Raw genomic sequence first — 288,358 nt, 5'->3', positions numbered from 1 at the left:
AAGTTGACCAATTTTTTTTTTTTTTGTTTTGGAAACTTCAAATAATATTGAAAGAAATGTTAGTTTTATAAATTCAAATAATACTTTTAAATATTTCTAGTATAATAAGTATTCTTAAATAAAACAACCACTTTAAGTTTATCGAGATATAATTCATGTGTTTACATAATAACATACAAATAAACTGGATTATTAATTTATTTTATTTCAAAATACTATTTTATAAAAAAATAAATCTATTATCTGTCAAAAACAAAACTATAACATCATGCTATAATCTAACAAAAACATTCATTCTAAAGAAAAAATTATACTTGTTTACTATAATTATACTATGTTTTTAAAGCCATGTTTAACTAAATAATTTTAAGCTTAGGAACATTTGTATTTAAGTAATAAATAACTGCTGAAAATATCTTTGGTACATTTTAAACATTTAACCTATTTCAAAACTATGAATTTCAATTAACTTAATGGAAAATTATTATTAGCAGTATTTATATTTTTGAAATATTGTTTTATTCATATTGATAGATTTTGAAATATAAAAGTTTTAAAAAGGTTTTTTTGGCAAATAGGTACTCAAGTAAAAATGTCCTCACTTGTTTAGTTAGGAAAAAACTTAAAAATTGTTAAGTATTCATTTAAATATATTAACAAATATTAATTTTAAACTAATATGGAAAATAAACGTTGCATTTCAAACCAACATTTTGGTACTAATTTTAATTTATATAATTTTATTATAATATTTTTAATATATTTTTAACAATTAATACATGTATATATAATTATATATGAAACTACATGAATAATGTTTATAAGCAATTAATATTAATCTAGAACGATAACAATGATTAAGTAATAAGTTGTAAGTTGTCTGACTAAAATTAAATATATATGTAATACATAATGGAATGGTAAACCAGCACTGTGAGCTTTATTTAAAATTACCGACTACCATATACTTATTTTATATTTTTTAATACTGAGATAAAAAAATCACAACAAATTGATGGATTTATTTTATTCACTATTTAGCATTATGCCTTATGATGTTCCTTATGATTTTTATTTAAAAAATAAATTAAAATGATGTTAAATGTTTTTATTATACTAATATAGTATGCACTAATGGTAATAATTTTTTTTTAAATACATGTTTTGCAATGAAATATTATCATTGATATTATGTTATCTCTTGTCAAATTGAATTAACCATTTTTCATCAATGGAATAAAAATTTTACTTCTTATTAAATTAATTTAAAAAAAAAATTCTATATATTTATTTATAAATAAATCAAATTAATAATTTAGTCAAACAAGCATGGAAAATTCAAGTAATTAGGCTTTTAAATCTATTAAACAACTATAAAGCATATAAATTATATACCTTTTTTTGATATTAAGGAATGTATCACTCAATATTATCACAGCAATGAAGTTTTATCATCATAATTGTTCGTTAAGTTGTGTTCGTAGTTCTGGAAACATTTCTGCTAGTAAAACATCTAAAAGTCTGTAGAATAATTGTTTGTTCATTACTGAATTCTGTGTACATTGAAACAAACACATAAACAGTGGAGAAAAAACTGAATTATTCATTAATTTTAAATGTTCAACTGAGATTTGATGATCAGTCTTTTGTGGTGCATCATCTCCAGGAAATAGAAGATCTATAAGGGTAAAAATAATATTGAATTTATAAATGTTTATGCATTAACGAAATATCTACATACTTTCTAATAATTCAATTAAGTTTGATATTTTAGAAGGTGTAATTGATCTTATAATACGAAGACTGATGTAGCGTTGTATAATAGAATCAACAATATTACCACATATTGATTGTATGGCCAAAATTAATTGGACAACAGAATTTGACATGTTGTATACATGTACACCAAAAAAAATTATGCAGTTAATTGGACCACAGAAAAATTTTATTTGGTCTGATATTCCTTCTAATGGTGTTTGGTTTTCATCTTCAACTACATTTAAGTTATTACCAAAAATTGGATTTTCAGCAATTTTAAATTTTCTTTCAGGAAGATGTTCACTTAAATCTTTCCACTCATACCTGTAATTTAAAGCAGATGTATAATGAAATATTTAATTTAGAATCATTAGAAACTTATTATAAATTGTATAATATAGTTCTACAGTAATTTATTATTAGTTGCAGAAATATATTTTATTTATACCTTTGTTTTAATTTAGTTTCAACTGAAGCCATAAATACAGAAATGAATGATTCTAAATTTTGTCCACGTTCTTTTCTTAAAGCCATTGGCATAGATTTCCTTAACAATCTCCCAATGGCTGATTCAGAATCTTCAAAATTTTCTATGGATGTTAAAAACATATGCAATAAATCTGATCCCCTAAGCTCAGGTTTCTGTAACAGTTGATTGAGAAACTGCACATAAATGTCATTATTTTCTGTCTTTTGTAATAAAATCCTTCTCGAGGGCAATCGAGCATCCACAAATACTCCGTGAAATTCAGTAAGTTTTGATTTTAAAGTATAAAAGTCAGCAAGTCTTCTTTCTACACACCATTGTTTGATTGAATCATTTTTAACTGTTTCTACTGTAATAAAAAATACCAATGATTGACCACCATTGGATCCAGATTCTAATTTCATAGCTGATGTTACATCAGTTACTTTCCAAGTGCTTAAATCTCTTTCACTATTAATTATTTCATTATCAACAGATAAATCTTCTCCATACTCTGGATCACATTCGGAAGATAAAGAATCAAATTGACCATCATATATAGTACTTGACTTCATAGCTCCTTTAATCCTATTTAATTTGCGACTTAGTTTAGAAGCATGATCTTTTTTTTCATTATTAGACAAAGAATCTTTTGATGAACCAGTATCTGAAATATTACGTGGTCCACACATCCAAGAAAAATATTCATTAGAATTGTGAAACTCTATCCAGTAACTATTTTGTAAGGTATAATATGTTTGTTCGTAAGCTTGATATAGTGGTTTTGAATTTTGAAGTTTAATAACATCTTTAGATAAAACTTTTCTTAGTTGACTTACTAACTCGGGATCAAAACTTATGCAATCTGGTGAATGGGAACTAAAATATACAGAAAATATATCCCAAGCATCTCGATAGAGCATATCAAGTTCTTGAGATGATATTTCTGGTCTTAACATGCGCTTATTAAACTGTTCAACATCCAAACAGAATTGTAACAAATGCACAGCACCTTTTCTTTTCAAAAAAACTGTAAATGCAGATAAAATTGTTGAGTCTTTAAATATACTACGCATTTCAAGTTGTACAGTATCATGTTGATTTTCACCAATAAATTTTGATAAAAATTCGACTTGTTCATCTTTGCATATTGTAGTTGTTGAATTAATAATTGATGACTTCGATAATTTTGACCAAGTAATAATAATGTTGGCTGGATTACATATTACATCTGATATTGGTAATAATACCCAAAGTGAAAGAAGTTCTCGCAGTAAAGTATAAAATATCCTGTAAAGCAAATTTAGTCATTAAGTTATAGTGCAGTTAATGTTTATAGTCTATCCAGCGAGAGAACGCGCCGATTCTGCACAATCCCCCACGTCACCATGCTATCAAAACTGGATCACTTATGGCTGGGTACCATTGGAGAATGCGTAGAAAAACTAATTTTTGCGCTCTGCGGCACATTCTCTTACTGGACAGAGTATAGAAATGGATTTTATTTTAACAATAATTTGAATTATATTCATACATGCATTGAAGATCGGCTTGTCTCATTAAAAATGGTAGTAAACTCGAAGATATTTTTTTAAGATACATAATCTCAACTTTACGATTACTGACAGCATAATGGTATGCAATTTTTTCACCCTTTTCCATTCGTTGGCAGTGTCTTATATGTGATAAACATATTGGAATTACTTTGTACAGCACAATATCTTCTAAATTTAACTGAAATATTTTATAAAAAGTAAAAAAAGTTTTCATGAAAGTAAAATAATATTACATATCTTTTTTTAAATACTGATTTAATACTAATATTTATAACTATTTCACTAACTTGTAATAATCTTTTAAGCAATACGCTTGTTGCAAATCGTATTACTTGCTTAATTTCTTTTATAAAATGAGAATCATTTGAAATATTCTCATACCAACTTTCTACATATACATTTATGATTTTTGATAATAACTAAAAAATAAAAATAAAAATAAAAATTAATAATTATTAATTATTCACTATAAAATGTATTTACTTTATCTATTGAAGAATCAATTTGTTCGGGTATTAATAATCCTTTCCATGGTGTTTCTTTATTCAGACATTTTAAATGTAGGTCACATGAAATACAGTTTTTGCAATTATTACATTTATACTTGTTAGTCTTATCAAATTTATTCTCCGACACAAAACTGGTATTTAAATTTTGGTTTCTAAAAATAAAAATAAATTATAAAAATATTTTAAAATATATGAGGCCATTAGGGTATCATAAATGCATTTTAATATTTTATAGTTGCAAGTATTATTATTTATTAGCAAACAGATTATAAAATATAAATTAAACTTACTTAAGGGCATAATCAAATATGTAATATCCACAACCAATCGCAATAATAACAATAATGAAACTCAAACATCTAGACAAAATAAGAATATAACATTTTATATGAATCAAGTTTAATAATAATAATAATAATAATAATACAATTTTAATATTAGCAAACAATATACCTATTTTGTTTATTATAATAGTTTGATTGCCAAAAATAGAAGAGAAGTTTATACTTTATTTTTAAACTAGGTACTCAAAATTTGATAGTAGCAGTCATAAAAATAGTAGTAAAAAAAAAATTCACCACTAATTTTTTGTAATATAATACCTAAGTTTGTACATAAAACCTATATTATTATGGTAGTTGTAAATAAATAATTTGTAATTATTTTTCAACGTTTAAGTTAGACTAGAAAAACCTGTTGCATAAAAATGATTGAAAATCTTGGTTTTAGTAGTATTTCTATGTTTATAGGGATAAAAATGAGTTTATCTATCAAATTCTAATGCATTATTGAAGGTAAGTTGATAAAAAATCCCTTGCCTTATAATTTATTTAATTGTACACATATGCAGATTTATAAGACAAACAATTTTAATTATCAAAATTTAGATTATACAATATGTTAAGAAAATTCCACCACCCTATTTTTTTCCATCCAATCCACGCTCAAAATAATAAATATTTGTTTAGCAGAACTACTTTTGTATTGTAAGCTTTAATAATAGATTGAATTTATTGTATAACTCAAAGTAAAAAAACATTATCTGTGTTTTATAAGATAAAAATTCTTCTGCAGTTTATGAGCATTTATTATAATGAAATATTGTAAAAAGCCAACATAAAAACAAATATAACATTCTCAACTTAATTTTAAACAATTAATCAGTTCACTCTAATATTAAGCCAACACAATATTGGTTTTGTTGTACTCAATACTCAAATGTTGCGCATGGATCAGAGAAAAATAACACCATTTGTTTTGACTTCCTCTAAGAGAAAAAAATGTAAAATAAATTATTTATCAATTGTTGGAAAACAGAAAATGCATATAAAGTTGTGCTGACAACAATATTTTAATCTTGACACAGTGTTTTATATCTGTTACTACATATTTTAAAGTAACTTGATAAACATAAGGTGAAGATTAAAGAATGTTTTCAAATAAATAACAGTATTATAATGATAAGGACATGCTTCTATACCAGCTCGTAGAAAAATGGATAGAAAAAAAAATAAATGAACAAAAATTGCAAATACCTATGAAATTATCGAAATGATTTTTCAGAGTCCTACCTAGCGTATTGTGAACAGACATAATCAAACCGTGCATTGATGTGTTCGCAACTTACCCCCAAACGAACAAATTGAACAGAAGTACACAAATAATGGCCACTACGCCATAGTAAACAATCCTGTCATCTGTCAACAGGTCGAGGACGTCTTTCATTTTGCTCCATAACAAACACCCGAAGCGCCGTGCAGGAAACCGACTAGGGGCCGTAAGACGCGAATTGGTCGATCACGACATTAGTCATCGTCGCTATGTTATATTGTCGTGTATCTAATTATTTACAGTTAACGGCAATTATTATTATAACGACCGTATAATAACACTCGAATATCGTGTTACACACGTAAAGCAGTATAATATTGTAATGTTATTACTTATCATAATAAGCCAAGTGATTTGCTACGAATTTACGCGTTATCTTATCAACAGCGACAGTGATTACGTTTTTATCATCGGGCGTGCTCGTTTTCTCGACGTGTGTGTATGAAACTGAATAACGGGCGCGGCTCCTAAGTATATGGTTACGATCGATAACATACGATACTCCGTAATGTGCAACGTATATATATATGTATATACGACATTACATACATTTATGTATAATATATATATGTTGTATATAATATATTCCATAGAAATCGTTCATTATAATAATACTCGGCGGTCAGTGTCGATCGAATGCTTTGAAATCTTATAATAAATTGTAACCTATATAAATATAATATTATAATTTATAACACGTACAATATTTTTAAACTTCTATGCTTATATACCTATCAGTCTGATTAAATACAATTTAACAAATAATTCGTGATTTTTCGAATACCTACCAGTATTTGTATGAAAAAAAAAAAATAAGAATTTCGTCTTTTTACGATTTTCTACGTAATGAAATTATTCTGAACAATGTTTTTCCGAGTGGAACGATTAATTTTTTTTTTTTATTGTATATATCTATTTATAAGAAATCATAAATAATAATATACAATACTAACTTAGCATACAGCTATATAATTCTCTTTTTTCTCCAATAATGCAGTTTATTCTGCATGATGATGTTTTTTCTTTAATGCAATTATTTAAAATCTTATTCTTGGAATTATTTTTAAATATATCTAAAGCCCATATTTTCAAAACCTTGAGATTTTTTGTAATACTTAAGAGAATCTATACTGTGGAGAATCTCCACTGAAGATACAAACCTATGTTGTTCATAGTTCATATTAGAATCTCTTTTTCTGCTGTCAATTATTTAGTATTTTAGTAGATGGTTTTCTGAAAATTTTGACGTATCAAAATCAATATTCGAATTAATAGTTTTTAACGTTTTTTAGTTAGATAATTAATTATTGTGTAGGTACTAAGCATAAAAGCTCTAGGGCATTGGTAAAGCGTGTGACCTATTACAGGGTCCGCTGACCGCCGTGATTTACTATATTAATAGGTAACGACGGTAACGTACAATATGCCTTTTGTGAATAAATACACGGTGAATCGACTGAATGGTGATAATGTAGGTACGACAACGTTGACAATGTTAATTGAAAAATATTTAAATAAATATATCTTATTTCATAGCCTATAATAGTAAAATAAATATAATATAATATCAATATCTTGTCAGCTTTTTCTACTTATAATTAAATTGTTCAAAATATCTTATATAACTCACTACCTACCACCACCACCACAATCATGTGCTTAAAGGTAATAGTAGATATTTTATTTAAATATTATTTAAATAAAATTACTTACTAATTTATATTAAAATATTAAAAAAAAAATAAAAAAGGGTGGGCAAGTGGGTATCGCTCTGGTGTATAGTAGAGATGGAGAGAAGGTCACTAAAAAGGAAAATTTTATGAATTTTATTTATTTATTGATTAATATCAAAATTTCTTGCAAATTTTCGAAACTTTGACATATTTCGTAAACGTTGAACTTTAAATGCTTATAAACAAAAATTGTGACTAGTGGTTTTTGATTATTTTTTACTACGATAAGTAGTAAGTACATTTTATTATAAACCTTGTATTAAATTTAAAAAAATTTTTTATCAGCATTTCAAAAAAAAAAAACTTAGAAAAATCAAAAATTTTAATTGTCTATAAATAACTTAAAAAAAATCAAAATATTTTGAAAATATAATCATAAATAGATAACGCTAATATAAACATTTGGAGGAAATTTTAAGTATTTACAATGATTCGTTTTTGAGTTACAGCAAAATAAAAAATCGATTTTGTCGAAAACTGGTTATGCGTAAAAATTCTCGTTTTCCGTTACTTTTTTAGGGTTTTTCGTATTGCTTTTGAAAACTACTGGAAATTTTGACCCACCCAAAATACTAACTAGTTTCATTTTCCTTTCCAAAAAGAGGCTGAAGTAAAAAATCAAAGCATTATTTCTACTCCAAAACGTAATGACAGACACAAAAATAAAAATAATACATACGTCATTGTAAAATCAATACATTCCTTACTTCGTTCAGAATCTTAAATAAAATCACACTTCAAGTACCTACCAAGGACAAAAAAAAAAAATCAATAATAATTAGTAATTACTAATTAATTAAGGAAAGAATTAGTGTGGGCATGCTTGGTAAATCATGCTTAGGTATATAATATTTATTTATATCCGTCGTTTGACTTATATAATATTAGATAGGTATTAGTGGGTATTACTATGCAGTGCGCAGTATAATAGACTAGGTATATCTATATAGACCGTAGTACAGTATTTAGTAGTTAGTACTATAGTAGTATAGTGTATACTGTAGTTGTATAGTACTGTACATATATTGATATATGACGATAATCTCTGCGATCAAATTGGTCGAATTTACTTCTCAGAAAGTATAAGATAACTAATGAGTATAGTTACAGAACTATGCCGACAAATGTTTTCGTAACTCATTATTACTGTATTGTGGGGGCCTGTAACGAATGTTGAACAAGAGACGAGTAAGCTAACTAAGCTATAATTTAAGCCTTTATTATTAACCTTTATTATTACATTGGGTGAGTGAATCTACGAGTAAACATTCTGCACTCGAACATTTTATACATGAAAATTCTTGTCGTTAAAGGTGTCATACATGCTGCAGTCTGTCAGTCTATACAATAGTGTCATATGTGGTCGACCACTATTTTTAACATCCATATGCAATGCATCATTATTGAATATTACATAGTGACGGACTATGAAAAAAATTCAGGCTAGAAAAATCATTTGACTAGCTCTCAAAGTTGTTTCGTCCTGGATATTTTTATGATTTTATGTAATGTTTTTTATTCTATAAATGTATGATTATTTTGAAGTTTTATGGAACATGTATCCTCAGATTAGTATATAATTATTAATTAGGTACTAATTAGTAATCACTATAAGCATATAATAACTCATATTTTGCACTTAATAAAAACAGAATATAATATTAAATTTTGAAAAGATGTACATAATAGTTTTTTATTTAATAAGTAGTTTTTATTTTTAAAAATGTCAACGTTGTCTATATTATATGATTGTCAATATTATTTAATAAATTTTCTTTTTTTAAATAGCAATACCTCTTATTAACAATATATTTGTATGAACAGCCGACTGCACACCAGCCGCGGCCTACCGGGAAAAGTCGCGATATTTCGCCGGCATAGTCCCATCAGTGCAAACTGAAAATATCATAAACTTGCTAGATTATAAATCGTTATACACTATTGATATATTTTTATTCTATAGTCTTACTTAAAAATTAAGATTGACAGTGTGATTAATTTTTTTGCAACCTTTTTGTTTGCAACTTATAACTTATGATGTGTATGCTATACACAATGTGTCTATCGTCTATGTATATTTATCCTATTGTATTTCAATTAATTTTATTAAGATTCTACTAGAAATAATTCTATATAGCCATATAGGACATGGGCATAGTAGTTTTCTATGGACATTTTTTAGGCAATTATATTAATTATTAACTTTTGATTGGTGTTTTAAGGGAAGCCCCCCGTTGAAAGACTTTCTTGGCCAAGTCCCATCCTATGTATGCCGTTGTACATCTGATGCTATCTGACAATTTCAGTTATTCAGTTATTTCACTCAAATTATTAAAATTATTATGTCGGAGGATGACAATAATAATATGTAGTTTTGGTTCATTGCCCATCGTTTAAATAAGCGGCAACATTTTACAATCCCCTTGACATTTCCATTCCGATAACACACGTTCGCCGACAAACTGATAACACGAGTTCCAAATTTCTGAAATCTGAATCTGAATAATATTATCAAAATATTGAAAAAAAAGTTATAATATTTTCTTTCCGATTTCGTATGCTTATTTCGTATTATTATTATTATTGCACTGTTGTACGTTTGAGCTCGTAATCGTCTATCTGTTCATGTTTAAATGAACGTTTCGCGATCGTTGTGAACGCAATATAAATATTTGGTCATGGACAAATTACTGTACGTCGTCTCGGCGACGCATTTGGTTCTCTGCCCGTTTACCAAAGTCGAAGAGAGTTTCAACATGCAAGCAATGCACGACATTTTGTATTTGAAGAGTAATTTATCACAGGTGTGTGTTGTCGAAAAACTCGTTGTGTTCGCCGGTGTGAATGTTTTGATGTCCAAATCTTATTAAGTGTCAAGTTGCCAAGCCAAAATCTCTTATTTGCGTTATCTGGCCAAGATGTATCACTGAATTGGAAAAACCTAGAGATTTTTGTATATTGATTTAAATTATCTTGAAAATCTTTTAAAGACTTTTTAAAATGTTGAATTAAAATAGTTGAGTGATAGGTACAATTAAAAATTATTAGTTAAATTAAAAATAGTAAACCGTTTTTGATATTATATTGAATATTTTCTTATATTAAAACAACAATTTCCAGGTAATATGAACAAAAAAAAATGAATTAAAAATACTATTCTAACTATGGCTACGATTGAAAAATCATAATTGAATAAAATATTAAATTATATGAAAAAAAATCATGTTTCAATTTAACACGAGTGATATGATATTCTTGTTTAGAAAGGAGTTTACCTTATAATTAAATATTTTTACCGAAATAAATAAAAAATAATGTTGATTAATATTTCAACAAGAAGTTGATATTTTTTCAATATGAATAATAAATTTTTCCATTTAGTGTTAATTTATATTTTTGTATTTTAACATCATTTACAAATGTGTGCCTATAACATAACATTTATTAAATAATTATATTACAAATGCAGTAATACATAATTTGTTTTTTTCCAGTATGATCATTTAGAATTTCCTGGTGTTGTACCTAGGACATTTTTGGGTCCTCTGTTCATATCGATATTGTCATTTCCATTTGTCTCTGTTTTTAAATATCTTCAGTTCAACAAGATGTTCAGTCAATTATTAGGTAAAATTATAAGAATATTAATTATTATTTGTTTATATCAGTGCTTCTCAAACTGGGGGCCGTGGCTATACGACTGGTGGGCCGTGAAATATATAATATATACCTAACCTAATCTTGGTAGGCCATAAAATAATTAATGATTTTTATTACGTGAGCCATGGCTGTTTCACATTAAATTTATGGAGGCCCCTTGACAAGAGTTTTAGAAGCACTGGTTTATATGTATGTTAAAATTAATTAATATTCTAATTTACAGTTCGTGCAATATTAGGTATTGTAGTAGTTTCAAGTATCAAATATTTTAATAAAAGTATTTCAAAGGTATTTGGAAATAGTGTTGGAAATTGGTTTATAATCTTAACAGCATCACAGTATCATTTAATGTTTTATTCCAGTCGTACACTCCCTAATATCATGGCATTTCCTTTAGGTCAGTATTTACTTAGTATTAGTAAAATTTTTATGTAATATTTGTATTTACAGTATTGTAATGACTTACATAATACAGTCTACAAATATTGTTTAAAATGTATAATGTATATGATATGTATGTGTTTATTATATATGAGTATAAATAAATGTTAATAATGTGAAAAGTTTCATCAATTATAATTTGTACAATTTAAAATTACTTATTAATTATTATCTAAATATTTACTTGTTTTACCTATACAATTTAAATCAATATGTTATATTAATTTTAAACATAAAGAATAAAAAAAAAATATTTAAAATGTATTGTTTCATGTTTTTAATTTTCAATTTTAGGGTATTGATATTTGTTAAATAATCATTTATATATTTCACTTTCTATTTTAATATAAGTTAATATTATATTTGTTGAACAATTTTAAATTATATTGGTTTTTTCGTTAGGGATACAGTAATGGTAGCATTGAGTTCTTGGATTAGAGGAAAACATATTTTATTAATATGGAGTTCGGCGATTGCTGTTTTAATTTTCCGTTCAGAATTAGTCATTTACTTAGGTATTATTATACTTATGGAATTGTTGTATAAGCGTCTTAAACTAGTCAGGTACATGCTACTTAATTGAATTGAATTAAAGTTTATATAATTATATGCATTTTATATTTTTATTATTATAGGGGATTAAAACTTGGATTTTTGGCGGCCATAACTGTATTGACTATAAGTGTTGTCATTGACTCTATATTTTGGGGTCGCCCAGTATGGCCTGAAGGAGAAGTTTTATGGTTTAATACAGTACTCAATAAAAGCAGTGAATGGGGTGTATCCTTTTTAAAAATAATTTGTGAATAAAAGTTTAAAACAATTAAATAAAACATTTACTAAAAGACAATAGTAAAAATTTTCAATATAAAATATTCTTAAAATGTTACCATACGAATATTGGAAATTGTAAATAAATGAAATTAGTTAATCAATAATTGTGTCCAAAAACAGTTAACTTTCAAATAATAATAAATATAAGTTAATTAAATATAGTTCACAAGTCACAATTATGAATAAATATTGTTACTTAAATAATATATTGTAAAAAAAAAAAAATAATATAATGTCTTATAAATATATAAATTAAATGAATTAGTGTATTATTAGATAACTATAACATGAATAATAATAATTATAGTTAAGGGACGGCTACACCAGTATTTATTTTCTTTGTCTATCTCCCACATAATATAGGAACAAAGATATTCCGTATTTTCACGATTACGACTCTGGTTCAGTTAAGGGCATAAGCACCTATTATATATTTTTATAAAGAAGAGTAGGTATTTCTTATGGATTGACTGGATAGATTTTTAATATTTACATTTTTTATGAATATAAGCATATGTTTTAATTTAAAATAATTTCGATTATTTTTAATCATTAATAATTTATTCAAAATTGTAAATATTAAAAATCTATCCAGTCAATGCATAGGAAATACTCTTTATAAAATATACTATAAGTGCTTTTGCCCTAAACTGAACCAGAGAGTAATAATCGTGGAAATACGGATTATCTTTGTTCCCATATTATGTAGGAGATAGACGGAAAATACAAATGCTGGTGTAGCGGCCTCTTAATATGATTGTAATTCTTAATAAATTATTACCGTTACTAAAAAGAAAACAATATTAAGTAAAAATCGATTTAATAATAACTTAAAATATAATAATTATTATTGTTTCTAATTATAATTAATTTGATGACATTTTTATATCAGTATTGTTTATGTGTAGGTTTATATTATTATATGTATGTATTTTTTCTTAATTATATAAAATCAGACTAAGCCATTTTTATGGTACTTTTATTCAGCAATACCACGAGGCGTTGCACTTTCTCTATTGTTTATACCCTTTGGTGCATTATATGATATTCGAGTAATGCGACTTCTTATTCCAACATTGATGTTTGTACTGATTTATTCGATACTACCACATAAAGAGCTTCGGTTTATTATTTATGTATTTCCAGTATTAAACGTATCTACTGCTACCTTTTGCAATAAAATGTATGCTTAACTGTTATTACTTAACTATTATCTAGTTAATAAGATGATTAAATTTTTTATTGTTTACAGATGGCAAACTAGATTTAAACCAAAAGGATTCAAAAATATACTTGCACTTTTATTCTGTACTGGTCATATTATTGGTAATTTAGTTTTTACAGTATTTTTGATGAGTGCATCAAATAAAAATTACCCAGGAGGCCATGCAATGACATTATTACATTCATTTGAAAATAATCATTTAGATGCTAATTATACAATACATATTGGCAATTATGCAGCACAAACTGGAGTAACTCGTTTTACACAGCTAAGTGCTCATTGGACGTAAGTAATACAATACAAAGTATTATTACCTTGGATGTTTTTTTTTTTTGTTAATTGCAATAATGATAACTCAATAATTATATTAATGTAACAATGCAAAAATGTGAATTAAATTCTTTTACTTTGAACTTTAAAAATATTAATCAATTCTATTTAGAGGATGTTATACTCACATGTGTAATCTCTGACATTTACTGTCTTACTAATGTACATCATAGCAAATTTGCGTTCAGCAGAACACATTTTGATCAGCTTTAATATTAGAGTAAATTTACCACCAATTTACCCATCATATAATTTAATGGTAAGAATATTATCTAGAGAATATCGTATGTTTTTATTGATATTATCTTTTTTTAAGTGAGTTATAGTTATGTAAAATATTACAACTTTAAAATAGCATATTACATTCACTAGATAATGTTTTTACCACTAAATTATATGATAGTTAAATTTACTCTAATATTAAAACTAACATCATAAAATGTGTTTTGCTGAATGCGAATTTACTATGATGTACGTTAGTAAGACAGAGACAACACATGAAGGTTTAACGTCCTTTTAATTTATATTATTATCAATAAATTTAAATTAATAATGTAAATTAACATATATGGCACTTTTAAGTGTAAAGTTTTTTTTTAAATTTTTTTCATTCTTGCATAATAAACAATATAATGTAAAAAAAATCATTTTAAATTAATTAATTTTAATTTAATTAATAGGTACAGTAAAAAAGAAAATCTGGAACCTGGATGTGAAGAGCTTATGTCTTTCACACATTTAATTGTCGGATCAAGTAGCCGAGATAATGAAGAAATGCTGCATTACAGAAATACTCATAATGTCATGTCTACAGTACAAGGATTTTCACATGTATCATTTAATTATAATACTTTTCCACCATTAAAAATCAAAACTAAAACACAGATATTTTTGTTGAAAAAAAAAGTTATTAAATCGGGTGTTAAGCAAAATATAAAGAAAATTGTTGAAGAATTCATGAACGAACAAGATATAGAAAAAAAAATTGATTTAAATTTAGATTTATTAGATAAAAGTACTAAAAAAAATAAGCATAAACAAAAGTAAATTCGAATTCTGCTTTTAATAAAACAAAACTGTAATGAACCTCATACACCTAACTTCCACGTTAGAGTAATAATAATAAAGAATAAAAATTAAAATTAAAATGTCACTAAAGTTGTAACAATTTTTTTTTTATTATTTTTTTTCTAATGTGGAAGTAATATATGTTTTTTCTATGGATTACATTTGAAAGTACATCCTTAGTATAATTTCATAATGGTCTGTAAGACAGACTGAAATAAAATTACCTTTATGTTTATAACCTTAATGTATAATCAACATTTAATCTTCCTTAAATTCTTGTCTAATTTATTTTAATTTTTTTAATTTAAAATAGATTCAGATTTTATTTAAGCTTATATAGAGTTGAATTTAGCTTATAAATGAATAAAAACAATCATAAATGATTATAAACTATTATTGTTAAATATTCCACATAACTTCTATATATTATACATAATAGTGTACATAACACACATATTCAGTTACATAAATCACTGAAAATAGGTAGGGGGTACCCTAAAATAATTGTGTGGTGACTTACTAACGTATTATCTATTGTGAAAATTTTGTTTAACTTGATTTATCTGAAATTGTTCTCAGGAAAAAAATAGATTTTCAATTAATAGTTGATGATAGTGGATTGAAGCCGGCTGGTAAATTTTTAGATTCACCCTCCATTTAAATAAAATGATTTATGACCCTGACTACTGCATATATTAAAATTAAAATTGTTCTTTAGTACATTTGCAAAATTAGTAATTGAATGGTACCCTTGTTATTGTTGTAATTAATCATTTTAGTAAAATTGAATTCAACCTATAAAATAAATGTAATTTAATTCAAATATCCGTATTTTTAATTATTATTATTTTACTTATTTTTGATTATGAAGCTAAAATTATACTTTTTTTTTTATTTTAAATGTGTTATAGTGTACCAAGTTGTACAAAGTAATTATTACTTAAGAAATTTTCAAATTAATTTATAGAAATAAATTTTGTATTTTTAAATTCTAGTTAAATTATAAAAATTATTATTTGGTTTATGTTCTAACTCTTGCTTAAATTGTGTTGTATTTATTATTGTAATCTTTAAAGGAAAGTTCACGTGAAAGGCATTTAACGCGCGTTGACGTCGTTACCTCTGTTCATATGGTTACCAATTTAATTTTTTTGTGCGTTTATACCTTTTTTTACTTGTGGCAACGTGCGTTATAACTGAACATCTTAATGCTAATGTGTATTAGCACATTGACATGTTCTAAAGCGCGTAGACAATATATTTGAGTTATCGTTGCATACCTGTGTTAAATGCGCGTTGTTTTCCAACGCGCGTTATCATAATATAATAAAGCATAATACATATCATGTACAGTTATTAGCAATCGTATGGTAATAGTAAACGCACGTTTAACGCTTTTCGTGTGAATTAGCTCTGAATTATTCATTGAGAAGTTTATTTTTTTCCATATTTGTTTGATATTCAATTAAAATTATAACTTGTTTGTTCAAAAAAAATAAATAACTTTTAAAAATTAACTGATTAAGTAATGAAAGTGTGATGTGTCTATTACTATATTAAGTTAGTTTATACTAGCAGTTAATTCCCTGTACTTAAAAATAAAAACTAATTTCATTGTATTGGTTTTAATCCTTTTCTTTTTAAGTTGATAAAAAGATCTCTAAAGTTAATGTGATATTTTTATTTAAAGTTTATATTTGTTATAAAACTTAAATTCATCGTTTAGTTAAAGTATTTGATTTCAGTTCATGACAGTAGGTACTCGAAGAGAAACAGCAAGTACCTAGACCAAGTAGACTTGTGCTCTACTATGTTTAGCAGTAGGAAGCTGAATTTAACAGAAGGTTAAAGTGGCGCCGAACTCATATGTCATGTGAAGCAAGTTATCATATAAATTGGGTGGGTAGGACAACAATTTTAGATTTCACTTAACAAAAAAATCTAAATTCGGCGCCAATGGTAGGTTATCATTGGTATATGATATTTGTATTTAGAGATTTGTGACACTTTGTTATTTAGTTTAATAATTATATAAGCACTTACTGAAATGTATTAGTTAGCCATGAATACGGTTTAATAATAAATATTAATCTGAAAGGTATGAATAGCAATTAGCAAGCAAGTTAAATAACCATATTGTGATTTTGCCATGATGATTTTTCATAAATAGACATTGAAGCCAGCTAATGAATGAGCTGAACCTGCTGAACTATGAACTTGTTAAGATAGTGAGCATGACTGAACCACTGAACTAATGGTAGTCTATGCCTACAACCGGGTTACACCACAGAGGATAGACCACGATGTAGAGAACACCTGAACACGTAGAAGATGTCTTCTCTACATCGTGGGGATAGAGTATAGACCAATTTTTGTTTTTAGACCACAGCAGTCATTTCACTGTCTTATCACAACAACACCGCAACATATTCATATCACAAGACAAATCATTATTCAAATATTTGATTAGATATAACTTTTTTTATTGATAACAAATTATAGTAACTTTGAATAAGGCCCTATGAAGATCTTTACAGCGTCTTACTATGAATGAACTTAATTTTTATCAAGGCACTTGAATGTTGATTTAACACTTACAAATTACAACTTAAGTTTAATCTACCAATTTATAGCTATAGTTTGGCATTCAGCTATCATTTACAAATAATATGAGTACTAAAAGAAAATATGTCACAATATTAAGTTTTTTTTTCAAAAAAATGAATATTGTTTAGTTATTTTATTATTTTGTTTAAAGTATACAATATACATATTACATATATTATTATATAATATGTTATTATAAAATATTTGATATTTTAAGAGAATAAGAGAAGACAATTAATACAAAAATAGGAATTTGAAAGGATTATTTTGTTATAAAATGTTGGTGATACGATACCTATTTAGTATTTATAGTATTTACTAGTTGATCTATAAAGTGATGGTGGTGGTGACGTGGTATGGATGGCGGAGCTCCCAACGAGTCTCTGATAAATCCATAATGAAAACCTTAACCGAACTAAAATCCTGCATACTTACGCTACTGCTCTACTGAGTAATATGTGTATAACTGTTTGAGTAAGTGTACACGCATGATGCGGAGAAAAGAGTGAAGTGAATAAACTTGATAATAATTAAACCTTCGCTAAGAAATGATATGTTAATGAAATCACGAAATTGGACTTAAATTTAATTAAAAGTGGATGATATTTGCAATGGGATTTAAACGTTGAAACTTTCAGAATATCGTTATCGTGTTTTCAACCTTTCTCATCCTTTCTCACACAGTCACACACGCAGCAATTGAATTTATCTATAGTGTAATATTTACATTGAAATATTTATTCTGCACACACTATTTATATAAAACACATTACAAGAATATGACTAGGTTTGTGTTTTCGTTTCTTTTCATTTTTTGGTGCTGAACGCTGCGGCGTATACGAGGCCACCGTTGTGCGGCACTGGCTGCCGGGCGAAGAACTGGCTGGGCTCGACCTCATCCGGTGGACTGAACTTGTGAACGATCTCCTCGGGGGGACGCTGGTTACAGTCACCGTTGTTGTATTTTCCCTTGAAGATGAAATTGTAAACGGATCTTGGCACGATGGTGCTGAGCGGGCGCAATCCCGCTGGCGGATCCTTGGTGAATGGTGGCACTAGTTTGCCGTTATTCAGTGAAACGGTTAAAAATTTTAGGTAAAGGTCACGTTCCTCGCGCATATCGTCGCTGTCCTTCATCGTATCTATTCTGCGCGAAACATACATCCCGGTCTCACCATCAATTATTTACATTAAAAAATATTTAGACACCTAAATAGGTACCTACTAAGTGGTACACAAAAGGCCGTTGAGGGATCAAAAACTTCTATTCTTTCAAGATAATAGGTATATTATAATTAAACCCAGACAGGAAATATTTAGGATAGGTCTAGCTCAGATCAAGATTTTTAATGTCCTGTATGAAATATTTTAGAGACACCAATATGAAATAATAATTTAAAAAATTTTTTAACAGTAGTAATTTTATTTTATGGAACTCATAGACATTTAACTCATTTAAGTAAGATTATTAAAGTTAATTTTTATTATTAGAAAAGTTATTGGGTATTTATCGTGGTTTTTTTGTCCTGGGGTACGAGATTATAACACACAAATACCCACATTTTTTTTCGTAAAAAAACAAATATCCAGAAAATTTACCTGTCGATCCACGTATACACTTTGTCACGTTCTTTGACTGACATGAGTTGCGCGAGCACGATCGCGTATTGCCGATCGCACGCGTATGATTCGTCTGAGAAAGCTGTCAGCGGTTCGATCGACAACTGTTTCTTTTCTGCGAAATCGACGGTTGGCGATTGTTTAGCCGCTCCATCGTCGGCAACAGCTTCTACGGTGTCCGCTGCTGGTTCATTAACTACGGGTGAAGACATTTGATCCATAAACGTTTAATAATTACAGCAATATTGAGTACGAAAAGATTACGAGACGACGATTAGGTACGTGGAAATTCGAACGAGGCCGTCTCGGTCGCAAGATGGAAACTTGATGGTTTGTACGAATTGCTTAGTTGAAGGGAATGTTATAGGTACGGTACGTCAAGGTGTCATGGATACGCGTCCGAAATCTTTTATTGTTTATTTAGCAAATTGTATTAAATTATGAATTGTATATATCTCTAGTATTATAGACATTGTACAGGGTTTATTATTTTAACGGCGAGCCAGAGGTATATTTGACCTGTGCTCATGAGTACTAATATTTTTGTAAATACTTAGATACCACTATTGAATATAAATTATATTTTTCTTCGACCAAAGTACAAACTGCTTAGCAAAGCAAGTTACAAATTGAAAAAAGGCATATAATCATATCAGTAGATAGGAACACTGTAGTGATTGATTATACTTGTAAAATTATACATACAAATATTCAAGTTAAATCTAAGTACCTATCATCCAATAAAATAAATAAGAGATGGAAGGGAGGAATTTTAGGGGAATGACTCCATCATCTCCTTAAAAAAAACCCCTTGCTACCATACTCGTTATTTAAAAATTTTTATAAAAGTAGTTAAATATTGCTTCAACAAATAAAGCAAAAAACTATTCAAATGGGATGCCATAAAATTATATACCTGGTACTAATGTGATCCATGTGCTAAATAAATATTGGTGGAATCGATGAGTCGAATAAATTATAATTTTTAATAATAATTAAATTTAAATCTAGTACAATAATTATTATAAAATAAAACGTCTTTTTTAATTCTTTAGTATTTTAAATAATTTTAAACAATCGAAATGTCACTGTTTAAGGTAAAACAACTAGCTAAGTATGACCAGAACGGGAAGTACCGATAAAAGAAAGGTAATATAATTTATCAAATTATACAATACGAATTTACAATAACGAATTATATTTCTTGGACATATTGAATTTTTAATAAGTAATAATAACGGTAATGATGTCCCGGTTTGGACATATTAAGGCCTTGTCTATATTATATAATAGCATTTTAATTAGCGAATTAAGAAAATTGATGGAGAGATACGTCGTATGAATATTTTTGTTGACGTTTATTGTGATATTATAGTAATAAATAATTCACAAGACCTTTTATGAGACCTTTTTATATTTTCATACCAAAAATGTTCGGTATCCCCGGGAATTTTCGATCTCGGTCAGCACTAAACAAGGGCATAGGGATTCAGTGTGCCTTGTCTTTATAATTCCGAAATTTGTAGTGTTAATATGGCAAGCCTGAGTTCATATTGCAAAAATCAATAAGTGTATGGTAGATATATTAGAACTTTACGTCTTCACTTGTACTGTGGAAAACCAGCTAGTAGGTACTCCAATAAAAGATTCAAAGCTATAATAAAATATATTTATTCAATTTTCAAAAGAACAAAATGGAGACACCCGAATTATTAACCACCTATAATGAACCGAGTAAGTACAATATAGAACATTTTGATACGTAAAAACCATGATTATTATGTTTAATTTTACGCATATTATATATTAACTACCTACCTGTATAATCGATAGGAAGTATAAAGAAAATGTTCACGCTAAAATACATTCAAAGCATATTTATAGTATATTATATTATATTTATTTAAGAATTAATCATCCATGTGATGACAAATTATAAATTTAAATAATTTAAACATTAAAAAAAAAAAAATTTATTTGTATACAATAATATAATATGATTAAACATTTTTCAAAATAACATTAGGTAGGTACCTAATTTAAAAAAAAGCACTTTCGAAACTTAATAACAATATCATATACATTGATTATTGTGTATTTTATATTTGTATAATGTATAATTTTATACATTTGGACTATAATATCTGTTCGTATTTATTTATATACATATATATATATATATATAAACATTACAATATGTATTTGGGTATATAATAATAAGACAAATAACATTTATTGATTCGCCAATTCCATTGGAGTCTGCGTAATATTACATTAGTTGTATTCAAAAGGAAGCCGTTTGAGTGGACGGGGGTTAAACTCGTATACAAGTACACTTAAACGTTCCACTTAGATTATAAAATATAATTTATTTTTTAAATACCTTTGCTTGATCAAATATACTAATGTCAATATCAGTCCTTAAATTTTTAGACACTAAAATATGATTAAATAAAAAAATCAATATTGGTTTATGAAACTCTCAGTCAACAGTCTCCACCCTTGCCTCGACAACATTATGCCCTTTTATATAATATAGTATATATAGTACACACACGATGACTCACTGCTTATTCCTATCAATAACTTTAAATGTTTTTCTTTTAAAGGTTTTGAAAAATTGTAACCTACCACCTACTCTTGTATTAAGAGCTAAATTAGTTTAAAATATTTATTATATATAATTCATGTTTTATATTAATAAAATGCAATTTTTGTATGTATAAGCGATTCACAGCCAAGTCTATTACGTTCATGGTTCTGAAATTTAGCACATAGATAATGCAATGGATTAATATCTTAAACCCGAATTTTTAAATTTTGCATTTTAAAGAGAGGACCACACAAAGATTTGCTGGCTCGTGAATAATGAATATTTTTTGTATACTTAGGGTTACCATTATAATAAGGTACATAAAATTAAAGTTATTATAATTGGATATAATTTTAGATTTGTATTTTATATTTGGTCAGCACCACTAAAATGGTTGTGTCTGAAATATGTGTAATTTATGTTTAACGGAGCTTAAGACCATGGACGTAAATTTTCCTTGTTAGAAGGGGAGGCTAAAATTATAAACATACAATAGGCCCACGGAGGGCTTCGTCCCCAGCACCACCTGCATATAAATTTTACAATTTTATTGTAACATTTATTATATAAGATGTGTATAAAAACTTCAAAATCATTTATTTAACGGCGTATAATACATAACTTTTTATCGTTGCCGTTATAAAATATTAACGTATAGCTCAACCATTTTAATTTTATTACAAATTTACAATACAAAATTTATTTATGAAGCTTAAACGTTAGCATAATACATACCTATCGGATATCCTGATTAGGAATTACGTAGTAAATTTTATAATTTTCTCTAATAAATAACCTGAAATTTGCTGAAAAACTTTAAAAAATGTAGTGGGCTAAGCCCCCCTAAGCCCCCCTAATTTACGCCTTTGCTTAAGACAGATTAAATCCACAAGTATTATTTTATTTATCATGGTTAACGCCGTACAGGATCAGTTAGTATAAAATATTGCTAATATTTTAATTATTACAAATGTAAGATAGCTAATTTATAAAGCTTGACATTAATTTTAACAGCATAACATTATGTAGATGTTTTAAAATTTCAATTTGAGAAATTAAAGATTGATAAGAGATTCATAGTGGAGATGTGAAGTATATCATTATATTGCTATGGGTTCTGATATTTTATCATAAATTCATAACTATAATACACATAGGACATAGGTACCGCGACGTAGACTGCAATATTCGAATTTTTAATTAAATGAAGGTATCAATCAAACCTGAGTCAGAAACTCGTTAGGCGTAAAAATATTGAATAATAAGGAAAGAAATCACACTTCGTGAATTGAAAAATGACCAGACATCGTCCGCGTATGTTAATATTATAACAGCAATGAATTGTAGGCCTATAACAACGATAGAATAGTATTTCTAGGAAATGGTGGCGCAACGGTTGACAAGCTCGAGCGTCATCCAGAAGCTATAATCTATATCATGGATTATCGCGCATGTATACACAAAAACTCGAGGACGCGTGAATCACGGGAACATGACGATGAGAATCGCTTTGACCAGAAGGGATATGACTAAGTTGACGTGTACCGGTGTGGCGTATTTTTTTTGTAAGGATGTTAGGTGGATTTAGGAAACTTTATTATTATTATTACAAGTTTTATTTATTACAGCACAAACTGCAATTTAATAGATTATTACTAAAAAATAGAATTAAAAAAAAATGGATGCTCTGATACAATTAAGGTTTTGTCTGGTTTTCTTTATAAGTACTAATACATTATTGGTTACTATAATGTATTAACTAGATTATATTATTATAAGCTTGGTTTCAACATTGATATTATATTAAATTATGTAGGTATGCATTTAGGTACCTATCTAATATGTTAACAATGTAGATTGGTTTCAATAAATTAATAAATCAAAAATAAATTAGGTATTTCTTAAATATTATTTTTACAAAATATAAATTGGCACTTCTTTATTTTATTTGTTTTCAGATGATGAAAAAATACCAGAAGAAGAAAAAGTATCACGGGATGATGTAAATCTTACGGAGGAATTTAAAGATGCATCAATAAGTTGCACTGGGTTCGAAAAGGACGAATGGTACAAATACTCCACTATTGTCAACATTTTATTGGTTACCTTGTTATTTGTCACCTTCAGTTTAGTAGTGGCGATGACAGTTTATTTGTTACGCATTCTATTCCTTGTTATAATAAGACATTTATATACTACTCAAATTTTGAGAAAAGAATTGTAATAATGGAAAAAAAAAATTTAATCACTACAACATGACGCATTGTTGCATTTTGTATACTTTTAATATTACTAGTCGATATAGATTATTAAACTTATTTACACATATGATATTATTACATATTAATATTTAAACTCGCATTATCTAATCATTGTTTTATGGGATCACATTTTTTTTTTATATAACACGGTCGATAATTGGTATAATGTATTTATTTTTTTGTTATTTTTGTACAAAGGTGAAACATTTTTTACAGTTATCGACTAATTCATTTTTATACTGGTTATTTTAGTTTGTATGTGACCATTGTAACCGTTTATATCATGTATGTTACAGTTAATATTAATACTATTATTTAAAAACATTATTATTTTTTCAATTAATTATACTATTTGTACTTTTTATTTACTATAATTATTTAATATAATATTATATACAAAACAATTTTATGTTCATTACTTTATTTATTGTATGTGGTCATAGTGGTTTCATCGACAAGCACTAGGGGGAATAAAATAATAGTTATATGAAATTTAGTCATGTTAAGTATTCAAATCGGTACCTGTACTACAATACTTTTGAAAAATGTGTTCTAAATAGGTACTTAAAAACACTTCTATTTTTATTTCTGAATACTAAATACTTTTAAATTATGAGTGGAGCGTTAAATATATTATTGTATCAATGTTCAGCATTAAAGGAAGTTTCTGGAAGAAAATTAATCTAGTTAGTACTATGGGGAGCCAGAAGTAAACATTTTTAAGTACTTTTCAAAAGGACCGTGAAAACAAACAAAAATAATAATAAGGAAAAACGTACATTTTTACATAAAACTACGAGTAGTATTACTAGTATTCGATAAAAATCGATTTAGTTTTTTGTTGTAATTCAAAAATAAACAACTTTAGATATTTGAAATTATAATCAAACGTTTATATCATGATTTTCTATAGGTACATGAATATTTTTTTAAATGTTCAAAAACATATTTAAAATATAAATTACACTAATTATTTAAACATGTATTTGGAATATACTAGAAAACCAATCAACAATTAAAAAACAAAAATGTTTATATTTAAATAAATTCTTGCAGGTACTTTTATACTTTAATTAATTATGCAATAAAATAATTATTTTAATATAGGTTTTTTATTTTATAGTATATAACTTGTATGAAGAGATGGTTAAACTCTTAAAATTATTACGATTAAATTATTATCAGAATATAATTAATTATACATACACCATTTATCAATTAATAATGAGAATAAAATATATAATTATATTTTATTTTCCCATAATATCGAACTTGCGTGAAGTTAGCCCCTTTACTTTATGATATTTATTATTTACCTTATACCTAGTCCTATACCAATATTTTTGAAAATACAAAAACTTTAAATTTGAAAAAATTATTTAATGTATGTTAAAATTATTAAGTTATGTATTTTAACCTAGCCTATTTTTAGGTTAATTTATAGGTTTTTAATTGCTAAAAAATGGTTTTTACTTACCACTCGTTGTGCCAAACGTAAAATATTCTTAATATTGTTGTAGAAATACAGTCGTTGTACAACCATTGACACATTTGTTTTTTAAATATGATAAGAATTTTTTTTTAAATATTATCGTTGAAGTAGTTGAAAATTTTTTGCTAAAATATATTTGTTGAGAAATTGTTAAACAATTTTTTGAAATATGATTGTGAAAATCTCATCGGCAATACTTGTGCAAATTTATGCTAAACGCTTGCTATCTATTGATATTTTCAAAAATGCAAAATTCACAGATTTTTATTCTGAGTAAGGCTGGTAAGTATAAACAATTTTTAAACTATTAAAACCCCATAAGTTAGGTTAAATACCCAAAACTTAATTACTTTTGACGTTCAATAAATACATTTCAAATTTAAAATGTGTGGATTTTCCAGGAAAAGTATGAAGTTCCAAATTCAGAAAACATTATGATTCCAAATTGTTTCAAAATATTGGCGTAGGTTTTAGGTGAATATGATAAAGTAAGGGAAGGGGAGATAACTTCATGTACCTTATTATTAATCCTAATATATTACATCAATATCACCATCTACAACTAAGTTTTTCCGTATTAATACTTCAGTTATCAGAAAAACACCTATATACCATGATTATTTACTTTACATTATTAAGACTTTAGTGTTAATATATAATAGTATTTACATTAGTAAATGTGAACTTGGTACGTCATTATTTTTTTTCTTAGTTGAAATTTGACAACTTAAGGTATGATACTAAAGGTTTCTGTAACAAGTGAAACATATGCACATATGCTTTTCGTATGTATGTCACTAAGTACCTGAGTGACCATTCATTCGACAGCTAGCAATGTCACTGCACTAATTAGCAACTACAGCCAAAAACTATGCTAAATCATGCACATGATTATCTGTTTTATTAAAAACTCGAACAGGAAATAATAAAAAGTTGATTGGACGATTGTAAACTTAGTCCGATAAATTGTATCGATAAAATGTAATAAACACAATATAATTTGATATGAAAGTAATAAATGACGTACATATATTATCGTGAATAATTTATTGTTCAAACATAATTAAACATTGAGACAAATCATTTCAATATCGCAATAAAATTTTGCAATAAAAAAAAAAAACAAAATAAGTTTTGAAGGATTATGAGAATATTCCTTCCTCCGAGTAAATTAAAAAGGTTCTCAAAATTATTACAAGGTGCTATTAATGTTACTGATGGCTAAATAGTAATTAGACATAAAGGTTGTTTTTCTATTCTAGTTATAATCACAAATAATTTTTTTTTAGTATTAGAAAAATAATTAATTAATAATTATTAGGCATATAAACGTGTACTGGGTAAATTTGTTAAATTTTTCTTTCCTCAGTAATGGTTACCCCTTTAACTGTTCTATTTAAGAGTACATAGTACCCGTATATGTTGTCTCTGTCTTACACACGTATGACATGGCAAATTTTTGTTCAACAGTTTCAATATAGTGTACTGTTAATTTTGATACTAGAGAGAATTGACCTATAATACAATTTAAAGGTAAAACTATTATCTAGAGCCATACGTATAGGCTTTTATTGATATTACTATTTTAAGTTGGTCAGTGGCGTAATTGAGGTGTTACAAATATTCTAGTTAATATCAATAAATGCCTACGTGGGGCCCTAAATAATAGTTTTAACTTTAAATTTTATAATAAGTCAATTCACTCTAATATCAAAATTAAGAGGACATTATACCTGCATGCGCTGTCTCTGTCTTACTAACATACATCATATCAAATTTGCGTTCAGCAGAACATATTTTGTGGTATTAGCTTTAATATTAGAGTAACTTATCCTATTATCAAATTTAAAGGTAAAAATATTATCTAAGAAATGCCATATGCTTTTATTGATATTATTATTTTAAAGTTGTAATATTTTACATAGCTATAACTTACATTAAAATGATAATATCAATAAAAATATATGACATTTTGATGTACCTTAGTAAGACAGAGACAACACATGCGGGTACTATACATCCTCTTAATATTTATTATCCGTATATATTTATTATTCTACGCGCATATGAATACCTATGCAATTATACTATTATTATAAATTATTATTTATTACCCATTTATTTCTTTACACTGTATACAGTATCTATATTATATTAATAACCTATTAATTATTTACTTGTTTAACATATTTTGCATATATTTCTAATTATATAAATTATTATGTTTTATAATTTATATTATAAAACTCAGAAATAGTGTGAAACTCTTCAATAGTACAGTTAAGTATAATTGCCTATTTAGCAGGGCCGTACTGAGTAATTTTTTTATTCTGAGGCAGAACTCTAGTAATACACCACCTAGGTGATGGTGGGGGGGGGGGGGTGACACACTTGCAGTTTTTAATATTTTATTATAAGAGTAGGAAATATCTAAATGTAATGTATGTAATTAGGTTTTGATCAAAACAAGAAATACAATTTTTAGCCAACATATTATATTACCTACAGATCGGTAAAAAATCTTATATTGGTAATAATATTTTTTCTTAAGTTAATAATTTAATATTTTTACGCCCCCCAGCATCAGGCGCCCAAGGCAAGCGTCTCACTCGCCTCACCTTAGTTACGGATCTGCTATTTAGAATACAAATAAGTATATATATAAGTATATAAATAATATTTGATATATTTTATGCATAAATATGATTAATTTAATTTTTAATAAGAAAAAAAAAGTTAATGTACCCATTGACTATATTGATGAGTATATCTAAATTATTATCGATTTTGAATTTTTTTTATTTTTATCAATGGCAATAGTTCCAACTTTTTCAATCTTGTTATTGCCACCATACTGCCATGTGCATGTGTTTTTTATGGTTTAATTGTACATACACAACTATTACAGTATACGGAACGTTCACTAAAAAAATGAATCGTTCACGCCCACGTTCTCAAAAAATTAACGCGTTCATTTAATTTTTTAATTTTTTTCTATGATTCGTTAACCTGCAGTAAGTATAAAAAACCATAAACATATACGACTCAACCCAAAAATAAAAATACAATTTAGACTTTAGAGCATATACAATTTATAAAGTATCTGAATTATATTTTTAATATCTGAGTATCTGACATGTTATTTGAGTTAGATTTTAATAAGGATTTCTTAGTGATAAAATTAAGCGAATACTAGGACACTATTTGTTAAAAATTAGTGGAAATTATATTACTGTTGTTGTATGTAAAGCCGGGGCCACTGGAATTTCACATATTTAATTTTTATAATAAATTTGTAATCCAATAAATATTATAGGAATTATAATGGGAAAACATAATTGTTATAATATATTTTATACATATATTTATTAAATGATAAATAAATTAAACATCTAAAAAATCGATCATATTCATAAAAAATATAAACGTCGTTCACGTTCGTGTTCTATTTGAAAAAAACGAATGACGTTCACATATCGTTCATTCGTTCACTATATATTATGAACGTAAACGCGTGGACGTGCGTTCATGAACGACGTTCTTCCCAAACACTAAGTCAACTAAGGCGTTACATTAAAATTAAATTGTATAGTTATTACTTATTTAATTAAGATAACAAAATAACCGTATGCTCAAATATTCAATTTAATTTGTATTGCTTATCTATATTATTATATATTTTGATAAATTTAAATCAAGTTCATTATATAATTTAATTTGTTTTTAATATGTACTAATTACTAATTAGTAATTATTCAATAAGTAACCAAATTGTTAATATTCATTTTTAGTGGAATACTAAGAGGTCTTGCTTAATATATATTTTTATACTATTTTATTAAAAAGTGTGCCACTTAAAAACGCCTGTTTCATTTTGATTCTAACTATTAATTGATTTGAACGTCGTAATTATCATAAGTCAAACACGTGATAAGTACAACAGTATACTTTTAATAGGTATATTTGTATTAACATTTTTTTAGAAATGTTAAACCTGTCCCGACGTTCAATCGGTAAGGTTTCAAAATTAATTTATTACTGGATAAATTATACTTCACTATATTTGCACGACCAATTAATATATCAAGGTTTTCAATTGTAATATTTATAAACAGTATAATATATTACATAGAAACTACAAACACGAATAATATAATACTTAAGCAAGTGACAATGACTTGACCGGATGAAATGTATACATATTAATGTAGGTAATAGTTCACATAACGCAAAATTAATATTTAAGTTAGTGTTTACAGTTATAATTTATTCATTTTAAAAATTAACGGTTATGTTCATTACCTACTGTATTCATTGTTTTTTTTTCATTATTAAAATTACGAATTCAGTATATTATTTAAAATCGATTTATAAAACATTAAAAATATATAACTTTATGTATCCGTTTATGTTGTTATAAGTTAGTTTTCAATTTTTTTGTACTAAACTTAAATTGGTTTATTTTTAATTAAGTTTTTGCATTCAATATGTTTGATTTTTTTTAAATTAAAAAACGGGCCATGCTTAAAATATAGAAAACATATAAATTGACATTTTAACAACACATATTATAGGTAAACATGATATATCTAAATTAGTTTATAATGTAAGTATAAATAATAGTGTCGAACTACGGGAAATTCAAAGGTACATAATAATTTAATAAATCTCGTAAATCGTTGTTTTTATTTCGGCTATAAAATCAATTATATAAGCTGAACAGTACCTACGTTCAAATACAATATTTATGCTCTAAGAATGTTATAATTCATAATATTAGTTTAGTTGTCAGTTGTCGAATAATTATGTAGTCGTATATACCTACGCCATCTGAGAATGTCAAAGTATCAAACGGTTATCAAAAGGTCATATTCGTTTCATAATATATGTTTTTACTTACTTAAATAATATTATGTAACATTGTTGTGTTATTATAATTTTGCAGGTGTTTCGTTTCGTTTAAGTAGTGCTCCAAAATTAATGCAAATGGAAAACGGACAATCCCCCAAAGAAAAGTATCTGCACGATTTTACATACCATGGACAGGAACTGTCGGTCACTGAAGCGAAAAATGTCTTATTCCAGCATTTGGATAACAATGGATCTGTGGACCTGGAAAAGGATGCTAATGGCATCGCGAAAATACGCTTAAATAATCCTCGTATCAAGAACGCTATAAATGGTAATAATAATACCGTATAATTATATTAGAAATGTTAAAAATGTATGTTAAAAATACAAGGACTATAATCATGTATAAATACTAAATATATATTAAGTAAACGTTACGATGTGCAGTGCAGTGACCTTTAGATCGACACTTTGAACGAAGCTATACGAAATGGTATAGAATGAAATAATCTTTATTAGTACCTATATTTTATTCTAATCGAAACCAAAAAAAAAAACGTTCTTGTTATAACTATAACGATTGTGTTTTGTATATAATGAATGTTCATATTTTTATAAGTAATAATACGCAGTTTATGGATGTTCATCGATCATACTTGTATAAATAAAACAGCAAATTTATATTTTGCATATATTTGCATATTTTTCATAAAAATGTATATTTTTGCATATTACTTAAACATTTAAATTATTAATTTTTTTTATTTAATTTCATAATAATATTATATACATTTTTTTCATAACACAAAAATTAAAAATATTTTTGAAAATAATAATATAATATTACGTTTCCGTACATCATTATTAGTTTGTAGCCTTATAGGTATCTAATTAGTAATTCATTAAGTACTAGTTTTCCTACATCGTATATTTTTATCTAATATACTTTGTCCATTATCGTCAATATTACAGAACACTAGACGACTTTTAGTTTGTAGTCTGAAGTGTACATTCGGCATTAGTCAATGTATTTTAAAAATGTATCAATTTTGTTCGGTATGAGCTAACGAAAATACGAGTTTATCCATGTGATGCACAATATTAAACAGTTCACTACGTACTTGGTTAGGTGATAAGGAGTAGTCAGTAGTCCGTCGTATAATCTCAGTTATTGGGTATCGCGTTATCGCCGACTCACATGCATTCGTTCACGCTATATTTTGTTTTCTATACTAATTATTAAAGTAGACTCGCAATTCATGTTAAAAAAACAAAACGTGCTTTTTCGTTTTTCCGGGTACAAACAACTCAGTAAAATAATACGTTGTTTCACATTTTTATAACATTGTTTGTGTTTGTTGAAAACAGTTTCAAATTGATGAGCACGTTAAGTCTTTTCACATGACAAATTTTCGAAAGATCTAACTTCTATACGAACGTCGTTAATCAACAGTACCTACAGTCACGAATGAAAATGAAACGAATGTTATTTTTATAAAAACAGTTTTATTTTGATTGCTTTAAACAGTTTAAACATACTATACTGCATAAATTACAAAATACTAATCTTAGGTTTCTTTTGGAAAAATATACTTATTTACGTATAGCCGATGAATGTGCCCTTAGGAAGAATTTATGATATAAACAAATGTTTCACAGATGTTTTGAATAAATTACGGGAAAACATAGGATTGATGAAACTACGGGCACGTAGCCAGATCAAATTTTTAGGAGGGGCAACGACTGCAGGGCAACGTCCCGCTTCTCCCCCGTGGCTACGGGCCTGTCCACAACCCACAGCTTCAAAATCTTATGTTTTAGTATCAAAAGTTCTTGAGAAACAAATTATAATACCATATAATAATTTGTATAATATGATTGTCTTAAAGTATTATGGCTGGAGGGGAGGACACGACGTAAATGTTTTGTTAATGTTATTTGTTGCAGTCCCATACATGGTTAAGTCTGCCAACAGTTTAAAAACATTTTATTTAATCTAACTTATAAACAAAAATAAAAAAATATTCACAAATAAATGAAAACAATAGAAAAACATAATAGTTAAATTATCCGGACACCAGTGTTACACGTACTATCGCTCATCAACTGACGTGACTACGTGACCAATCAACTACTATTTAGTATTTGGGAGTACTAACTTATAATATATACCTAAAAAATAACTAACATATTAATAATTTTCGATATTCGATGATATATTTTTTTGGGTTAGGTGCTGTAGTAATGCTGTATGAATATATGATACATTCTGTATCACATAAAAATATTATTATACAATTATTTTATGTTGCAATAATTTATAATTATACGTATAATATTATTATGATTTTTTAATTTAATTGAAAATTTTGCAAACTATTTTAGTATTAACGAACAACATGCTTATAATTTTAAAAATAAAGACCACTCTGTTGACTACTCTGTAGTCAAGTGTCGAGTGACCTTGTCGTTAAAGAATAAGTCACTGTATTGTATACATGTGTTCAATTTGAATTGATAAATTATTACTTACGAAAAACAATTTTAAGCGATTGTGGTCTGTCGGCTTATATTACAAAGTATATTATAAGAAATATTTATATTGCTTTTAAATAATTTACTTTTAATTTTTTCCGTTTATATAGTAAAAATGATGTTGGATCTAGATGAGATTACAGAGAAATTGTCTCAGTGGACCGACTGCAAAGGAGCAATTATGTATGGCGCTGATGGAAATTTCTGTTCTGGAGGAGATTTGAAAATGGCGAAAAAAATTAACAACGCGTTTTACGGATATGCGATGTCTATTTACGTTGGTCATATTCTCGACAAATTCAAAAAGCTTCCCATTATTACTGTTGCATATATCGACGGCACGGGTAACATGATAATATTATTATACTTGAATACTTTTTATTTACAACAAAATAAAATTATTTTTCTATCGAGATATTTATATATTGATATACATTTTTATTTTGTATCAATGGCAAAAAATACATCAGTAAAAATAATGGTTTGGTAAGCTGTTTGAATTATTGTTGTTTGTTGATTGTGTGTTTTTTGTGAACTTGCGAAGCACTTCTGAAAATCAAAAACATATAATAGTTTAAAACCTAGCCTTGGGGTCATTATTATTTATTACATATCATAATAATGTTTGTTTGTGTGTATATGTGTTCGTGAGTGGTTCTAAAATTTGGCATACAGAGTATAGGGGTATTTTTATTACCTAGTATGTACATCTCGAAGCAAATTTTTGAATTAGAATTAATTAATAATTAATGTACAAGTTTATATATATATCTGTATGAATGATTTAAAATAAGAAATCCTGTGTAACTGTTTCATTAATTGATTCATAAACATATAAATCCAAGACTATGGTAGCTATAGTCTAATAATTTTCACAATATTATCTTCGAAACATTTCATTGTTCAATTAAAACAGAACTTTTCGAAATCTGCATTTTCAAAAATATAAATTTTAGATTCTTAACGGAGTGATGAATGTATTGATTTTACAACGATGTGTGTTTTTTTTTATTTTTGTGTCTGTCATCACTTTTTGGAGTAGTAATAATGCTTCGATTTTTGACTTCAGCCCCTCTTTGAAAAGGAAAATTCATGTAGTTGGTACTTTGGGAGATCAAAAGTAAAAAATTTCCAATACTTGAAATTTTCACCAAATATTTATATTAGCGTTATATATTTACGATTAAATTTTCAAAATATTTTGACCTTTTTTAAGCTACTTATAGACAATTGAAATTTTCGACTTTTTAAAGTTTTTTTTCTTGAAATGCCGATAAAAAAAATTTGGCTTTCCAAAAAATCTTTAAAATTTAATACAAGGTTTATTATAAGTTGCACTTATCGTAGTAAAAAAAAATCAAAAATCGTTAGTCATAATTTTTGTTTGTAAGCATTTAAAGTTAAAATATTTACGAAATATATCAAAATCGCAAAAATTTGCAAGGAATTTTGAAGTTGAAAATTCATAAAATTTTTGTGATTTATACTTAAGGTTCAAAAATCCAATACAAGGTTATCTATAAGTTTTCCTTTAAGTTATTGTAAAAATAAATTCCAGCGTCAATATAGAAAACATTTTATGAGCGTATGAAATTTAATTTTTTACGAAATCGCGTAAAATAACGATATATTACAATTTAAATATAAGTAATAATAATATAATGTATCCAACTAATTATCATTGACTGACAAATTATCTCCGTTCAGAATCGTTTTTCGTATACAATGATACCTGTCATTGCATTCAAATTTAACACATCCACATGACCTACTCACCATCTCTACTATACAGCAGAGCGATACCCACTTGCCCACTTTTTTTAATTAGGATTGCCATTGGTTACAGAAAATAGAATAGTTATTGCAATTACATATTATAATTTTAAAATTGTACTTTATACTTTGTCAAAACCACCCAAATGACTGCATCGAAAATATGAGGTATAGCTATTAATTAGTTAGGTGTAATGAAGTTTAAGACAGGGTAAATCCACTGCAGGCATTACTCAATTATTTACGAGTAACGCAGTGCGGGATCAACTGCTAGTATAATAGAATAATATGATTTATTGTTTCTATTTTCCGCACCAAAACAAACATTTTTTTCACTATACACGCACATTAAATATTATATTATGTTTGACGGTGAAACGAATAAAAAAAAATGTGTCTACAGGTGCGATTGGCGGAGGTGCTGAACTAACGACGGCGTGCGACTACAGGCTAATGTGCAACGCTGTCGACACCACGGCCATAGGGTTCGTTCAATCGAAAATGGGCATAGTGCCGGCGTGGGGTGCCACCGGCCGGTTGGTGTCGATCATGGGCGCCCGGAAAACGTTAGACCTGTTGCTGGAGGCTCGGCTGTTTGGCGTGACCGAGGCGATGGACTTGGGTCTGGTGGACGGCGCGGTGGCCTCGTTGGCGGACGCCGAAGCGTGGCTGTCCCGGAAGATCAAGCCGGACGTGAACGTGATCCGGGCCATCAAGCGCATGGTACGATGCCACGACGATTCACAGGAGGCCGCGCGAATGATAGAGAGCAGGATATTCGCGCCGCTATGGGGAGGACCCGTCAACCAGGCTGCAATCGAACGGCAAGTGAAGCACAAAAAATGAAACCTGCGGCGCGGAGAACTCGAAATGTCGAAATGAGTTTTTATTCAGAGACTAGTCTAATATTCTACCCACCTACCCATCCAAATTTTGAATATTTCATGAAATATTTCAGTATTTTAACTAACTTTGTTTTTATTTTTATGAAAATTTGTCATTCAATTTATAAATGTATAATTTACCAAAAGCTTATAAGGAATTGTATATTATTAAAGCTGTATAAACATATCAATGTTTCATACTTCATACTTCGAATACTACAAATACACTAAATGATTACCAATTGGCAATTACCTATCCCACTTACTTATTATTCCTCAACAATTCAGGCTGTCACTCGATTAGATACCCTTTTTGCCATCTCACTAGATTATTTACTAAGGTATTTTACTTAAAAATTAATACTTAAACAAAAGTTAACGAATTTAGATTTTTGTTGTTATTTCTATTAATAGTTACAGAGACTTAATTTTTTTTTGTGTATAAATAAATACATTTTAAAATGTTATGATTGTTATGAATAATTTTAAGCTATTAATTATACTTACTTCAAACGTATCCACGTTAATCGTAGCGAGTTTGCGTGAATATATTTACATATAATAAAAGCAAAACGCGACAAACGATTTTAGCTTAACTTTAAACAAAAAAGACCCCAAAAATGATATAATGATTTTTACATTTTGTGGAATGTTTGCCTGTTATATGCGGAAAAGGACCTTTGTTGTAGGGGTTAATAATATAATAATGTGCAATATGCCTGTATAGAATATTTAGATGTGTTATGATGATGCTAATTGATGACAACTGTCATTTAAAGCTAATTACACCAAAAATCATAACTTTACAAATTATAACTATAAGCTTTGGTTTCAATAATAACTCAATGTTGAACAGTAAAAATATTTTTATATTTTTCATTTTTTATTCATAAAAATTAAATCAATGATTGAATGTTTTTTCATCTAATCTATGTTGCGCGTGTATCTACCTATAATATGAAAAAGAAAACAAATATTGCGTTGATATCATCATAACATGTTTAATACAGTCATCCACATATAAACACCTAACGTATAACCTATTGAAACTTGAAACCAGTCTTGTAAAGAATACTTTATTTATTTTGTATTCGGAATATGTGTTCAAATAAACGGTTAAAAAGTATTCAGAATACGTATTCGAATGATTTTCAAAAAATATATTTAGAATACATTCTGGAATACTCAAAAAATTATTCGAATACTTTGAAAATACTATTTATTAATACTTATTTTGCTCAAAATACGGATATTATCTACACTGGCAATAACAAATTACTAATTACAGCGGTGGTAGGTAGTACATTGTACACCACACGTCCGCACATCAAGTCAACTAGTATAAGGTCTATGGGCCATGGCTAATACTATATTTTATGTTTTTAATGACCACTACCCAGGATTATAATTTATAAACACAAACATTTTTTTTTTAAATTTAATATTTAAATATAAAATAAAAATACTAAAAAAGATATTCAGAATACGTATTCGAATATATTTTTTTAATGTATTTAGAATAGTATTCAAATACATTTATTCGAATACTTTACAAGACTGCTTGAAACTTAATCATCTTTTTTTTTATTGTCATGATCATTCATGTACAATGTGATTGCTGTAGTTGTAACAACCAGTGTCGTTTTAATAACCTATTATAGTTAATGATAAATAAATTAATGAAAAAATTACAAGGATAGTATTATGTGAAAAGTCTATCATTTTTTTGTGTTTAAAGCAAAGTTTAATGGTCACAAAATATAAAATTAGTATCTCTTTAAGGTAACGTATATAGACCTGAACACAAAAAATTAAATGTTAATAAACACGTTATAATTGGAAAATAAAATGAAATGATTTTATGTCATCATACACCGCCGCTGACATTCGAGGGATTGGTCGGATGCAAAAATATTTTATGAACTTTGTTGGGTATTGTCTCAATATCTCACACCAAAAGCATGATTATAGGCCTATTAGTCAAGCTTTTAAACTAAATTACTTTTCTGTTAGACTGTTTTTTTGTTTAAATGTTTTGAGTTTATTCTGTAATTTAGCATACATTTTTGTTTTATTTTTTTTTCGTAAATACCTAGTGAACAACTTATGATTACATTTTTAACGATAACATTTAGTATATCGCAGCCCACAAGTATAATTGTATGTATTAACAAATACTTACAACTTACATATTATTACTTATTTAATATAGGTATTAACATCACTAAATCAAAAACTTAAGTGCAAAAATTAATATAAATGTAAAGTTTATTTCAATTTTCGAATTTCTATTTTCTATATATGTATATTTAAAAATAATTTTATTTATGACGGCAATTATTTAAATAAATTTTAACCAAAATTAACGTTTTTCACCTTGTTGTTTTTAACCTATTTTTCTATACATAATAGCAATTAATTAGGGAGTACAACGTTTGCGTTTTTTTTAAAAAAAAAATTTTAGTAGTTGTAATAGTATGTATACTTATTGATTATATTGATACGTATATCAGTTTAATTTTGAATTTTTATCAATGGCGCGTTCCAATTTTTTTAATCTTATTATTACCATCATACTGCCACAAGCATACGTTTTTTTACGGTTTAATTGTATATTATATAGCTAACTAAGACATTATGTTGTAATTAAATTTGATTAGGTGTTTGTGTCAAAGTTTATTTAATTAAGATAAAACAATCACTATGTGACAAAATATTCAGTTTCATTTGTATTGTTTAACATGTTTTATGCAGTTAACTCTTTTGATAAATTTAAATCAAATTAATTATTTTATTTATGTAATTTGCGTTTAATATTTACTATTTATTTAATAAGTAACTGAATCGATATTATTCATCTTTTAGTTGAATACTTAATACCGGTCTCGCTTAATATATTATATTCTTATATGATTTAATTAAAAAGTGTATCACTTAAGTACCTATCTATTTCATTTTGATTCAAATTAATTATTGACTTGAAAGTCGTAATTATCATAAGTCAAATACGTGAAAAGTACAACAGTATACTTTTAATAGGTATATTTGTATTAACATTTTTTTTAAAATGTTTAAACTGTCCAGATGTTCAATCGGTAAGGTTTCAAAATCAATTTATTGTTGGATAAATTATACATCAACACTATATTTACACAATCAAGGTTTTTAATTAAAATATTAAAAAATTATATGTTAAGGTGCCAGTAAAATCGCGTAAAATAAATAGCGAAAATAAAAATTGTTAAATTTTTTAACAGTGAAAATAAAAAAATTCATTCAATATATTTTTTTTAGTTATTATTTGTTTTATTATTATAAACTAAAATTCTAATTTGATATGAAAAATGCAATATAAAAACCATTATCATAACAATAATATAAAATAAAATGTATACAACGTGTATCTCCAAAAACAGGGTACACTATTTATCACTCGTTAACCTGTGAATATTTTTCATTCTGTTTGCGGGGCGTTAAACCAGAGTCTAGTTACTAGACTAATGGATTATATAATTCTATGATTTATAACTTTTTTAACTCATGAAGTTGTGTTGTGTTGCGTATGTACAACACAACTTTATTATTTTTTTTTAAATGGCAACCCCTATTTTGAATATTATTTTCGAATTAACCATTTTTTTAAGCAATTTTGGTCTATCAACATGCATTCTTTACCCAAAATAAGCAAAAATTAGAGCTATTTATAACTTTGAAAAAAAAATTATTAAATTACATTTTTTATTTTTTTTAGAATATATATTTTTTTTGTTCTAAACACTATATGATACATTAGAGTATTATACATTTATTATAAGAGTAATAAATTATGTACTATCTATGAATTATTATTTCATTTTATTATTACCTACATATTATGAAATTACAGAAATTACAAACCAATGCTCATTATAATATTAGTATTAATAATTCTGATAGGACGAGTTAGAAATAAAATAAATATTTAAATGCTTATGAATGTTACTTAGATTTGAGGCATGTTTTACTCAACTCACACAACGAGAGACTTTAGAATAATTTATACAATAATTTCTGTAAATTAAATTGTAAATAAAAATGTATAGTATTGTTAAATAAAAATAGAAATTTAGAATTATATTTCCTGAAAATACATGTTTTTTAACAAATTATGTAATTTCTGTAATTTCATATTGTGTAATAATAAAATAAAATAATAATTGTTAGATAGTAAATAATTTATTATTCTTATAATAAATGTATAATACTATAATCCAGTAGGTATAATGATGTATCATAATATTATGGTGTTTAGAACGCAAAAATACTTCAAATAATAGAAAAAAAAAAAAAAATTTAATACATCTTTTAAAGATATACTTAAACTCCAATTTCACCAATTTTGAATTTAGAATATATGTTGATAGATCAAAATTGAAATAAATTGATTAATTCGAAGATGATATTCGAAATAGGAATTGCAGTTTAAAAAAAAATGAAGTTGTGTTGCATTTGCGTAAAATACACGAGATTAAAAATTGGTAAGTCATAGGAATTTATGATTTATTAGTCTAGTTTAACGTACCGCAAACAGAATTAAATAATATATACAGATTACAGATAATATAAGTGATTAAGTGTAACTTGTTTTTGGGGTCACACGGTATAGACGCATATAAATCATATAATACATAGAAACTACAACACGAATAATGAATACTGAAGCGAGTATGACTTGACCAAGTAAAATGTATACATAGGTATATTGTAGGTAATAGTTCACTTCGCGTCAAATTAATATTTAAGTTAGTGTTTTCACTTATAATTTGTTCATTTTAAAAGCTAACGGTTATGTTTATTATTGTATTCATCGTTTTTTATTAATAAAATTACGAATTTAGTATAATTAAAATCGATTTATAAAACATTAAAAACACATTGCTTTATGCTATGATATTGTTATAAGATAGTATTATATTTTTAAATTTTTGTGTTAAACTTAAATAAATATCAATTTTTTTATTACGTTTTTGTATTCAATATGTTTGATTTTTTAACATAAAAATTGACATTTCAACAACATATTATATTTTAGGTAAACATGATATAGGTACCCAAATTAGTTTATAATGTAACTATGTAAGTATAAATAATAATGTCAAACAATGGGAAATTCACAAGGTATAATTTAATGATTTGTTAAATCTCGTAAATCGTGGTTTTTATTTCGGATATAAAATCAATTATATAAACAAAACGCCGAACTGTACATTAAAATACAATATTTTTACGCTATACGAGTGTTTTAATTTATAATATTATCTCAGTTGTCAGCTGTCAAAAAATTATGTAGTCTTATACCTACGTCATCTGAAAATGTCAGTGTCAAACAGTGATAAAAAAAATTATACGCATTACATAATAGGCGTATGTTTTTACTTGCGTAATATTATATAACATTTATGTGTTATTATGTTGCAGGTGTTTTGATGCGCTTAAGTGGCGGTCCAAACTTAACGCGGGTGGAAAATGGACGAACCCCCCCAAAAAAGTATCTGCACGATTTTACATACCATGGCCAGGAACTGTCGGTCACTGAAGCGAAAAATGTCTTATTCCAGTATTTGGACAACAACGGATCTGTGGACTTGGAAAAGGATGCTAATGGCATCGCGAAAATACGCTTAAATAATCCTCGTATCAAGAACGCTGTAAATGGTAAAATAATACCGTATAATTATTATATGTATTTTGTACTTAAAGAGTTAAAAATTTATGCTAAAAACTCAAGGTCTATAATAATGTGTAAATAGGTATTAACTATTAAGTAAGTAAATGTTGCGATGAGTGCAGCGACCTTGAGATCTGCACTTTGAACGAAATGGTAGAATGAACATTTTTTTATAAGTATTCACATACGATTATAATTGAAGATGAAAAAAAGTCGCCTATATTACAAAGAATATTTTAAAATATATTTATATTGTTATATTAAAGACATTTATTTTACTATTGGAAAAACGGTATGTTAAACTAAATTTTGTCAAAATACCGCATTGGAAAATCTCAGTATGCGTGTAAAAAAATATTGTAATATACGTGTTCAAGTACCAAAAAAAAATATTTTTTAATTATAACAAAACAACTAATATTATTATTCTTTGTTTAAATACTTAATTTTATTTAAGTTTTAACTTAAAATGTCCATGAAAAATTATTGTGACCTCATATTTTTTTATTTTTTTATTTAGGAATTTAGGATTAACTTATGAAAATGTTTAAAAAGTTAAATTATTTATTTGGAAAATATAATTTAAAACTTTAACTTTTAAAACAAAAAAAAGTGGTGTAATTGTGTATAACACTTTGTATAAAGTACATATTAGATATCTCATAGATAACGTATGCAGTATATACTATATGCTTTAATGATTTATACAGTATAATCAATAATATGTATTCAATTTTATGATTATTTATAATCATTATGTGCAATTTTTAATTTTTTTCCCTTGGATATAGTAAAAATGTTATCGGACCTAGAAGATATTACAGAAAAATTGTCCCAGTGGACCGAGTGCAAAGGAGCAATTATGTATGGCACTGATGGAAATTTCTGTTCTGGGGGAGATTTGAAAGTGGCGAAAAAAATTAACAACGCGTTTTACGGATATGCGATGTCTATTTACGTTGGTCATATTCTCGACAAATTCAAAACGCTTCCCATTATTACTGTTGCATATATCGACGGCACGGGTAACATGATATTATTATAATACTTATTATTATTTATAAGAAAATAAAATTCCCATTATCCTTGATTATATTAGGTTGGGACACATAATTCCATGAAAATCATGGACTAAAAACTTTAAAATCTAAAAATCTTCGAGTTGGTCTACTATTCTGTGATTCTCTATTTTTTCACTTAGGTTATCCACTGCTTATATGTATGCAATTTTAAAGAACAATTATGAATGATAAATCCAAACATAAATAGTGCTTTATTTCTAATAGATATTATAATACTAGAGTAGTCTAGAATGGATAATAGTTTTATATTTAATAGAAATCGTATGAAAAAGATTAAAGAGCAATTATATATTTTAAATTAAAGTTTAAAAAGAAGTAAGTACAGTTAGTTGAAAAAATAGTTGTTTGATATTTATTATACTTATTTCTTAATATAAACTGGTAATTTTAATACTGTTTATATAAGTTAAAATATAAGTTACTAGTTAACACAACTAATAATAAGTTTCAATACTATAAAAGATGCACCATTAAATTTGCACCATTTATTCAAACTTTTTAAATATTTTTAGAAGTACGTCACAAGGAATAAGTAATAAAATAGATTGATCAACAGAAAAAAAACAATATGATTTATAAAAACCTTAGGTGATAAACCTTGTGTAACACCGGAATAACACAAGGGTAGATTTGAAAATTAATACGCATACAAATGGCGTACAAATGAATGGCATAATGAACTTTTAAATTTGAGTGGTTAATGGGTGGGGGTGACATCTCGCCAGCCCGCTTCTCCAATTTTTGCCTTATCTAGATTTTAAGTGGCATACAAATGGAAAGAATGGTCATACAAATGCATACAATTGCGCTACTAAAGGTTACAAACTATAATAATACCAAATTTCAATATGTGGTTGGCTGTTGTGAAGTACGTAAAAATATAAGGGGGGGAAAAATTTATATTTTATGATCAAAACTCTGACAACGCCGCCCACGTTTAAAATATACTTTTATTATATGTATTGTAAAACAGTAAACCTAATTGTTTGATTTTACACAAGTCTTAAAACTCATTTTATGGTTTAGAATGTTTAGATAAACACAAATTTTAGGTAACAGGTACTAATATTGTTAAATAATACCTATAAGAGTTCATTAATAAAAGGTGCTACTAGCTTGTTTAAAAAGTAACTACATACTATAAATATCATTAACATTATTCATGATTATTGCGAATTACGATAAAACACAACAAGAGAAACCTAAAATAAATTATGACGTTTATGAAATAATTGAAGGAAAAATATTTTAATCTTATAGGTAATATGTTTAATAATACATTACATTCTTTCTTAACTAATTATGAATCAAATATTTGTACTGTTGTATTATCTGGGTGAGGGGAAAATTATACCTTTATCCCTCAAAAAATTGTTAATTACCACAATTACGCCACTGATAAAATGTGTCGACAGGTGCAATTGGCGGAGGTGCGGAAATAACAACGGCGTGCGACTATAGGCTAATGTGCAACGCTGTCGATACCACGGCCATAGGGTTCGTTCACTCGAGAATGGGCATAGTGCCTGCGTGGGGCGCCACCGGACGGTTGGCGTCGATCATAGGCACCCGGAAAACGTTGAAACTGTTGCTGGAATCACGAAGATTGAGCGCAGCCGAGGCAATGGAGTTGGGTCTGGTGGACGGCGTGGTGGCTACGTTGGCGGACGCCGAAGCGTGGCTGTCCCGCAAGGTCAAACCGGACGTGAACATTATCCAGGCCATCAAGCGTACGGTACAATGTTACGAAAATTCGCAGGAAGCTACGCGAATGCTAGAGAGCAAGATATTCGCGCCGCTCTGGGGCGGACCCGCAAACCAAGCTGCAATCGAACGGCACATGAAACACAAAAATAAATAAAATCTGCGGCGCGGAGAACTCGACATTATTCAGGGGCTAGTCTAATATTACATCCAACCAGCTATTCGTCCAAAACCAGATAAAAGTATTTACTGTCATATTTTAAACTAATTAGTTTAAAACACTAGATAATACTAAATTATTACCAATTGTCTATCTCATTCACTGACCACTCCTTAAAAACTCAGACTGTCACTTGTCATAGGGTTACTTAACCGTCTTCACCCTTTTCGCCACCGCACTAGAAATTTTTTTATATTATTTATAAAGGCATTTCATTTTACAATTGATACTTAAACGAAAGATAACGAATTTATATTAGTTGTTGTAAGTTTTTTATATCTATTAACCGTCACCGAGACTTTATTGTTTTTATAAATAAATAAATACATTTTCAAAATATTATCATGAGTAATTTTAGCTATTACACCTACTTAAAACTTATCCACGTCATTCGTAGTAAGTATTGGGTGAATATAATATTTTTATTAAAAATAAAAAGTGACAAACGATTTTGGCTCAATTCTAAATAGAAGATCTCTATAATTGTATAATTATTTTTATATTTTATATTTTGTGAAATGTTTGCCTGTTTTAAACAAGGCTGGACAAGTTAATGTTTTTTTTTTAATTCAGTTAAGTTAATTTAATATGCATAAATAAGAAATAATTAAAAGTTAATACAATATTTTAGTTAAATTAGTTAAGTTAAAAGCTTATATACATTTTTTTAAAACTTTTTATGAAGTTAAAAAAAGTTATTTTTTTTTATTCGTTAGCGTACTTTATTTCTTACCAACACAAAACTAAATTATAGATTATAATGCTTATACTTCATATAACATACAGAATTTCTATATAGTGTGTATTTTATTTAAGTTTTTCGTTTCTAATGAAAAAAAAATAATATTCATCTAAATAATAATTAATATGTGCCTAAAAACTGAAAATAATTAATTTACATTTTATTTAATAAAGTATTTTACACAGATATTATTTGTGTGTTTTTAATAGAGTATTACTGTACTTGTAACTAATAAATTCATAAGAAAATATTTTTGACATGAAAACGACTATTTCAGTCGTTAATATGTAAAAAAAAAATAATAAAATAAATTAACTTAACTTTTCTTAAAATAAAAAATAAAATCGTTAAATTCACATTAATTTAAAAAAAAAATAGTAAGTTAATAGTTAAGTTAATGAAAATCCTAACTTTTTAACTTAACTTAAACTTTTAAACTCGTTACTCGTAACTCGCCCAGCTTTGGTTATAAGTGGTATACACTGTTTGTTTGAGGGGTTAATTATATCACACTGTGCAATCGTCTACATCAGTGGCAAATCCAGAATTTTTTTAGGGGGGAGGGTACACACTGTCTAAAATGTTACCATATACACTACCTATTACCAAAAAGTAAAAAGAAAATAAACCAAATATTTAATGTTTTTAATGCAAATCATTTATTTATATTTTCAGACAGTCATTAAGTTAATATATATGTACATAATAATAAATACTAATTTAATTATAAAAACAGGTGTTTTAGTCCAAACAAAATTATAAGCGTATAAAAACAACAGTAACAATAAATTATTGTATAAAATTATTTTAACCAATCTGCAAATTGCAACTTTATTGGTGCTTTTTTGTGACATATTGTTGTATGCTTTCATGTATACGAATAAATACAAACCTTTAAAACAAAAAATAGTAAATACGGCCAACCACTAGATACAACACTGATCTACATAAAACGTGTCTCATACTAAGTGTCGACAACTGTTGCTTGTCGATCATAACACAATATAGTTATTTATTTAAGCTTTAGTTTTAATAATAAATCAGTTTAAAATATTGTGTAATGTGTGATATTAGTGATATTACACTACTATACTAAGATCATTTAAAAATCATAAACATTTATCGATTCTATATGAATGCTTTTTATTTATGTTGCATATTATGGGTCTAAAAAAGAAAAAAAATATTGCGTTGACATCATCTTAAGCTTAACATAATATATATTACACGGTAAATTAGGTCCCGAAAAAAATGTTAGTACGTTTATCTTATTTATTTTTAAATCTAATCATCTTTATTAGAAGTCAAATTTTATAATTATGGTATAAATAATAAATATTGTAAAATCAGTATAATTTAAAAATATATTTTACTTCTATTATAATAACTAAATTCAATTATATGTGTTTTTATATAATATTATGTTCTTAGTAAAAACTTAAATGATAAATATTTCACAAATTCAAATCGGATAATCGTATTAAAAATGTATTTTTTATTTTAAAGCGAGTTATGAACATTTCAAAGTTATAGTACTTTACAAAGCTATAACTCACTTTAAAATCATAATATCAATAAAGTCATATGACATTTTCTAGATAATACTCTTACCTTTAAATTTGATAAAAGGTAAATTTACTCTAATAATAAAGCTAACATTACAAAATTTATTTTCCTGAACGCAAATTTGCTATGATATACGTTAGTAAGGCAGAGACAACACACGCGGGTATAACGTGCTCTTATACGAGGATGTTAGCGCACTGTTTGTTTTTTCTCTCTGGCCAATGTGCAATATAGACAAAATTTAAAACCATTTTTTTTTAGTTTTTGAGTAATCTTAGAGTAAAATCACCCATTAACGATAGAGAATAATATTTTTGAGGGTATGGCATTATCGAATTATCTATATTATATTTTCTCAAAACGATTTAAACATCATTTAAATTAAAATTTTTTTTTTTATTTTAAAGTTGAATACAAAATCAAATAAAAATTAAATTTAAAACCGATATGTCATTCCCTCAAAAATATTATTATCTATATAGATTTTGTAATTAGTGATTTTACTCTAAGATTACTCAACAAAAAATTTAAAGTGAAAATGTTTTATCTATGTTGCACGTGGGTCTGAGAGAGAAAACAAATATTGCACTGACATTCTCTGGTGTGATGTTATCTATCGAGCGTACTTTTCTGTTTTTGTTTTGCGCTTCTTATTTTACATGTGGTTCTGACTGTACTTTTAATATTTCGTCAAAAAAATTAAAAACATTAGGACAACGGCTGTAAAAGCGTTGGTTTAATATAGAATGATATGATTCGCAACTACGCACGGTGGTATTCGCAAATTCAGACCAAGTATTTTGGGTAAATGTAGCATCTGGTGAGATATAAGTGTCTAGCATAATATAATCGCAAATTTACTGTAATTTGACAGTATGGCCATTATATCTTCTACAAAACATTATCACTAACTTAATCGGGTCTTAGATATGCAAAACCAAAAAAAAATATTTTAAAAATTGCTTTTTTTTGTTTTTAAACCTTTGTATGAGTTTACTAAACTATATGCTCTCGTCCCGAATATATAATCAGAATCCAACTTGCCTACTACCTTTTTATACCCGGGACTCAACTTACCGCTTTCAAAATGTATACAAATCATCGCAGACCCATTTTACCCAGCCCCATTTTACAGTGACCCACACATAGACATCTACCGCATAGCATATTGACAACTTAATCATCTATTTTTTATTATAATAACTCGTTCATGTACAATGTGATTGCTGCAGCAGTTGTAACAACCAGTGTCGTTTTAATAACCTTTTAGTTAATGATAAATAAATTAATGGACAAATTACAGGGATAATATGTGAAAAGTCCAACATTTTTTTGTATTTTAAAGCACAGTTTAATGGTCACAAAATATAAAATTAGTATCTCTTAAAGGTAACTTATATAAACCTGAACACAAAAACTTAAATGTTAATAAACGCGTTATAATTGGAAAATAAAATGAAATTTTATTAGATTCTTAGATTGTAATAATGCAGTAAACTTAAAATAGGTAATATTATTTATAATTATAACCAACATATAGATAAATAATATTCAATACAGTATCGAAAAGGAAATGTTATACATTTAAGTGAACATAATATATATACTTTATTATAGGAAGGTATAATATAATAAATTAATCATTCCAACTATCTAAAGTACATAAAATAATATTTAACTACTCTTCCTAACATCGAGTATGTATGACTATTATTAGGAACTGATTAAATATATATATATAACTGATTATTAGGTACTGGTTAAACAAAAAAAAAAATTGTAATATGTTTAAACTATAATATATATGATGTATCATAATTATATAATAAAACATTACGTGGAATGACTGTGCATAATTTTGAAAATTATTTGATTACCTACGACGTTACCTTTGGAGGAATTTGCCGTTTGAAACGAATAAAATTCCGGTTTGTAATAATTATAATATTTATAATAATAATAATAATAATAATAATAGTAATAGTATAATAATGATGATATTTATAATAATAATAATAAGATGATGATAATAATAGTAAAATTATTATGTGACACGAACAAATAATAATAATATATTATAAAGTATAGTAATATTATCTAAAATTGTATTATTCTTTTTTTCTCTTATGATGTATAATAATATTTAAAATTTTGTATTTATGACTAAAATGCAACGCGATCAGCCGTTGCGCTTCGCTCAGAATAAGTTCAAACTCTGAAGTTTGTTGACTAGATCTCTTCTGAACCGTCTGATTGAACTGCTGATGTATGAAAAGTTGTTTTGATAGTCATTGGTCGGTAGCAGACCGGCCCGTGTGCATGACTCGCAGCAGAACTTCTTGTAGTACGGATGATTACAGTAGGATCCCTTCACGATCAAAGAACAATTGGCGAAAAACCGACTGTCTGTACAGTTCGGAGGAATATACATGCCTATAAAAGCAAAACGAAAAGCGCTATTATTTACTTTCAAATTGTTTGGTACATTATAATATTATTTTGCTAATGCCTACACTACCATGACATAATTAGGATCGAAACGACTAAAATTAATAATTATTACCGACATCACGATTACCTACGTATTAATATTTTGTGATGAATAATTTAAAATTAATTATAATTTTTTATCGATAAAAGGCGTTAACAGATGTAGAGCCCCTTAAAATGTGCAATCGTTACGCCGTTTAAAGACAATCACTAACAAATGTTTACCGTCAAACGTGTTAAATTTAAATATACAGTGAAAACTCTTTATAACGAATCTGAAGGGACCAAGAGATTGATGAATATATTTGATATCGATAATAATAGCATTATTACGATATTAAAAGTAGATAATATAAGAATGTAATCGTTCTTGGAAATTTCAGCATTTTTGCCGATTATTTTTATAAATTATAATACTTAACAGGTAAATTGTGTTATGAAACACAAAATATTGTTTCCTTATTGAGGGTGACTATATGTTATAGAAAATTAATTGACTAATGGGTTATAAAGCAAACCAACCATTATTATATAATGTTTACGTTATATAGAGTTTTTCGTTGTAAAGAGTTTCGTTATAAAGAGTTTTCACTGTATTTGTTTTCCGGTCAACGTTAAGCTCATTATTGCGATACATGTATAAATTAATTTAATGCAATCTCGTCAACTGCGATAGATTTTCAAATTCAGTAAACAAATATCAAACTTCCTTCCGTACAGAGCTAATTAACCTCTCTCACTCCCTTCCACCACACTGCCCTGTTACGCATTTTTCTTTTTAAAAATCCTGCAAATGTAATCTAATATTATTATTGTTATTGTTATATGGCATTGTGTATTATGCTGCCTGTGGCTATGGCGCTATGAAACTACTATACGTACCTTCTATTGTAATGTTTACGGTTTTCTCATCGGAGCTGTACGAGTTGTACGCTTCACATTTATAAGAACCCGAATCCGAAGCATTCGTACGGATGACGACCAACTTGTTTTCTAGGAAAAAAATAATTATGTTCAAGCGCGATTTATAGTATACTCATTATGCCCATTTGCATAATTTAAAACAATCGCCGTGGCGCTGTTTGTGGGTAGGCGCACAACGCTTACCGGTCACCTGAGTCCGTTCATTGTTCCTTAGTATTTGCCCGTCTTTGTACCAGGTCACAGTGGGTATCGGATAACCGTCCACCGAACAAGGAATCGTTAGGTCAGAACCGACGGCGATGGTTGTGGCTGGTAAAGATATGTTAACTCGTACGGGGACTGCACCAGAAAAATGTTCAATTAAAATCATTGCGACACGATATTATATCAGTTTTTAGACTAATCAAAAATGTCCAAACAATTTGTTCGATTGTTTTTGATTTCTATTTGTCCCTACACTTGTATACACCGATTGTTAGCATTGAAAAACATATTTAAAAATTCGAAAATTGTATGAATTCCCATTACATCATACATACTAATGAAATAAGTACCAAATATATAACAAAAAAAAAAAAGATTATCATATTAAATGACCGTAAAATACAGAAAAATATAAAATATATTCCGTTCAAATTATTCAAATTCTCGGAACTAATAATTCATTAGTATTATGATAAATAATAAACAGTGGTACAATGTGTACAATATGCAATAATTTCCATAACCAACAGCTTAGAAAATTAATTTTGTTAGGTGCATAGAGTGTTTTTCTTACACATATTCAATAAATAATTTAAAAAGATATCTATGCCGTTAAAATTTATTATTATAATAGTTATTAACTGTTTTTTATGGCATCGATCTGTTAAAGTTAGACTAATACTACAATAAAAACTAATATTAGTTATCTAAAAGCAACAATTTAGTATTTTAAAATCAATTATATTTGATAACACCAAGAAATAACACGATTATTAGTAACAGGAAACCAAAGGCAATAGTAGGCGATATACGAGTAATATCATCCATGTAAGTATTAAGTATTTACTACTGAAGTGTAGGAAGTATATACTATTATGTAGTGGATCATTTTCGTTTTAATTTTATAACTAAAGTAATGTCATAATGGTGTTTAAAAGTCCACTATTGAAAAAATATTTGTATAAAATAATGGTCACGTATCTACTATTTGTTATGACAAAATAAAAAATTACCGTTTTTCCCGTGTGATGAGCGTCTGTACTAAAAATGAAATAGTGCTACTAGTCATCGATCTAATTTGAAAGTAAAATATATATAACCAGATTTTGGAACCCAAGGTTATATACAGCGTGTTTCACTTATATAGTAATATAAGACAGTACAGCCGGAAGATTATAGATTAAAATGGGGACTTTTTAAGGAAGACAGAAAGAGAATATTAAAATACATAATATTTGATGTGAATTTTAAAATGTTCCCCCTTTCCGCGTGTCTTACACAATAACGTTAATATTTGTTTAAATGGTAACACTATACAATACTACTTATTGTTTATTGGATAGAAAAATTTGACTTTTGTTTAATATAAAAAAATTATTACTGTAATTATAGGGCATGTACAATTGTGAAATTAAATAATAACAAATAATAATTTCTGTCAGCGCACTAATTAGTAACAGCGCAATATGACTTACATTTGGCACATAATTCGTATTTTAGTATCCTCTGTCTTCCTAAAAACTTTCTAATATTAATATGACATATTTAGTGTTTTATTATGTCGCTGGCTGAAATTCCGTGTTACCTAATGTTTAAGTGAAAACGGAACATACTGCATACCTACTACATAGTGATCACGCGATTTACCCACTAGCTATGTTTCTGGATGTGAAAAATGTAACACATGATTGGTTTTGACGGTTGAAATAAGCAGACGGATATATTATACGTATGCCATGGAATTTCAACGTTCGCAGCAAAGGCACTGCTATGAGGGAGGGGTGGGTGGAGGGCACTTACCAGTGAAGACCTTTTGCTGTGACGGCTGTGTGGTCTCGACGTCGGTGTGTTGTGGGGTGACTGTTCTGTAGATGGGTGGTGGCCTGGTGAGCCTGACGACGATCGGCTTGAGTCGGATCACGTCACCGGTACCCGGGTGCCTGGGCGGTGGCACCAGGTACGGGTTGTACGGATAGTCGGCGGAAGTGCCGTGCGCCTGGAGCGTGACGCTCCACGAAGACGCCCGACCGATTCCGTTGTACACCTGACACGTGTACGGGCCGAGCACGTTGATCGTTACCATCCGGATGTACAACGAATGGTCGTTGCGCTGTTCGAACGTCTCGGACGTCATAGGCAACATCCGGTCGGCCCGCCACCAAGTGACGATAGGCCGCGGCCAGCCGACTGCGTAACACTGCAGCACAGTGGGGTTGTTGAGCGCGACGATCACGGCAGTGCTCTCCTCGCCGATAACGTTTGCGGGTCGTGGGATCGGGTCTGCACGACGGCGGGGACGACGAGTGCGGGTACGAGAAGTAGAAGTAGAAGAACAAGAAGAACGTGAAGATGAAGAACAACATCAACCAACGGTGCGAAAACACATGCAAACATCGAGTGTAAGTTAAAGTAAGCGTAATGGCCAGTGCTCGAATTGGTGAATGTTTGTAGGAGGGGAGGAGGGGAGTGTACAGCGGAAAAGAGCCGTTCTATTATTTTTTTTTTCACAATCCAACTATTTTTTTTTTTATCGGAACAGGGAAAACCGCTCTGATGTCTGATTTAATTTTTATTTAATTAGGTATGTATTTAAATTTCTGTCAATAATACTGCTGCATATTTATCTACTGTCAATAAATTAATCCGAAACATGTAATGAATTTACAATATTTTTGGTTTTAGTTATACTATACTATTAGGCCTATGTAGTTTGTTTATTTGGTAACGCCTGATGTTGACGGTTTCTACCGTTCCTATTTGGTATATTATATTCATGTCGATTGCGACGGACCACTCTGATTAACGATCTCTCTCTTTCTCTCTTGCTGAACACAATAATAATTCTATCATATTAATAAATAATAACTAAATTTATGAGCTGTATTAAGCGATTTGAGGAAAACATAAATTCACGTACACTAACATAAATTATATTTTTAGATTTTCAATTCATAAATATGCAGTAGATATGTGGTATTTAAAAAAATATAGTGATGCCTAATAGGTGTGGAGCCTGTGTTAAATAATAATGAATTTGGGACAGTTTTTTTTTATTAGGTTGAGCTAATTTACTTGATTTTTCCCAATTCGAACACCAGCAATAGGGTTATGGTGATTATAAATTATAAATCATCATGGTACGATATGCGGAAAATTCATAAGCGTTATGTTCGTAATATAATATAAGTATAATATTATTACTACACTATGTGTTTGTTTAACAATCCTCTATTGTTTGCGTGCAGTGCAAATATTAGAAGACGCCGTATCAGCATTTGTAGTATTTGGCTTTCAATCAAATTATGTGCATTCTTTAAACGTTCGCAAATCTTATAATTCATTTAAAAATTACAATATCGAAAATAATCTCCTCAAACTCACAATTAATGTCGTTACATCTAAATTGTATAATAGGTTTATCCACTCTAATCAATTAAAATTAATGAAGCAATACTTAAATTGCTAAAAATAGCTGAAACGTAAATTTGCTTTTTCATACCTAACCAACGGAGACTACAAATGCCAGTGAAGCGTCTTCTAAAAAAAATATTAACATTTTTCAAATAACTCTCATTGTAGAATTTAAGAAACAAGTGTTTAGTATTATTAAAAAAAAAAAAAAAACGAAATAAATGTACGTTTGTACGATACGAATAGTAGAACATATACTTGTGTCATGCCTTGTAGTTGGACGTGAATCCATAAAACGCAAACTTTCGTCAAGGCGGTTTGTATTTATATACTTTACCAGCTTTAACTTGAAGGACATGACATTGTAATAGGAAAAAACTTGTCTACATATAGTAAAATAGTTGGTATTATGTACGAGTAAAGAGAGACTACCAACGAAAACACGTAAGTACTCTAATATTTCAAAATAAAGCGTATAGGTATTAGATGCAAAAACAATGAATCTCGTACCTTTGACCGTTAAGTAGACCTCTCTTCTGATTGGTTCGCCAATACCGTTGCTAGCCATACAAATATACACTCCTGAATCGTATTTATATAGTCCGACGATCTGTAACGTACCATCGGCAAACAGTTTGTAATGACCACCCGATCCGTCGATCTGAAACACGAATACACCTACACTCAATATAAATACATAATGATAACATAATCCGATTGTCAACTTTAATGGTTTTTTATTTTTCGTTAGTCCTATTCTCAAAGTAATCGCAAAATGAACATGCATTTTTATTGAATCGTAAACTGAAAATATTTTATACTGTGTAGGTACCACCACTATTGCCGTATCCCGAACATCCACATAAGACAAATTGTTTTTGAAAGATTTAAGAAGGCGTACGAATTATTTTATTTTAAAATTTACTAAATATGAAGACATTTTGATTTCAATTTTCTGAATTTCTGGTGCTGGAATGACTAACCTTGTAAACTGAAAAGGCAAGTGAGTGGGATTTTGGATTTGCATGCATAAACGATTTTATAACAACTTTTATGGATTTACCGCATTTGACTGCAGTTGTAAGACATATTTTCGATTCACATTTAAATAGTGGAATTCTAAAGTATTATTACCAGTGTGGTGTTCTTCTGCCAAACAATTGTCGGTGTAGGATTACCGATAACTATGCATCTGAGAGTGGCGTAGTTGCCTTCATCGGCCTCTACGTTGGAATCAGCTGTGACGATTTGCGGAGGTGATTCTGTTGGCACACGCAAAACACATGAGGACAAATAATAATAATAGGTATATTAGAAATAAATGAAATTTTAATTATATTTATTCATAGTCAAGCTTACACATTACACCCACATCTGTGCGTGTGTGTGTGTGTGTGTGTGCTTAACATATTTTCTATTTTCTTTCCTTTACAAATAATTTAAATGTCGACTTCACTTTTCTACTTATATAAATTAATATATTTTTATGTTATTTCAAAGTATTATGCTTTTGAAATTAATTCTTAGCCATCGGAAATACACAAATTTTAACTAGACGCTTTAGCCTTAAAGCCAATATTGTGTACGCCACTGCTTTTAGTATGAATGATAAACATATAAATAATTGCAAAATCTCTTGTAACTAATTGATGTGCAACTTTTGGTAAGTAGGAACATATATACCTTTTTCTTGCATAATCGCAGTGGTCGTAGATGCAGTCGTCGTTGTGGTGGACTGTTGTGGACGCAAACAGAAAGTACCACAACCGTTATAACAACACTTGTCGTCTCCGACACAATCCGCATCTGTTCTACACTGTTCAGCGCAGTCGCTCTGGTAAACGGCAAGCTGAGGACATTCTCCTGGCTTGAAAACTAAAAACAAAATAAGCATGCATTGGTTAAATCCATTATAAAATGATTATTTAACGAAATTGTATGTACAATATACATTTGTATAAATTAAGTAAAAATAAGAATAATTATTGTTAGTTAAAATACTACAAAAATATAATAATTCAGATAAGTATACGTATAACAATTTTACTGAATATTTTTTTACTTGAATTATTTTTAATTATAAATAATAAATATTGACATAATTAATGATTTTTAGCAAAAATATTGGTGAATATTAATGTATTTAAAATAAATCTGAAGGTATTGTTCTAATGTTTATACTTATAGTAAGATTTACATTTTTATTTGATATAAGTTAATTTAATTACAACTCAATAATTTATTGTAGTTTACTTACTGAAATTGTATTTATTTTTATGAACTTTATTACCTGGTCTACACGTGGCCTTGTATTTCGAGTCTCCGTTGTCTGACGTAATGACGTCCACTATACATTGATAATCTGCAGGGCAAACCGATTTCTGATCTGGTCCTGGCAAGCAAGGATTATAACATCGGCAGTCTTCACAACCAACAGCATTAACCCAATGTTCAAGTCCGTACGGACATCTTGTTGCTTCTTCGGATAACTGTTTACAACGTAATTTCCCTGCTTCACAAATGTCTGTGGATATTTGTGGTTCTTCTGGTTTTGTAGTTCGTGATTCTTGTTCAATTTTATTTGCTGTCGAACAATCAAACACAAACAAGTTTAATCATGTTTTGTTAAAAGTAAAATACGTTTTTCTTTTTTATTTACCATTTGGATCAATATATGGATAGCAGATTCGTTCGCATTCTTCAACCGATTGGAATTTATTAGCATTTCCTTCACAGCCACTATAAGCAAAAGATTCACATCGTCTTGTGGATGTTTTGAAGTACCACATATCAATCTATAGTAAAATAGCGTAGAAAAATAATAAATTAAAATATTTAGTTTACAAGTAATTAGGTATAAGGTCATATTACAGTTTGAAGACAAGGACCGGGGTCGAGTGGAATTAGACAAACGTCGCTTGGTCGTGTTTGAGCTATTATTGGTGAAGCAACTGTTGTTACAACATTTTGTACACAACGGGATTCACAAGATTGTCGGTCATTAAAACGATTAGAATTTCCTTGACATCCACCATATCGGAATTGGAAACATCTATCACTATTTTTATCGTAATACCATTGTCTGAAATCTCCTCTACACGGTCCTTCTACTCTTGGCAATTGACATAGATCTAGAAAGGAAAATTAAAAAAATATTATTATTTCTTATATACATACTACTTTATTTATCTAATTATTTTAATAAGCCATTGCTACCACTCTACCAGTTACAAATAAGTTATTTCTATTTTCATTACCTTGTGCGTCGAAACACTGTCGTTCACATTCTTGTTTAGAATCAAAGCGGTTGTCATTACCTCCGCAGCCACCGTACATGAATTGTTTGCAAACGCCATCTTGTCTGTCATAGAAATATTTAGAAGACATATTGCTACAGTTACCGCGGTCTTGGGACAAGAAGCATTTGTCTGTAAATTTTATTAAAAAATAATCGTTGTTTACGTTATTCTCCTTTTTTTTTGTATTGAAAATATACCTTTTGAAAATTGAGGAGGTGCTAAAGTTGTAATACGACCAGAGTCGATACATTTATTTTCACAACTATATTGTGATTCGAAATTATTTTCATTTCCACCACAACCACCATAGTAAAATTGCTTACAACGACCATCCAAAGAGTTAAAGTACCAACGATTTACGTAGTCATGACATTCACCAACAAGAGCGGGTAATTTACATGTATCAAGTTCTGAAATTTCAATGGATTTTTTAATTTTTCTTCTAACAATTTATTAAAAATACAATACATTTAACCATTATAATGGCTTACTTCTCTTAGATGGACATTTCTTTTCACAAGACTCTTGCGTCTCATAATTGTTAGCATTGGCACCACAACCAGTATAATAGAAAGGTTTACATGCGTTTTCGTTATTATCAAAATACCACCTTGGTATCTTCTTATCACAGTTTTTATCACCCCGAGCAACAGTCATCAAACATTCTTCTAAATAATTACCAAACCCACATGCATTTTATGTTAGTAGCAAACAATGTTTTAATAATTAAATAGGTATTAATATTATTTTACATTCAATTTAAACACAATATTATGTTATTACATTCAAAATTGTTAGAACAAATCAACATTGTTAAAACAAATCAACAGCAGTACAGCGCTAAAGACTTCATAAGTTAAGAAAGACAGTACATCCCAAGTCCATTCTTATTTTACAGACTATATAGGTTTTATGTACCTTTAATTAATAACTCTGAATAACATTTCGCTATACATTCTGATTGTGAATGAAACCTATTTTTGTTTCCTTCACAACCTCCATACTCGAATTTCCTACATTTCATTTTTTCATGGTTATAATACCAATAGACTTTAGTACCCTCACATGGACCGGAGTCCTTTGGTAGTTTGCAAACATCTTCGTCTAGTTCTTCTAGAAAACAAGTAGATGTATAACAATAAATCACGGAAAATTCTTCATTCGTTTCTCATTATCTTCGTCAATTAATAGTCATTATTCAATATTGTATTTATAGCATTATTGTCTAATTGATTAAGCTTATCTACTCTCATGCACTTTAAAATCAAATTATAAATGTCTACTATAAAATTGGATTAATAATCTAACTATTATTTATAATTTAAAATGAATTAAGCTTACCTTGGATTTTGAGTGGGTTTATACATTTATGATTGCATGATTCTTTATTCAAGAAATTATTTTGATTTCCTTTACAGCCACCATAGTTAAATGATGAACAGGTACGTGTTGATTTGTCATAGTACCAACGTGAGTAGTTACCTTTACAAGGTCCAGGTGTAAGTGGTTGTTCACAAGGATCTATTTAAAATTAAAAACATATAAATAAATAAACAGTTATATTATTGAGTTATTATTTGTTATACCCAAAGTATCAGGAACCACACAAAGGTGTTCACATTCTTCTCGTGATTGGAATTTATTATTATTACCAAGACATCCACCATAAACAAATTGTGCACATTGTTTTCGTTCTTGGTCGTAGTACCAAGTAGGGTAATATCCTTCACACGGACCCACGCTTTTTGGCAAGTAACATACATCTATATATAAATACATTTTTCCAATTGAGTATTATTAGATATAAATTTGTGAATGATTTATTTATTTATGTACCTCGACCAGATGGCTCAACACATATATCTTTACATTCTTCTTGTGTTTTGAAACGATTATTATTTCCATTACATCCTCCATACCAAAATCTTGAACAACCACCATACTCAGTATCAAAGAACCATTTAACAGTGAAATCTGAACAGCTACCTCGATCTTTGGGCTCTTTGCATCTATCTACAAGTTTTACGATAATTTTAATAATTTCAAATTTCAGTCAATAATCTATCATTGTATAGTTACCTCCAGGTAGAATGGGTTTAGATTGACATCCTTCGAAATTTTCTCCTTTAGACTCGGCTATACCATCTAAACAACATCCATATTTAGATGCCTCACAACTACAATTTTTAGTCTCATCTAGAGCTGGTGTATTTTTATCACCACAACATCCATATTGAGTGTATTCACAACCACACCCTAAGACAGAAAAACAAAAAAAAATTAAAATTATTATTTGAAAATTAACTTTTAGAATATTGTACCTTGCGAGTTTGGACCAAGCGCTTTAGTAATACCATCGGGACAGCAACCAAACTGGTATGTATGACACGCACAACCTTCGTACTGAGGCCCTGAAGCTGGTGTGAAATTGTCTGGACAACATTTATGTTCGGTGTATTGGCAACTACAGCCAGCGTTATTTGGACCTCTAGCAGTTGTAGTATTGTCTGGACAACATCCAAATGGCGTGTAAATACATCCACAACCTAAAATAAAAATAATTTGTATACAATAAATAATCAATAGTAAGTTACATTTTATGTGTACCAAATAATATCACTATAACTGAACATAATATGTTTATTGTAAATATTAAACAATATATTTACAGATTTTATGTATGTATGTAAAATAAATTAAATAAAGTATTAAACATTATACATATAATTCAACCTGAAATAAAAAAATAATTTCATAAAAGTAATTTTTGAATATACCTTGTAAACTAGGTCCATTGGCTGGTACTATATTGTCTGGACAACAACCGTATTGGGAACTTAGACAACAGCCTTCTTTATTTGGTCCATGTGCAGCAGTAATATTATCATCACAACATCCAAATTGTTCTTTAGCACATGCGGATAAACATTCTAGAAATATTAATGTCAAATATCAGGTTACTTTTTATTTGTCTAACCATCAAGTTATGTAAATTTAATAATTTATTATATTGAAGTTAAACAGCTATGAGTTTTATTTTAACAATTTAAAATTTCAAAACATATTGTATCAATCAATTACCTACATATATTACAATGTATAATATTATTTTCTTCTAATTTAAACTGACAGAATTACCTGTTTCATTTTCATTCAAAGTGCAATTATCAAAGTCAACTCCTATACATCCTTCAAGGTTGAATCCAGAGGCTGATGATACTCCATCAGGACAGCATCCAAATTCTGATAATTGACACGAGTCAGATGGTTGTTCTGAAGTAGATGTTATGAAAATGAAATCATCAGTCGTCACTGAAATATATGTATTGGTAGTTTGAATAAATTTTAAATAATTGTTTTAATATTATAATTATTTAATTTGTTGTATTTATTTTATAATACAGGGGCAGACAATTTAAACCTAAAAAAGGATCATAATCAAAATTTAAACGTTCTGTAGGCTAAATAGTGTGAATAACCTCTTATTTTTAATTCGTTTTCTTATAAAAGTTCTAAATATAAATTTATAAACTTAGGATAAGCACCGTTACTCCGCCAGTTGCTTGTAAGTATAGTTACTTATACTACATAGTAACATTTTAAATTAAATTAATGTTTGTATGACACAAATATATTATAAATAACTATATAGCGTTTACTATTATTAATTATTATGAAAATACAGTTATATTTATTCTAATGTATTAAAAATATTGTATGAATTATTCCAATTAAAATATTGTTAAAATTATTCTAAATATTTGAAAATTAAATTTTTTGTTGAAGACAATAGAATATATAACGGTAAAAATGGCAAGTCTTCGCGATTCATTTTTTTGTATTAAAATTAAAAAAATTACCTAAATTGTTAATATAACAATATTTAGTTTGATCCACACATAAATTTATGCATATGTGAATTTTTAAATCAATGTGAGAATAATTTATAAGGAAAATTATATAAAATGTTTAACCATTTAAATTGAGAAGATTGTATCAACATTTAAAGAAAAAAATTCAAAAATTTTTAGTTCCTATAAATAGTATAAAAATTAGTTTAAGTATTTTGAAATTATCAATGCGTAAAACGGATCATTTAATTAATAGTAGTATATTTCATGTTTCCAAGATAAATATTTGAATGGTTTAAATCAACATAATGTAAATACTAAATAGTTTGAGTAGAAATAAATAATTATTTTTAAACGACATAAATTGTATTTTTATTTTGGTATTGCTTGATCATATTTTTTTCAGATTTATGTCTATTACGTTTTGTACATGAATTGTATGACCATCAATATTCAAACTTACAATTATCTTGGCAACCAGCCATATTTGGCCCTGTAGCTGCGGTGACATTATCTGCACAACAACCATATGCCGTTTCCAAACACGAATCACATTCTCCTGATCCTTCAACGCAACTGTAACATCCTTGGAAACTTGGTCCTGAAGCAGGAGAATTTCCATCTGGACAACAACCAAATCTGAAATTTAAATAAACAAATTAAAAATGATAAGTTATTAATAATAATTAATGATAATTATTTTTAACTATATTACTACTAAAAATCATTAAACGTATTAATATTACTGTGTATTCTTGCATCCGAGATCTGGTGCCAATGTCGTTGTCAATACAGGCAACTCAACAGGACATCCTTCAAAATCATTTCCAAGTGAAATACTAAAGCCATCTGAACAGCAGCCATACAAGGTAGCGTTGCACATTGAAGGAGGACATCCTTCGTTCTTAGGACCAGTTGCAGGAGTCACGCCATCCGAACAACAATTATGTTCTGTATCTTTGCAGGTATGTACATCCGGACAACCTAAAATATTTATAACAAAAAAAATTAATTGACACTTTAAAGAAATAATTAGCTTTATAAATATATTTAAATAGACATATTATTTGTATAAATACCAGCACTAAATGGTCCTTTAGCGGGCGTTATTTCATCAAAGCAGCATCCAAATTCTGATGTTTGGCAATCGACTAATTTCTTTTTTTTCTTACAAATACGTTTGCCCTTCTTAGAAGCCTCAATTAATGGATTCTCCATCTTGGTAGCTGCAATATAATAAAAATATTAAATTTGTTTTCTTAGTTCTAAAAGCTACGAATTAAACGTCATACTTTTTTTAGTTGAATTAGTCACTGAAGTAAATGTTGTCATAACTTCAGATGTTTCGCTGGTATAGTCAGAAGTACTAACTGACATCTCAGTTGATGATGCGATTGTTTCTAATGATGAAAGTGACGTAGATGGTTCAGTGCTTGATGATAAATTAATGGTTGATGAAATATCTGTAGTGGACATTGCATCCGTACTTGATTCAGTTATTGAATCAGATACAACAGTACTTTCTGTATCAGGGGAAGACATTGACACAGTTGTTAACTCCATAGGAGTAGTTTTATCACTTTTTTCTGTACTATAATCAGCTGTAGATGATGAAATATCTATCGAAGTTGATATATTTTCATTACTCGTCATTGTTTCAGTTTGAAGTGTTTCAGTCTGAGATGTAATTGTTGTTGGTTCTGGTGATGTGGACTGCGACGCTGAAGAAACTGATGTATTAATGTCAGTCGTCGAAGAAATATCAATAGTTGTTGGCGTGTCAACAGTTGTATAATCCGTTGTTGAAATATCTGTGGTTGATATATCAGTAGTCGACATATCCGTTGTTGAAATAATAGTAGAGGACTCAAATGTACTCGATAAGTCAAGGCTAGGGACATTAGTAGGTTTAGCATTAGAAAATTTGATTTGAGAATCTAAGATGGCTTGTCTCTTTTTCCGTTTGATTGGAGAAGTAGTAGTAGTAGTGGAATTCGTTTTTTTTTGTGTAGATGTTACTTTTATTTCCAAAGGTGTAATAGTGCTTTCCTTTTCAGTATTCATCGAATCTGTAGTCATTTCATCAGATTCTTGGGGTTTCGTTGTATTATTTAAATCCGCACTAATCATATTATCATCAGATGATTGTGTGTAGGGCGATGTTGTAGCCTATAATAAAATTAATAGTTACAAAAGTACAAAGATAACATTTGAAAAAAATATCAATGAACATTTTTTTCCTTCGTAAATAATACAGTTCATAGTCACACTAGCTTAATAGAAAAAAATTTACTTCATAATCTGGTTCACTTGCAAATGGAGTAACCGTTATCATTTCATCTTCGCATTCTTCTTCTTCGAGCGTATCTTCTTCCGTAATTGGTTTCTTAGACTCAACAGGCATAATTTGATCTATTCAGAAACAAAACAAAAGAATTCTTCTTCATGAGAGATATCAATAAACGGGGTTTGCAAATTTAAGAATATGAAATTAACTTTTACCTTCACCACAAGGCTGTTTATTACACTCATCGCTAGAGTATAAAAGTGTTTCGGGTTTACACTGACTAGCATCCACAGTAGAGTTTCCAACCATACAAAATACCTTCCTGCTTTTTTCTCCAGAACCACAAGGTTTTGAACACTGTGTATTAAATTATTTTATGAATTAATAATACAAATAATTAAATAAAATCATTAGTTAATCAATATTTAAACAAACCGCCGTCCAAGGGCCTGAAAACCATTCTCCTTTGCATGTTTCTTTACCAGTACAATTTTTAGTATCTTCGTATTTTTTGGTTGGATCGCATTTTACACTATCGACTTTTTTAATCGATTCACCGACTAAAGATCCGCAAAAAACTTTTCTGATTTGTTTTCCAGTGCTGCATTTTGATGAACACTAGACACATTTACACATAATATTATAATAAAGATATATCGTATCAAATATAATAATAATAATAATAATAATAATATAGGTATTGCATTGTACCTCACTCCATTGAGTGGCATACCACTGATACTCGCATGCATCTGATGGTGTGCAATTTCGTACAGTCTCTGGGTATTTTGATTTCTTACAAAATTGGCTATCATATAATTTTCCTTTAGAATTTGCACAAATCACTTGTCTAGTTTCGAAATCCAAATTACAATCACCGCACTAAATTTGAATATTTAAATAATTAAATAAAATTAATAAATATGAATTATAAATTGTTTTCTTACTCCTGACCACGCAGACGTCACCCAATCAACGCCCTCACATGGACGCAAATGACATGCTTTTTCTGTGTCTGGCTTTTTAGTCTCACATTCGTCATCATTTAAGACAATAATTTTCTTATCAACTTTTCTGTAGCAACTAACTTTTCTAGTTTGTTTACCAGCTCCACACAGTTGATTACACTGTCAATAAAAAAAATTATGTCATATAATATTGTCTATCTAAACCAAATTTGTTAATTAATATACTAAAAGCTAAAACGAATCTTTTTAATTTGGAATATTGAATAATTAACGTTGTATTTCAATTACAAATTAGAGAAAACAATTTATTATATTTTATATTTAAAAATAACAAGTAATATTAATCAAACTATATACAAGTTATAATATATAACACAATATAACAATATATGTTGATTAAGAAGTACATAAATACATTTTTGTTATTATTTATTTTTTAAATATTTAACTTACTGAAGTGATTAGTCTTAAAATCAAATATCATTCAAAATTAACCAAATAAAGGTTTTGTTTTCCCGTAGTAACAATTTATTTAAGTGGTATCAAAATGTTCTACTGTTGGGCCACCATAAGAAGATAAATATTATATAAAGATATGTATGTAAATTATGTTATAAAAAACATTTAGATCACTTAAATTGGTCAACATTTTTTTTCCAAAATTAATAAAAATTCCCATGTACTAACGTACAATATTTATCATATTATAACCGTATAATAACATAATTTTAATTTTCTTTAATGATATATTATTACAATTTTTATACAATATTATGTTAAATAAAAATCATAAGAATAAAAACAATACTCCAAAAATATACTTTGTAAATAATATAACTGTTTAATATTGTTTTAAATAAATCCTTTGCTTACAGGTTTCCAAGGATCAGTGTGCCATAGTGGGCATTCTAGCCCTATATTGCATGGTTGTACAGTTGCCGGCTTTGCTCCGTCGTACTGGTTACAGTAGTTACTATCTACGGGAACATCAATACCATTGATTCGTCGCACACATCCAACCTAAAATTATAATTATTGGTATCTATAAGGTACTTAAAAAATGAGTATAAAATATGGATTAATTGTAAAACAATTCACAGTGTTTTTAAATCTCTTGGTGATGGCATTGAAGTCTGACATAATTTTATTAAAAAATCGTATGATTATTTATTTTAATTTTTGAATTAGTTAGTTTTTCGAATTAGTTTAAGTACCTACTTGTTCACTGGATACATTGTAGAAAAACCACCTTTCAAACTATTTAAATATTTTGTAAATTATAGTCAGTAATAATTATAATAATAACAAAAAATAATTATTATTATTTGTCAATATATATAATATTATTTTAAATATTTTACTTCTCTAGTCTGTGTTCCGTTTGTTCCACATTTGTGTGTACATAATGTCCAATTAGCTGGCGCCCATTTAGGTGGACAAGGTTCCATCGAACACGATTGTGATTTTAATGGTTCCAAACCTGGATCACAAAGTTCTGCAGGTACAGGCATGGAGTCATTCTTTTGAGCACACCAAACGTCTCGAGTTCTTGTACCTTTAAGACAAAAATGTTAATAAAATATAAAGTATTTATATCCATGATACAGCTTATTATATTTCTACTTGCATATTAACCAATTATAAATTTAATAATAATTTCAACAATATATATGACGTATTGTATATAGTGTACACAGTATATACTCGTACTTTATTTTATATTTAGGTAATTATAATAGTACACTAATAAGCTGTAATAATATTATCATGAAATGGTGATTTTCAATTTTAACCATAGTTAACTATAGTATATATTATAACCATAGGTATACTATATAGTAATATATAATTTACGAAACATACAAAAAAAAATAATTCAGCTCTTCCATTTTTTTTATTTAATAATAAAATATTGAACGACGAAAATTTAACCAAAATTAAAAATATTAAAAATTCTAATAAAATAAATCTGAAACAGAATACATAATACTCATTTTCAAAAGTGACCTAAACAGATCACAGAATCGATTGAAGTCAATCTAAAATCACCTCTAACATTTAAGTCTCAATAATGTATGTTTTTAAAAATAAAAATAAAAAAATTTTATTTTTACTTTTTCTATCCGAAAACTTGATTGTGATTTACGAACAAAATAAATAAATAAAATAAATTCGTTCAATTTAGACTCTTATTATATTCTAGAGAATTAAAACTTAAATGAGATAAACAGAAACTGCGTATAATGATCGTTGTTCTAAATTTATATCTATGACAAAAATTTGTAGACTTTTGAAAAAAAAAACATTGCCTTCTGTTAAATATTCCTGATAAAAGATGTCAAGCAAAGTGCACAAATATATGCTGCAAATATGAAATATATGGCTTGTATAGTATTTTTTTAATACGTAACTAAATTAAAATAATTATTTATAATCTGTTAAGCAAAAAAGAAATTATGACCATTATTACCTCCACCGCAAGTTGTGTTGCATTCAGTGAACTCATTATACATCCAATTGTATCCTCTGGATAATGTTAGTTTTGCGGCACTAGTTGGAATACTGTACTCGTACTCGATTCCAGGGTTAACTTCTTGATACAGTAACTAATGTAATACAAATATCGTTAAAAATGTTTCTAACTATTAATAAACTAGGTAATATTATGTACAGAGTTTGTATTAAACAAATGGTTTTATTTTTATCAAGTAAAAAGTTAATTAAAACTAATTGGTGTCGAGTTTGCGCCCATACTGTCTTAAAGGTTTACTGTAAATCATTATTAATCACATAGTTATTAGGTAAACATAAAAAAAAAATGATATTTACTACTTAATTAGTAGAAACTAGATCCATAAATCATTAATATAGAGAAATATAAATTTTAACGCGATGTAAAATTTAATTAACAATTAAATATTTTAACGAACATAAGAACCATTTATAATTATTTTGATTTATTATTACAACTTTTAGCTAGTAAATATAAAATTAAAAAATAAATATATATTTTACTTACAACTATATAAATGGCTTCTGAAATTGGTCCTAAAGCTGTAATTATTTCGGGTGTGTAAAGTGCTCGCTTTTTCCTCTCGTAATGGAAAACGGAATTGCAGATTTTCAGGCTTCTAGGATAATCTATCTTCCAATTACCGTTTAGGTAATAGTGTCCAGAAACGTTTCTAATTGCTTTAAAAATTACGTTTATGTAACAAAATATTAAGTAAAGAAAAGCGCAAATGTTTTAAAACTATAAGTTACCTAAATAATTATTGGACGGCTGAATTTCCCTTACTCTTATGTTAGTAGCACCTGCCGGAATCAGAAGTATATCCGTATACCCTAGAAATAAAATTAAAAAAAAAAAATTTTAATTATTTATAACAAAAATATAATGGATACAAATAATACAATTTTATTACTAGTTTAATGTATAAGTACGTATAGGTATTATAGACGTATAGTGTACTATAAAAATCGCTTTAAAATCCATACGTACAACACTGCTATTATAAATGGTAAATTTTATAAACAATTTTAAACATTTTAATGAGGTTTTTAATAAGTATAAATTATATGTAGCTACGTACCGTATTGTAAATCGTTCATATCCAAAATACCTTGAACGGTATTGCAGTTGGAACCATCTCCTCCACAGTTACGACAACGATCTTCTCTTACCGGCGAACCCAATAGATTATCACATCCTACTGACTGAAATTTATATTTATTTAATCCAAAAACGTATTTATTTTTATTAATATTATGATTATGATAATTAAACACGGGACCGTTTAAAAATGCATCTAATAATAGGTATGTAAGCGTAATACACGTAAGTGGCTAAGACATTGATATAGTTCATATAACTGAAACTTTGTAATAGAAATATTGAAATGCATACAATATAGCGAAATTTGATTAAAGATGATGTCTAACAATAAAAATATAAATCACAGGTACAACGGTGTCTGGTTAAAGTCGTGGTATGTCCAAACATCGATTAGAAATACTAGATACGCAATATAAACCACGATAGTGTAACACAAATTTTAAATTTAATTAATAGAGCGATAATAATATGAATAAATTCTCAAATATCGTTATTCACAATAAAGAAGTACAAATAGGTACCTCAAAAATTACTTATCGTATAAAAATATATTTTTATAGGAAGTACTGAAAATAAACATCACCCCGAACGAATAATTTGAATTTGAATTACGCCAGAACAAGCTTATATAAGTACTAGATAAATAAAATACGAGAACGATATTTTTAAAAACTTAAACAAACAATAATGACATTTATTATTATACAATGGCATTACCAAACATTTTCCATCGACGCAAACGTCTAATTTTTCTTCATCACACGGTGTACCGTCGATTACTTTATTTCTATGTCTGTAATAAAATCGTTCCCCTTTCGGCATACAATTCAGTTCACATTTGTTTGGAGCTTTGGTGTAGGGTACCCATCTGTGTAAATAATTTATATTGTAGACGTATGACAATACAAAGTTTTTTTTTTTTTATTGTTGTTGTTTCCACTTACTCGTATGTCAATCCTTCAAACGGTACACGGTTAAATGCACCGCATTGTTCCAGTCGGAAATCCAGACTTTTTCTAGGACATTCCTGTAAAAAAAAATCGCGGATATTCAATTCGTTTGTTTTATAATATTCATTATCACGATGCGTTAATTGAGAACGATTTTTAATAAATTACTATGGCATAGATCAATATACTGTACTTAATCGATTTTATTAATATTACATGTAATATGCATTCGATAAATGTATTCAAGTGTGGGCTTGATTATATTATATATATATATATATATATATATATATATATATATTGATTTGTTATTAAGAATATGAGATACATACTACTGTATTATACTAAACTGATTTGGTAATTTAAAAAAATACAGCTATAATTTTTAAGGATAATTTTTATGCTTGTAACAAGTGTATACTCACTTGAATGTTACATGAATAATATCTTTTCGATGATCCTGTACAATCTTCGGAACCGTCTTGTCTATAAACAAAAATAAGTTTTAAGTAAATGGATGTTCCTACCTAACATTATTTTATTTATATTAGAAACTCATGAGTCAATTCGAGTTATGCGAACAATTATTTAATGGACACCGGATACCGTTTATTGATATTTGCCAAATAAAATAGCAATAGGTACTAATTAAATAACAATATTTTTGACTAATGCATTTCTAAGAACCCTTTACATACAAATAAACGTTTTAATAGATGTTCGCCTTGAAACTCTTGTGAAATGTATTAATAATAAAAAGTTTATTTTAAAAATAAAACTTTAGTGTATTGCATGAATTATTATGAACAATAGATAATCCTATCGGTAGACTTTTATTATTTTCAATAAAATTAACGATTTGTGTATTAATTAGTGTATTGTCTATACTTATATAAAATTTATTTATTTATTTTACATGAAAAATGTGATTATATTGTATGTTCTTTATCTTAATTATGTTTATATGGCGCAATTATTAAGTAATTTTTAAATTAATATGAATAATAATTTAAACGAATAATATGTTGATGGTCATTAAGGTGTGGTCTATTATCATAATATCGTTGTCTATACTAAAAAATATATTACCCATTAGTTTATTTTTATTTTATTAGCTACATAATTGAATGGATGATCGACCATTTTTTTTCTTCTAAGAACGCGTGCTATTAAATTATAGAAATTTCAGTTAAAAAAAAGTCTGTGCCAGGAATAAAGGTAAGAATTAGTTTAAAATTTCTGAGTTAAATGTACTGGCTTTTTTATTTTTTGTAAATAATTTATTTAAAAAAATAAATTATGAAAATGTAATTGTTTACTAGTAAATAATGTGTTATAATTGAGAAATGGCCAAATTTGCTTAATCTATTTAACTCATGTACCAGCTAAATCGCTTTTATAGAACATTAATTCATAGAGTATATTTCATACCACATATGTTTAACGATTAACGACAGACTATCTAGATTTAAATTGGTATATTGGATTCATTACAGAATCTAGTTATAATTTTCACCTGTACTATATACCAAAATTGTCTTTATGAAATAATTTATAAAAGTTAGTTTGACAAATATGTTCTAAATAATTTTTGTTTTTATAATTTAAATTTTTTACTGTGTACTATCTGTAATATTTGTTCATATATATATAAATTGAACAATAAGTGAACGTGGTGATATTTATGAAAAACAGGACATGATTCATATAATAAATAATCTTTCCATTAGAGGAACTCCGTACTTATATCTTATATTTTATTTTTAGTAGATTTGTAGACGTGACGACATTCTCAAAATGTGTAAAAATGAATAATTCAAAAAAATAAATTGTTTTATTTCATATTTTATTTCGGTTTAATATATATTGTATTTAGCGTCATCTTTAAAAGTTTAAGGTTAATGAGTCGATTTACTGCACATTCCGAAGTCAAACAATATTATAGCTTACTGACATTTAGTTTACCTATAATATTATTATTAATAGTAGAATTTAAATATCGACTATTATTGAGTTTTTACTGACCCACTCTATAGACTATATAATAACGATAATAAAAACAAAAATGTTTTATCTATTTCACTGCGTGGCGTTCATCAAACATAGCCGACGTGTTTCATTCTATATAAAATATTATCATAATCATCTCTGAGGGCTGTTACATTCGATAAAACCAAAAGCACGCGCAGAGTGACCATAAATGATATGTAAGTACGTTGAAATTCATACAGACATTAACATTATTTCAGTTCTATTATTTAGATAATAATAAACTTCGTACTACGGTTTATATGTTTATAATAGGTACACGTGTCCGTGTCATAATAATACCTGGATGTCAGACATCTCCTGGTCTGAAACGCGACTCCTCCGCCACAACTACGGGAACATTGGCTATCGTCGGACCACGGACTCCATTCACCACTCTCCGAGGTACTGCCGTCCAGATAAACATGATATTCTGGTACGAATCCCGAGCTGCTAAACGTATTGTTCCATTGTTGTCTTTTGTGTCGACCATGTCGGAGGTGATGCTACAAGAATTCAAACCATATATGATACAATTATTAATATTAGATATATATCTAATGGACAGCGATAAACATCGATCAGTTGAAATCCACGCTGCATTAAATGTAAACATTATTATAATAGGTACATAATGTAATATTTGAATTTAATGATCTGGCATTTTAGCGCAATATAATATTATACAAATCATGCCATGCACGCGTTGTGTTTTGAATTAATATTTATTTGTTTTCAATGTTTTTCGCGTAAATAATAATAGGTATGTATCATGTTTCTCACCAACGTTATAATAATATGCATAAGAATATATTATTATGTTCACATTGACCCAACTCAAAAAAAAACGTATATTTCACCAAGATTTTGTACAAATATAATTTATAAATACAAGTGTATATAACCCAATATAATGTATGCAGTTCAGATAGGTAGGTATTCCAATTCATATTAATAATATTTAAAATGAAAAATAACACCCGATTATTTCAACAGACAAATTATTCTCATTATACAACACACAGCTAGTGTAAATCATATTATAATATGAAATAACTAACGTAACGTACCCAGAATTCTTTTTATAAAATTATTAGATTAGATCTTAATATATGTTTAAGTTGTCTAGGCTGTTCAGTTGTTGTGACAAGTGCTTACAAATAAATATACATAAAAAATTCATTCACTTTTTATAATCCTATTTTAGATTCTAAGTTAAGTAAGTTTTTTTTATGATTATCATTAACACTTTAACATTAAATACCTATTAATAATGTTGAAATACTTTATGCTCATTTTATATTTTTATTCGCATGTTGTAAATTTAATAATTTTACTTTTAACTTGAGAAATATACGTATGTATTCTATTGTAATTCTTAACATAACATTTAGGCTTTAGGTATTTTAGATTGAAAATAATTTCTGTATTCTCATAATAATTAATTAATTAGTATAATAATTAGTTTACACGTATTACGTTGAAAAATTAATAAACCGTGATCAATAAATAAAATCTTAATAATCAAAATATTTGGTTTCAATTATGCACCAATGTGATATCCTTTACCAATTACCTACTTATAATAGCTATTTATGCGTATAACCTACATATTATATTATAATTTATGGGGTTTATACAGACAAGTATTAAAATAAAATCTTGTTTTTATTTTCATTTTTTTTTTTTTACTCATCAAATCAGTCTTAATTGTATCATAACAAACCTGTTAATAATATCTAATAAAAATAAAGACTCGAGAAAAAAGGTGTAGACACAAGTGGCGGTGACCGGACACGTATTGTAACGCCAGACATATATTATGAGATCGGGAGTTCGTTAAAGGTGATTAATGGAGTGTTAAAAATAACGCCACGATACCCTGTCACGGCTTGGGCGCTTCTCACGATTTCCTAATCATCGTGGTCGTGAAAAGAAAAAAAAAATGGTGCAAAATGAAGAAAATAACATCGAAACGCTGATGATTATATATCGATTACAAAATAAGAGAATATATTAAAATAATGTGGTGGATAATATTATAAAATAATATATTTTCTACGCCGAACCGTATGAAATCACAAGTATCTACATAGTCTACATACTCAACATGATATACGTTAGTACATACAAAACGCTATTTGCATGATGTGTATTTTTTATGGCTCTGTATACTTACAATATAAAGAGTGAGCATGCACGTCCCCATTTTTTCATTTAATATCAAATTTACTTAAATTTTGATTTTTAATATTTTTGATATTTGAGTGCTAAATTTTTGTAACTAATTCAAAATTCAAACGAGTAATTTTTAAGTAATTAAAATGTTTATAATATTAATAATATAAGCTCTTAAAAATTGATTTATAAAAATATAAAATAGATGTTATTTCGAGTATTTATTATACTTGGACCGTTTTCATAAATTATAAATATTACCTAATAAATTAATCAAAATCACTAGAATTTTCAAATTACCATAGCTCTCATATCGTAGCCATTATCACGAACTCGTTATCTTTAGAATACAAAGTTGACTAACTCAACAACTCAAACACTTCTTCATTAAACCGGAATAAGGGGGTGATCGTGTTTGGTGAATCACTCTGTATACATTTATACAATATATGGGTACATATTATATTAAACGTGCGCGATGCCTGTTATGAATATATAAGATACTTATCTGGAAAGAACGACCGATTCGTATTTGCCGTGCGTGTAACTCGTCTTTAATATTATAATGGACCGTTTGTCTCGTATTACGCATAGGTATTTTGTTAAACACCACCGAAATACCGAGAAAACAAGATACTCGATACGTTATCGCGCCTTAAATAATAATTATATTCAAGTTTTTGTATTAAAATGATTTATCATAATATAATATTAAAACCCCGCGCGTTACGTTAAAACATAACATTTTCTTCCTTAAAATCTCTAATCTACGGGAGAGCCTCGAAACCATTAGTCGCATAACAATAATATCAATCGTAATAATCTATAACGTTAGACGGTATTCTAAAAATGACAACGCACTTATAGTTTACTGGATCGATTTCGGCAATTAATTAAGAATGTATACCGACTTACTATACGATATTACACGCGTCACTGATGTATCACATTATATAGTATATTTATATTAATTTATTGACTTCCCGACCGGACGATCAGTTTACATAACATTTCATATTTTTCACAAGAAATATTTTATCGGATTTGTTTATATTTATTTTTGTATTTATTACCAACTACTTACTCGTATTACTATACCTATACATATTTTTATTTATGTATCTACCGAAATATTATGCGTTGTTCGTATTTAATACTAGCTGATCCTCCATAGCATTACCCGTGACAGATTAAAATATAATGCAAGTCAATTGTTTTATTTTTTGTTACCAGCAATGACTATAACCCTATACAAACAAATAAATATTCGTTTTTTGTAAGCCAGCAAATCCCTGTGCGAGCCCTTCTTTTAAGTACAAAATTTAAAAATTGGCTTCGAGCCTTCGAGGTGCACAACCGTGTGGCTATAAGATATAACCTATATATACCATTAGTTTCAAAAACGATAGACTTGGCTCTGGATCGCTTACACACATATACACAAACAATGCCTTTTATTAATATTTATAGTTATATCCCATAAAAGTAAATAGGTACAACCGTTGCCCACTATAATTAATAAGTGCTGTAAGTACCTATGTACTTACATTAACTACGTTATATCGGGTGTCTTGTTTAAAATGTCAACAAGTATTCACTATGACATAATAATATAAAATATTATGATGATGGATACCCAGCAGTAGTTTTCAATCACAATACCGACCGTGAAACAGATTAAAAAATAGTCGGATTTTCCACGCACCATGGCATCAAATAGCATTGTCACATGAACATTATATTTTATTATTATCATTTCCACAAACACATTATTCATAGGGTTTTCATATTTTCGAACCAAGGACACCCCTCGTGGAAGAGCATTGTAATTTTTCCTTTACTTGAGTGCGTTAAACTTTAAAAGAAACTCAAAATTCAATAAAAATCAGTACAACAACCTATAAAAATAGGTACATTATTTCGTTATTTATAGTCCAAGTCACAAGTGTTATTTATGTTAATATCGATTAATTTATATGTATACATATTAGCATATTACATGCCACATAGTAGATGGATAATTTTAGTAAAAATCGTTAAATAGGCAGTGAAAAGTGTACGATTGCGTTTTTAGTAATTAATTACTTATTGTTAGACACATTTAAAAAATATTTTAATCAGAATTTCTTGAAGTTCAATTAATTGTTTATAAAAAATAATTTTTGAGAAAAACTTGTCATTTTTATAAAACGTATTATTTATTTGTGTATTAAAAAATTATAATTATTATTTGTCAATATTTTGAAATATAATATGGTAGGTACTCATAAACTTTATTTATGTAAATTTATCAGTCTATACATTCATCGATTACAAAAATTTGAATTGAGAATTATTTATTTTATGGGAAGGTACGCGTATTAACTATTAGATACACTACAATTATCACTAATCAGCGCAATGAAAAAAAATCGATTCATATTTATAAATATTTTGGCTGTTAAAAAAATGTAAATGTTCCATTATCAATACATTATATTATAGTAAGTTATAGGTACCAGTAACCTTACTTACTATAGTATCTATAGTTACTTATCCAAAATTGAGTCGTTATAAATGTGTGGACTGTGGATAATAAACATGATTTGTAATAACTATAATACATTTTGCCTAATATTACCTGTGGGTATTACTGACGATAAATTACTAAGCTAAACACTTAAATCACGTTTTTACTACTAATTCTGTAAAATCACGCGTCTTGTAATCGTATACTAAATATTATGAAATACAAAAATTTAAAAAATATTTAACAACATTATTCCAAATAATACAGGATCAATTACGTTTCATGTCCGACTGCAGATAGATAGTTAAATGTACACTGTACAGTGTTGAAAAATACAACACGCATATGCACTATGCAGTTAGCATTATACACCTAATGTGTAGCTAGTAGCCATTTATGTTAACACCCATAAGAAAAATTATCCATTTATTTCGTTCAACGTTAATACAAATTATATGTCCAAAACTAAGCAATTATCTATGTTATGAATATTATGATGAAAATCATTATATATAATTATGTTTAAGAATTTCATGAACATATATAATACGAAGTGTAATGTATAATATTTTAATTCTCACTTATCCAAAAATAAATCTTTTGGTAGTAAAAATATGTGTTGTATACTATGTCTAAATTAGGAGTACTTGGTAATTGGTTACTGAATTAATTTAGTTGTAAAATAAGTTCTTCCAATAACTTAAATTTTAGCAGATATTTAAATTTACACTGAAAGTACAGTTGTATATACTAATATACTCGTACTTATGCATCAACGTTATCAAAAACTGTTTGGTTAGAATATGATGGTTATAAGTTAAATACTTCATACAGGACCGCTATAGTATTTACGTAAATCACTAGAATTCTAACGTTTCACCGATTTGATGAAAATAATATTATAATCACGGACGGCTGTCAACTTAAGAATTTAAAATCTATCTATTGTTTGCTTGTTACTTTTTCAAACTACCGTCTTTGCACCACCTGCACACATAACTATATAATATATAGGTAACTATACATTTAACATAAATAACTGCAACAGGATACCAAATATATAATATATATATATTATGTGCAGTGTATAATATAAATGTTATAATAGTAGAAGTTTATTATTGTTTAACAGTGGAATTTTAAAATCCTATTTCTCGTAGGTTAGGTATTTATAACAACGTCTGTGCAATTGGAACAACGGGCACGTATTTCCGACCAAATAAAAAAATAAAAATCATAAAAATGTATATTTTTTTTAATCTACACCAGTAGTTATGGTTTACTATAATATAAAGAAACCTCATTGTGATCTCGTCGATTAAAATAATAGTATAAATGAAAATATATATATATATATTATAAATTCGACGTTCGCCATTAAATCTATATGAAAACGTTCAACGAAAGATTTTAAAACTAAGACTTGAAAAAGATATTAAACTAATACATTCCTTTAAAAACTACGTATTATATTGAAAGTCAATTAATGTTTTTGATTAATAACATAAATATTAATTATTCACATAATACAAATAAAAAACAACTTCTAGAAAAACTAATACACAGACAATCTAGCGGCTAGACTCTTACCCGTCTAGGTAGGTTCATACCTATAGATTGGTGGATTAGTATTTAATTCAATAATGCTATTATAATATAGGTGCCTGCATTGTTGCTTGATTTATAGCTCATGCGATAAACATAGCATTAAGTTGAAACTAACCACGAGATAAACACGGTCTTAAGTTGAAACTAACCATGCACCCGATCGAGTCAAATGATATATCCATTATTGCTGCTACCACTAACCCGGTAGGCTTATAGGTATATATTATAATAATATGACTATATGAGTATAATATGGAGGAGTCCACCGCCGTCCAGAAGATTTCCTGTTTAGTCTTCACGGTTTTTTTTTTTTTTTTTTGAATAATTATAATTTAATTCATAACAAAGCAAAGAGATATTTGTCATATTTTCGTGTCTATTGTGTCACATAACAAACTTGACTTTAAATCGCCATTAAGACGTGTTGATAAATAGCTTTCAGTGACCATTATGTTTCCGTTTTGCCGGACAAAAAGATGGGTATGTGTATATAAATCAAAAGGCCGCACATATGATTTATGACCATTAAAAATCTGTGTTAAAAAAAAAAAGTGAAATAATAATTTATTTGTGTATTTATTTTGAAATACAATTATTTTAATCGCTCGACGAACAGGTGGCAAAAGGAATGAGGATAATATATTAAGATATTTTTTTTTATCGCCTAGATTATTTTAGTTTCTTGAATATCTACACATCATAACGTTTAGTCGGTGGATTATTTATTTTTGTTTAATAATGAATGCATAAGGGCTTACGTTTTGAATAAAATAATATCTACTGATTTCATTGTGTATATAGGTAAAAGTAACAAACAATAATATTATAATACTATGCAGTTAGGTATGGTGAACATTGAACATTATGTAAAACGAGACATGAAATGTTTTTTGATTTTTAAATACATTTTTATTTTTAAAGGGTAATTTATTATTGATCATAAATAAAAATACGTAAAAATACTATCAAGATTTAGAACCTATCAAGACGTAATCATGTACCTTACATTTATTACAAAAAAAATCTTTACCATAAAACGCAATGTATTGATGCCAAAGAAGTTCCTACAGATAGTAGGTACTAGGTAGTTAAGCTATGTAAAAAATTGAAACAATTCAAAAATAAATTAAATAATATTACGAATGTAAATCAAGTTTAATGATGGCACAAATAATGCATCTAATGAGTTCTATAGACCAAATATAGAATTTAAAGTGAAGTGGTAAAATATAATATATAAATTATGGGTCGATGACTTAATGCTTAATACGAGTTCAAGAATCGCTCAATTTTTTTATTACTCTGTTTTCATAGTTTTCATTTACTGATATTAGGTACTTAAGTTAGAAAACTGGTCTTGAGTACCAGATTTATTAGCGTACACTATAACATTCGATGAACGTAGTTGTAACCATTAAACTGCATTAAATAATATATGTCTGTACTCTATTATAGTGTAACGAACTAAAGAGACATTAGTGCTGACACATAACATATAATCAAAAAATTATTAATTGTCAGTTTCGTAATTAAATTATTAAATATATCAAATCTTTAATCGATAATAATATTAGATAAATATTTTTATATTTCCATTACTGGATAACTATGCGTTAAGCCCTTTGTTTTGAGCAAGCAACATTAAATTATTATTATCGTGTAGTACCACTAGACACATGTTTCACTGCATAACACAAAAATAAAACAAAAACTACCCGCGACAGTGCATTGGATATAACATTAGGTTTTTACGCCGAACGAATATATTTTACGAAGTCGTCAGTCATCCGGAGTCATATATCATATCGTATTCGTTGACAACTGCAGTGCATACGTCTGGCGCACCCGGCTATCCGCCGTCCGCCGATTGCAGGGGGCCCTTAGACATTTTTCAATATTTTGAGTCCGCAGCCAAATGGGAAAATATATATTTAAATCACTTATGAGTCGTGACTCGGCAATTTCAAATTATTTATGAACTAATAACGAAGTATGGTCTATTTAACGCATTTTGTATAGCAAAATATGTTCTTATAATTCTATGCACACAATTTAAGTGTGAACAAGTGAGTACATATTTAAAAACTTAAAATTTGAAAAATCAAACTTAGATATTTTGTAAGCCAATAGTCTGTTACAGCTGGATTCGTTAACTTGTCTGTTTTATTGAAGAAAATCATTAAATTTATAAAAAAAAAATGAAATTAGTGATAGGTTATGGATCTCCCGAAAATGAATTCAATAAACTTACTATTTGAATAATAATTAAAGTAATTTATACTTATTGTGTTATTTTGTCTTACAATATATTTTAATCGAGGTAAAATAGTAAATCATTGTTGATTAAAATTTTTTTTTAATTATTTGAATAACAAATAATTTTAAAGTAATAAATTGTTTTTTTTAACCAAAAATAAAATTATTATTTTATTGCAATGCATATTATGAAGGCGATTGAACGTGTCGGGGCATCGGGGCCACATCACGAGCCAAACCCGACAATGGTTGACATGTCTTTTCGTACACTATATACGTTCCCATCGGCGTTTGTCCCGGTGGATATGAGTCACTTTCGTGATATATACGTAAAAATATATATGTGTGTGTGTGTGTGTGTGTGTGCAATGTAAGGTGCACAACGAGTATGTAGTAACGACCGGACTCGGACGCATCGCCGAATGCCGTTGTGTGTGTGTGTGTGCGCGCGTTGCACATTTTAATAAACGCGGCAGGCACCCGATTAGCGGCAAAGCTGTTTGATGTTCGCATTGCACACAATATACGTATACACCGCGCACATGGCTAGCACGTGTATGGTTTTGATGAATGGGGGGTTGGAACGGACAACAAGTGTAACGTTTACGTACAATGCATCGCACGGAAAAAAAAAATCACGTTATACAACGTGTACATTAAAACTACATACGCAGTCGTTCGTAGGTATATTATTATAAAACACGACTAAATAATATTAATTTTTTTATGATATAATAACATAATATTATTATAAAGCGTCAATGTAATTTGTAGCGATAAAAAGCTTACCTGTCTGCTCGATGATACGGAGATGTTAAATGATATAATTAGTATCAACAGTGCCAGATACCTGGGAACAAACAAAAAAAGTTTTAACAACAATAATATATATAATATTATTACAAATGATTTTTTTTTCATTTTATTTCGTGTGTAGGTACGTAACTCGTACCGTCTCGTTGCGCTGTATATATAATTGTTTACTGCATTTGTTTTTGTTTTGTTCCCGAACAATTCACAATATTCATAATGATTGACTATTATTTATCGAGTCATATTATATAATGGAAAAATGATCGTATTACTCTTTAAAACGTGCTCGGGTGATTTAAATTGAAAACCAATATTGTAGGCAGGTACCTATGGGCTATAATATTCATTTACATACGATACGATACTCGTTCGTATAATCATTTAGATGTTACAATAACATTAATTATATTTTTCGTGCCGAGTTAAAAAAAAAAAATGAAGCGGCAGCAATTATTATACATCAGTACCCGTCTCACTGTGTGGTAAACCTCACACGTCGAAATTATTACAAACAGATTTAAAATATAATAATTGATAGGCCATTTTGCACTCTCAGACTTTTAATAAAACACGTGCAATGACAAAATATACAAAACAATTATTGTATCTCATCATTTTGAGCAATAGGACTCGAAAACAAACAAAAACCAATCGACAGTTGCAAACAATCCCGATTGTCTTTGCCTGCCATACAAATTCTAATCTTTTTTTATAATAATATTGTTAATTAATCATTTTTGCGTTATTATAAAGAAATGTGAAAATAATAATATTATGTTAATTTTTTTCAGCAGTATAGTTAGTTATATTTAACCATAATTTAATGCTCAGAATAATGATGTATTAAGTGTTAATATATTCCATATTATGTGCATAATGACAAGATAAATTGCAAAAATCACAATCATCATCGTACCTATAAAACGGTAAACGTTTCACGGACAGTAAATGTTATTAGATATAATGTGTGTTAATATTCCAATTTAATTTATGTTCCATTACTAAATTTCAAATATTCATAAACTATTTTCTTTAGCAACATATCATACCGTTTATAATTTTCACCACAATGAACAGCATATTATTGTAAGAAATTGTATTTAATATTCGTTACAATCATTACATTATATAAATTGAACGAGACACCCACTTTCTTTACAATGCATGATTGTCAACAAATATAATAATTGGAAATTGTTTGAACAATAATTTCTATAAATTAATATGTATAATGCATTAATGCATGTCCTAATCTAACGATACGATTAAGTTATGAATTATGTTTTATGTCGTCATCACATAATATAACTTATTTATACGTTATAGTTATGAATTATGGGCTATGGCTACCGTGACACAAACATTTTCGAATGGTAAGGACAAAAAATTAAAAAAAAATTATATTTTAATATATATTCCAATTTTTTTTTTTTTTATGGATTTTATTATTAAATATAAGTTTATGGAGAAAACATAATATGGATTTCAATAAAACATTGAAATACTGCAGTAAAGGTATGTTGTACGTTTTTTTCAAACATCCTGAATTTCTGACAATTATAAATGGTAATTTAATTCTAAATTTAAAACGGATATGTTAAAATTTAAAACTGTTATGGTATAACATGTTTAAATATTTAAAAAAAACTTTCGTGATTTATCTATAAATACGATATATTATAGAGTATCCGGATGAAACCGGATGAAAAAGCATAACAATTCTACAATTAAAAACAGATGTAGAACTTGGTATATAAGTAGAAGCACATTTTTTCTCGATTTATATTATTATATATTATGATAAAATTATAATTTTAATAATCTGAATGTATTTAATATCCTAATAATGTATATTTTTTATGAGCAAACAATATAACAAATAAATGTAGATACTAAAAATATTAGATTTTCAAAAAATCAAGATGCCGTTTTTATAAACTTATTATTATTAAAAAATATCAATACTCAATATTTAATTTTACTCAAGATAGTATTAAACAGCTGAACTGTTATTAATTCATTATAAATTAATTCAAAACAAGTGCCGCGTGTCAATAAAGGAATATTTCAACATTAATGGGGTAAGGATAAAGTGAGAACACTGGTATTCACAAAAAAAATAAATAAATAAATTTTAAATTGTAATCATTATTATTGTTTTAAAACAATAATTATTTATTTTCTTATTTATTGGTAATATAAACAGCTTGAATAAACAAATTATTATTAAAACATTTAAATACCTACATTATACTTTAATACTATTATACCAGTATAAAATCGTCGTTTAATAATTTTTTGAACATAAACAAATCAATTACTTCAATATAATAATATAGTATAGATTATTTTCTTTTTTATTTAATATTATTTGAATGTAAACAATATATTAAGTGTTATTCTGAAAATATCACTGAAGTGTAAATATTTACATACAATATAATACATATTTTGTATACATTTATTATAATATTTCAATTATTTAATAATATGAATGATAAATTAAAATTGTTATGAAATTGATTCCGTTTAAGTTCTCGTATTTTTTTTTTTTTTTTTTGAATAAAAGTTCCCAAGAAATTTTCAACATGATTTTTTAACCATTTTTCGGAGACGCTTAGTATCTCCGTAGAGGTGTTAAAATAACGTAGTTAGATACGCGTTGACAGATGAGCAGACAAATAAATCTTAATGTAATCGGAATGAGTGTAGAAAAAATAACTAACCGAAAAATAAAAGAGGAAAAAAAATTAGGTAGTAGGAGAACAGTTTTAACGATTTAATCGAATATCAAGGGACACGCATTCCTCCGACCGATTATTGTGGACCGGTAGACGTAAAGAAGGCATCAAAAGTAACCGACAACGTTGACCGAAAGGGGGCAGGATAATGGAAAACAATGATACCGTATAACACTGTAGGTACCTATATATATTATTATCCCTTTTCCAGACAAATTGCTATGGGCTTGGAGATAATTGTTGTAAAGAAAAAACAACGTTACCTTATAATATTGTGTTATTATACAACAATATTGTGTCCTAACACATGTATGAAATTGGAAATATTAAAATTTAAATCAAAATGGCATTTCATTTTAACATTAAAAAATCGATTAAGCCACATCATCGTTTCGGCTACAGGAATATTTATTGGCATTGTACATTTTAATTGATGCGAATTAATTTTTTGAAATTTCTATTCTAGATTGGAGAAGTTTAATCACAAGATATTAATTATCAGTATTGATCGCCGGTTATAATTTCAAGTCTTAAAATCTTTTTGCACCTAATAAGCATAAACGTATCTATACATACATTATACAGACAGAAATTAATCTATTTAAATTATTGCCGTGAGATTTATAGTGGAGATTACTGTCTGTGATCTTACAATTTGTTTACCGTGTTTGTACATGACTATAAACACGCGATGGATATTATACCTACGTTGTGATAAACGGTTTTTATGACGACCGTCATTATTGGACACGTCTCGTCATTCACAACTCGCGTCTCGCAGTACTTACTTACTTTATTTGAAGAAAAAAAAATTATTATCTCCACGTGTCCCTAGTTCATGTTTTCGATTACCGGCGGGAGACCGATTTCGATGTATTATCTCATATACCTTTAGATGAGCAATCCCGCTGTATGCGCGCAAGACGGAGAACGAACGATTAATAATAATCGTTGCCCCTCGTGCATACAACATGTTTACATTTCGAATTCGGTTAAAATGTTATTTACAACTCGGACGTTTTTATTGTAACCCGATGGCATAACGCGGAATGCAAGATAAAGAAGTCGAGAGACAGGGGTTCTGTAATCATATTATTATTATATATTGAATGGATGGATTTTATTTTATTTTAACGAGGTGCGCGACGACCCGCTGTTTCCATTATCTCGCCTTTAAATTAGTGTTTTTACACGTATATAACGCGAATAATCAGTCTATTATGAAGTAGTAATCCAAAACAACCGAAATATAAACACTGGCTGAATACGCGGTCGGGCAGCCCGCGCACGTAACAATAACAATGATGGCTATTATTGAACAGACCCTGTTTTGTTTTTTTCCCCGATGAACACCGGCGATAAGTCCACGGCCCGATGAATTGTGAAAGTCATTGACGGAAGAGAGCTTAAAGTGACCGTCCGCGTGATGTTTTGTGTTTTGTGTGCTATAGGTATAGATATAAGCATATATCGTGTGTGTGTGTGTGTGTGTATATATATATATGGAGGGGACCACCCGCGCGCAGGAGACTTGAACGCGACTTCGGATGTAATAATAACTCAGACAATAATATTTCGGTGCTGGTTCTTCACGTTATTAATCGTCCTGTGGTTACCACTACCACTGCCACTGCCATCATCAACACCAAGCCGTCACCACGGTATAATAATATTATCTGATATATTTATGTAGAAGTCTGTCAGTTTACTGCATATCAAATCATAATGTATAGGTATTATATACTGCAGCTTTACTCCACATCAAAAGGATCAAATATATTATATTACTGGGTATATGTATATTATATTATAAATGCTCTTTATATTATAATACTATCCCGCATGACTTAATTTATTAAATACGTTATATCTGATTTGTAGACAAGCGTCAGCTATATAGAATATTATACACAGTTCGTAGTTAATAATATTGAAAACCTAAGTAGAAGTATTTGAAGTATTTTAAACTAGAAAATCGACTGATTATAAAATTATAATAACTGTACAAAAAAAATATAAAATTTTACATTTATAACAACTACTAGCTGACCAGAAAACTTTTTTTTAAGAGTGTTTCAGAGTATTATTGTCATGAGTACTCTATGACACTATGGGTATATAAAAATACAAAAATACACGCATAATAATATGGTTGTGAGTTTAAACAAAAATCTGAAAAATCCCATCAAAAAAGCACTTTCAGTTTTTCCGAAATTTTTCAATTTTTCGGATAACTTTTCTAATTTTTCTTTCGATAAAAACATTATTCAGACTATTACGAATATTAAAAAAAACAAGCCAAATCCATTTTCAAGTTATGCGCTTACCAACTAACATCAGATATATAGATAAAAATAATCAATTCTTAAGTGCATACATATTATATTATTATTACCTACAGAAATAATAATAATTATTATAATATTGTTTTTTATAATGGATAATTAATGAATAAAATAAAAATAAATAGTTACTATAACTATTGACTTAAATGGTGTAATTTTGTGAAAAGGAAATTAAGGTTATAAAATAAACAAAATAGGTATAGGTATAATATATTGGTTAGGATAAGTAACAAAGAAACACACATTTGATTAAATACCTAATATAATTTATAAAAGAGTTTCAATGTTCCAATGACAAATATTATAACACATTATTAAACACTACCAAAAACAGTCATACAAAATGTATTTTAACTAACTCGTATAATATACATTATCTTGTATTCTTGTCCCAGGTCAGTTAAATTATTACCAAACATAAAAAGGCGCATTTAAGGTTTTTAAAGTGTATTGTTTATCATATATACGAGTACATGATATACCTAATATTTATGTGATTGTGTTATTAATTGTACTGTTATGGGTATTTGATGTAAATAATATGATCATGGAAATGTAGTTTTTTCAATGCATCACATTAAAAAACATTAAATGAAAACGAATTACAAACCCCTAAATCGAATTTAACATGCATGTATAATTTACTGTTTTTATTGACCATAAAACGCTATATCTAAAACATATTATTTTTAATTCCGTACAAATAAATTCAAGTATATCACTTCAACTACGTTAAACTAATGTTTTCTTTTTCAAAACGATGTGTTCGTATACCCAAAATACTTATATACAAGTACTACAGAAACGTAATTTGTCACGATGATTGTAAGTTATTTGAAATAACAAATATTGAAATAGGTACTACATAATGTATATTATAAATATCATATTATTCAAAAGTATTGAAAAAATGTTATTTACTATTGTTTTTCATTTTAACTTTTGAAACTATTTTAAAACAAATTTGTATAAAAACAATATCAATTATTTTCAAACTAGACACTATACGTCTATACATATTATAGTAATACCCTACCTGATTCAATAACATCGTATAATACATTTTAATTTTAATTTTATAAACGGCGTATTATTTTATTTTTATTTTTTAAAATTATAATTTAATATCAAATTGATATTATTTACTTAGTTTTCATTAAATATAGATAGGTACATTATAGGTGCCTACGACTAAGTCTAAAAATGTAATTTAACACCGACGCTTGACTACGATTTCGAAAATATATTTTTATATTTTTATTACAATAACCGTTTATGTAACATTGACACATTTTTACATTATAGTATTATGTAAGTGCCTTGGTGTTATATGGGTAATTGAAAATTGTACATGCCTATTAATTTCAGCATTTATCTTCCCTATATGACGACAATAATAATAATTAATAACGACCATGGTTACATAGTGGCTATCATTTTGTACGCTGTGGTTCTAGTTTTGTTGAATGTGTATTATAGTGCACATTTTAATGACCAGTAAAAAAATGCACGCATTCCATCCAGAAGAACAGCACGCGGGATAAATATATTTTAAACACCGCACTGTACCGTAACTGATTGCTTTGTAGAACTAATACTCTCCAGACATTATGATCACGTTTTTTTCCTACTCATTTTATTGCTATAAAATTAGATTGCACAGGAGGAAGGTACGTTGTCCTGTTGAACTTTATCTGAAGTTTTTAATTACTATTTATAATGTACAATGGGTATTCGTAGTCTACATACACGTGCGGTCTAATCCTTTCCCCTTTTTTCATGCGGTTTGACATTATTGTTTCACGGCGGACGGCATATTAAACGTCTGTTTTTAAGATTCATTCGTCAACCCCATATTCCTTATTTTAATCTGATTTTAAATTTAGAAAGATAATTTACGTGATACCTCCGGTTTAACATCCGTGAGTGCATCTATAAATGTGACGATAAACTTTTTATATTATGTATTTATAACAGTGTCTGAGGCTAAGACTACGTCAAAAATATATCGCCATCGTCATTAAAAGAAACTTAATAAGGAAGACGTTTTATATTATAATAACACTAACAGTCAAAATTAATCCATACTAATTTATTCTTTGATATATATATTATTTAAAGTTCTAAAAATAATTAGTCTTCCAAAGAGTAAAAATTAAATATGGGTACTCTAAAACGAAGAAAATCTCTCATCGTATTATTTTCACTCGGTCTCGTAATATTACGTATTTATTACTAATGGTTTTTTGCTCAGGTATTAATGTTTATGCTATAATACATTTTATTATTTTGGTTATAAATATTTTATGAGCCTTAAGTTTTTTGTTTGTTTTAGAAAGGTTCGTCTAAAAAAATATTTTTACTGGTGATCGACAATGTAATAAAAATTGTACGCATGAGGAATATAATATAAAGCATTCAATAATGTCCAAACGTACAGTTTTGATTTTAAATTCACGGTAAGCACTGTACAGTTATAGTAATTCAAACCGTTTTTCGTACACAGAAAACTATGTAATTATTATTATTGGTTGAAAAAGTTCAATCGGATATCACAAGAATACTTAGAAATCTTTTTCAATATTAAATTAAGTACGCGTGATATTATATATTGCATTTCGATGACATAAATGTGTTCTTTTGATTCAATAAACAAGAAATAAGGCCACGTGAATGTCATTCATCGATCCAACCCTTAAAATCGTTTTACTGCACTAGCAGTTGCTAGTTTTAAACCACCCACGAAGGCTACTGTTGAAAACACACTTCTCACACGTTTATACGTATGTCGCGTGTTTCTTAGAAATATATGGGGATTTTTCTGAACAAGTGGGGTAAGTTGATTTGGGTACGAATAGTTACAAAGAATAAAATATGTGACATTAACGACTACAGTTTAATAATGTGAATATATGGAAATTTAAAGATCACATTGGCCAAATAGCTAAATGTGTGTTTTCTTAGTAAATAATAATGTCAATGTTGGTTTAATAAGTTAGTTTAACCAAGCCTTATAAGCTATAAATAATGAATTAACAACGATAATATTATAAACTGTATACATCAACATATGTCGTGTTGAGTCGATTTTATATGTAAAAATAAATGTCAAAAATTTGTTATATTATACGGTTACGACTCTATGACGTTTATTTTATTTTTTTTTGTACTAAACATTTTGTTTTTACCATACACGGCCTCTTAAAATAACGTCGACCCTACTTAAAATATTCTCATACTCCATTTCTATGAATACAATAAATAGCTGTACGTTACGCGCAATAGCTATAGGGACGTTCCAGAATATAAGTAGCATTACACGCACATATGTCTTAGTCCTAAGTCAAACGTGTGCAAGTGTGTTTATAAAAGTCGAGTTATTCAAATTGGATAATTGTCCACTATATATCACAAAAATCAAATAAAAATTAAATCTCTAACAAAAACATAATGTTTCATTCAAATTATACAGTCTGGGATGGTCATGTGCGTTGGGTGTATAGCTTATGAAAAATAACATGTGATTACTCCAAAGTCAAATATTTTCGTGTATCGTCAGAAACAACGACGAGACGGAGGTACCTAGACACTACATAATTTTTAATAATTCTCGTGTAGAGGAGCTATTTACATTTAGTCATGATAATAATATTAACCACAACAATATAAACGAGCAGGGTTGGCAGACAGACGTGCACGAGACCAATCATTAAAATATCAGAGAACGGGTAATGTGATACCATTTTATTGGCACCGCTTCTTTTATAACCAAGTATATAGTTACAATGGGGATGGGGTGCGTAGACAGGTACATTATCCTATGGCTGAAACCGGCTCCTTAAAATGATTACCATGTTGAATGTTTTTTTTTTCAATTCATAAACCCATATAGCTGTATAATGCATATAACTAGTATGTAATCCTAACGAACGTAAAATAAGAACAAAGTATATACTACCTCTATACTTAAGGAGTCAAAAAAGATTATACTCGAACGCATATGAGGTAAAAACTGCTTTGCTGACAAAAAATGTATTTGTGCCCGATAAATTTTAAAGATAATTCATTAAATACATTATGGTTTTGGTTTCCTTTAATCGTAAACGAGATAGTCCCCAGGAAATACTAAGTACAATAATAATATGATATATTTCAGCCCCTCAAACTACGGTATTCAATAGTACGTCGTTTGTCGTAATACGAATGTATTTTCGTCCATTTGATTTGTACGTATGTTAGATAAATAAAAAAGTGGTTTTCATAATGAAATCCGTTTTAATTTCTTAAAAATACTAATCATCGTGACTAGATTTTTTTCCCTACAACGACTCTATTTGTATTCACGTACAGGATATTATGATCGAGTTCCTATTGAATTTTATGAAACGAATGGTCACCGCAGTTAAACGCACATTAATAGCCTGACCGGAGAAAAACAGTAGTTTCATCTCCGCATCACTCGGTTACGATAAAATATTATGGATGTTATTTTTTTTATTTTTTTTTACGGCGGTAGCTCATTAGGACGTCTCTGGGCAATAATAGTAACTGAGAAATAGTCACTGACAAGCCATTTAATTTACATATAAATGCCAGTTTTGAATCGCAACGGAACACACGAATAGTAGTACGATTCCATTAAAAATAATTAGGTATAACAATATTAATATTAATTCCATTGTTCAGCAGTACAGACATAAGATTTGTTATTATTATAATGATCAAAACATAAATTAATTTAATTTCAAAATTATCATTACAGTTTAAAGAGTCGAAAATTTACTTATTACACATATATTTAAGATTCAAAGGTCATAATTTATTTAAAAACTTAAATCAAATGTTTTCTATTCTACAAACTTACAAAATATAAATCGGTTTAATTTCAGTATACCTAGGTATTTGCGGTTATTTAGGTGACTTAATTTAAATAACTTTCGGTATTATCAAATAATATTATATTATGTACAATCGCATTGCATAATGTATTCTGGTATCAAACTTATTAAACATATTAATATATTTTATGACGAGTTTTTAAATGGGCACTAACAAGTTACAAATGAATTATCGTGTCGTAAATAAAACAGGAAACCGCGATGACAAACATTCCACCGAAGGAACATTTTGTATCGTTAAATCATTTCTGAGCAGTTTGGTTGAAATCTCAGAAATCGGACAACTTAAACCCGCCAGATGTCAAAAGATTTCAATAATGGTGAAGGGTAAAACAGACCTGTCTCAGACATGGTGCTATTATTCTGATTCGATTCATCGGTAAATATTAAAGTGATCCGGGTGTATTGTTGCATTTTTATACCACTCCAGATTTCGAGGAAGGTCCATCATATCCCTCGCATTTACAATAGTACTTGGTTGTTTTTTAAAACAGTCATCATCAATAAAAAATTAGAAATGTATCAAGTATTGAATACAAATCTATATTCACTATTATAATACATTTATATAACAATCAATATATGAAACACACACGCACATAACGTCAAATTATAACAATAAAATAAACATTTTTAATTCATTTTTTCTACATTCATGCCGGTACAGCTATCCAATGTATGGAATATTTATTAAAATTAAACCAAGCGAATTATTAAAAATATATATGTATTTTTTAACAATGCAACGTATTGACGTGATATTTCATATTATATACATTATTATATTATACAAAGATTAATTTTAAAAAAAAATTGAAATGCATACGTACTTTTTTAATTTCTAAAAGTGTTTTAAAACAATAACGGAATAATAATTATATTTATTTATTCGCATAATTTTGTAGATTTCAATATGTAAGACTTCAAAATATATTTTAAATTGTTTAAAATTCTTGGTCTGGTTTATATTATTAAACTAAATAAATAAAAAACGGTCTATTTAAAAACTCTAGTTCGAGACTTTGATATTATTTTACCGGAAATTCGCGTGTAAAACATAAATATAGCTATTTTAGACCTGATTACGCTGTTCTTTTTGTAATTGAGGTCAGATAATCTAAACTTTGTGCGGAATTAATTTTGATCTAATTTTTGAATTTTTGGCTATAGATTCTGGAATTTGGGTAAAAATATCTATTACGCCTTCGGACAATAAACAGACCTAGAAGATATTTATTTATTTAAAAAAAAAAAGTAATTATACAACAAATTATTTTATAAATAATCGATGAGCGCGTGTATATACAACGGTGTTTCGATTGTTTTTCCAGTGGTCGTTATATCGCCAATAAGTACCTCCTCGTACACCAGATGCCCCGGCCCTTTGCCTCCTTCATCGCCGCGCGATTATTTCCGTTTTGTTTATATATGCCTCTTTTTAAACCGCAGTTGGCTAAGGGGATTGATAAAAATCGCTGGACAACGCTAATTATAAGTAGGTACCTACTAATAGCAAAACCGTCACCGCACCAGCACAAACGTTGTACACACAATATATATGTATAATAATGTTGCGGGACATTACCGAGTCAATATAATTATATGCACACGGCAATTTTGGCCGTTCGCCCGTGGGCGTAAAAACGTCGATCCGATCGATACACATAAATATACATTTTCAACGGGCAAAAAAAACCGTATCCTGGATATTCTTAATCGGCGACGGTGGTTTTGGCGCTAAAAAAAGACGGAGAAATGCGCCCGGGGATGCACTCGTATGTAGTGCCGTATTACATAATAATGTTATACTACGTTCCGTTACTCGAAATGTGCATTGTTTAAAACAATATCTTTACCGTAAATATATAAGTGGTTATAGCGTAAACCCATGGGCACGATACTAGGCTTGTACTTTTATTTTTTTTTTTTTGACAGACACCTATCACTGTTATTTTCGATTATATTTTTCCCACAAAACCGATATCCAAGAAAACATCTAATAATATTATTATAGGTATGCCTACCTATATAGATTTGATCGTGTTCGTTCACGAGTCTTATATTATTTTGTTTATATATTTTTTTTTTTTGTTCATACATTAAATGACCCTTACTCGATTTTAATATGAAAAAAATAGTTTATAAAACCACGTGAACTTTAACATTTGCGTAGTTATTTGTGCGTGTTTTAAAATATATTTCAACACTTTAATTTCTATTTGAGTCACAGGTATTTATAAGATAAAATGACCAAAACGTAATAGTGTATAATTAATGTATAAGTACTTGTCTTAATTTAATCGTAATAAACATACAACGTAAATTGATTCGATTGACATACATGATTTAGAATTAAAAATATCATATTTACAATCATTGTGAACCGATTTAAAACATTCTTGTAGAATTTTAATTATTTGTTGAAATTGTTATAATTTAAGACACACGCAAACATGTTTTAATCCATTCAATTATCTATAAGTACCCGAGTTATAGCATCAATTGCATTAACAACAATAATATAATATTACAAGCATCGGTGCAAATCTTATATTTCTTATTATTCATATAAGATTACGCATTTATTGAGTAAATGAAACTGAATATGATCGTACAAAAAAAAAATCATAATTATAATAATTGCCATTTATTTTACTGTAGTTTCTATTTAAGATATAATATTTATTATTTAATACAATCTAATTATTATTGTTAAAATTGAAATATGTGTTAAACGTAACTGTTCTTTTTTTATGACAAGCGACATTAAGAAGCAAACGGATTGCTTTTTCTCGTGTTTAGCCATTATAATCTAACTAGAAATAAGATTTTAAAGATTAGATTACAATAAAAGTAGAGGCAAGTGCTGAAGTATATAAGGCCTTGATTATTATATAATATACGAGTATAGTGATGGTTTTCCTTACATGTATCGACATTCCTACTTAAAGTATTTAACTCAGAGAGATAAAGATTTCCAATGAATAAAGCTTTTCATACAAAATAATAATTATTCAAATGTCAAAATATGTGACTTTACCATCATCTCCGGATAAATAATACTTTTTAAGAATTAAAGTAATATAAATAAGGTGTTATTTTAAATATTATGAATGCTTAAGTATTAACTTGTTAATAAAATTCTAACTTAATTTCCATAATGTGAATCATAAGAAACCGAACAATCCATGTTATTTAAATGATTTAAAATATTTTTGGTTTTTTCTTAGATTGTAATTTATTATTTTAACTAGTTTATATTTTCGTAAGAATGTTACCGAAGAAGTTATTACCTACTCATACGTTACTGTCAGTAATGCCGAGGTTGGCATTAAATATAAGTTACAATATTGTATACGTATTTATACTGAACTACTGTTAATCTGGTACTTACACACAATATTACAACCCAAAAGTTTTCTTTTAATCAAAGCAAACACTTAGATTTTTTTTTTTTAATAATATTATTTATTATATTACAATAATAATAAAGCTAAAATACATCAAAAATAATGTATATATAAACCATATACCATTGTTTAAAAGCAATATAGGTACTTAGCTAAAAAGATAAAGGCAAACATTATTATTTAAAAAAATATATAATCATTTACTTATGTCATATACGATATGCCTATACAAAATATGTTTTAGCAAATAAAAATAAGACGTTTTTATTCCGCAAATATCAATTTTGTATAATTCATATTTATTTAAGTAGATACTCAATAAGACTATTAGATCTTACGAGCCTATGCAGTATAGTTAGTATTTAGTATTATTTACTTTTTATGAGCCAATATTTATACTACACGGTTTCATGGTTTTTGAGAATATAAATAGTTATTATACACACGAGACAAATTGCTAGTCACAAAAATGGTAAATAATATATGAGAATTATTTCGATTATTCAATTATTTGATAATACTGCAATACAACATTGCTCCGTGAAAAAAAAAATAATAAAATGAATGCATTGTATCTCGACGGAACGACAAAAATAAAAAAACGACATGCCTATTATATGGTCGCACCAATATACCAGACAAATGAATACTTTAAATACTAATGAATTTCTAGACTGAAAACCCGAAGGTACACAATGAATAACATACACATACCCAATTTGTCAAACTTTTTTGTTTTTTTTTTTTCATGTAAAAAATGCATTCAGTAAATAGTGCTCCGTAATTTAATATTATAATTTTTATTTTTTGAACAAAGTGCATGCATAGTTACTATTCGTCGATAAAAAAAAAAATCATTGTAAATATAATAATATACTATATTAACTTCATTTTATTATAAATAATAATATTTTTTTGTTTTTTTTATCGACTTTAAAATGTATAGATTAATGTGAATCAAAATAATTAAATAATTTAACTTAAGTAAGAGAAGCAACAAATCATTTAACTTCGAATATGTAATATAAACATAACAAATAAATATTAAAATGTGAGTTGAAAATAATTATATTTTAAAATAGTTTTTATAATTTATTATAATTTATTTAAAAACTCTTTTAAAAATAGAATAATAATCTAAATAATTACATTAATTTTTGATATAATTAGTGGAAACATAAATTGTTTTAATCACATGGTTTTTTATGTACCTATTAAAAAATTCTAAATAAATTACCGATATATATAAGGTTACCAATCAGTTCGAATTATTTTTGTTCTTTATTTTCGATTATTCTGATGTAAAATTATAATTTTTTTCAAAACTCAAAAACAATCTCATGTACCTATATAGAGAAAAGAAATTTCGACATTCGAATAGAGCATTAAAGTCTCCCAACCAAAATTAAAATACGTTAAATGGCTCGAGCGAGGCAGTTTAATAATGCAGTTTAATGAATGGAATGTTGGTATATAACAGTCTTCGGTTTTTTTCGTTTAAACTTAACAACTCAGACGTGCAATGTTAACATTATTATTACGATGTTGTTAAATTTATTAACAAAATTATATTTAATTATGAAAAAAAATATATTTATTTTTAAGAATATTTCGTAATATTTTCAATATTTTATTATAAAAGTAAGTAAGTACTATTATCTTATTAGTATTTCCTATCTTATTAGGTCATTTTCAATGTTCTGTAATAATGACATAATATATATGTATATATATATATTATTGTTGTATCTTTATATTTTTTTGAATTACATGTGTATTTGGGTAAAAAACGATCTATTTGGATGCGTTATAGTCGAATAGAAGATAAACTGTAATCACATGAAAAAGTTAGATAACTAACATTAATATCATCGTTATCGATACACACGCCAAAACTGCGTGGGAAACGTACATTTATTATAAAAAATTATAATTTATTACTTGCTGTTTATACTACAATTTATCTTCATAGTGAATTAAATGGCGTGCACTCCATTTTTGACGGTTTCAACAAATACAGTTTACAATATAATATAATATATAATTGTATACATTTATATATAATAATAATATGATAATCAACACGTGTATTCATTCTTTATAATTCTCATGATAACTTAAAGTATATAAAAACTTCCATTTTACGTCTTACAGAATCTAAAGACGTACAAATATAAAAACAATAATTACTCGGCAACAATCATAAACTTATCGTAAAAGTAGTTATTCGTTTTGATTTGAGATTATATCTTTAGGGGGGGACCATCGTTTTTGGTATTTAATACTGTGATGGGTTTCATGGAATATTTGATGACACAATTAACATAACAAGTTTCTTTTTAAGAATAATATGGAATTTTAAGTTGAAAAAATAAATTTTGAAAATTAAGGGAATGAATAAACAAATTATTACATTAGTTTTTTTTCTAATCGAGCAATGTTCATTTCGTATTGTTAATTTTTTAATAATACATATTATTTTACCAAAACATATTAAAATTTCGTTTATTGTGTATTTTCACGTTTATTTCGTGCAAAATAAATGTTTCTAAAATATAATTATTTTTTAAGCCTGTAGTTGTGAATATTATATTTTTTTCATTAATAAATTTTAATTTTTTTCATATATAATAGTGATGACATATGATTTTATGGATTTTAAATACAAATAAATATGTTCTAGTAGCATTTTATATAAAAAAAAATGTATCATATTACTAAAACATTATACTTTATGATAATAAAGTTTTATAATTTTGATAATCGTTTAATTTATTAACTATAAATGATCTATACATAGATTTAAGTGAAATGCCCTGTAATAACTAAGAAATAAAAGTATGTTGAAAATGTATAACTAAAACCTAACCATATTATTTAATATTAAGCCGCTTATAAAATAAATGCACAATATACCATTATTTATTATAAGTGAAAATATTGTATAAAACGACGATATCCGAGGATATATTAAAACATTTAGATCCGCCGATTACACATTTTTTTTTTTTAAATATGGAAAGAAAAGGATTAAATACGAAAAATCCTAATCGATAATATTACACACTTATAATACGATACCTAACTAAATATTATAATATAATAATATCAAAAAAAAAAAAAAAAAAAAAAATCGCATAGATATTAATAGAATATACAATAAAAATCTAAAGAAAATAATGATAAAAAAATAGAAATTGTTTCTTACTTCTCGTGTCTGAGCACGTCCATTTAGAAGGCCCGTCGGACTGCGATCGCGGCGTCTGCCTGACAAGTGCGCGCAGAGACGCGCGTATTTTACCCAAAAATAATATGCCCACAATAATATTACGTGTACGAATTATTATCGTACGGTTTTATTGTATTATTATTACGATGGGTACGCATAAGACACACGTTCACGTCGTCGCAGACGTGCGCATACGTGTGTGTGTATAGACCGCGGCGGACAGATGAGTGTTGCGACGGTGTGCGTTATAATAATATTTTATTCTCTCCGTGTTGGTGGGTCGTCGTCGTCACTGACTCGCGGCGAAAAAGCGACTGAATTTTCTGTCGGGGGGTCCCCGGGACGGCGCGGGATGCCGCGATGCTGCGGGTGCTTCGCGCCGTCCGACGCCGCCGCCGCCGCCGCCTCCGGTGGTGGTGCCTGAGGATTACCGCTCTTCTGCCGCCGCCGCCGCCGCCGCACGACGGAGCGAGCGAGAGAGACGGAAACGGAGAGCGAGATCGCTCACACGCACAAACGTGGCCGCCCCGGCGGCGCGGCGTGCACCACGCACACACGCACCCGAATCGCGCTCCTATTAATATATATATATATATAATAAACGCGGTGCGTGTGTGTACGTGGTGTGCCGTGCGTGTATACGTGTGTGCGTGCGCGTATAATATAATATTATAATATCGTGTGCGCGCGTACACATCGTATTATAATATATAATATTATAATATTATAATAAATGGTGGTCTTCGCCCCACCCGCGGTATTATTATAATATACGTGTCCGAAATGTATAATAATTAAATCCGACGAGCCGACGACGACGCATATGGTTCGACGTCCAGTCGGACGGGGTGGCAATGAGGAGGACGAATATAATATTCTATAGTCCGACATAAATAACCCGATACATATTATTACGATAATACGCACTATAATCGAGTTTCACGAAAACGCACGACACACGATATAAGACGCGATTCGGCAAGTATGTTCGCTTCCATTTTGCCTTTGACAAGAGGAATTCGTTCAAATTTTGAAAATCGGAATTTTCAAGTATATATACAACGTGTCTTAAAGACCTTTCACACTTTCGGATCATTGAGATTTTTTTCGCTTTAATGTCTGGTACAAATTTTGGTTTTTCAAACGGAACCTCCCTCGTCCACCATTTAATAATACTGTAAATTATTTAGCAGATGATTTTTCAGAAAATTTTGATTCACCTCCCTTGTTTTTCTTTTATCTACATATCAAAAGACGATATTACAATATTTTTAAAACAATAAATTACATTAGGTACAAGGTTATTTTATATATTTTTATAGTATATGTCGAATAGTTTGTGGAGGAAATTGTTCACTAGCAACACTTCTAAGGAATATTTATTTATTTAACTACCTATAACTCAAAATGTAAACGAGTAGGTAGTTTTTCAGTTGTTAAAATGTTTATGACAAGGAAAATTATCCTTGAAAATAATTTTAAAAAGTGTAAAATAGACTACGTAGTATTGGATCTAATGTTTATTATAGTTGAACCATCTTTACAAATTATAAATATAGATAGATTAATATTAATTACAAAAATGTTCAAGTCATCGTGGCCCTAATAGTTTTCTAACCCATTATCACGATTCACGATCCTGCAGGACAATATAATATTATCCTTGGTAAATAGCTCAAAAGCTACTCAAATTTTTATTTTGACATGTAAACATTTTCAAAAAAAATAACCACTAAGTAATTTACAATAGAAAAGGGGGACCCTTATTTGAAATACAGAAGTTTATATCTCTATAGAACACTGCTATAGTAGTACAAAAATATATCGACAATTTGAAAATATACTCTTGAGATTTATTTAAAAATAGATTTTTAATAACTGCAATATTCTTAAAATATTTATTTTTTAAAGGGGATGACCATACTGCGTAAATCATTCTGTATATAAATGTTGTGTTGTATGGTAACTAAAATATTACACAGCGTTGAACATTCTGTGGCAATTCCGGGAATCTCTCAATCACCATATGTATTATAATATTATAAATGGTTTGGTATGTTATCTTATGTATCGTTGCGATTATATTATAGATATGGACGTGCCTACTGCAATACATTAAGACCGAATATTTACTAAAGTCTGTAATCTAAAGGTATTGCCGAAATATAGAGCGCACAAACGAGTCAAAATAATTAAGTTAATTTTAACATTTATTCACTTAATTATAAAAACTTAATTGATCTGTATCATTGACATACACTCAATAAAATATAACGAGTTGGTTTCAATTACCTAAATCCACGTTACGTTTATTTATAAATAATCGACTAATACATAATATAAAAAAATAATTATCGACTATATACATCATAATGTATACTATATAGGGAATAAATATATATTATTATATAATAAATTAACTTGTTGCCGTTAGCCAGGATTGTTTAACAAAAACAACTTATTTAAATACATTTATTTTAAACTGCCTATTAGTTATTTATATTATTTATATATTTAAAACAAATAAAATTAATTTAACTAAGTTGAATGATATAACTTGACCACACAAAGACCATCACATAAACCTTTATAGCCGTAGTTGTCAAATTTGTGTTTTTCTGCGCATTAAATGTTAAATGGTTGATTGATAACATTGTCCAGTTCTGAAAAATACATATTATTAGTATTAGTTAGAACACAATTTATTTCATTGTTTCATTGCAATATATTTGTGTTTATTTACGATTTATTAAAATTTGAATATCCGAAAAGGGTAAAAGATAGAGTGAATATTAGTAGGTATATCATATTACATACATTTTAATTGAAATAATCAGTTGCATTCAATGAAAAATATATATTCTCGACAACTTGAATTCATAGACGTTAGGTTTTCGGAATATATTAAAATGTGATATTTGGTTTTCGAGTTTTAAATCAATGTTTTCATTAATTTCTCAAGAACAATAATAATTTAAAGTAGTTTGGATCAATTAAATGTATATTTAGTTTTTAATTTGCTTCTTTTGTGGAAATGGCTATAATACAATTACGTCCAATTACAAATAATTCAAAATGAACAAAACACGCGTTTTACAAATTTACATTCAATTTGTATGCCAATTCATTCGTAATATTATAAATATATTCATAATTATCATATTTAAATTATGTACTGTTTAATTGTATATTCTACTCTTTTTTAGAAATAATAAATAATATTATTTGCACATTTATTATTTCGTTTTATTTTTAGTATCATAATCAAATAGATAATGAACTACTATCGAATTGATTTTCAAAAATGATATTATTTTCTTGAGTGCTATTATTAAGTTTTATTGAAAAAATTAATTTAAAAACCAGGGGACAAACGACCTATATAATAAAAATAATACACCGTAGACTAAACGTCTCGAATGGCTATAATATTATACCTAGTGTTTACAATATAATATATAATTTTTTTTCTATGTTATAACCTCGCTGAAAGAAATTAGCCACAATTCCAATTTAATACTCGGGATTGTTGCCAAAAACTTTAAATATAAGCGTTAATCCGACATATACGATTATTGGTGTTGGCTATACTAGACATTTTAGTAGGTATCACACCAAAAATGAGCTCGAGTTTTTCGGTAATAAATTAATTAGAATGTGTTAGTCGTTTGTAAACAAGTATACATACGTGCCTAGGTATACGTATAATATATTATGCATATTAAGTTAAATTAAATGTAACTATTACCTGCAGTAGACACCAAACAATGGATAGATATACTGTAAAGTCTGTACTAATAATATGTATTGTAATTCGTAATATGCAGACAAATAATTCGTTGTTGATATTATATTAATTAGGTAGTATATTTTTTGTTCATTTAATTTCCGTGTATTTTTTCATATGTCAACATCATAACGTTCATTTTTAAACGAATCATCACACGCTTATTGTTTAGGTATAATGTATTGACATAATAATATACGTTTTTTCATCACGATTGAAAAAAAAAAGCTACGTCATAAATGTCATTGGAAATATTTCACCGATGACCAATTATTTTATATAACACCCAAAGAACGAAATAAACATATTATAGAATTTAAAATGTTTATGTAATAATATATAATTTATTATTACAGATAATAATATGCATTATTAAATACTGTTTATGTTATTATACATAATAAAATATGTGTAGATTATAGTCAAATAATATATCGAGTATATATAATATATATTTTTTACCGTATAAGTTTAAGGTGATGTAATAAAATACAATTTTAATCGGTCGATTATTTAATTATTTATAAAAATAACAGAACAATAATATATTAACTGCGATTCTAAAACGAAAAATAATTAATTTCTAAAATATATAACCTGGTTTTATTTAAGTATACGTTACATTATTGTTATAGTCTAAGTGCGTAATCTGGTATAATATAGCTATACCTAATAAAAGTTAAAATGAATATTTCATAAATTGTCTAGGCATTTTAATATACAATGACGATCTCGTATTACCTAATGTGTCATCGATGTAAATCAAAATGCCCACTATTAGAAAATGTATAAGATAAAAGTAATGTAATGATAAAAAGAGGGTTGCATTATTTGCATGGGTGTAATACGTTCATAAAAATGAATAAAACTCATAAATAATTTTAAAAAATCGACAAAAGTTCAAGTAAAAATAGTAGGCATTTATTTAACTATATAGTAATATACTTTGTAAGAAGTGTTAGAAGTAAAAATATAGGAAATGAAAAAAAAAATTCCAACAGATTACTAGTTATTATTTTATTAAATGTGATATTGAATTATAAAATAAATATTTTAACGATAAACAACAAAAATATTTGACAATTAAAATAAATGTTTATTGGTGTTGGAGTCAAAATATAATAAGTAACTCATATTTACAATGAAAAAAGAAGCCGTAGAAGTGTCTTACTATTATGTTAGTGAAAAACTAATAACGAACTATACGATACATTGCTCGCGGGTTGCTAATTATCATATATTTAAAATTATAACACGATAAGTTTATAATACTGAATTATTTTAGGATTTTATGGCTATCACCTTACAAGCCATACCTTATTTTATTCTTAAGCTATTCCAGGAGGTTCATTTTACAAGTTAGACACGTCTAGTTTTGATCACCATTTCGTTATAGCACCCAATATAGTGAAGTTTACTCAGATTCTTAGGAAATTATTTAAATTATTTTTAAAAATATTTTCTCCTATTTATAGTCTGTGATTTTTTATACAAACATGCATTGCATGTAATATAAAATTGTTCTTACGTGCCCAAAAATCGGCCAAAATTAATTCCGCGTAACAAGAGGTGCATCTGAAGATGGGTCTACCACCCCACTCCCATTCTACCGACTTTTTGGTGGGTCTTATATAGCTGTTCTTCCCTAGGCTATTCCAACTATCAACTTAGCTGGCTAGCGATGGGTCACAAAACATTACAAATTCAGTTATTTTTAACGAACAAATATTTCTATATCACGCATTGTGTCAAACAACCATATAATTATATAAAGTATAAATTACTCTAGTTGATGTAAATGTATATATATATATATATATATATATATAATTCATTATACAATTTAAATAAATATACATTACCTTAAAAAAAAAAATAGAATTAAAACAAAACAGGAATGATCGTAAAAAAATTAGAAATTGAGTTGCGTTAATTATTTGTAAGAATAAAGGAACACGAAACTCTTAAAATAGGTATAACAAGATACTACTACCTTATTAGTATACAAAATAATTATTTAAAATAAATTTTAATTGGAAATCATAATATTATTATTTATTTTTAAGTTTATTCAATACCTACCGGAATAGGTAAATTCTTATAATATTATGGGAATACATTATTTATCAATATAACCATATCATTATTTTAGTTACATCTTTCATCATCAACATTTAAATGCACAAAGAAAGGGGTTAGGTAAGAAAAATCATGTTTGTCAAATTAATAACAGAAATAATTATTGCTTACGATAAATTACAATTTGTTTTCGTCATTGTAAACATGTCATGTATTTGTTAATTAAAATAACTGTAACTAAAAATGATTACTAAACTAAATTTAAATAGTCTGTTTATAATACTTTATTTAAGCCTCTAAAATAGTTTGACGTTAATAATTAAATAACAATATACCTGTAATGAGTTGGGCTTAAAATAATTAGGTGCTTCTTCGTTTCATTTAAATAAATTAGCAACTACCTATAAAGTAGTTGTTTACGAATGTAAGTTGGATCATACTATTCATACTTTTACATTTTAGTATTTTACAAAAATAACTAACATTTTTCAATTAGGTACTGTTAAATATAATATACCTATGTTTATGTATTACTAATTACTAATTCATTACTTGTTAGTTTAATAATATAATATATACAATAAATATCTTGAAATTGCCTAAGCTATAATACTATAATACTTATAACCCATAAAATACTTGTCTAAATTTCGATTTTTATGCAACAAAATACTCCAAAAAATATTCTGCTTCAGAATATGAAATTAAAAATGTATGTTGTCATTTAAAAAAAATTAATGAGTTAAAAAAATTACCATGATATAAACTATAAATTACATAGGTAAAGTATTAAAAAATATTATATATTTTTTTTAAATTTTGTATTATTTCAAGTGGCAATAATATAAAAGAAATATTTTCAAAAACATTAATACATTTCAAAATAATGAGTATTGTTTGATTAAAAAAATCGCCCAGCATATATAGTTTTTATTTTATTGTCTATAATGACGTTTTACTTTTGTATGTAGTTAAACAATTAAATTAAATTTATCATTATTTGATTCCAAAATAATTTCATTAAGCTATAAAATGAAACAAAATAAAACACATATGAATTAAATAATTTTAAATATCCAATTATTTCAAACTAAATCGATAAAAATTTTATTGACCTAATAATTAAAATTTATTAATGAAAAAGTATTGCTATTTTAGAAAATGTGCACATATAGTAATAAATACACATATGCAGCTAAAAATACAACTTTAAGTCTTTTACTCTAACTATGCACATTATATAGCCTTGCAATAAACTATGGTAACCATAAAGAAATACAGCCAATAATTATTCAACAGAAGAAAGTCGTTAAAAAAATTACATCCATTTTACTTCTCCGAACAAATTGCTATTCCACTCATTTTAATCGTTTGTTGGTCATTGGTTATTGACTGTTGTCATATTTTGTCCGACTTCATATTTAGCCAAAAATTAAATGGGAAATATAACCTATGAATTAACACATGCATGCTTATTAAAAAGGATTATTGTTAGGAAACACGTCTTTGCGTTTTAAAATTAAAAATTTAATACTACAATATCTATAATACCTGCTACTACTCATAGTATGGGCTAATAATTGCCATCAGGTGCACCGATGTATCTGATATTGTATTTTTTTTTTTTTGTCCATACATAGCGTTTTAATTAATTGTATACGCGGCATAGAAAAAAAAACCAATAACTAATAAAAATGTAATTATACGATTACAAAGTAAAATTGGGCGGAGATTCATTGTTATAAAGTACCAGTGGTCAATGTTGCATGATACAAATTATTATCACGTACTTGATTAATTTTTAGAAAAAATACAAATATCACACTTATTTATGTTTAAGACGGGTACTAGAAAAATTAATGAATACAATCTATGTCGAACGCATTTATTGTAATATACTAATAAATAATAATCCTATCAATTAAGTACCTACTCTTAGAAAGAAAATTAAATAGTTGTATATACATAAATAATAAGCGTTTTAGCCATTCCAGTTACACTAATGATGAAGACTTGATGAATAGGAAATCGATTGTAAATATTTAATTGTTATTGAATTGTGAGATCTAAATTTTTTTTTGTTATCCTATTTTTTTACAAGAGGTTTTATTAATGATTACTGAGACCACTTCAGAAAATATCAATACCAAATGCTTATTAGATGGAAAAGACTCGATTATTACAACCATAACCTAGCCATATATACTATCATAAACTTAGAATGTCGTAAAGTTTATAATATTCGTATGGGAATACGATGTCCCAATAAAAACGTGTACTTGAAATAGAAATATTCGATGTCTATATATTTATTTAGGTTTGTATAGAATTATTGAGGCTATATTATATTAAAGTGGAAAAAAATATTATGTGTAAATATATTAAATTATATAACATATTCGTTGTTCCTATATAAATTGAATTGAAATTATGACTACTGATATATCAAAAAATAACGGTATTTTAAACCTCATCTTGTTTACAGGAAACGCGAATACATACATAATCAGTACAATATATTAGAATAAGAACAAATAAAAGTGGGAAGCAGGTAACCTTTCTGCTATACAATAGTCGAAATTTTAACTTAAAATGTCTATAAAATAATTGTGTTTATATGTTTTTAATATTTTCCGGTTACAGTATCAACTTATATTAATTGTTCAATCCTTAACTCAAAAAAATTTAAAAATTAAACATTTTATAAATGTTCTCACGATTTTGACGAATTTTGTAAAAATGTTAAGTTCAAATATCCATATAATTAACTACGTATCTTACATTTTTTTAAATAGCTAATATTTTACGATGAACTATAAATTAAACTTGCAGTCATGAATTATGATCCAGCGAACATTTCTTATCGACATTATTAAGAGAAAAAAAACTAAAAAAAGTTGAAAATTTCAAATGTTTATAAATATCTCAAAAAGTGCAAAAAAATATCACGTATAGGAAATAAAAATGTCAACATTTGATTAAAGTGTCAAGTATTTACGGTTATATTTTTTTAAATTACATAATTTATGTAAAAAAAAATGAGTTTATATAGAAAAAATATTGATGAAAATTCTCGTTTTTTCAAAAGTATCATCCTTAAAAACTATTAATTTGATATGATTTGCTATTAAATAAAAACCCTCGAAGTTAATAATCGAAGCATTTTCACTGCTCCAAAAAATGTCATGAGACACACAAAAAATCATTGTAAAACTAATATATTAGTATTAATTAAGAATAAAAATTATCGTTAAACATTCTTTTTGTATAAATAATAAATACAATCAACTCTATAATATGTACCTACATAATACTTTCTTATGAGTTATAACCGTTTTATTACATGTACCGTGGTATTGTTAAAGATTATATTCAATTATTTAAGTGCACATAAAAAATGACTATTGCAGGTTGCACTTACAACTTTTACAAATCAAGGTTTTACATCGTATATCACAAGTTACATATCAAATAATTATTAACATCTGAATTTGATTAAGTGTCGTAGTCTATAGGTATTTACTTTTATTAAATATAGTCATAAACTAATAACAATTGTAATACGTGTATATAGTTATTTGAAAAAAAAAACATCTTTTCATATAATATATTATGCATTATATTATGGTTTTACCAAAATAATTTTTAATGAGATGTTTACAGCAATTATTAGTGGTTTAATTTAACACAAACGCTCATTTCTCCATATTGTCATACTACTATTTTTTATAATACTGATTGCTCTAATCCTAAATATATATATAATTCGTAATAAATCCTTTTGTATAAAATCTCTAAGTTACTAAATTTGAAATTTAAACATAATGCTCTTCCTTGTTACCATAATTAAATTTAAAATATAAAATCAAATAAAACCTTAACTTTATTCATATCTACAAAAATAAAGTAATTATTTAATTATATTTTTATACGGTAACTAAGACATCAATGTTTCATTGGTAAAAAATGAAACCTATTCTAAACAGAGCATATGAATACCTGTTTTATTCGAATTTGAAATAGTTTATATAAGTACATTAGAAAAATCTAATTTTCGCTTTTTCAATAAAGTAATTTTTTGTCTGTCTTATTTCAATAAAAATATACTTGAAGTTATCAATTATGTTATTGAGGGTTTTAAGCTATTATAAAACTTACAACCGGATGTATATATTGACTATGAAAAAAAAATTATTTTTAATCAAACAAATCTATTTTACTACATTTATTTACTTAAAAATCTTTGATAAACTTAATTTCTTTCATTTAAAAATAAAGTGAAAAAAAATCCAACCGAAAGTCATACGTTTCAATGAATTGTGTTATCGTTGAGGAAAAGAGATATGGACCAGACGGAAGTGCTATGGACGCCTCCATGTTCCGTTGGCCTCTTTTTCATTTAGTTTATAAGGTTTCTGCAATAAATCAAATATTCAATAAAAGTGTGAATTGTAGTTCTCGCCAAAAGCATCTTTTAATATAATATACGATAGCATTTAAACAATATATAATTAAATTACTATAAAAAAAGAAAAAATGCCAATTCACTATGAATAAAAATACATACCACATTACCACATTATTAATTGAAATATTACTCTTTTATAATAATTAAATTAAATTACGTATTCCTATTTAATATTAAAAACATATTTAAATTTAAATTACAATTATTTTATTTGCATAATTTATAATTAATGAGCTGACTGCATGAATGTATATATATATATAAACACACAACTTAAGAATGACCTTGAATTACCAATAATTTTTTCAACAAATCGAAAAAAACTAAATGTTTCAAATTAATATAAACAGCTTAAAACTAGTCTAAATAATTTTTAAATTTCTCCGTTTAGGTATCTATAAAGTTTATAGTATAAACAATAATTACATTGCGGAATAATTGTGGAATATTTCAATAGTTTAAGACTTGTTTTTTTCTTATAGTTTTGAAGGACAATTGTCAATAAAAAAACAAAATTGTTATTCTTTTGAAAAATAATTAATGCTTTTAAATTAAAATATTTTCATGACTTTTGGAAAACAGAAAATTGATTAATTTAAAAATTAAATAAACGTTTATTTATTAAAAATATAAATTGAATTAAAAAAATTTTTTTTTTTTGAAGATCGTTCATTGTAATGCTAGTGTCGAGTAAAAAAGTAGAACATTTGAGTTGATATTAAGCTAACAAAAAGTTTAAATTAAAAATTAAACAAAATAAATTGCAATGTAAAAAAAAAATCTAAGGTTCACTTGCAGTATAAATAATAAAAACAATAAATTACTCATATTTTTAAAACTAACTATAATGATTGATAGTTAGTCACTATTTAAATATAATTATTAATGTCTGATTTTAATCTAAAATAAAAAATAATATATAATATGTAGAATTAAAATCGATACATTTAAATGTGATATCAGATATATTTTAGAGTGTGATACAAATCTGATGAATTAAATACAGGACTATGACAGATAATTAGGAAAAAAGTACGAGACGCTAGAAATTGATTCGTCTTTTAGCATATAATATTATGTTATAGCTGTAGTTTTATATTATGAAATATTACATTACAAAATAAAACATCATTATCTCATACAAAATATAAACATTACTATTAGCCATAGAAATCCACGAAATTCGACTGTAAAAATGAATGTTATAATAAATAACGTTTTGTGTAAATAATATCGTTGCATCTAGTGAGCAATAATTACAATAATTATTATTTTCAAATACTGCGACAGCGTAGACGGATTTGAAAAGCCGTGATTGATTTAAGTTATACAAGAATATATATATTATATTATATCTTTCGAAAATGGTATTTTTTTTTTTTAATTCGTTTTTCTCCTTATTATTATTTGATTGATTAAAGATGCAATACTACTACATTCCATCATCCCACCCCTCACCCACAACAAAGGTATATGTCGTTGATTGATTATTATTATAATCATCACGTTCGTCGACTTTCAGCTTCTGTCGCCGTCCGGGTGGCGGGCTCGACGTTGTTACCATTTGAATGCAGTCGGCAGTCTCCATATATATTATTATAACACTCCCGAACCGAAACGGTTGATTATTACCAAAAATAGAAATCTCGAAAAATATGACAATAATTATTGACAATGACATATAATATTATTATTATTATCATATTTTGGAGATGTATGACGTAGTATAAAAAAAGATCCATTATATTTACTATTTACTACTTATCAATCATTTTTTACCGATTGACAACTTATAAAATATGTATTGGTTAATATACAAAGTAAAACGTGTTTACTGAACTAAAGTCAGTAAGTGAGATCGGTTTATATTTTAATTTAACCACAATTTTTTTTATACTGTTAACAAATTTGAAACGAATGAATTTTGTTTTCCTACGCCACAAGCAAAGTAAAAATAAAAATGTTTAAAATAACAATGAATGGGACTCTCATCACGTCAAGCCAACATATTCTAGTTAATGTATATTATATTATAATATTGTTGCCCAAACTAAAAGTCGTTTTAAATGAACCTCGATGCACTTTTGTCATCGCCTGTTATCATTTAAATTAAATTAATTATAATTTATAATTGTACATATAAAACTAAGTACTTATATACTGCCTGTATATTATTAAAATAATATTCTCCAAAATTAACTCGATTGTAGTACTTTCTGACAACCACTTAATGTTTTATGTTAATGATATAAATAACCATGCGTAGTGCGCACTATAAGACGTTTATTTTATATTCTTAGCAAAGCGGTCATATTGGTTCTATAACGATGTGTTTTTGTTGACATCTAAAGACATTTTTTACAATTGAAAATATCTTCAATACCAAAAGGAATTTTAGGTAGTGAATTTGATATACTCCCACAAGGGAAACTTCGCGGCGTCAAAAACTCAACATTTAGTTTCAAAATAACTAGGAAAAATAAAAAAAAAAATAGGTAAATGAGAATATTTACGCGACAACAGTTTTCGTCAAAATGAATAATCATTGATAATTTAAATGTTCACCAAATACTTATATTAACATTTCATAGATAATAATAAATAGTTTTAAAAATATTTTGGCTCTTTTTGAGTTATTTATAAATATTTAAAATATTTTAATTAGTTCTATTTTGATTGATAATTGTTTTAACTGTACAAAGTGCCTCATAAGCTGTTGTTTTAGTTTCAAAAACTAAACATTTTTAAAAATACGCCATAGCCAAGATTTTTAAGTAAAAGCCGTTAAAATGTTGATGAAATTTCGCCAAAATTACGAAAATGTATAAATTAATTTGTACTAATAATTTCATAAAATGTTTAATTTTGATACATTATTATGCTTGAAAAGTTGAAAATACAATACAATAGCCTGCTATAATTATTTCTTATCATAATTAAAAAAGTCTCGCGAGAGTTAGAAACTTAGAACATCAATTATTGATATAACTGGATACGTGTATATGAAAAATAACAGTTTTAGTGATCATTTGGTAATTCAAAAAAAATATGAACCATTGAAACTTGAAATGTTTTGCCATTGCGTATACTATTGTTTTCTATACACGCTAAAATGTTCAAAATATTTAAGCTAATAATTATTAGTTATTTACACTAGGTATTTGTTGCTATTGATTTAGTTAATAATAAATATTATGGTCTTCTTTTACAATACAAATAGCTCTTATTAGTGTTTTTATATTGCATATTTTTAAAGTTATTTCTTATATGGTTATAATTTTGAATACAACCTTATAATTTCAGTCAAAAGACTAATTGAAAGAAACTCGTTTACTCGATATCAAAGAAAAACGAAGATTACCCACCCACTGCAGGGCTCCTGCTATAACATAATAATATAGTATATAATATACTCCACGAACAGGACTTAAATGATAAGTGGGTAGGATGTGAATTTTTTCCATCGCAGAAACTAGATTTTGGTATCCAGCGAGTGGTATACTACAACAGTATATTATTATAATATCATTGCAGATAGCTGAGTATCCGACCTTAACAGTGAGTAATCTCAGCTTATTTGCGATGGGCGGCTTATTTATGTTAACTATGATATTGTATAGCATTGCCCATGGCAGAATAAATTATCACGAATTTATTATTTTGTTAAGTTCCGTTAAATGTAAACTGCACAGATTTTTACACAGTTATTGGAGTTGTTTTGACCAAATATAAAATGGAAGCCTAAAACTATATTTAATTATGTATATTTATTTTATTTAACCAATGAAAACAATATAATATAAAGTTAATTGTAAAATAACTATATTTAAATTTCATGTATTGAAAAGTAAAGTAATAAAAAGTATTAATTAGCTTAGGACATTACGGATCTTGATGAATCTATTAACGAAAATTTGATGAAAATCAGTCAAAAACTGTGGATTTACAGAAAATGTCGTCCGTTTTAAGCTTTTGGTTTTATATAGTGGGTAATACATTTATTAATATTATAATTGTTCCTGCATGATTTACCTATGAAAAATTAAATAATGCCAGAGGATTTACCATATATTATATCTTAAACTCCGTTAAATGTGAACTACACATAGTTTAAACACTGTCATTAAGCAATTTTGACCAAATATAGAATACAAGTTTCAAATTATAAATTATTTTACTTATTTATCTATTTTATTTTATGCACCTAATAGCAACCCTATATATATATAAAATAGTTATTTTAGAGAGTCAACGCAAAATCCTGGTACAAGCTCCTCTTTAAAATTCAAAATTTTAAAATAATTTACTTCTTTTTAGGTACATCTAAAAATCATCCTCAGATTCATGATTACCTATGTATAAAATTTCAGAATCACAAGTGCGATGGACTTTACTATGAACCGTTTACACACACACACACACACACACACACACACACACACACACAAGAAAATTGCCTTTTAATATAAATAAACGCAATATTTTAAGGAATAAACCCAATATTTAAAAACAATAGATGAACAATTCTAGGTTTTGTAGTATAACTACAATAAATTCCACGAATATGCTTGTACCATTTTCATGAAATACGTATAGTGAATGTACTGTGCACTATTATATTTTTATAATAGTTATATTATTTAGGTACCTACGTATATTATTGTCTTTCATTTAAAAAAATAAATGTTTTTGTTGTATGAAATATTATTAGAAATAGTATTAGACTTAATATTTGTCTACAAATAATAAAATATTAATAACAGTTGATTGAAAAAATATGAAAAGAGAAATTAACTCGAGTCGGGTGTAAAATAAAATTATTATTGCTACCTGCCTACTATTATGACTATAAGGATATAACTTGATAAGAAAATATGGTTAAAAAGAACAATATAATTAACTGTATTATGAATGTCAATAGGTATGACTTATGTGTTAATACTTTATAACGTTGTACATTGGTTGTGTAATATTTGTTTTTATCGATTACTACGTTATAACATGACACACCTATGTTAATAATAACGTATGAAAACATTTTAACGGAATATACTAGACATTTTTTTGACAACATTTTGTCTAGCAATAAATAATAAAATACTTCTGTCATTTGCCGCATACATTATAGTTAATGCGTTAAGTATATTGGCATTTTATATCTTCAATGATCACAATATGTATATTATATAATAGACCAGTATTAAAGCCTACGAGTTAAAATATTAACCAGGAAATCGTTTATCGCAGGACACCATGGCCGTTGTTATCGCACAACGGATGTGTTCTACAAACGCTGATGTCGATGAACCATTTTACCGTTGAAAATTTGCACGCCCGTGTTCATTCAATATTTTTCTTCCGGTCGTCATTTTTATAGACTTATGAGATCAGTGCAATATACTCTAATAAAATATTGAACACATTTATTTTACTCGGTTTTGGGAAAATGTTACAATAATATTATATCTCATTAAAACGAAATTGATTTATTTATGAAAAATTGAAACTAAGATAGATTATGTTGGTGTCAACAACGTATACAATATAAAGATATTTTTACAAATTGTATTTACAATAGATTACCCCAGTTTCTATTTTATATGATATTTTGTGATAATTATGATTTCAAAAAAAATAAATAAAAATACTTCAACGCTCAAAAATTCACAATATAGAACATATTTCATAAATAACTATTGTAATATGTTAAAGATTCCTCAAACAGTTGAAACTCGTTTATCACTATAGGTGTACTACATTATACGTACATTCTATACAATATAGGCACACTTTTTAAATTCATAGTGCGTATTTGCATTTTAGAACTGTTGCACATTGTATGGCCGCTGAAATAAGAGACTGGGTTATTCTACATCATTGAATTTAAAAAATACAAGTACAGTTTCAAATTATGATTAACCATAAACTGAGATATAAAAACAATTTAAGTACAAACATATGTTGAGTTTATTAGTAGTAAGTAACTGCATAATAAAATGTTATAGGTATCTCCATAAAAAAATCTAGGTAAGTATGAACATTAACCTTAAACTTAAAAAACCTTTATTACGACACTGTTTTAAAATGAAAACAGTTAGATCCTAGCCTCATTCTTATGCTGCTGATTTAATCCATTTTTTTTAGCTATGTACTGGTTCTTCTGCTTTTGAGATAAAGATTTAGTATAGTTATATGACTAGGTAAAATTATACAATTATACACAGTAAGCATATAGCTGTATTCTACAACCTTACGTGCGTATTTGTGTGTGTGTGTGTGTGTGTGTGTGTGTGTGTGTGTGTGCGTGTGTGTATGTGTGTGTGTGTTTGATTAGATTTTAAAATTTATCATTAAATAGTTTATGATATTTTTTCAATATCACTGTAGGTATATAATAAATTCTGTTAACTACCTACTGACTAAATTAACTTCCTATTTTTATTTAATTAAATTTGTCTTTAAGAAGGCACTGCCTAATTAAAATGAACATGTATTTTGTATTAATAATAATATATTTTTAAAAAAAGTAGTAGTTTACCTTCACCTTCAACATACACTTACTTTTAAAGAAATTCAAAAACTATCACCAAATGTGTTGTAGTATTTTAATAAACAAATTAAACATAATCATAAATCAAATTTTCGTTAATAAATAGCAGGTTGGTAGGTACTACATTTAAATTCCATACTGAAATGATTAATTCACTGTAATAAAACAATTGATGTAACTATTTTAGATATATCTAGTGGGTACTTAATAAATTAAAGTACCTACTTAAAAGTTATAGCATTTTTTTGATGCTAAGATAATAGGAACACATAATTCGTAACACTTTAAAACATTCAAAACTGTGGGATACCAGTTAGAGCATCTAATAACCAATATATTAAGATAATTATCATGATCACGATCATGATTATAGTTACAATTGTTTGAAATATTATGTAAAATATACAAGTGAAATACTAGAGAGTTAAGTAATAAAAAACAATGGACAAGATTCAAAACAAATGTATTAAATAAGCAACAAGTTTGTATCGTATAATTATTATTATAGGTATACATTTTAAAATTATGATATTAATAAACTAAAACACTCACAAAACAACCCTGAATAAAATTTAGTTAACGATGTATAGCATTTATGACAATTGTAAGTGACATCTTTGTACTTTTCATGATATTATAATGTTTTAAAAAAAAATGAATTGCTTCTATAGTTAAGATTTAATCAAATCTAAATTAAATCTGAAAATTCATCAGACAATTCAAAAACTATGTTATGCTAATTATTTCGTTATGATTTAAAAACAAGGTTTGTGGGAACTTAAACCATTAATGTATTTTATATTATTATAAATTTTACTATATTACTATACATTTTTAATTTATTTTAAAATATTATTTATTTACAGATACTATGATTCTATTTTTATTATTTTACGATACTTACAGAAGTCTGTAATTACATTTTGTGTTATATAAGTTGCTATAATATGATATAAATATATATTATTATAATAATTAAATACTAATAAAATAATATATTATCACGATATTTTTGGAAAAAAATATATCAGCCAACTACCTATAATACTAAAAGTAAAATAAAGTACTTAATAGCTATATCAAAAAAACATATCATTTGGTGATAAAGGCTGATAGACCATTTCCGCTCAGAATCGTTTTTCATACATAATAATTTTTAATAATAAGTAATACATATCATCGAATTAAAATTTAATACACCTATAATAATAGTTACTAATTCGACACTTAATTTACTGCAGAGCGGTACCCATTTACCAACTTTTTTTTGAATTTATAATATCGTTTAAATATGTTACCAAGGTATCTACAAATTATATAGTTTTTAATTATATGGTATCATTACTATTTTGTTAATTATTCTAGTTAATTTTTATGGTGAAAATATAGTTTCTTATATTACAATAATTTAATGAATGTTTAATATTATGTTTATTTGAAATAAAATGAAGAATTAAAGAAACAACAACATAATATGATATAATATACCTACTTCAAAATAAAAATTCGTTTACAATACATAAGTAAATGATGAAAACATAATAAAAAAAAAACTCTATACTCGTATGTTTCAATACCGATATGACATCATTACATAACTTTTACTATTATTTATAAATTATATGTTAGGTTTATGGGTACACTAATATATAGAATAAATAATTAATACTAATGGGATATATGTATATCGATGATGTATAGCGTGTGCCGTGCGTAATTTCAAAACAATTAAAAACATAAATTATTGAATCAGAAACATACCTCGTACGTGATTAAAAACAGGTATAAGTACTCCGATTATTATTACAGCTACTTAATGGTTTACACTTATCACAATAAAAGGTGGAGGTAATAAGGTTTTTGAAAGAATAAATGTCGTTCATTCAATGTTTTAACTCAGGTACAGACGTGTAGGTATAGTTTGTCCTATTTGACTTGTCGTCATAATAAACCATGTCTGATAACTACAGTGACAATGAAAGTTTAAAATTATATGAAAACGAACGAAACGTAAAATTGATCAAAAATCATAAATGTACAACAGTCAGTGTGCCATCTTCAAAAGTTTTACAACTAGTATCTATTTTTGAAAACGAAGAATCGGAAACAAAGTTGAAATGTAAGTATTAAATATTTTTGTACAATTTACTAGTACTAAAACATAATTACTTACATAATAATTAAAAAAAAAACATGCTGAATAGAGTAGAAAAAACCAATTATTTATTCACCTCGTTAATATATAGTTATATAATAAAAATTATATTATGTATTTTATATATTAAGGTTCTGTTATAGCCGTATAGGGTTATCTATTATTACAGTGTTTCTGAATATAGAAAAAAATCTCATTACTGCTAAGAAAAACAATTAAAAATAAATGTATTTCTTATTTTATTAAGACACCGCCATATCAACATTTGTTTTCTCTATCTATCTCGCGTCTAATATAAGAACAAAGATATTCAGTAATTCCACGATCACGACTATCTGGTTCAGCTTAGGGCAAAGGCACCTATATAATATATTTTATGAAGGAGAATATTTTCTGTGCCTTGACTGCGGAGTTTTTAATATTTTATTTTTTTTATAAATATTAGTGTGTTTTAATTTAAATTAATTTAGATTATTTTTAACCATTGTAACTTATTCAAAAATGGAAATATTAAAAATCTATCCAGTCTAGTATCTTTGCCCTAAGCTGAACCAGATGGTCGTAATCATGGAAATTTGGAATATCTTCGTTGTGCGAGATAGGCCGAGAAAGCAAATAATGGTGTGGTGGCCCCTTAAATAGCTGATTTAAATACAATAAAAAAAATTGTATTAACATTTAATATATACATAAATATATACACACACATTATAAAACAATAATAGCTTTATTTAATAGCCTATACCATAATAATAATTAAAGAATATATATTTTAAAAGTATATTATTATAATAGCTAATAGTATAAAAATAATTTACAACATAAGTATTCAATCATATTGTTTTAAATATATTATGTTGATGCCTAAAATGGTTATTGAATAATATTAAAAATATTGTTATTAAGAATTAAAATCAACTAATAAGTTATAAAAAATCTTTTCAATTAGATAATTAAAATGTTAAAGTCTAAATTGAGTTCCCATGAAAATGTTTATTACCATAAATTGTACAAATGATATATTTAATTATGTTATTATAAAGAATGTAATTTTCTCTGATTAATTTACAGTTTTAAAATAGTAAAAAATAAATATTATATAATTTTCAACAATATTGGCTGACAGTGTAATATAACTTATATCGTTAATTGTCGTCCTCAGATATAAACTATATACTGATGACTGATGAGTGATTTACGGCAATCATGCTCACCCCCTTTTTGCTTAAATAATAAATTAATTTTAATTTTTTTTAATTTTAAAATTATTTAATTTTTAGAATTTTTGAAATTGTTTGTACTATTAAGCAATATCCAGTAAAGATACAAACTTTGGTTTTTCAAATGAACCTCCCCTCTCTTGTTCACTGTAAATTATGAAGGTTGTGGATAATTTTTCTGAAAATATTTATAATAAGAATAAAAGTCCTTAAAAATTGTTTACAAAAATATAAAATAATAAAATAATTAATAGATGTAATATTGGAACTAATATTTATTCTATTTTGACAATTATTACAAATTTATAAATGTTGATAGATTAATGTTAATTACTAAAATGTTCACCACAGCCCTCATATTTCTATACTAGTTATTGCAAACATATTAATCTTATAACAAAGTCGAATAACTAAAATTACTTGTTTGAGTTTTGATTTTGATATGTTCAGAAAAATTATCCGCAAAACAATTTATTGTTGAAAAGGAGATCTTTTTGAAAATAATAGTTTTATCTCCGCAGGACACTTCTTTGCTAACACAAAAAATCTGAAGAATTTAAAAATATCGTTTTAAAGTATTTTAGAAAATTTCCAAAATCAGATTTTTATTGAGAGAAAAAAGGGGGATCGCACATGATGTATTATTTTACGTATATGATCATCATATAATAATATAATATAATATACAAATAATAAGTCCAGATTTAACTACCATATTATTATTATAATGCTGAGTATATTATACGTTACGAGAGACGTAACATCACTCTATGATTTTTACTACAATTCAAATATTTCTGACTACAAGTGTAGAACGACGTTATTGATAAACTAAATATTATAGTGAACACCGGACGGATAAAACTCTCATATTGCTGTACCGGAAACGTTTCCGTAATATTTGCGTGTGGTGAACATATTAATATTTTTATGAATCACCTACTATATTACTATAATCAATATGACCAAATTATTGTTAACGCAAAAAAAATCTATGGCCTTCGTAGGCTTTTATTCTACACTGTCTAGTTAAATTGGTTGTTTTTATTAATAATAAAAAAATAAACTATATAAATAAAAATATTAACTATATAATATAATATATATTATATTGGTTTTAAGACTTTAAAATTTTGGATTTTCATAACTATTCAAGTTTCATAGTATAAAATAGGAAATTCACAGTAATATAATATATAGTAAACTTCTTCTCCTTTCACACTAAAGAAAAATAATTAATAGTTAATTAAATAATTGTTCCAAGGAAGAAAGGCCTTGGTCGATTTTATATAGTTTTCAATACAAGCAAATAAAATTTTGAAAATTGGTTAAAATGAATTATTACTTATATTTTAATCTTAAACATTTTTATTACTAGTTTTTAATGATAAAAAATGAAGTATGGTAATGATAAAATGATTTAAATATATATAAACATATATTATTGGGATGGACATCGACGCACTGCAATTGATGACAATCATACAGAGTGTTCACAGTTTACCATTGCGATTTGCGAATATCTGTGTTTAAACGATGTACTTAATAAAATATTACACTTACAAAATTGAAGCCAGTACCAATAAAAACAGTAGATTATAAGTATTATTTTTTTAATTTGCTCAATATGTTTTGTCTTCAGCGGTGATTACAGCGGTGGTTATTAAAGTTAAGTTGTAATAATAAATTAGCTTCTTTTATTTTATTTAAAAAATGTTTTCAAATGTTTGGTCTTAACGGTTTCATATAAAAATTAATTTATATCTAGAATAATATAGGTAATAGGAAATATTACACATACAATCTATACTATTATTATAGTATTTTATAATTTATGCTCTGTTTCTTGATAAAATAATATTATATGTATAAAATATAAAACTTTGCTACTATAAACTCTAACTCACTTAACTTAACTTGCCCCCCTTTGATCATCATTATATAATACTACGGCCGTCACTTTTAGCACGAAACTCATGTCCACTCGAATTTAGCTCTGTCACAGAGACGGTTGACGACAGCGACAACCACCACGACAGCGGTGGCGCATGCGGAGGAAACGGAAAAAGCGAAACGAGCTGACGAAGTGGACGGAACGGTTGACGAAGCAGACAAAGCGAACGAAGCGGAGGTGTCGTCGACGGACAGATCTGGCCGCGCGCCTGCCGGAGGAGCAGCCGTCCAGAGCGACGGGAATTTCTCATCTAACGCATCGTACACGTCCACTGTGTCGGTAACGAACCAAGGCGGCAACTGGATAGGACAGCGCGACCGGAACCTGTTGTTTGTCATTCATCCGTGGTGCATGCTGCACAAGTCGAGCGCGGACAGGCAGTCGGAATTCCCGCCGCCCGGGTTTCTGGAACGCCTGAAGGCCAAGCTGATGGCCCTGCACCGACAGTCGGACGAGCAGCAGCGGCAGCGGCAGGGCCCGGCCGCGGCCGCGGTGGTCTGCAGGCGGCGTCGGCACACCCACCAGAGGATCAAGTGTTGGTTCCAGTACACGGCCACGGCGCTTGGCGGTGCCGGCACAACGACGGCCATGACCACTGTCCAGCACGCCGCCCGTCCGCGAAACGAACCGGCGGCGGTGGTCGATTTCCTGTCCGTTTGGCGTCGGTACGCAAACGTCGCAGCCGCGTGCAGTGCGGCCGATCGTGGCTGATGGTAATGCAGCAGGTGTCCAACACCCGGCGCGCCGTTTTATATGCATTGGTAGCAGATGACGACGCACCGCGGGTGTCCGCGTCATGCAGGATGCGATGCCAATCGGTTTTTTCCTTTTTTTTTTTTTTTCTATGAACTCCGTCGCAAATCACACAATTGTTGTAGGTTATTAGGACTAATTTATAACACACAATATATCAAAAAAAAAAAAAATAATAATAATAATAATAATAAAAAAAATATATGAATTTTGTTTGGTTAAAAATATGCGATACAGGTGTAGTAAAATATACAACGAATTTACCAATATTTTCATAAATTATTAAGTGAAAGAGAAACTTCTTATATTTTTAAACTAAACCATAGCATGTTTTAGGTATAGGTATGTGTTTATACTTTATTACAATGTGTTTTCGGCAAAAACAAAATCATTGATTATACGAAATTTAAATATTATAGGAATACTATAAAAAATATAGTATAATATACTATATAGCATCGAGATTTGTGCACCAAGTCTGTAATTACATTAAAAATATGAATTTTTATCTAACAGATTTTCTTGTGCCATTTAGGAAATCGAGATGTTTAATTTGAAATTCCAAATTTGTGAGATACACAAACACGTATAATTTATACAAAAAACTCAATCTACTTTCATTTATAAGATAATATTGTGTTCTTTCTAAAATTCAAAATAATTATTCATTATTTATTAATTATTCATCATAATTATTTGATTTATTTATTTAGCAAAAATATTCGTTTAACTGTTATATAAAAAAATACAAAATATTGTATTATTTACATAAAATATAAATCTGTATCACTGCACGATTTTAATAAGTAGGGATATATTTACATAAAATTGTATACCTCTATAAATAAAACGTATTAGAAAAACCCAACTTTTTCATATTTTAAAAAAATATATAAAGTTATTACATTAAGTTAGTTAATTTAAATTAAGTTACATTGATTTATAGGTACCTATTATTTTAACGAGTCACTTGTATTTGTTATTATTTTTTTCGCATAATTTATATACAAGGAACTTGTTAATTTTATACATAGATAAAGTTTAATATACATTTTTATGACATGTTTACATGTTTATTATAATTCCTTAGTAATTAATGTATTACAAAATTTACTTTTATTATATAAAATATTCAACTAAAAGCTTAAATGTATATTAATAATAAATATAAATAATTTACTTAAAAAATAAAAATATAGCTGTTTTTATTGTAGATTAAACAAATATCAAACTTAAATTAAAGTTGGTATTTTTGTATATATATAATATAATAATATATTATTTTATTATTATTATTACATATTATGTTATAGATTAATGTTAAATTTTAAATTGATTAAAAAATAATTAGGTAAGCTAATCTTAACTTAATTTTATTGAAATATATTAAATGATTTATGTATAAACATTATGTAAAAATATTAAAATTAAGATATTAAAAGACTAACAAAATAAATAAGCCGTAATATGATTAAAAAATAAGCGTCTTAATTTGTAAAAATAAATAATAAAAAACTATTTTCGCTATTATGTATGATGATTGTCATACACTATGTCATTTAGAGGTCCACTTAAATTATTTTTTAAAAAGGTAGTCATTTATCTTTAATTTATATTTTAAAATATCAATCAATAATAATACAATACATAACGAACACTTGTACCAGGCAAATCGATGTGTCGAACCCAAAGTGTGCTTAACACATTGTGTCATAGTCTCTGTATCCGGTGCCAGCTGTACTTGATAAAACATAAATAAATTTAGATAAGAATGATTATTAATATTACATGCTTTAATATAATATGGCTGTATACCCACGAGGTCGTGTACCTATTAATGTGTATTATCTTATACATATTTTTTTATTTGTATTATTTACGCTAAAATATTTTAGAGAAATCTGTACACGCGCATTGGTATAATCAGGAGTTCCATTGAATATTGATAAACTAAAAAATAATAATCACAGTTAAAAATTAAATAATAATTAACAGCTACAAGATCTTCACAATACTCGTATTGGTCTTTTTTCTGGTGGTAAGTTTCATAAAAAATATATTCCTACTATTTTATAATTTATACAATACTTTAAAAAACAAAAATAATAATAATAGCTAGGGGTACCGATAATTATCGACAAATAAACTTGCAGATGAGTGGTGACACGATATTAGATAGGTACAACCGATTAAATACACCTATAATTTATACAAGTTTTATTTTAGTCTAAATAATGGTCGTAAGGGCCTCTTAATTCAAGAAACTTATTGCCTATGGATATAATATAGTGTTGGGCAACGATATTATATTGTGTGTATCGATATCGTTCCGATTTTCCCGATATTGTATCGAATTATATTTCTATAAATGTATTAATAAAATTTGGTATTTGATATTTATTATTGGTACACCAAAATAATATAAATAATATAATAATTCATATTTCCCGGGGACACGTGTACAAACTTTATCAGCTGACAAATATTATTTACTCATTAGTTATTAGTTAATGGTTTATTACACAGCACACACAATACAATTTACTAAAGCTTAGAATCTAAAAATAAAATGTATTTCTAAAAAAATTAAATTTGATATCATAATATATCATACAATTATAGAACGATATTAGTGTCAAAATATGTTACGATATTGATATCGTATCAAATTATCGATATCGTTGCCCATCACTAAATTTTGATGACAATTACTGTAACCCTAGACCAAAAATTTTTGAAAAAAAAAACAGAAAACACGACAATCTCACAATTACTAAGTATAATATATAATAAAACTTACTGTCGTGACAAAGTTTTGTCGCACTACACAACACTTGACACTGAAAACAGTTAACTACTTTTGGTTAGAAACAACTAAAATGTCGATTATTGCAATTATTGGCGACAAAAAATGTTTGCTAGGTCAAACATCTTGAAAATTTATCCAAGGTCTTTTTAAGTTGTTATATTATTAATATTTAAAAATTTTAAGTAACAATTTTTTATAGGCATTTGAAGTTCAAATTTAGAAGAAATTACTTATTATTTAAACAAAGAATATCGATGTTAGTGATTTTGTTATAAATCAAAAACATTATTCGAGGGGACTTAAAATATTCATTTATATAATAAATTTAGTATAGTACAGCAAAGTGGTACTCACTAGTCCTATTGTTTGTTGTTTTGTTTGCGTACCAACCTACTTATATACTAAACAATATACCTATAAATAATGAATAGTATATATTTTATAGTAATTTGATATTACTATGATTTTGTCTTTATAAATTACACTTATTTATAATTTATATATAATTTATTTGTATAAACACCAAGTAGGTATAATAAACAATAAGTTCTCACAAATGTCGGTGGTGGTGACTGGAGAGTGGAGACATATAATATTATAGTATATTATTATTTAGTATTCCCAGGTTTTCCGTACAAACTTTGAGAATAGTATTATCTTATTATGTTATGTGAATAAATTCAAAACCATATTTTGGGTTTTATGAACACAATATTATTTTGGATACTTAAATGGTAGTTTTAATTGCTTTATTTGCCAGCGCTTAAATTGTACTTAGTTTTAATGATTTCCTGAGAAATTTTCAGTTCTCTAAACTCGTATTTTGATACGTCATGTTATGTTTGACATTTTTAGACAAATATCTTTATAGACTTATAATACGCGATTTGTATTGTTGATCTATACTTTCTTTATATTGCAGTGACATAAACTTTTAAAATAAGTAATAAAGGAACTTATACTTATACTTTTGTTTATAGCTTATACATAATATAGGTATCTTATGTATTTATGTTCTTTATGTATAATTAAATAGTTTTTTTTTTAGTTTTTAGTATGAGCGGAGTAAAAGTTATATTTTGAAACTATTTGATGTGAGTTTAAACTTCAACGTCTACTATTTATTTAAGTTTTTATTCATTTTTATAACGGAAAAATTTTATTTATGCGTTTTATTATTTTTATATTTTACCTTTAATCATAATGAAGAGTTAAAAATTATTATTTCATATTTTAGTTTATATATTTTAATTGATTTTAAGTATAATATAAGTAAAATATTTTACCAATGTTTATTATATAAATCATGACTATTTTTTAACATTTTAACCATTTTAACATTTTTCATATTATTATTTTATTGAGAATTTTAAAACTTTAGTTATTACGAAGCATTTAAGGAAACAATTAGAATCAGCTACGAACTGGATATCTTAAACATTGTATTATATTGTAATTTCTTAATACGCGTCAGTAATCTTAATATACGAGTGAAGAAAATGTGATACGACGCGCCGTAATTGTCAAGTCGTCTGAAACCAAACATGCATCATGATTTATACTTCGGATTAATATACAAGATAATATTATGTGAAAAAGTGGCACTATCGATAGTACACACCGTTTAAGTGAAGTCTTTTACAACTTAAGTGTTAGCAACCTACTATTATACCAGCGTTATTCGTCAATAAATAATATCATTAGATGTCTTAAAAAAAGCCGAATAATATAATAATGAAAATCTATAATTATCATATAATGTAATAGGTGTGTAGTGTGATTATGTTTTTTTTAGGTAGCTCTAGCTAGTATAAAAATCGTTTTTCACCTTGCCTACTTCTAATATTCATATTATCAATGAATTTATCATTGAAATACAATTTAACAATAATGTTTACAGTTCCCTACTTGATGACGTAGTACAATAATAATATACTTCACAGTATATTATATAGACTTCTGCGATATAATTTTATACATTATTTTTACATATTATAGATCTGCTCTAAGTACGAAATCTAAACGATAATAATTATAATATAATTTCTTATAATCTCACTAGCTTTGATCAGTTTATAAGTTATTACCGGCGTATTGTAGATATGAATGAATAGATTCTAGGTATAATAATTAAAAGCTTAAATTGTATTGAGTAAGACATAATATATGGAAAGTTAGGTAAATTAGATGAATTTCGTGGACATTTGAACAAAAAGACTAAAAAATTCTTTTCAAGTATTTTTAAGATTACATTTTTTGTAAGAACATATCTTATAAGGGATCTTGTATTAAATTGTCAAGTCCTGGCTATTAACATTTAAAATTTCGAGATTATTTTTAATTTTTCGTTAATTTGACAAAATTTATAAAAATTTGAACTTAAAATGCTTGAAAAAAAACGTGTAAAACCGAGTAATTTTTAAGTACATTTATTCAGTCTAAAAAAATTATTTTAAGTAAGTTGAGTCCTTGTTTTAGAAAGGTTGAATAGGTACAAATTGAGTACCTACCATAAACTAATAGCACCATTAAATACCTAATAAAATGTCTAATAAAAATATAAAATTGATTTATATACTATTACTTCAATACTTGCTGAAATTAATTTATTACATCATAACAATAATATGTATTTAAATATATTTAAATCCTAGCCCTGGTAATAAACTAAAATTAATATTACCTTTTTTGATGATCTATATTACAGTTAAATTTTAGATAATTTTATTAAATATTGTATAACGGAAATTTTGCTTGAATCAAATAATGAATCATTGAATTTAAATTTAGCACATTTGTTACAGTTAAGTTAACTGAGTTAACCACTTGACATCTAATAAACAGTAGAGTGGCGCCCACCTTTTTTGTTTTGTTTTTTCTTGTTATTTTGGATAGTACTGGGAATTTTTTAGTTTTGATCCACTAAATTTCTAACTAGATTCAATTTTCTTACAAAAACCACATAAAAGTTGAAATTCAAAGCACTTTTATCACTCCAAAAAGTAGTGATAAATAGTAAAAAAATACACATTGTTATTTAATCAATATCTACATTCATTAGTCAGCTAAGATTCTAAAAATAACTGTTATTTTTTAATAGCAATGAAGTAACTATTAATTTTATCAACATTTTACATTACATTTTTTTTATTAATAAGAACAAATAATGTAAAATCTTAATTTATATTATTATATATTTTGCTATTTATGTATTAAAATAATGTACTTTAGTGTACCTGTTAATGAATTGAGAGTTGACACATTGGGTGTTGTCATATTGTTGAATTGAAGTGTCAGCAAACTGAGCATGGGCAGTTTCTTACATAATAATTATTTGAATAATTAATGTATTAATCATATTAGGTTTATATTTTTATCATTATTAGGTATTAATATTTGTATTATGTCAAATTAGGTATACAAGTAATTGAAACAACCATTATTATTAAAAATAATTACAAAAAAAATTAAATATTATTAAATAAATATTACTATACAAGGTGATTCATTAACCAAATAACAGTCATTTTTTCAAAGTTATTAACGTCATAGAAAATACATTTCTTACATCATTTACTTTCAAAATAAAACAACATTTTTAATATCTTTTTGTTTATTCTATATTTTTTGAATCAAAAAAATTTAAATTTGAATGAGTAATTTTTGAGTTATAAGCAGGGTTGAGATTTTATAGCATTTGCATATTTCTTATGAAGTGCTTAAGAAATAGTAGAGTAAGCTAAAAATGTGTTTCATGACACAAAGAACTCAAATTAAAAATTTTATTTTGCATATTTTTGGATTTTAGTGATTTTTTTGTACTTTTAGAGATGTTTTGCATTTCAACCTGTTTTTGAATCAAAATTCATAACATTTTATGAAATTATATTTTGGTAAATATGTTAAAATTGTTGTCAGTCAAATTGTCAAGTAAATTGTAAATGTATAGATTAAGTAAATATAGACCGATTACGCTGATGTGACTCAATGAACGGCGTACAATTATAGCGATAAGTCGATAATATATAGGTATAATATAATATTTTGTATTAGATATTTGGTTATCTGCTAATTTTGTTTGGTTTTTTTTGTCTATTTCTACTGTGATTATTTGATGATTATCAACGAACAACCATTAAATGCGTTGTATAGTCAATTCATTTTATACAGTCCAGGTAATTTTTTTTTACAGCCCTTCAGGATTCTGATCAGTGACTAAATGGCTTCAAAGCTTAAGTAACTACCTATAATAATTTGTAAATGATTAAAAAAGTTATAAATTAGTTTAATAAAATTTTTTTTTTTGTATATTTTGTTGTTTTTATTACATATTTTTAGCCCAAATGTATGCAATTTTATGTGCTATAAAATCCCCACTCTGATTATAAGTACTTAAAGTTTAGGCAAACAAAGTGGAGTAGTAGAATACCCAGCAAAATGTTGATCTAACTTCAAAAACGAATTGTATTAATTTAAATTTGTATGTATTACAATATCTCTAAAATAACAATAAAAATATTAAAAAATATTTGATTTGAAATTAAGTAAAAAAAAAATTTCATGAATGTTAATAGTTTTTAAAATATTGAGTGTTCAGAGACAAAATAATTAATCCTGTATAATATAATCCAAAATTAAATTAAATTAAACAACCCTTAACATTTTAACAAATTATTAAAATGATAAAATATGGGTGAAACTTAAAAAAATTATAATAATAATAATAATAATTGTGTGTACAATTCAATTTCTTAAATTTGCATTTATAGATAAAATATTTTCTCGTCATGTTATTAACACAATATAATTTAATTGGAAGAAAATATTATAACAAAAAGGCCAATTTTAAAACATAAATTTGTGATCATCTGGATTCAAAAAACTATTAATGTCATTCTTAATTATTTTTCAGTGTATTATTATAAAAACCCATGCATAAAAGAGCTATCAAGAAGTTAGCTATGTCTATATAACCAAAATAAAAGATAAAATTAATTAATAATTCAACATTACAGAGTAAAAATGATAGTTAACACAAAGAACAAATATAACCATAAAATTTACATGTCAAAAAATATTTATTTTATAACTTATTTCTAATTAATTACTGTATAACATAATTAAAACTTAACTAAACCGGTAGTGGGCATATGCTCTGTTTGCTTCACATTGTTTATGCAAATCCAATTTCTTTTTCACAACTTTTCCCTAAAAATACATATGATATATAAAGTTATAAAGTGTATCAAGGTAATAATTTCATTAAAATTTTTAATTCAATGTTTTGATCAAATGTAAATGTTATTAAATTTTTATTTATTAGTCACATAGTTCAAAATTTAAATTGAAAATATATCTTACATCATTATTGGATGCATTGATTAATTCTTTAGCCATAAAATCAGCAAAATGTATGGATTTGTCTTTTTCACGTCCACAATGTACAAACCATCTCATTGCATAAAATGTGGATTCTTTATCTGTTATTGGAACTGGAACCTTAAATAAAAATCATTGATAATATTGAATATAATTATACTATTGAAATTCAAAATTTCAAGATACAAGGAACAAGTTAAATAGTGTTATCACTTTCTGAATTTGAATATCATTGATTAAAATAAAATTAGAGATTATACAACTATATAAGACAAAAGTATAGGAATAAAATCAAAAAGAAAGAGTAGTAAATAATATAGAAGACTAAAAAAATTGTTAAATACACTTAAAATATTAATAGAATAATGATAAATTGTTTTGTTTCATAGTAAAAATAGATCAAACCTGGTAAAAAGATCCTCCTCGTTTTACTGCAGTTAATTTCAAAAGTGGTTTGCAGTTAGCAATTGCTTTTTTCAATATAACTACAGGATCTATAATAATTGAATCTTTTTTCTCAGGATCAGTTTCTCTGTTATACTTCTCTAATTGAATCTTTTTTATTTTTTCAAAGGTCTATAAAAATAAAATTAAGCAAATATATTTTTAATTGATTATACAAAATTAATAACTTTAATCTATACTTGCACAAAAAAAGTACAATAAGCAATTTTGATTACCTAAATATAAAGTGACGAGAATAACAGAATTGGGAAATCTAGTAATGTTATTTATATAATAGTATTCAACATCAATATAAAATACAAATTTAAAATCGACATTGTTACAATTTAGGAGAGTGTTGACTCTGACTATTAGGTAAAGTGGATTGTATACTATATGCAGGAAGAAGAAAGGGTTTAGCAGCAGTAAAATTGAATGAAGTATTATTATGTACCGGGTGATTCATTCAACTTAATACATTTATTTAAATAATCTTATGTTAAATACATCATTCTATATAATAGCTATATTGGATGAGTGAATTATAATACAATTTGAGTCATACTTCTCAACACTTTGGACTTATTCCTCTAAAATTTTATGGTAGATAAATTTCATTGGCAAATCATATATTTCATACAGTGCAAAACCAAAGTATACTTTATTATTTTGACAGAAAAGTATGATTAGAAAAGAATATTGTTATACTTATATCTTAATATATGGCAAAAATTCAGTTAAAATGTATTTGAAGAATTTAATAAATTAATTAAAATGGTTTTTTTTTGATAAATTAATTTTTTTCTTCCTTAGACGAGTATATGTTTAAGGTTATTCAAAATATTGACATTATTGATGACTAGTTTTTAAATACAACTTGAAAGGTGAGCTATCATCGTAATTTTACAGTGACATACATTTATATTTTTATCTTAGATAATATAAAAGTGTGTTACTATAATGAGGTTATTTAGGTACTTACACTTACAAAACACTACGGAAATGAAGAGACACTAGTCATTGTTAGTGTTCTTAATCTATATTAAATATATATTACATTTAATTGGTTCTACATTATAGCTGTCCATTCTCAATTTTATCAAAGTTATTAATATATTTGAAATGATGTTGAATATTATTAAATACTCTAAGTCTAGCTCTATTATTATAATTCATAAATAATAAACTTTTATTACATACTTTTTCCAAGACTCCCCTGGCTAATTTTTTTTGTCCTTTTATAAGCATATAGTTTATAAATTTTCTGAAAAAAAAAAACAAAATATATATGGTTCCTTTGAGAATATATTGATAAATAAACATAATTGGTATAAAAATGTATAGCCTAAGTAATTGGACAAGTTAAATAAAATAGCTTAAATTAATATAAAATAACAATAATAATTAATCTTTACTAAAGGTTTCGATTTTTGAAATTAAAAAAAAAAAAAACATTTTTTTGTGATTTTTCGGAAACAAAAAAGAATATTTTGTTGTATACAGTTTTTAATCGATCATTAATGATTTTACAAAACATTTAAATTCAAATATTGTGTTATTTGACAGTTAATTGCACTAAAAGTATTGAAAAAAAATATAACGGATAAGTAGTTTTAAAATTTTGTTTTGGCTTTTACTAATTGAAAAACTGTTTCTCTTCTTTAATACATTACAATAATCAATTAATACTTACTGAACTACTGGATCATGGAATATGGAACACGTTTCATTACTTTTAGCTGCTTTAAATGGAATCAGTTTGTAATTATCAATCATCCCAGACTCATAAATGTTATCTAATTCTTGTTTTTTGTAGACTGGTTCGGAATAATGCGGTGGATATACACTATATTTAGCTGCTGATAATTGTGGAAACGCTTGAAATCTTAAAAAAAAAAAAAATCAAAACTGTCATTAAAGCTTACCAATAGTAAATTAAGCATGAGAATATTCTAAGTATTAATAAAAAATATGATTTGGTTTACTATCGCCTCGCTTCTATACATAATTAAAATTATAACATGGTTCAGCCCACATAACACATTTAATTTAGTTTCAAGCAGATAATGTGTTATATTCATTGCACAATGTACAATATAAGATTTCAGAAAAGAAAGTACATTAAGTAATACTAAATACAGAATGTCAAATTATCAAAGATGATAAAATATTTATGATATTTTAATGGATGTATAATTTTGTTTTAAATGTCTAATGAACAATCATCAAATACTGATTGTATCAACACTAAATCTACCAAATACACCTAAGATTAATCTTAGGTTATACCTGCGAAAAATATCATGTTTATTGTGCTGTTCAATTCTAAAGATTTTCTCCCGTTGTTCACTGTGAGATGTTGACATTCAAATTATAATGTAGTGGATGCGGTATTATCATAGAATATTATGACTCAACGAGAGTACGAGAACGTCGGAATTTAAAAAATCTATCTCAGAAGTCTTGTACAGGTACAATTTATCAGAAGAATCTAGACACGTTGTCGAGTGTCGACTGCAGGCTTAAAAAGTTAAAACACGGTCGGCGTCTAAACGTTGCAGGGAAACCGTACTCAACTGCGGGAATTGTATGTATTATAATACAACTCGTGTAGAGTTTATTGAACGTACCTAACGTGTAACGATCAGATACGTCATTTGAACACTCGGAGTTTAAGTCAATAGACGCGAGACGGTCAATAATAATATTACATTATCTGTGACAGCCACAGAGCTTGTGGATTATTTCGTACGATATAATCGAATCAAAACAAACACTTACCCGTGTTTAACGGTACTGCCGATCCTCAAGTATTTAGCGAACAACGCCATGGTTAATATTATATCAGGCGCGGCCCCAAAAACTTTTGTACTTGAAGAAATTTTGAGATTTTTTCACAGGAGCCGAATGCCGGAACGCGAAACCTTCGCTACTGATAGCGTTACCGACCGTCGACGTTATCACGACGATAACGCGAATAGCACATGCGGGTCGTTGAGTCCGCTAGATCGGGCTGTCTCGATCGAAATGTTCGCGCGACCGTCGTCCGTTGTGAATATTTCTAATACCGAAACGACGACGAAAAACGCTAACACTAGCGGCGTAATTTCAATCTTATTCACTGGGCGTGGTGGTAAAAACGACGGGTACGCATTTAAGCAAAAACAGCGATTGGATTTGGAAAAATCGAGTAAAAAAATTAGTTAGATATACACTTATATATAGTTATACTTATTAAAGGTAGGCAAGTTACCAAATGAAAGAAAAAAAACGGTACTCTCCTGTTATACGAGACTACAGCTATTTTCGCGACTGCCTCCCAAGACCACTTCCATTATAATATAAGACTACCGCAGTTGGTTTGTGAAACACCACAATACTGTTATCTAAGACTACCAAAATTTGCACACTTTCCTCTATTATCACAGACTACCTTATTAGTTTTATTTAATATTTATATTTGTATAATGCATTAATGCACCTGCATATTTAGTTCTTTGATATTTTTTTAATCGGTAGGTATTGTTGGGATGGCTATATTCGAATTATATATATAAAAAAAGGATTTAAATACCCAGTAATCATTTGTTAGGCATGACTATTACACAACACACGCTACATAATATGTGGCACACGGTCACTAAAAACAATAAAATAATAATTATAATAAATAGAAAAATAATAGTGGTAAAAAATGGTAAATCCACAAATAAAATAATAAATAATGAAAAAAATGTAACAATATTAGTGTCGTATAATCATTTTAGATGTTTCTACATCAAAAAACTTTTATATCATAAATATTGTTCTAATGTTCTCTATTATGAATACCGATGTGTTAAAATGGCTGTAACATAAATTTGTGGATATCGTACAGCTAAATGTGGTAGTCGCGATAAAGGAGGTAGTCTTGGGCGGTAGTCACGAAAATAGCCGTAGTCTCGTATAACAGGAAAGTACCAAAAAACCTTGAGATAGTTGGGAAAGTCAACGTTGGGAACGTAAATAGTGAAAGTTAACAATTTATTGAACTATTTAAGTTCAAAGTTCATATGTAAGAAAGTATTAATTTAACCAGGTTAAAAAAAAATAGACAGTCGATCGGTTATTAATAATTATTTCTTTATAATTATACCATAACTATATTATGGAAACCCTATATAAATCACATTCACACACAGTGGTCGTTCAATTTCCTATAATTTTAAATAATAATTAAATATTTTGTTAAAAACACATCTACTCGATTTCCATTGTTATTACTTATTACACACAGCACACTAGAGGTATAGTGACTAAGTAATAATAAGTATATACGTTTATTATATGTTTATGTTAACTCACTTAATTAATAATAATTAAATGCACATTGATTTAGGTACTTGCTCCTTATTAAACTGTATTACCTAAATTTTAACAGTACAGATTCTTAACATAGATGTTTGGGTTGTTTTGACAAAATTTGAAATACAGGTCTGAAATGATATCCAATAATAATAGGTAACTATTTTATTTTTTGTAACCAATGATAACCCTATACAAATAAAAAATATTGTTGATGAGCCCCTTTAAAATGCAACATTTCACAAATTGGCTTCGAGGTGTATATATCTTTGGATTACCTATACTGTTAGGTATGTTCTTAATTTTAGAACCATGAGCGCGATAAACCGGGTTGTGGATCGCTTACCCAGTACACACACATAATAATACACAAACATTGATTATCTAATTAGATAAGATAATGAATTATATATAACTATTTAAGGCAAGAAACGTGTAATTAAGATTGATGTTATAAAAAGCGTTTTTGATGTATTTGGTGAATTCTGATATTTGATATTTCCACACACACATAAGTTACTAAAAATTTTAATAACCCTACCAGCTACTACCACAATTGGCGAACGGTCCGTGGAGATCAGACGACTTAACTCTGATAAACTTGTTGCTTAGTTCATTATATAGTTTAACTACTTGGTTCATTTATCAAAACATTAAAATAAACACTAATGAAGTTATAAATGAGATGAATACGAAAACTAGGTATAGGTAGTTAAGTTCTGTTTGAAATATAGTTGATTTCTTTTTAAGAATTATTCAATTATATTTCTTTTGTTTATTTGTTTATTTTTCAAATGTTAGAATTTTTTTAGTTTAATGGTGTTATTTGCATTAAACAACTTCATATTAGTGTTTTACAATTTAAATTCATTCTAACTATAGAACAATACTCAATAGTCAATATACACGTATGTACACATTTGTAAATTATAAGCTATTAACAACTTTTAGAGGCTTCGCCCGTAAAGCCCCTTATTTAAGTGTACTATAGGCTTATAACATCCCCTCATTGACAATTCCTGCAGGGCATACCACTGTGTGCTAGGTATTTAAACTATAGGTAAGTTTTCAGTCTCCACACACATGTGATGACAAACACAACGTTAAAATTAAGTAGGTAGGTATAATATAGTCACGCCTATCAAATTTTTAATTGACAATATAATATAGTAGTATACATTTTTACGTATACCTGATAGCTAATATTAAACCAGTGGATTTTAGACTTGCGTATTTCATTTTATAATAATTAGGTAATTGAGAATATTATGTAGATATATTAAATATGAAATATTTAACTTAAATTATTTGAACAATCATAGTTAATAAGCATCTATTCAGTTTGACAATATTTTTCCATTAGTCCTATGTCGACATAATATTCCGAGCATTTTATGTGGTTCCAAGCAAGTACTTCGGTTTCATTATGTCTCCTTTCAATCTCAAACGGTGTATTAGTGGTTTTCAATACTTCTAAATAAAAATGTTCTAATATTTCATTTGATATTCCAATATGTTCTGTTAAAAATAATAATGGATAAATATATAAAAAATAAAAGCATAATATATTTGTTTTATTTAGGAAATATAAAGTAACATTTTTTGACAATAATATTATTATAATGTAATTTGAATACAATATTAAATGTGTACAAACGAATCTTATAAATTATACGTACGATTGTAGAAGTAGGCAGATAAATGATAAAAAGGTATCAATTAAATATAATTACGTTATTAATTATTGTGTTTGATTGTTAAAATATAATATACAGAGTGTCTCACGGAGATCTGACAAATGAAATAATGAAATAACTTTTGTTCTAATTAATATTTTTATAAAATTTCTTTTAAATATAAGTCAATAGGCACTTGCGCTACATTTTTAGTATACATTTTTTATTTTTTAATACAGAAAATAAAAAACTTGAAAATTGATTAAAAAAAATTAAAAAATATTCAAAATAGCCAATTTGTAAATCTGATTTTTAAAAAAATTTTGATGGTAAAAACATTTTTTTAAGTTCAATGGCTGATTTTTTACAATTTTTTTTAATATCAATATTCTCGTTAGGTAAATTACGATCTAGTTTATGTTAGATAAACATTATAATTTCAAAAAATTTAATTTTTTTAAAAAATATTTTATTCAAATATTTTTAAATAGGTGCATGTGCATGTTAAAATCTAACTATTTTTTTATTATTTTACATAAAATAGATCGTAATTTACTTAACGAGAATATTTATATTTAAAAAAATTGTAAAAAATCAGCCACTGGACTTAAATAAATGTTTTATCTACATTTTTTTTAATTAGATTCACAAATTGGCTATTTTCGAATATTTTGGAAAAATTTTTATCAAATTTTTAGTTTTTTATTTTCAGTACTAAAAAATAAAAAATGTATACTAAAAATGTATCGCAAGTGTCTATAAATTATATTAAACATTTTTTTTTTTAATATTGATTAGAACAAAAGTTATTTCATTTGTCAAATCTTCGTAAGACACCCCGTATTTGAATAACATTTTTTTTTTAATAATAAATAGGTAGGAAAGATATTTACCTTTTTATAGTGCACAAGTAAAATATTTTATTAATTGTTAAGTCATATTGATTTTTAATAAAAATAACCTATATAATCTTTTAGCATCCATTTAGAACATAAATAAAATTAAGTCTATTACAGTTATAGTATTACCTAATTGTTGATTATTTGTTTCGTCTGTCTGTGTTGCTTTGTCTATTTTTATGCACATTTTAGGTTTTCCAATCCCAAATACTAACGCGTTAGAATTATCATAAATCATGTCTTCTTCTTCAAATGTCATTGCCTTCAGTTTATTATCAATCAATGAATCATTTAGGTCAGGCACCCATCGATCAGTGGGTTCGAATGATCCAAAAAAATTCTGTTCAACGAAATTGTAAGATCTTTTTATGTATACATATATACGAGTAATTCTAAATAATATATCAATGTGCCACGACAACACTCAATTTACTCGTTTTTGGACTTGATTAATATTTTGAGAATTATTGTAAGGTTGGGCTAAGGGTTATAGTTTAAATTAATCTTTGATTATTTAAATTCTAACTATATCTAATATAATATTTAGGTTCTTAATCAGCAACAATTTATAATAAAACTTACTAAAATGTTTATATTATTTTGTAGTCTGAAAATAATTTTTTTTATAAATTGATAATTTTACTAAAGTTGATATTAGTTTAATGTGTCACGTTTAAGTTCTAGGTATACCGAATACGCCGGTATACAAATTACAAAATATATACTTAGGCAAAATTAGTTGCTGAATTACCGTATATAAAAGCAAAAAGAATATAAATAATACATATAGTAGTAGGGAGTATGAAATAGCCGGTTCTAGATACCATCCGCTTCACCATCTCGCCAACCGCTCATGGCCCCAAGCCCTTTAACCTCTTCCCCGCCCCCAAATTTCTAGTCTATGTACGTCACGCCGATGGTTCCCTACCCATCCTCCGGCTATATACGTCATTAGCGCGTCATAAGGGCAGACATACGTGGGGTTCCCTACCGATGGGTAGGGAACCATGTGAGGGGAATGGGACCAGGGTGGGCCCCGTGACGTAAATAGGCTGAGAAGTTGTGGACGGGGGAGAGGTTAGAGAGCTTGGGGCCACGAGTGGTGGACGGGGTAGTGAAGCGAAGGGTATCTAGAACCGGCTATTTCATACTACTCATAGTTTTATTAATTTTTATTTAAGTTGTCACTAAAATGTATGCCTTACTATATGAAAAAATTAAGTTCATAACATAATGTTCATTATTACATATTTATTAGCAGTTAAAATAAAATAAATACATTTTAAAATACGTATTATTATTATAACTATAATCATAAATTATTTTTTTTTTTTAACAAAATTCTATATTTGGTCATCTGTTACAATATAGAACAATAAGCTTAAGTGATAACATAATAAACAAAATAAAAATAAAACAAGCCGAAGAGACAGAAGGAAGAGGCCTTTATAAATTATTAATCAATTAATTTAAGCGTTAATCTATTAGTTTACTTACACAGTGTAAAACCAATCTTTTACACATTATAAGAGTGGATTACTATAAATGTTTCTAAGCAGAGACGATCTATCTGTACTATGTAGCCCTTATTACTAATAATATTTTATTATAATATATCTAACCATTTCATTTCGTTGAATAAATTATTATACATTTTAATATTTATATTGATACTAGTAGTAATTTATTTTACAGCTATAGTAGGTATACAATATAGTTTGTTATTAGTTTAACCAGTTTAAGCTTAATCTAAATATGTATTTTAAAAATAATAAAACTAATATATAAGTATAGCTTTATTCAGAACCTAGAGTATTTTATTTTAAAATTAAACTATAAAATGCATATAATATTTTTGATAAAATGTATGCTATTAAAATTGAATTTCCTTATAGTTGGGTATTGAAAATACTGCAAATACTTTAAATAGGTCGATTTTCCTCGGGTAGACGGGATTTTTAGGACATAAATACATAATGGATAATATTGACATACGCATATCATATACCTAGTATCTATCATTTAGATTTTAGAATGATAGTTGATTACCTTTTTTCTTGCGAATTTGACAGTTATGTAAACAGCCGTTGACATCATAATCATTAGCGTAAACATTGCTGCTATCCATGTTATTATATGCATCGTTAGTGGATAACTTACGTTCTGAAAACTCGGCGAAATCCAAGAGAAACTACATGCGACCATTATATTCTTTGCAACACATTAAATAAAAAACAAAAATAAAACGTTTGAAATTGTTTCAACTTGTGTGCACCTAGTTATAATAATATCATAATATTATATTATATCAATATGCGAGACAGTAACAATAATAATTATAAATAGATATTGATTGAAAAAAAATGTGTTTGGATATTGAAATTTTAACCGTATAATATTATTTTACAGTAGCCTTAATACTTTTCTTACGATCGTAAACACCGGGCCCCCGATGAACAGTAATTTCAGTATGATAGAAGGTGGCTTATTCGACATGAACGCCAGATCGGCGCAAAATTCGCTTACACCATAAATGCCGAATATCAATATAACTTCAAAAGTTGTGATCATGAGTATTCCCATGGCAGATCCTATGTCGTCCAAAATTGATATAATCATTTCACCTCCCTATGATAAATGTATGTGTAAGGAATAAGTGGAGACACAATAAATTAATTTATGTAACAACCATAACAATAATAATCGTTCAACGTAGGCCAATAATACACAATAACAATACAAACATATTAGGTAAATAATTTATTACGTTATAATAATTTTAATAATTGTATATGTATTAATAATTGATACGCATCGTTATTATTAATATTAATAAAAATTATTAAAATATATCATGCAGTATAAATATTTAAGTTATATAGGTTGATTCGCCAAGTACGATTCCTCCTATTTTTCATAAATAATGAATTTATTTAAATTCTAATTTTTGGAATTTTGAATAAACTTAAAGACCCCATATTAAAATGATTGAGATTTTTTTACTACTTAAAAAGTGTCTTGTAGCGATACGAACTTGTGTTTTTCAAATTAGAATTTTTCTACCATCAAGTCACTCAAGCTATCGCAATAAATATCTTCCATTATGCTTATTGTGTATTTTTTTTTTGTATATATTGTATAAATTATAGCTTAAAAAAAGGATTATTCATAATTCTTGTAAATTGTTAAATTGATAATTTTATTTGAAAATGTTTATATATTCAATTCAAAGTAAGAATAACTGGTTAAATTACTAGTTTAAAAGTTATTTAACTTTATGTACTAAGGATAATGATACATAATAATATAGGTTTGGAAGATATGGGGTCTATAATTATTTTAAAATGATTGTAATAATTAATATTACATAATCTATAAATTTTATATTTTGTAAAATTATCTAAGTGTATAATACATGCTGGATTAAACATCACACCCATTTTATAATTTCATAAAACTATTTTTAAAAACTATTATCCTATGTATATACATTTTAACAGAAACTACTTCTTCGTAATGTTTGTATTAAAATTTTCAAAATAATCATTAGTTATGATTCATAACAGTTTTAATGAATGGTTCTCATTACAAAAATTGTTTACAGGAAGTTCCAATAGTGTAAATATTTAAAAATATAAATAAATAAAATATACTAATATCTTGGTCTTTTAAAACGATATATTATTATTCGATTTCGAGCAAAGTGTATAAGTTAACTTATCTTTTTGATCACACTTACACACGCTATAGGTTATAAACGATTTATTCTTTAAATATTAATGTAATCCCTTTATGCTAATATTTTATTTATAATAAATATTAATACCTATAATAGTTTGTAAGGTATTATGAGGTATTTTTAGTGGTTTTTTTTTTGCTTTTTTGGGGGGAGGTGGGACAAGTGGCTTTTGAATCACCCACAGCATATTTCTATATAATATGTATACTGATCTATATAATAATATGTAATAAAACACTTACATTAGTCACTGTTACTAACGACAACACGAACATCGTGCAACATAATATACCAGCGCGCATGTTAGATTGTTGGTGGTCATCATTTGGAAAATAAACGTTCCACAAATAAATCACAGGATTCAAGAAGGATAGCTAAGGAAAAACATGAAAATGGACAATTTAAAATTACACACGTAGTTAGGTAGGTGTACATCATTGAGCAATTTAAAAAGATTATACAAACGTTTGTTGAATGTAAAACTAACAAATATTAGGTAATATTGGGTAAACGTTATCATTAATTAGGTATTTATACAGGGTGTCCCAAAAAGAACGCTTTATTTTTCAAACAAATACAAAAAAACGATATGTACAGTTTCAATATAATATCCGGTTTATGTATGAAAAATAATGGCATTATTTATTATTTAATATCATTGTCCAAAATCTGATTACACACAACAATGAACCGGGGTTATATTAAGTACTAAACTTAATAAACCAACAATTATAAATTCAGTTCAAAAAGTGGTGTATTTAATTTTTTTTAAATTAATTAAAGCCTCAAATGTATATACTACATTTTAAATTGTAATGTAACATATTATTATATATTTATGTAATACTAATAAATAATATTCTTAAGAAATATCAAATAATATCTGTATAATATAATTATTTTTATAAATTATGAATTATTACTCGTATTATATTGAGAATGATTTTATGAAGGTGTTACATTATAATTTAGCAATCATGAAAATGAAATCATAATGGTACAAACCATGTATTATATTTTATAGGCAACTATAATACTTACATAGTTTTAAAAATGTTACAGTGTATACTATATATAGAATGCACAGTTTAAGATACAATATAATATAATCACAAAGCTTAAAAAAAAAAAAAACAATACCTTTGTTGAATGTATTTATAATTATAAACAACAAGTATTATAATGTTTATTAATAAACAAAAATATAAAATTATAAATAACGTGAGATTTCAAAACTCTATAACAGGGGTAACTAACATGAATGGTTTCGTGGGCCACACGTATAAATACGAGTACAATGATACAAACAACCAAAATGTTTATAAATAGGTAGGTGTACGTTTTTAATACTTCATTTGATATTTTTTTATAAAATGTGTGCCTAAAAAATTAAAATAATAATAATATTAGCCGCATCTGAGAACGACGAGAGCCTACATGTGTGGCTCGCGAGCTGCAAGTTGACCACCCCTGCTCTATAATAATAAATACGATTGGGGACGATATTATAACTATTGAAAGTTCTTTGACTGTAATATAATATTCTATAATTATTGTTATTAAGCTAAATCTAGATATTATATTATATTTTTATTTATATATGTTAATAAATACCAACAATATAAATGTTAGTATCTAGTAGATATATATTTCGTTGGAACGTTTATTGCCATAGCATAATATAGTACATAATGCGCCCGATAATATGCTGCATCAACTAACCTGTGTAAGTATGCAGATGACAAACAAAGTTAAAAATGACACGAAACTCATCACCATCGGTAAGGGTAAATCTGCGAGGACACGTGAGATGCAGACGAAAAACATACCAGGACCTGTAGGGTATAATAATTATCACTTATATAGTCAATATGAAGTTTATAACATTGTAGGTATTTCGTGAATAGAACGTGTGCCAATGACTAAACAGCCACAAGTTGTATATCACTGTCACAACAGTTTACAGGAAAATAGCTATTTTGAATTAGGTTTTACAAATTATTATACTCTGTTATTTAATATTTAAAGATTATTATTAAAATGTTAATAATTAATACTGATACCTAATAAATATAAAATTTTTATTATCAATAATAATTTAATTACATTAAACTTAACACCCTATTACCTCCACAAGCAATGCTTAAAAATGGTAGTTGTAATGCCAGTAAAAGTCATTTAGATTTAAATACTATATACGCAGTATACTGTCCAATGTCCATATTATTTTAATATAGATAAAGACACAATTTTTTGCTTTTTATGAATTCAATATTATTTTACAGAACGATTAATCAAAATGGACTCGTAACAATTAAAAAAAATAATAATAATAATTAACGGCAACTGATGGTTTCTTAGTCATCTTAGTAAGTATAGGTGGTTATGACTTAGGTGTTAATGTAACTATCGATTGGGCTCACCGGATTTAAACACCATGTTGAACTGAATGTGATATTTACAAGCTACGATATTGGCCGTACCGAATACGACTATAGTGGCGGTCACGGCGCAAATAGTGTCCAGCAAAGTTACCAGCAGCACTCCGCCTAATATGTTGTTGTGAAAACTGCGGTTTGCTCCGTAAATGATCAAGTGCCCTGTGCCGACATCCAACGAGTACAGCACTTGTTCCGCGGCCCTCCGCCACGACTGAAATATAAACGCCCGATGTGTAGATACGGCACATAACTCAAATACGACGTGCACGTCGGGAGGTAGATCACGCATAATACAGGATTAGGTACCTGAAGATCTAGAAAGTCGATCGTACTCGTGTCAAAAAGTAGATTAAAACCGCCCCATGCATCGTTGTTGGCCATTATGGCGAACGACACGAACGCTAGCAAGGTAAACGGCGCAATCGAGCCGAATATCTTCACCTTTAAAACGAAATGTATATTGACGATGTTATTTTTCAATAATTATACATTTCATATGTAATAAATATAATGTTATCAAAGTTCAAGTTCGTGGCGATCATACACTGAATTAACGACATAACGAAGTTATAAGTACAACATTTTAAGATTACCTAAATTATTTTTGTAAATTATTATGTGGTATTAAATTTGGTAATATTTTTACAGACTTCACATGTCTCCCTATCTGAATAGTGGTTTAATTCTTCTTCCCTGGTTATCCCTAACGTGTTATCCACCTCTTATTATAAAAATGGCCGTAGTCTAGCCATTTCCTCTAATAATGAGGTATAATTTTCCTCTACTGTACATTGCTTTCTCCAAAATTATAAGAAATAATCCTTGATCAAATTTTTTATAATTATCGGAAATTGAAGAAAAAAGCAAATACTCGCTTAAAGAAAAAAAAAGCATTAGACAAATGAAGAAGTAATAAATTATTTTACTTTTTGTGATTTTCTAGAAATTTCTTGGTTAAACTACGAACAAATTAAACTCCGCAACCAGAATGAAATCGACAGATGAAAATACGCAAATAAGATGATTCTAGTTATTTATTTTACCTTTATAATACGGTATACAACACTATAATACTGGTTTCGGCTAAAATATCAGCTAAATATTTTAATATTTGGAGAACAATAAAACATAATTTTAGTTCAAAAATTATGTTCGGAAGAAAACGGAATCTAACCTATTTTTGTTGCTGAGGAAAACAATGAAAATTAATTCACACATAGAATTTAGTCATCATATATTGTATTTTTCCAATTTTAATTTATCAAATTTATCAAACAAAGCATTTAAACTTTACAATTTTATAATCGATATTAAAATTCTTCAATATTCGCAATTGTGTTTTTGTATCTTTATAAACGTATAATGTTATAATATTTAACTATGAGCGTAAAAATAAAAATGTCTCAAAGATAAAGTCTTATGTGATAATATGAAATTGACTTTATATAATTTCAAATTTTTAACTGTCAAATTATAATTATACGTAAGTTTGCATACGTATTTCATCAAATCGTTGGATGCAGTGAGTAATAGGTAGTTGATCATCCACGAAATTATAAGACAAGCTAATAATGGCGAGTTGAATTTACCGACTCCGTCGTAAAGAAAGCCTGCGTCCATTTCTACAATTTTATTCCTAGTAAAAATAATATAGTGATATAAAATATTAAACATTGATACATATGAAGTCAAAATTTGACTACTTCATATTTAATATCCAATAATTGATAATTATTACACACATTTATTTAATACGTGTTTAATAAAAGTATAGAACACGCTCGTATAATTTATCTTCTTTTACATACGAGTAATATAATAGGGTGGCTATATATATATATACATAATAGCACCAAACGATTTCGACTCAATTTAAAAAAAAACCCCTTCAAAAGTTGTGTAATTAGCGTTACTTATATTTTTAACGGTATTTTGGAAATTGAAGTTTGCTTTTTATGTATAGTAAAGAGTTATTTTTAAAAAGGCTTATAATATTACTACACTGTAAAATACGCCAATAAAGGACATATCTCGTGTTCATTACTGAAAACTGACCGTCGTCAATTGTTGTTAGCGTTGTATAAAAAACTTATTCATTTTAGTTTCAATATAAAATAGTGAAAAATATTTTGTTTTGTCTTTTTACCCCAATGCAAATATAACCGTGTTAAAGGTTATCAACCTTTCTCCGCCTATCTCCGTATTTATCTTATTGTGTTAATTAATTAATTAAGGTATACCTATAATAACCTATTACAAGTAATTTATAACCTTCTATAACCTAGGGAGTCCTATTTCGACTCACTGATAGAAATTCTCGGCGGGCACTTGTAAATCGAGGCCGACCGACTTGCACCCGTAACTTTCCAGATGCCTGTCATTGTTTATGCAGAATGAACTATTCACGGACGAGCATTGCTTCCACGGCAGCTGATTGGATTTCGGTAACGACCAATACATGTAAAAGAGACATCTAGACTGTATGGGGCTATAACAGATAATGTTTAAAATACAGATGTAACCCATGGCCACCGCTACGCCTGGATAAAACGAAACGGACAGAAACGTGAACACGATGAGGTGGAAACAGCATATTGTTGCGAAGAGATAGAGATAAAACATAAAAAACAAAAACAAAAACAATGGAGAAGAAAGAAAAATCGGATAAAGTCCGACTTCCGAACTTTCCTCACCTTTGCCGATGGGTACCATGTCGCCAATCGCCGTCGGACCTCTGCCCGAATACTGTCCAACGGCGATTTCCATGAAACACCAAGGAATGCCGATCAGCACGACCAGTATCAAGAATTTGATCAAAAACGAGCCTGCGGAGAATCCAATACAATGTTGTACTAAAGATTATAATTTGCTGACTATAGTGTAGTAAAGAAACTCAGATTATACATTTATAAGCATAGACCTTATACTCATAGCGGTCGGCCTTACCTATATTACTATAACATTACGCGTATAAGGTCTATGTTTATAAGTAACTATATATAGGTGTATTCAGAGTGATTCGCCCCATTTGTTTATTTATAAAATAATTTTATTTAAATTCTGATTTTTTTTTAAATTATTCAATGTGCTTAAAGACCATATTTTTTATATTACTTAAAAGTGTCCGGTAGTTATACACACTTCTGTTTTTCTGTAAGCTATTTAGTGAATATTTTTTAAAGTTAGAACGAATTGTTTTTCAATTATTTAAATGCATAATAATATACTATAAACTAATAATTATAGTCATACATTTTGACTTTCATAAGTAAAAAATTTCCAGTAGTTTTCAAAAGCGTCAGGAAAAACCATAAAAAAATTACGGAAAAACGGGAATTTTTACGCATAACCAGTTTTCGACAAAATCGATTTTTTTATTTTGCTGTAACTCAAAAACAAATCATTGTAAATACTTGAACTTTTCACCAAGTGTTTAGAATAGCGTTATCTATTTACGATTACATTTTAAAAATATTTTGACTTTTTTAAGCTATTAATAGGCAATTGAAATTTTTGATTTTGCCAAGTTTTTTTTTGAAATGCCGATAAAAAAAATTTGGCAATTCAAAACATTTTTAAAATTTAACACAAGGTTTACTATAAGTTTTACTTATCATAGTAAAACAAATAAAATCGTTGGTCACAATTTTTGTTTATACGCATTTCAAGTTCAAATGTTTACAAAATATGTCAAAACACGAAAATTTAAAAGGAATTTTGAATTTAAAAATTCATAACATTTTTGTGATTTATACCCAAGGTTAAAAAACCCAACACAAGGTTCTCCATAATTTTTTCATTAAATAACTGTAAAAAAAAATTCTACCGTTAATATAAAAAATGTTATGAGCGTATGAAATTTAATTTTATTCGAAATCGCGTAAAATAACGATATATTATTACAATTTAAATATAGATAATAATTAATAATATAATATAATATCCTACTAATTATCCTAGACTGACAAATCATCTCCATTCAGAATCGTTTTTTCGTATACGATGATACCTGTCATTGCATTCAAATTTAATACATCCATTATAGTGACCTACTCTCCAACTTTACTGTACAGCAGAGTGATACTCACTTGCCCACCCTTTTTTTTCTTGATAATATGACAAATACGCAATGTTTTTAGCACGAGGTATTTAAATTTTCAATAGCAAATTTGTTATAAATATTTATAACTCTGAGAAATATTATATTAATAATGAGCATACAACTTTTAACTATACGTAAAACAAAATAGCGAATAAATCAATAAAGATAATTTTATATAGTTCTATAATAATTTATTACTTATAAATATTATTTTGGATAACAAATAAATTTCACCAAATAATATGAATTAAAATACATTAATCAAATATTGTTTCTCGATAGTGTTGTAGTCGTTCTACTCGTACATATATAACTCATTTTTTTTATTCAAAAAACTTTTAAAGAGATATGGGAATGTTCCTTGTATTTCTAGTGGAGCATCATTAATCAATTATCCTTAGTACATAAAATTAAAAACACAAAACTATTGATGTGAGTTTTAATTTAAATACGTCAACATTAAAAAAAAAAAAATACGCAATAAATAATTTACAGTAGAAAAGGGAGGTTTTCATTTGAAAAGCAGAAGTTTGTATCTCCATAGAGTACTACTTAAAGTATTATAAAACATTCTTATTTTTAGATTCAAATAAAATTCAACCTATTTAGCTAACGAATGCAATTATATCGAACACACCTATCTAAAAGTAATATTGTTATTATTTGAATTTAATTTCGTACTATCAAATCAATATTATACTATTATTTTATACACGTTTGTAAAAGTGACGAATAAGGGTTAATTGAAAATTTTAGTTAAGTATTAAAAAATAATGTAGATTTTAAAATCAAAAATCTGAAACAATATTTATCAACTTATAATTAAGCAGTGTTAATTAAAGATATTATAGTAATTTAGTCTGATCTTTCACCTCTTACACGTGTAAAATAAACTCGTAAAATTATGAATATCTTACATCCATTGTATGAGTATGCTAAGTACGGGAATCTTGTTAAGTTGGCGAGACTTCCAGTTAAACTGAAGCAGTAAAGTAAATAGTCCATATAGCCGTCAAAACTGCTGCGTAGTTTCTGTTCTGGTAGCTGAAGAAGGAAATCGTATTTAATCTTTACCATAAAAAATATTTTTATAATTTTACTATATTACTGTTACATCATTTTTAAAACAAAATATTCTACAAACGCTAACATTTTTAAATATTTTAAACAGATGCTTTGCAAACATTTACGGCCGTATTACGCGGATTGGGTATTTTAGATATTTCCAACAATATAGACAAATCTCATTTAGAAGTACACATTTCATTATTATTGTTTTTTATGATATATTTCTATTTATGTTATATTCCTTAAGAAACAATCACTTGGCGTTTATAATATAGTAGGTCTTAGTTATTGTTGAGTTTGATTTAGTTAATCTATGGACACAATACTTTCTATTTTGAGACTAGGCACTTAACACAAAGGAAAAATCCGTGATCCAGTAGATAGACAGAAACTGATAAAGTGAACTTTAACCGAACACATTATCTTAATAAAATAGTTTCAAAAGATTAAAATTGTTTCTAAACTAATTAATTTGCAATATTATTATTGATTATAATATAGTGTTTGAATAAAAAAAAAGCACGTCGAACACATTGGTTTGGTTCACGAGGTTAATAAAAAGTTATTCCAGCCAACTTGAATATAATATTATTTAACGCGTTGTAAAAAAAATACTTTTATTAACATTTATTTTACGGAGTATGTTTAAAATAAGTTCTATATTATGCTTAAAGATTGATTTATTTCGATTTGAGTTAATTTATACAAAACAAATTATACTCACCGGTCGTGATTTTGAATTTTCATAAAGTTTATACTTCAAAAATCCTCCGGTGTCATAATCAATAATGTAATTTTGTACTTGCATTATTTGTATATTGAATCTAGGATGTTTAAGTGATTTCTGGTTTTCATGATTAGAATTCATTATTATATTCTGAACAGTAGAAATTCAAAATAATTTGGAGAATAAGATGACAAAACGTTCGAAGAAAATATATACTAATGTTTTCGTATAATTGTTGTCAAATAAAAGAATATCATTAATTTAAAGGAGTTGTTTCTAAGGAAAATAGCCAAATGTTAGAGAAAATTATTTTAATAATAATAAAAAAAATTAAACAATTATTCAATAACAAAAACGGTATTATTAAAAATAAATAAATAAATACATGCAATATTTTCAAAACTATAAATTACAAACTATTCATGATTATGAATCTACACAACTTTTAAATTAAAAGTCATTTTCTTATTAAAAAAAAAATTAAAAAACAAAATGTTGATCAATATAAACATCGCGATTTTGAAGTATAAACATTAATAAATAATAATACAACTACTAAATGTTAATACCTGGAGAGTAGAGGACACATTTCAAAAACGATAACAACTAAGAAAAATAAAAATAAAATATTTACACGCATTTAAAGTTAAGTTATATAAATTATAGACAAAATTTGAAAATCACATGCATAAAATGTGTTAAAACAAATAAACTCAACTCAAAATTTTTTGAAAAAATCCGCGTGATAAATTGTGTGTCGTAACTCATAAATATTATAAATTTTATTTTCACTTCTAAAAATGTCGGTACAATAATAATAAATACCGAAAGCTAGAAGAAATTCAATTTTTAAATAACTCTTATTATACTTAATATATTGCAAATATTCCTATATTATGTTGCTGCAGTATAATATTATAATATAGGCTTAATTATGTGAGCCGTATGGAATAATTTATGGATTTTTTCTGTTTTTAAATAGGTATGCAATAAGTCTAGGCGTACGTGTGTAAGTTGTAAAGTAATGAATAATGATAGACACAATACACACAATAATTATTTAAACACCAATGGATTCCTAATATAACGGACTAATATACAACACGTTTTATTTGTAACTTAAATATTTATTAAACCAAAAAATGCCATAAAACATATTGAAACACTACAATTTTGGACACAAGAGAAAAAGTTTATAACATTAAGACATGATCAAATAAAACCAGTATTATATAGTTTATGAACCAATAGAATTAAACTCTAAAAGTTTTCAAATAAATGCTTAAATTCAAGTTTTTAATGCTATAATAAAACAATAATAGGTATCTATAGTAATATTAATAATTTTAGTAATCATAATATTTTAATATAATAATATATTAAATCTTTTTTAACAATATTAAACACGAATATAATAAAAAAATCTTATTGTTATTAAAATTGAGCAGCACTAAAAATCGTATAAATACGTAAATAATTATTATCGGACGTATTAAGTTACATTAATTATATAACTATAGAAAAATAAGTTTACCCAATGATGTCTATTAAACACAAAATAGCGAAATATGGTTAAGGAAAGAACAAAAACATATAATATGGCAATAATAATAATAATAATAATAATAATAATATATTCTTTAAAAATGTTAAGAATTAATATAAAATATTGAAATTTTAATTTATAAAGACTATTAATATAATTTAGGTAAGTGCTTCGAAAAAATATAATTATTTTTAAATTCGAATCAATGTGGTTTATAGTATAGTAGTAAGAAAAATAATACGGATAGAAGATTCAATGATTAGTTAGAAAAAAGAGGAAGACTATGTTACACTTTCCTATGTTAATAAGTTAAATAATTTTACGAAAAAAAACATTTTAGACACAGTACCTACCTAACTGTTACTCTAGGTCGTTTATCAACATGTGTTGATAATGAAATCAATATAAAAACCCCGGAATTGTCAATACATTATACGTTTCAGCCGTTAGTGACCGCTGTATGTACCTATTGCGATGATACCACCAGAACTATCGTTTTTTTTTTTTTGATGACGTTGTCGACAACCCGATTGGAGCACAAACAATTATTTTTCTTTTATGAAACATTGACATATTGGTTCTTTGCATATTAATTGATTTACAAGAAAGGTGAATCTTTTGAATTTTTAAAAAATGTTCACTAACTTAAGCTTCCATAGCAATTATAATACGATTTTTAATCGTTTATGTAACGTGGTAATTATGGTTTTACGAGAAACCCTAGCAAAGACGATGACCAAAATATCTTTGGTAAATTTTATTAGATATTTTTAAACGAATTAGTTTTACTGACACTATATATGAATACTAATTATGAAGTTTATATATATTATCCAGTCAATAAGATACTAAATAATGTGAGTACTAAATATTATTTATTTATTGTTGGCACTTTGATAGCATTTAGAATTAAGTAAAATCAATTTATATATTCATCAATATTTTCAAGTTTCTAAATACTTTTTATTTTATTATTAACTTTAAAATATTTTTATTATTGTTCCATTTATTAGATACAATTGTATACTATAAATCATTTTGATTTCTAATTTTGGTATACAATTTTATGTATTGTATTAGTTTATTTAAAATTTGAGATAAACTCAATTGTTTTTATATAATATTAAATTATAAATTCGACAACATTTTGAAATAATTATTTATTCATTGATACTTAACGTTGTTTGTTTGCGTTCCCAATCGGCAATCGTGTTGTATTTAGAATACCTAAAGGTAAAGTGTTTGGTTTTCATTTATAGCGTTCAGTAATTAGAAATTAAACAATTATCTACCGGTTAATTTATAATTGTCGGGACGTTAATAAAAACAATATAACTGAAATAAAAGTGACTATAAATGTACTCGTCGTCTAACGCGAATGTTGTAATATTAAATTTATGGTGTAATTTCACACGTACGACATCAATATTCCGTTTGGTTTCGTGCTGAAGTCTCGTGAATAAAATTCAGTGACACTACCGAGAACAATATTATTAGTGCGTTTGCTCGAAAAAAAATGTCAACGGTATATCGTGACGAAAATATTGTAAGTATAATATTACAGTGGTTATGAACGGCATTCAATAGACATCGTGATTGGAGTATTTACGATTTTGTACTCGGCTGCAATAGTATAATATGCTAATACCTAAGATCTAATAAGACGGTCCGTTTTTTGTCAGTGATTATATTTTATGATCTGATAGTGGCATTTAATTTCAGCGCGATTTTCTCTAACGATATTTGCCTATCTGCACATAAAATTGTTCTATTATAGATGAACTGTTGTTTTGGGTAAATAGACGAAACTATAACGTGCTGTACAAATTTAAAGAAAAATAAATGTTTAGCAAGTCATAATATTGCGTCATATCATATTATTATATTTTAATATATTATCGTAACAAACACGCTAATACGTAATATAATATGATCAGCCGTTAACGAAAAAAGTACACACGATGTAATCGCATATTAACACCGTATGGGTAGTCGAGTAATATTATGAATGATAAAAACGATTTGTTTATCACTATAACTTGCACGCAGGTATGTATATCATATTATATACACGTGTGGCGCTATAATATCCGAATAAAAACTAAAATCTACCTATTTGAATTTTGCTTTTGTTGCCGTTGCAGAAATGTAATATTTGTATTTTCACAAAAGACGAACACAACGTGTCTCTCTGAAGCGTAACGATTTTTAAAATTTTAATTTTAATAGCCAAATCTGTGCGTGCACCATGTGGTCCCGAACTTATGACGTCGTCATTATTGGTTTACGAACAACTCCGTCGCTATATCTACCCAAAAAATTATCGGACTTCACATATATCGTTGTAAAAATTCTATATAATGTGTACTGTTCCTGTACGCCTATTCGCTACGGTTAGACGTATATTTGAGCCTGTATTTTCGTATACATGATAATGATTGACAATATTATGGACAAATGTACGTACATTTGTATAATACATATTACATAATATAATATTATTATGGTATATTAATAATATAATTTAACAATATAATCATCTATGCCCCCGGTAAAACATCTATATTTTTTATCCTTCGCGAGTTCGTCAAATGTTCATAAAATATCAATGTGTGTGTGTTTATGTATGTGTACAAAAATAACTACATAATAATATAAAATATTACAATATTATGTGATGACGTAAATGTCAAACACTTAAAATAAAATCGGGTTGATAATAATTATAATAATAGTAGTAATAATAGACAATTATTAATATAATAATATAAAATCGGTAAAATGAAGTACATCGAATGAGGCGGTGTACGCAAACAGAATATTATGTGCATATTATATTTAGTATTATAATATCGTATATAGGTACCAACCAATGCGATTGCGGTATATACCTTGGTACGTGGATTACGGGGGGTGGGGCGACCAAGACGAACGACCGTGGACGTCTTTAACATACCTATTATTATTAATGTACAATTTTAATAACTTTAAAGTGACTATCTATACCTCATAATATAACAGTGAAAATAGGTACGTGTTTTGTTTTAAACATGCCGGCGAGTCCCCCGTCACACGACGTCTTTATAATAATACTGTCCGGAAGAAAACTATATACGTCGGTACTAAACAATATTTAAACGTTGGCAATAAGAAACTACTACATAATATATTAAAGCCTAAGACTCTACACGCGGTTAATCATAATATTTTACAATAACATATCATAATAATATATAAACGGCGGTTAAACGTCAGACATCAATGGTGGTTGAGTGTCGAGTACTGTGCCACTTTTGTCGGTGGATATTTCATATTGTGATTGCCGTTAGCTTCCCGCTTACGAGATCCAAAAGTTCGTTCGTTGATCTGAAACGTGTCATTAGAACGACGGACGATTAAACACGGTTGAAAACGACATAATATCATCGTGTTTAGATGAAACGCGGAAAGCGCTTTACATAAAATAATACCGGAAGGTAATTATATAAAAAGGATCACGATGTCCCGGTGGACTCGCAAGTACCTAATTTTACGCTGAATAATAGTAATAATAATAATAAAAATGCTAATAATAAAAAGCTGATGATAATCGTGTTTTAATTCAATGAAATTATTAAATTAGTTAAATAAAATTATAATTATTTCATTTTCACACTAAATCCACCATGAACATCATAACCTTCAGTTATACAATAAGTAATATATGTTAGAGGTTTATCAATAGAAGCATTAGATAATTTGACTTACTGTGGCAGGAGGAGACGTACTGTAAATAAACAATTTAAGCACTTAGTTTCATTCAATGACAAGGAATTAAATATTATTTACATTATAATATTATTGTATCATTCATATCTTTAGTATAATAAGAAGTACACAATTTTAACTATAATATTATACTTGTCATGATTATTATTTCAACACATTTTAAGTTATAATAAACAAATAATATTCAACACCTACCCATTCTTGGACTGTCTCATAAATTGTTGAATTTTTCGAGCTGCTTGATTTTGGCGTTTTTGATTTTGATTTTTTCTAAAGTTATAGTAATTTATAGTTAATGACGTCTTTAATATTATTAATAATTAATAAATAGCTAATGAGTCTTAAGGCATTTTAAATTAAAATATTGTTTAAAAAAATAAATTATTTTTAATGATGGTTTCATTAATAATAATTTAAGTATAAAGGTCAAATAAATGTATTGATTCAATATTAAATTATTTAAATAACAGCTATTATATAAAAATTAATAAAATATTATAAATAAATACTCAGTGACGAATAAATCAAAAAAAAAAAAAATGGTTAAAAGTTGTAATATGTTTTTAAATCTATCGAAGCGTATATAACTTTCTCGTACTTACTTAATGACAGTGAACGTGTTATTAATGTAATGAGGAACTTCTTTTTTAAACCGCTTATGTCTTCTGTATACACGATACTTATTTTGAATTAGAATCGCAGCTTTTGTCATCTGCTTGTAATATGCATACTGGTGAGAAAAAATATGATTTTAATATTGAATAATTTATTACTACACATTAAAATGAATTGTATTAAAATTTTAAAACAGATTGGACATTCTTGGAGTGACATTATTTCGTTTAGCCTAACCTGTTTGTAACGGCGATAATAGTTTTGAATAATCGAAGCAGCTGAAATTTCCTTGTCTTCTTCTCTTTTTTTATACGTCCTGTACGCCTTTTGAATAGTTTTGGCTGCCTCATATAACTCGCGTTGTTCATAATCTACGCATTTGATAATATTTTAGTCAAAATGGGTTTTGTTTTTTCATTGACTTTTAATCTTAGCACAACACTTACCGGACAGTGTAAGGTTCGAAAAATTCTTTTCAAAGTATTGGTTATTTGATGAAGCATGGAGAAATTCACATAGATCTGCAGCAGTCGGTGGCGGTGAAGCAGGTGAGCATTGTGATGCACTCGACACTGGACTTAAGGTTAAGCTGGTACTGGACGTGGGTGTTTCTATTTCTCGATCTTTTTGCCTGGACATAATTAAATTGAAACATGGTTTCAATTATCAAAACACGTTCAGTTTATTATAGACTGAGGGATGCACCTCGTTCGGATTTACGGTAATTTATTTTTAATTTTTATAAAATGTATATTGGAAAGTTGTTTGCTAAAATAAATGCATTTGCATAATTGCATGTGGATAGAAATAATTGTATGGATAATTGTTTTTTTTTTTTTTTTTTTTTTTTTTTTTTTTCATAGTTATGCGCATATTATAAAAATTGGGAAGATTATTGTTAAAGAAGATATTTTTTTTTGAGGAAGATATTTTATGCGTACAATGATATACATTACCGATAATGATAAACGTGTTCGTTGAATTCTGTATTAATTTCTGAGTTGGTATCAAAACAACACGATGACACAGATGACGGAGGATCGTCAAGCACTTCCATTGTAATAATTGATGATTCTACAATTTTACCGTGTGATCCGTTTTCATTCTAAACGCAGTCAATAATTAATATCAGTTATAATGTCGTTGATAATGTGAATTCAAATTTTAATCCTTTAATTCGATCGAAGATCATATTATGTAAAATAAAGTGTAAATAATAAATATTGTATACAATATTGTAGAATTGTTTAACTGCTATGACTTATATAATATTTTATAATTTTATCATATTAGAAAATACATTTTAATACTTTAAATTTATATACATATTATTAGTGGTGTTTTTAAAATGTTTAAAAAATAACATCGTCTATTTACAAAATAAAATAATATTATATAAGCAATGTTAATAATAATAGTCATGTGGACATTTTTATGATTTCTAATAAGAACAAATGGTTCAGATATTACTTAGAAATGTACATATTAAAACTAAGACAAATTTAAATTGTAAATTTTTTGTAAAGTTGGTGTACCTTAATATGTTCAGGCATAGCTGCTATGAATTGTTCAGCTAATGTTAAGACACGGACATCATGCTCCCCTGTAAAAAAATAACGAAACAAACGGTTCACTACGATTTAAATAATAAAAACAAAGAAAACACATTAATTGAAAATATTGTTGTGCTTTCGAAGTAGGTAATCATATAATAATTATATATATAATATGTATAAATAGTTGATATGCTTACCTGGTCGCTGCGACATTGTTATACTTACACGTATACATCGTAGAGAAATAATAAAATATAATGAATATATTTTTTATTACTATACAAACGGAAATTATAATCTACATACATACAACATGTACAACATGATAAATCATGACGCTATATTAATATAATATATGAATGAGAAACGAATTCGTATCAATATTGCCGATTTTTAAGGTGCATTTCAATAAAACATTCTTACAATAAATTTCAACAAAAAATGCCTAATGCCTATAAATAAGAACGGTGAAAAAATACTGCAGTAGAGGTTTGTTTTATACACACATATGTTATAATATTATAATATTTCATTATGACGTCTTACACATTCACATAATATGATATATTTTACATGGTTACGGGCAGATCTTGGATCCCGGATTCGTTGGTAGGTTAGGTTCATTCATTGGATTTAGAGAAAATCAAAATTTTTAAAATTTTTTCATTAATTTTGGTTCACGTTTTAAATTAAATGAACATTAATCTATTTTAAATACTTTAAAATATTAATATAAGTCGTTGCATCCTACAGGGAAAATATTGCGTTACAATAGTATTTTACAAAAATAGAATAGAATATTCTATATCTCACTGTAATGCAATTAAATGAGATGACTGGGGCCAGAATAATTTTTTCTTATTATTTTTAGGACATAATATTATATTATATTTCAATGAAATGTTGACAATAAACACTATATTTTAGTGGCATTTTAGATTCAACTCGTCAAAAATTGTTATCCCAGAGAGCATAATCAACTCAAAATAATACAATAAGGTACAAAATATAAAATATATTTAGTAATAACTATTAAAAGGTACCTATTGATATTTTGTAACATATCAACTAAGTTATATTTGTGTTGAAAACACATTCAATACTTATATGATAAAGTTTCTAGTAAATGTAATGTCCAGTATTCAGATAATGTTTAAAGATTTCATTCACTGTAGTCAAACCATAAATATTTGTTTGATATGCAAAGAACATTATTATGTGGTAGGTAATTGCAATAATCATAGGGTTACTTATCAACGATGAGATTTAGTTGTATGAACGATGACAAAATTTAATTTATATTATTATTTTTATTCTTTCCCATTTGAAATCATTAAAACTGTCCTGATTCTAATCCATATTTGATGAAAATGTGAATGATAAGATTTTTGGTTTTAAATGTTATACGAATAAACAAATCATTATTTATTTGCATAAACACTCCATTTAACTATAGTTAAATAATAAACGTACACTAGATCATGTTATACTTAATCCGGGGTTTCTTAACTGGTCCATGGACGAAAGAAATCTAAAAGTGATTACTCGGGGATCCTCGAAGTGTTTTTAAATTTTTTCTAAATTACTCTAAAACTATTTTTTAAATAACTCAATAACTCATACAATTCAACAAATTTTGAATTAAATAAATAATTAAACTAAAATTGAAATGTATATAACTTTTATTAACTGTATTTCTCTGTTTCTTTATCTTCTTTTTTATAAAATGATATAAGTAATTTCTAATTTAGATTATACATACCTAATTATTCAAAAGTAGAAATATTGATGTGTATAATATTATTCTTTTCATATGGACTTCAACACCATTGCAGATGATATAATAATATTATTGATTTAATATCTAAATACCTAAAATACCGTGAATTTTAATCAACAATTTAATCTATTTTGATGTAAAAATTGACACCTACAATCTGGCCAGGATCTGGACATACGTGCTGAAATTGTTCGTTATAATTGCCACTATTATACGATAAGTATCTTTATGTATGGAGTTTTTACACTATCAAGATTTTTTTTTTTTTGAGGTAAGATATATGGTAGCTCTATGTCTTAGTATCTTAAAGGGGTCTTTGTACTATCCTAGATAAAGAATACTTAATTTATTCGAAATGATTTCAGGTGTTTTATTCGAACTTGACACGCGTACTTTGCGACCCGCCCGTAACACATATATGTATGCATATTACATAACTATATGTACACAATCATCTATTTTAAAATCGTAATAACACAGTGTAAAATTATACTGTAGTGTATAGTATTCATACCGTGTTCAGCGGGATCTTTGGGTGTTTGAACAGCGTCTTCGATTCGTTCATCGTTCTGACGTTCATCGGATCGCGAGTTACCATTGCCATCGTTCTCACTACCCACGGCTCCGTCCGCCGGTCCATCGGCCAGCGCGGTTACCATGCCTAACGGTCAGCCAATCAAATTCTACCGTAACAAGCTAATAAAAATAAAAGCTATCGAACGCATAAAAATAATGTTGAAAAAAATAGAAAGAAAAAAAGGGGAGAAAAAAAGAAGAAAAAACCATCTGGCCCCATTACAGTGGTTCGGAGCCGATTAACTCCCGTCGCCTACTTGGCCCGTTTTAATATTATTTATAGGTACGATAACGTGATAGTGTGCCCGGCGACGTGGGTAAGTACAGGAAGGTAACTAATTCCTAGCGATAAAAACAAAAATAATAATGATAATAATAATAAACAAAACAAACAAACACAATTATTGTAAGTATGCCCTGCAATACGATGTCTGAGCATAATATCCGAATAGCAAATATTCCAAATTCTCGATTTAATAATGATGTAACTAATGTCATGTTATGTTGGTCTACATATTATTATTATGGCGCGTATAGTATAAAATAATAATATAATAAATTACTCTACGATTAATATACAGCTATTTGTATATATAAAGATATTGTCAACCCGTGACGATAAATACGATTAAAAAATAATAATAAATACGCCCAAAACATATTTACGTCACCTACGTATACATAATAATAACAATATTACATATTAACATATTTTCTAAATGTCGATTATACCACAATAATAATAATAATAACAATAATAATAGTAATAATCATATTATTTATAAATAATAAATGAACTGTATAATAGGTATAGTATTATAATATTATATTACTGTTCAAAGCGAAATTTTGAAGTCTAATTTTTAATATAATAATTTATTAATATTATAATAAATTAAAATAAAACAAAGATAGTAAATAAGCGAACGATATACTTACAAATAATAAAATCAGACTTTGATAATACTGGTGATTTTTCCGACGAATTTCCGCTATCCGATGTAGGGGATTGTAGTGGAAGAAACAAACTCTTTTGAAATCTACATAGATAATTACCCAAGTGTTATTAATTATTAAATGTGAATGTCTATCATACACTCAGTATTTATTTAAATATAATTTATAAAATAAAAATGCAGATAATGTTTACTTTTGAATAGACGGGAAGTAGAGCGATGGTTTACAGAATTGATCATAATAGTCATCTGCCTGAAAAAAACTATTAGGTAATGGTCTTTTTGAACCTTGAGTTTCTTGTGGTTTTATTTCATTTTTATCCGATTTGTTGGTTTCTCCTTTTGCACCTTTTGTGAGTAGATATAAAATTTAAATTAATTATATAAAAATATATATTATATGACTTATAGAAAAATATAATATAATCAAAACAATTACATAACATGGTAACAGATTTATTTGGCGGTGCTATTAGATTATTTGATTCGTTGGTTGTTTGATTGATTTCTTTCAAGGTTTTGTCACTAAAAAACATGTTTTCAAATGTAAATAAATAATATGATTGCCTAAATGTATTTTTCTTATACCTATTGATTCCATCAGGCCTTAAAAATACATCGTTACTTAAATTTTCACTGTTGCAATACTGATTTTGATTGAAATCGTTAAAATCTGTAATGGTATTAATGAAAATATGTTACACTGATAATATATAGGCTACTAAAATAAAAATAATAATAAAATATTTCATACACTGATGAACGGATTCTAATATATTGGGTTGAGAGTAATCTTGATTAAAATTATTATTAGAATTTTGAACAGTTTGATACCACTGACACAGTAACACCGCTGTATCTTTGTGTCCTTTTTTACAAGCCCACATCTAGGAAAATAGAATTATTTTAAAATAACCATTAAAAATAATAATAATAATTCAGTCATCATTTATTAATTTATCAATTATAAATAACTCACCAGAGGCGTATATCCTTCACGATCTTGCTTTGAAACATTGACTTCCATTTCCAAAAACAGTGATACATTTTCTAATTTCCATTGAAGTAGTATACACACAAGTCTAAAACCGAAGCACGGAAGTTAGAAAGATTAATTGAAAAAGTTTTAGTCATTGCTAATTATATTGCTTTAAACTAACTTAGAATATCCCAAAAATGCTGCCATATGCAAAATAGTGGTTTCAGTTTCTAATTGCTTAATGTTGTATTCAGATTCAGATTTCCATGAGAACTGTTTCATTTTTTCACAGTAATTTACAAGCTGATCTTCAAAGTTGGGTTTGCTAAACATAACGATACTATCCTTCTAAAAAAAAAAAACAAAAAAAAACCATTAAATCTTTAACCAAAAATTATTAACGACTAATATTATATATACCAATGGTTGATCTGTTTGTTGATTGTTTGACTGTAAGTAATCTTCGATGGAGTCGAGTTTTTGTAGCAAATGAAACTTGAGTAGAGAAGGGGTATGTGACATAGATAATGAGGATATAGTTAGCGGGAATTCGTGTTGACGGTATTCAAATATAGCGGTGGTTGATACTGGCCTGCCATCAATGACTACTTGCAATGTGACGGTGCCTATATCATGAGCTGCAAAAATGAAATATTTGTTTTAAAACTAATTTTGATTAATTAAATCTTACATAGTAAATTTGAAGTTCCAAAAATGAAAATAATAATATTTACTTAATTTTTTAAGGCGTACCTATACCAAAATTGATTTTTAATTTTTTTTTTTTTTAATTAATTAAAATTGATTAAATTAATATCTTTTGCATCTTATGAATAAATTGTGGTTTAATTTTAGAAACCTATAAAATGTAGACGATAGAATTTATATTGTTTGAATAATAATTACAATAATAGTTCATAGCCTAACAACTAATTTATAATTTAATAATTGTAATATTTAAAACAATAGTATTAGATTTTATTATCAAATAATATTTTAACATATTATAACATTAATTGGATATTATTATAATTAGTATTAAAAAATATAATGTTAGGTTACTAATTAATAATTCATTCATTTTGACATCCTTCTAAACAACAAATTAATAATAAATATCAATCAAAATTGATTAACTATAAACATGTAAACTTCTTGATTTTTATTATCCATATTTCATTAAAAATAAATAAAATAACAATGCAATTATATTATACTACAGGATAAATAAAAAAATAATATGTGTTTTTCAGCATTCTTGCTTTGTTGATTGAAAGCATACATACAATATTTAATTTTTATTTTAAATCAACTACTAGTTCAAAATTTTATTTTTATTCATAGATATTTAAAAAAAACATTTTGCTCCTATAAACTAAGTATAAAATGAATGATATTGCTAAAATATAATACCTGTTTACAAAACTATTACATTGTAATCATTTAAATTTATAACGAAAACATTTTAGTTATCACGAATTGGCTGATAGAAACATTATACTTTGAATAATTCTTATATGCTGCATGTCGAATAAATCACAAATATTAATTCATTTTTTAAATTTTATTTTCAATATACTCGTATGCGTAGTAATAGCTTGGCCAGGCTATTTTTATTTCCCACTATTTAGTAAAAATTGATTAACAAAATGTACGTAATATTTTGAATAAGAATGACGTTTTATATCGAAAAAATGATGCATATTTTTTTTTTCAATAACCTTTTCAAAAATCTTTTTAGTATGACTTGTAAGTGACACCTTTACAATTTTCACATTTTTGTATATTCTACTTTAAAAATGCTAAAAAGATACACCGCTATTTATTAATTTCGCAATCTTGAATTTATAAAAATAGTTTAAACCACGATAATAATAATAATAACCAAGTTAGATTTTAAAATGTAAATGCCTATTTTAGAATCAAATGAATCAATATTTTTTCAATGTTTATTTAAGTACTTGAAGTCTCTTTGAATATATGCTTAAGTAATGTTAACCATTTATTCGATTTTTGTTATATAATTTCTAAAATACGTTTTAATATAATTCAAACTAAAGAAGCTTTTTTTCAATGTGAGCTGTTATTATAGGTAGAATAAAGTATATTTTTAATAATTATCATATATTAGAATAGATAGGTATATGTATTTTGCGCTAAAAATATAATTTGCATCTCATTTTAAGATTTTAATTTGTGCGACATAAAACAAGATAAAAAGATATGTTTTGTGTAACCTGAGCAATCTTTTTCATTTACAAAAATTGACGTGTTAAAATATTAACTCATGTAAAGTTAAAATTATTAATAATAATATTTTTATTTTTATTTAAAATAAATAAATAATAAAACCTGCACGACTTTGGAATATTATATATAATTCACTGATTGATTGTACAAGACAGTATTAATTGTCTATTTTAGTTATTCATGTTTTATATTATATTATATTATTGTATGTGCTATAACTGATATGAACTCGTAAAGGTATTGAGAAACTTCCTACCAAATTGAAATTATGGTGTATGGCTGTTATTTTCCGTCTTTCATTTTAAAGCGCTTTGATTTCAATTTAAAAACCTCAATCATAGTGAGTTTCCAGTTTGGTGTGCTTAAATGCTTAAATATGATTTTATTACTAGCACTTCACAGATAAACGGAAAAGATAAATATATAAAATATATCTTGTAATACAGATAATATTTAATTTATTTAATATATTTTCATCATAATATTCTGTTTATATGACATTCAAATGCATGGTGTGTGGTTACGATCCGACGAATATTACGTTTGACAATAATTGTAATCCATTTTAGTGACATATTCAATAAATTATTATTAAAGAAAAAAGGAATGTAGAATAAAATTGGATTTTGTTTGATGAACTGAAACTAACGACATAGAAGAAAATAATTTGTGAGATTCTGTGCATATTAATCCTGACGATATTTTGTATAGATAGAAAATATTAAATTTAAACAAAAGCTTCACTACAGAATCAAAATTCAAAGAGAGAAATGAATGACCATAATAGGAATAAGATAAGCTAGTATAATAAAATAAATCGTACAGCAGTATCAAATGTACATTTAATAAGTTTCTTCTGCCAAAAAGTTATCTAACAATATTGTGACATAGGTATTAATGAACTTTATGATAACTACATACAAATACTCTAAACAAGTATATAAAATTATGAAAACTTTGTTTGAATTTATTTTTAAAATACTGAAACAGTTGGTATAATGTAATAATATTACTGCGAACATTTTATGTTAGTAAATTAAAAGTATACAAACATACATTAAATTTGTGCAAACATTTCCTAATTGAAAAAGAATCTATAGCAATAGCTATTAATTTATATAAATTTTCGTAGTTAAATAATAATTTAAAAAAAATAATTAACAAAATAAATTAATCATGATTTGATTTGATTATTAATTAATATGCATTTTTTATAAAACTATATTTAAAATAAATATTAAGAGAAAAACTAATGTACATCCACTGATAGAACGCAATGAGTTTTTTAATTTTTTAATTTGATGATTCTGTATTATATTATAATTTATAATGATGTATCTTAGTAGACCTTTACAGAATTTTCTTTTAATTTCACTTATTCTTTACATTATATTCTGTGTGGTGGTTTAAAGTCATTTGTGACATTAATGGGTAAGTATATATGTGTTATATGATTAAAACTATATAATATTTGGTGGTTATTTAGTGAAGTGATTACATTTTTTAGTCAAATGCGTTATAACGCGGGTTAGATAAATACAAAGTTGCATTAGTTACAACTCGTAGATAATTAATTGGAACACTTGTATTTAATACAAAATAATTTAGGTTGGCTAACATCAAATTTACTTTTAATTTTAGAATAGGAAAAATTAAATACAATCAGCTATTGAAAAATATTCTTTATCTGATTTGAAACGGCTTCAAAATTAATTTATCATTTATTATAATGCAAAAATATTTGTTTTCTTAAGAAATTGGGATTTATATTACTTGAAAATAAAGAAATAGAATAAGTGGGATAGCTTAAGTATAGTAATCATGATAAATTAGGTATTTAGAATAATAGGAGCATAATGTGAACGATTTTGGTTAACTTTTTAGTAACTATGTTAATATATTTTGATTCCAGGTGGCTTAACATTTTGTAAATTATATTAGTTTTTTTTATATTAATATATCATTTAATGAAGCATATTTTGGAGGTTATAACATTTAACGAAAGAAAGAAATTAATCGCTAAACAATTTTGTTCATGGTAAAGTATAAATTGTTTTTATTTTTATCGGATAATAATTTTTCATATTCTCACTATAACTTAATATATTTACTTCTCGTTAAAATTCTTGTAGGTACCTTCTTAGTTTTTCTACTCGTATTATGCATAGGGAATATTATTATTTAGATTAACGTAATATTATATCTATACTATTTTTTTGATTTATCTATTTATTTTAATAATATACCTGGACAATAGCATCGTAAAACACCTCCTTGAATCAAAGTGCTCGGAACTGTGATCGTATCAAACATAACAGTGTACGACGAAGAAGAAAACCAAGGACCTGTAATTAATACCTTAACACCTCCCTAGAAATAAATACAGTAAAATTAAATAGTTTTCAACATAATAATCAACCTTCACAAACCTCTGGAAATGCCCATTCTGGACAGTAATCAGTTATTTGTAGTACGTCCATATTGTCTAATTGAGTTTGCTCGTGTGGCTGCATATCCGCTGCATTTGTACCTATTTCTGTAACCAGATCTGTGAAAAATATTAAATTTTTATTAAAAACTGACACATAATATTAATTCCTTAATAGTAGATCATATGGATCATCATCAGATGCATACTTGAAGCATGTTGCGTAGCATGTTCTAGGATATCAAGTTCTTGGAAGTCAGTAAGCATATCAAACGCATCGAGACTTACAAATACATCGTCTCCGGTACCGTCTAGATTTTTATTACTATGGTCATCATCCAACCTATAAATAATACAATTACATACTATTATAATGTTTAATACATTATCACAGTGGGGTATCCTGATATTGTAACACCGACCTCCTGGTCAACTGTATTTATACAAAAAATATATTATCATAAGATATAATATTATGTTTCAGATATCTACAAGATGTATTGATTTAATATGGTTCAATAGTTCTATTTCATGTTTGATAGTATTATTATGAAGTTTGATGACTACAACGAAGTAGAGCGTGTAAACCCTCGCTAGAGTTATTTAAATACGTATTAAATTAAAACACCCATATAAAAATCCTGACTATGTACCTACATTATATTATATTAATTAATAAAATACTTCGACCATAATGCTTGAAACTGAATATTTGAATGGACGAATACAAATGATAACACATCGAAGAGATTTTAGTACAAAATAGAATAATAATATGTGTCGTGATGATATCGGCATTTGTGATATAACAATATTAAATATCTTTAAAGTAACAAGTAGATTTTTGTCCGAATAACATGATGATTTTACCGTAACAATTGATCAGCATTGGCACACGAAGCGGGCATGTTGGCTGAAAGCGTCTGTTGTATGTCGTCGTGCGACAAATCTAACGTGACATCATAGAATTCCGATTTCACGTGGTCCGACTGTTGTTTTAGGTGATCTTGTCCGTGGAACAGATGTACAGCGTGCTCGTCTTGATTCTGTGAAGTGTGATACGTTTGCTTTTCGGTATATACGTGAATTACTTCGTCTGAACCTTGTGGTTTATATGAAATCATTGTAGTAGGTATATGATTATTGTCCGTCACGTTGATTGGCGGTTGTCTGTTGCTTAATATTTGATTGTTATCTCTCTATATATAAAACAATAAGTCACTTCAATATATTTTGTTACGCAGTTATTTAAAACTTAAGTTGAGATTAGTTAAGAAACAATAGATACCAAAGAATTTTTTAATTAACTTTGTGATGATTGTTTAAATACGAAGAAAAAATATTATGAACTATAATTTTCTAGTTGTTTGTGTAAAAGTTAAACTTTTAAAAATTAATTTTAAATTATACCATGATGTGAACACTTTTAATCAATATAGGTAATAGTTTTTCTCAATGTTAAAATACTGACCTATATTATAATGATTTTTATTTTTAAAATATAAAAAATATTTTTCATTCATTTTTATTTTTACATAATTTAATAAAGTAATGAGTAGTTTTAATCAATTTTCCCATATTTTATATGCATATATATACTTTGAATTAATAATTTTGAGTGGATTGTAAACAAATTTTTTTTTAAAAAGATTTTAGTACATATTTTTCTTATATAAATACTTTTCATGAAAACAAAATGTGGTAATAAAATACGATTTGTATAGTTAGTGGAATAAAAATGTTTAGGAAAATATTACAACATAACAGTCATTACACTGAGCTAAATTAAATATTTTCTTGTCCCACTCTAAGCATAAAATAATGGATTCGAATATAATACTTACGCAATCGTGCTTGAGAATTATTTGTTGTTGTTGTGGTTGCTGCTGTTGTGGTTGATTGCGAAAATCCCTTGTGGAATTCGACAACAAGTTGTTGTTCATTGTGGTGTTCAAGGAGGTTGGCCCACTTTGTGCCTGCTATTTAAATTTGTATTTTTAATAAACATTACAAATTATAATATCACGTGATTTGATTATCACAATTGTATTAATATTGAAATTGATAAAATATCGTTGGCTTTTAATAAATAGGCAATAGGTGAATTTTTCTAAATTTTGTTAGTGACTTAAATGAAATTTAAGTTTACGTTATTTTTTGGTTCATCTGTTTTAAAATGAATCGATATAAATTGAAAAAAGGGGAAGAAAGTAGATAATCACTTTTCTGTACAAAAAGTATCGAGTGTAACTCATCATTCATGAGTAAGTCACCGCAATGTATGTATTAGATTTAAATTTAATTATAAATCATTAAAAACGATAAACGATCCTGAAAAAACGATCTGTCAGCCTATATAATAACGCAATTGATTATATATAGAATTACTATATTATATATTTTATGATATAGGTATCATATAATATTATATTGCTATTAGTTTAATGGTAGGTTGAATAAAACTAATATTTGCCAAAACCATTAAATTTTAAAATGTTATTTTGTACTTTTCTACTATAAATAATGTCTTCAGACACAAAACTAAAAAACGACGTCATTATAAAATCAATATACGTTCATCGCTCCGTTCAAAATTTACAACAATTTCGATAAGTGCCTTTTAAGTTTTAATATTAATTTGTGCACTCATGACATTATGTATTTTTGTGATCTATGAAAACAAAAATGTGTTTTCACTTTTTTCGCGTATAAACGAATGGAATTGTCTATATTAATTTATAGTCTTGCGTACCTTATGATTGGCGTGATTAGCGATCATTAATGTGTTCATCGTGGTCCTAGACGAGTTAACGTGATGGTTGGTGAGTAACATTGTACCGGGACGCGATCGATTCCCAGTTGTAGATGACACCTGAAAAGTATGGTCGTTTTGGTATGTTTTAAGCAATCCAAATCAACAGTGATTTCATACAATTATATTATTATTATTATTACGATAACCAGGGTTCAGAATTTAAAGCATAGCTAATTTTTTTGGATTAAAATAAATGTTGCAGAGTGCTACGTAATATACAACAATGACATGTTACTATTCTTTGTTTGTTTTATACGTTCGATAGCCTCGCGGACAATTATAAAATGGTTTTTGTAGTCTTGGAAAAATATATTCAACACAGGCAGAATTATTTAGTAGATATTTTATAGCACAAGTTTCATAATATTATAAGAGGAAAAACGTAGGTATATTTTTATTTTATTTTGGAGTTTAAGAGGTAGGTTAACATTTTTGAGATTTCTTTTGATGTGTACTTTTATATTTTTTAAATGCTTAATTTAATGCACATATAACACAGTTTTTTAAGTTCTTTTTTAATCGCTGATTTTAGGTGCTTTAAGCTTCGAACCGTGTGATGGTAATCATTATTATTATTGTTACTACGTACAATATTTACTGCTGGACCAATGCCCAACGATATCAATATAATTTATTAAAGGACGTACCTGATTGCTATCCGACGGCGAAATCCGTCTGATCGGGCGCGAACACGATTGTCCATCCGCACACGTCGAGTCCGGACATCCGCATTCAAGCGTTCGGCTAAGTAGCGTCGCCCTGGCGTTCTTCTGCCACTCCATCAGCTGTGTGACCATGGCGGCTACGCACTCGGCCGTCTACCGGAAAACGTAGTATAATAATGCATCGATTCATTGCGTTTGTTCGAGTGTAGTGTACATAAATTATAATATTATATTATGATGTTTACTACATATAATATTATATAGTGTGGCTCACAGTGTTTCCCCGTTTTCTTATTTAACTTTTACTACAGGATAACGATAAATCCTGCGTGGTCCATCCCGTATAATATTATATAGGTCATAGCTGTCAAAGGATAACAGAGTAATCGCAGTTGGTACTATTTCACCTTTATGCGTCGAGCTTTATAGTAAACTAGATTTGAATAATTACGATAAGATTGCAAGTAGGTACAGGGTTCGAACAGAAATGACGGCTATAGTCGGTATAAACAGACTGTATAGCATTTTAGAATAAACTAGTCGATCTCAAGTGATTGGTTTGACATTTCATCGATAGTGGGATGTTTAAAACCTTTCGGATGTATTTCACAATTTCACTCATCAAATTATTATACTTATACAAAATAGTATATTCATTAGACCAATACTAAATGAGTCTACATGACTGAAATGAACTACTATCATTACATTATTTTCTTTTTATCATAAAAATAATTAATTGGAATAAACATAAATTAAAGGTATAACTACTGTACCTCTACTATATTATATATTATATAACCAAATAGGTGATTAATTATTTGTATGTACGTAAATATATGTATAGATTATTTTTAAAACTAACCGACTACCGTGTTTTTTTTACATATTCGTCTTTTCAAAATTACCTATTAAACTTATTATAACTTTTTATAAAAAAAAAATAAAAAAAATAATAAGTTGGAAACGGAAAGCTTGAATAAATGTATACAATCTTCATACTTAGTAGTTAGTTGAATGCAAATATATGATTAAAAAGTAGTAAAAAGTATCGTATTATATTATACAGGTACTATATTAGTATAGTAGGAACCAACAGTATTCATCTTTAAGTATAGTTTGTAAGTCTGTATATACTATATAATATATATACATATTTTTCTTTTAAATTATAAAATAATACTGTTTTAATAACATTAAACAAACTAAACAATTACATTTTTTATTTTAATCATGATTTTTCTGCGAGGATTAAAATATACGAAAATGTACCGTAAATTAGACAATAATAACATCAGGTAAAACATGTATGCTAATGACATGGATCACGAAAATAACTTATGATAACTTTGAAAAGCAATATTAAAAGTTAAAAATGCATGCAGTAGAATGGCTATATTTTTATATTTGAAAAGTTTGATGTGACGAATTTGTGTAATTTGCATGTTAAGTATTGTATACAAGTATAAAATATCAGTAGTTAGTCTGCAGTATCAATATAAATAAGTTGATTGCACTTTGTCGTAAACATTTGTTTATTAGTTTCAGAGATAACTTGTTTCTTTATTTTTATTTGAAAATACGATGAATTTAAATTCATCATTCGTTACTATATCTAATAAATTTCACAATTACATAAACTATCATTTTATATTCCATTTATTTTTTAAAAATATTAAATTTTAAATTAAATCGAAAACTGGTCTAAATTGTTATAGGATTACAAGTCTTAATTTGAATGCTCAATATTACTATTAATATGCACTGGTGTTTTTTCTACTGATTTTTTACCATAATTTTTAATAATGATAATACAATATTATTTACAATGTATAAAAATATATTATAATAATATTCATCATTTGAACTCCTTATGTCATGTTTTACGATTAAATATTTTAATAATTGCTCCAAACATTTTTACCAGTTATCAAATGTTAAATGGGATAATACATAAAGAATAATTAGATATTATGTTTTAAATAATTTTCATAATGCGCCAGGACCATAAGCTGGTTTTTCTAATTTAATATAAATAATTGTTTTTATTTAAGTCGTTAACTAGCTGAGTAAGTACATATAAATATTATACTAGTTACTTATATTTTTGATTTTTTGGTATATAAGTTAATACTATTTTAATTTTTTTACATAAGTTCTTTTATTTTATGTATTTATCTCTATAAAATCTCATATGTTAAAAACATTATTTATTAATTAATTTAAACTGTAATACAATAAACTAATGTTAATTAGAAATAACTTTATAATGAATTTTGAAAAACTAGTTTATTTCTATTTATTATTAGATATTTATATGACAAATTTGTAGAATAATTTCAAATTTAAGTAAATATTATTGAGATGTTTAAGGGGGTATAAAACTAATTTTGTAATTTCTATACCAGTAATGAGTATTATTATCATTTGACTGAGAATTTAGCTGTAGAACATTGTAAAATTTAAAAATAAATGATTATTGTAGTTTGTAAAAATATTCGTGAAAAATACTAGAATTCTGATTTATAATAAGCATTATTCATTTCAGAAGATTTTTTAATTTATCTTTGTATTATCTATCTGCTTTGACGTTTATAATTACTTAGATACTTTTTAGAGAACTTTTTCAAACTGTCTGTTAATAATAGTTTTTCAAATTCAATATTAGGTAATCCTTTTTTTAGTTAAATGTAACCACGCTATTAGCATTACTGTCCATAACTGAGGTCCGTTAAAAATAAATCATGCTTTAAATACAACCTTTTCCAGATTAATTGAATAGAGCGCTTTCTATTTTGTTTTAAAATTATTTAAATTAAAAACTATATCAAAATAATTACATGCATAAGAAATAAAGCATTTTTACAGCTTTATAAATTAAATAAACACGTTAAATACAAATACATACTTAAAAATGAAACATTAATTCAAATAAACAGGTTTTAAACATATGACATTATTTTGTTTAAAAATGTTTTAATTTAATTTTGATCGGTTTAAGTAATTTACATTTATTTAGGTTAAGTAGACAGAGCAGATAGAACACATCAAATAAATAAATAATCATTATTAATAATAGTTTTTGAGTGTTTGTTTTCTACTGAAATTTTAATTAAAAAAATAATAACCAGATAACTGGAATAGTTGTTTTGTTTATGCCGATAAAAAAAAAGAAAAAAACCAAAATGGTGTGATTTTAAAAATTTTGTATGATTTCTCTGTGATGCATGATATTAATAATTTATTAAGTATACGTATTTTATATTATTTATATATATTTATAAATGTTCAATTACGGAAGTTTTTCTATATTTAAATACAATTATAGTTAAAATATATTCTGTATTTATTATTTTGGAAATAAAAAATACATACCAATATATTCAAATATTTTATAAGTTCAGTTACAATGTATCGTGCACGAGAGGTGTTTATTATATTTTAAACGGGCTCGTTGACCCAATTTAATTTTGTTCGAAGCACTACAAGTACTTACCGATACTTCCATTTCGTTGCTAAGGTCAGGGTCTTCCTCGTAAACTGAAAAAAAAAAACAAACAAAAGATATTTTTATTAATTCTATAAGTTATATGTGAAATAAGTTAAATTCTTAAGAACACTTACACATGGGTTTCAACTGAGATAGTAATTCGTCTTTCGTCCACTCTTTACGATCAGCCCACAGCGCGAGGCTCGGCGAAATCACCGACAATTTGTTGTCGTCCGGATACGGTACATTCAAATAGTGCACCAATACCATATCAGGATTCTGTCAACAACCGGACGTAAATACACATTATTACTATTATAGTTCGATATAATTGTATAGGTTTATAAAAAATGCATTATCATTGACGCGTGCATGTGTTTTAATTTTTAATTTTTATGGTTTCATAACTATAAAAAAAATATTTTATATGATTTATAAGAACTTATATTTTTAACACGCTTTGTTTTAGCTAATCAATAAGTTTGTATTTTTTATTATTGAAATAAAATGTGTCTCGAGTACTCTCTATATTTACTTCGCACAGTTTAATAGCCATATAAAAATTGATATTTATAAAGTTTTGAAAATTCAATGAAATTCAAAACGCAGCGACAGTTTTGTGTTGCATTATAATATGCATTCTAAAAACAATTATTATGATTGGTTGGTTTTTAAACTATTTTATTGAAAAAAAAATAGGAATTTTTCAATTTTGCAATATCTATTTGGGAGTACTGTATACCATGCGTAAAATGTTCATTCAGTTGCACTGTGGCATATATATGGGACTTTCAAAAAATATAAATAGTATGAATAGTAAAACAAGCAGATCGTCTCTTGAAGTCAAAGTACGTTTTCGGTTTTATTTTTACTATGGAAATCGAATACATTTTTTTGTTGTAATTACATTATGCATTTGGACTTGTTTTTAAATATTTTATGAAACAATAATAGTACGAGTATATATGTAATTTGTACATATTGTATGAGCACTCACTTGTAATAACCAATAGCATCTTCTGTGAAATGTCGGAAGTATCGCTGAATGTACATAGCACCCATAAATGCACTAAAAAAAAAACCAATATTTATATTATATAATTTCGATTGGTGGGTTTTAATGAGGTACACGTCACAAAAATAATAAGCTGAGTAAAATAAACAAATAAATCTCTGTTTTTTTCGTTGACATGATTCTACGTTATTGTACACGTATTATTGTTCTAAAGTGTAGTTTGATTTGCCATACAGGTTACAATTATACAATTGCATCATTGTGTTATTATAATATGGTTAAAATAAATATTTAATATACTATTAACTAAAACCATATTGTACCATTAGTTTGATTGGTGTGTAAATGAGAAATAATAATAATAATAAATTTAAATAGTCCTTTTATCGCAAAAGATTACAAATGCGAGGATGGTAGTCTCGTCGTCGAGCACGAGCGTTAAAAGTAAGAATTATGTATTTATGTCATCAAATTTATAGAATTAGATGATCGAATTAAATAGGTATACGAATAATAATCATAAAACTCACTGCTATAATATGTATGCGGAATAATAAACTCGCATATTAATCGTATTTATTTAGCGTTGATCTTGGCCTCCTTTGGGGAAAGGGAGCAAGGCCCAGGCCCAGGTTGTTTTGGAGTCTTGTGTACGAAAAAAAAGAAATTGTTTTCAAAAATTAAATAAGTAATTATATAGCATTTAAAATCATTTTTTTCATAGTGGAAAACGGAGGAAATTCTTAGAAATAAAAGGCAATAAAGGTATGCTTAATACAATAATATGCACTTTATAATTAAATAAATATCGAGGTCAAGCATATGATAATGGGGTTACGATGATAGGGCAATACAACTGGACGTGGTTCAGTAATGCTTTCAGAAACCCCCAAAGCTGTTGTGTTCCATGAACTACTTATAGCAATAATTGTCTTCGTGGAAATATGGTATCATCGTTATACCTACTAGTGGTCTTCAACCTTTTTGACTTGCGACCTACTATTTTACCATACGATTTTCACGACCCACGAAAGTGTTGTAGTACATAATAGTACCTATATATGTACAGTTGTAAAATGTTAATAAAATATTGTTTTAATATGTAAAACATTGGGACAGATTTTTAAAGCTTATGCTACCCAAAATTGGGCCATGGCCCATCGGTTGAAAACCACTGATTTATACTATCTCTGCTACGATTTTTTTTGTATAATAATGCAATAATTCAAAAAATAAACTATTTTTTTGCTTTTACTGGAAGTTTTTATAAGATTTAATGCTTCTGATATTTGTTAGTTTTGATTCAATTAATATGAACAGTAAAAATATGTGGTTATTTTAAAGACTACTTTAAAGTTTAAATAGACATTTATATATATTTATAATTTATATAAATTTATATTTTATTTATACCTGGATATAATTGTGTACTAGGTTATGCAAATTCTAAGGATGGTCCTGCCGTAAGTGTCATATGCTTAGTAGTTAGTATCTTAACTCATCATAAATAAAATTCTTATTTTGGTCTTTAAGTTACGACGTTTAAGCTGGAATTAAAGCTGTAGGTGGATATATTAATTTATACCGTGTTTGTTTGAACAAGGATATTGAAAATAGCAATAGTATGTGGGTTTATGTATGTATTATTTTTTTGTAATAATAATTTTTGTGAAAGAAATTTTATATTTTGTATAATAATTTGAATCAAAGATAAGATAATTTTAAATAAGTATTAAAATAGTGGTTGTATTTGGTTCTGTTTGATGTTAAAAAACATTTTAAACGAGTAGAATAAACAAATTTGTCTAAAGGTAAAAAATTTAAATTAAAAAAAAAAGCTATCATATTTTATAACAACTTAGTCTGAACAGGAAATTACAAAATGCACTGCCTAGTCGTAAACAACTTTTACGGGCAATTAAATTTCGGTGAACGCGCAACGTGTACGGGTACTTATATTATTATCTCGCAAGGTGTTCCAGCGACCGTCGGTTCCGGTTGGTCGCGTTCGCGAAAGTCCATCGCAAGAAAATCGTAATTGGCGTCTTCGAAATCATTGTACGTAAAATTGGAGTAATTTTAATTGGATACGGGTCACGAGACGGACAGGAATTGACATGAAACGCGTCCGAAACTCGACTCGGGTTATGAATGTGTTACACTCACTCACCATGACATCGCATACAGTTGGCACGCCCGAGTGAGGCGTTAAATCCCTGTAGGCCACACGAAGTACAACATTTAATCTTAAAGTTTAAATTCTGAGTTTGGAGTTGCCAAAGAAACCTGAGCAGTGTCCTGGCGTAATTATAGGAATTCGTCCTGGTGAAGAACATCATTTTTTCTATGCTTAGAGACCCCGTGCACGGGCGTGGGCACAAAAACCACTAGAGATTCGGACTCAAGGGGAATATTGTACTATAGAGTGATTCACCAAGCATGATAAGTACAGTTTTTACATTAAATAGTTATTTATTTATTTAAATTCTTATTCTTAGAATTTTAAAGATAACTGAAGACATTAGAAATTTAGAAATGTCCTGTAGTAATAAAAACTTTTATTTTTTCAAATAAACCCCCTTTTTACTGTAAATTATTTAGTGGATATTTTTTGTAATTTTCGATGTACTTTATTATAAAATTTCAACGAGTATTTTTTCAGTTATTAAAATATTTTATAATTAAGAATAGTAGTTGTTAAAAATGATTTAAAAAAAATATAAATAGAAGTATCTATTAATATTATTACTAAAATATTCAACTCACCATAGCTCCCATATGTTTCACACACATTTTCATGGACCTATTATTCTTAGTACACTTATAGTTGAATAACTCAAAAGCTAGTCGTTAAAATTTTGATTTTGATAAGTCAACATTTTCAGAAAAAATATTCAATAAATTAATTTTATCCTCTCTGACACTTTTTAAGTAGTACAAAAAATCTTAAGAGTTTGAAAATATAATCTTATAGTCTATTTAAAAATTCCAAAAATTATGTTGTTAATAAACTATATTGTTTAAGAAAGAAAAGGGGGCTGAGCATGCTTGGAAGATCTTTCTGTACAGCTATATTTTCTAATCCGAATTCAATACAAGTTGTGTTTCAGCATGCAAACAAAATTATAATCTACGATTTGGGCTCCCGCCTCCCGGTATGCGTAATGTAAATCGTGCTAACTTCTATTAGTGATATTAGTTAATTTTAACAAGTTACAGACAGACTATATAGACGTGTGTAAACTACACCATAATAAAGAAGGAGTATCTATTACCAACAAGTTAAACCGGACTATCTACCAAAATTACAAGGCGTCCCTAGGTAAAGACTTATGAACTCATTGAATCACAGATATGATTAAAAATTATCTTTGTTTTAAAATATTTTTAATAAAACCTTAAATCTCCCTTTTATATAATATTATATATCTAAACTGTTTTTTTTTTAAATACATGTACAGATAAAGAACTATTATATGCATATAATATATATTATAATGTAATATTCTGTCCCTGGCTCTATACATTGTCATTGTAATTTAAGAGTTAAGCACAATCTGACTTTTGTCAATAATCTACCATCGTAACATTATTAAAATTATTATATTAAATTAATAGAGACATTATTTGCGGGAATGTAAAAAAAATATATTAAAGATATTCATGTGATCTACCTCTATATTACTGTTGTAAGGGGTGGTAGAATGATTGATTTATTTGACAACCCTTCTCAACTATATTCGACGATGTAATATAATTTGTTCTCATAATATAAATAATCATACTAATAATAATAAACAACGTTATTAGCTTGGTTGCATGCAGTTATCGCCTTCCAATTCGACGTCGAATGAAAAATCGTGACTACATATGTAAAATAATAGTAATAAAATAATGATTCTATTATCATCATCATCATCATCATCATATTTATCATAATATATTATTATTTATTGAGATGTATATATATATTATATTCCTACGTACGTTTTGTACGAAACATAAACAATAATTGAAAAATGTCGCACGTCCGGTCGTCTGGCCGACTGTCTGCACGTACGGTATACAGAGATTGCGATAAACCGTAGTGTATATAGGCTGTCTCGATGGGTGTACGGGCGGGGGAATTGGAGGGTGTGGTGGGGCGCAGAAGTGGTTGTAAGGGGTGCACGTCACGTAAAAAACGAAAGAAAGAAAAACGTCAACGAGACATTTACATTTTCCGACAAGACGTTCAGTACGGACAATGAGAGTTATTTTTGCGTACAGTGAAATTATTGTTGACTGCGAATGTGTATTATAATAATAATAATAATAATAATAATATATTGCCGACACAACAATAATAGTATGTGATATAGCTGCCAAACTTAAGATACGGTAAGACGGTATAAAATAAGTATAAATAAAATATATATAATTTAAATAAAACGATTGTGAATATATAACATTAAGCTGCAGGTACATGACCGTTTGAAAAATACGTGGATTTTATAAACAATGAAAAATATTGTTTCTATTATAGGTCGGGAAAATACGTAGAAACGTTCAATTTCTGCACAACTCGGATCTCTTTACATAAATATGATCAAAACAATCTTTTTTAGTTCTTCACGGCCTAATATTATTTCTACAATATTGTGTTGTTTACAGACGCGTATGATATACACTGCATAAGCACATCAAGGTCGACACTGGCAGCAATCTGCACACGGTATCCACCGATATTAAAGTTATTATATTATACAGGAGCAGCATAAACAAGTGTTCAAAATGAAGTTATCGTGTCCAACTTGCCGGTGGTATAATACGCGCGAGACCTCCGTCACTGTGTAATAGTAAATTAGAAAAAGCTTTTCGAACGTTTTCGACAAAAATATTATAGTCAGCATTGCTACGTATTTATATACAAAAACGGTCTTGCGATTGTACAATAATTATAAAAATAATTACAAAACCATTGCCTTGTTCTCACAACTTTCAGTTATAATTTACAGGGTGATTCACCAAGAAATATTTTCGCGTACTCTTCCTTTTTTAATAACACATATTTCATGTTCTCATTTGAAAAATAGGAGATTCCGTCGTCACAGAGTAAATTCATTATTAAGTGAAAAAATGGTGTGGAGCATACTATGGTGAATCACCTGTATGTATATATATATATGTTATAATTTAATAGCGCAAACTGCCACTACGCATTAGTGATATGTAAAATGTCGAACAAATCGCGTTCGATATCGTATCGGCGAATATTTCACATCGGTAGGTAATTAATCTATTATGATATGCGTTCGACTCGCAGTGACAGATATTATAATATACGTTGACGGTTCAGAAATATATGAATTATTACGACTGCGGTGTACCCATATTGCTGAGATTGCAGTACGGTTCCAATCATATTATAATATTATATTGGTGGACCAAAGACCGTTTTAAACTCACGTGGTGGCAGCGCACAATATCATTCAATTCAAATTTTGTGTGTACGTTTTACATTACCCGTACAAGTGATATAACAATCAGCTGACATGGAATTTTTATTAGCCGAGAAAACATATTTTCGATATGTATGGGTATAATACGGGTATTGAGTAAATCAATTATTATATTCATTAGAAAATATAAACGATAAAATTTAAAATACTTAATACAACATAGGTCTTAATTTTTTTTTTTTTAATTATAGCACATATTGTGAATATTACAATATGATAAATATTTCAAGTTTTAAGTTTACCTACATATAAATATATACGATATTATTATATAAAAATTAATCAGATTTACGAAGTCTTACACAATTTGTGCGAGACTGCTTTTATCATAGGTAAATGGTTATTTTCATTTTTTAAGCTTCTCAAACAACACCAATGATTTTCAATTGTATTTAAAATCAATTGTTTTAGTCCCGAAAGAAGCCGGCTTCCGAAGTACAAAAAGCCATTGTTAAATAAACTATAACAATATATTAAAGCTTTCTCTCTGCAATTGGAATTCAAAAATAACATCACGATGTGTCTAAAAATAGGATATACTCTATTGAAATGTATATTCGTATAATAGGTCCTTAATCTAAAATGGCAATTAACAGACATTTTTCTAGACCCTAAATATATAATATTATCTTCTGTCTCTTTCAATTCTCCGTGCAGTAATCCCGGACGGTCGATCGTAATATTGTCCAAGCTTCGTAATTTACGATGACGTTTTTGTGCACGATGTGTCCCCTTCACCCGAGAAAAAAGTGATTTGACCACACAATATATGTCAAAACTTTCGGAGAATACGATTAAAAACGAAAGCATAACCACTCCACTTGGATAATGGTGTTCGTATATTGTAGTCAGATATAGTTTGCCAAAAAAAATAAAACGAATATTCGTTCTGAATGCGTCAACGTCATATATTATTTTTCGACAATACTTATGCGATTTAATAAAAGGATAACGCTTTACATTTTGAGTTAAACCAAAAATTGCATAATGTGTGATTTTAAGCGGGAGTAATAGCTAATAATCGATTGAATAGAATTTTTCTGTGAAATTAGTTGACTATATAACATTGGTATATTATATAGAAATACAATAAACTATCGTTGATTGCCTACGTATCTCGTACAATTCTTTATGTGTAATATAAATTGCCACCTCGGAATTTATAGGCTGTGTCTATCACTTACCCACACACATCGAAAATGTAATAATTATCATTCATTATTGTCGGCCAGATAAAACCAACAAAATAGGAATATTGGACTAGTTTCTTAACAAGTCATTTATTTATATTAAAGTTCGTTCAACGTCAAAATGTCGTTTCTAATAATATACCAACTCAATATATGACTGAATTCATTATGAAAACTCGAAAACGGCCTACACACTCATGTACCGAAATTGCCTATACACTCGCCGTCCAAAGTATACAAACAATAATGTTATAGAGGATAATAAATAACAATATTTTCTTTATTTTCTTCCTTATACCATAGTTCGGTTTTGTGTGCACTTTTAAGACACTTAGAATCTAAATTCCTTGAAATATATTGCACGATTATACAGATGATGCATAACGATACTAGGTAGTAGATACCTAGGTATATAGAAAATCTAAGGCAAATAATTATTAGAGCGATTTAATCTGAATATAACTCTATAATATTACTATGTACGATTTAAATATATTATCTATTTCCATACAAGTTAAATTTCGATTGTTAACATTATTTTATAGCAGTAGAATTATAGTGATTTCAGTAAAGTAGGTATTTGTATGTACTTATATATTATAATATTTGACTAAAACTGTAGGGATCAAAATGCCGAAAAATTCGGAAAAATATAGGAAAAACCCGTTTTTTTCCTAAAGCTTCATAAAATATGGAAAAATTTAAGAATATTAAAATTATACATTTCCAAAATAACCGAAGTTTTTGGAAAATTAAAAAATTGTGTTTATGTTTAAAATAATCGAAGTATAAAAAAAAATATAAAATAATAATATACATATTTTTTTTATACATTAACCATAGTTTTCAACGAAAATCGTATAAAAATAAGGGAATTAATCAGAAGACAAATTTTAGTAGCTGTCGTAATGGAAAAGCGGAGTGCTGGCATAATATTTTAAAGTTCACTATAGTAGCAATTCAAAAACTTACCACGGGCTCGGCCCTACTGAATTAGGGTTTAGAAGCTTTGAAGTTTGTGCCTATATTCTATAACTTCTAAAGACGGTTCTTCAGTCACTACAAAAAAAAAAGTTTTGCAACCCAATCAGCGCCCTTTGCCTTTGATAAGATCAAAAAGCCCGGCGGCCATTTTTTGATGACGACGAGTATCCAATATAAATTAAAATTGTTTATATTTTTCAAATTTTGTATTTTTAATTAATTTTGAATAAAATAAATATGTTTTGAAATATTCACTTTTAACAACAACCAAAATAAAGTAAACTGCGAAATACATTGTGGATGAAAATTCTCTCGTAGTTTCTAAGTAACATTTGTTATATGTCTTTTGTTAAAAAATCACCCAATCATCTATTGAATATAATATTATTTTATTAATTTTTAGTTTTCAATTTTCTAATTTTCTAATTTTTTATTTGTTTATTTTTTTATTCGATTTTTTAACTTATAAAGATTCTTATTTGTGCTCAGATGATTATTTCTTCTTCAAATAACACGATTGTAAACATATGAAATATAGTTATACTCAATTGGTATTGAGTTTATGTTTTCAATATACAAAATAATATAATAGTTAATATAAAAATATCTAATTGTATTACTTGATGTATTAATTGTACTTGGAATATAACAAATCGATGGAATCGTAAGGATGTATCCCATAAATACATGTATTAACGTGCAAGCCAATTGATTGGTTAGTGTGATTGTGTGGAAGAGACGAATCGCCCCTTGTGGTTCCATAATCAGTCTTTGATAAAAACTTCAACCGAAATAAAAATACATTGCGTGTATTTTGGTAATTAAGTACTATTCATAAATCTACCGAGGGTTTTACAGAAATTAAAATATATGAAACATGCCAGGGGCTTTGTAAATATTTCCATCAAACTTGTGTGGAAACAATTCTATGATAAAATATACACAACGTTGACTTTTGGACAAGAATAATGAATTGAACAATACACACAATTACGTTTACAAAAGTATACAATCGTTTTAATTAAGTATTTATATGCAGAAAATTACAAGTGTGTTCAATATTATGTATGTTATAATATATACTGTTATATATTTACACTACGCACTTAATACATACTTTTTATACATAATTTATCCGTTAAAATAATAATATTTATCGAATTCGTTATTCGAATGAATAAGTTGTATAATAACTTTTACAACATGTTTTTCCAACAAGTAAAATAAAAAATAAAGAGATTTTATCATAACTAAATATTATAATAGTAACAGATTAATTCATGTTTCATTAGTTCCCGCATAGAATAGTTTCTTTGAGTTCCTTTAAAAGATTTTAAGATTTAAAAGTCTTAAAAACTTTTTCTTTTACTTTAAATCCCGGGTAAAATTATATTTTAAGATTAAGAAAACAAGACAACATTATTTGTTCTTACTTACTACTACAGAAACTGTTGTACACTTCATGTGGTCATATAATATTTAAACGTTCAACAACCGTTAATAATGTCTGAAAGGATTTCTATTTTTTCTTTTTTGGCAAAAGTAAGTTCAAAACGTCAAGTACTGATAAATTATGTTTGACTCATGTCATCATGCCTTCTGGGATATGTCGCCTCTTACACTATGATCAAAATCGTATTATTTATTCGGTCGGCTATTCGTAAAACGCGTGTGTATTCAAACGGCGCACACTTGTCATTCTAAAAATTATTTATTAGACGCGTAGAAATATGATTGTGCATTTAAAATGACGAAAAATGTGTGGTGTAGGTATGTACGTTTGAGAAGGTCACCAGGGATTAGACGCACCACGCGTACGATACCTATATTCATGGCATGTGAAAAAAAGATGAAAATTGTCCACTATAATATAATTTATATACTATACGGGTATTGGAATATTTCAAAGCGCAAGTTTACGAATTCACAAAATGTAGGATGTGTATATTATGTATATTATTATATATTATCACGATGAATAACAATGGAGTTTCATACAAAATCGAATAATAATAAATAACAAGCAGAAAGTTCGTTCGTCTGTTATATAGTATAGGTATTGAACACCATTGATTAGATCATGTAAAATTAATATATTGCATTTTAAAGCGATCAATAAAACGATTTTGAGCAGATCTCGATGTGCTAAACATACCATAGCTACATTAATATTTGTAATGTATTCAGTACGTTAAAAAATCAAACAATTTAAAACTTCTATGAATATTCTTACATTTCAGAAAAAAACATTGAAAATACAATCATCGACGCAGTATAATATTAAATTAAATTTCAGAATTTACGAATCATTTATATTATATATATAGGTACCTATAGAATTATTAAAAAATAACAATAGCCAATAGGTACTTAAATTTGATGAAATCCGTTTTCTCGTCTTGTTTTAATACTATTTCCATTTTAGTACTTAATAAAAATATCCAAAAACTGAAAAATTACTTAAGTAAAAGTGCTCTCAATAAGATAAAATTATCTACTGAAAAATGGGCACAAGTATATCGATTGTATTAAGTTTTTTTTTAGGTCAAACAGTTGTTTACAGATAAAATAAAATAAGTAAACAGCGCATTGTGTAACCATTAACCACTAGCTCTTTCGTTTCTCGGAATTTAAAACATCGACTAAATAATAATAGCCGACTATTTCCGTGTATTTGCCCTGTAAGGTGGCGTTTAAATATACCTACAATTATAAAGTGCAACTAATATTATTATACCTACCATCTAATATTATACTTTTATTTAACGTATTATAACAACTATAACACATACATGCCGTCTATGTACCCGTTTAGATTTTAAATAAATCTCTTGAGACATTGGTAAACCGTAGAGCCATATATTTATAATATAATATAGGCAATTAAAAGTTTATTGTTTACGCAAAGGTGAATAATATCCAACTTTATGACAGTCATTAAAATGTATTGTGGTTGAAAAAAAATATTTAATTATATATCACCGTTATGACAAATTATACATACAATTATGAATGACTAATCGAGTAAATTTTAAATTATGCACTTAATTATTTTATTTATACACATCAAATCATCGATTATTTATTTCTCATAGGCACCCGGTAAAATATGCGGGAGGAACGAGTAAAATAAATCGTATAATATAAACATCTCTAAAACTCAATGAGTAGAAGAAAGAGCGAATAAATACACTTAATTTTAATGGTATATGCATATAAAATAAATAAAATATTATGCATTATTCAATAATTGAAGATTTGTGATAAAACCGATATTTATCTACCGTTATTTTATATTTAAGTTGAATTTCACTCAGTGACATTTATTAATTTGAGGGTAGTTTGTATCTATCATATTCATTCTAAAATCTAAATGGCATAAAATATTACACTAACCTCAGTTCCTTGGACTTTCAGCTTCATATGGTCTTCGCGAGTAGTCTTGCCGTCTTTTCTTTTTTTCCAACAATATCCATCACGTCTGTACCGCACTTTCTTCCTGCTGTATAATAACATTGAACCACTCTTGGGCCTAAAAATATAGGTTTAATTCTAAAGTGTACTCGTTAAAAACATAATGTTCAGCAGTTAAGTTGTTTTAAAAACAAATTACACATATTAATTATATATAAGTTATAAGTATGTTTAGTATCAATAATATTTTTGTCCTCAATAGTATGTATAATTTTGTGTTATTATAATTTATTAATTTAATACATAACATACTAAAATAAATAAATTATTGAATGAGTTTATTTTATTATATTGAAAAAACATATTTGTATAGGTACATATTAAAATTCAAATAGAGTATTTGTTTCACCTGTAGCTGAAGAAAAAAAAATAATGAATAATTCGAATTCAAATTGTTACATTTCTATTCAAAGACACTTTTGCAAAATTTTTAATTTTTAGTTGGCCTTTTGAGTTGAAAAGCATTTATTTAGTTTTGAATATTTAACTGAAGTGTTTCTAATAACGTTGAATATATTTATTTTATATTAAAAAATTATTGTTTTTTATTTGTTACATCATTGTGCAATATAATAAAATACATGACATATGATATGATTAGGGTGAGAGTAAATTGCTTAAATCGATATTTAAGTATAATATAATAATCTAATAAAGTGGTATCGTTAAAATATATACGTTTGAATATTGATTAATAAATATTTATTAAATAACAATTTATAATGGATTTTACTAGGAATTTTAACAGTATAAAACTAATACAACAAACTTTTTAAAAGTATTAAAAGGATTCAATTGATAATGTACATTAGAGCATAGAGATATTTTATATTGGAGAAAATATTGGAACAAAACAACTATAAATGAGAAAATTAGAGACAGATGACAAAATATTAGAAATGTTTAATGACAAATTATCAATATATAGCATAGAATAAGTTTACCCTAATGGTCATTTATCCAATGTTAAAAAGTACAATTTTAATGTGGGTTTGGTAGATAAAACAAAACATTACTCTATATTAAGAATAGATGTATTAAGAATTTAATACATTTTTGTTCTATTTACTAAGGTCAAAAAATCATCGAATAAGGTACTTAGATTACAATATAAAATGTTATTAAATAGTTGTATTGTTAAAGGATTAAAGCCTAAGGTTTAACTTACTAATGATCAGAAATTCAGTATTTTTTTTTATACAAATCAAAATGATATGATAGTTTATTATAACGGTTATTATCCATGCCTTACTTACGCGAAGTAATGTAATTAAAAAAAAAATAAAAGTGAGAATTCAATAATTATTTTTTAATATTAATAAAATAATATATAACCTAGATTTATACTATTCTAAATCGCATTAGGAAGGATGGTAAGAAATTTTATTATTATATTGCAAAATATAATTAATTGTTTTTACATTAATCATAATCATTTGAAATAACATGACGTATGCAAACGTTTTGTTCCACTCGCCTGGGCACAAAATAATGTTGAAATAACGTGTTTAATAATTCATGATCCAATCGTTCAATTATTTAATTAATTCAAAAATCAGTTTTTCGAGTACTAGGTAGAATAATGTAGTCATTTATAAGTCATTTTTCAAATGTATAGTATTTCAAAAAACAAATTGTCATACAGTCAACTATATAATAATAATAATAATAATAATAATAATAAATTATGATAAACCTGTATATTATGACTGTAATAAAATTGTGGGTGTCCGTAACAATTATATTTATTAATGTACGTGCTTTTTTACCTTCATAAAAATATTCACATTTTATTCTCTATTTTTCTATTATATTATACAGACGCATAATAAATAAATAATTATTATTGAGTTTATATATAATTTTTTCATATATATATATTTAAAAATATGCACTGGTATTTATAGTTGATGAATCATATACATAATTAAATAATATTCGGAAACTTTTTAATTTTTTTTTTTTTTTAATAGTCCCATCTTAGGTATGCAGATTAAAAAAATCGACTTGGATTCGTACAACTTTTTCAAAGAGACGCTGATTTTCTTTCTTGTATCCTCAAAATTACTGCCACTTAAAATGTTTCTGGTGTTCTATAAGAGTATAAAAAATAACTAAGCCACCAGAGGTTTTCGTAAATGATCTTTGCTTTGGAATCGCCGTTATAGTGCTCTCTCGAGTAAATTCTTGACGGGTGACAATTTAATTATTTATTCCTCGTTTATTCGAAAACTTTTCAATCGTGGGCGAAAGGCTACGAAAACATCAACTTCATTTGTAAACTTTAAAACGAAAGTTTTTTTCGCACTGTTTTGCAAAACAAGTCAACAACACTCTGCTGTTAGTTATTCACAGAGAGTAGAACTAAAAAAACGAACACGTAGCCTTTAAAGTCATTAAAGAAAACCTCCGGGTCGAGATCATCCGGATGCTTTTTTCTTTTCTACTTTACCTAGTTACCGATGAACGCAAATAATATAACATGTTTGATTTTTTTTTTTTACAGATTTATATAGAGTTATAAAGTTAATACAGTACCTTAGGTCGAAGTAAAAGTTTATCAAAAGTGTCACCGTCCTGTCCACGCGATTATTGAAATATTATTTTCTGAGCGCTGAATGTACGCTTTATAAATATAACGAAAATTATATTTAATTTGATCAAAACAATTTACATTAATTCAAAAGCGTTTTTAAAGAATGGCTATATTATTATTATTATCACCCTTATATTAGTATGCCTAATGAAATAGATTTATTATTAGTGTTGATTAAAGATAATATAATTGTATTTAAAAATATTCATAGCTGTGTTCATATATTAGTATTTTACTAGATATTCTTCTTACGATGTTTGAACCAAAAACAAGGAGATAACCTAAACTTATATAATTCCCGTTTCGTTCAGACTAGTTTAGATCAATTTAAAATTAAGTTTGCAAAGGTTCAGTCAAATATTGTTCTCAGAAAAGTTTTTTTTTTTTCAGTTCACAAAGATTGGTACATTTTACCAATTTAGTCCACAATATCTGTAAAATGTATTATAAAAATCAAATTTAGTCCACAATAAATAAAAATGGCCATTGAATAATTAATGAAATACTCGAACGCATTCGTCCTAAAATACGTAAACAAAATACTTGTTGATGCTAAAATACATGCCCATAGACATTAACGTTTATTATAGATAGAAGATTATAAATAATTCAAAATTATTTATTTAACAAAAACATACAAATTTTAATTTAGTTATTAATAACATTATCTTTATATTAATTTAACATTAGATATATATTTATGTTCATCTACAAATTACTTAAGAATGGTCTAATCGGAATTATTTTTCCGATTAGCGATCATATATTGGATGCTAAATACATCGCACATCGCGTATGCCATGTATAGAAATTTATTTTGTCATAGCGTATACATAACCTGTTATCGTTGTCGTTTTAAAAAAATTAATGTAGCTCAATGGTTCTAATTTTATTATACATTTACAATACAATGCATAATCATAAAAATTCATTTAACACATACCTGTCGGATGTCCTGTTTATAGGAATGACGTAATATATTTTATAATTTTCTCTGATAAAAAAGATGAAATTTGTTGAAAAACTTTTAAAAAAATATAGGGGAACTATACAAATATCGGGGTCCCCCAATGCACCCCTATATTCTTTACATAAACGATATCCTATCTTAATTACGTTTTCGGGATCAAAAACTTGTCTAGTTGTCTGTAATAGAGCACAACATATCTACAAAATTATGTTAAAATATGAAAAAAATAATCTGGACTAAACAGAAATCATATAACATTAAATTTGGGCGAAACGGGCTACGCCCGATTTAAACTAACTCAAAAACCATTATTATACTATGAGAAATTGATACCAATAATAATACTATTTTATCATAGTAAAGATTAATAAATTAGGATACAGAATAATTATTTTAAATCGTTCATAAATAGGGATATTATCTATCATTCTTGAAATAATAAATTTAACTGAAATATAATATGAAATAAATGAGTGGCTAAAATATGGTCATGAAAGAATTACCTACTAAACACCTATACATTTTTGATCAAACCTAAACTATTTATTAATTATTAATACAATTTAAACAACTTTACTGTTCTTTTGTCATTTTTGTGGTTTTAGTATAATTTTCAATCGATTTAATTTAAAAAAATCTACATTATGAATTTTAAGAATTATTTTTAGAGCCGAAAGTTGCTCTTCAAAGAAGGTAATCTTATGGTTTTAAAACAACTTTGGCTGAATATTTTTTCTTCTTTACCTCTTCCAATTACACATCATCTAAAATAAAGTTAACAAAAGTTAATAGTGGATATAAATTATAAAAAAAAATATATGACATTGAATTAATTTACGATAGAAATAATAATTATTTATTATTATAGGCCAAAAAGTCAATTAATTCCTGGTTCTTGTTATTAACCACCCTAACTATACTAACTATACTAAATAAAAAAAACAACCAAAAAGTAAAAATTAATTTTTAAAGTCTTAATAAAATTAACTTCTACACAATTTATATTACACATGAAAAAAAAATGTATTATGTTTAATTTATAATGTAATTTCATAAGTATTTTATGTGAAATTAAATAATAATCAATGGTTTGTGCAGGTTTAACTTTTTTTAGGGCTTACTTGTGAATTCCATTTCATTCCATTTTTGGAGTTTTTATTTTGCTCATTTCTATTGCATTAATTGTTTTCTTAATAATTGTCAAAAAAAATCACACGTAGAAGTATTTGATTTATTATATCCTGGGCATTCGGATTTCTGTGTACGAATTTTATCCAGCGTATAAAAATAACAGTACATATAATAAAAAATATCCAGCCTATAACTGCAATTGATAAAAATAGCATTTTTAAAAAATCTTCGAACATTTTTGTATTAATTCTGTTTTAAATTTTAGATTTTAAAAGACATATTGAATTTATTAGACGTATTTATTCTATATTCTATATTAATATATCACAATATACTTGTTTATTTTATGAATAAAACAGCCAGTCATAATGAAAAAAAAATAATATAATTTTTAAACGTAATACTTAAACACATCATTACAAATTTTCCCCCAACAGTCAAATCGTATGATGCCTATATAATCATACTAAATAATTTATAGAATAATACCGAATAAAACGTATTTTTACATAATATAATATCAGTATAATTAAGATTCTATATTATGCTTATCGTATTATAGTAATTAACCAATAAATATAATGTTTACGTCTTATAAAGTAAATATTCGATAAACGTATTATTTTTGTATGGATATTGTTTATAGTTTTAATTCTATATAACAAAATTAATGTTCTACTATAATCATATTATAAATATTGATTCATGATCTGATTATTATTTAATACGTTCGATGTGGATGATGCCAGCAATACTGTAATTAAACACTATTCACAAAATATGCATGATGGAACAAATAGAGCCTTATATCTTGTTATTTAATACACGTTAACTTGGTTAGCGTTTAGCGATTGAGCTATTTGTTTCCTGTTTATATTTTTTTATTCGTATGTACAAGTTAAACATATTTTTAATTGTTAAATATTTAAAAGGATTTTAAAAATTAGCTCCTCCTTATGTATTTCATATGATATTAATAAATTTAAATATGTTGTAAATCAGCCAACAATTAGATATATAGGAAATAATGATATTAATAATGAGTCGTAATTTAAACATGATTATATTTACCAGTTTATTCTGGTTCAAGGACAGACAAATAAAATTTCATATTGAAAAATTGACTGTGAAAGAAATTAAAATTAATATTATTATTTTTTCATTTGTATTGTTAGTTATGACTAAGCTCTATAACATTTTGTTTACCAGTATTAAAATTACTAGCAACTGAACTTTTGTTTGATTATAAACAAACAGCAAAATTAAATCAGATGCAATTAATCCCAAATTGTATTATATTAAAATTTTATTCCTACAAATAATAAGTCTAACAAAGTAAGTTATAAACTGTATTATATTTTCAGTATAAAATCCAAAATAATTATCTAAAATTGTATTTATATAGATGTACTCTGAACAGTCTGAAGACAAGACACAAAAGTTAAAAGATATTATATCCTGTCAAGAGGAAAAAATATCAAAGTTAAATAAAAAACTAGAAGAGAACGAAGCTTTAGTTTCCGAGAGAAATGAATTAAAAAAAATTTGCAAACAATTTGAACAAAATAAAGAAGATAGTTATAATGCCCATAAGAAATCGTTTAATGAACTGTCAGCGACATGTAACGTTCAATCAGAAAAGATTAAGAAAGCCATGGATATAGCACACCAATGGGAATTGAAGAACGAAAAACTTGAAGATACCAACAACTGTTTAAATAGTCAATTGAAAACTCTAAAACACAATTCAAATAAATTTGAATCACAGTTAGCAGAAACCGAAACAATTTTGGAAAGTGTCCAGAAGCAATTATGTATAACTAAAGTAAATAACTACTTAATTTCCTTGATTATAGATTGACTCAAAAAAATTATATTAATAAATGATTAAAAAATAATTTTAGATTGATTGATCATTTTAATTTACATATACATAAATATAAACTTATGAAAAATAAAATACTATTATAGTATATTAATTATAAATACTTATCAATTATAATTGTCTTAATACATATCATACAATACTACCAGGTAGTAACTACCTACTATTGTAGGAGTAGTGCATTTTACATATTTTTTACTTGTTTTTATTTATGATAGTATACTATAAATGTTATTTTATAATTAATTTTCCACTTTTGTTTTAAACAATTAATTTAATTGACCTAATATTGCTAAATTTGGTACGGTCATTTTGAGCGTTTTAGCTGTAAATCTGTAATGATCATCTTCGCTATGTAGTCGAACAACAATTTTAAGATGGTTTTTGTTTGGCTTATATTTATGTGTCACAAGTATTATTAATATAAAAATTATTATGGTCTAAACGTCTGCTTTGATCATCCAAGTTACCTCCTTTTTACCTTAGATTAGGTTAACCTAACGTACAGTCATAAAATATTATATAATATTATACACTGTAAGGTATGAACTTTCGAATTTTGGTTTTTTTTTATATATACGTTTTGCTGTTCACTTGAACTCATATTCCACTTATCGAATAGTTTACCATACTATATTATTGGTAAGACATTCAAATAGTTTTATTTTTATTTTATTAGTCGGAATTGGAAGAAAATAACTGCGTGATTAGCAAATTGAAGACAAACCTTAAATGTAATGAACAGGAAGTCTGTAAAGTTCGCAAGGACCTTGAGGAATGCAAAACAGCTTGTAATAAATTAAATGATACAAACGCGATGTTGAATATGGACTTAAAATGTACAAAGAAAAGTCTTTGTGAGACAACATTATGTGCTACGCGTATGGAGGAAAAGTTCATGCGAGAGCGAGAAAATTTAGTAAACGAGTTGAAAATAAGCTGCAAAAAATATAACGACTTAGAGATACGATACGATGAAGCAATGTGTAAATTAAACGATGAGAGATGTAAATCAAAAAAATTTGCTTCTAAATTAATAGAAGTGAATAAAGCGACTGCCAAAAATCACTTAGAAGTGAAGAGTCGAATACATAGATTACAAGATGACATTTGTGCAAAGAACAATGATTTAAGTTGCTTGAAAAAAAAAATCATGGAATTGCAGGAAGAAAATGAATGTAAATGTACAGAAATAAGTGCACTGAAAAATAAACTTAATGAAAGAGAATGTCAACTAAAACAAATGAGTTTACTATCAGAAAAAATTGAGGAAATCAAGTGCAATGTTGAAGCTTGTTGCTGCCCCCCTAAGAAATGCGAACCTGAGCCGCCTTGCTGTCCAATAGAAAAACCCGAAACCGATACATGTTGCACAAAAAAGAAATGCAAAATTATCCTTTGTTGTCCAAGAAAAAAATCTGAAACTGATCCTTGTTGTCCAAAAAAGAAACGCGAAATTAGTCCCTGTTGTTCAATAAAGAAATGCGAAATTATTCCTTGTTGTCCAACAAAGAAATGCGAAATTAGTCCTTGTTGTCCAACAAAGAAATGCACGACAGACATGAAACCTAAATGCGGTTTATTCGACAGCATAAGAGCTGTTACCCAAAAACATATCACAAAATCAAGTGGATCTAATAACGATATGTACTCAACAGAATTACAAAAATTGAAATGTGATTTAGAAGAATTACAAAAGAGTATTGGCTTTTTTTCTTAAGCAAATTATGTACTTAAAACTATCCAAATCACTAAATTTATTCTACATATTTATTATAGAAGAAATTATTTCTAAATAAAGCAAAATTTATTTTAACTTTATTAATTATATTTAATTTTTTTAGTAAGGTTAGAATGCATTCAAATCCTTTTTTTTTTTAATATGTATTTATATTACATTATACTACTACTACTTATAATATATATATATTAATATCAATAACAATTTATGGCTATTTATATTACCATTATTTGGAAGTTATCAATTTAGACTTTGTATTATTATATTATTATTATTATTATGAACCTAATGGTAATAGTTCTAAAAATTATATTTATATACTATTTAACACGAATAGGTACAATATGTTTTGTGTATTCTAATCTAACCTACCTATATATACTATTATAGAGCTTTCAGTGTTTTTTTCTTATAATTATTTTTTTATAAATATATGCTGTTGTAATTTAAGCTTTAGTAGATTTATATTTTTGATGTAGGTAAATTACATGAATTTATTATTATGAGAATAGTGTAATATAATTAAAACATATAAATGGACAACATCAGTACTAAATACACTGCAGTACCTATTACATTTTGTGAGAGAATGAATGTACTGTAGTAAATGCACTTTTTAAGAATAAACGATATACTCCTATTATCATTTTAGTGACAAAAACACCATGAATCAACCAGTTTAAGCTCAATTCTAAAATGTAGATAGAAGAGTTTTATTGTTATACCTGTAATACTCGATGATTTTAAATTAACCCGTTTCAGATCAGCTGATCAGATTAAAGTAGATACTTAAATGGATTTATACCAAGGTATATAACGAAAAGAAAACCTTTTATTGAAATAAACACATACAAATTAAAATAGTTGAAAACGACTTTTCCAGACCGACGTACTATATATACTATTGTTTTACCCTTGGAATCGCCATATATAAGGTGATTCTTTTATCATAAATCAGTCATTATTTTAAAAACTATTTTAAAAACATTTTTGAAAATATGTGTTATATAATTTACCATCAAAATACAATAACATTTTTTAAATATTTTGTATCGTTATAGTTTTTTGAGTTTTTTACTTTTTTTAATCACAGTGTATATTTTTAATTTCATATTCTGAAGCAAAATATTTTTCAATGTATAAAAATCAAAATTAGTTTATAAGTTTTAAGTATTTAAAGTTTTAAAGTGAGTGAAGTGTAGTGGCTGCGGTGATACCCCTAAATGTTGGCCTACTACTCCGTTCATTAATAATTTAAATACATATTAAACTACTAGTCCGAGTTTTGATTTTATACATCAATATATTCCAAAAGTATTTTACTTCAAAATATAAAATTAAAAATATATATTGTTATTATAAAAAATAAAAACTCAAAAAATTATGGTGATACTAAATATTTTTAAAAAAATATTGTTTTATTTTGATTGTAAATTATATAAAAAAAATTTAAATAGTTTTATCATGATGGGTGTTTCATGATAAAAGAATCACTCTGCATGGTTTAATTACCATGGTTTATTGCTTTAAAAACTTTTTTTTACAATTAGCCGTCTTATCATGTTTGCTTTACAGGCAAATATATATTAATATTTTTCTATATTCAGTATTTAGCACATTACGTACAAAGTAAAACCATATTTTTCAAATTTACCATTATCGATGTTATAATAATATACTCATACGTACGTCCACGTAATAACTGCAAGTATTTTCCAATATTATATTAATAATAATAACGTAAATACACAGAATGTTCAAATATTATAGGTATCAAAATAAAATTTTTAACCAGTAGGAGGTATCTTCAATTAATTTGTTATACTTAGCATATTTTATGGTTTGAATTTGACGAATCTACTGTATAATGACTAGCATTTTGCAAGTTATAGAGACACTGAGGTCCCTACTAACAGTGTCTAGTCAATTGCCTGCCATTCCAACCTAATAATCTAAACTTTAAATAATAGTAACCAATTAGTTATTCGTTTAAAATTGGTTATGATTCGTAAAAGTGTATACATCAAAATTAACTAAAAAATATTCTACTATTGTAACTTTTATGTTTTTCCATAAATGTGTGTGGTGGTGTCATATAGTTCTATAAAATTAAAAAAAAAATTACTATTTTATTGATAAATAATTATTGTTTTATAGAAAGACAACATTATAAAATTAAAAAAATATAATTTTGCTTTGGTCGTTTCAAAATCAATTACAAGGTTATTAAATTGCGATTATTTGTATATGGAGTAGTATTACATTGGACTTACGTTATATTAAATTAAACATTTACATTTTTTTAATAACATAATTATTATTTTTGTATCAAAGTAGGGCACTCCTATTACACAAGTTTTCTGGAATTTGACATTCTTCTCTAGCCTTTGTAAACATTAGGCAATGGACAAGTAAATGTTTTATCGTATAGAGTTTGAAACAGCTAGAAGTTCTGTTTTGTCCATCAGGTATCATTGTATAACTCTCGAGTGGCCAATTCTGAATTTATTTATTGTGACTTCTTCTTTTTGGTTTGAAATATTGGGTTTTGGTCAAAGTTCAAATGAGTGTTTGATTTCTCTTAATTTTTTCTTTAACTTGGTACCATTTTAAATTCCTTATTTTTTTATAATATATTATACTAACATTTCTGTGTATGTCAATTAGTGACAAAAAGAAAGTAAGTTGGGGTTATTGAAATTTTAATTTAATAGATTTTATTATATTAAATTCGTGTAAATAAGAGTCTAACAAATCAAATAAATCATTAAATGTTAAATAATTATAAATATTTAATAATTTTGCTTATGATCCCACTATGTTTAATAATTTATCATTATACAATGTAGGTAAGTAATAATAAGGCACAAATATAAACATATATATATACTATAATGAGGCACAAATTATATTTTGCTCAACTGAACAATATTTCCTTCGAAAAACTTACATTAAAAATGTATATTAAGAACCTTGAACTGTAAATACATCAATGTTTTACTTTATAGAACTGAGATGATTAACGTCAGCGTTGGAATATGTTAAAAAATTGATGTGTTATATTAATACTTTTTTTGTTTTAACGTTTAATAACTTAATTATTAAGAATTTAAGTCTTATAATTTTTTAAAACTCTTATAAGTTATAACATATTTACCGCCAAATAATATTGTAAAATGTTTTAGATACTTGTTTGTTAAGTTATATTTTACGTCACGTCTCTTTTTTTAGAATATACAAAATTTTAGAATATTAATAATTAATATATTTTGAAATAACATGAAACTTAGTTAATTTCATTGGTATTGCCTTTATTTATTCTATAAAGAATAAATACGTGATCCATTATACGTTATAATAATATAGGTATATGAATATAATTTACTATTTTAACTTAACTTGCTAAGTACATGAAATAATGTAGAAAAATAAGTGAATTCATTATTATAAATAGTAAGCTTATAGAAATAATTTAAAAAGTCGTTGAAACAATCTAATAGAGCATCATTATGTATTATAACCTTTTAGAATACTTGGTACCTATTTATGTTAATGTTATATTATAGCGAAACAACAATCTTGTGTCACGCTCATATTACAATCCTAGAATGTAAGTTTTATTTTACGACTTGATAAGTTAATATTAATAAAAAAAAAAAATAATAATAATAATACATTAAAGCATACCAAATTACAAAATAATTTAATTAGGATCGTACCTACCCTTTCTTATTTGTACTTTTCGTGACGTTTTTAATTTATTCTAAAAAAATAATAAAATAAAATAAAAACAAAAAAAATATTTATATAAAATAAAAACCGTTTACTTTACTCTATTAATTAGGAATTAAAACTGTTTATGTTTCGTTAGCATAATAGTTTCAAATAATTATTGAAACCCATATTTTCTTTAGTTTTAATATACTATTATTATAATGGGTTACATAACTAGGTATTCGTTTATTCAGAGAAATATATTAAAGGACATTACTAAAATACCGTCAATACAAATATGACCATATTAAATTCTTTTACCCAAAGTAAACGTTATCTTAAAAAACCCTTTTTCATTTTTTTCCCATGTGTAAATAAATATATTTAATCGCATAAAGTCAGTGCTCTACAAAAAAATAATAATAATAACCGAAAAAGTCTACTCGTTCATAGGCGAATGAAAAGTGTGTACCTACATCAGATGTTAATCAATTTGAACTTAACCACAATATGTTGTATCTACTATCAACTTATATAGTTTAATATGTTTAAAATACGGTATCTTATTGTAACTAACTTGTAAGTTAGTTAAACATAAAACGTGTATCGTAATTTATCACCAACTACTATGTCTTACATAAATAGTTTTATCCATTTCATATGTGATATACCTACGTACAGGGCTGTAGTAGTCAATTTTCACCTAAATGTATGTATATTTATATAACATGTGTAATTTGTACCAAAATAAAGGAGTACTGCATTGAATTTAAAGCTATCTAATAAAAATAATATAATATAGAATATATATACTACAATATTATGTTAATCAACAGTAATATTTTAAATGCACATATTTTTGTTATCGCCCAGATTGGATTGCGGGCACTGGGCAGTTGGAGTTTCCGTAGAATTATTATTGTCATTCGTCTCGATGTCAACACGTGGGTTCTATAATATAGGTACCGACGATATAACCTGGTACACATCGTAGATACAAAATACGAGATACTACACATTCGTTTGGTGTAAATCACAAACGATATTTTTGATTATCCATCACAATGGTGAAAATTACAAACTTCCGTAGGTACGTACAAGACGCACGATAGGTGTCATATCATTTAAATGTGTACGAAAATAATATCGCATTGGAACATATCGAATTTCTGTGATACTACGCTCGTTGCATATTGGTACGCTACGCAATACACACTGTATCTGTATATGTTAGCTGAAATATTATTTATAAATTAAGATGTCGACGATAGCCACTGTTGACGCGCGCCCGATACAAAACTCGATATCGTATATCGTAATGCCCAATAATTTATTACCTTTTAAACAAGGACTGCGAGACACGTTACAGCCCATCGTTTACTGTAGTGGATGTCGTGTAAACGCACATATTTTATAGTAGATACAGCGTACGCAGCTTGTATATGTATAATGTATATCATAGTATAATAATACGACCGTACCTACTCTTTTTCGCAGCTCGCGTGTACTAATACACTGTTTGACTATATTTTCGATGTTTTCCAGTTTTTACTGATCATAATTTTGATAATATTTTGATAGTGGTAGGTACTACGCGAAGTGTATCATTGGCCTCGCCTCGATTGAACCGGATTCAAGAATAGTAAAACAATCACAAGACCGGATCGAACCATTTGTATAGTATGTAAGATTTTAGAGATCCGCGTGTTCCTTTTTGAAAAAAAATATTCACATTCATCCGTAGCAGAGCATACTACCGCCGACGTTTTGGTCTATCGTGCGCTTATTACCACAAAAACGTTATGGTTTGCGAAAAACAGAAAACGTGCTGACCGACCACAAGCTTGAACAACGATTAGCAACGTACGTCACCGCACCGAACTGAGCGACCCGAGAAATTCGTACCCACTTCGACACCGGAGCTTTTCAGCAGTGTGGCCACGCGCGCGGACATCACAGCGTTCGTTCCGATTTCAGACGGTAATGGCTGACCAATGACCATGGTAGTGGTTTCGGTTTACAGTCACCGCGATCGGACAGGCGATTTTCTCGTCCTCGAGACCGCCCGGCGCACGAGGCCTGAACGCCGCCGTCGACCGGACGAACTTCCGGGCCAATACTACGACGATGAACCAGTTCGTCCGCACACTTGACGTGCACCCATCACCGGCCGCGCCCGGTGTGGACGGCGAGCCGCGGAACCCACACAGCGCGGGCCGGATATCCGGTACCGCTCTACTAAGCGCGCGCGATCTCGTCGCCGACCCGCCGCCGCTCATCGATTCACCGCTACCGCTGACCCGCCGACGTTAGGGTTTAGAATTTTTTTTTCCATTCCGTCGAAACGTGGTTAGAATTCGTGAGCGATGCGTGCAGTGGTGAGAGTGTCGTGAATTTCGGCCTTCAACGAAAACAATAATGATATATAAACCCCTGCAGGGGTCTCCAACATACTGCTCGCCGACATTTTTGAATCGGCCCGCCAAGCCAATTTATGTTTTCATTGTTTTTTTTATTAATTTTTATCATCTGGTGTTATTCATAACAATTTATTACAGTCGGCCTTATATAGGTATTGATATTAGCTAATAATAGAATAACCCGACGATCACACTTATCCGACTTTCGGTGTAACATCGACGGGGTTTTCCGGTTGCGCAAGAACACTATAATTTGGTAGGTACTATTATAGGTATACCTGTATAATATTGAATCGTATCTATTCTTCGATTGCATTACCTCCTCATTCCTTAAAAAATGTTGGCCCGTGATGAAAAAACCTATCTCAGATTTGGCCCGACACAAAAAAAAGATTGGAGACCCCTGATACCTAGCTATATATATATATATAAGAACGCGTTGCATTCGATAGTATAGTGACTGCGAGTGTCCAAATCTGATCCGTTTGAACTCAGCGCCATATATTATACGCGTGTTTTCTATATACGGTTACCGCCGCGCCGTCGAGTCTGCGGTGCAGTTGTGTATAGAGCATGCTCACGTTCTTATTCTTCTCCGATAAGTTTTTAGAAATCTTGAAGCTTTTAACGTATATTATTATAATTTTTACACACAATATTATCATTCAAATACACTGTTTTCGACAAAAATTAATTCAACCCACTCTATAACTAATAGTAGAATATTAATTATTTAATTAATACTTCAATAGCAATATAAATTTATGAATATAAAATATATTTAGTAACATAAGTTGTACATCAGACGGTCTCCACTCAAAACCGTTTTTCGTTTACGATTATAATTCAAATTTAACATGTTATACGTACATTATAATGACTTATTCTTTAATGTCAAGATACACTCGAAATCTACTGTACCAGCATTTATCTACTTTTTTCTTTTCTTTTTTATTATTAGTTTGAAAAAACAATTATAATATATATTGTGATAGATAATTGGGTAATATCCATTGGTATAATCAATAATTACATTTTATTGTTATACCAATTTTTTTTTATTGAATTTTTGTGACTTTATTTAAACTAATAACTAAAGAATAGGATGGTAACGGTTTTATCAAATTTATTTAGTCTATATAGTTAGGCACACATTTTAATAATGACTTAAATAAAAATTTTATAATTGGTTATTATATTTTTTTTTATTATTATTAACTTATTTTAATTAATTTAAAACTTATTTTGTTTCTTTATATATAACCTTTGGCTATAATTTAAAATTAAACATGGTACTAATCAATAAGTTACTTATATTGAATCGTCATATGGTAAAAAATTAATTTTCAGACTAAAAACATCATAAAAATGTATTTTTTTATTTTATTTAAATACTCATATAGTTGAAAATAAAATAAAGTTGACTTCTTAGATCTTTTTTTGCTGACTGTAAATACCGAGTTAAAACTTCAATGAACTCACTAAAACGCACGGACAATCACTGCATTCACAACAAGGTAAAAAAGTGTTCCACTATAAATAATTTCACTATAAAAAAAATATTGACTACTGGGAAAGGAACAATCAATTTTTTTTTACTTTAGTAAAACAATATACTGATATGTACCTGTATTGTATAATATAAAATATCTTTGAAAGTAGATCAATAATATAAATGTTTGATTAAAATTTTTTTTAAATATGTAAGGATAAATTTCATCGAAAATGTAATATTTTTATATATGAACATTAAAAGAGTAATAATAAAGCGTCATTTCCATGGCCAACAAATTATTTTATATTGATATTAATCGTTGAGTATAATTTGACGTTTTTTTTTAGACATAGTTTTCTTGTGAAAAGTGATATATCTCATGTATTCGTTTTGTTTTTGAAAAAGAGACCATTCGGGTTATAATATTTTATTTATATACTGATCTGTATCTAATTTCATTGTTTAATTTAAATTATTGAATAATTATTCGAATATAAATTAATGGCAGCGACAAATTTCAAAACAAAATAATTAATCGCAATTTGATTTGTTTGAACAATTAATCGATCACTAATTTATTTGAATTGGTCAGTATAACCTATACATTGTATTCTAATAATCCCATCGATCAGTTAGCTAAATAGTAAATACATAGGTAACAGTCAACAACTATCGAATAACTAATTAGTCGATTGTTGATAGTCATTAATCATTAGTCAACAGTACCAGCACTAGTCACTAATAGTAATGCGTTACTTAGTTATTGATTTACACGAGTATAAATGGTTATTTTAACACATCAAATTACTTTTTAAAATGTAAGTTTAAACACACAATTAATTATGTGTGTTGTATGATTATAAAGTGTAACTCTATAAGATCAGAAATATGAATAACCAAATAGACTAATTGTTGTGACCTAAGTAATTTGATATATAATGAGTTAGTTGTTAAAAAAATGCAAAAATTCAAACTTTTCGACGTGACTTTAGAATGTTATTTGATTTGAAAAGCTGCTGAAACATTTAACTTAAATTCAGAAGAGAGCTTTAGTAAAAGTTTTAAAAAGTACTCGTGCTGGACGGATGTAAATTGCAAGCGCGCACACGTACATGTACATATATAAACACACACTCTTACACTGTCATCCACAAAGGACAGTCCCGGGAAAGTGATTTATGTACACCACATATAATAAAATATTTTCAGTTGGCGGAATAATGGCAAAAGCGCATCCTGAAAAATATTTTATTATTATTGTAATTTTTTTGTAGCCAGATTCGTAAAATATCCTTAGGGTTCTAGATTACACACGGTTTCTCTTGTATAGAAACCTATAACGCGATTTTTTTTTTTACAAACAGCCATATGTATCCTGTTTAAAAAAATAAAAAAAACAAAAATAATAATTTACTTAATCAAATATATGGAAAAATGACACGTCAAAATTTAACAAAATATCCTGTCATTTTATCCATCACAATTCGTTTTTTTAAATCGATAAGTTAACACAAAACAAAAATAAAAATGTTTACAACAATAAAAATAGTATTGTCCATAACACATCACGGGAGAACGTATAATATAAAATATAAGTATAACGATAGGTTGCCAAGTATTTTATTATCATACAATATATTATCCAGTTTAAACTAAAAAAAAATATTACGCAATTCGTAAATATTTTATATTTATTTAAAATTTGGTTAACAGAACTTCAGTAATTATAAGTTTTTAGTCGATTAAAACATATTAAACGAACCATTAATCTCAAATATAAAATAACATGATATGAAAAGGTTTGAAATGCATTCATATATATAGATATTGGTACATTGTTCTGTTACATTTTACTGTGACAATAAAAAAAATATAAAAATATTAGAAGCCTTACTAACACTATCGATCTAAACTAAGTACTTACGTCTTTTAATTGTATAATAGTCTATAAATAGAGTAGGTATTTTACGTGAAGTTGTTTGAATACCTACTAAAAAAATGTTGTTATTTTGATACAAATAATACAATAATAACGAGCAGGACGTAGGTAGATATTATCGTAAAGTTTATGATGTAGACAATGTACTCAAAATAATTTTTACCACTATTTTTTTTTTATTTACTGCTTACATAAGTTATTTAACCGACTCACAGTTGTGTACCACAGCTATAGAAACGTTTTGATCATTATGCTCAAAGTTGATAAAAATAAAATTATTTTAATTCAAATAAACGGTGATTTACCATTATTATTATAATAACGATATTTTATATAAAAAAAAATACTGAACAGTTTTGAAAATTATGCTATTTTTGTATGCCGCAAATAACAATTATATAGAATTCTTACCTTATTTTTACTTCTTTTGACTGCCATTCACTGTGTCTTTCAAAATTGATTAATATTGCCGCTATTTCCTAAAAATATAATAATATATTATTATACATTTTAATTTATATACGTACAAATGTTACTCATTTTATATTGAGTAAATTAAATTTATTCATTCATATGCAAATGTTCTATTATTTATGCAATTAAAATACATTTTATAAAATTTAATTAATAAAAAATAAAAAGAGAAACCGAAATAATTCTGACCTACGTTAATTAATTATTATAAACTTTTCTGATTTATGTTTTGTGTATAATAATAGTTCTAAAATATAAAGATAAATATTAAGTTTTTGTTTAAAAGTCTATTTTTTTTAAATATTATTTATATATAAAAACACTGAATATTTAATTTTGGTTTACAACTTATCATAATTAAAATCAAGTCCTTTCTGCTTTAATGGAACAGGCTTTTATTTAATTTTTATAAGCTATCCTAAAGTCGCACTCTCAAATGATATATTATGTTTCATAATAATAAAATTATTGAATCAATTTTCAAAACACACATACTTTAATTTTCTTTTGTTAGATTCTATCCTATTCTTATAATATAATTGATTTTGTTTTTATAAAATATTTAAAATAGTATTAACAGCAATGTATATTCTGAAAAACAACATTTTTCAACTTACAGTGAGTGTTTGTATTGAAGTACACTTCAAAAAAAAAATCGTTCAACGTCAACCTTTTAGGAAGTTTATTTTTATTGGGTTTATAGTTTTTTTTTTCATTATTATTTTTTTTTTATTATTCAGTCCATGTAAATATAAATATAAATTTGTTTTATTTTACGAATGATTAAACACCTTAGAAATTTTATTTAAATGATTGATATAAAATATTATTGTATATAAATTGATTTTTAACATTACAATATTTCTATTAATACTTCAAAATTAATTTTAAAACAAAATGTTTGATTGAATTGATTGAGTTCCATGATTCCTCATAAATTAATAATATTGATGAATAATTGTTTTACCGCCAGAACACGTTTATCAGAATTTTTTCATCAATATTAATCAGTTAAATTGACTTTTTTATAGTGGTTTAATTAGAAGTTTAACAATTGAGTATTTTTTTTTAAACTTACAATATTTATTATAATTGATTTTTATTATTCATATTTATTTAATTCTATAAAATGTTTCAAGCCACAAGCCACAGTTAAGAAATTAAAATATGGTACCTTTAAACTAAAATAATAACTAAAGGTGAATTGTATAAGAAAAAATAGCTCAAATAAATGCGTAGTAGCTTCCGGTCAATTCCTTTTTTCGAATCTAATTAATACTTTAAGGAAAAAAATGTTTTAAATACTTTTCTTTTAAAATTAATAGTACTAAGAGAAGTTTTCCATTGAATGCCGTAACTTATTGTTGACTCATAAATACATAATAGGTGCGCTCGGTTTTTACTATATTATTAAACTTTTTAGATTGAAAAACGCTTTAAAATGTTGTTGAGTACAAAGAAAAAAAAATATAATTTCTATAATTTCTAATACATTTTATAATATTTTGATATAACTGGAAATTTTTGCTATGATATTGCATAGTTATTGTTTTTTTTTTTTAATCCAACCAGTTGTTTTTTAACTTTTTAATTTTCCAATTTTTTAATTATATTATAACTATTTATGCTATTGGTACGAATCAATCAAGCACTGCCAGAATTTAAGTAGGAACTCTTATTGTTATATCGATTAAACAATTTTCGATTATATCTATAATAAGTATAATATTATGTGAAGGTGAAGAATAGTATCGTATCTATTATTATTATCATTATTTAATTATTTAATTTTTATTTTTGAGAAATTGTGTGTATAAAATGTTGATGTGTATATGTACGAGTAAAGTATAAAATAAAATTAGTTAAAAAATATAGTATTTAGTATGTACTACACTTAAACGTATTGCTTATAAGATATTAAGGTTTCTCGTGGATATATAAAAGTAAATTTAAAATAAAATATTTATCGAGCATTTTAACAGTTTGTTTTTGTTTGACAAACTCATGAGTTTTGAAAACACAACATAGTGTTCGTCATAGTTTAAAATGATAAGTATTAAGTAAGTAGTAATGAATGATATGAATGATAAAGTTATTAGTTTTAAAGTTAAATTAAGTGTTAACTTAGAAAAAAATCCAAAATTATATTGATATTGTGTATTTGTATCCAAAACAGTTTACACTATATGGCAAATAAATTTCCCATTCGGTTATTTCCATAAAACCCGATATCTTATAAAAACACGGTATATATATTATACATCTATGTTGTTTAATATAATATGTTGCACAGGTCTACACTCATATATTTTGGATACGATTACGTATTACCCACTTTAGTCTGTAGTACATGAAAATCCGTCTTATATATTATTACAGAGATTAAGAATGACATCAAGATGGTCAATGTAAACATTTATCAACCTCGTTTTATGTATTAAATTACTAATTGGAGATAGGTATTTAGTTTTGAATAAAACAATAGGAATGATATTATTTATACGAATTTTAATGAATTTATGAAGTCATTATAATAATATGTTGCATTACTATATGTAATCATATGCATTGACGGTGGTGGTTGTGTTGTATTTTTTTTTTAAAGACTCAGAAATCAGATGGATTTTATAACTATAAATTGTAATATTATACTTAGTATAAAATGTATATTGATATTTAAAGTAATTTATTCAGCTGTCATTTAAATGTACATTACATTAGGTGTATGGTATATTATATTCTACTGTCACGGTTAAAAGGTTAAGTCACAAATGTAATGCAGGATATTTATTATTAAAAAGAACCATTTAAATCTTTTGACATTTTGTACTTTAATATATATATTTCGTTTTTATTAAGGCAGGTATACGATGATTATATCAACGTATTTATTGATATTACCGGTTCGTACCTAATGTATTTATATTATTATGAAATGAAAAAGATCGCAATTTAATTCGTAAATTCTTTACTACTACGCAACATGTAGTACATATTAAATTGAACTTGAATAATACAATAAACTGATTCGTAGAAAATGAAGTTGGTAAAACGGACACTACGCACTAAAGTTGTTGTACGAGTATAATGATTGTCGACGGATCTCCACATCCCGTAATAAATAAAACATGATATTTTATTAATACGCAGAAATTATACGTAAAGATAAACATTTGCGAACATTTAGGTAATTACATCTGAAATTGTGTAAATCGTTGATGCGCACATTTTTTGAAAAAGTCATTTTAAAAATTGTTATTATAAAAATTGATAGATCGTTTGCGCACAAATGCAGGGTCATGACACATTTTAAAAATTATACCTTTAACAATATTGATAGATCGTTTTAGTACACAAACGTAGAAAAATGTAACAAACCGTTTGCGCGTATGAAAAATAATATTTCAAACCATCATCAGTATGCGGAAGAATTTAGAGAGCACACGCTGATGAAAAAAAAAAAAAAGTACTTAGCCGGCCACCCGCCGGCCTAACCACCTATTTTTTTGTATTTACAATTTTTTTCCATCTGCGCTCAACATGCTATTCACATAGCAATTTAAATTAAATCTTAACTATTTTATAATAGCATTGTCATCATAAAAGTATTATATGATGCTATTTATTATAATATGAATCCTCACTTAATACAAGTACATACAAATTAATGCTTAACATACATTAAATTTTTTTTTTATTTATAAAACAAGTAAATAATACTTAAGAGGGTGAAGCGGTCCATAACAGTCGCAAATACAAATTACAAGTATTGCAGCGGACCTACGTCGCTCTTTCCCATCCTCTCCTATCAACCGCCACTGTGGGACACAAACAGCGTGACTTGTTCGGCTCTCACATCCCACCTGTTCTCGAAAGAGGTGGGAGCGTAGACACGGCCGACGTACGCGTACGCAGTACGTACGACCAGCGGCAAAGGCCAGCCTTATGACCAGCCTCGATGACGTCCTATAACTTATCAGAACCGTGACGACGACTACCGACCACCATTAGTCATCACGAGTGACGGCGCGTGATTAAAATATTAGTGTTTCAATCTAAGAAAATCAAGCTTATATTATACACTCAATTTTTCATTTTGTGTCTGTGTTTTATCCTCACTTCTCCCACAACATCGATTTTGGTGGACAATGACAAACAACGATCGAAGTTATCCGCGTCAAGAACGCATCTCACGAAAAATATAACATAAGTTATATATACGTTAGAAGAACCGTAATAACTATTGACATACGTATAATCGATTTCAAAGAAAAGCTTACGGTCTCTCAAAATGTTAAGCAAATTACTAAGTAGTTATCTACAATAATTATCTAATACAAATTAATAATTATTAGTTACTACCAATAACCTATATATATATATATATATATATAAAATAGTTAAATTATTCATTGTTATCACTTAGATTTTTTCAGTTTTACTTTAAAAACGATACGGAAATTAAAATTATATTGATACTTTATACATTATATTTATACTCGTAGGTTGTAATTAAAATTAATTACTTTTATTTCTGTTTGTTTAATAACGCTGTAACTCAATAAGTTTGTTTGGAAATAAACAAAAATTAATATCATTGATTTAATTAAAAAGTAGTTTTGCCTAAACATTATTACAGCTTTTCTGAAATAAAAATAAATATTAGGATGCATTTTTCACAAAGTGTTTGTTTATTATAAATAAATATTTAAAATATTTGGAAACAAAAATTTGGGCCCAGGTAATGATTATTAAAAAAAAAAAAAACAATAATAATAAATAATAATGAATTTATTCTCACTAATTTTGGTGTTTTTCTTCATGTTAATTTCAAACTTTTAGAAGTATAATCATTGATTATTAACTAGGTACCAACTTATACATTTATTTAAAATTATTGACGTTCTTAATATTGCCTTACCTTGACTAACCAAAGTTAATCTTATTTATTAAAATATTAACACCGCTTACTTTTAAAATATAACTGATATGGCAAAATAATTATTGTTAGATAATTTATGTAATTATGTGATATTCTAACACAATTTTTATTTTAAGAGATTGTATAGGTATTATATACATTTTATATATATTATGTGAAACGTTATTATATAATAATATTATTGCGGCCGACAACAGTATAATTGGATAAGGTGAGAATTATATTATTGGTCGAAAGACAAAAGCTTTTAGAATGTACAATGTTTTATTCAATAGTTCTGAATTGATTCCAAAATGTCAAAATAGGTTACTCGATTGTGTTTTTAGGGTTTATCCGAATCGGTTCCCTGTTCAAATTAATATTTAAATAGCTTATAGATTTTTAAAAACAATTTGTAAACGTTTTAAATTTTTGTAACAATATCTAAATGAAATATTAGTGTTTGATTTTATTAAAACTTAAATAATATTCAATTATGATGTTATAAATTATACCTTAGTATTTTTCTACCTACTTAAGATGAATAGTAAATATAAATTATGTTTTTCGTTTGTATTTTGTATCTCACATATTTTACAGTCGTGTTCTTGTGTTATTTTTTACTTAAGCTTGTGCATTAAAATAAACGGGATAAACATTTCGAATGGTTAACCTATTTGAACTTTGTCGCATAAGATGACGGGGAACAATGTGCATGTAAAATTATATAATAGGTAGTTAAGGACATAAATACGCGAATGTATCAGTTTTAGTTTTGGTATATCTAACGATAAGTATAATACGAACGAGTATTAAATATTATAAAAAAATAATAATTAACAAATAACTAAATATTATAAATTAACAGATATGTAAAAATCATAATTGATCGGTTTTAGTAGTTGGTATAAACTGTCTGAAACTGTTCAACTGGTCCAAACGTATTATGCAGAATTATTAAATTGTGCACAGAAGTATTATAACCGTTTAAAAAAAGCGGACATATGGTTGACAGCCATTTCTCTTTATGTTTATGCCTCCCACTCGCTGCTCAAATATTTGAACTATTTATTAAGATTGTATAGAATTTAAAATATATTCTTATGAATTAACTTCAATTATGTTATTATCATATGAATTATCCATAAGATATTATTTGTAGTTAACCCAATAATGGGCGGTTCAGCTGGTCCAATAATATAATGAAGACGTAATTTTTTAATTTTAATTTTAAGTGAATCAAAACGGATTTAAAAACAAATACCTAAACAGATACGACGTGTCATCGATCGTTTCGTTTATATATATTTTATACAATATACCCATTATTAGGTTAATCCGATATTTTAACTTTTGATCGATTGAGTTACGCGGCGGAGGAGTTCCGATAAAACCACGCGAGAGTGATGATCTGCGATAACTTAAATTGCGAATTATTCGGCTGGCGCGCCAGATTGCAGTACAAATTCAGGTTCGATTGACGTATCGTATATTATATACACTCGAAGGGACGGGTCACGGTGGTAGAGGTAAACTTAAATTTATCGTACACGAACATTCGTGTATATGTACACATAATATAATATATACAGAGTGTTGAATTTAATTTGCAATGCTTAAATTCTCATAGTATAGGTACGTTTTCGTGATATCGATTTTTGATTTTAGTACAATAAAAATCTATAGTAATGTATTAAGTTACGATATTATACATATATTAAATCACCTTATTTTTACTAATCGTGTCGATTCGGAATTACAGAACTGAAATGAGACGTTGCCATATTTTATCAAAACGAGCGACAAATCGTATATGATGATGTTATAACAGTCTACGAAAGTAAGCCAGGTTTTCGAGTTAATCGGAAAATTAATTAACTATAGGTAGTTTAGTTAAAAAATTCGAAAATATATAAACAATTTGGCTTACCAACACGGACTTTTTAACTAGTTTTAACCAAATTTAGTTATTATATTGCCTATACTATATAATATAATATAATATACCTATAACATTTCTCATTCTTTTGGCCGATCGTAAAATCGGCGTAGAAGGTTAAACAGATCACTCTGTACATAACCTATGTAATCCTGTACACACACGCACACACACATATAAATATATGTATAATATACCTACAATACGTATATAATATGATTGTTGCGAGGGTTCGATTTCACAGGCGCGAACCGAGTTACGCCGTGCCGTTGCGGTACACCATGACTCCGCGGCTGAACGTCACTGTCGATATAAGCCGAAATGCGTTTCAGCAAAGTCCCACGAGAGTTGGCGAGCCGGATAAATTGAAAAAATAAAATATACAAACGTTGTGCGTTGATACAAATTCCAAACGGATTCGAAATATTATGTGTACCTTCAGTAAACCGCCGACGATGCCCAGACGATTTAGGTAGATCCGTTTCGATTTGTGGGATTATATTTTAATGTTCTGAATTATAATCGTATTATCGTTACTTACGTTAATGTAAATATATACCGCGATTAGAGATTTCTTAAATTATCGCAACGGAACACGTCGTAGAAGTATAAAAACCCTGGAAATCGATATAAAACCATCGCAATATATTATGTATACGCTGTTGCTATTACCGGTGGTTTTTAATAATATAATATTATTATATTATTTACGTCGTACGCGATTATTGATTTAGAACTTAATGAAAATATGGTTTAGGGATTTTGTTTAAGCAATTAAACTCATAACTCAACTCCAAAGCAATAACTCACGGCCGAGTGCCGTCGTCATCGTTGGATGGTTCTACCCACACGCCAACAAGTCATTGAAATATACGTGTGGGTATTCTCAGAGATTAATTATACATTATGCATATTTAATCTATGGTATCCTATGCTTGTTTTATTACACGTTTATGGATCGCATAGTTTTCTAAATACAGTAGAACCTCGATTAACCGTCAGTCTCGGGACCAGAGCTTTGACGGATAATCGAAAAGACGGTTAAGAGAGCAACAACATTTTTTTTTAAACATACACACATATTATTTATTATTATTTTTTAATAATTATGATATACTTAAAATATTTGCACACAAAGAGACAAAAAAAAACGCGAACGAACACATGTGTAATATATAACTAACTGACTTTTCAAAAACAAAATGTGATCACTATCGCAATTATAACTGTTTTTACCTCGTCCATAAAATATATATATATATATATATATATATATAGGTACCTATCGCGTATCTAGTAGATATCGCATTATCAGAACATTAGTGTTGCAACTCAAAAAACCATGTTTTGAGAAAAACGAGTTTTTGATTTGATAGCATTGTAAAACAGTTGTAAGACATTATATTTTCCACGTATCATCATCAAATTTTGGATTCAAATTGTCTTAACGTTTATGTATATATTTATAATATCAAGTTTAAAAAAATTATTTATCCTCGTATAGAACTTAACTTATTTTTGAGTTAATACAGTAATGTTATAGATATTTTACAAAAAATTTCCTAGTTACTACTATAATAACTTAAATTTTTAATCTGAAATGTTTCCATTCTTAATGAAATTAATAACTTTAAAATTGAATTTATTATATAGGCACTTAATACTTGATATTCTAAGAAGTAAAAAGGGTATGAACCTAAACTAAAAAAAAAAAACAAATTCAATTCACAGTTCAGTAGTGTATTATTTCGAAAAAATACACTACTGCACTACAATTATCTAATTAAATTTATATCGTAATACGGAATACTGAAATAGTGTATTACTTTGAGATACCACACTATTCCATTTCTAGCCACCAATTATTTTCCTAAATGCATTACCGTTTTTTTTTATTTAAGTTGTTTTAAATTGTAGTTACATGTGCATCGTAAAGAACGACATTTTTACCATTAGAAAACATGTATAACTAAAAATCGACAATTTTTGAGTTACTACACTATAATGTTCTGATAATGCGATATTGCCGGAAAGTTTCGAATTATATATATTGTTATTTACTGCAACGCGTAAGTAGTCCGTGCAAGTGTGGCCTGGCGGTTAATCGCGGGACGGATAATCGAGGTTCCACTGTAATATATAAAAAATTCCTAATGAAATCGAATAATGCTGATTATACTATGCGGGTGTTTAGAGAAAAATATTACAAGCCGAAAAATACATACTGCTTTACTTCTTTATGGGGTATATATTCTCAAAGTCAAACTACATTTTGCTCAAAACTAATATATAGGAAAACTTGTGGCGGTATACCTAATAGCAAACAATTTATTCAAATACTATAATAATTATAAATTGTACAAAATGAAATGATTGCGTTTGTTTTTCAAAGTCATATGACATAATATTATGGAATACGACGGATATTCCGGTTATTAAATATGTTTAATATTCCTTCAGATTAAATAATATTTTATCATTATATATTTTGGTACGCATGTCAGTATTTCATGCGCATGAAATGAGATGTTTTAAGTATTATAATATACATTATACACGTATATAGGTACGATATTAACCTATATTATTATTTTCCAGTGTAAATTGTGTGTATGCAATTTTTTTTTTTTTTTTTAATCTTCCACCCGTGTATTGTTTAATGTAATTATTAACTGTTACATAAGGAAAATTAACATGGTCATAAATTATACAGACCACTGTCTGAGCCCAGTGTAAAAGTAATAAAATACACTAGCCGCGAGCTGTGCGGCCGGTGGGATTGTTGGGAGGGGAGTGGTCGAGGTGTGGAGGGATTATGTGCCGTAAAAAGCGGAATATAATATGTATATATAAACACAATATTAAAGGGTGGAAAGTCGGAATGCACACCTACCCCTGCTGTTGCTCCGGGACAAATTTGTCTAACAACCAAACATATTTTTACCGGGAGCGCGCAATTTATTACCGTTTTAAGTTCGATACGGCGCGGTGTTTTGATTAAAAAAAAAAAAAAACACATACACACATTACACGTTTATATATTTAATACACAAACGTGTATACTTAATAAAACAATTTAAAAAAAAACCCATCTGCTGACAAATATTAGTACGGGAAAAGTGTGCGCGTGTGTGTGCGGGGGGGAGGATATCGAAATATATGAGTGCTCTGGCCGTACACTTATCTGCAGAGGCTTAGTATATTGTTTTGTAATTGGATTCCGTGGATTATTGGCATCCCTATTACACACGTGATCGTATTGTTATTGGAATAAGAATTAAAAATAAAATTGCAATTGATATTTAGATAGTCATATTATACAGAAGTACTTGCACTACAAATGTAATAAGTTGCCAAAATAAGATGAAAATATGATAGGACAAAATGAAAAAATAATAATTTATAAAAAAACATTTAAAACAGTCTATAAAGTTAATCAAATAATAATAATAATAAAACACATAGAAATCAATGTAAATAGGTACTTATTATTACATACGATTAAAGTCGAATTTAGAAAGAGACATTCTGTCAACCCAATATCACTAAATAATAAGGGTATTTTATATTATACCCATTATATTTATATTATTATTTCCATTATTAATTTATTTTTCTCTTAGTATTACACTATTACAATAATAGATTGAACTTTTTTTGCAAACACTATTATTATTAATTGTATCAAATATAATCAGTGCCGGGTTAACAAATATGTCATTTGAGGTCAAATTTTTAATTTTTGTCCCTTACAACCCTTGTACCCATCATACAAACAATATTAATTATATTAAAATTAATACTGTTAAAATTGTTTAAGAAATATTTATTTTTGAACATACTCGTATCGTAATTCTTTAATTTATAGAATTGAATACTAAACATATACATTTAAATACAAGGTGATTATTCAAATTTGATTGGAAATATGAGTTTCAACAATTTTTCAATTCATCAGATTCGAGTTACTAGAAATTTTAAAATAATTGCACATTTTTATAAATCCATTTCCACAAATCTAAATGTTCGTTGGCGATTTTAAATTAATCTTTTGTTTTTCTGAAATACAGAATACTTTATTACTTTAAAATAAGTATTTAAATTCTGTAAAATCAAAAACTTAAAATATAATTTTTTCGATAGGTTTATCCTATAGGATAAGGTTAAATGCTATAAAATATATGGTATTTTTAATTACTCACTAAACACTGACTCTGTGGTAGGCACTATAATATTATATTAAACTACTAGTATTACTATTATTATTTATTATGCATATTCTTCAATAGGTAGTTAATAATTTTTGCTGAAAATAAATTATAATAAATTTGAAAACTTTTGTTTCCGTAGTCAAAAAATTAACAGCCCTAAAAAATTTCCACTGAGGGCAGCTGTCCCTTTTCCCCACTCTCACATTAATTCAACACTGAATATAATATTATTTATATTGAATTTAAAGTCAATACAAATGCACCGGATAATAGTAAGAACTAGGTCGTCGACGTTATTTTTTCGTTTAAGTAAAATATTTTATGTTTCTTTGAGAAAAATAGTTTTTAATTATGAGTTATGAGCCACTCATTATTTTTTAGAATTTACAAGTCTTAGCTAAAAATATTGAATATTTAATGAATTTTTAACTAAAACGTAATATGAAAATATTCATGATTTTAATCAAGTTTATGAAAATATCTATTTTAAAACGCTTATATATATATATATATAAAAATGTGGCAATAAATTATTTAATATTTTAAAACTGTTTTAAGAACGACTTGTTTGAAACCTTGAGTTACATATTCAAGATTTTTTACTCACGTAAATATCAACTAGTTTAAATTTTCTAGAAGAAACAATACTCAAAGTTTAAAATTGAAACATTTTTTTCGACTATAAAAAATGTTTATATAGACGCACAAAAAAATGAAAATAAAAAACACACATAGTTGTATAGTCAGTATATTCAACGCTCTTCTCAGAAATTTTATTTCACTTGTAATAAGTAATTTTTTTATTGTTTTAAAAACTATTTTATTTTAAACATCATGCGCAGTAGACTCGGGCACATATGCACGCTCGTGTGAAATATTAAAGAAGAGAGATACCGCAAAATGAAGAAGTTTGAACTTAACCGTTTATGGTATTATTTCGTTCTTTTATAGCAATAAAACAACCGAATTTTTAGTTTTGTAATTTGCACAGTTCTACCGTTAATATTTTTTTAGAAATAAAGGTATTACATGTTTGTTAGATTTAAAATTTAAACGATGCTTATTAATTGATATCTTATAATATACTATAATATCTAATGGTCGTTTAGATGTTGCGTTATACTTATAATGTATGATAATTTATGATAAAAATAATTGGTAAAATTCAATGTCGTTGAAACTGTCACTTTTTTGCATCGATAAATTAATTTGATGTTATAAGTAAATTAAAAACCACGCAAGTGGGCATTCAGATGTAAACATTTTTTTGTATACATTTTCATGTTACTATTATGATTTATGAATAATTATTTACTAACATTAAATTTTTAATGTTTCTTTAAAAATAAATTATTCAATCACACAAATTTTTAATTAGGCATTTTCGTGCAGACTTTTTCACCATTTAATTATGACTGCATAGCATATACTTAATTTATATTTTTTATTTTAATATGAATAAGTATATAAATAAGTTTGAATTCACGTTTAGTTGCCATTAAATAGAATTTAATTTTTTTCACCTTAAAGTTTATGATTTGAAAATAAAACAAGAACACTGTTTTAAAAACGAATAGGCACCTATATAAGAAAAAAAGAAAGTTTTATTTTGGCTAGAAATTATTACCTATTTAAGTAAAATATTTTCAAAAACATTAATACTTATATAAAATAAAACAATATATTATTTATTATTATTATAAATTATTTTAATATTTAAAATATAAGTTTTGTTCGATAAAAGAATCATCTCTAGTACTTAATTCTATGTTAAAAATTTAAAACTTTGATCAGTAATCGCGGTTTTAATGAAATTGTTTTATTCTCTGCAGTATTTGAAATGTCATCTTCGGATTACAACTTTTTTTTCAGATTTTGATAAAAACATTATGTTTATACGTACCAATATTATGCATTTATAAAAATATTAACGTAGTTTTATTGTTTTAAGTAGTTCCTATATTCACGAAAGTACGAAACTATATAGTTAATATAGTTAATGATGTTAGTATCATATTATCACATGGAAATTGCATCGAAAGCTGTATAACACCCTCACTTGAACTACCTATTTACGTTTTATCAAATTTCCACGATGTTCCATGTTTTTCTCTAGTTTATTGTTTGACCTACTTGTATTATTATCATTGAAATTTGTTTCTTGAAATTTTAGTACTTTTGATGAAATATCTATTGTTAGAGTGCACTTTATTATTCTTTTAATATCCTATGAACATTTTAACAAAATTCAGTTCTCTGTACAACGATGAATAATTAATTTATGTCAGTATCACTAAGAATAGTGTAATGTGATTATATAGTTTGTAAGTTTTATAATTTTTTTAAATTTTGAATTTGATTTTTAATAATGCTATATCTTGAGTCTTTATTATTTTTTTTATTTGTGAATTACTCCAGTGTTAGTTATGAAATTTTATATCAACTATAAATATTATATTTTTTTAACCACTCTTGTTATCAAATTTTAAATTGTATAATTTATACATCATATTGTGAAAAAAATTATTAAAAGACACTTTTTATTGTAATATTTTTTTCCCTGAGGGTAGTTTCTTATACTAAATTGATTCGAAAGTAAATTTTAATTTTTTGTTTTAACCCGAAAATCATTAATTATAGGGACTTACAGTATTTTCAACATATTAATTTTTTAAATAATATGCAAATACGTACTTAAATGAAGATTTTTTCATGCGTGTTACTAATTATTAGTTATTATTAGTAATCAGTATTTTTTTTTAAGTAGTTGATACATAGTAAGATAATACAAAACGTTTTCGTTGGTTTTGGTTCACAATATTGAAACTTTATTAGTTTTTGTATTTTGATCCATTTAATAAATAAGAAATCAAATTTGGGTCGTTCGAAAAAAAAAATAAAAATAATTAAAAAAAAAAAATGCTACTATTGAATTGTTCAAAAAAGCAACGCTGGGACAGCTGTGTAAAGTTGATCAGTTGAAAATATCATCTATACATCAAATCAGTAAATGAAACATATTATTTATCCATACGCATTACGCGAATTGTTAGCATTAGACAATCATATTTTAATTCGGATGTATTTTGTACGGGCAAAGTGCACATTAGTACAAAGTACACAAAGTGCACGGGGTAGTTAGTATAAAATAAATTTTAAAATATCTATAAAAACAGAGTCACATCGTCTCCATTTACAATCGGTTTTCGAAGGCATATAATATATTATACTATATGTAATGGTTTATTATTAAATTAAAATAAAACACGTCATCCATTACGATGACCGATTTAATGAAGAGGTACTTTTTTGTGCAGCAGAGTGGAGTGGTTACTACTTTTCTACATTTTTTTTTAATGTTATTTATATTTATAATAGTTTTTAAACGATGCAAATTATAATTATTTTTTTTTATAGTGTATGCATTTATCTAGTGTTTATTTATTATTAAACTTTAAGTTAATCTAATCGAATATTGTCTAATGGCACTAACAGTTATATTTTTATTTTTATTTATAAAATTTTTTTATTCTCAAGTTTTCATGATTAATATTTAGATTAAATTATTTTTAAAAAAAAAGGAAATTAAAAAAATAAATAAGTTATCGTTCTAAAGCTATCGAATATATCTAAAACATAAAAAAAATATTATTATTTTATTATTATTGCCTTTGAAACATTTCAAAATAACAAAGTATCGAAAAAAATTCATGAATCGTTTCAAATATATAATTTTAAGTCTACGGTTATGAGGACGAAAGAATACAAACGAACCTGACGTATACATTTTTAGTATTTCATGTTCTAAACAATTAAAAAAGTCGTTATATAGGTTATAGCCTTATAGGTACAAGGTGATTATTTTAAAGGTAAACACTCATTTTCTAGAATGGTATATAATATACGTGGAATATAGATTTTTTTTATCGAGGTCGAAATTCGATTAAAAAAAAATAGAAGATAAGTTTTAAACCAATAAAAACGTTAATTTGTACTAAACTCTGACCCTTCGGCGAAAAATGCCGAGGTCAAAATAAACACGTAATAGGTACCTATTTATAATTACTAACAATAATGCCACGAAAGCACGATGTTTACCGGAGGTCTGCCAGACGAGTTTTAGACCATAGACCGGTGATTAATTCGTGCAAGACAAATGGATATAGTCGGCTGTCATAATAGCCTTTCGGTTTTTGTGACGCACCGCGGCTAGTGCTCTGAAAGGGTTTTTTCTTTCCACCGCGACGACACAGTGGTGAAGGGGACACTTTATGACCGTTTCACACCCAATAAAATAAGTGGCGAACCGCCTCGAGTGGTGTTCTTTTCTTGTACATACCAGACAACTTCACGTGTAACTTCTGGATAGTAAAATGCACCTGGACGAACATATTATTGGCGTACGGCAGGTTTATAATCGGTACGGCGGCGGGAGAGTGTTGAATTATTGTCACCGCTAAAATGGACGATATTTTGAGAGAAAATTTTTCATTTACTATACCTATATAATATATATATATATATATATAAGTATATGACTATAGACACTAGTTAATATTTATAAACCTAATATAATATAAACATGATGTTATGATAAAAATCGTATAGGTACAACACAATATTATAAATGATTTGTTTTTCAATTTATTATTTTTACAATATTATACAACTGTTGTGGCTGAGCCTTCTTGTATTGTGTATATTATAATATTATATTATAATCGGTTTTTGAATAAATTATCATTTCGGATATGTGTGGATTTTATGTTTACCCGTGAAATATTGGATATTATGAAAAAAATAATGTTTATTGAATTTAAACATAAAAATAATAAAAACATTTGATAGTCTGCTCATACGTAATAGTAATAGTAATAATAGTAATAATAATAATAATAATAATAATAATAATAATAACGGTCTCTTTAGGATACGGAACTATATTACGAGTTTGCAGACGTCTGGAGCTCGTTTTAGTTATTTAAATGAGATTCATAACTCATCTATCATTGCCGCCGACGATATTTTCAACCCTTGTCATTTATTATGGAACGTTTCTCTTAACGTCTTGTCGTACACACACGAACGCCAAATCGATGAATCACCCTTAAACTTTATTATTTCACATCGGACTGGTATACATATACATATATGTGCATTTAAATATAATACGTATATATTATATGTGTATACGTTACCAATACACAATCGTTAGTAACGCATGATTTGTTTGTCTTTTAGATCTCTCTAAATGTAATATCATGACAGACGAATGTGTATTGTAATGCGAACGCACGCGGAGAGTGTATGTATAGGTGCATACAGGTACAATATATTATAAAACCGTGATTCGTGAACACGACTTTGAAACTCAATGACATATTACTAAAAGCTATAAATTGTTTTTTTTTTTCTACGACGTTCAAGTAATTGTTTGTTATCTTAAATGGGTACCTGTATTGTTATTAAACATTGTTCAAAACCCAATGGTCAATAAGTAGGTATATTGATTGTTTACAATATATAGAGCACGGGGAGCTGTATACATACAACATACCATTGGTTTTCAGTAATACTATAAAAAAACTCTGTGCGATTTGGTGTCACGTTATGTAATAGTAGTAATAGTATAATAACACGGTTATTACAATATTAATAACTGTAGAAAACAAAATATGATATTGTCAAAATCGTCAAAAACATCTAACGATATTATATTAGAAGGCGACCAACAATGATGTTAATCATCATCGTGTTAATCATCACTAACACCGTGTTTGGATTAAATTATGAAATTTATCGTCATATTTTTTTCATACTATACGCATGCTTAAATAAACGAGTCTTCGTCTTGAGTTACACGCCTACATTATGTTATTATGATGTAACCGTAGCAATATGTCAAACGTTTATTATACTCGTTCCGACTGATTGGGAAATTATTGTCACTTGTTGATTGATAAAAACACTTAAACACCGCCAATATGTGTTTAAAGAAAAATGGTAAAACTGTCAAAAAACCAGCCCTGCAGATGATATTGTACGCGCGTACAACTTATCCGTCAACGTAAAAATGATCAATATTGTGTTCAATAACGTTTTTAATATTTAGTTATCAATCATGATACGTTTCGCGTGTGAATGATAGACGATAACCGATTGATACATCGTTATGAATATTATAGAGACCTCCGGCCGTATATACGACGTAATACGCTGTTATAGTATCGTATTAATACATCGTAAGTGATGATGTTCGGTATAATGCGTGTGTATAATATAATATATCATATTATCGTGTGTTTCGATAATAAAACATTTAATATGTAGAAAGTTAGATAAAATGAAAAACGAACATAAATATAATTTATTATAATAAGGTGTAGGTATTATATAGGTTATACGTATGTATGATAATAATTAAAAGGCCGAGCATTAAAGAGTTATAAAATTAATTTTTTTTCCAACTTTTAACTGAACTTTTGGCTTTCGGTTGTTATTATTTTTTTTTTTTTATATGGTTTAAATATTGAATTAATTTTTCATTTGAATAAGTTAATATTAATTTATTTTGTTGTTAATTTTATTTTATTTTTTACATTCCGATTTCGTTTTAATGTAAATAAATATTTTTGTTAAGTTTGAAGTGAATTATTATTTTTATTTTTAAAATAAATATGAAGTATACGTAAAAATACCGTATAAATTCTATTTAATTTAAGTTGGTAGAAAAATAAAGTAGGCTAAAAAAATAAGCTTTTTTAAATTAAAATATAAAAAGTTTAAAAAAAGTGTGCATTACATTTTAAATTTATGAAATTAACTTTTAACTTTTTCTTATTAATACAGATTGATTTAACTCGGCTTAATTAAAACAAAATAAAAATATTGCTTCGCTGTGCAACCAGCTTTGTCTAATTATTATATTACAACATTCCCGGGCGCAGGAACATATTCAATCAAATTTATTGATGATAATATTAAACTCAAACTTCGAACGGTTTAATTATGTACGAATCGCAGCAATTCGATCAATCTTACTGGGACAAATATAATTAGTATAATAGCCAATTAATTACGGCGGTTTTTCTTTTTTTCTTTTACAATTCAATACCTTCCCAATAAAAACTATATTAACACTTAGATATGAAGTTTTGCAAGCCAAAACCAAAACAACAACAACTACAACAACAACAACAACAACAACGTGGGCGGAAGCGGCGGATAACTGCGAAAACTCAGACACGGTTTTTATATTATAACAAGGATTCGCGAAACGACGGCCACCGACAATGCGAGAAAGTTTAGGGACCAGCTGTCACACACTTTGCTGTTTCCCTTTATACAATATACGCGTAGGTACCTATATAATATCTAGTCGGAGCATATATTTCATCGCGTCGACTCGAGATCCGCCCAGCCAACTGCACTCGGCAGTGGCGATGGTACAGTGATAAATTATTATTATCATCATCGTCATTATCATCGTTATTGACTGACTAGACTTTAATGATAATATTATATATCATATAATATAATATAATACATTATTATAATATCAACCTAATGGTGGAACAATTCACGACCGATCGACGAACAAGTTTACAACTGAACTTGATTTATGGCCAATAAGGCAATAAACATAGGTACATATTATACATTTATATTCCTATTTATAAATTATTATTCATAACACTGAAAATGATGATTGTGTATACGCGGTGCCATAGTTATTGGGGGGAGAGACCTCAACCACTCAAAGAAAAAACTTTAACTTTAAAAGTTTAAACAAACCCCTAATTATATTATGTACAGATCATTATTTTGAATAATACAATTATTTTAAAAATTACTAATAATATTTATGTTATAATATTACAACAGTCGTTATTTATTCGCTAAATATTTAATATGGTTCCGTGAACGAAAACACCGGCACCCCATATTCAATGATGATTAAGTTTTTTCTAGTAAACAAATTATAAGTTATAAAAACTTGTTTTCGTATGCCTATACATTATTTACATATGCATATTTTATCATGTATTAATTAATAGCTTCAAACAAATTTAAAAAAAAATACATCTCCTGCCCCAATTTTAAATGACCTGAAATTATAATATTTTATAAGTATATGTACCATAATATAGGTTAGACATATATGCAATAATTAATATTATATAGCAGTAACGTATAAAAACAGCTATTAGGTTTGTAAATTAAAATTTCTCAGCAAAATGTTGTATAAAAGCTATAAATTATAAAATTAACGTTCAGTTTTAACAATTTCAATCCAACTATAAGAAAATACGAATCACTTAATTTTGTTTGATTCAATTAATTAAGAATAATGTTAAATTTTTATTTGGTATAACTTTATAAGAGCGATCCGTTATAATATTATGTTTAGTCCCATGAAAATATTTATTTTATTATTTTATCAATATTTTAATATAATTTGTGATATGATTTAATATATATATATATGGTATATTTTGAAAACTTGTGAATTATTATTACACTTTTTGTTCCGTTATAAATTATAATAATGTATACTGTATATATACTATATAATTTAATATTTTTTTTTTTTAATATAAATTGAATTAAATAACTGCAGATATTTAATATCCACAATTAAAATAAATATAAGCATTTGGAAAAAAATAAAATATTTTCACCGGTTATTAAAATGTTACGTTAGTAGATATTTTTAAAAACACTTTAATAAAATTATCGACAGGTTAAAATTACAGCGTTCAAAACATCGACAGGCATATAAAATGTTGACAGGTTTAGAGTAGAAACATTTAAATTGTACAAGAATGAAATGCCGAAGCATATTAAATAATAGTTTATATTATTATAAATAAATATGTATAATATATAAATATACATGGTATAAATTTCATAAAAATACAAGTAAATCGGTCTGTTGTATAGTAGTTTTCGAGTGTATGTAACTCATGACTGTAATAATGTACGAGTTAGATTTTAATTAAATGATAAAACATCATACACCAAAAACTATTACGCGCGAAGAAGGTGTGGCTTTATTCCTAAGGATACTTTATAAGAAATTTATTTAATATCAGTGTTAGTACAGTATGTTGAACTATAACTTGAGCCAAAAATGTTATGATATGTATAATAATTATCATAGTAAATTATGGTATATTATTGATATTAAAAATGTGTTTGTGGTACAAAAATCATACAAGTAGTCTGAATATTTGTAAAATATCGTAATATTATAGAAAATTATAATTTAAATAATAGATACCTAGATGTTTTCAATTTCTACGGATTTTTTAAACCAAAAGTAAATAGTATTAAATTTATTATTTGTTTTTTAAGTACTTAACTACAGTAAAATCCAATGCACATACCCTTATGTTTGTAACGTATAGGGTATAGACCACTATAATACTATACAGATTTTAATAAAAGTTTCAAATATTATTTTTAGAGGTACCCATAGAAAATAATCTGAACCATGTTCAAAAATGTGCAAAGTTTTATATTTAATCGAGCTACAACTCGATTGCGCATCTCAGTGCCGAAACAAATCGAGATATACACATACTCTGATGTCAATTTCCGGTGAACTGAGGTATGTACATTAAAATTTAGATACAATTAGTGACGTACTTTATGTTTGTTCATTTTTTTCACAGTGAATTCAAGATATACAATTAGCTAATAATTAAGTACTAAGAATAGTAGAATAAGAACTTATTGGCCGTTTCAATGTCACGTATTGTAAAATAAGTAACGCAGAAATTCTAAAACAGTTATATTACTTAGATTCATCATTGATTTGTTTTATAATAATTAGTACAATTAGCAAAAATTTTAAAAATATAATATTTTTTTTTCTATATACGTCACAAAATAATACAAATTCACAACACTGAATGTATAAATTTCAAGGATAACCGAAATTATGATATAATAACTTAATATTTATGTATATTTCACATCCAATCCACTTAGTGTAATCGTATTTTTCATGAAATGGATATCCATTTCATGAACTACGATCATGTCGTGTAAGTCAAATTTTAGTTCATGAAATGGACATATAGCTTATCCATTTCATGAAATTGAAATTCTTATTTTTCACTTTATGTAATATTTTAAATTAATTACATCAATAGGTAACTTTTCGTGAAATCGAAATAATAACTTTTCGTGTTATGAAAAAATACAATCAGTTTAAATTAAGTTTGATTTTTAATCTATTACATATTTATTCATGATTATTATAATTATTTATAATAATAATAAATTATAAATTATAAATTAAATAAATATAAATAATTATAATAATATTATTTATATGAATAATAAATTAGTACTTATTTTTACAAATATTAGAGGTATGGCAACGACTGTTACACTTTACAGAAGCTTAAAAACAAGCACATCGTTTTGATTCACATTGGCGTTTACTAATACAACTCAAAAAACCTTGTCCCCCAGAAATATGAAATATTTTAACAATTACTTACATTTTTATTTTGGCTGCTAAGATTTCTTCAATTATTAATTGAACCTCATTTTTAGTAGGGGGATTTTTCCCAAGTTTATCTACGTAGTAAGCATTTAATTTTTCATAAAATTCATAAAATGAATTAAATTCCATTTTATATAAAATAATTATTTTGTAATAAACGGTAATATACGGCTCGCATCAAATCAGAGAACGTACTGGCATCATATAAAAATAAAAATGATATAATATAAAACATTTCCAGAATGCCATAGTCGTATTACACTCATTACTCATACAATTAATGCGATTATTTATCGATAACAGGGTACCATATTAGTAGTACAGTAAGTTATACAATACCTATTCAGTATCTTAATGCCTACAATTTAAAGATTCGTGTTATCTTATGAATGTTATTATTTCGATTTCACAAAAAGTTACCTATTGATGTAATTAATTTAAAATATTACATAAAGTGTAAAATAATAGTTTCCTTCTATTTCATGAATCAAAATTTGACTTACAAGATATGATCGTAGTTCATGAAATGGATATCCACTTCATGAAAAACACGATTACATTAAGTGGATGCGACATATACACATATATATATATATATTATAAATTAATAAAATTAATAGCGAGGATTGTAAAATATTTATTCATAAAATCCACTCTGTCCTAAAAGAGGTACATTCTTTCATTTCAGATTCGAAACAGAGCGATGAATTATTATATATTTTTTTCGTCATTGGTACCTTTCGGAGCAGTAAAAAATAAAAAAAATATTTAAATTTTCAACTTTGGGGGTAGTTTCGGGTCAAAAGTGAATACCAATAATAATATAATAACTAATAAGGTATAAATAAATATTATTATAATAATTAAATCCTATATATTCAGAAAAAAATTATTAATCTAATGTAATGCTAATAGTAAAACAAATTACTTTAATAGTTATATTTAAAAAAAAAAAACACTACATGATATATACTTGGGTAGTGAAATAAGCTGACCGACTGTTTTCGCTCAGAATCGTTTATCATATACAATTATATGTCATTAAATTTAAATTTAACACATCCATTACAGTGACCCACTCAACAGCTGATGTACAGCAGAGCGGTACCGCCGTCACTTGTCCATCTTTTTTATAATGACCTGTCGGAATTTCACATCCTCTGATGTTTCGACCGTCAGCATTTTAACATGCCGATATATTGATTGACTACACATGTATATATGCATTTACTAAATGTAATTTTCATATTTTCATAACTATACATTTTAATAATCTATCCTTTATTTGTAATCACACATACATTATTTTTTATGTATTTACCTATTACTTATATGATGGCTATATAACAATTCGGTAAATATAGACATACCCAAGTTTTCCCATTTTCTATAAAATAGAAAAAAAAAACCGGAAAAACCTGATGCCCTGCCCTATTCATGATGCATAACATACAACATATGTCATATAATATATATATATATATATATATACAAAAATAATAATAGATTGAGAATCCACGTAAATTATTAAACAGACATCGGTACTCTCGTATACGTATAGTTTCATCAAAATCCAGTCAGCCAGATGTGAAATGTACTGTTGTTGATATTTTTTTTTCAAATGCATTCGGAGCGAAAGCAATAACGTATTGGGAAAAAATAAAATAATCTCAAATATTTCCTTTTATTTATTTATTTTTTTCATTTTCACATAAACCATGCGAAAAAGTCTTTGTAGTCATCCTACGCCAGTTACCATTTCACAACGCTGTCGGTACACTTAAACTCCGAACAGTATTTTTATTTTTTTTTTTGTTAACGCTCAACATGATAGTCGTGTCAGTATGTTATGTATTTATGATTGATGCTTGTACATATAGTTACAGTGCATTCCCAATTTTCACTAACCCTTCTGTATGACGTTATAGAGGTGTTCAGCAGGAAGAGTGAAGAAATCCAATCGAAACAGTTCGAATCAAATTAAAATAACGTACGGTATTAATGTGTACAAATAATGATATTATAACGCCGTATTGTGTGGAAGAAACTACGACAGGCACAAAATATTATATTATATTTGAATTTAGTAATAATTTGTTATAGCTCGTGAGACGCGGGTACTTTTTATTCGGCTTTTTTTCTATTCAAACACAAGATGTGATTTCTAATGACTCATTAGTAATGAGTTGTGATTCCTTCGTAACAATATTGTAAAGCGCTCATATTCTTCGTTGCGATTTGGGATCAGTGACTCGAACTCGAAAGAAAATTATATTTATTTTTGAAACAAGAGGAAATTATAATGGTTATTTTAATACAATAATAGCCAATATAAATATATAACGTTCAGGGGTGTACCAAGAAATTTGTTATGGGGGTGTCCTACGACGTGTAACAATTATTTTTATATTAATGTGTAGGTTTCAGCTTACAAGTAATGTTTACTTCACAACTAACATATTAATCATAACAGGTTCTATTTTATTTCAAGGCAAACAAATGTATGAAACGTAAATCAATAACTTATTTAGTAGATAATATTTGAGAAGTAAGTAGATCAAATATTTTTTTTTTATTAGTTTAATAAGTACTTTCTAAAATACCAGGTAACTAATTATTAAAAGTATCTAATATAAACACTAAAAATAAATGAAGTCTGAATTTTGGACTCAATGGCTTTGGATATGATTCTCAATATCTGTATGTAATTCAACTAGTTTAATTTAAAGTTATATTTTTCTAAATTTTAAACTTAAATACATAGTTAGTTAATTTTCTAACTAACTTAAAAGCGGGCCTAGTTTATTTGCAAACTACCAATTGAAATAATTTTGCTTTTTATAGTTTAATTAAAAATAATCCATGAATTAAAAATGTTTTTGAAATATTTAATTCTAATGGTTTTATATAAAATTAATGTATAGGTACACGATTTAAAAAAAAAAAATAAATTAATACTATAATTTCTGTTACTCGTAAATATTGATAAATAATATTATACATAGATGAGAAAGAGATAATCTTTATTTTTTCGTATTTACTTTTAACTGAACGTCTTCATTTGATTAGTATTAAATGCTAAAAAAAAATTTTGCATTCACTTAATTTTACTTAAAATAAATTTAATTATTTTTATTAACTTGCTCAATTTTGGTTATCTTTATCAACAGGTTAATATATAATTAAAATTGAAATGTGGGATTTCATACCAATCAAATTTACTTTTTCTTTATAAGTTTGTATTATATTTGTTGCCGTTAACATAATCCACTTTAAATTGAGTATTTTTAAACTTAAATATATTAAAAACAAGTATCTATATATTTTTACACAAATTGTTTTTGTTTTTTACCAAATATTAAATAAAAATAAGCATGAATGTATAAAATATTCAAAAAAAGAATATACATGAAATGTATTACATTTAGCTTATTTATTCTTTGTGATATAAAGGTAGGCACTTGATATTATTTTATTTTATAGCTGTAATATACTATAATATTATATGAGTTTTATATGAAAAACATTATTATCATACTAATTTAAATTGAGTAAAAGGAACTTTTTATAAATTATAAATAAAACAAATATACATTTATAATTGATTAGTTATAATTTTATAGAACGAATGAATTCAATTTCTATTGGTTTTTTAAGGTGTTTGTTTTTTTGTTAGTGTGGGACCATAAACAAATGCTTTAATGACCTCTGATGTGTCAGGCCGACATTCTGAACAACATACGGTAATGTGTATTATTATACTTTTTATTTTAACACTATTATTTCTGTGCACATTAAACTTGATTATAATAATACGAACTATGTACCTATAGGTACTTATACATATTTACAGTACCAGAAATTTAAACCTGCATACGCCCATGTGAGTATATTTATGATAGGGGAATAATAGTACAGAGAGCGACAGTGTGAGCATATTATATGCACTGTGCAGCAGTATGGAATTTATTAATTGTATAGCCGAACCGCGATATTTGAGATGTTTGCTATAAACTGTTATGATTAATTCACTAAACGAGTATGTATATATATATATACATATATATGTGTGTGTGTGAGTATTCCACGAAGTCATTCGTTGCTCAGCTAGTATATATTTCATACAAAGTGTCAACCTACCACTACGATGGTATATAAACTAAGAATACCATTCCTCCCTTGTTGCGCTGTGTGATAAATTTTTTACTAGATCCGAAAGGAAAATCATCCAAAAGCCACCAAACCACACTGACTAGTATTTAGAGCGCAGATGGTTTTAATGAAATATCGTATTTAGAAAAAAATATAGTAAATTAAATGAGACGACACCGCAAAATTCACAAATATTAAGTACCTATTAATTGTGGTCTGACAATGTTTAAAAATAAAAATATCGCCCGTTGTAAATTCGCCTATAAATAAAATAAATACGTATTTATGAAGAACCATAATAATATAATGTCTATTTAAATTATTATTTTTATGTAATAATTCGATTATTTTATTATATCATGTAATAATGGCGTACTAAGTTTTATCAACAATTAAATGACAATTTAATTAAGTTTGATCATGGTAATAATCTTATAAAAATTAAAAAATAAGTAATTCAAATATTTTTTTTGTGTTAATCAACTATAAGTATACGATTGATGATCATTTAAAAATTAACAAAAAGTGTATTTTTTTATAACATATTATGTAAATGTATAGTTTTTACTTCGCGTAATTATGAAAATAATTTTCCCAACTGATAATACAATTTAAGTGAGTGACAAACAATAACACTAGCAGCTAAGTAATTAAACTTTATTCGAGGTACCGTTCCCACATAATATCAGTTTAGGGTACATTATTTAATTTGCCTGCTTTAATGATGAGAATATTTTTTTTTTGAAACTACAGTTTATATACCTTATTAAGCATTAAAACATGGACTAAAAGTTATAGCGATTAAACGATGACATTTTTATAAACCTATTTTGATCTGAAAATGACGTGTATCAGTGTATCATAAAAAAAAAAAAACAAATAACTATGTACATTGTATTACTATATGTTTGTATCTACATATTGTTACAAATTATAAGTAACAAAATTATAACAATTTTGTGTACAAACAAATTATTCAGATTTTTAATGTTTTTAAGAAATTAGTTATTAAGATTGAAAATATTATCAACTTTTATAAACAATATAAATTAATCTAACTTCTATAAATTTAATATTAAAAAAAAAAAATCTACCTATAAGTTCAACTTGATTAATTACATTTTCAAGTTTTTTTTACAGTTAATTATAAAAGAAACACAAATCATTGTAAAACCAATATATATCCTCCCTCCACTTTTAATATAAAATACAAATTCTTACTACTAATAGCAGCTCGTGAACTAAAATAATTTTTCAAACATTTGTTATAAAAGAATGTTTTTGTTGCAAATAAAATTAGTTTAAAAATTATTTTAAAGTTGTATTATTAAATAATTATCAAAGTCATATTTTTAGGTAGATCATTTTACTTAAAAAAATCGGTAGATTATAAAATATTAAATTATTTAATAAAAAATGTTAATAGAATTTATTATTTAAATTGAATTTAAATATATATATATATATATATATAACTTTCATCGGATATGAAGTTAAAAGTTTTGTTTCGTTCAAATGTAATTGGGTTCCTCTTAAAAAGAATCAGAGCAACCTTACAACCAAGTTATAAGGTCATAATAATTCTTGAGTGACTTTTTATATGCTGAAAACTAGTTTAGTAAATTTCATTGTTTTAATTTATTTAAATGTACTTTATTCGGTTGTTTAGACAATTCATTTTAATATATAATTTACATCATAAACATACAAATAAATACGCCTTAGTTTACAGGATTTAGTGTCAGTTTAAATTAAACACAATTTATTAAGAGCTCGATGAGTCTTTATTGTTATTTATAGTGATATAAGTAGAAAGTTCACTTTTATTTACCTATTAATAGAGTATGTGTTAAATTTCTGGTTTATTTTTATAAAAATTATTCATTCAATGGTTCACTAAAATATATATTATTATGGTCTAATCATAGGCCACTAAATCATATTTAATAGATCATTAGCTCAATATTAATTTATTAAATGTTTAGCTATTCCTTATGTAATCTAATATTATTGTTATAATATTATTTATGCATTGAATAACAATAAATATTTTGTAAATATGTAAATACTAATAAAATAATTTATACCTGTCCTAAGATCATTAAATAAGTATACCATAAAAATAGTCACTAATGTTTTCTGAAATAATAAATTTTTGATCTGTAACGAATAAGTATAGCTATAAAATGTATATATTATGATATAAAAATAGAAACCAATACATTTTTGTTGTATACGTATATGAATCTATATATTGTAGTTTAACGATGAAGAATATATTAAATATAGAAAATAAATAAAAACATGACGGTAATAGTTGAAAAATTGATTATGTATTTTTAAAAAAGCTCTCAAGAATTATTGTAATAATATTCTAGACGAATTCAGTGATAAAAACTTCTTTTAAGTTTTAAGGAATTAGATAATATGAAATATAAAATATCAATAGGAAAAATATATATTCCTGGTGTTCAATAAGCTTGAAAATCTTAATTAAATAAATATTTTGATATCTATAAATAGCATTATAGCCTATATTATTATGGAGCAACAACGGATTATACTGCTATACATTTATAGTATAAAATATTTAATAACCTCATTAATTATTTCATATTATTGTTTATCAATTCTAATTAGTCATCTAATGGCCGTTTCCAAACATACTGAACACTCTGTATATTATCAAGTTATATTATCATACCACGACCGAAGTAAAGAAATAAAAAATGACTATAATATAATGTCTCAACATTTCATAATGTTCAATAAATTGAGATATTGCAATAAATTCTTTCAATATATTATAGTATATGTTAAGCAAATTTAAAAATAAAGCAAAAATAAAATACATAAACATTGTCAAACCATTAATAATGGTTTCCTTATTCCGTTCGAAACCTTAAACAAAGCGGTTAACTAAATAAAGTGTAATACGATGCAATGAAATACTATGTATACAAGGTGATTGATCAAGGATCCTCACTCCCATTTTTAATTTAATAATGAATTTATTCATTCTGTTTGAAAAACAAAAATTAATTGTATCTCTACAGAACCACTCCTTAAGTTCTACTAATTTAAATAATTGGAAATTATGATATTTAATTAGGTATATTAAAAAAATTCAAATTTTGCATGACTGCATACTTGGTAAATTAAGAGGTATATATGTAATGATATGCTGTTATCGGTCTACGCATTTTTTTTTTTTTAGATTTAAGTACTTAATAGTCATTATAATGACACAATGTTTATAATATACATCAGAGATAGATTGAAAACGTATTCATTACGTTTTTAATTCGACAAATATATGAGAGTAAAACGACAATAATTATAAACTATTTGTTTCCAAATAAATGGACATTATAATAGTATGTATTGGGTACTCTGATGAGGGCGTTGGACGTAACAAACTGTAATTATGGGCAGTTGCATATATGCGATTATACAAGTACATACATATACCTTTTTTAATAATAATAATCGAACTTGTGTGAGACGTGTAGTTCCGACGACGCGACTTGAAATATTTCGAGACATATACTTCCTATACGTATACGCGTTAAGGACTCGTTACCACCCCGTACAGCTGATTGCATTTATGGAGAGATCTCCTCGGCCGCGCGATAAGCATTAGACACGCGCTCGGCAGTCGTAATACTATAGTTATCGGTTTTATTGATTACGCTGCAGTTTCAATGACATTAAACCCGACACTCCATTATTTATTAGGCCTAACCACACCGAATGACGCGACACTATTACACTTCAATCATAACTAAAATATAGTCACCCATGAATTATTTATATAATATATAATATATATATATATAGAGGTATACCTACGTCTGAGCTTTTAATGTGCGTAAAACACTCGAACGCGCGTGACACGCCGATACAACCGTCAGTGTCGTATTCAGGCCGTAAAGTGCGTCCAACTCGAGGAGGGAGAAGGCACAGTATTTTTATCATGATAGTAAAAAAACTCAGAAATATTAGATATTTTTTTTTTGTTTTTATCAATCGAATGTTCAAAAAGTTTATTTTTAAGTACATCGTGTTGTTTAAAAACCAATGTATAGTAAAATTAGTAGTAAAATTATTAAATTATTATTATTATTATTATTGTTATAATTTTAGTTTCTGAGCGGACCGCGATGAATGTATTGATTTCAGAATGATTTGGGTTTTTTCTCTATTTTATGTTTGAATATGGTGTTTTTTTAACTGAAAAATAATCTAGTCATTAACTTTAATAGATGGTTACGTAGAAAGTTGAATCTAGTTGGTACTTTTGGGAGGTGAAAATTGAAAATTCACAATACTTTTAGAAATAATCATGAAAATAAAAAAATTAACAATAATTGTTAAAATTGTAATATCCTTATTAAAATAATTATTCGGTTATCTTTGTTACTTAAACGTTAGATCATCTATGCTTAAAGGGCTTAGACTATCGATGGTTTTTTTTTCTATAAGTGTTGATAAAAATGATCACTTGGCCAAAAAGCTTAAAAATATAATTTAGAGTTCTTTATAAGTGGTTAGTACTGAAATTAAAAAACAAAAATAATTTAGCGTAAATCCACAATAATAGCTATCCCTACTTACTAATATAAAAAATTGAATGTAACTCTATCTGTTTGTTTTACACTCACACGCCTAAACGACTGAACCGATTTTGACCGAATTTGGTACAGAGATAGATTAGACCAATGAGAAGTACATAGGCTACCTTTTGTCACGAAACAGGCTTGACGAGGTTGAAATAGGGGATGAAAGTTCGTTACACCATGTTGGTCGTGGACCAACATCTTTCAAATATATCAAAAAGCAGAGTAATCAGGAATTTAGATCGCACTATGAAAGGCATCAAGAACAACCATATCATGGGAGAGATAGTGGTACTTTTAGCTGGTGACTTTAAACAAACTCCACCAGTGATTACTAAAACTACGCCGACAGATGAAATAAATATAAATATGTGAGTATAACTGCACAATGATGCACAACTAGTGCAATATACGGCTGTTTTGTTTAAAAAATCGGAGATCGTATGGCAACAGACAGTAACGGCATGATTACACCGAGCCGTGAATTATGTTTAATTGTCGATAACACAAATGATCTAAAAAGGAATGTCTATCTCGATCTGCGAATAAAAATAGGCAATCAAAAATGGTTTGTGAAATGGAAATTTGACAAATGAAACAGTGGGGCAGACATACGAATAAATTATGTCACTTGTGGAGGGGGATGTTGTCGAGTATCTCTCGGTAAATAATGTTATGTATCAGCTAGTTATAAATATATGCATTTGAAAATATAATTTTTATGGATTTATATAGTAAATAATATCATATATCATTATAATAATTAAATACTTATATAATATATGCCATGTTCTGGCAAAAATTAAATCAACTTACCATAATACGTTAATAGTAAAATAAATTACTTTCATAACAAAAACATATTAATACATTATATAATATACATATAACTACTTATAGTAATAAAAGCTGATAGACTGTATATATTCGCTCAAAATTGTTGTTCGTACCTATGTAATGAGTGTTCAAATTTTTGTGATGTTATAGTATTTATATTTTATAGTGATTTAATACTTATTAATAATTAATCTATCAACATTATAATTTGTAAAAATAGTCCAAGTATATTAAATACTAGATCTAATATTAAATTTATACATATTTGCTGTACTATATTATAACTTATTCTATATTTTTCAATGACTATTATCGTTTATCATTAATAACGATATTTGTATAACAGTAAAGTAACTGCTCTTTCGAAATTTCAATTAGTAAAATCAACATTTTTAAAAAAATTATCCACTAAATAATTTACGGTAAAAATAATAAAGGGGGCTCGTTTTAAAAATATAAATTTGTATTGCCACACTTCTTATATATAGAATGAAAAATCTCAAGAATTTTAAAGTATGATCATTAAAAATTCCAACAATCAGATTTTGAATAATTTAATTATTTAATTACAAAATAGCGGTGAGGATGGTTGGTGAATCACCTTTTATAATATTATACAACTTTTGAACTTTGGCCGTCTAATTGTGAAATTCCAAGCACCGGAGATTGCAGTGTACCGAGAATAGTTTACTTGCTGTATAATATTATATTAATATGAGAGACGATTTGATATTATTATTTTTTTACTATGTATAAATTATTATCGTAAGTCGATGACAAATATATTATAGGCTACGGTTATTATTTCATTTGTTTTACCCCATTCGATAATAATCATCTAACTGACGAACCGGACAATAATATCTCACCACCATTTCACCCCCCGTCAATAGGGTGGCGATAATAATGTTAAATACGCGTGAGTTAAACGGCAAAGCTGCCGCCGACGAAGTGAGTATATTGTAATAGGTACCTTTCGCCTTCTGGATGTTTTATACCCAAACGTCACGCACTAGCAGAAAGCGGTGTACCTATTATATTAAAGCTATTTATATATTATTATTTATATTTAATGCATATACACGCGGGATTTTATCAATTCCGCCACAAAAGGCAGCAGTTAATTGCTAACCCGTCGATCACGCCCAGTTTTAACTTGCGAGTTTAGGAGACACGAAATTGAGCTTTTTTTATTATACCGATAAAATTACCAATTAGGCGAAACAGGAAAATAAACGACTACATATTATAATATACATTACATTATTATTAATTATTAATCTCAAATAATCACATAAGATATCAGAAATAAATTATTTTTATTGAATTATTCCTATCTAATGGCTACAAGAAATACAATTTTCATATATTTTATAAATTTACTAAACTTAACGTTTAAATTAACTTGTTATTTTATCAACTGATTCTTATTCACATCCATTGATTGAATCCTTATTCCTTTAATATAGAATTTGTTAACTTAATTCCAATACGGCAAAATATCGCTCCTTAAAATATACAGGTAATTTATAAGACGCGTTCATGGCTGAACATGGTTATAGACGGACTGCTAAGAAACTGACAACGTCGTTACAAATTACACGATAAGAAGATATTTTTCTGCGCTCAATTGATTTATTAAAAAAAAAAAAAAAAAAAATGAACCACTTGATCGGGTGTTATCGGAACACATCAACCGTTTTAAACTTTCCGTTATCTTTAAATCATTTTAAGCCCAATTTTGATTTATTTTCACACCGTCAGACGGTCTCGACCAACATAAACGTACAATATTAAAAAAAAAAAAAAAACATTCATATAACACGTGACGGTTATAAAAGCACGTGATTTCCCAAAAGCGTGCTAAGAATCAAATATATGTCGATGCATTCAACTCGTTTGCGAACTAATAATAATTAATCGTTTTATACTGCATAACATCATAATATGGTATGAAGTACCAAACAGTTATTGACATTTTACAATGGCCCTTTTAACAAGTTAAAAATTGTATATATTTTATAACTTTTCAACTTAGCTAATTTATTTTGGATTTTCGTTAATTTAAATATTAGCTTAACTAATTAATTGTTTTTTTTTTTAATTAGCATGAAATCAACGAACTAAATTATCATTTTAAGAACCTAAATTAATTTATTTTGTATCCAATTTTATATTATTTTATTAAACTTTAATCGGTTTTATTTTCATATTTAAAAAAAAAATAGGGTTATGTTTGCTGCTGTGAAAATTTATTTATTTTGTTTTCTGTAACGTAAAACTTCATTGAAGTACTATATAATTTATATAGGTTTAAACACTATAGCACTATAAACACTTTGGAATAGGAAAAAAAAATATTCTAGTGTTATAAGTTATAACTTATATACAAAAAAAAATTAACTGAATAAAAAGTTTAAAAAGTGATGTATTATTTTTTTCTTATTAATGCATATTGATTCATTTTAATTAAAATTCTTTACTTTACCAGTTTTAGTATTATTATATGAGTGTCCGAAACGAGAGACAAAAACAGATTTGTGTTTAAGAATGAATTAAGTTGGTATATACGATATAATTTAACATCGAGTTATTTAGCGTGAACTATAAATAACAAAAGTACAAGACACAGTGACAATCGTTTCATCAGTAATTTTTTTTCCCACAGGAGCAATTATTATTTTAATATGTGATAATGTTCAATACAAATAACAAAATATAAAATATTTCGATGGACGTGAAAGCAATTTTAGATTTTAAAATGATTTAAAGTTTTAGAAAAAAAAACCCTGTTATAAAAGCACCGGTAAACATTGGTTTATTAAATTTTATCCAGTACCAGTGGCGGATTGTGCCACCGAGAGGCCGGGAAGTTTCCCGGTAGGCCGGAGCCGATCATAACTAACGGCCCTATCATCCTAATACTGATTTTATAATTTTTTTATACTTAAATTTGTTTTTTTTTATTTTTAAAAATATGATTTTTCGATAAAAATATTTGTATTACCTATATGACGTTTTGTGCATCATATGATATATTATATTAATATTATGTGCATTATTATTTATTTATTTATGAATAAAAACAACTCTAGTAAATTGTATGGTAGGTATATACCCGGTATTATCTCAGTAACTGGATAATACCAACCAAAATACAAACGCCCAATAAAATTTCCATTTATGCTTATGAATGTGGAAAAAAGTATAGTACAAAGTATAGACTCAGAAGAAATTATTGAAATTATAAAAATTATAAGTGATCTCTTAAATAAAAAACTGTCATAATCAAGTTTTTGACTTCCAAGCATGTTCTACCTTATTCAATTTTGAAATTTGTATAATATGCTGGCATGTTGCCACTGTCTGTTACAACTGTTTATAATGTCTTATGACAAATAACAGGTATACACTTGATTCTTGAAAATAATCTAATTAATCTATTGATACCTATATTAAATATATACGTATTAATACTTATATGGTGTATGTAAGTAATAAATAAATTAATTTAACTAATAGATTTATTTAACTCAACTAAAATTATTATTATTTTTTATTTTTACTACATTTCAACTAAATTTTTTATGATGTTTTGGGCTAGTGAAACAAAATTCTCCGGGGCCGGTTAAAATTCAGAATCCACCACTGTCCAAAACCCTTTTCCTAAAATCAATTATTATAATATATAGATAATTAGATAATATATGTACATTTATAATAAAATAAATGTAATGTAACATCATATTATATCTATAATATTAAATTACAATATTATTGTATTTTATACATGTATAAACTCTTAACATATAGGTATGCACTTTTTTTTCATGACAAATAATACTTTAATGGCAAAATAGTATAAACCTCTACTCTACCCTATACTCTACGTCAGCGGTTCCCAAACTGTGCACCGCGGTGCCCCTAAACGTAAAATTGGTTATCAATGAGTATTTTTTTTTTGTTCTATCTTTCGTGTTATTCACAGCAAGGCACCATGGCCAATTTGGATCCAAAAAAAGGCACCGCGAAAAAAAAAGTTTGGGAACCACTGCTCTACGTTTTATGAAACATTGGTATAATTTAATTGAATCCTTAAGTATATCACGGAATAAAATTAATAGGTGCATACCTATTTTCATTGAACTATTATACGAACGAATTATACTCGAATCGTTGTATTTACTTTGATATTATTATGGTTTTATTGCTCGTAAAATAAACTAGAAATTGTAGAAATATTGAATTAAAACGTAACTATAAAAGTAAATAAATTATAAAACTGACGATTATTATTTAATTTTGTGAAAATAACGAGTTATAAAATGTGATTTTAAATTACTACTTGTTTACACGAACAGTATATTATTACATTTGTATTTAAATAAATCGACAATTGACGTGGATTATTTTTTACAATATTGCAACATTTTCGCGTTCACAATAAGATAATTATGCACTTTTGCTAGGTTGTCACAATATTACAATAATATTATAGACAACTTAACAAATAGGTGAAACACCTGATACGTGGAAAAGCCATAGATGTAGATAGCGTAGAATATATAAATACCTGATAATAGTTAAAACTAATTATGTTTACTCAGTTTAGGAAATTGTCAACTGTTGATACACAAATCGATGGTACTATATACACACATAAATTATAACTAAGTGTATAACTGAATAATCGTGATATCTTGTTATTTCTAATTCTCAATAATATAATATCTTAACCAAACACCGTTGTCCTCATTTTGTTATTTTATTCAATTTTGTTTTGATGCATTAAATATACAACTGTATAAGTTAAAGGTATGATTTACATAAAATCCTTAAAAATCCTATTAAAAGATAAAAATTACCTTAATATAAAAAAAAAATAAAAAATTTGATTCATTGTTACATAATTTAAACTTTCAGTTGAAAGCTACGTTTAACAATAAGCTAGAAAAAACTACAATTCACTAGCTTACTTATCGAATACTGACACAAATGCTGTTCTTATTACAGTGATTTCCGGGATTTCTGTCAATGAAAGTTAAGTCTTTAACTTATACTTTATACTCTACAGACTAAATTTTATACAATATAAGAAAAAAAGTTAACAATTAATGTAAAAAGTATTAAGTTAATTAATAAATCGAATAATGTTTTTAATATTTCGAAAAATATATAAAAATATTATAAATACCTAATTATTTGATTATAGAAATAAATCCAGATTTTTTGTCTGATGTTGCTATAATATTATACGTTTTTAGAAGGATTATTGAACTTCCACTGAGTTACGATCTCAAATCCTTAGTCTGCAAGTACTACACAATTAAATAATTGAAATATAATGTTGTTATAAATGGAGTTTAGTCACAAAATTACTCACAGAAAACTATATCAATACTTAAATATTTTTAGTTATTGTTATAAAAATATACCTTTAAATTATAAAAACAGTAAATATAAAATATAGTGAAGAAATACATAACTTTATTATGTATAGTAATACTGTGTTATACGTGTTTCATCTTAAATCTGCTTGCTAGTTCGATTATAATTTGTTATATTATAACATCTTTATAATGAGAAAACAACTATGGATATTATATATTATGGCATATGTGGAGGAAGTAGCAAAAAAATAAAAATAACACCGATAAAAATATTTCCTCAACCCTGAATACATTTCTGAATCCAATACCTAATCGAATTCCTGTTTCCTTTTATCTAAACTTATCTTAACTCTATCTGAATAAAACTTTTAGTTGAATTACTACTTATTACAAAATGAACTTAGTTTTAGCAATATAAATGTTGAAGAGAATTAAAGCAGAAATTAATAACATGCCCTTTAAATCACAGCTTATTAAAATATTGTTTGAAACACTATACGTACTCGTATATTATATATCTAATAATTAATCATCCCTATTATAGCCAGTTATATCATATATTAGTTATATTTATAGCTGAGAAACATCACAATAGTAATTCTTTCGAATGTTCCTTCTCGCTAAATGTGAACCCATTTTTTATGTTCCTTTCTCTTTTCCTCTAACAACTATTTATTCCACTCTCTCTAAACAAGTCTATGCGATTTGCAAAATATGAGGACCCCGATTTTTCTTTTTACATTTTTGGATTATATTTAATATTATATTATTAGCTATAAGTTTATTGTTATTCACTTCTAATATTATAGTATTAACTATTCTTGTTTCATTGACCTTTGGCCTGTGCTATTATAAAATGTAAAAAAAAAAAATATTATAATTTTCAAAATACTTACGATTAATTGGTAAATAATAATTATAACTATTCAAATGCATTTTTATTACCAGTTGAATGGCGTAATTTTAAATTTAAATTTTTAAATTTCGCCGATACTTTAATGATATTTGTAAAAGAAAATTACAAGCTCTTGCTTGTATACACTTGCTTAATTTTAAGAAAAATTGTGATCTAGTTTAAAAAATATAAGTTTTTTTTTTTTAATTAAACAAGAACAAACCGAAATAATACACGATTTTGAATTAATATAAGTGGCTTATCTACTCTTGAGAAAAATTTACTGAAAGCGTAAAGTACACGAGGAGTTTGACCTAATTAAAAATCAATTAGCAAAATGAAAAATATAAAATCGAGTTTTGAATATACAATTAATACTAATTAATAACATTGTAACTTAATAGGTCAGCTTGAAATTACCAAAACTATAAATTCCTTATTACTTATTATTGACAAGTTTTTCAAAATTAAGTTTATAATACGTAATTATTGAAAGGCACAAAAACAAAATACTAAAACCTAAATAACCATACATATTCCGTAAAACCCAAAATAAACACTCTACATTTTTCCAACTTTTCTTACTGTACACTTTTTTCTATATCTCTTTCAGCTTTCCTATCTATTCGAAACAATGGCGATTGTTTATTTTACCTTAAGAAGAAAGTGTAAGTTGGGGAAATTTAGTTTTATGAAAACAATTAAGTTAAATGTATTGTAAAATTAAAAGCGGTCCAAATGTATATATATATATATACAGGATCAATAGTGTTGAAAATTCGTCTCGCTTCGCTCGTGATGCATAAAATAATTTTGTAATCATTATAAATTATTATAAAGTTAACCTAACGTGTACTAAACAATAAGTCTCATACCAACAAATTATGAATTTTATCAAACTAAATATTACCTTGATAACCGCATATACATAGACCTAGTTATAAATTATATGGCCATAAAGTTGAATTACCTAGAAAAATATTAAAAACGCAATTACTTTTAAAAAAATAATTCAAATGATTAAACTCATGGGTTATTGGGTGATCTGCAATATACGAAATTTATTTTGAAGAGCTTAAGTAAAATAAATGTTCCCTGTAAGTTCATAATTTTGACCATTTTTCGTCGAATATTAATATTTTGTACCTATTATAGTTTTGTTTTAATATAAAGATATTTTAATTTAACATTTTATGTTATATCAAAACTTGTATAGTAAGAGTATTATTTTAACGAACGTATACTTAAAGATGATAATTTTTTAGTGCATTTTTAAGGGTACTTTAATGGGTTTTTAAGTCATAAATATACGTGGCTTACAAAATAATAAGAATAGTAAATGAGGAAAAGTAGTTAAAAACATTATTAGGCAGACCAACTTAAAAATAGAAAAAATGTATAACTCATCCATTCATTGTGGAAATAAAAAATGTTTATAAAAAAAAATGTATACATATAGTGAAAAATACTGTATTTCTAAATAAAATAATAAAGATTACAACTTGTTTTCCCATATATTATGTAATAAAGATATTTCAGAATAATTTGGAATTTATTTACTGTTTTTTTTTCGTACATAAAACACCATTTAAAATACTCAATCCATTTTAACACGTGTATACTGCTTATATTTAAAAATCAGTTCAAGCAGAACTGTAAGATGAATGATAAATTGAAAAATTTATTTCATTATGACGTATACCTATTTATATAGCTATTTTATATGTGTATCACAATAAAAATCACTAATAATAACAATGAAAAGTATAACTATAACTTAATGCGATTTCTGAATATATTATTTATGATTTTTATTTTGTTCCTAATGTTTTTTTTATTACTTATAAACTTGTTTCCTGAGAACGAAAAGTTTTTAAAATTTGCCATACCTAACAACAATCATACCCCTTTTTATTTTTATTATTTTTATTCTGATTCCATATATACATATTCACAAATCTCAATATCTCTAGAATTGTCTAATGTTAACCATTATTATTTGTCGACAAAACATTTAAGAATACAGTACATTTTTTATAATTTTGGTTTTTTTTTTCATTTAAGTTTTGTATTTTGCACTCGAGTTTTAGGTACAACTCTCTTTTTTTTTTTTTTTAATTTTAACTACCCATTTTCACCACCAATTATTTTTTTTATTTTTTCATGAATTTCAATGGTCAAACCAACTTCACATTATTCAAAAATGGTACTTTTATGTTAATGCGTTTTATAATTTTGAACGTTAGACATTATTTAAATGCACGACGCGTGTGACATATCATTTTTATTAATCGGTCGTTTTTTGGGTTAGATCAGACGGGTCAACCACTAATTGTCCCCGTGTGCAAATGTGAAACTTGAGTGGGCGCATACAAATAAAACCAATAGGTGTAGTACATAGATATAATGTATAATGTACTTATTTTTCAGTATATAGAATCTGGACGAATAATAAAAAAAAAAAACCATTTGAATCGAATTGAAAATTTGTACGCTGAAATATCGAGTGTCCAGTTATCCGGTTTTACCGGACACACCGTAACGTGTGTCGAGTACCTACCTCGTATAATACGTTTATTAGTATTTATACACGAACTTTACGATATAATATACGTATATGTTATATCGATTCACTACGAGTCCTATTGGCGAGATAAATATTAATTAAGACATACGCAGTATAGTGAGTCGCACTAACGCCGCGTCTATGTACCTATATACATATACGAATACTACTAGTAAAAAGCTACGCTCAAACCTAATAATCGTTGTCGTTTCCACGGGGTCCACTGAGAGGAGTAAAAACCGGACAACGGGCAGTCTGGGGTATTATAATAGGTGTATATATATATATATGTGTGTGTGTGTGTGTGTGTGTGTGTGGGCGGCAGTCGAGAGATAAAATAGTGTGCGAGATGGTCTCCGGCGAGCATATCTCCGCCGTAGTATTACCGACTCTTTGACTAGTATTGATTGTGGTCGGAGGGGGGTGGCAGTATAGGATTATATTTGAGACTGTGTGTGTGCACACGTAGAATAACGTTCACACACCATTTTCTACTATACACGCCACACAGTGTCCATATAGTGTGAGAGATTTCCTTATACAATATATTGCACGCACACGCGCACACGCGCGCGCATAATAAAATGTGTACATGTGTATTCGTGTATTATGCTCGCACGCGACTTTGCCACATTCGCATCAGTGTGTGTAAGTAAACGACTCAATGGTTGTAACCTCGTGACCCAATATAATTTCGTTATCCCTTTAAATAGGGTCGTGTCTGGCCACGAACGCCGTTACAAAACACGTATAATAATATACACTCTATTCGCGCACACTTTGAAATAATATATAGGTATAGGTATAATATAATATATATTTATATAGTTAGGTAGGTAGGTAGGTAGGTACTCGTGCGAGTATCTAATCGTGATCCCATTAAACCGACGACGCGACGCGCCCTCCGTCTTTCGAACAACGGCGGCGTCGTTATTCCATTGCGAACGATTCGCGAGGAGACTGTTGAATGATATCGGCGTTTAAATATCTACGTTAATAATCTGCAGCTCGCCCATAAATAAATTAACACATCGAGTTGGCCGAACAGACTGCGGCCAGTCTATTTTTCCTTATCGAATAAGACACGAGAACGCGTATATATATATACGGCTATTTGCACCCGTCCGGTAAACCTTTATTTATAGATACAGAGTGTATATAATTATTATCATTATTATTATTATTGTTATTATTGTATAGCTCTGTACAGTTTTTATCGGATTCCGTTGATCAGCTGCGGTGCATTAAATTAAGAACTATCCAAAGTTGTATTATTTAGGCACTTAGCAAATTACCACGGCCAGCCGTATTTCACAGCAACCGTAATAATGTACAATACTGTCCAATACATTTCTTGTATATACGTATTATAGATAACAGATAAAGTATAAAACGTATGAAATATTATACCGGTCGGTCCACCTTTTAATGTCGATTTTAATTAAATATATCGATTGAAGTAGTGCCGACCGTGTTTAGTGTTTATACTTAGGACTCGTGAGTAATTGTATATTTTATATATTTGGCTCGTGTTTAAGTGCTTTATAATATGATTCACTATTAAAATAGATAAAATGAAAAAACTGTTTAATATATTATAAATCAACCAGAAATCAGTGCTATCAAGTAATAACGTTTGGTCATGGAGCAGGTCTAATCATGATCAATCAGATGGGTAATTTGGAATTATACTTTACACATATGAAAAAGTCAGAAATAATAACATATAATATGTACGACAAAGATTAATCATGAATAGTTATTACAATAATACAAATTTGTATACATTCATTATTATTTTTACTTTGTTGTCGTTTTGAAATGTAATGCATTTTTTTTAAATTTTTTATTTATTTTAAAAATTTTCCCGACGTTAATATAGGTCTTATAGATTACCTACTAAAGATATAGAATAACGATTTGTCATACAGCAAAAAATGCATATTAAGCATAATTATTATATTTTTACACCTTTTACGATATAAAAGAACTGAATCGAGTCGATCAGCTCTAGATCCATTTGCTAAATTTGATAGAAATAATTATTATATATATTTTATTATATTTAATTTTATATTTGATAGAATAATTTTCTAAATATATTTATAAACTTATAACACTTTTACAATCAACTATTAAAAGTAGTTTTTAGAATACCTACATGACTTTAACACGTTAAAAATATTAAGCTAACAAGTTAAATTGATATGAATAATTCAAAAATATCATAAATAAATTGTATTCAGTAAAAAATTATTATTTTGCTAATTCTTATAATACATTAGGAAAGTAACAGATATTAGAGTAAATAAACCCAATTAAATTATTACGACAAACATTTTATTTGTCATGTCTTTAAATTCAGCTTTAATTCTAAAATTGCATGTTGATTGAAGGTAATTAATAGATTTTATATTTGTTTGACGTCAGATTAAAATGTATTCACATTTTCACAAATAGGTTTACAAAAAAAAAAAAGAATAAAAAGAAAAAATAACTTTATTTAATTAAATTTGTATACTAAATGGATAAATGTGAAAAAGTATTGTGATATTTATAATTAACTTAACCATTATAAAAATAGATTAAATTCTAAAAAAATAGCGAAAAAATTAGCTTTGATATTCAAATTGTTGAAGTATAAACGAGTTCTATGATGTATTATTCAAAACGTAGGGAAACATATTATTATATTATTATTGTAAGCCAACATTTAGTTTTTATAAAATGTATACTGACTAATAAAATTAACTATAAAGCTACCTAACTATTCTACGGAATTTTTTTTATTTTAATTAATTTTATACATAAAATTATAAAAATTAATAAAATACAATTTTCAAAAAATTAAAATACAGAGTTAAAATTGAAATTTTACAGAATTGATTTTACCTAATCATTAATGGTATTGACTGAATATCATTAAAACATTTTTAATATTCTAGACCCAAACCCAGAATATTTGAACGTTTTAAAACCAAAAACGTATTAGATAGTAATTTATTAATACAATGAACGTTTTTTTTTTTTTTTTTAGAATTACCAGTGTTTTATAATTAATTACATTCATAAAATATACGAATAAAATTGAATTAACGACGTAGGTATGCTGACTTTTATAAACGGAAATGTTTTTTTCTTCAAATACGATAATTAATCATAACTTAAAAATTAAAAATAATAGTGTAACGCGTGTTATAGTGTTTTTTATTATACCCCAAATGAAAATAGTCGTCGTGAGTACCCACCTAACCCCTTGAATCTGGTCTGGCTGCGTTTAACTCGTAGGTAGTTTACATTAATAGGGCAAAGTTTAACATCATTACGGTGATGATGTGAACAAATAACTGAAAGATGGAGTTACACCTTTCGCTTTGCGACGCAATGTTAAATGTTTATCTATACCATGTAAATATTTGCATTTATTTTAGTGTCTCGTAGGTATTGGAAAATCAATAATGTTTCTCTTCGGAACTGTGTAGAGAATATGAATATGAAGTATTTGTATTATTATTAATATTATTGATCGCTTACAACTTTGACAGTCAGTATCCATAGGACTTGAGATACATTATAATGTACTTGTAACTTGTTTTAATGAAGCTAAGTTAGGCAAAGAAATAAAAATGCTACGAATTTTTAAATTGTTTTCAATAAATTGTTTAGTTTTAGAAAATTATAAAACAAAACATTTCTATTAATATTTAATACGAGTGACACGATGATGTGAAAAACCGAGAATGAGTTTTGAGCGAGACGCGTCATTGTTTATTTTTTTTCTTCCGCTCAGTTGTTTTCTTATATTTTTACTATAATATATTCATAACTTAATTATAAATTGTATAACAACAATGTACGTATATGTAGTGGTTTAGTGCTCAATTTTAATACATTTCACCAAAGGTAAACGAGGAAACGACAATAAATAGTGGTGGTGACGGTGGTGTGCGTATACAGCGAATATAACACCGCTGCAGCTAGTGCATCTACATAATAATATTATTATACACAGACATTACGCGATAAATAATCACAGATGACTTACTATGGTCCATCGCACGTGCACCTACCGTGTGCTGTGATATTATATTTTAAATGAACTCGTGGGTCTATAATCCGTTATAAGCGTATAGTCGGATAGTCCTGTTAAAAACGTCGTCAACTATCAGTGTCATGGCCTATAGCCCGCGATTGGGGCTCTGGCCCAGTAATTTTTAATGGGCCCCAAGCCCCAAGCTCCAAACAAACAAAAAAACAATTTAACCAACTTTTAATACATTTCGATAAAATAGATTTATTTTTAATTAAAAATAATTGTGCATGTTAAACTTTTTTGTTATCGTAATAATTATTAAAAACAAAATGTATAATTGACGACGTTTTACATGTTTATTTTTTACAATTTATTACACACATAAAATAGGAAATAATAAACAACCTTAGTGTAAAAAAAAAAAAGAATATTAACATTAATTTAGTAAATTATAAACTATTGTTAAAATATTAAATAACTATTTTAATTTATTACAGACTAACTTATTATTAGGTATTAATAATTAATTCATCTTTGTTTTAATATTGAATGATTTTTTTTTTTTTATCTGACAGACAAGTTAAAGGATACTGTTGTTTTATCGAATTCTTATTTTTGAAAATATTCGTTCACACTTAACTTAACGCGTGTACGTGTATTTGAATGCAATGCACAATTTGTTGAATAAACCAGCCTATTTCGCTGCGATTCCAATAGAATTTGAAATGTTTCATTCACGACTCATAAGTCATTTAAATATGCATTTTGCCCATTTATCCTAGTCGGGGAGCCGATATTGAAAAATATCCAAAAGCCCTCTGCGATCGGCGGGTAGTCGGGCGGACCAGACCGACACTGCAAGTTATTGTCTTTTAGTATTTTAATTTTTAACAATATAATAGGTATATTATACAAAAACGAATGAACGCGGTTTTATAGGCCGTACTGTAAGATGTGTATTATATTTACGTGCCTTTTAACAATTTATGATGTTCGCAGATTATGCGCACGATAATCGTAATATTTAGTACGTCATAATATTATAATAACGTCGTCGTCATATTAACTATATTATATTATGTTCGAAATATAATAACTATTATACATGTACGTTAATACCCTGTTAAAAAAAAAAAATAAAAAATAATAATAATAATACAATTTCATCTCTTGTATCGTCCACGTTCGGAAAAAAAAATTATGTATTATATTCGTGTACATCAATATCATGTCTAACAGTCCTAAACACGAACTATCGTAATAAAATAATAAAAATTTAATGTCTACATTTTCATTTGCTGATTTGTAGGTAGCTGCAAGTACAAAACAAGGTACCAACTATACATAGCTAGTGAAATAAACATTTTAATTAAGTAAGTGACGTTTTGTAATACAATAGTTCATTTGTTGAACTACGGAATATAATATGTATTATTTCATATTATAAATAATTATTGTGAAACGCATCAGACACTCGGACGTAATTAAACAACACACATATTATATCCGCTCGTCAGTATAGTGGACGCGGGTAATGGCTATATTATTATATAAGTATTTATGTTATACACAACGAGTACGACGTACCTACTCAAAATTATTATTTTTATTATAATTTAATATTATTGTATATTATATTTCTATTAATCGTTTTAAAATACGAATAAAAGTTAACCGCCTAAATGAGTGATAATTCGGCTATCCATTAAAAGGCCTACTTTTCTCTGTGGTTGACATCAAATATCGCGTTGTTTGAACACTCGTGACGTATGCCGTTTATACATCTAATATTATATACGATAAATTACACGAGTGTTACAATAATAATGTTATTATAATATTATCTATACGGTGCCCGTAACGAATAATGACGATTCGTTATAGTATAGTGGTGCGCATGACATTCGCCTGTACAACCGACGTATATCGTTTATTTCACAGTCTCACTAAACTTCTGAGCTTTTCGATAAGCCCCCCGACTGTGTGTACACTATTGGTACGATATCGGAGTGAATAACGCCTGTATGTGCTTGAGAAAAAAAAACTATCTACTCAGACGAACAAAACGAATACCGCCATGAATTTCTTCGCGAACCGGGGCAAATCACATTAAACATTTCATACACCTTATATATACGCAGAAATGTAGCTCAAATAAAATATTGCGTGTCTGCGGAAATAATATATGAAAATCGAGTGCGGGATTGAATATAACGGCGGCGGCGGCGCGTATACACTGCCGACTGGAACTCGAACTAAGTGTGTATAATATATTTGAACGTGACAATCGTGATATCGAGATTGTAACTGACGGAGTTAAAAATATAATATATCCGCGGAACGTGCACGTACCCGGGGCATCGTGAAATCTGATATAGGGTTATCGATTTCTTTTACCGGAAAAACGTATGTATTGGCGGTTTAACAGGTATTATTATACAAAATTGACAACCTGAACTCTGCCGGTTCCTTCATTTTTTTTTCTCTCTAATCGGACTTATTTATTAATAAGTTCTGAAAGGTAGAATGTAAACTATCGCTATATCTACGTTTACACGCGGTTACATAAGTCCGAAAAAGCTAAGGGAACCGTGATGATGGAAGGCTTTCGTCTCCCCTCCCGCCCACACTATTGAAGTGCTACCAAACATTTTTATTTGTAATTTACAAATATTTATTTCAAGGTCAAGTGCTGTCCAATTTCAACTTTTAAATATATATTTTAAGCATCTAATCATCGAAAAACTCTTACAGACGATAAGGTATATAGTTTAAAAAAATTGGCCAAAATCGGAAAACCGATTTCAACATTATTTCCTGTCGAAATAATAATTATTTGCTGACTGAATTTTATTTTATCTATCGAAACTTTTCTATATTCGTTCAAAGTATTAAATATTGAAGTCTCTATATAATGATAACTATTATCTTTTCTAAACCAATAATACTTTATTCACTCCTTAGAATGAAACTTTCTTTTAATTATCGAAGTAACTAATAAAAATATATATACGGGTGTATATAACTACTAATCGTAAACAAAAATAGAAAATAGAAAATTATTATTGAAAAATTAAATATACCTAAAATATATTATGACAAAAATATGTAAAAAAAAACACGTACGAAAAATAAATTTACTGCTAACGCAAAAACACTTCTACCCCATGAACACTCAATATTTATTCACTTTAATTAATATTTTTAACTAGTTATCTTATTTAATTACTATAATAAATAATAATAAAATAAATACTTTTAAATAACTAATAATTTTAATAACGCAGAAATGTCTATTACTCTAAACAATATTTTTGAGATAAAATAACATAGATTAGATTTCAACGTAGAATTCAATAAAAAATAATAAAACAAAATCTCAATCTTTAACTACAATCAATAAGTTATAAAAAAAATAATAAGGATTAGTAAAAATAATCTGTTTTTGACCAAGTGGCCTATATACAAATACATTTAAACAATGTTATTTTTTCATTAAAATTATATAAATGTGATTGACTAACTTATTATTAAAACTAATGTTACAAGTCAGATTATGTTTTTTAAACTTTAATCAAATCTGAGTTTTAAGTTAAAAATAAACGAATGATTTATTTTGTTTTTGTTTTACTGTTTATTAAGTATACTCAAATAAACTACTCCTTTACGAGTTTTTTGTTTCATGTTCATTGTTCGTAGTTCGTGCAAAAAAATTGCTGGGGCTTAAATATTTTGTTTAAGAGAATGTTTTGAAAATCCTTTAAGCACGGTAATTAACAAATATAAATAAATTATGTTTATTATGTGTACAGTAATTAGTTAGTATATCCCACAAGCAAAGTAAAGAAGAATTTTAATCAAAATAGAGAAAGGTACTTAAAATAGCTTTTGATTATGCTTAAAAAATGTATATAACTAAAGCTTAAAAATTTTTATATTATCAATTGTTTCATATTTAAATTTGTGTAACCCAGTTATTTCTATATAGAATTATAATAGTACCTACAATTTATATATTTACTGGGTAAATAAAAGAAATTTAAAGCGTGTATCCTACCTAAATACACTTTATCCAAGATATTTTTCTAAATTAATTTTATTGTTTTAAAAATAATACAAATTATTTCAAAGATTGTGTTTTAAAAATAATTACACACTCGTTATTAAAAATTGGTAATATAATGTTGATAATACACCATATATATGCATTAAACTATATAATTTAAAAAATAAAATAATGATTTAATATTTGCTAAAATTAGTAATATCCAAGTTAATTACTCGATAGTTTATTTCATAATATTTATAAATGCTTATACAATAAACAATTTATTAGTTGATTTTTTTCAAATAATCCGCAATCGTATTATGAATTAGGATGGATAACCCTATGAAAGATTTTATAGAGCTATTTTTTTCAAATATACAATAATAACAATTAAATAATATCATATATTATGTTGTAGTTAGGTAATTAATATTCAATTAAAATATGTATTTATTGTACGTATGTTATCTATCCTTGGTAGGTCAGTATGTATTGTGAGCGCTCATAGTGATCTCTACACAGTATATTAATTACACAATTAACTATAATTTCTTTTAAAAAATAATATTAGCTTACTGAATTTGAGGTGATAAGACTTCAATATTTTAACTATACGTCCGGGAAAACTGTGGGAAATTCAAAACTAACCTGTAGATAACTACATATAACTATATAATATAAGTATGGAACAGAAATAAATTAAAAACAGAATACTGTTAAGAGTAAAGTATTGTCAAAACTGAAAAAAAAATTACATAACATAATTATACTATTATAATGGCATGTTTTTGTGATAACATGATTGATTTCAATATCAATTGCCGAGAGAGCAAATAGGCTCGGTATGAATTCAACTGTGAAAAAATAACTGATGACATTGTGTAAAGCATTATTCATTGAAACAAGAAAAAATTGATTATATGTATACATATGTATATATATATATATATATTATATATAATATGTATATGTATTCATGTACAAAACAAATGTATACACATTGAGGTAGGAGTAACGATAAAAGAGAGGAATGCAAATAAAACTATTTTATTACAATTGTTTTTGAGGGATGTTGTTTCCGGGCTGGTTCCAGCTGGGGAAAAAAACAATTTATTTCTTCATATAGGTGCTACATCATGGCTTTCAATCCCTCTAGCGATTTTGATTTCATTTTAAATATTAAGTTTTTATAATATCGATTTAGAGTTGGCCATAAAGTGCTGTTGGCATTTGCAACGATGGGAATTCATCCAAACAATGCGTGCATTTGGTTTATTATCAATTTTATCAATCAATTGAATTCTTGCGTTTTGTGTTAAGAACGAAATTACAGTTTAATACTAAGTTGATATATTTTGACATTTTTTCCAATTATATATATTAATTATACCTAACTATAATAATAAAATGGCATAACCTATTGAGTACTTACTTATCTTTGAATTCCTATTTTATTTCTAATAACAATAATAATAATATAATGTGTATTTAAAAGACCTGTATTATAGCTACATAATATTTATAAAAGTTGATAAGAATAAGATAAAATAAATATGAGAATAGAAAATCGATTATTTAATGAAAAAGATTGTCCATAGTGACAATGTGTGGCATACGTATATTTTCCAAAAAGTAATATTTATGTACTCATTATATTCCCGATTGTTTTAAACTTTAATTAACAACACCGTCCTTTCATTCAAATCTTAGTAAGTATTCTTACAATTCTTTTTATAGACAAAAACAAAAACTATAAAATTACAAAAATGTGTGTAGGAATAATATTTAGTATTTCTAGATTAATCATGAAAAACCGAGTGTATTATACTTGCTGTTGGCCATATTATTATTGATGAAAATATACAATGGTTATGACAATGGTTCGTGTTATCCTTGCTAAAATGTCGTTTTTAAAGTGTAAAATAAATAATGGGTGTTCAAAAATATGATAAAATATTTAACTACATAATAATAATAATAAAGTATTTTAATAACACGCATGTAGAACTAATTAGATTGATAATAATAATAATAAAAAATCACATTGTTTAAAAGTAACTTGTGACGTATATTTTAATATTTCATGTGAGTATATAACCCGGCCTAACCATAAAAAAAACTCTACACCGGCCAGCTATTTGACACTAATTCTAACTATTAGAATATGAATTGTGTATAACATAATGGTCATAATACGTTTAGAGCATTTTAATATAATAATATAGTCAATATATAATGTATTTTAAAATTAAACCAATGTTTTCAAATAACAAGATGACGTAATCAATTGGGTAATTAATAATTGTAAACCATTTTTATATGAAGTCCTCAAGTCATTGGATTGACATTGAAGTTCAATTACGAATACGAAAAAATAGTGTCAATTCAATACAATGCACATTGCACATGCGTGTACTAAAATACTATACGTACAGTTCCTTTAATGTCAACATACATATACTTACATAAATACACATATACATACATACATACATACATACATACATACATACATACATACATACATACATACATACATACATACATACATACATACATACATACATACATACATACATACATACATACATTACCCCGATATGCGAACAAGGAATCATTAGAGAAAGAAATAGAAGATCCCCAGCTGAGCGATGGAATTGAATTATATGAACGCACGTCAGCCGAGTCACGGGTGATTTTATAGAGATGGGAAGGTAGAAGTCTAATAGAGTATGAAATCCGATAAATTCGCCGTTTTATATTCAACCGACGAAATGGCGTAGGGTGGAGTAGGGATAAAAAGCCGCCCTCCACGTGAAATCCTATCGGACAGCCAGTACCCAATGACGTCTAAATTGACATTTCACATACGTAACAAACTGGTCTTTACTAGTTTGAAATGAAAATATTTTAAAGTACATTAAAATTCAATAGTCAAAGCTCTCAGGAAATTTCAAGAAATTGGAACAATTCCTATACTGACGATATAATAAAAGGTACAATACGTAGTTTCAAAATTATATTTTAATAAGTACCGATTGATTTATAAATTATACAAGTACACGATGTGGTACTATTTTAGTTTTTAATAAACCAATCAGTAAATAAAGAAGAAGTCTGCAGTCCAAAAAGTTACCAACACGGTAAAGTGGAAAATTGCATTAAATTACAATCAATGGCGATCAGTGATATAAATAAATTATTATCATTGAAATGTCAGACTAATTAAATATTGAAATATGAATAATTAAACATTATTACCATAAAATAATGAAGCTAGCTGAATTCATTGGCATTATGCATTTGAAATAAATGAACAGAGAAACTTTCTACTTATACATTACAATTAATACAATATATAACACAACAATTTAAAAAATAAGATTAATATTTGATTTTCGTTAAATATTGACGTAAAATATTTTAAACAGTAAATATTTGTTTTCAAAAAATCTTCGATTTAAAATATTTATTAAGCTACAAGAATATATTTATATTTAAATACTATTGGTTTATAAAATTGATATATACCAATATGAAATGAGGTAAATAGTATAGGTAGCATTATATTATATTAAAATATAAATTTAAAAATTTGTATCGATAATCTGTATGAATTTTATATTTTTTGAAATAGTTGTAAAAAATATTATTAAACTATTAATATAATTACTATATAAAAAAAAGAGAACCAATTAAAATTATCTCTAACCGAGTTTTCAATACTTATTTAAATTTTTTTACATTAGCATAAGAAATTATTTTACTTATTTTTATTTTTATTTTATTTGAATACGATAATATCCCATGGTCGCGGTCGGGGTGAAGCTTACCAAAAATGTTTATTTTGCTATATTGGTTTAACATATTATCATTCACTTTTTATTAAAAAGTTTTAAACTTAAATTGCAAATTTAAAACCAAAAACGTCAACAACAGAATATATATAATAGATTTTTATATTAATTTGTATTGAATAAATATAAAACAATTTGAAATCGAAATTAATCGAAAATCGTATACTCGCTATATTCTATAAAGCTGTGTATAATAAATAATCAACTACAATTTTCTAGAACTATTGTTTTTAAAAAATAAAAATAATATAAGGAAGTTTTAAATTTAAAATATTTCAGTACACTCGTTATAATAATTAGGAATAAAGTAGCTAAAAAATTACAAAACCAATAACTTCTATGCTATAAATAGGAGACAATTAATGTTTACTCCTTAAAAAAACTTATTTAAATTACAGTTTATAAATTAAATGGCAAATACGTAGCGTCAAGTTTGAAACAACAGTATTAAAAATATAAATCGTGGATTTATAATTGTTACAGTAAGTACCTGCTGAAGACAGCGGGAAAATGTTCGTATATATATTATACTGAATTAAAAATTAATCTTTATTGTTTTCTATGTATTTACGAAAAGGGTACTAAAACAACCTACCCGACCAATTATACGAAATCCTTTAACCTCAAGTCAAGTCATACCGAACGGCAATTATAATATACAGATTAATTAAATAAATAGTGAAAAAAAAGGTAAATAATTGTAAATAAATAAATCAGTAGTTAAATATCAAGTTAAAAAAACATGTAGGTATAAATGATAAATAATAAAAATAATGTAAAGTTTTAATTTTTTTATGTATTACTTTTTTACATCGCCTGTTGGAATACACAATAATGATTGTTCAACCATTAAAACTTGATATTTTAAAGTTTATTTTCCAATGATAAAGATATGTCATCTACTCGTTATTTATCATAATAACTTAAAAGTGTGAAGCCTCCACAAAGCACTTTCCACAACGTCACACGTTTTTATGAGGCTTCAACATAAATATATATAAATATGTGTACAATATATATATATATGTATTATAATTTAATAATCTACTCGCGTACCCCCCTCGCTGTCAAACCTTTGAACTGATATAGGTACTCGCAATAAATAATTATAAATCGAAATTTAATTATTATTATTTTTTTTTTAATATCTGTTTCACCTGCAGTATTCGAGTATTTCCGAGATCGGTATTATATTTAAAAATCGAATCAACTCAACAACTACTTAATTTTTACTAACGTGATATTTAGTAAGCTATATATAATATATATATATATATAGATACGTCGGGTATATTCATGGTTTAAATTAAAATTTTGTCCGTAATTTCAGCTGTTATATCTATGTCACACCTTTTATTATAACCGATTTAATAATTTTTATTTTTTTGTACATAAGTAATTACTTCAACTAAACTTTAATTACATTTTTCGATAGAGAAAAGAATCTACTATATTAAATCCATCAAATAAGCAGCTGATTACTGGGTCACATTATCGGAAAAAAATTCTGCGTGGAGAACGATAAAATTTAATAACTATATGTCCTATTAGGAATTACACTATACTTAGTACATTTGATACTTCAATATTTTTATGGTATAAATATTGTTATAATGCTATCCTATATGAAGCTTTCGTTGAGTCAAAATATCACTTCCAGAAATAAAAATTTTTTTTAAAACTATATAAAATAAACTATGGTCTTCATTATGGGAGGGGTAATCCGATATAGTGTGTCGATCTACAAATTAAAACAGTCATCAACCACTCTACTTGTTAATTGTAAGTTTTTAAATAGTTTTAAGCATACGAAAACTTATGTAGGTAATTTATATGATTGTTATTCAAAAACTTTATAATGATTATTTGTTATTTAAAGATAACGTTATACTTTGAATAGCTATAGAAAAATATTGCTTAGATAGTAATAAATAATAATAATAATGATAATAATAATAATATAAAAAAAAACTTAATCTGTGAACTTTTTAACATACTATGCACTGTAAGCCTAATCTGAATATCTCAATAGTATAGTTTTATTAATAACTTCATTGTAGCTTACCTCGTTAGTGTTCCAGCGATGTCTTTGAACAGGAAAATGCTCAGCACGTGGCAAACTCTCCAAGTTATCTGGCAATTTAATTGGTTCTCCTTCTGAAAATGTAATTAAACGTTCATGGTATGATAAATACTTTATGTTTATAATCGTTTAATGGATATATAACACATTAATTACACAGCATTTATATAGCATACTTAGATACTATTAACAATTTAATGAAATTTCAGAAATATCTAAATCAAAGTATTTATATATTTAAAACAATTTATAGATGAAACTCAATTCAAAAAATTAAATTAATATATTATTTTTTTTAATAAGTTATGCACACTGAAAATTAACAAAACGAGTGCCTATTTATAAACAAAGAGATGTTTACAGTGATTATAATAACATTTCATTGTATGTCCCTGTAATTTTATTATATAAAAACAAATTACGTCTTATGCAAATTAAAAAAAAAATGCTTATGAATATTTTATCTGACTTTATAAAATATTTTAAATTAAGATTTAAGTTCAAAACTTTAAACTTTTAAATACATTATAATATAGTTTGCTATACAATTAATTTTCTAAGGACGGATAAACAATTTCATCCGTCTTCAAGTTATTTATTCAAGAAATAGTGTTTCATAACACGTAACATAATTTAGATAGAAAAAAAATCAATAGGTAGTTATAATTTTAACAATGATATCATTAAAATTAAAAATTTTAATTTATTTAATATACTTATGAAAAAAATATTTCAGTGTATACTTTTGTGCATATAAATTTGTTTTTTTTAGTCATTAAACATTTAGTTTAAAAAACTTAATACAAACTACGTCTATGAATTATTAGGTTAAATATTTTAGGGATTGTTCGTTAGTAATTAAGTTATTTATAAGATAGCTTGTGTATACATAACACATAAATACATACATACATATTTAAAGTTATTTTACTCATTTTTTCATGTATTATACTTGGATTATGCCTTTGTCAATAACCACATAAAGTCTACTCCTATGCAAAATATAACATGAAACACTTAAATTTTTAACGTAAATGCATTAAGACACGTCCTTTTCTTAGCAAAGTATAAAAGTTATGAGTGTTATGACTATGTAATAGAACATAAAAGGTGTAAAATGGTATAACACTAAAATAAAATGCCGTATTTCAACACCACTATAATTATAGTTGTTATAAATTCAAGTTTTCTAAGTTCAATATTTCGATATTCGTATTATATAGTACTATGGCGTTATAAAAATAAAAATGTTCGTTATTTAAATTTAGCATAGAAGTGTATAATATTTTCCTCAATAACATCGTTTCAGTTTTTTGAGTAGATAAGTTATTAAAAGCGGTGATAAGATAACCGTATAACGAGCATAATATTACTTATTAATTATTATAAAATGTATAAGTATTATAAATACAGACTGTCAATATTTAGTCGAATAAAAATCGTGTGATAATATCTGTAATTTTTAAATAAACCAAAAATGTGCTTGTCATGCCAACTCCCTCGTTTATTTGTAGTTCATCAGTCATCACTAATGAATTCAAAGCATACATTTTATATTTTAATGATATTTATTTAAATTGATATTGATCACATTATTATTCTATTAAACTGTTAATTATAACTATAGTTACTTTAGTTATGTTGTCTTAATGAGACTTTAGACAGATATCTGCTTCATTAGAGATTAGGTTGGAGTAAACTTATCAACGAACTTACACTTTGAGTTGTTACAATAATAATTACTAACGCCGAAACCTCTGACGAGTTTTTAGCATTACTACTCGTATAATTACAATAATATTAATTAGGTTTTTTGCGAACAAAATAAAAAAATAATTTAATTAGTATTAATTTTACAAAAATATATGCAATTAATCATTTAAGAAACATCAACATTTATACTACAATAATGACTAATATTTCATAGTCTAAGTCTACCACATTTTGAACAAAATAAAATATAATTATTAATTAGTAAAAATAATAAATTTTATTACGTTGGTTTGTTTCCAATAACATTTTTTTAGAGAATTAGAGTTAAAAATACAGGTGACAAATAATTGTATTGTTTCCTGAAAATATGCATTATAAATTGATCAGAATTATCTTCAAAATTAAAATATAAAAACATGACGTTACTACTACAAAGTCCTTTTTTCCTCTTAAAATTTGATAGTAGGTCATATTGCTGTAAAATTATTAAAAACAACAGAGTAAAATATATGATTCAGAACGTTAAGTTTACTATGTTATTCGTCAATAAGACAGAGACAACACTGAACAAATGCGAATATAATGTCCTCTTAATAAATTTAAAAAAATAGTTTTTAAAAACGAAAATAAGTTATAATGAGCAAGTACTTATAAAAATGGCTTTTTCATAGTTATCTAAACTCATACGAGGAAACTTTTAAAAATTGTAATACGCAATTTATTTTTATTCTGTTAAATGACTGTAGGTTACAAGTTACAACCTAAGCTGTTCAAAAAACTGTTTTTATAGTATATCTAAAGTATTAATTATAATTAGGTTAATAAGTGATAAGGCAATAATAAATGCTTTAAGACTAATGTAAATTAAGTGTTATAAATTCATATTATATATAGTTATTTCGCAATAAAATCACATTAGGATACAAAATAATATTGATCTTGATGTTCTTATTTAGTATTAAATTTCATAAAATTAGAATAAATGCTAAAAATGTATTATTTTCGTTAAAACTTTGATTATAAGAAATTCAATCTAGAACAATATTTTAATATTCACAAAATTGGACTTTTAAAGTTATATTTTTTGACGAACTTCCCATTTAAAAAGTGTCTTTTTTACATTTCACAATACTATTTAATTTCTAAGAATCTACAGTAAAAAATACAATTTTTGAAATTATATTCACTTTTAAGTTTGTCTAATAAAAGTTTTGGTTTTTATAAAATAATAAAATTGAATATTGTAGACTTTGAACCAAGTTGTATGCAATACGGGAGTAAACAAATCAATATATTATTATTATTATATTATATTTAAATATTAAATTAAACATATAACAATATGAACATTGTAAATGTACGAATATAAAACAAAATAGTTTAAATTGTATTTTATTTAAACGATAGGTTAGGTTTAGGAATTAAAAGATTCTCATTTTTATATACCCATGCATTTTAGTGTATATAAGTATATTTAATTTATCCACCATAGTAGTATGTGAATTAGTTGTGTCAGTAAAAATACTAAAACCATATTGAAACTTATAGATACACTTATAACAAATACCTTTAAAACAACAAACTTTCTTATATTAATATAATTAGTTTAGCTTTATGTATAAGCATATAGGTACCTATCAAATTTCAAGTAGTTACGTTAACTAATGTTGTCTATAATTTTATGAATTTAAGCGATGCCTAATAATTATTATTGCAATTATGTATCGATGTGCTTATCATCTGTTGTACTATTTTTTATCTCTGCCGAATACACGTAAAATATAAAAATCTGTAGATACACGACTATTCGTATTGGTTTTATTCTAGGTGCATCGAACGTTTGTCATAATATAATACAAAACGGTCGTTGCAATTTCGAATACCCATTTTTCATTAAAACTGTACGCATTTGCCATGACAGTGTCTATAAGTGTGTTACCAATATACACCCGATGTTTATCTAAATTGCAATGTTGGTTAATAAATCGCAGTGTGAAAAATAAGCCAGATATCTAAATCATGGGCTGTATTTGACAGTTTACGAATTGCATTTGTAAATAACATCATGGTTGATTATATTTTTACTGTTTACCCCGAAGGGGTTTAATGTATTTTACTGTTCACATTTTTATTTTTAAATTTTGATCTCTAAACGAATCTAGAAACGATGTACCTACCTATCTACCTCGAAAGAAATGAAGATTTTAATTACGATTTCATTAAATCAAAAGAACATTATTCATGTATATTTCTATCTTCAACTGTTCAACAAACCACAATTTATCTCGTTATACAATTAATTTCAATTAAAGTGCATACCTAGTGAAAAACTATTTAAAGTGTTTTTAGAATTATCATAGTTTAAGGAATTAAAATAGTATTTGGATAAATTTAATGTTATTGATAATGCAAATATATCTATAAAAATTACTAAAGCTTGTACCAACAGAATATTAGACATATTTCAAGACAGTATTGATTCTCGTTTGAATGGATTATTCCATTTTATCCCGTGATAAACAATTTATGCACTACTAGACTGTTCATTGTATTGCGTAATTTTTGAATACGATAAGTTATTAGAACTTTTATAGTATTAAAAAAAAAAAAACTAAAAAATATATTACTTTGATTTAATGGAATGTGATTGTTTGCGTGGGCGTGAGTTTGTAGATGTATTCTCGTGTGGTGTTGTTGACTGTACAGTGTGACTGTTTCACCCGTACAATATTCTGCAGTGAACGACTCATGACGACTGGACATTTTTTTTTTACCTGAAAACAAAACAAAACATAATATATATTATAAACTTTGTGCTAATAAATAATTTATTGTTCATATTATGGGTAGGAGCTATTTAGAAGTTATTTAGAGTCAAAATGACCATGTTATTACTATTGACTAGGTACATATTACTTGACATGTTCGCTCATCTGGAGATTAAACGCGAATAAAAAAGTTACATATTAATATATTACAATAATATAACGTTGCACTAAAAACCGTAAAAATCCCGCCAAATGTACTGTTTTTACTAAAGGCCACATTGCTAACCTCAACCTGCAGCCAAAGTCCCCGATTCTTATACTCAGCTCAAAACAAAGTCATATGCCTAAGCTAATAAGCTACCAATAATTCAAATTCACACAGATAATATATCTGATATTTTTCTCATTTCAAACCTAATTCATTAATGAGACCTTATTAACTTCCCTATTATAATAATGTTAAAACATTCAAATTTTGTTATCAGTTTAATACAATTAATGTCATAATTATAATATCGCGGACCAAATTTCATTATTAATATTTGTTTTCTTAATTTAATAGTTTAGTACCTATTATGTATTGATTGATTAGTTTATACTTAAAACTATAATTGTCAAAACTAAAGAAGTTATACCGAGTTTATAAAATAAAAAATAAAACTAATAATACTGCGATTTGTCACTCATCTAATAATGTTAGGACATTCATAGGATATCTAAAATTTAATTCTGAGTTTCTATGGTCTCAACCGATAACTGTAATCACCTCTCTATACGTTATTTCTTATTTTGGCACGGAATTTAGTTTAGGAACTTAGAAATTGGTTGAGTGAATCAAAAAATTCAACTATTTTGTAGTTTTGTACCTCACTTTAAGTTAAATTACAACGTTTGATTGAATAAACTTGCTACCAACTAAAATATATATTGTAAAACTACTAATGTATTGCAATGTTATTAATTATTTAATTACATCCTTAAAAAGATCTAAACATAAGCACAGAAACTACATTTATAATATATTTTACTTTATTAAACGAACTTTATATTATTCCATAAATATATACTTTATATATGAACAACATTCAATATAATTGATCACCAATTAAAATAATGAATACATTAAAATTAATATTCTATGCACTATGTAGAGTTGTAGATACTATATGCAAATTTGAGTCTTTCGTGATATCACGCATTTGAATAATCGTTTATAGTTATTTGATTTACCTTCGATAAATTCTAATTATGAGATCGTGTTTTATTTTGATTGTCACATCGATAATATAATTCCGCTAAACGTCTAAGGCTGTGTTTGAAATCATTGTTATGGTTTATTGATCAAACTATCATTATTTAATTTTAATGATACCTAAAAAAAAATACCATATACCTACCTATACCATTATAGTATGTTATTACGTTTACGAGTAAGTATCTATATTTACCTCTAGTACCTCGTGTTTTTAATAATTTTATTTGGTATATTTATCGAATTGTCGATTAAAAAATACGTTTCTGTGCAGAGCAATATTTAGATATATATTTTAAACAAATTGACAACACCATATACTAGCAACAACATAATCTCGAGTGCATATGTAAAATAACGCTATGATATATTATATATTATTTGCATACCTATACACACAATAATAATATAATATGTACATTGTGCATTGTATATCAAACATAAAGTGCAAATGTATTTCTTTCATACGGATATTTCGCTATAAACATTGAATTTACTTGGCACGTCTCGTCTTTGTCTTCGCCAAAATGTTTTTGTGGTCGACATTGTGTCTCCGCGGTTTACATGGACATTCTTTTGTGAATATACTCTCCATACATACATATTATTCTATTGATAGTGTGTAATATATAGGTAGACAAATGGTGTACTATGTTTTTTAGTAACAAATCAATTGTAAATAAATCAATATTTAAAAGCTTACATATTATTATGAAATAAATGTAAGTAATAATATACATTTAAACGTCATGAGTACGCGATATATATCTATATATAATATATTTACGTAATAAATTATTATATTATACGGAGTGATATATTTTGCACCAATATAACTAGTTAACATCAAGCCATATTTTAAATCATAACACAAATACACACATACACATTATTATACTATTCCATTTGAACCAATCGCGCAGTATTCACCATTTACGCAAACATATTATTAATTGTGTTGTTTCTAACTAGTAACTACCAACAATCAAAGTAAATACACGATGATGGTGTTCTCCTTTGTATATAGGTACCCACTGCACATCATATCCCACGATATCGTTAAACATTATTGAAAAGCTGTTTAAGTTAGGACTTAAGACATGTTATTTACCGTTCATAATCAACATTATTATTAGGGTCGGAATATTAATGCGTTGGTGCATTTCAAAGAAGTAATGGAAGACGAAAGCATATTTCAGAATATACACAGGATACCTACGTATTTTAGGTGAAATTGGCATGATGATATAGATGTTATAGATTTTAATCGAATTATTATAAATAGCATCTTCAACAGACTGGAACTTAAATGGTAGGTCCCATCGCACATTACATTTAAGTAAAGCTTCTTTCGTTTTTAAAACGTTTAAAATGATTCTGAAGTATCGTACTTATTAATTTTTAAGAACTATAATGCAGTGGCTTTATTTTGATTGTTTAAAACCGTTAAACCACATTTTTAAGTGGGCAAAACTCTTACACCACCACAAGATCACCACAGAAGGTAAAGTAAGCGCACGTCATTCTAGTTTTTACACGTATAATATAAAATAAATATGTTAAAAACCTACCATAATAATAACAACTTTAATTTTGGTCATGAACTTTCTCCTCGTTTTGCGGCGATTATACATCAAACTGTTTTCGGAACTTCGGATGCATTCCCAATGCTCACAAAGAAATAGTGTATTTTAAAATTACCTACTGATATACTTAATAGTTTTAAAATAATTATTATTGTTTATCGTTTAGGTACATTACTTTAACTCTGGCTATACTGATTTTAGTATGAAATCTAATTAGGGACATCATATTAGTGGGTGGTTTATGGATAAAATAATATTACTTCCTAATTTATACCTTGTGATACCACAAACGGTATCTTTTCAACATTTTTTACTAATTTATTAAAATAGCTTACATCACAAATTCACGCTTTAAAATAGTAACGTACTGTGCACACTGGAAAGTAAAGTTTTTAAAGCGTAACTACTTATATGACTATGATTTGTATGTTTATTTTTGGCTTCAAAGTTTGATATGAACACAACGATTAGAGTTGCGCTAAATTCTGATATTTAGTCAGTATAATAATTTATATTTTGAATGTAATTTATTAAGTTACTGAAAATTAAATTCAGTCGCATTTGTGTAATAATCAATTATTTGTTTTATTTCTGTTTCCAAATCATGTTAATTATGAAAATAATATTAGATATAGGCAGAACTGTGTGATATATTCGTAATCAAATACTTATTATACAATCTAAATAGATTGATGAAATAATTTCAACGACTTGTGTCCTCGCTTGAAAATTAGATTTACTGATATTCAAAAACTCTTTAAAGTCTAGATTCATCAAATATATTACTAAAAGAACTGTCAACATAGTTTCTGTATATTGAAATGCAATTATCAACGCTTTGTTAATCTTTTTTCTCATAAAATCGATTGTACAGTTATGTAACATTACAGATCTTCTACGCCAACTTATTTATCCGGGTAAAAGCTTTGTTTTTTAATGTTTAAAATAATTTTTTATTGTTCTTATCATACATTTTTGCAATATATCAAAATAATTTTAATTTAACTTCTTATTACATTATAAGTAACTTATAATAAGTGTTAAAAAAAATAAGTTAATTATTTTGGTTGTGATTCGAATTAGTGCTCCACTAACTTATTTTCAAAGTTATGATAGTTTGTCTAAATCAAAGTATAGTTTTTATGTTTTTATGATAATATTTTAATTTACCAATAATTTAAAATATTTTTATTGAATATTTACTCTCTTTTATTTTTACTCTATATTATATTTCCATAGAAATATATATTACCTAGCTATATAACTTGATTGTTAGATTAAAATTAAAATGTTAAAATCTTTTAGCACTGAAATATTTACCAAAGTACATACGTTTTATATTGATAGCTAATAAGTAAACAAGTAGGTATAGTAATATAATATTATATTATGGTTATATGGTTAACAGATTTATTTTACGTTATTTATAAAAAAAAAAACTGTACTCAAAGCATTTAATTTAAGTACTTTTTAAATCAACATTAGTATACAAATGTTGACAACACGTACATATATTACAATTTTCAATCTCTGAATACAACAATAATGTATAAGATGTATCAACTATCAAGAATCGAGCAAACGATAATTTATTTCTATACAAATAAACGTATTAGTTTTTACTTTATAGTATTATTATTAGTATTTAATTATTGTAAATTTTAGTTCATACCTACAAATAAAAATGACTTTTGACGATTGCCTATCAATTATTCAAGTATTTGATATCGAATATATATTTTTACCATGACAAATTATTTATTTATTATAAAAACATTTTTAGTTTTACAATTCTAGTAAAGCTTGACAATAATATGATTTTAGATTCTACACTTACGAAAATATAGTAGTTTTCCAATATTTTGTTTTATATGCTCGAAAAGTTTTAGAAGAATTGGTCACGGCTGACAATCTTAATTAGTTCAGTAAAAGTAATCTAGTATTTTCTAAAATTGTTAAAATAAAAGAAAAAATATAGAAAACCTAACTTAACAGCTAATATAACTTATTTAATCATTATAATTTAAAATTTTCTTTGACGTTAGAGAAATTTTAATTATTAATTTTTAAATAATAAATTTAATTTGTATAGGTTTTATTTATTTTATAAATACGGTAACATTTAAATACTGTATTAAATAATATATATTGTAATGATTTATAATTACTTATAAATATAGATAGCACGATGACTATTATATTATGTTAAACTAGTCAAGCATTCAATACCGAATTTCTATGCTGTATATTTTTTAGTCTTACACATATACATAAAGACATTTTTCGAACTTCTTTAATACTCAAGTACCTAACAAATGATCAATAAACTGAAATTTTAAAGCTCGGCACGATCTTTCATTTATAAACTATAAAATAAATATAATTTTTTATTAAATTAATTAAATGCATATAAATCATTGGTTAATACATTTAATTATATTACATATTATTATTCCAGTGATAAAGATTTTATACACCATATAACTTTTATAATACTTAATAAAGTTGATTTATGGTTTCAGGTTATTTTGTCAAAAATAAAATGTCTAAAGACAATAAAATATATTCAAACTTAAGTACAAAAAAAAAAAACAAACAATGTCGACGCTCCATTGTTGCCAAGAGAAACATCGTAAATTTGATAATTGACAATAGTTTATTGATTAGTAATAACATAAAACAGATAATTCGGTTTAAAAAGAGAGAATTTAATCCACTATTTACACAAGGTGATTCACTAAGCATGCTTGCCCTATTTTTTTTTAATTTAAAAAGAAATTCCTTTAACTTAAATAATACGCACATTTTATACTATAGGCATATTATCACAAAATACGTTAAGAAAAATATCGAAGATTATAAAAACATATTATATACTTTATGATTCGTACTTTAAAATTAGTAACCAAAATCAATAGTATAATTATCATTTTATATAATATACATTATAGAGGTACAGTGATTCATTACGCATGTTTACACCCATTTTTCCTTTAGTAATACATTTATTGAGATTCTGATTTTAATAAATTTTATATTATTTTAGGGCTATATTTTTAACTACTTAAATGCTTTATATTAGTTAAGAAGTGTGCTTTGGTGATACCAACTTTTTTTTTTTAATGAAAAACATCATCCTTATTTTCGTAAATGGTTAGTCGAATGATTATTTTGAATATGTTAGTGTATCTAATTCGAAATTCAAACAAGTGGTATTCTTTTTAAAATATGAAAGTACACAAAACATGTGTATATAATATCTAAATATCTGAAACCCATGAGAACTTTATTTAAAACCCATAAATATCTGACAACATTGAATCATTATTTAATCAATATCAATTTTTTTAATTTTTTTATTGATTTTCGAATCAAATTAACATACGCATAATTAAAAGGTATTTTAATTAATTTGATAAGATTAATAATATGATGATATAGGTACAACAAAAATAATAATTCGATATAGTAATAATATAGTATATCTATATTTATATCAATAGTCATATTGTTAGTGGATTTATAATTCAATTATTGTTATTTTATTTTTTTATTTTTTTTGAAATCACAATAAAATATAAGTAATGAAATTTACTTGAGTTAATCAAAATTAGTGAAATCATATTATCTACTACGCTGTACTCCAACAAGTCAAAGTAAATCATTTACTATTTATATATTATCATTTTAATTCATTTAACAGTCATAATATTATTATCAAAAATTATATAAGAAACTATTTATTTCGTCGTATAATAGTGTTTCTAATATAATATTATGTACTTTTAAAAAATATTATTTTATATATGACTAAATACTTATATTTGCGTATGTAATTTAATAATAGAAGTATCTACTTTCGAAATAAAATTAAATCTGATTTCTGTATAGAGTGGAAGTTTTTAATCAATTATTATATGTATCATCATTAATCTTATATAATTATACCATAAAACACAATTTTGATCATAACTCCCATGGGTATAAACTTTATACGTAGGTACCTACTTATATGTTTGTTTAAAAGTTGTTTCATGTAGGTACCTAATTTAAAAGTCTAGTTTTAAATAAGAGAATGACGAAAATAAAGGTTTATAGATTAAATGAACAACAATAAAAAGTACTTTAAGCACCGTCGTTTATAGTTGGTGCATTTAGGTAGTAAGATTAAAAAAAAATGACTACATTATTTTGATAATATTTAAATTAATAACTTAATAAACACCAGAATCGTACATTATATAAAACATTCGAGTTAAAAGTTTACTATCATTTAATATAGGTAGGTTACATTTACAATACTCTATTCGTTAGAAATACCAACGACTTAATGATTATTATTATGGCCGTTATTCTAACTCTCAATAGTTATTTTACGTACATTATTACTACAACACGTCGTTTGCTTTACGATTTATAAAAATTAAAGAATAACAACTGTGTTTTCGATTAAGTACAAATAGTTTCATTTATTGCTATAATTTACCGGCAATATTCGTAGTAGCGTTTCAATTCATGTTATATCTCATTTTAGACAATTTTCAAAGGATTAGGTTAAATATTATCAACTATAAATACCATATTATATTACATTTGAGAAAACAAGTTTCACGTAAGTATTAGTATTTTTATTTCCACTATTGTAATAAAATAATTAACAAAATAATAACAAAATAGTACCATATAACTGTATTATGTCAATATAGATACAATATACTTAAACTGTATACGTACCGCCAGTAAAAATGACAGTCGTCTATATTATTTCATGTGAGTTCGCCGCCGTATATATATATAGTTGCGTCCCGTCGATCAGAAAGACATCGCAAAATCGGAGTAAAAAGTCAAGTTCAAAAGTCACGGCCGTCGCGGGTGTTTATACTGATTAAAAAAGAAAAAAAAAAATTCCTTCCCTTCTGTGTTGTGGTTTGTGATCTGCCGGCAATGGTAAGTAAGTATCGCGACGACGGATGATATAATGATTTTACTTTACGACGGCGTTGTGGCGACGTTGTACGTGACGGGACGGCCAATCGGACGAAAACGACGGAAAGGCATTGCGAAACACGCGTTTGTCGGACGGCGCAGCGTGACCGACTGGCGTGCGGTCGACACACGGTGTAGCCTTTGGCACAAAACGGTTGTCGGTCGGTCTCTGTCGGCGACGGTAGATTTGGCGACGACGGCGGCGGCGGCGGCGCTGTGGCGGTAGTGGCGGTCGCGCCCCCACGCCCCTGACACGGTCGCCCGCGCACGCACAACTCTTAAGCACACCCGGTGGTGCAGTAAAGAATCTCTTTGGTGTATATCATTTTTTTATAACAGACACACCGCAAAAGGTGTCTTGTGTATCTATGTGCGTGTGTGTAAAAATATAATGTAAAATACACACTTTTATTTTTTTGTTGGCTTTTGGTAGGGATTTTAATGTAAGTGTGTAAAAGTAAAACGTCTGTTTTCCAAAAATTGTATCAAACGAGTCTTACTACCAGTTGCCTATACGGTCGGTGAAAAATATCGTAACCTTTTTCAGGAAATTACAAAATCAATATTTTCCCATAGTCTCGTTACATGTACGTATTTATTACCTATTAATAACATCGGTCGTCAAACAGAGACTTGTTAGACTGTAAAAATCTTCAAACCTCAGTAAGATATTAAGTACACTGTCAAATGTATAGTACGAAAATCAGGTGTAGTTATGCAAAACTCTGTCAGTCCAATCGTGTTTTCTTTATTTGTTCCGATTGGACAACAAATAATAATACAGTTATTTTTTTACGTTTAGTCTACTTAAATATATACGTATCACACACGCAAAGCCATTCAAGGAAAAGAAGCTAATTATTAAAGGATGTATTTTAGGGGGGGGGATGTTTAAATTTATGATAAATCTTACGTTCTCCGAATTGAAATGGGGACTTGTGATTACATGTTTAGTATGGAAACAATATGTGTGTGTATGTGTGCTCGCTAACGCGCGTGCGCTTTCGTGCAAGTTCGTTTAATAAAGGTTTGAACCATCGACAGTCTGATCGGTTTACGGGTGACTGGCGACGGTCAAGTTTTCTCGGATCCCACAAAGTTTTTGGTCCCACCGGTCAATTATAGTCAATTACCGCTATTGTCGACTTTACCCAGTCGTACGGACGGTTGAAAACCTATGCATTTTATAATACCTATTACCTATAACTAAATGGAAGGAACAGATGTTTGGGATATTACCTAGCTGTCTTAGTTATATATATATATATATATAGTTTCTGAAGACAATTTAGATTTTAATCACAAAATAAAATCGTCTAAGTACAAATATAGCAGATTAATGTCGATCGATTAGAATCGCTAGCAAAACATCGGTTGCAACTTACGAAACGACAAAGTTTCGTTTCGGTTTTTTTTTTCGTTTCGTTGTAAATATAATATCATGTTGCGATAAATGTGGTACATGCTTTTTTTGTTATTATAAAATAATATTTACGTTTAAAATTTATATTTTGGAACATAATACAAATTAGACATTATATCGTACATAAAACACAACGTGAGGAAATTGGTCACCTAATGATAAAATCCAGTGTTATTAAAATTTTGATTCTATTCATTATAATTGGTCAATTTATCGATTTAACCATCCAAGATATCCCAAGTCGACAAGGATGCAAATTTGGTGATAAAAGGGTATAAATGAATAAATAATTTATTAGGAATGACATTTTTTTTAATGTTTTGAAGTTCATTTATTTACTAATTCTATTTTAAAATAATTTTGAAATATTAATTATTATTAAATAATGACAATAATGTACACAATAGCACAGGAGAAGTAATATGGACGGTGACGGAATGGAAGGTTTGTAGGGTAAGAATTTACGAATATATGATTGATTAACATATTGTGTCAAAATTTGAATTGCATAGGACCAAATAGATTTTATTAGACTATCCTAAGGATACAATCAGACTATATTTGTCTTGACTGAACATGACAGTCTTCAACAATAATTAAACTTGCAATGTGATTTATTGTTGTAGACAGATAACGTCTGACTAATTGGTAATACAAGGCCGAAAACAAAATAAATATTTTTTTCCAGCAAAATCTACCCGAAAAATTTAATTTAAATTTAAATTTAAAAAATTGATTTTTATGTTGTTATAACTAAAAAATAAAAAATTTTAGATATTGACGGTTTGATTAAATGTTTATTCAAGAATTATCTTTATATTATATTATATTTTTCAAAACATTTCGTCTAATCCAGCGGTTGGGACCTCTTATATTCTACGCCCCCTTTGTAGATTTTCAAAAATCTCACCCCTCCTATAAATTGTAAAATTCATCACCATTTTTTGTGTACTTTAAAAATAAACTATACAATATTTGGCATGACTATTTTTTTTTTTATTGATGATAATAATTATAAAATATAAATAATAGTAAATAATAAAATGTAACAATCAATTAAGGTGTAATAGTAATATATTAGTATAAAATATTAATAATAGTAAATAAAAGAATACACAATGAAATTAATAATTAATGTTAATACTGACAACACTTTTCTTTGAACAGTTTCGTAATAATTGCTTGCGCCTCCCCAGTAATGTGTACACGCCCTCCAGTTTGGGAACCAGTGGTCTAATCTAAAACTATTTATAGGCGCATTTGAAATACTCAATTTTTTAGGTATTTTTTATAAGTATTAGGAATTTGTAAATTGTGATCTTAATGTAAAAGGTTAGTTTTTATTTAAGTATTGGACGAAGTAAATGAAGCTAGTCTGCTATAGAAAATATTTTCCTTTTAAATTTGATGCGGACAACCCCAAGCCAATCTTTTATTATGTAAGACACCGGAATATTTAATTGCTAAAGGTAGCGTAATAATTGGTATTCCTTAGAATTAAAGATGGAGTTATTGATTTTTAGCGTACATAGAACGTATATTGATCTATCTGAATTGATTTTAACAATTTCGCATTGGGATGTCAGTCAACAATAAACTCAAATGTGTTTGGAGGAGAGCATTATCAGGTAAAAGTATTGCGTTGCCATCTGCATAAGTGGCCAAAACAGTATTTAAGATTTTTGGAATATCAACTGATGAATAAACATTAATAGATAAGGAAAACGGTTGCTATCTTGTAGCAATTAGAAATTCTGTTTTAATTTGGTGATATTACCACACCGAGCTATGTAAATACGATTATCCAAGTATGAACAAATTAATAATTATCAAATAATATGGCGCAGGTAAGAACAATATTTAAGTTTAAAGAGTAGATCCTTATGCCAAAAATAACTATACCTATAATTCTGGGCCGTATTGTTTATGTACGGATGAAGATAAAATTTAGTTAATCCGTGAATTTTATGTACCAAATGATCTAATTAGATATCTAGTGGTTTCGTTCATCTATACAAATTTCCGTTTTATTTGTTTATTAGATGACTATTTTGCTATTTGTGGTTAGCATTTTAATTTGTATGTATTCATATTTAATCGGCCTTCTTTAAATTCCCCCTCATACTATAATTTCTAAATTATTACGCATGTAAAAATATATTATCCATTTGAATACGTCATGGCTGAGGTGAAAAAAAAAGTTGTCATTACAATTCGTTTATATAATTTTATTTTGTTATGCTCTGGTATAATATACTACAGTGATAAATTAAAATGGCAATTGCTTATTAAGTATATTTGTGTCATTTCACTTCACAATTCACACAGACGTCTACATTTAGCACTTATTGAACACGATATTCCTGGATACTACGAAAAGAAGTTTTCAATAAAAAAATAGATTAATAATATAAATATATTTTAGGTGAATGACATTGATGAAATATTGAAATCGTGTTTTATTATATAATTTATTGACACAATGAATTAGAAGATATCTCTCAATGTCTATTATTCTCTTGTATTGAAAACTTGGAAGTAACGTACATAATATTTACAATCGGTCTCTCGTGTATTTCTTATATAATTAATTAAAACGTATGAACATTTATGAAATGCAGTGTATTTTTTATTTAATACGATTTATTGTAATACAAAATATGATTCAATCGTACTTTTTCATTATCTTGCCAAAAATAGCAGTTAATTTAATATTCTGTAATTTTGTGAAAATTTAGTACGTAATATACCTCGAATCAACTCTATAATATACTTATACGTTGTATATTATACATATACATAAGTATATAAAACACATTATACCAATGAAATATTAAATAAGTAAATGAAAAAAATATTCATACAGTACCTACCTCAAGTGCTACATAACAAAGAATAACTTTTTTTTACTTTAGACTGAACATAAAATGATATAAACATCAATAATTATTAAAAAATTAAATAATAATATATATACTTAAACAAAATCGTTGCATTATTAAATAATATAGATAATCAATAAATCATAAACATTAGAAACTTTTTAAATAAAAACATTCCATTTCGTAACACGTTTTTGTTATAGTGACACAGTCCATTTTTGTGATAAATCGATTTTAATTTAGAAATGTCCATTGAAAAAATGCTTGGATGTCACAATGAAAAAATAGTTTAGAACATGTGTCGTCTTAACATTATGGCTTATTTTATCATTTTAACTTTAGATATCAGTTTAAAAATGTGGTTATTTATTCTCAGCCATAAATAAAAATTTATTCGTACATAACACAGATATAAAATTGGAGTAATTATTTGTATACATAAAATGAAAATATAATTAATTACAGGACATAACGAAACAAAATTATGTAAACAAATTGTAAGCGCAATTTTTTTTTTTTTTTGTTACCTTGGTAAGGACATAGTCAAATGGATAGTATATTTTTACATGCGTAAAAATTTAGAAACTATAGTATGAATGGAAATTTAAAGAAGGCCAGTTAAATTTGAAATTAAAAAGCTAAATACGAACAGCAGAATAGTCATCTAATAAAAAAATAAAAAGGCAATTTGTATAGATGCACGAAACAGCTGGATACTTAATTAGATCATTTGATACATACAATTCACGGATTAACTCACTAAATTTCTTCTTCATTCGAACATAAACCATACCGCCCAGGATTATTTTTTGATGTACCTACCATACTCAAGTTTCTGATTGGGTATAGTTATTTTTAGTATAAAAGCATACTCTTTAAACTTAAATATTGTTATTATCCGCACCGTATTATTTTATACCTGATTATTAATTTGTTTATATTTATTAAACCGTATTTACATAACTCGTCAGTGGCGTCAGTAGGGGTGTTAAGGTTTAAACTCCCTCTGAAATGTATGGTTAGTACAGCAATTGATTTTGATTATTATATAATTAATTGGAATTTAAGAATGGACATTTTTTTTAACCCCCCTTGAAATTAATTTCTATATACGCCACTGTAACTTAACTCGATATGGTAATTTAATATCATCATAAAATTACGAATACATAATTTTATTATAAATATTTAGTTTTTATATTATTTTTATCTATTAAAATACATACATTCAGTAATAACCATTACGAAATATATATTGTCTAAATAATCTAATAAAGCCGTATAGTACGTTTATGATGTACTACACTTTTACATGTGTGTTAAATGTTAATTTATGCATTATCATATTTTATGGAGCACTCTATACTACACATCATACATATTCAGACCTAAAAAAAAAAAATATTATATTTTGTTAATCTAATTTAATATCGATAATGCACTTTATGTGCAACCCGAAACATTAAAGATGCATTCAGCTTATAAAATAATTTTAATGGCTTAATTGTGTCCAATGCCTATTTAAATTACAAAAGTTCAATTATACAGAAAACGGGATATCAAAATTATTTTTTTTGTTATCGTAAAAGTTTTGACTCTACTATAAAATGTGTGTCGTGTAATTTTATTTCCAGGTATACGATATTTATTCGGTATACTTTCAGTATTATTTATAGTGACTTTTATTGAAATTACCAACGTATTAAGTTGTGCGAAGCTTCTATTATGTACTCTCTAAATGTATATTATTATTTTTAACAGAGTTCCATTGTTTATTTTTCGTTTTTATTTAGAAATATTTATTACAAGCTGATTGTAGCGGAGTTGATATAGTATGGGCTTTAACTATACCTACAAAGATTGTGTACATAAAAACTAGTTTTCTTTAAACATAATAATATCAGCGTAAGATAATGGTGCGATTTTGAATTGGTATTCAATAATAAATCCACTAGGCATTAATATTCTCAAAAACTAATCATATTTTCGAATATTTATTGTACACATAAAATATTTACAGAAAAATATAGCAAAAAATAAAAACTAAAAATCGCTTGAGCAAAACAACTTATTTTCTGGTAACATAAAATTAAACGTTTAGTTAATAATAACCGATAAAGTGATAACTTATTACTTTATTGTTTAGTTATTATAATAAGACGTGCTGTTGAACAACTAGATGATATATTAGAGGGCGTGATATTGAAACTCAAATTATAGTTGTATGCACTCGAAAATCTTTGTTTTTGATAAATATACTTTGACTTTTTATTAAAATATAAAAAAAATTCTAATTTTTTAGCATTGACATTAAATAACAATAAAAAAAAAATACATTTATATATTAAAGTAAATCATTTTTTCTTTTTAAAGTAAACATATTTTCAAAAAACTCTTCTATTATATATGTTTAAATTTGTAAATAAACAATGTTTATCTATTTATTTTAAGAGATTTTATTTTAAATGCATAAAAAACTTAGAAATAAAACGAAAAATAACTTTTTTTAATAAGAATGTACCACTAAATTCTTCAAATATGCGTTATCCCTAAAATAGTAAAATCCTATATATTTATAAGCACTATAAACCTTGTAAAAGCATTTTCTACTAAACAAATAGTTAACATTTTTCACTTTGCCCTCCTCTCCTATAAAATGATGGTGTACTTTCAAAAAATACGAAATTGCATACAAATCCAGACTCTAGACTTATATCCTATATCGGCTATATCTACTAATACTCAGTTATAAATAACTGCAAAAAAAAACTGGATCGTACCTAGTAAAGTATTTATACATGTGACACTAAATGACTAAATAATTACTGTCGACCTTAATCATGTTTTTCACACTAGTTAACATAACAATGACATACTAAAATACATTTTTGTAAATTGTAGTCGATAAATAATTATTCAATTGTTATACATTATACAAATGCCATATTATGCACATATTTTTCATGATATATTAAAGATTAATGACTTGTCTCACAAACCAAGTACAATTAACTGTTTATGATTGAACAAGTAATTAAATTACAACAATAAAATTAAAGCTCGGTATACAATTTCAAAATACATGCTCATATTAAGTGTTATTGTATATTTCTAAAAAGCGTTTCGATTGTTTGAATAATTTTTTAATACAAAACTAAAATTTTATTTTGTACCTATTAAATAAAATATAAATTAGCGTTGTACGATTCCAATTATTAAACACAGTTTTTTGTTACTCATTATTTAATTACTATTTACAAATATTTAATTAAGACGTATACAAAATATAAGACATGCTTTATTATATTTTTTAAATTATTATTATATGAAAAATAAATAATAAATTAATTACGTAATTATCTCTCCATTATTCCCTGTTCCATGCTGAACTGGTGTTTAGTTTGGAATTTAGTCTTATCGGATCTGTCTCCGGCGAAAAGTCTTTCACCGCGTCAAACCATCTCTGGCACGGTCTCGCCCCTAATGGTATCTTTCCGCTCGGCCGCTCGGTTTTTCCATCATGAATTTCATTATAAGGCCTTCCTCTACTCGCCACCCTTGTCCTATCCATGCCATTCTGACTGTTTAGAAAATTACATATGTTCGGTTTATTGTAAAGATTTTCACATAATCGTTTTTTTTTTCAAATCTTCTCGAGTCCACATTGTGCACCAGCGAGTCCATATATTTTTCTTAATAGTTTCCTTTCGAATCCCAAAAGCTTTTCTCCATTGCCCTTTTTTGTACTAACCTATATTTCATATGCATGATATTATGTTAATGTCGGACACAATAGTATTTACTGTTTAACCTCTCTTTTGTTAGTTTTGACAGTAGTTTGGATGATTTTCTATTGCGTAAGAACTTTTGTTGACCGCGTCCATTCTAAGCTAAATTTTACTGTGCGTGTTATGTTTTTCCGTGTCAATGTCTACTCTCAGATACTCGAATTTGTCCACCTGTTCGAATGGATATCTACATAGAGTTATACATAGAGTTATATAAAACAGTGTTGATTGACCAGAAATTATACTATTACGAATATCACTTTATCTATAAATAAACATAATAATATTGTCCCCGTAGACAGTAATACAGAAATTGCGACCCGTGTTGTCTATCATTAAAATCATTCTATCTAAATTTTAAAAACAAGACTGGTAGGTAGTAATTGTTCACAGGCATTTATTTACAAAAATAATATTTTGTAGTTCGTATACTTCTGTGTCATATCATCTAGAGATTGGGATAAGTTTAGAAGTTATCCGTCAGGTAATTAAAAAAGGCAGAAAAAAAACATAAGGGAAAAAAGTTTAGATAAACTGCGTGGATCTTTCAACAAATTTGTTACATTATCTTTAAATTCTACACAATCGTTTCAAAATTCTCCGACAAAGAATAGTCAATATAATAAGAAGCAATTTATCACAGCATAAGTTATCGGACCTGGCCCTTATCAGCATCAAACATAGTATTGCCGATTCTTTGAGCTACGATTGATCTGTTTGCAGTAAAAAAAGCACGGCAAAAATATTTAAATAATATTATAATATGTAAATTTTTTTATTCTAAGTAAATGTATATACTCATTGCGTCATGATTATAATATATGTTCAATATAATAAAAATATCTATAATAAAATATTGTATGTACATTGTACCTAAGTACATTAAACCTACTCATTTTGTGTCTTATATTATATTAAAATGCGAATTGGATTTTAATTACAGTAATTCCTTAGAAAATAAAATAAATATAGATGTGTGTATTATATAATGTATAATGTATAAATAATTAATAAATTAATATATATGGCCATACGGGGCCCCGAAAACTGTCGAGCCGGCACTGCTATACGGCTATTATAACTGTACTGTACTGAACTATCAAACGTCGCGTCAAAAACCTATTGTCGTTTTATCGGTCTATCGCTTATCGGTTTATTTAGAAATTAAAATCTTATCGTGAATAGCATTAGTGTAATTCGTGAACGACAACGAAACAACATTTTACTTATCTTACTTTTATATTATATTTATATATATAGAACGATATTATCCATGATAAAATATTCGTCTGATTTTGGATTTTTTTTAATTATTCTATATTAATAAATAATAATAAAAATAAAAGATTGTATATATTAGTACTACGTACAATAAAAATATGTAAAATATATTGTCACTATATAATTATGCCATGTAAGTTGAAATCTTATGCATACAATTTTAATAATATTATTACCGTAAAATAGCTGTACTGACTTTATTACGAATTATTACCACTGCGATCGGGGACAAGCATAATATTTGTATATAATTATCTTTGACTGATTTTATCAGTTATACATTCAAAAAGCTATTCTCTTCCACAACGCCGCGCAGTAGCTATAACATTTTATAAATAGATCAATTATAAGATTAGTGAGAGGATTATGTTTCGTTCGTTTGTATACGATTTACGCTTAACTCGCACACACGTGCATGATATAGGTATACACATGTATAATAAACACACCTACGCCTTGTTATAAATGGGTTACGGTAAGTTTAGTCTAGTATCCCTTATCGAATAACCATCGATTTTCATTATTAACGTGTACCTTGCCGCTCCGGCCAACAATTTTTTTCGTTATAAGATTAATAACGGGTTTATCTGTTATTTACAAATAACGATGTGTTAAAACAATACGACGCAATATATACCTATGTATGTAAAATATAACAATTAAATGAGAAATTCTATCCATCTATTTCAATTATATCTTATTTATACACTAATGGATAAAATAAGTATAATGACACAGGGTTACTCAAAAACATAATAAGTGTACCTATATGGTAAGACGGTATTTTATTAAAGAACAATATTATATAACACTTCAACTAAGTCACTAACATTTAATAACCAAGTTTTAATTTCTCATCTTACAAGACGTGTTGCATAGTTTTATCTGACGACCCACTCGTAGGACGAATCGCATGCGATATCAATGAAATATAATATATAGTCAATCCTTTTGAATAGATGGCCATTTTTCTAATATAGGTAGGTACTTACCTACTTAAGTGAGGATATTCTTAACGGTGTGATTTTCGAGCTCTAATTTTGTATATTTTATTAAGTTAAAATTCAAACATTCTTTGGGGAGTTCAATAACGTAAAATTCAAGGTATTTGATGAATTTAGAAGGTTTATTATTGAATTACAAGAATAAAATTGACTTACATATATTAAATTATTTGAGCTAACTAAATTAATATTAATCGAAATTTTTTATTATATAAATTTAAAAACTTTAAAGACTATAATCATTTTCGTTTATATTTCCATCAAAATAAAAAATAGTAAAGTAGTACATTTTATTTTCATGTTTAAGCATAATCGATAGACTGCGAGTAAATTTATAGCATGCAACAAAACCAGGAAATATAAAAACTTTTGGAGATGGTAAATATATAATATAATATGGTAGTTTATATAAATTATAATATATTAGCATCAATATAAGAGTCCAATTTTCCAAAAGTAAAATATATAAGTTTTGATTATTTATTCATCCAAAATTACTAAATGTGACTTATAGGATTTATTTATGAAAGTTATAAAAACTTATGGACAATTTAAGTATAGCAATAATAAAAAAAAGCTTATTTTTTATTTAAATTTTAAATAAATTTTAGAGTATAATTAAAAATATTATACTGTAGATAATCAAAAATCAAAAATATTTAAAGAAAATACACAAAACAACTGTTTAATTTACAGTCTTATAATTTTAACTCGTTAGAGTGTATCCATTACATACCCTTATGGCTATATAAATACAAATAGTATTATTAATTTAAAAAATGTAATTATTTATTTCCTGCAACAATAACTAAATATTACTATTATGTACTATTAGAATAACAATATTTAAATAGAATAAAATAATATTATTTATAAACAAACTAATCCGTTTTGTTTAAAATTAAATCTAAAACTATGGTGAGTGTACTTACCCTATTTCTGAAATATATTTGTATATCATTTGTTTTAATGTACCTATACATTTATATATAATACAAATATTATGTTATAAATTATTACATTATAAATTGTTTATGAAAAAAAATATATATATATTAAGTAATCGAAAATAATTTGAGTAATACCAACATGAAAACTATAGGAGTACATAAATAAATTAAAATGCTCATCCTGCACGACCAAACAATGAGCAGACGTGTGATTCCAGTGGGTTTTATAGTCAAGTCACGTAGTTTTACGGAAGCATTTATGAGTGAAAAATAAAAATTTACAATACACACATATTATTAGCACCTAATGTATTATATTTGCTTTATGAAGCTTAAGTGTTTAAATTTTAAAACTTTAAGCCGGCATTATGTGAAATTTCACAAAAATAGATTTTAATTCAAATCTCTGTTATTTTTTTTTTTTTTTAGAAGTTTATCTAAAACCATATTTTAAATAAGATCTTGTACCTAATTATTTTTTTATTTCAACTCAAGAATAATTATGTGTCTAGGTAACTATTTCTTTGATGATGTTTCATTAATCCTCCTGAGCTGGTTGTGAGTATTAAAATGTAAGTGCCTCAAATTTGTCGAAAATATTTATGATAATAATGTAAAACACGTCAAATAGCGATGAATAACAATTTAAGTACTCTCAAATTATAAACTGTGTACCAGGTAAAGGTATTTTATACCTATATTTATTTTAATTTTCTGGAAAATTAACTACGTATTTTGTCATTAACCTAATCAATATTTCCCTGACCTGTAAACTGTGACATTTAAATTGTACAATATTAATTAAACATTTGAGATAGGTCGTTCACATTATTAAACAAATTTATTATTTTAATTTATAATTAATATTAATAATAAAAATGAAATGAAAAGTTAAATATTAAACACAATTAAAATTAGTGTTTAAATACATTATTATTTTTTTGAATAAAATATAACAATAGGTTTATAAAAAGAGTAGCAAGTTTAAGTAAAAAATTTAATTATTTCACCCACTATAGCGTAACATTTTCTTCATCAAGTCGTAATTATATTCTACTTTGTTACCAAGCTAAAATAGATGGTTCACAGTATAATATTATGCGTTAATCACTTATAAACTAGGGTCAGAATTCCAGAATTTGCATACCTACACTTTTTTTGTGGTAGAATATTCTAGGTAAGTTATAAATTTGTTTTGTGATATGGTGTAATCGAAAATACAGAGATTGATTTCACATATATTTACATATTACGTTATATTTCACGAATCAATATTTTTTTTGTCATTAAAATAGAAAATATACAACCTTTGGCATAATATAGACAATATACAAATATAATAAAATGAAAATATTTAACATGGTGACATGGAACTAGATGGAATGATGTCCAGTTACAGAACCCTCGAGAAATGAAATAATGGTTAGGGGTATAATAATTCCCTGCACCAGCATCTTTTTAAACGACGAAGGAGGGGCAGGATTTTCTGGATTATTTACTCCACCTTGAATGGCTGTAAGTGGGTTAATATGAGTGGCTTATTTGATGTGCATTTTTTTGTAGTGGATAAATGCAACTGTGTAAAGGTTTCAGTGTTAAATTCATTGTGAAGAGAGTTGTTGGAAACATACCAAAGGGCAGAGGTTAGTAAACGAGGGTTGTTCTACAAATTTGAGCATTTTAAACAATAATTATTATTATTTATATTTCACATGACTCCATATTTTTTATATAGGTACATAATGTTTTCACCTTATTATTCCTATGATTTTAGTGACCGAAAACAATTACATTTCATATATAATGATCAATTATTACAATATATACTCGTATTATATCAATTGATATTAATTAGTATGTGAAAGTTTAAAGTTTAATGTCTATAAACAAAAAATAAATAATTTATAAATAAAGACATAACACTACAATCACACTGAGTAATACGATTCGCATACAAACGGATCAAAAAATAACGTATTTCCATTGGTATTGTTAGATAAAATAAAAGATACAAAAGATGACGGTACATTTTTTGTTGGTTTAAATGTAATTTCTATTTGACGTATTAAAATGGTTTTTGGATACATAAATATTGTGCGCAATATGAGCTCGAAGAATGCAATATTATTATATTGTAAACAATATTTTAAACCATATGTGGCTGATATTAAATAACATGAAGATATCTTATGTGAATATCTAATGGTTTAAATACAGTAATAAAAACATAGTTGAAAAAAAAATGTTTTTTGACCTTTTGAGGGCCTTGTTGTTAGAAAAAGTAAATTGCCGTAGAGTTAACGAGTTTTTCAAACACAAACATTTTTTTTTATACGAAATATAAAAATGTATGTAAAATAAGGAAAGAAAAAGAAAAAAGATGGACGGTTTTCCCCTGTGAACAATATAAATCACGATGCTTCGGCTAACGGGAAAAAAAACACGTTAAGTTTATCACGCGAACTACTGCAATTAAAAAACTTATTTTAATATTTTATGATATTTCGTTTTTTCTTGACATATATTCTATATTAAACTGAAAAATGTTCACTTCAAAATATATGTATACTAAAAAAAATAAGCGATGTAATAACATAATAATATTATACTCATGTGTAAAGCACAGTGATCAATGTGGTGGATTTACGTGTTTTTTGGAATTTAAAAACGATCGATGATTCGTTGAATTTTTAAAAATTATTTCAGGTGAAACTTGACATTATATAAAATGTTTTACACGTTTTTTCATGGCTTTATATAGCATTTTGCAATCTCCTTAGACGAGATAAATCGAGTGAAAAAAAAATTAATTAGTTAAAAGTATTTAAGTTTAAATAAGCAGAGTAGAATGGCTCCCCAAGATGTTGGTTATAATGTCTAAATTTCAAATCATTATAAATAATTACCTAATCGTTGCAATTTTTTTATTACATGGAAATTCACAACCAAATATTTTGTAATGAAATATGAAATTAAAAATACATGTATTCATTCGAAAAGATAAACACTAGTAAATTATAACGATAAAATCAATAAAATTGTAATTAGAAAAAAATATCTTTTTAAAATAATTTTAAATTGTAAAACTTATAGATTTTATTATAAATAGTGTTAAACTTAAAAAGTAATGTACAATTATCTGATAAAATTTACGGAGAAACAATAACGTTGTGGAGTAAAAGTTATGGGTTTAACAAACGTCAAATTTAAGTGATAAATTCTAGTGAGTCCAATTATAGTAAAAGTTATAAAAGAAAAACTGTGAGTTAATAAAATAGAATGAACTCTTATACAATAATAATAAGAAGTTAAAAATGAAATATGTTAAAAAATACATCAATTAGGAAAAAGTTTTATTTACATTTAGGATGACCTAAATCTCTTTTATCGTCAATATGTAAGCTAAAAATAAGCAAGGCTATCATATTTATGTTTGTAAACTGGTAAAGTAAAAGTTTTTCGTCAATTTGACTATTTTAGATTCTAAACAAAGTGATGACTCTATTGGTATTGTAATGATATGTGTTTTTTCTTTTTTCTCTGTCTGCCACTGCGTTTGAAAAATAAAAAAAATGATTCGGTCTCTTACTTTGATAGTATAGGTTCTAGTAGAAAACTGACTTTAGGAGTTGAAAGTAGAAAATCCCTAGAGCTTTTGAAAATTTATCGAGAATATTTTGCACTAATTATTAACAAAAAAGATTTTTTTTTTTAATTTTTAAATTAAACAACCGCGACTGTAGAATCCTTAAATTTTTCATCAAACCAATATTTATAAAGGTTTTCTAACATTATTTTCATGATTGAAAAGCTTAAAAATATGATATGATATAGATACTCCTAAACTAGTTGATCTTACACATTTAAATAAAAAAAAACAATTTTAAAACGTTGACAGCAGTTCCCAGGATACGCGTACATTTTAAAATATTTTGCATTTAAAAAGTATAACATTATTAATTTTGATTCCTATAATTTGAAAATTTAAAACAAGACACCTCATTCATCGATATTAAAAATATCAAAAATACATAAATAAGCTTAATTGTCCTTTTAGAGTCCTTTGAAGTTAAAATTTCTTTAAAATATGATGTCCAAGACAATTTGATTTCAGACGTTTATATAATATAAATTCAATATAGACAATTTTAAGTGCATAAGTACATATCATGTAAATATATGCGTAATAATGCTAAAATAATATTCATACTATAATCATTTGTAGGCGACTATAGTAAAAAAGAAATAGCGAATTGCTCCCGCATATACAAGCGCATTTCAATGACATCCTATACAAATATTAATTATTTTATTTTAAGTGTGTTACAGTATCAAAATGTTACCAATTGTATTAACTAACCTATTTATCCGATAAAACTTCTGAAAACATAGTAATTGAATTCATCATGACATTTATTTGAAAACTAATTTCTTACATTTTTAAATGAACGATAATACCTACTTCAATATCATTAACATTTTAAAATACTTAACATACATTTTTTTTATTTAGTAGACAAGCATTGATGTACAGTAGATGCGGAATGTACTTCGTCATTGAGTAAGTCACTGTAATGGATGTGTTAAATTTGAATTCAATAATAAATCATTTAATACAAAAAAACGATTTTAAACGGAGACGGTCCGTCAACCTTATTACTAAGTATATCTTACTACTTTTGTACTGCTATTATAGTAATTTATTTTACTACCCATTATTAACACGGTATTTTTAAAATTTAATTGTGTGTGTATAGTAAAATATAATAATGTAAAAATGTCTTTTAGGTATATAGGTTTAAAAATAAACAAAAATATTTTTTATATAATATCTAAAATTATTATTCGTTTAGATATATTATTTTGTTAAAATTTTAACTTCAAAGACTATATAAAGAAAAAATTGTGATTATATAATATTAAGATATTTTAATTGCAGAAACAAATTTTTATGTAAAGTCTTAAATTGTAATCTGGAACTATTTGACGTAACCTATAAATATCTTTCAACACTTAAAAAATAAATTCTTGAATGCAAATTACTTAAAATATGTAAGTATAAAAATAAATATAGTATATTATTTCAACTATCGATTTGATAACAGTTGCAAAACAAATACTGACAATAATATATTTAAGACCATTAGATAAAATTTAAAAATCAATTCTGTGGAAAATGACTATAAGGTTTTAATATTTTATATTGATGGACTATTATTTTTAATTTTGTTTTTACTTGAAAAAGGGTACTATAAACTTTTTTTCCACTATTCATTATTTATAATCTAAAAATGAACTTAAAATTTCACAGTGTGTTGAGTTTTAGAAGAAAAAAAACAAATAAAATTCAACTAGTGATAAAAATTTTCAAGTTCATTAAAACCATCCACAGCTCAATATTTAGTCAAAGCAGTGATAAAGGTAGCAGAAATTGTGAGGTCATCCAAGCAATAATAAAAATTGTTGTATTATATTTGTTAAAAATTATTATTCGACAAAAAAAATATCTGTAAAAAAACATCACAACGAATACAATTATAAGTCACAAGGATAATAATGCCTTGTAAATATTATATATAGGTACACATTACACAATTATATAGAGATAATTCAACGCAAATCCTACAATTAAAATATTGCATAGTCATCGTATTTTTAAAAAGAAAAATTATTTTTAAGTTAAAATCAATATTAATTCAGATATTGGATCAGAGCTGCCATTTCAATTTTTTTTTTGAAATAGAATTTTTTAGCAGGCCTATTTTTAAATTCCTCATAAATATTTGTATAACCAAATGTATATGATTCTCTTGCCTAGTTAATATTTTTTTTATAAAATATTAAGCACATCAATTTTATCATTTATTATTATTTATTTGTTATTTATATTTTTTGGAAGCTTATATATACCTTATGTTTGATACAAAAATATATTAAAAAGTCAAATGTATCAAGTTAAAAAAAATGAATCTTATAACAGTGTCATAATACATAATTAACATAATACAATTTAGAGATAAAACTTGTATTTTTATCAGTTACATACTTACGTGTACAACTTTAACCGAGTAATACGTTTATCGCTCTTCGTGTTTATAGATTTTGATAGAATGCAATAATAGTACTACGTGTGAACCGGTCATTTTAATGCATATTTTTTTTTCGATTTTGGTTTGCGCATTTATTTTAAACATTTCATTTTCACACTCATCACAATAGATGGTACACCATTAATCTCTGTAAGTTTTAAAAACAGACAAATTGACTCACCAAAATTAATCAATAATACAAACTTAATGTAACAATTCCCAATTCTAGGCTCCTCATCATAATAGATCACAAAATTAATGAATTGCTTCAACCCCACAATATTCAGACAACGTCAACAATACCGCGGCGTCATTAAAACCATCGATGCAAATAGCCACAATTATGATATCAATAACAAAATGTTTGCTTTAACTAACTCCCCGTCTAAATAAAATATTCACATCAAAACCGACAATAACACCTTTGGAAAAAAAATTACCAATAAAACTACTATTAACGATAACTCGCCAAAAAAATATCGAGCAAACGTCTACGACTCAATTGGTAGCATACCGCGAATAAATTATGTCATAACACTCATAACTATCAGCAAATCAATAATACAAAAAAATATCAAATACGGTTCTCGTATACCCAACAATCGATTCTGTATATTTCTGATTGGTAAAAATATTGTCGTTTATAATCAATAATCATCCGAACATCGAATTAAAATACCACACAACTACACAATTACTTACGCTTACAATAATAATACGGTTAAAATAAACCCGAAAAAAATGGTAATTTCAAATGTATCGCTCGCTACACAAAAACAAAACAATAACATCAAAGTACCTATATGAGCACAATATTCAACTAATATAAATTGCCAATAACATAGATCAATATGATTCGATATCAAAGAATTAGCACACATTATTAGTTTCAGACGTTATATCTCCATAAATCCTAATGATTTCCGCAAACTTACGATCTCTTCTGGTGAATCGTGAAAATACATCATACATTCACACAGAATTGTTTTATCGACGATACCAACAATTTCCTGCTATGAATTCACTCACATAACACATTTCAAAATAGTATATAATTCGTATCTTCTAGAATCTCTAAAACCAAATGCTTACGAATTCTCAGAATGCACTGTCATCATTAGTAATCTAAATAACAGAATATAAATTAATATCTAATGAGATCCCCGTTGATATTCTTTTATAAAATAGAAGGAACCATATCGTTTTAGGAACATGCATAGCATACCACAGATCAATTGTTTCTCACCAATGAACCAACAATCCAACATGATAGAATTTTCACAAGAAAATAACAAGCCAATAACAAACATCAATATTATTCAAATTAGTCTATAAAGCAACTAATATTTAAAAAAAAAGTCAGCATTTACATTAACATCGACGAGTTTAACGACTAATTATTTGGGCCCCCACACGAGTATTCTCAGTGGGGCCCAGTATTTCATTATATGAAATTAATATTAAATAAATAAATAAATTTATTGCCCCATATCCCTTTTAAAAATAAAATTCAAAGCTAACTATTCCACCTAACTTAATATCTAATAAAAATCTCAATAATTATCAAAAAATAAAAATAAAATGAACTAATTCTGTAAAAAACTTTTCCGAAAAAATCAATTGTGAATAGCTCGATCGCATAATAGAAAACACTCTTAGTGTGACTAACCCACGACTAGTTTTTAAACCATTTTATATTACTTGTCTCTAAATGATCGAAATCATTTAGAGACAAGTAATATAAAATAGAAGCATTAAAAACAGACTAACGAGAGTACGAGACTGTATTTCATTTATCGACAGAGCTCTCTTCAAAAACCCAAATAGTTTAAAATTAAAATTAAAAAAACAAACAAAAATATAGTCACATTTAAAAAATATCACACAATAGAATCTCAGTGGACTCAAAGAAAACCTCAATGAAATAAAATGAACTGTTAATTCTTTATACTAGCCTATTACATTTTTTCTTCAATAGACAAATCTGAAATCTAAGGTTATCCCTCTTAAACTAAATAACTGTAACAGTGTTAACTCACGTAAAATCTTCCAAACGCCTTTTTATTATTCACTACGAAACAACAATTATTCTGCGAACGTTGCAATTATCAAATGCCAAATAATTGTACTTAAATTTTCTTTTATTGGCATATCGGCATTCAAAACACTTTCATTGATGATTACTTACCTGTACCAGTACCTACTGCTAATATTCAACCAATACTGTTATTTTATATTTTTTTTATTCTAAATATTTCATTATGATGGTCAAGACATTTAATAAAATTATAAAAATTAGGGTTAAGTTATACTATAACTATGTATAAAAATTGATTCATCGTGGATTTTTAATAAAAAAAAAAGTATTATTATACATTTAGAGCGTAGCAAAGCACATTTTTTTTAAGTCGGCATTTAATAAGTTTAATTCACCAAATTAATTATTCACGAATAAAACTTAACGCTGGCTTTATTTGCTTTTACTTAAGTGTTGTTATTTTTGTGGGCAGAGGAGTGACAAATGTTTGTTTTTAGTAAATTGTTATTTAAATTAATGTATCATTTGATGGGGCATTATAATACATAACGCCATTTCCTGTTATATACTTGCAAAAACTTTGTGGATTATAAAAATAAGAAACGGATAATAAAATATTTAACCGATTAAATCTATTATTTTTGTTATATTTGTAATCAGACAATTTTACTGTATGATTTAATATGTATATAGCTGACTAAATTTACGGATTTGAAATAAAATGGATCGTATTGCAATTATTTTAAAGCGGTAGTGCGATACGCGTCTTTCTAAGTAATCAACATTCTAATCATAGATTATAAAGTAATGTATTTATTTATTAATTCTATATAGTATTTATAATAGACATAAAATATCAACTTATTAAGTAAAATACATTATACATTAAATGTAATGACCATTGGGCTGCAATGTTAAAAATACATTTCTTAATTTTAATGTTCTATCTTTATAGTAACCTATTATAAAACTATAAATAATTTATCATTTTTAAATGGCGTTTACAAAAGATTTACAACAGTTCACTTTATAATTGCATTCACGAGAATTTTTAATGAGTATAACAATGAATATTAAATTGTTTCATTTCAATATTTGTTTTGAAATTTAATGTGTGGCTTTTTACTATGCAGATATA

At 26.8% G+C, this 288,358-nt stretch overlaps 12 protein-coding genes and 1 long non-coding RNA gene across 21 annotated transcripts in view; 7 read left to right on the top strand and 6 right to left on the bottom strand.

Annotated features, from left to right (window-relative positions):
- The window catches only part of LOC132924449 (sorting nexin-14-like), a 10,203-nt gene extending 3,936 nt beyond the window's left edge, over positions 1-6,267 (bottom strand). Inside the window, exons 1-8 of the mRNA XM_060988777.1 lie at positions 5,917-6,267; positions 4,580-4,648; positions 4,264-4,441; positions 4,068-4,199; positions 3,759-3,958; positions 2,207-3,514; positions 1,742-2,082; positions 1-1,678 (exon numbers count right to left, since the gene is read on the bottom strand). The exon at positions 1-1,678 is cut by the window's left edge and continues 3,936 nt beyond it. Coding sequence (XP_060844760.1) covers positions 1,455-1,678; positions 1,742-2,082; positions 2,207-3,514; positions 3,759-3,958; positions 4,068-4,199; positions 4,264-4,441; positions 4,580-4,648; positions 5,917-6,014 — 2,550 coding nt within the window. The 5' untranslated portion in view covers positions 6,015-6,267 and the 3' untranslated portion in view covers positions 1-1,454. The remainder of the gene's footprint in view (positions 1,679-1,741; positions 2,083-2,206; positions 3,515-3,758; positions 3,959-4,067; positions 4,200-4,263; positions 4,442-4,579; positions 4,649-5,916) is intronic.
- A 3,857-nt stretch (positions 6,268-10,124) lies between these two features.
- On the top strand, positions 10,125-16,810 carry LOC132926956 (probable Dol-P-Man:Man(7)GlcNAc(2)-PP-Dol alpha-1,6-mannosyltransferase). The gene is made up of 8 exons (XM_060991385.1): positions 10,125-10,437; positions 11,128-11,260; positions 11,517-11,690; positions 12,145-12,298; positions 12,370-12,514; positions 13,525-13,751; positions 13,821-14,078; positions 14,804-16,810. The coding sequence occupies exons 1-8, from the start codon at positions 10,312-10,314 to the stop codon at positions 15,168-15,170; spliced, it is 1,584 nt and encodes a 527-aa protein (XP_060847368.1). The 5' UTR covers positions 10,125-10,311; the 3' UTR covers positions 15,171-16,810.
- Positions 16,811-18,515: 1,705 nt separating this feature from the next.
- On the bottom strand, positions 18,516-19,630 carry LOC132924959 (uncharacterized). Its single transcript, XM_060989393.1, has 2 exons — positions 19,398-19,630; positions 18,516-18,945 (listed from the first exon to the last, which is right to left on the bottom strand). Exons 1-2 carry the CDS (start codon positions 19,628-19,630, stop codon positions 18,606-18,608), a joined length of 573 nt encoding a protein of 190 aa, XP_060845376.1. The 3' UTR covers positions 18,516-18,605.
- Positions 19,631-21,017: 1,387 nt separating this feature from the next.
- LOC132926807 (uncharacterized) lies at positions 21,018-24,542 on the top strand. Its single transcript, XM_060991214.1, has 2 exons — positions 21,018-21,152; positions 23,970-24,542. Exons 1-2 carry the CDS (start codon positions 21,113-21,115, stop codon positions 24,233-24,235), a joined length of 306 nt encoding a protein of 101 aa, XP_060847197.1. The 5' UTR covers positions 21,018-21,112; the 3' UTR covers positions 24,236-24,542.
- A 5,093-nt stretch (positions 24,543-29,635) lies between these two features.
- LOC132926806 (ethylmalonyl-CoA decarboxylase-like) lies at positions 29,636-36,274 on the top strand. 5 transcript variants are annotated; one of them, XM_060991211.1, is made up of 4 exons: positions 29,636-29,777; positions 30,710-30,946; positions 33,282-33,494; positions 35,327-36,274. In XM_060991211.1, exons 1-4 carry the CDS (start codon positions 29,750-29,752, stop codon positions 35,767-35,769), a joined length of 921 nt encoding a protein of 306 aa, XP_060847194.1. In that variant the 5' UTR covers positions 29,636-29,749; the 3' UTR covers positions 35,770-36,274. The 5 variants fall into 5 exon arrangements, with proteins under 5 accessions (XP_060847194.1, XP_060847192.1, XP_060847193.1 ...); XM_060991209.1 differs by having other exon boundaries at positions 29,643-29,777; positions 33,261-33,494; XM_060991210.1 differs by lacking the exon at positions 29,636-29,777 and adding an exon at positions 29,936-29,975 and having other exon boundaries at positions 33,261-33,494.
- A 2,361-nt stretch (positions 36,275-38,635) lies between these two features.
- Positions 38,636-44,862, top strand: LOC132926306 (ethylmalonyl-CoA decarboxylase-like). Its single transcript, XM_060990654.1, has 4 exons — positions 38,636-38,902; positions 41,265-41,501; positions 42,306-42,539; positions 44,012-44,862. Exons 1-4 carry the CDS (start codon positions 38,875-38,877, stop codon positions 44,455-44,457), a joined length of 945 nt encoding a protein of 314 aa, XP_060846637.1. The 5' UTR covers positions 38,636-38,874; the 3' UTR covers positions 44,458-44,862.
- Positions 44,863-48,352: 3,490 nt separating this feature from the next.
- LOC132926305 (papilin) lies at positions 48,353-97,164 on the bottom strand. Of its 4 annotated transcripts, none has more exons than XM_060990649.1 (41): positions 96,823-97,164; positions 80,197-80,257; positions 71,160-71,362; positions 69,254-69,314; positions 68,823-68,905; positions 68,596-68,746; positions 67,856-67,979; positions 67,527-67,607; positions 67,282-67,454; positions 66,733-66,868; positions 65,624-65,817; positions 65,136-65,282; positions 64,242-64,421; positions 64,006-64,176; positions 63,730-63,912; positions 63,510-63,651; positions 63,301-63,419; positions 62,300-63,176; positions 62,087-62,233; positions 61,754-61,991; positions 61,471-61,646; positions 60,295-60,468; positions 59,934-60,086; positions 59,478-59,702; positions 59,236-59,412; positions 58,993-59,169; positions 58,743-58,919; positions 58,498-58,677; positions 58,075-58,269; positions 57,354-57,566; positions 57,115-57,285; positions 56,729-56,988; positions 56,517-56,652; positions 56,148-56,441; positions 55,541-55,732; positions 54,992-55,119; positions 54,368-54,518; positions 52,247-52,726; positions 50,426-50,581; positions 50,201-50,311; positions 48,353-49,261 (listed from the first exon to the last, which is right to left on the bottom strand). In XM_060990649.1, exons 1-41 carry the CDS (start codon positions 96,843-96,845, stop codon positions 49,026-49,028), a joined length of 7,656 nt encoding a protein of 2,551 aa, XP_060846632.1. In that variant the 5' UTR covers positions 96,846-97,164; the 3' UTR covers positions 48,353-49,025. The 4 variants fall into 4 exon arrangements, with proteins under 4 accessions (XP_060846632.1, XP_060846633.1, XP_060846635.1 ...); XM_060990650.1 differs by lacking the exon at positions 58,075-58,269 and adding an exon at positions 57,648-57,824; XM_060990652.1 differs by lacking the exon at positions 52,247-52,726.
- LOC132926307 (uncharacterized) lies at positions 69,940-71,549 on the top strand. Its single transcript, XR_009661406.1, has 3 exons — positions 69,940-70,046; positions 70,935-71,035; positions 71,133-71,549. It is a non-coding gene; the product is annotated as an uncharacterized LOC132926307 (long non-coding RNA).
- An 18,506-nt stretch (positions 97,165-115,670) lies between the features above and the next one.
- LOC132927254 (uncharacterized) lies at positions 115,671-119,971 on the top strand. Its single transcript, XM_060991754.1, has 2 exons — positions 115,671-115,846; positions 119,097-119,971. Exons 1-2 carry the CDS (start codon positions 115,681-115,683, stop codon positions 119,765-119,767), a joined length of 837 nt encoding a protein of 278 aa, XP_060847737.1. The 5' UTR covers positions 115,671-115,680; the 3' UTR covers positions 119,768-119,971.
- Positions 119,972-127,677: 7,706 nt separating this feature from the next.
- On the bottom strand, positions 127,678-131,390 carry LOC132927297 (small ribosomal subunit protein uS7m). Its single transcript, XM_060991807.1, has 6 exons — positions 131,223-131,390; positions 130,135-130,326; positions 129,642-129,705; positions 128,403-128,573; positions 127,980-128,117; positions 127,678-127,826 (listed from the first exon to the last, which is right to left on the bottom strand). Exons 1-6 carry the CDS (start codon positions 131,270-131,272, stop codon positions 127,746-127,748), a joined length of 696 nt encoding a protein of 231 aa, XP_060847790.1. The 5' UTR covers positions 131,273-131,390; the 3' UTR covers positions 127,678-127,745.
- A 10,115-nt stretch (positions 131,391-141,505) lies between these two features.
- Positions 141,506-147,578, bottom strand: LOC132924958 (sodium-dependent proline transporter-like). Its single transcript, XM_060989392.1, has 7 exons — positions 147,435-147,578; positions 146,560-146,686; positions 144,234-144,365; positions 143,846-144,080; positions 143,038-143,176; positions 141,847-141,981; positions 141,506-141,751 (listed from the first exon to the last, which is right to left on the bottom strand). Exons 1-7 carry the CDS (start codon positions 147,576-147,578, stop codon positions 141,506-141,508), a joined length of 1,158 nt encoding a protein of 385 aa, XP_060845375.1.
- Positions 147,579-151,447: 3,869 nt separating this feature from the next.
- On the bottom strand, positions 151,448-267,917 carry LOC132926499 (calmodulin-binding transcription activator 1). Of its 2 annotated transcripts, none has more exons than XM_060990863.1 (32): positions 267,514-267,917; positions 259,801-259,947; positions 255,443-255,534; positions 201,328-201,395; positions 182,948-183,083; positions 171,859-171,930; positions 170,996-171,140; positions 170,868-170,911; positions 167,354-167,524; positions 166,644-166,763; positions 165,736-165,870; positions 164,762-165,090; positions 164,101-164,234; positions 163,893-164,011; positions 163,710-163,833; positions 159,634-159,851; positions 159,395-159,561; positions 159,214-159,316; positions 158,989-159,121; positions 158,823-158,907; positions 158,674-158,759; positions 158,429-158,582; positions 158,218-158,318; positions 157,217-157,363; positions 154,902-154,969; positions 154,323-154,471; positions 153,813-153,997; positions 153,604-153,737; positions 153,354-153,481; positions 152,947-153,021; positions 152,731-152,749; positions 151,448-152,349 (listed from the first exon to the last, which is right to left on the bottom strand). In XM_060990863.1, the coding sequence occupies exons 2-32, from the start codon at positions 259,934-259,936 to the stop codon at positions 152,242-152,244; spliced, it is 3,885 nt and encodes a 1,294-aa protein (XP_060846846.1). In that variant the 5' UTR covers positions 259,937-259,947; positions 267,514-267,917; the 3' UTR covers positions 151,448-152,241. The 2 variants fall into 2 exon arrangements, with proteins under 2 accessions (XP_060846846.1, XP_060846847.1); XM_060990864.1 differs by having other exon boundaries at positions 165,736-165,867.
- LOC132923827 (myosin-11-like) lies at positions 189,128-191,327 on the top strand. The gene is made up of 2 exons (XM_060987801.1): positions 189,128-189,547; positions 190,287-191,327. The coding sequence occupies exons 1-2, from the start codon at positions 189,128-189,130 to the stop codon at positions 191,325-191,327; spliced, it is 1,461 nt and encodes a 486-aa protein (XP_060843784.1).
- Positions 267,918-288,358: the final 20,441 nt, after the last annotated feature.

This window comes from Rhopalosiphum padi, chromosome 3, assembly GCF_020882245.1.
Source record: "Rhopalosiphum padi isolate XX-2018 chromosome 3, ASM2088224v1, whole genome shotgun sequence".
Lineage (NCBI taxonomy): Eukaryota > Metazoa > Arthropoda > Insecta > Hemiptera > Aphididae > Rhopalosiphum > Rhopalosiphum padi.
Note: the sequence above shows the minus strand (reverse complement) of the source record. Positions and strands in the feature narration are given on the sequence as shown.

Bases quoted from the DNA above. Each gene is read 5' to 3' on its own strand.
- LOC132926956 (XM_060991385.1), top strand. From the start codon at position 10,312: ATGGACAAATTACTGTACGTCGTCTCGGCGACGCATTTGGTTCTCTGC. The intron at 10,438-11,127 runs GTGTGTGTTGTC...GTTTTTTTCCAG, and splicing joins TGAAGAGTAATTTATCACAG to TATGATCATTTAGAATTTCC. The intron at 11,261-11,516 runs GTAAAATTATAA...TCTAATTTACAG, and splicing joins GATGTTCAGTCAATTATTAG to TTCGTGCAATATTAGGTATT.
- LOC132924959 (XM_060989393.1), bottom strand. From the start codon at position 19,630: ATGTCTTCACCCGTAGTTAATGAACCAGCAGCGGACACCGTAGAAGCT. The intron at 18,946-19,397 runs GTAAATTTTCTG...TGTTTCGCGCAG, and splicing joins GTGTATACGTGGATCGACAG to AATAGATACGATGAAGGACA.
- LOC132926807 (XM_060991214.1), top strand. From the start codon at position 21,113: ATGGAGACACCCGAATTATTAACCACCTATAATGAACCGA. The intron at 21,153-23,969 runs GTAAGTACAATA...ATTTGTTTTCAG, and splicing joins AACCACCTATAATGAACCGA to ATGATGAAAAAATACCAGAA.
- LOC132926806 (XM_060991209.1), top strand. From the start codon at position 29,750: ATGTTAAACCTGTCCCGACGTTCAATCG. The intron at 29,778-30,709 runs GTAAGGTTTCAA...ATAATTTTGCAG, and splicing joins CCTGTCCCGACGTTCAATCG to GTGTTTCGTTTCGTTTAAGT. The intron at 33,495-35,326 runs GTAACATGATAA...ATGTGTCTACAG, and splicing joins TGCATATATCGACGGCACGG to GTGCGATTGGCGGAGGTGCT.
- LOC132926306 (XM_060990654.1), top strand. From the start codon at position 38,875: ATGTTTAAACTGTCCAGATGTTCAATCG. The intron at 41,502-42,305 runs GTAAAATAATAC...CCTTGGATATAG, and splicing joins TATCAAGAACGCTGTAAATG to TAAAAATGTTATCGGACCTA. The intron at 42,540-44,011 runs GTAACATGATAT...ATGTGTCGACAG, and splicing joins TGCATATATCGACGGCACGG to GTGCAATTGGCGGAGGTGCG.
- LOC132926305 (XM_060990649.1), bottom strand. From the start codon at position 96,845: ATGGACGTGCTCAGACACGAGAA. The intron at 64,177-64,241 runs GTAAGAAAACAA...ATTCAAATTTAG, and splicing joins TGACGTCTGCGTGGTCAGGA to TGCGGTGATTGTAATTTGGA. The intron at 56,442-56,516 runs GTAAATAAAAAA...ATTGTTCGACAG, and splicing joins TCCATATATTGATCCAAATG to CAAATAAAATTGAACAAGAA.
- LOC132927254 (XM_060991754.1), top strand. From the start codon at position 115,681: ATGTCTGATAACTACAGTGACAATGAAAGTTTAAAATTATATGAAAAC. The intron at 115,847-119,096 runs GTAAGTATTAAA...ACTCGAATTTAG, and splicing joins ATCGGAAACAAAGTTGAAAT to CTCTGTCACAGAGACGGTTG.
- LOC132927297 (XM_060991807.1), bottom strand. From the start codon at position 131,272: ATGGCGTTGTTCGCTAAATACTTGAGGATCGGCAGTACCGTTAAACAC. The intron at 129,706-130,134 runs GTAAGTATTAAT...TTTTTTTTTCAG, and splicing joins TTCCATGATCCAGTAGTTCA to AAAATTTATAAACTATATGC. The intron at 127,827-127,979 runs GTAAGATATATT...ATGTATTTTTAG, and splicing joins TCAATGCATCCAATAATGAT to GGAAAAGTTGTGAAAAAGAA.
- LOC132924958 (XM_060989392.1), bottom strand. From the start codon at position 147,578: ATGAATTCTAATCATGAAAACCAGAAATCACTTAAACATCCTAGATTC. The intron at 143,177-143,845 runs GTGAGTCGAAAT...TATTTTTACTAG, and splicing joins CCCGCCGAGAATTTCTATCA to GAATAAAATTGTAGAAATGG. The intron at 141,752-141,846 runs GTACCTAATCCT...TTTATATTTCAG, and splicing joins TCGACTTTCTAGATCTTCAG to TCGTGGCGGAGGGCCGCGGA.
- LOC132923827 (XM_060987801.1), top strand. From the start codon at position 189,128: ATGTACTCTGAACAGTCTGAAGACAAGACACAAAAGTTAAAAGATATT. The intron at 189,548-190,286 runs GTAAATAACTAC...TTATTTTATTAG, and splicing joins AGCAATTATGTATAACTAAA to TCGGAATTGGAAGAAAATAA.
- LOC132926499 (XM_060990863.1), bottom strand. From the start codon at position 259,936: ATGTCCAGTCGTCATGAGTCGTTCACTGCAGAATATTGTACGGGTGAA. The intron at 171,141-171,858 runs GTGAGTGCTCAT...GGTTGTTGACAG, and splicing joins GATGCTATTGGTTATTACAA to AATCCTGATATGGTATTGGT. The intron at 154,472-154,901 runs GTACACCAACTT...GACTGCGTTTAG, and splicing joins CTATGCCTGAACATATTAAG to AATGAAAACGGATCACACGG.